Source organism: Oncorhynchus mykiss, chromosome 4 (assembly GCF_057628025.1).
Source record: "Oncorhynchus mykiss isolate SJ-2025 chromosome 4, ASM5762802v1, whole genome shotgun sequence".
Lineage (NCBI taxonomy): Eukaryota > Metazoa > Chordata > Actinopteri > Salmoniformes > Salmonidae > Oncorhynchus > Oncorhynchus mykiss.
In genome coordinates, this window is record NC_143025.1 from 64,194,210 (window position 1) to 64,445,911 (window position 251,702).

General features: G+C 43.2%; 11 protein-coding genes across 39 annotated transcripts in view; 3 read left to right on the forward strand and 8 right to left on the reverse strand.

The window, feature by feature from the left end:
• Positions 1-59,538, forward strand: part of LOC110522153 (TGF-beta-activated kinase 1 and MAP3K7-binding protein 2) — a 70,346-nt gene extending 10,808 nt beyond the window's left edge. Inside the window, exons 2-8 of one of the 22 annotated variants that reach the window (XM_021600291.3) lie at positions 49,325-49,523; positions 49,629-51,336; positions 52,591-52,751; positions 53,444-53,534; positions 55,895-55,990; positions 56,371-56,472; positions 57,459-59,538. In XM_021600291.3, coding sequence (XP_021455966.3) covers positions 49,422-49,523; positions 49,629-51,336; positions 52,591-52,751; positions 53,444-53,534; positions 55,895-55,990; positions 56,371-56,472; positions 57,459-57,571 — 2,373 coding nt within the window. In that variant the 5' untranslated portion in view covers positions 49,325-49,421 and the 3' untranslated portion in view covers positions 57,572-59,538. Of the gene's footprint in view, positions 1-49,324; positions 49,524-49,628; positions 51,337-52,590; positions 52,752-53,443; positions 53,535-55,894; positions 55,991-56,370; positions 56,473-57,458 lie in introns of those variants that run through there. The other 21 variants (XM_021600293.3, XM_021600294.3, XM_021600295.3 and 18 more) reach the window with 21 other exon arrangements.
• Positions 59,539-59,787: 249 nt separating this feature from the next.
• Positions 59,788-78,072, reverse strand: LOC110522155 (endoribonuclease ZC3H12A). 4 transcript variants are annotated; one of them, XM_021600305.3, is made up of 6 exons: positions 77,778-78,072; positions 64,604-65,152; positions 62,875-63,014; positions 62,120-62,354; positions 61,680-61,786; positions 59,788-61,137 (listed from the first exon to the last, which is right to left on the reverse strand). In XM_021600305.3, exons 2-6 carry the CDS (start codon positions 64,924-64,926, stop codon positions 60,104-60,106), a joined length of 1,839 nt encoding a protein of 612 aa, XP_021455980.1. In that variant the 5' UTR covers positions 64,927-65,152; positions 77,778-78,072; the 3' UTR covers positions 59,788-60,103. The 4 variants fall into 4 exon arrangements, with proteins under 4 accessions (XP_021455980.1, XP_090088687.1, XP_090088686.1 ...); XM_090232561.1 differs by having other exon boundaries at positions 61,685-61,786; positions 77,778-78,069; XM_090232560.1 differs by having other exon boundaries at positions 61,685-61,786; positions 62,120-62,357; positions 77,778-78,069.
• Positions 78,073-88,237: 10,165 nt separating this feature from the next.
• ppil4 (peptidylprolyl isomerase (cyclophilin)-like 4) lies at positions 88,238-96,285 on the reverse strand. The gene is made up of 12 exons (XM_021600308.3): positions 96,146-96,285; positions 95,656-95,788; positions 95,435-95,552; positions 95,149-95,291; positions 91,793-91,889; positions 91,476-91,592; positions 91,115-91,239; positions 90,914-90,980; positions 90,054-90,165; positions 89,783-89,873; positions 89,421-89,550; positions 88,238-89,165 (listed from the first exon to the last, which is right to left on the reverse strand). Exons 1-12 carry the CDS (start codon positions 96,213-96,215, stop codon positions 88,992-88,994), a joined length of 1,377 nt encoding a protein of 458 aa, XP_021455983.1. The 5' UTR covers positions 96,216-96,285; the 3' UTR covers positions 88,238-88,991.
• Positions 96,253-100,649, forward strand: ginm1 (glycoprotein integral membrane 1). Its single transcript, XM_021600309.3, has 8 exons — positions 96,253-96,664; positions 97,082-97,153; positions 97,247-97,346; positions 97,426-97,580; positions 97,712-97,871; positions 97,998-98,218; positions 98,314-98,477; positions 98,967-100,649. Exons 1-8 carry the CDS (start codon positions 96,575-96,577, stop codon positions 99,073-99,075), a joined length of 1,071 nt encoding a protein of 356 aa, XP_021455984.1. The 5' UTR covers positions 96,253-96,574; the 3' UTR covers positions 99,076-100,649.
• Positions 100,650-100,651: 2 nt separating this feature from the next.
• On the reverse strand, positions 100,652-105,425 carry katna1 (katanin p60 (ATPase containing) subunit A 1). Of its 2 annotated transcripts, none has more exons than XM_021600306.3 (11): positions 105,055-105,425; positions 104,522-104,684; positions 104,268-104,413; positions 103,712-103,901; positions 103,232-103,347; positions 102,997-103,102; positions 102,735-102,893; positions 102,463-102,589; positions 101,874-102,008; positions 101,645-101,771; positions 100,652-101,410 (listed from the first exon to the last, which is right to left on the reverse strand). In XM_021600306.3, exons 2-11 carry the CDS (start codon positions 104,681-104,683, stop codon positions 101,212-101,214), a joined length of 1,467 nt encoding a protein of 488 aa, XP_021455981.2. In that variant the 5' UTR covers position 104,684; positions 105,055-105,425; the 3' UTR covers positions 100,652-101,211. The 2 variants fall into 2 exon arrangements, with proteins under 2 accessions (XP_021455981.2, XP_021455982.2); XM_021600307.3 differs by having other exon boundaries at positions 103,712-103,880; positions 105,055-105,274.
• A 3,722-nt stretch (positions 105,426-109,147) lies between these two features.
• Positions 109,148-121,002, reverse strand: LOC110522160 (serine/threonine-protein kinase LATS1). Of its 2 annotated transcripts, XR_016495373.1 has the most exons (9): positions 120,753-121,002; positions 119,756-120,241; positions 117,234-117,384; positions 115,435-116,930; positions 113,956-114,025; positions 111,868-112,450; positions 111,543-111,728; positions 111,261-111,367; positions 109,148-111,171 (listed from the first exon to the last, which is right to left on the reverse strand). XR_016495373.1 is itself a non-coding variant. In XM_021600310.3 (8 exons), exons 2-8 carry the CDS (start codon positions 120,107-120,109, stop codon positions 110,635-110,637), a joined length of 3,414 nt encoding a protein of 1,137 aa, XP_021455985.1. In that variant the 5' UTR covers positions 120,110-120,241; positions 120,753-121,002; the 3' UTR covers positions 109,148-110,634. The 2 variants fall into 2 exon arrangements, 1 of the variants encoding a protein (XP_021455985.1); XM_021600310.3 differs by lacking the exon at positions 113,956-114,025.
• Positions 121,003-121,179: 177 nt separating this feature from the next.
• On the reverse strand, positions 121,180-127,589 carry LOC110522162 (nucleoporin Nup43). Its single transcript, XM_021600313.3, has 8 exons — positions 127,326-127,589; positions 124,671-124,793; positions 123,955-124,032; positions 123,660-123,822; positions 123,310-123,445; positions 122,674-122,825; positions 122,464-122,580; positions 121,180-122,309 (listed from the first exon to the last, which is right to left on the reverse strand). The coding sequence occupies exons 1-8, from the start codon at positions 127,443-127,445 to the stop codon at positions 122,080-122,082; spliced, it is 1,119 nt and encodes a 372-aa protein (XP_021455988.3). The 5' UTR covers positions 127,446-127,589; the 3' UTR covers positions 121,180-122,079.
• LOC110522163 (protein-L-isoaspartate(D-aspartate) O-methyltransferase) lies at positions 127,508-135,755 on the forward strand. 2 transcript variants are annotated; one of them, XM_021600314.3, is made up of 8 exons: positions 127,508-127,973; positions 132,470-132,574; positions 132,679-132,710; positions 132,893-132,997; positions 133,152-133,272; positions 133,610-133,695; positions 134,094-134,263; positions 134,802-135,755. In XM_021600314.3, exons 1-8 carry the CDS (start codon positions 127,799-127,801, stop codon positions 134,812-134,814), a joined length of 807 nt encoding a protein of 268 aa, XP_021455989.1. In that variant the 5' UTR covers positions 127,508-127,798; the 3' UTR covers positions 134,815-135,755. The 2 variants fall into 2 exon arrangements, with proteins under 2 accessions (XP_021455989.1, XP_036831592.1); XM_036975697.2 differs by having other exon boundaries at positions 127,607-127,973; positions 134,094-134,310.
• lrp11 (low density lipoprotein receptor-related protein 11) lies at positions 135,743-142,681 on the reverse strand. 2 transcript variants are annotated; one of them, XM_036975693.2, is made up of 9 exons: positions 141,845-142,681; positions 141,245-141,402; positions 140,627-140,768; positions 139,679-139,804; positions 138,700-138,951; positions 137,746-137,916; positions 137,543-137,602; positions 137,321-137,437; positions 135,743-137,206 (listed from the first exon to the last, which is right to left on the reverse strand). In XM_036975693.2, exons 1-9 carry the CDS (start codon positions 142,440-142,442, stop codon positions 137,052-137,054), a joined length of 1,779 nt encoding a protein of 592 aa, XP_036831588.1. In that variant the 5' UTR covers positions 142,443-142,681; the 3' UTR covers positions 135,743-137,051. The 2 variants fall into 2 exon arrangements, with proteins under 2 accessions (XP_036831588.1, XP_021455987.2); XM_021600312.3 differs by having other exon boundaries at positions 137,746-137,919; positions 141,845-142,672.
• Positions 142,682-143,047: 366 nt separating this feature from the next.
• Positions 143,048-202,054, reverse strand: map3k5 (mitogen-activated protein kinase kinase kinase 5). The gene is made up of 30 exons (XM_021600315.3): positions 200,916-202,054; positions 184,583-184,722; positions 182,000-182,023; positions 178,597-178,790; positions 177,560-177,728; positions 176,906-177,012; positions 172,324-172,494; positions 171,560-171,672; positions 170,451-170,610; positions 167,884-168,037; positions 167,577-167,684; positions 167,315-167,367; positions 166,512-166,607; positions 166,127-166,208; positions 165,433-165,566; positions 164,236-164,363; positions 163,131-163,267; positions 162,470-162,575; positions 159,890-160,047; positions 157,643-157,820; positions 157,444-157,464; positions 157,044-157,221; positions 156,071-156,239; positions 155,657-155,848; positions 154,744-154,849; positions 150,948-151,191; positions 150,522-150,634; positions 145,749-145,861; positions 145,385-145,461; positions 143,048-145,256 (listed from the first exon to the last, which is right to left on the reverse strand). Exons 1-30 carry the CDS (start codon positions 201,328-201,330, stop codon positions 145,196-145,198), a joined length of 4,101 nt encoding a protein of 1,366 aa, XP_021455990.1. The 5' UTR covers positions 201,331-202,054; the 3' UTR covers positions 143,048-145,195.
• A 6,656-nt stretch (positions 202,055-208,710) lies between these two features.
• ccn2a (cellular communication network factor 2a) lies at positions 208,711-211,911 on the reverse strand. Its single transcript, XM_021600316.3, has 5 exons — positions 211,253-211,911; positions 210,775-210,991; positions 210,402-210,656; positions 210,079-210,290; positions 208,711-209,955 (listed from the first exon to the last, which is right to left on the reverse strand). Exons 1-5 carry the CDS (start codon positions 211,310-211,312, stop codon positions 209,659-209,661), a joined length of 1,041 nt encoding a protein of 346 aa, XP_021455991.1. The 5' UTR covers positions 211,313-211,911; the 3' UTR covers positions 208,711-209,658.
• Between the last annotated feature and the right edge of the window lie 39,791 nt (positions 211,912-251,702).

A 251,702-nucleotide genomic window follows, 5' to 3' on the forward strand; every position in this document is an offset into this window, starting at 1 on the left:
AGCAAAGCTAAAGGGGGCATAAATCTAGCCAAACAAAAAATGATTGCTCTAAATATTAGCTGGCCGGCTAGCACTTATGAGGCCAGCAAACACCACAAACTAGGAGCGTATTTCATCCAATGGTCCCTCTCAGTCCCACAACACATTTTCTGAAGACTTGTGGGAGGAGTGCTGATGACGTCGCCCACTGTATGCGATTTCGGTAGCCTTAATGCGTCCAGACTGGGGAGAAATCCTCACACAATGCATACCTGACCACCTGAAGTGGTCAACCAGATCTGAACACAATAAGACCACAAAGCGACTTATGTGCATCTAGAACCATCTTTTCATTGCGAGCTTCGTATTCTGATATCAGAAGTCGCATGTAAGTGTTAAGTGTAGACACAACCGTAGACTCGCTTTCAATTTGAATGACAGAACTATAACTCAGATTTGTATGTGATTTTGTCAGGTCGCCCAAAAAGTTACATATTGCAGCTTTAAATCTATTCCAAATAATTTGGTGATATTCCAGATATTCCATGTATTAAAACTCAATGTGTGAATGTTCGTTTGTGGTATTCCTGTTACTACAATGTTCAAATATTGAACTTTCAACAACAGTGATTTGTCAATAGCCTGATTGTGAAGGGCCAAGTGCAGTCCATTTACAGGACTACTAGACTTTCTAGAATCACTTCTCTATTGGTCTTCAATGATTGTGTTGGTGTTGCTGATGGTGTTGGGGTAGAGTATCATTCGTTAGCAGCTTGTGCCTGTCTTGACTTGCAGTAAACATTGAACTTCCTGACCAATAAGCTGCCATGGCCAACTGTTTATAGGTGTAGACCCCTAACTGAAACCATGTGTGTCTTTAGCTGGGCAAATATGTTGCTTGCTGGGAAAGGCCTGCTGATTAGCCATTCTTTGGAGAGTGGGGTGAGGGTTTTTCTTCAATGACTTTGTCACAGGAGGTTGGTGGCACCTTAATTGGGGCGGACGGGCTCGTGGGAATGGCTGGGGCTCCATGTATCCAACCCGTCCTCCCCTCAGCACCCTCCACTGCTCTGTGATTTGTGTGTGTGAATGAAGGGAGAGTAAACATTTAGGCTATCGAGTGTTGAGTTAGTGAATTAGAATTAAGTGACTTGTTTGATATTGTTTGCAAGCTTGCAGTCAAAGTATTGTCTCCCTGCATAGTTGTGGTTTACAAATGTGCTGTTTGCGAACACACATATTGGACAAAGTAAATAATCTTGCAGCAAAAGGAAATGTGAATTATTGTGTCGATTATAATGAATGGACATTTATGATGCATACAAGTCAAGTCTGACATTTTCTCTGTGGAAATTACAAATGTTAGAAGCCCTTTTAAACCTCAAATTCACTACACGTTTGCATTTCCTGCTGTGCAGCACATTTCTTGCAACATCAGGGTGATCAAATTAAGATCCTACATCTGTAGGTAGATGTTATGGAACCAAAGCTGAAAAACAAAGAATATGCATTAGTTTTTATTTCATGCACGAATAGTCAGTTCCGATTATTGCCAAGACATGAATGCCGTCTCCTGAAAAACCTGTTTTGAGGTTAATCATTTGCACAGCAACCTCTTGCTAGTCAGTGAGAGACAATGTTTTTCACTAGGTAGGGGGAAGGATAACTGTATGAGTGTGTTGGCAGGTTTAGCAGGTTTAGTATCACAATACTCGATACCATCAACGCCGATACCGATTATTGGAGGACCAAAAAAAGCTGATACCGATTAATCGCCCGTTTTTAAAATGTATTTTGAATTTGTAATAATGACAATTACAACAATACTGAATTAACTTTTATTTGAACTTAATATAATACATCAATAAAATCAATTTAGCCTCAAATAAATAATGAAACATGTTTAATTTGGTTTACATAATGCAAAAACAAAGTGTTGGAGAAGAAAGTAAAAGTGCAATATGTGCCATGTAAGAAAGCTAACGTTTAAGTTCCTTGCTCAGAGCATGAGAACATATGAAAGCTCGTGGTTCCTTTTAACACGAGTCTTCAATATTCCCAGGTAAGAAGTTTTAGGTTGTAGTTATTATAGGAATTATACGACTATTTCTCTCTATACGTTTTGTATTTCATATACCTTTGACTATTGGATGTTCTTATAGGCACTTTAGTATTGCCAGTGTAACAGTATAGCTTCCACCCCTCTCCTCGCCGCTACCTGGGCTCGAACCAGGAACACATCGACAGCAGCCACCCTCGAAGCAGCGTTACCCATGCAGAGCAAGGGGAACAACTACTCCAAGTCTCAGAGCGAGTGACGTTTGAAATGCTATTAGCGCACACCCCGCTAACTAACTAGCCATTTCACATCGGTTACACCAACCTAATATCGAGAGTTGATAGGCTTGAAGTCATAAACAGCTCAGCTTGAAGCATTGTGAAGAGCTGTTTGAAGTGCTGTTTGAATGAATGCTTACGAGCCTGCTGCTACCTACCATCGTCAGACTGATCTATCAAATATCAAATCATTAACTTAATTATAACATAATAACACACAGAAATACAAGCATTAGGTTATTAAAATGGTTGAATCCGGAAACTATCATTTCGAAAACAAAACGTTTATTCTTTCAGTGAAATACGGAACCGTTATGTATTTTATCTAACGGGTGGCATCCCTAAGTCTAAATATTGCTGTTACATTGTACAACCTTCAATGTTATGTCATAATTATGTAAAATTATGGCAAATTAATTATGGTCTTTGTTAGGAATAAATGGACTTCACACAGTTCGCAACGAGCCAGGTGGCCCAAACTGCTGCATATATCCTGACTGCTGGCACGGAACGCAAGAGAAGTGACACAATTTCACTAATTATAAGAAATTCATGTTAGCAGGCAATATTAACTAAATATGCAGGTTTAAAAAGATATACTTGTGTATTGATTTTAAAGAAAGGCATTGATTTTTATGGTTAGGTTTGGTGCAACGACAGGGCTAAATTATCACCCGTTTGGCGAAGTAGGCTGTGATTCGATGAGAAGTTAACAGGCACTGCATCGATTATTTGCATCGCAGGACACGCTAGATAAAGTAGTAATATCATCAACCATGTTTAGTGATTATAATCTAGTGATTATGTGAAGATTGATTGTTTTTATAAGTTTAATTCTAGCGAGCAACTTACCTTGGTTTCTTGCTGCCCTCGCGTAACAGGTAGTCTGCCTGCCATGCAGGCTCCTCGTGGAGTGCAATGTAAGGCAGGTGGTTAGAGCGTTCGACTAGTAACCGGAAGGTTGCAAAAATGAATCCCTGAGCTGACAAGGTAAAAAACTGTCGTTCTGCCCCTGAACGAGGCAGTTAACCCACCGTTCCTAGGCCGTCATTAAAAATAAGAATGTATTCTTAACTGACTTGCCTAGTTAAATAAAGGTGTAAAAAAAAATGGCCAAATCGGTGTCCAAAAATACTGATTTCCGATTGTTATGAAAACTTGAAATCGTCCCCAATTGATCGGCCATTCCGATTAATCGGTCGACCTCTAATCAAGATACTCGATACCAAAATGATACTGCAGCAAAAAAAGAAGGCTTTTAGCCGCAGAATGGCACTTGATCCAGACAGATCTTTTGAGTTCATTACATTTTGGGACGTATTTTATTTTACTGATCAACAACATTTGCACGGAAGAAGCAATCTCTTATTTTATAGAAGTATGCGCTGTCTCTTTAAGACCCATGGCATCATTCACACATAGACAGTTCAAGGCTCGAGTAAAGATGATCTTTGACTGCGGTCTAAACGTGAAGTAGACAGCCCTCGCCCTAAACTCTCAGCACATGGATGACGTTTTACATCGTCACATCAAAGTGATCCAAACGAGGTAGAGTGATGATTGGAGATGCAACGTCCTTGATGGAAATCTCAAAGTTGAGCCTAAAAACAATCAACCTGAAGCTGTTGATGTAACGTACCTAGCAAGCTAGCATAGCTAGCACTCCTGTCAGGTAGCTAGCTACAGTTACCCATAGCTAGCTAGCTAGTTTTATAGTTTGGTCATTTATTCCAATAATATTTCAGAATTGGCAAAAATATGTTTATGACGCTAGCTAGCGAGCTACGTTTTGTAGGATCCTCAATATGAGTCTGCCATTTCGAGTGTTTTATTCCCACTTGCTACAGCTAAATCAATGTCATCTATGTATATATTTTTAGCTAGCCACCTAGCAAGCTAGCTAATGCCCCAAAATACTGCGAGTTGATTACATTTTACATTTGACTACAGTTTGCATTGAATTAGGGGTAATATCAACCCTGCAAGTTATTAAAGTTGTTCACTCGCTCCTTTAAGCTACATCATGGGCCGAGGGGGCAACTTTTGTTAATTGAACTGCCACTTAAGATTGCAATCTCACTGCATCCGGTTTCAACAGGGATTCCCCCGAGGGAAAGTGCCTATCGCGAGGGCTGAGGAGGTAAAAATAAACACGATTGGACCGCAGGAGAGACATGAGGCGGGGGACACAAAGTGAATTCGTTTTTGGTGACAATCAGCTTTGAAATCAGCAGTATTTTACATTATGGTTTGCGTATTATCATAAACAAGGTACTAGGTTAATCAGTTGATGTTAGCTTTAGCTGTAAGCTAGCAAGTTAAGTTAGCCCACAAAGCTGGAAGCTACCGGTATCTCTTGCATTGTAAAGTGTTCTAGCCTGTAATGGACATTGTTTTGCGAACAGCAATTAACAGTTTCAACATTTCTACATGCTGTGTCGCATTATTCAAGTGTGTTAAAGGGATAATTCAGGATTTTGGCAATGAAGCCCTTTATCTTCTTCCCTGGAGTCAGATGAACTCGCCCATACCTTTTTTATGTCTCTGTGCGCAATTTGAAAGAAGTTGCTAACTAGCTTTAGTGCAATTGTTAACTAGCGTTAGCACAATGACTGTAAGTCTATTGTAACTGCTAGCATGCTGGTAGATACCATTAACTTCCAGATACTACCTCTTAACTTCCTTCATACTGAATGCAGAGACATAAAAATGGTATCCATGAGTTCATCTGACTCTGGGCAAGTAGACTCGATTAAGGGCTTCATTGACAAAATCCTGAAGTATCCCTTTAACTTCTGTGCAGCATGAGTGGTGATTCAGCCCAGACTCCGAGTGAGTGCAGTGGTTCCTCAGGACAGGCTAGAGCTAGCAATGAGTAAGTGGAGTAGTCACGGAGCAGGCACTCTTGTGCTATAAGGGAACATCGGCTGCGTTGATAGAAAGACTTGGTTCCTCTCTCAATCAGTAGACGAGGTGAGACATTATTGACAGAAGTGCCGATAGTAACAAAAATTGTAGTACCAAACAGTTTTTCATGCTCTAGTATCAAAAAGGTACCGATGTTTCAGGATACCGTGCAACACTAGGCTTGAGTACAAGTGCTTGTTGTTTGGGTCAACAGTACAGAGGCAATTTAACCGAGGAAGTCATGTTGGCTTACCTTCCTTTCTGTCAGTCACCGCATTTTGTTAATTTTAGCACCAGAGCATGTTCATAGTCCGCTCAGTAATAGTTACGCCGTAAAGTAGATGAAAGTAGGTGAAATATCACAAATACCCTACCAGGTGGACACTGCATTTTTATTGATTGGTTTGATATAGTTTGTTATAGTCATGTGGCCTTATCTCTATGAGAGTGGTAAGTAGACTATAAGGATGCATTACATTTTGCCCAGTGCAGCAGGTCTGTCTCAGGAAGAGAAAGAGCATCTGGATTTTACCCTCCCCCACCTTGGCCTGTGTGTGGCTGCCTGGCTTTCAGGAACAGAGACTCAGTTGAACCCCGCCCCCCTTGGTAAAGCAGCTCTCCTATAACTCCTTAGCAATCCTTCATTTCACATGGTGGACGTTCCAGTTCAGGGGTTAAATTGTATGCATTGACTGAGTATGACACTGCAAATTATATGTTGAATCCACAACCATTAGAGCTTAGTTGTAAGCTGAATTATTAAATGTTGATAAGGTTATTAACACATTGTTGGAATACCACTGTGGTAGATTTTGCAGGGTCCACTGCATGTAATCTCTCAGTTCAAAAGATTCCAACCACTTGAGGTGGATTGTGGTTATTTTTGATTTTTTTTACTAACATAACAAAGTTAAACACAAAATTGTAACCTGACATAAACCAGTAGAACCACCACACTTTAAAGAGAAGGACTATATCCAGGTTTCCATCCAACCTTTTTATGCAAGTAAAGTACATGTCGGATAAGAAATGTTATGACAGGCCTAATGGAGCAGCAAATTTGTCGGTAAACTTTCCAAATGTCGACGAAACCAAAAAACGCTGGACAATGTGGGATCTTTTTGTGTCTGTAAAATGAATAATGCTAGAAATGGCGGTGGAAACGCTTTTATGCGCAAATATTTATATAATAAGTGAACTTGATATATTGTGTGGTCCTCCCACTATGAGCTGGGAAAGCATGCAGTTTCTTAGGCTACAGGTGAAATAAGGTATGATGAACTTCACAGAGTGGAGAAAGTTTACACTTTTTAGCTTGATGCTCCTTTCCAATAAATATCGAGGGTCTTTTTTCTGGTGACATGATGATCGATGCTTGGCTGCAGTTTGACAGGTAAAAATAATCTCGCTCTTTTGTCCATAATAATTTCATCATCAGCTATACTCGCGTCAAGCTTTTGGCTAGAGAGCATGTGCCAATATCAGAGTGGGCACATTCGCTATATAACGCAACATTTTGTGTGACAAAACCATCAGTAGAGTTTAAAATGCAATGGAAATCCAATTCACTTTTTGTTCGGGAGATGGGAATTGAATGGCAAAATTGTATTTGTATTTCCATCACGCACAGCCTTTTATCCACAACAAGTCAATTTGATGGAAACACATCTCTGGTGGGAAAATGCACATACTTAATTTTATGCAGATTTCAGAATATTCTCGTGAAAATCTGTCGCCAATTTGACGGAAATCTAGATATTGCTAAAGAGTGAATCCATAACAAATGGGGTTAATTAACTAAGTCATGGAATTAGGGAGTAGGGTCTTTCTATAAACTAGGGTAACAGTGAGGATTTCCTACACTGGACAACTCGTTACAGCGGTTGATGTCATTGATGAGAAATCATCAGCCAATTTTCTTCTTGTCAATTTCATTCAGATATAAGGGGGAAACATAGCTATATTCAATAAAATTCACAAGTTGATTTAAAACTTTTTTTATTTTTTAGAAACTTTAACCCCTTTTTCTTCACATTTTCATGGTATCCGAATGGGTAGTTGCAGTCTTGTCTCATCGTTGCAACTCCCGTACGGACTCGGGAGAGGCGAAGGTTGAGAGCCGTGCGTCCTCCGAAACACAGCTGTGGCACTGTGATGCAGTACCTTAAACCACTGCGCCACTCGGGAGGCTAAAACATATTTTTAGCCCTTATGTTTAACCCTCTCCTTATGTCATGAGGTGAAAACAGTTTTTATGGGCACACAAATCCAACATTATGTTTGTGATTGCAAAATCAAATGCTTCTAACCGAAAGAGTCACCGTACGTTGATACTTAAGCCCAAATTGATACTGTCATTAACACGGTTCTTCAATAGTTATGCATAATAGTTGTTGGGATGCGCATTTGGTGTCCAGCTGATTAGTTACGTTGTGCTATTTTCACAAGATCATCTGATCCAAATCATCTGATCCATCTGAAAGAATTTTCAGAATAATGGTCAAGTGATGAACAGCTGTTGTTGTGATAGCGCATGCGATGCAACAACAGCCCAAGTGCTGGAAAAAAGGTGTTTGCAAGGAATGTCCAGAATATTTTGGTGTCTCATTTGTTACGCTCAACGCTCAACATAGCCTAGCTACCTTTTTAGTGCCGGTTGCTTCAGGAACTTGGAGAACTATATCCTAAAGTGAGACTCTGTGCACTCTCCCCCCCCCCCCCCCCCCCTCCCCTTGACCTTGGGTAGTATTTTCCACTACTTAAATCAGTATTCTCCACCTCAAATCACTACAGTGTGTTTTCCCCTAAAATCAGTGTCATTACTCAAATCAAAGCATTTTCTCTTTTTCGAATTAGCCTACTATGACCTCATTTGAAATTAGCACACCTTCCCTTTAGTTTGTATTCGTTCAGCTGAGCCCCAAAATAGCCCTCCTCAGCAACACCAGCAGTATATCAGCATAGAAAACAGCAGAATAATTAGGGAGCATGCTTTTCCTGCTAATGAAGTGGTTTTCAAGCATCCCTTCCCTTGCTGCAGCTTTGTCCCAAATGGCACTACTTTTGACCAGAGCCATAAGGGCCCTATATAGGGTATAGGGTGCAATTTTAAACAGGGATATTTGGAAAGACACGTTTATTTAGCATTGTTAGAGTAAGGCTGTATTGTGCACTTAAATAATGATTGTCCTGTTTCCATTTATGAGCAAGCAGTACAGTAGGTCAATGGAGAAGGAACATTACTCATGCGGGTCTAGGAGAAAAGTGAAGACAGTTGTGCCTGGATCCACGTTGGATCCAATATCCCTAGCAAATTGATGTTGATGTCATCTGTTGTTGCCTGATCGATTTACAGCATGGTCTCGTTAGATCTACTGTGCGCAATTGTGTTTGATAGACTGTTGCGCAGCACCCAACGCTATTCCTATGAATTATTCTGGATATAGTGACAACAAATTACATAGTTTAGTGGGCTTCTTCACAACATGATCTGGTATAACATGACAAATACATTTCGGTTTCCATATTACACCCGCAATTTTAAACAATATAAGGGGTTTGAAATAGCCTATTAGCCCCATTAGCTGCTGCCAAAGCAGCAGCAACTCTTCCTGGGGTCCAGCAAAATTAAGACAGTTTATACAATTTAAAAAAACATTGCAATACATTCACAGATTTCACAACACACTGTGTGTCCTCAGGCCCCTACTCCAGCACTACCACATAGCTACAGTAGAGGTCGACCGATTATGATTTTTCAACGCCGATACCAATTATTGGAGGACCAAAAAAAGCCGATACTGATTAATCGGACAATTTTTTTATTTGATTTATTTGTAATAATGACAATTACAACAATACTGAATGAACACTTATTTTAACTTAATATAATACATCAATAAAAATCTATTTAGCCTCAAATAAATAATGAAACATGTTCAATTTGTTTTAAATAATGCAAAAACAAAGTGTTGGAGAAGTAAAAGTGCAATATGTGCCATGTAAAAAAAGCTAACGTTTGAGTTCCTTGCTCAGAACATGAGAACATATGAAAGTTGGTGGTTTCTGCTAACATGAGACTTCAATATTCCAAGGTAAGAGGTTTTACGTTGTAGTTAATATAGTATTTATAGGACTATTTCTCTCTATACCATTTGTATTTCATATACCTTTGACTATTGGATGTTCTTATAGGCACTATAGTATTGCCAGTGTAACAGTATAGCTTCCATCCCTCTCCTCGCCCCTACCTGGGCTCGAACCAGGAACACATCGACAACAGCCACACTCGAAGCAGTGTTACCCATGCAGAGCAAGGGGAATAACTACTCCAAGTCTCAGAGCGAGTGACGTTTGAAACGCTATTAGCGCACACCCAGCTAACTAGCTAGCCATTTCACATCGGTTACACCAGCCATTAGGCTGATAGGCTTGAAGTCATAAACAACACTGTGCTTGCGAAGAGCTGCTGGCAAAACACAAGTGCTGTTTAAATGAATGCTTACGAGCCTGCTGCTGCCTACCATCGCTCAGTTAGACTGCTCTATCAAATCATAGACTTAATTATAAAATAATAACACACAGAAATTAGAGCCTTTGGTCATTAATATGGTCGAATCCGGAAACTATCATTTCGAAAACAAAACGTTTATTATTTCAGTGAAATACGGAACCGTTCGGTATTTTATCCAACGGGTGGCATCCCCAAGTCTAAATATTCTTGTTGCATTGCACAACCTTCAATGTTATGTCATAATTACGTAAAATTCTGGCAAATTAGTTAGCAATGAGCCAGGCTGCCCAAACTTTTGTATATACCCTGACTCTGCGTGCAATGAACACAAGAGAAATGACACAATTTCACTTGGTTAATATTGCCTGCTAACCTGAATTTCTTTTAGCTAAATATGCAGGTTTAAAAATATATACTTCTGTGTATTGATTTTAAGAAAGGCATTGGTGTTTATGGTTAGGTACAGTCGTCCAACGATTGTGCTTTTTTCGCAAATGCGCTTTTGTTAAATCATCCCCCAGCGTTGCATCGATTATATGCAATGCAGGACACGCTAGATAAACTAGTAATATCATCAACCATGTGTAGTTATAACTAGTGATTATGATTGATTGTTTACTTTTTATAAGATAAGGTTAATGCTAGCTAGCAACTTACCTTGGCTTCTACTGCATTCGCTTAACAGGCAGGCTCCTCGTGGAGTGCAATGAGAGGCAGGTGGTTAGAGCATTGGACTAGTTTAACTGTAAGGTTGCACGATTGGATCCCCCGAGCTGACAAGGTGAAATATGTCGTTCTGCCCTTGAACAAGGCAGTTAACCCACCATTCCTAGGCCCATCGTTCCTAGGCTAATTTTACTGCTCCATGTAGTCATGGCTCTATGTAGTACTGTGTGCCTCCCATAGTCTGTTCTGGACTTGGGGACTGTGAAGAGACCTCTTGTGGCATGTCTTGTGGGGTATGCATGGGTGTCCGAGCTGTGTGCCAGTAGCTCGGTGCATTCAACATGTCAATACCTCTCATAAAAAAAGTAGTGATGAAGTCAGTCTCTCCTCCACTTTCGGCCAGGAGAGATTAACATGCATATTATTAATATTAGCTCTCTGTGTATATCCAAGGGCCTGCCGTGCTGCCCTGTTCTGAGCCAATTCCAATTTTCCTAAGTCCTTTTTTGTGGCACCTGACCACAGGACTGAACAGTAGTCAAGGTGTGACAAAACTAGGGCCTGTAGGACCTGCCTTGTTGATATTGTTGTTAAGAAGGCAGAGCATCACTTTATTATAGACAGACTTCTCCCCATCGTAGCTACTACTGCATCAATTTGTTTTGACTACGACAGTTTAAAATCTAGGGTTACACCAAGCAGTTTAGTCATCTCAAATTGATCAATTTCCACATGATTTATTACAAGATTTAGTTGAGGTTTAGGATTTAGTGAGTGTTTTGTTCCAAATACAATGCTTTTAGTTTTAGAAATATTTAGGGTTAACTTATTCCTTGCCACCGACTCTGAAACTAACTGCAGCTCTTTGTTGAGTATTGCAGTTTCAGTCGCTGTAGTCGCTGTTGCAGTCGCTGTTGCATTTCAGTCGCTGTAGTAGCTGACGTATATAGTGTTGAGTCATCCGTATACGTTGACACTCTGGCTTTACTCAAAGTCAGTGGCATGTCGTTAGTAAAAATGGCATAAAGCAAGGGGCCTAAACAGCTACCCTGGGGAATTCCTGATTCTAACTGGACTATATTTGAGAGGCTTCCATTAAAGAAGATCCTCTGTGTTCTGTTAGACAAGTAACACTTTATCCACATTATATTAAAGCCATAACACACATGTTTTTCCAGCAGCAGACTATGATCGATAATGTCAAAAGCTGCACTGAAGTCTAACAAGACAGCCCCCACAATTATTTTATCATCAGCCAATCATCTCTCAGCCAATCATCAGTCATTAGTGTAAATGCTGTGCTTGTTGACTGTCCTCCCCTATAAGCATGCTGAAATTCTGTTGTCAATTTCTTTACTGTGAAATAGCGTTGTACCATTTTCCATATGTTTTCTAAGGGTTGGTAACAGGCTGATTGGTCCACTTTACTGTAGCTTCCCTCCAGGCCTGAGGGCACATGATCTCTAGTAGGCATAAATTGAAGATGTGGCAATATCGTCTGTTATTATCCTGAGTAATTTTCCATCCAGATTGTCAGACCCCGGTGGCTTGTCATTGTTGATAGACAACAATAATTTTTCACCTCTTCCACACTGCCTTTATGGAATTCAAAAGTACAATTCTTGTCTTTCATAATTTGGTCTGATATACTTGGATGTGTAGTGTCAGCGTTTGTTGCTGGCATGTCATCCCAAAGTTTTCTTGTCTTGCCAATGAAAAAGTAATTAATGTAGTTTGCAATATCAGTGGGCTTTGTGATGAATGAGCAGTCTGATTCAATGAATGAAGGAGCCGAGTTGGCTTTTTCTCCAAAATGTAATTTAAGGTGCCCCAAAGATTTTTACTATCATTCTTTAAATAAATGATATTAGTTTCTTCTTTTTATTTTGTTTAGTCATATGATTTCTTAATTTGCAGTACGTTTGCCAATCAGTTGGGCCACCAGACTTAATTGCCATACCTTTTGCCCCATCCCTCTCAACCATAACATTTTTAAATTCCTCATCAATCCAAGGGGATTTAACAGTTTTTACAGTAATTTTCTTAATGGGTGTGTGCTTATTAGTAACTGGAATAAGTTGTTTCTTAAATGTGTCAGGTGCAGCGTCTGGTTGCTCCTCATTACACACCACAGACCAGCAAATATTCTTTACATCATCAACATATGAATCACTACAAAACCTATTGTATGACCTCTTATACACTACATTAGGCCCAGCCTTTGGAACTTTGGTTTTCCTAGATATGGCTATTATATTGTGATCACTACATCCTATTGATTTGGATACTGCTTTAAAGCAAATATCTGCTGAATTAGTAAAGATGTGATCAATACATGTCGATGATTTAATTCCTGTGCTGTTTGCAACTACCCTGGTAGGTTGACTGACAACCTGATCCAGGTTGCAGGCACTGGTTACAGTTTGAAGTTTTTCCTGAGTGGGCAGCTTGATGATTGCCAGTCAATATTTAAATCACCCAGAAAATATACTTCTCTGTTGATATCACATACATTTTCAAGCATTTCACACATATTATCCAGGTACTGACTGTTTGTCACGTTCTGACCTTAGTTCTTTTGTTGTGTCTTTGTTTTAGTATGGTCAGGGCGTGAGTTGGGTGGGTTGTCTATGTTAGTTTTTCTATGATTTGCTATTTCTGTGTTTGGCCTGGTATGGTTCTCAATCAGAGGCAGCTGTCAATTGTTGTCCCTGATTGAGAACCATATTTAGGGAGCCTGTTTTCTATTGTGTTTCGTGGGTGATTGTTTTCTGTTGTGTGTCTGCACCAGCCAGAACTGTTTTCGGTCGGTTCTCTTTGGTATTTCTGTTATTTCCGTGTTCATTTGAATAAAAATGGACACATACCACGCTGCACCTTGGTCCTCACCTTCTTCCACCAACAACGGCCGTTACACTGTTAGCACTTGGTGGTCTAAAGCAGCTTTCAAGACTAATGGGCTTTAAGTGAGGCAGATGAATCTGTAGCCATATTACTTCAGCAGTATTTAACATTAGATCGTCTCTAAGCTTTACAGGAATGTGGTTCTGAATATAGACCGCAACACTGCCTCTGTTGGCATTTCTGTCTTTCTGCTAGATGTTATAACCATGTATTGCTACGACTGTATCATCAAAGGTGTTATCTAAGTGAGTTTCAGAGGTAGTCAGAATATGAATGTCATCTGTTACAAACAAGTTATTGACTTCATGGACCTTGTTTCTTAGCCTACATATGTTAATATGGGCTATTTTTAGCACTTTTCTGGGTTGCTTGATTGTTTTTTATGTTTTACTGGGAAGCTTATCAGAGGTAGACTTACTCATGTTATTTATATGGGAGTTGATAGTGCAGGGTGAGCTGCATAAAGTGGTCTTCCTACTATTGCACACCGCCTCAGTGCTAACAGTGTAACTCTGGTTTATAGGCTCATGATTACTGCTTACAATAAATAGCTGTAGGATAAACAGATGTATTCGGTGCAATTAAATTACTTACTTTGTGTTTGCCAATGCCCCTAATATAATGTACATTTATGCAGCATTATGACGACTCATTGTCAGTCATTTACCAGCCATTCTTTCAACACAGCCTTGAAATGCGTGGACAGAGTCCAGGAGCTTGGATTATTTGAATGGACTCTGTCATTCCTGTAGAGTATCTTCTGTTTCCAGAAGGTGTCAAAGTTATCAATAAAAGTGACTCCAACAGAGCTACAGTTGTCTTTTAGCCAGATGTGTAATGCCAGCAGTCTGCTGACTCTTTCACACCCACGGCCCAATGATGGTACTGGACCTGAAATTATTGGCCGTTTTTTGTATTCTTTTAATGCTAAAATCAGTTCTTTAAAAGCCCTCCTGATATCGTTTGACCCCACATGGACTACGACAGTGTCAGCTCCCGGCATCTCTGGTAGAACATTCGGAAGCAGCCTTACTATGTCCTGTGCTCCTGGGTAGAACAGTCTGAAACAGCCTTGTTATGTCCTGTACTCGTGCTCCTGGGTAGCACAGGGCTTTTGCCTTGGGGACCGAGATGTTTCTCACCATAGAGCTGCCTATGATGACAGCTGGTGATGTTGAATGGGCCAGTCTCTCAGGCGGGAGCTCCGAGGATCTGAACACGAGGTACGAGGAACCGAGGACGAAGACGAAGACGCTGGTACCTCCGGATCCGATCTTGATTGGGAAGCCACCAAGGACGAAGGCGCCGGAACCTCTGGATCCAGGGCGGCAAAGCTGTTTCTGGTCTGTGTCAGTTCCCAGGCTCAACATCTCCATGGAGACCCCCATTGCCAGAGGACGCCGCCTTCGACTTCCACGGCGAGTGACGTACCTCCATGGCTGGTTGGTTGGGTCGAGAACAGTTCTGTTCTCCAGAGAAGGGGGAGACCCCTTCGGGGATGGAACCCTGCCTAGCAATGGCCAGTCGGCTGTAGAGAGCCAACACCACGGCGAAACTTCCACCAGACCAGAGCGGCGTCCGGCTACTGGGGTGGAAGAAAAATAAAAAGTAGGTGGGTGTGGGTTCCCCAGTAGTTTATTTAGGCTAGCTACTTGCTTGCTAAGAGTAGCTACTTCGCTCCTATAGTCCTCCACACGCAAGCAGTTGCTACATTGAAAGTCAGAGTGGTCCACATTGTCCCGGAACAAAGCAAAGTAAACACAGCTCCTGCAACGCTGGAAACGTTCAATAGCAGCCTCCATTTGAGGCTGCGGAGGCAGCTAGGCTAGCTGGGCTTTCGCGTCTCTTCCCCTGTACGGAAACTGGCAGGATCCCAGGACAGATAGCAGCGCTCACAGCAATTTAGCCCAACAGAGCCGCAGGATTTAAAATAAAAGTATATAAAAACACTGTCAGCTTTTAAACCTAGGTCTTTAGTTCAGGTTTCGGCGTTCGACAGCGTTCAACAGCAACAAACATACGTTGCACTCTGATGACCTAGTGATTGGATTTGGAGCTCAGAAATTCAAGTACTGGAATAGGCCTACCTTGAAAATTAGACATTTCCTCAATTTGGTGCTTGAAAAGTCCTTGTTATCATTGTTGCCAATTTATAAATTGTCCTGCTTCCTTATAATTATTACATTTTGTATCCGTTTTTGTGAGAGATGCGGCCGCTTTCGTTTGTTTCGCGCTTTTTCAACTGAAGGGCTTTGCGCTACTCTGTTGCGATAAAATCATGTGCGGTTATTATGAGGACGACAACATCTATTGGCTTCAACTTGGCTTTCCATACAAATCCTTCAGTTAAAAAAGGAACCTGGTTTTTGGTCACTTTCTCATTATAATAACAGTAATGGTGAGATTAAAGGGTGAGGTTAATGCTACCGCTATTCATGGCATTATGTGTCCCTGTGGTCGGCCACATGGGCAACATAAAAATCGTCATTAATGCATCCAATCTATTTAGTTAGGCAATGTCCACATCATTCTCACATATTTTAGAATGTAATAACTATTTGAATATCAATGCATTGTCAAAGCCTAAATAATGCATTATTCTTAGTGGTAATGGCCTACTTTTAGATTTTTTAAAATTGTTTTTGCATGCTTTTTGAGCGGAGGGCAAGGGCTTCTATATTAGGCCTTATATGTACAATTATATTAATTATACAATGTATAACATTGAGGCCCTTGAAAATTACAATGAAGTGCTTGAAAAAGTCCCTGAAAATCCTTGAATTTGACTTGCCAATGTCTGTATGAACCCTGCTTATTAAAGGATGTACAGTCCTCGGCCTGTAATCCTCTAAGTACACATGTGGAACTGCATGTTTCAAACCATTTTGAAATATTTATCCCAATATCACACATTAGCCCCATTATTTATAGAAAGACCCAGTAACAAAAGAGGTTGTGACTAAACAATCCTCATAGCGGCAGTGGAAATAGTTCATCATAACTGTGCCATTTAAAGCATGTAATCTAGTTGAACTCTCTGACTTAGCATTTTATCTCTCCTTCATTTGCTTGAATTGGAGAAGAAAGGCTTCTGTCATTATTAGTAATGGGCCAGCTCCGTTTTTGTGTGACTGGGAACATGGATGATGTCTCCAGGCTGTTCTACCAGAACACACTGGACAGGACCACAGGGTCTCTGTCTCTGGATTGTGTCCCAAATGGCTCTGGTCAAAAGTAAGGCTCTGGTCAAAAGTAGTGCACTATGTAGGGAACGTTTTCAGGAGCACATTGTTCTGTCTCGCTCTCTTCTCAATTGTTGTCAGTTCTGAGATCTTTGTCTCTGTGCTCTGGTGCAGGAAACACACTGGTTCATTGCCTGTTGGTTTATTGTCCTGCCTCTGCATTCACATTTACTATTGCATTGGACCAATGAAATGTGTCATTAAAGTGATGATTTGACTTTCAAGGCCTAGTTATAGCTTGAGTTGAGACTTAAGGTCTATTTCCCAACAATTTAGATGCGTTTATGTGAGTGAACTTGCTCCACCTCTCTGTGGATGTATTTGGTGCATAATGATGTGTGATATGCTGGTTACTTCACAGTTGTCAGCTGTTTTGCTGAGAATGGGTGGGTATTGTCTTTTTGCTCATGCACAGGTAGGAAGTAGGCCTAACCTTGGGTTGTGATTTATTGCCTAGATCAGACAACCTCTCAAGCCAAGCAAATAAATTCACTTTTCTATGCCATGATCAGGTGGAAACTTCACAATTAACCATTGTTCTGCCCCCAATCATTGTAAATTGGGGGCAGAAAGTTATTGTAAATGCTGTGAGAGATTCGCTTCCACTTTTGTTGGTTCCGTTTTCATGCCTCTTGAGTGCTCAACACGCTGTGTGTGCAGTCAAAGGTATTATTATAGCCTAGCTACCTTTTTTAGTGTCTGTTGCTTCAGGAACTTGGAGAAGTATATCCTATAGTGAGACTCTGTGCACTCTGCCCCCCCCCCCCTCTCCCCTTGAACTTGGGTAGTATTTTCCACTACTTAAATCAGTGTATTCTCCACCTCAAATCACTAGTGTCTTTTCCCCTAAAATCAGTGTCATTACTCAATTCAAAGCATCTTCTCTTTTTCAAGTTACCCTACTATGACCTCAACTGAAATCAGTACACCCTCCCTTCAGTTTGTATTCGTTCACCTGAGCCTCTAATTGAACATGTCGTATTCAAACCAGAACTTACAGTGCATTCGGGAAAGTATTCAGACCCCTTCTCTTTTTCCACATTTTGTTACATTACAGCCTTATTCTAAAAATGGATTAAATCTTCTTCTTTTTTTAAAAACTTGATTGGAGTCCACCTGTGGTAAATTCAAATTGGACATGATTTGAAAAGGCACATACCTGTCTATATAATGTCCCACAGTTGACAGTGCATGTCAGGACAAAAACCAAGCCAATAGCCCTCCTCAGCAACACCAGCAGTATATCAGCATAGAAAACAGAAGAAAAATGAGAGCGCATGCTTTTCCTGCTAATGAAGTGGTTTTCAAGCATCAGATCCCTTGCCGCAACTACGTCCCAAATGGCACCCTATTCCCTACATAGTGCACTACTTTTGACCAGAGCCCTATGGGCCCAATATAGGGTATAGGGTGCAGTGTGGGACTGAGCCGCAAGGGGAAATGCTATGAAATAGGATAGTAGCGCAACCATCAATTGAAGAAATATAGGAGAGCACCTCAGCCTGTTTTTTTTTTTAAATGTAGAAGGTAAACTAATTGTAAACAGAGCAGCCTTGTGTGTTAAACAAGGATATTTGGAAAGACAGCACTGCAACTCTCGAGTCACGTTTATTTAGCATTGTTAGAGAAATGCTGTATTGTGCACTTAAGGAATGTTTTTTCCTGTTTTCCATGTATGAGCAAGCAGTAGGTCAATGGACTTGGAACAGTAGTCCAGTGGGGTCTAGAAGAAAAGGGGGGAGGGGGCTATGTTGTATGCTGTATCCAGAGTCATTCTGTTGCCATCTGCTATCTGAGGGTTTGAAGGACATGGTGCACACACAGGAAGACAGCAGCAGTGATCATAACATTGCACACCATGGGATTGAGGGGACTGCAGCCAGACACTGCGGCAGCATATGTGTATGTGACTTACAAACACTTCCTCTTGTTAGGGACATTTCTGATAACCACCCCACCTCAATATTTATTCACACTGAATAAGACAGACACTGCTCATCTTCAATGCAGAAGGAATGCTAAAGGAATAATAGCATCATAGAAGATGCTAACTGGTAGCTTGCATTTCCTCGTGAACTGAAAGAGATGCGTCTTTAATTCATTTTGGTGGCGGTTTATCATAGTAGCATCAGTCTGTCTGTACAGTTAATTCCATTCCTCCCCCATGCAGCTCAAGGAGGCTGTGCACTACTCTCCTGAGTCTCCTCCCAGGTGTGTAATATTGGGGCCTGACAGCAGTCTGAGTGGGGTCTCTCATCCTGCACAAGTAGTGGTTGTGAGGTGGTGCCTGGATCTGTTGTCTCCCTCACTGTGTCTACTGGCTACTACTCTGTGACATGCTCGGCTGCACCTTCAGACAGCCCTGCTAAAGTTAAAACGCCAGTCAAGACAACGTGGTGGATTCAGAGGAAATGGGGCGTTGAGTTTGTATTTATTTAGAGGAGAGGAGACCAGCAAAGTCTTAAGGGGAAGTGAGCCAGATAGTGGCGACCAAGATAGACAACTCCACCAGCCTATCTATCTGTGATGTGACAGTGAATGGTTTAGAGGAGTGTAGCAACCACCTGATAGTGTACACAGATGATGGCTTCGCTCTGCAGGCAGCTGACTGCACATGTTTCTGGGTGGGAACCGGCCTCTCCCCCCCTCTCCATGTACCCACACACACACACACACACACACACACACACACACACCTCCATGGTTTTTAATTATTGTCTGAACTGTCTGCATGCTGTGTAATTCAGTCTTGTTTGACTGTGAGCATGAAGGAAATAAATACAATCAGTCAAATCATGAAGGTCTGCACCACTAGCACTCCCCCCCCCCCCCCCCCCCCCCTGCAAGCAAGCTACTGGTTCTTAGACAACACATCAGCCCTGATTTACTAATATTTTCCTCCGTTAATTGGTGCTGGTGGCTGTCCAAATCCACAGAAGAATGCAAAACTGTGGAAACAACAAGTGGAAATGGAAAGACAATACATAGTTGCTGCTGCAGTTGTCTCCCCTAGCACTGCAAATTGTCACTGAAACGAGCTGCTGCAGTAATACATTACGAACTAAATGTTTTACCTACCCACATTACACTATTGAGTTTATAAGACACAGTGTGTAAGAAACAAGTCTTTTTTGCTTAGTGCTACAATGCAAGAGTGACATTTCTGTATTCACATAATGAGTCCAGCAGATTGTGTTGACCTGCTTGTTGCTTGTTTTGAGAGGTTTCGATATCACACAACAGTCAGTTGTCTTATCACTGCTCTGCTTCCCCTGGCTGCAGACAGACAAGACCATTGCTGTTCCAGTTGTGTTATTCTTTGTTGTTTTTTACTGCCATGCAGAGAGGACCAAGACTGTTCTGTCCTTCATCATTGCTCCCACAGTCTGCTGATGGTCTTTCATCTCTTGTCTCCTCTCTCAGGTTTTGACTCACTAATGATGTGAAAGGGCTTTGATCTGATGTCCTGTAGCCCTATCAGCAGAGGCTCTCACCCGCTCTCTCTCTCCTCTCCCAGAGTGCTCTCTCTCTCCCTCTTGTAAAACATATTGTCAGGGTGTGGTGGACAGTGAAGTTCACACAGTTGAAATGCTTTTGTTTGTCATGGTTGAGTATGGCTTTACCAAGGGCAACAGTGAGGGTCTATCTCTCTCTGTAATTCTAGCAGCAGTAGTGGTCCATTAAATTACATTTGCCGATGTTTTGCAACACTTGCATCTCGAACGCAACCTCATGAGCCCCGGAGAAGAAAACAAGCCATACTTCCCATTGAGCTTGGAGACCATCTTTTTTTCCAACACAGATTGCACAATAGTGCTGCAAACGTACACAAAACCTTGCCCCACGCCCTTGGTTTTTTCATAAAGATCAGAATTACTTTCATCAATGCTTAAGAAAAAAAGTTTCTATAAGTGCCTAGTTAGTTTAGAGAGGAGCATGCTGAGTGCAGGATTGTAAAGGTGTAAGTGGGCCACAGTGCTGCTATTGAGTGAGAGTGTTTTTTTTTGGTTTCTCCCAGCTGCCCTGAGCCTCCTTTGTTTGGGTCTTTTTTGTCCATTTCCTTGTTCCTTGTCGCTGATCCATGGAAACTTCTCTTGACTTTGAAACTGGTGACTAGAGAGGAGGGCAGCAGAGCTGGGGGCAGGGAGTACCTAATCCTACTCTAGGTAGCTGAGTGCAACCTACCACCCCCTGTACACCCCCCCTACTACCTACCTAGGTGGCAGATAGCCTAGCGAGGTGGCAGGTGGCCTAGTGGTTAGAGCCTTGAGCCAGTAACCGAAAGGTTGCTAGTTAGAATCAAGATGTAGCCTAGGCGTATTTACAATACAAGTGAACGCATAGTCAGTTGGAGTGGGTGCATTGAGTTACTGCGCTTATTTTGGCTGCTCTCTGTTTCTTTTCCATTTGGGACTTATTTTATTGTACTGATCAACAACATTTGCAGAGGAGTAGAGTAGCTTATTTGATTAAAGTGCGCACTGTCTTTCTAACCCGTAATGACGTCATTCATGAGGCAAGAGGGGTCCTGCAGTAACCCTATTCACAGACAAAGTCAGTTCGCTGAGGCAATAGATAATCTTTGGGACAAATGTGAGAGAGACAGCAATCAAGTGAATAAATAAAGTTTTGGTGGCAATCAGCTTTGAAATCAGCATATTTTGCATTATGGTTATATTTTCACGAACAAAGTACCAGGGCAGTGAATTGATGCTAGCTTCAGCTGTAAGCTAGCAAGAAAAGTTAGCCTACATATAGGGTGTTAGGTTGACGTGACAAACAATGGACAGTATGCCTGAATTCTACTGAAAAACACATTAAACAAATCTGTTTTCACTAAATGTCAATAATGTGGTGGTCAAAATGCATAATAAATCATTTGAAAACATGAATTAGGCAGTTATCCATGTCTGTACATCCCAACACTGTACGTTATGTTGTTTACGCGAAATGAGCCCATGCTAAGAACATTTAAATCTGTGGGACAGCCCTGCGTGTGTTCAAATTTACTTTTTGCGATGGGTATTCTTCTGTCTATTAGAGTAAGATCGATGTGACATTATATTGCCAAGAAGTATGGGAAAGTCCTGAGCGTGTTTCACAGTCATCAGATGTCTTTTGACAGAAACATAAGGTAAAACGTTTTTCCTTCGCTGCTGTCATTCAGATGTTTTCAGGGACATGAAAAAAACATAGCAGGTTACAAAGTAAAGCTTCATAGCTACGTTTTGATGTATGGGTTGTCATGGATTGGTTCCAAATGCATGTGTCACCACCCCCTAGCTTGGGAGTGCCTGACACCATTCGCTGAGGCAGGCGAGAGGTTTTTATTTTTTTATTTCACCTTTATTTAACCAGATAGGCTAGTTGAGAACAAGTTCTAATTTAAAACTGCAACCTGGCCAAGATAAAGCAAAGCAAAAAAAAAACATACAGTCAATAATACAGTAGAACAAAAGAAAACAAAAAGTCTATATACAGTGAGTGCAAATGAGGTAAGTTAAGGAAATAAATAGGCCATGGTGGCGAAGTAATTACAAAATAGCAATTAAACACTGGAATGGTAGATCGGCAGAAGATGAATATGCAGGTAGATACTGGGGTGCAAAGGAGCAAAATAAATAAATAAATACCAGTATGGGGATGAGGTAGGTAGATAGATGGGCTGTTTACAGATGGGCTATGTACAGGTGCAGTGATCTGTAAGCTCTCTGACAGCTGGTGCTTAAAGCTAGTGAGGGAGATGTGAGTCTCCAGCTTCAGAGATTTTTGCAATTCGTTCCAGTCATGGGCAGCAGAGAACTGGAAGGAAAGACGACCAAAGGAGGAATTGTCTTTGGGGGTGACCAGTGAGATATACCTGCTGGAGCGCGTGCTATGAGTGGGTGATGCTATGGTGACCAGTGAGCTGAGATAAGGCGGGGCTTTACCTAGCAGAGACTTGTAGATAACCTGTAGCCAGTGGGTTTGGCGACGAGTATGAAGCGAGGGCCAACCAACGAGAGCGTACAGGTCGCAATGGTGGGTAGTGTATGGGGCTTTGGTGACAAAACGGATGGCACTGTGATAGACTGCATCCAGTTTGTTGAGTAGAGTGTTGGAGGCTATTTTATAGCTGACATCACCGAAGTCGAAGATCGGTAGGATGGTCAGTTTTACGAGGGTATGTTTGGCAGCATGAGTGAAGGATGCTTTGTTGTGATATAGGAAGCCGATTCTAGATGTCATTTTGGACTGGAGATGCTTAATGTAAGTCTGGAAGGAGAGTTTACAGTCTAACCAGACACCCAGGTATTTGTAGTTGTCCACGTATTCTAAGTCAGAGCCGTCCAGAGTAGTGATGCTGGACGGGCGGGCAGTGATCGACTGCATTTAGTATTACTTGCATTTAAGAGCAGTTGGAGGCCACGGAAAGAGAGTTGTATGGCATTGAAGCTCGTCTGGAGGTTAGTTAACACAGTGTCCAAGGAGGGACCAGAAGTATATAGAATGGTGTCGTCTGCGTAGAGTTGGATCAGAGAATCACCAGCAGCAAGAGCAACATCATTGATGTATACAGAAAAGAGAGCCGGCCCAAGAATTGAACCCTGTGGCACACCCATAGAGACTGTCAGAGGTCCGGACAACAGGCCCTCCGATTTGACACACTGAACTCTATCAGAGAAGTAGTTGGTAAACCAGGCGAGGCAATCATTTGAGAAACCAAGGCTGTCGAGTCTGCCAATAAGAATGTTGTGATTGACAGAGTCGAAAGCCTTGGCCAGGTCGATGAACACGGCTGCACAGTAATGTCTCTTATCAATAGCACTTATGATGATGTTTAGAACCTTGAGCGTGGCTGAAGTGCACCCATGACCAGCTCTGAAACCAACATTTGACAGAAGTACCGAGAGTAACAAAAATTCGACTCTGTTTTTGATGATCTAGTTTCGCAAAGTACCAAAGTTTCGATATACCGTGTGACACTAGTATGAAATTGGACAAATATAATCACCCACAATATTATTATTATTCCTCCCTGCTCTCTGGCCTCTATGGCCCACCGCTTAATACCCCGTCCCTGCTCTAGGTTGAAGATGTCATAACAGCGTGGCTGTGGCTCTGCTGGGTTATTCCTCAGAGGAATGCACTGCCATGGGCCCTAGGTCCTGGTGCTGTGTTTGGTTTGGCTGCTGTCTGCGCTGCGGATCAGGCCTGGCTGCCGCTGGCATCCTCTCAGGCACACCTGTCAGTGCCAGTCTGTCCCTCCCGTCCTCTGTGGGCACCAGAAGAGCCACTCAGTAGAGCTTCCAGTCCACACCCCTCCACATGCAACACAGCCAGGCCTGCCCAGCACAAGTCTGTGGTGGGAAAGGAGGCTGACAAATTCACATTTCTCCACGCAGCATCTCCAGGGTCACTGAGGTCCTTTGGGTCAGACTTAATGGACACACTGTTATAGTACACCTGGGGGAGCGGAGCCACTTATGGCATAAGTTCATACTGTCAACAGGGGTGACTGACTGTTGTGTTAATTTGTCATAGATAAGCATTTCTGTCAGTCTTGACTGGCCTGTTTTCAATGTAGCATAATAGTCATGACATTTATACTGTAGCTAGCTACCATGTTGCATCCCAACGCATTTACAGTGATGGGGTGAAAAAGTAGCACAGTGAGACAAGTATGACTAGAATGTGTAGAGAGGGATGGAATAGAACATCTTTCCACCAATGCCATTTCACTGCGGACGAGCCATGTGACTTGGCTGCCATTTGTCTTTTGGTTGGCCTCAAGGTGGGGGAATAATACTCCTAGCAGCTGCGGAAAGCATTTCCGGCGGAGGGTTTTCTCCTTAGCGGAACACATGGAGGTCTGTCCTGCCTGCTGCAAAACACTGAAGTGCTGCCGTGGTAATATGAACTGACGAGATCCACCGGCTTGACAGAGGGCTTCTCTCTCAGTGTGCGAGGGCCTATTTACACCCCAGTGTGGTGGAGTAATGTGATATAATGGGCCAAAGCCACAGGGAGAGACGGTACTAATAACCTGCTGGCTATGTGCTGCTCTAAAGAGCGTGATGACACGCCGTAAGTGTATTTCCTAAGGCAGTAAAGAGTGAAGGTTTGCCCGTGCATACCTTGCATATCAGTGGTGAACGTTCTGCATCAACCAGCTTCATTGTTCAATTACGGTAACACCGCATGGGACAAGATGACCACTGTATCGCAGCTTTCAACCCAGTGGGACGTTGAGGTATTTTGCAATTGTTAAAACCTAACCTAACGATAACAAACCTATGCTCTGCAATACAAAAAGGTTGCTTGTGTTAAGTAGGAAATATAGGTTGTGATCTTGTCAGAGTGATTGCTTGCTTTCTGTGCATGCCTGCATTGTTGTGCCATTCAAAGAGGTGTGTGACTTCCTTTTGAAGGTGTGGCTGTGGTATGGTAACAGGGACGTTATGTCTGGTATTTATGGCTTTTTCTGCATGTTGCATTGTGATCCCAAGGACAGGGCACAGTTCGCTTTGAGAGACTGCCCTAAGCATTGTTCCAGCTCTATGGCATGTGTACAGCAGTCATGAAGATGTAACCCAGTGATATTTGACTGTCAGTTTATTATATTGCTTCCTTCCAATAGATAATAGCATGCCATTTGCTGTTGCTAAGGCTACACCACTGAGTCCCCGAGTTTGGAACTTAAGGCTGACTGCGGTGTGATCCCTAATGAATCGGTCAGGGGGAGAGAAGGCTTCCGCTTAAGACCTGGAAGTAGTACCCACTGGCGGACTTACCATTAGGCAGAAGAGGCAATTGTCTCAGGCCTCACATCATCAAGGGGCCTCATGAGCTGGGCATTACATTTTTTTTTAAATATATATATAAATATGAAAATAATTGATCTTCTTGAGGCATAATAAAAAAATATTTTAAAAAATCAATTTTTTAAGATACGTTTTTTTACATGGGGCTGTTCAATCTACCGCAATCGCCAATGTCGACCTTCGGCATCTGCGGTGGAAGGTGGCAGAGCTACAGCAGTGTTTAGTTAGACCAGGAGACATCTCAAAAATCGGTCCTCTCACGAAAACGTCTGTTGCATCCGAACGGTTTAATATGACCCCTCTATGGAAAGGCGAACACGACGGTGTTCTCAGTTTCCCCCTACGACCTCCACAAGTGTCACGGGACTGAATGTAACCCAGTACCGGGTCAAAACATTAATGGAAGTGAATAGGGCATTTCCACGTCAAAGGTATACAGGTAATTCAAAGAAAAAAATATGATACTTTTTTCCCAGAGCTTTCTTATACTGAATCTCTCGGATATTGGACAGTCAATCATTTTGTCAAAAGGAAGTGTCTATGTGTTTTTCCATGTATGAAATGTATGTTATTCAATGCGTTTCTATGTGCAGATAGTAGTAGGGCCAAATTCAATGTTTCATCAAATTCATGTTTTTATATATATATTTTTTGTACCTACAGGGTTCTAAAATTCTAATTCAAATAGCTAAATAATCCTTGGTATGACCATTTAAAACAATGACATATGTTAGCTTAGTAGTAGTCTCGCATTGCCATACCTCCAAAATCACGTCGCTGTCAAGCATCCATTGGAGGTCCGGAGAATTTTGTATTGCAAAAACGGTTTGAATGGTCCGCTGGGAGCAAGATTTTGATTGGATGTTACATTTCAAGAACCCTCCCCCCCACATGAACGTTGGTGCTACATGTTATCTTTTTCACTGTTTTCAGACCGGGAAGGATACATTTTTACAGAGAGTTGTTAATTTGCAACATTGCAGAAAATGGAAGAAAGCCAGAAGTGTGCTCTATACACAACATCGACATGCAGTGCATCAACATATTTTGATGGGGTTTTAAATCGGCGATTTCCCTGCCATCCTCACCATAAACTGTAGAAAGATTACGTCACGCACTGCTGCACCTATGACACTAATCTAGTGAGCACTATTAGAGGTCCGCCCTAGTGAGGCATTTGGTTGGTTTGACGGGTGGCGAAGCATCACTGATTTACACCAGGTCTCCACTAGGGTTTTCGTTATGAATATGTGGCGCTGGACATTTGACATGCAGAATTTTAATTTACTGGACATTTGAGGAAATTCACAGGGCCCATATGCATTGGGTGCGTAATCTTATTAGGGTGTCCACCCACGGTGCTCAAAATGACAGAAATCACATAAGATTATGGTAATTCATATTAACAGAACATGCAAGTCGAGGATGCAACGATGTGCGGTCCTTCTTACCTAATTCTGATGCTGACTTTAAAGATGTTAGAACAACTGTCCACATTTGCTTTTCCTCAGTCAACAAGATGAGTAACGAACAGCAAAATCTCTAGCCTATGTCAACAACCAGTAGGCCTAGGCTACATAAATTTTTTTTTAAAAGCACTCAGTCTGATTCAAAAGATCCGAAAATGCAGCTTAAAATGTTGATAAACTATTATTTATTCATATTATAAGAACAGCAGTGCGCACAAGGCAGTAGGCTACGTGCATAATGAAATTAGCGGGAAAACTCTTGTCAAGAGCACACTGTTTCATGTGACAGAAATGAAAATATTTGTTAGAAATTTTGAAAGAGGGGAGATCTAATATGCAACAACTAGCATGTGTTGGTAATATTAGGACTCGTATTGTGCCTTTGGCTACTGAACAATGATAGTTATCTGTGGATATGGTCTGATTTTGGATAGGCTATTGTGAAGCAACGTAAGACATGCCTCAAATGTCGTAAAACCTTCAGGTTAAGTATATTTTGAAAATGCATACGGCCTGCATTGCAAAGTGGTGTGAGACAGGCTGATGAAGCCTGCCTTCCGTTGCCTATGCATTTGGTGTTTGAGATGCTGTAGCAGCAGGTCTTCCGCTGTCTGACAGATTTTCCGCTCAAAGGCTCTGTTTCTGTATGTGTTAAAAGAGATACATAATAAATGTATTGTACACATGTGTCTCAGTGCTAGAAGCGTCACTACAGACCCTGGTTCGATTCCGGGCTGTATCACAACCGGCCATGATTGGGAGTCCCATAGGGCGGCACACAATTGGCACAACGTCGTCCGGGTTAGGGTTTGGCCGGGGTAGGCCGTCATTTTAAATAAGAATTTGTTCTTAACTGACTTGCCTATTTAGATAAAGGTTAAATAAAAAATACTAATATTTACCAGATATTCACACACAAAAAATCGTCAAAAGTCCGGCTATTACCAGCTAACGTAAACCCTGATCTCCACCCCTATACGGCTATGTTTTTTGCCATGAACTTCCCCGGGTTTACCCCTATTATTTGAATCAGCTGTGAAGTGCTAGGGCAAAAACCAAAACGTGCACCCCTTGGGGTCCCAAGGACCAAGTTTGGGAAACCCTGCCCTAGGTGGATACAATACACAGTTGTTTAGTAAAAAGACAGGTGCTGCTGAGGCAGAGGACATGCACTGTATGTGTAACCCATGTATCTGATCTGTCTGAGCAAAAAAGAGTATGGCATGTCATACTCTTTTTGGACAGATAGCATCAGATACATGGGCTACATATAGTAAGACAGAGGGGCGCTGTTTTCTTCACTCAGATGCTTTCTCCGGTGAGATGGTTTCAGCCACTAGAGAATTGAAGGAAGGTTGGCTGGTGCACAGCGCATTGTTCGGATGCTGGAATTGTTTTGGATGTACGTGCGAAGGTAACCTACTTTTTGAAGTCATTTGTTTGACAATCAGATGAAAACTTCATGACTGGTTGTGTTCATGGCACATTCAAAGGTCCTGCATTTTTTTAAATTAGAATCATTTTACTGTTAAATTAGGTCTTTACTATAAAAACCATTAAAAAGATTTGCCTCTGCCTAGGGCCTCCAAATCCCTAAATCTGCCCCTCTTAGTAACAGGGGTTTGTCTCCATGGCCCCCAGCCAGCAAATAATCTGTAATTGTGAATCATGTAGCGGAGGAATCTGTTGCTAGGCAGAGGGCCAGTGAAGCTGAGCAGCCTTTGAAACTTCTGTCAGAAAATCTATCTGAACCAACGGTTTCTGAACTTTTTTTTTTGCCCTCTCCTTCTCCCTCCCACCCCTGTCCTGCTAAACCTCACAGCTATCATAGATCTGTTTTCACATACTTGTCTGCTTTCTTCAATTCACCACTGTCTTTCTTTGTGACATGACAAGCAGCCAGCCGCATTGTGTTCACACTCCTGTCACCTTTTTGTGGGTATTCTCTCCAAAGACAAAGTTCATTTATGATTAAGCTTTATACATTGGGTTTGAGTGTTACACCAAAGGCTACTGTATAATATACTGTACCACTTAATAACCTATTTGTTTCGTTACATTGCAGTCCTGTGTACTTGGAGGCATAGTAGCACTGACTGTCTGCCTACCACATAACTCTTCTTCATTGTATTTCAAAGCCATAAGTTTACTACAATGTACTTACTACACTGGCTGTTGTGGATGCCCCCACCCGCTTTGTAAGCTCTCCCTGAGGGTGTGGGCCAGGATGTTAGAGCACCTCTGTATGGGTCTCTCAGACCAGGCATGTCTCCAGAGGAGATTGGAGGATTGGGGGGAAAGACCTCTGTCTCCAGCTGCATCACTGGGCTCTGTCTAGAAGCCACCGGAAAACACTCCTATCCGTCTGGCGTCCTTCCTGAAGCTCAGCAAGACTCCAACTAGGCCCATCTCCTAGCTCAGAGCTCACTGTCTCAGACAGTCTGTGTTGTTCAACTCCTATTGTTCTGCACTTGATGCACTAAAATGTTTGAAGTGGGACAAAATAGGATTTTCTCATGATAGAACCGCCATTGGTCTGAGACACTGTCCAAATATAGCCGGATCTGCATCGACTTCCCGTAGTGGGGATCATAAATAACAATATATGGAGCAGAAAGGGATTCTCTAAAAGAAGATATTCAGCATTTTTTTTCTTCAGAAGGTTAAGATCCTCTTGCTGAAGTTACTATACTGTGACATAAAGCAACCAGGCATCAAACTGGTTGATGTGTAGGACTATGCAGTGTAGATTAGGATGTGTATTTCAACTTTGAGGCTTTGTTTTTGCACTTCACAAAACATTTGCTTTGGATTGGTTCAGTGAATTGAATTCCACACCAAGTTCTGCAGAAATACTGTTTTTAAGACGTATCCATATCACATTTTTGAGGGGCAATGTCATCAATTGATTGCCAACTATTTCTTAAGATCTGGCTCCAACCATCATTGTAAGTATAGGCTACTGTCCTAATAAGGTGTGAAAGAAAGTATAAGGATTTATGTTCAGTAAGTAGCTGCTAGCTCTCTATGCCCAAATGCTTTATAGTTTTTACTCTGAAAACCTAATCTTTCTCTAGTCTTAGTTTTAAACTTAGGCTATACTTTTTACCTGCTAAATGAGAGTCTGTTCGGTCTTGTCAGCTGACAATTAATGTTGTTGCTAGGCTATATTTTCACATATTCAGTTTTACTCCAAAGATTAGTCACACTCTCTTTTCTTAATTCAAATGTACTTAACTTTTTGGCAGAAACAAAACAAAGAGATTAGTGGTTTAGGATTAAGATTTTTGTGTTTTTGAAGTTTCTATTTCGAGTTTAGCTTGTGGTCTTGACATATACTGCCTTTAAGAGGAGGAGGAGGGGAGGGGTCTTCAGAAATAAGGAGCATTCAGGCCACACAGCTGCAGAGGTGGAGGATGGTTGCACAATCTCATACCAGAGCTCTGTACTCTGGTGCACACTACATTTCCCCATGCTTTTAAGGCTTGATGAAAGGGCAGCATTCAGACGACATGGGACTGGGACAGTAAATATTGGTGAATGCTGAAATCCAGCGATAATGCAAATCGCCGTAATTGTTAGGGCTGTGATGGTACCAGTATTGCAATATTTTGTCCATGGCAAAAATGAAAACACAAAGCAGGCCAAACTCTTTGGTCCTTGAAAATACCTGCTGTATGTAACATATTGTGTTTTACAGCTTACAAAATAAATGTGACTGGATGACAATATAATGATGTTTGTTTCCAACATTAGGGCTGTTTTAATAAAGAAGTTAAATCCGCTTTGTGTTTTTGTTTTTTCCCATGATACTGGTATCATCCCGGCCCTATTAAGGATATCTGTACAATAGTTTCTGTTTGAAGGCAATTAATAAGTTAATAGGGGTTTAAGCAGGGAAGTTGAGTTGCAACCTTATTGTATTTGTTGGTGTTGATAATTACTATTCCGGTTCCAAAATGTTCACAAAAATTATTGTGAGATGGTAAGGCCTAGGAGGGTGCATCTTGGCATGAAGGTAAAGGGCCAAGAGCCACACCCTCTAATGCAATGTCTTGCCAATTGGCCACTTGGTGGCAAGACAACAACGATTTAAAATGCAAACTTTGAAAGCTTATGCCCCCATCCTGGGTCGTGTAGCGTTATGAAATTTGCTACATAGGTCTGTCTCCTCACAAGGACTCAAATTTTCCACAATGGATATGGGGAATCCTCTGGTGCGTAGGCCCAGTCCTAGCTGTTGTCTGATTGACATGGTCCTCTCAGAAATACACAAGCGATATCTTTCGGATCTTAAATGAACTTCCAGCGTTGATTCAATTGGGGAGACGTTTGAACTGTGTTGCTGTTTGACAGCAGCTGGTGGGACTTTGGAAGGATAATGACATGGGTGGTAGAATTACAAATGTCAGTCTTTTTACTTGCTTTTGTGTCTCCTGAATTCCTCCCATATGTCTCAGTCCCAGATTAGGCCTGCGTCTAGTTCTTTATCCATTCAAGTTATTATATAACAATAGCAATGGTTTCTACTTTCAAACAGAGCATTTTAGTGAGTGTTTTTGTCCCTAAAATAGATCCTAGATAGCCCTTTATTGGACGCTTTCTTTATGAGATTATGACTTTTTCTACTCAGAAGGGATGGAAATAAACAAAGCAGCCTGAAGCATTGACTCATAAATGTTTATTGCAGAAGCAAAAATATAAATTGAATGTCCCCTGTATAATTATGTATATAAATTCAATTTGGCAAGGCTGGTTGTTTGGTGGCACGCTGAATACTGTATTTTTTTTACTGGTGATCAGTGCATGAAAGCTTTATGTTTATTTCTAAAACCCTCTTAGGCCTCACTCCCCCCTATCTGAGATACCTACTACTGCAGCCCTCATCCTCCACATGCAACACCCGTTCTGCCAGTCACATTCTGTTGAAGGTCCCCAAAGCACACACATCCCTGGGTCACTCGTCTTTTCAGTTCGCTGCACCTAGTGACTGGAACTAGCTGCAACAGACACTCAAACTGGACAGATTTATCCCAATCTCTTCATTCAAAGACTCAGTCATGGACACTCTTACTGACAGTTGTGGCTGCTTTGTGTGATCTATTGCTGTCTCTACCTTCGTGCCCTTTGTGCTGTTGTCTGTGCCTAATAATATTTGTACCATGTTTTGTGCTGCTACCATGTTGTGTTGCTACCATGTTGTTTTTATGTTGTGTTGCTACCATGCTGTGTTGTCATGTGTTGCTGCCTTGCTATGTTGTTGTCTTTAGGTCTCTCTTTATGTAGTGTTGTGTTGTGTTGTGTTGTCTCTTGTTGTGATGTGTGTTTTGTCCTATATTTATATTGTATTTATTTTGAATCCCAGGCCCCCGTTGCAGGAGGCTTTTTGCCTTTTGGAAGGCCGTCATTGCAAACAAGAATTTGTTCTTAACTGACTTGCCTACTTAAATAAAGGTTAAATAAAAAATACATGTATGTCAACATTTTGGCTTTATTCCTGTGATGGCACTGGCAGGAGGATGAATATTGTATTTTCTAAAGGACAAGTAGCCTAGATTTAGTCTAGGTATTTCTTCCATGTCTTGGGATTTCTATGGCTGTTGGCTGAAAAAACATCCATGAAAATTGCTTACACCAGTCAGCGTATTAGTGATTGTACCTTGCCCTGATTGGTGTGCATGTAAATCCAGTATGCACAGGGTTCTCTTTAATTCAGAAGTAATGCAGAACATTTTCACCTCTCGGGTTCCTTGCCACAGCCACGGTACTCATGCAGAGTCGAAACCACCCGATGATGCAGAGCAATGCTTTATTTACGACCTCCGTGGCAAAGATAATTGGAAATTATGCCGGTTGTGTTAAATGTTAATTTCATTTTTCTGTCAGTAATTCCAGAAATGTAGACCAGATGTGTCCTGCATTTTTTTATATTTACTTGAGTTTATTTATTTATTCTGAAATACATTTACATATTTTACTAGCTTAATAGCTCTCTAGGGGTGCCCTTTCTGTAATTATCGATAGTTGATTTTTCATCTGTTTGCATATCAAATACAATTTTACTTGTCACATGAGCCGAATACAACAGGTGTAGACTTTACCGTGAAACTCTTACATACGAGCCCCTAACCCAATAATAGAGAATTAAAAAGTAAATAAAATAAGCAAATAAAAATAGTAACATAATAAATAACAGTAACGAGGCTATATACCACCAAGTCAGTGTGCAGGGATACGAGGTAGTTGAGGTAATATCTACATGATGATATGGGTAAAAAATGACTAGGCAATCAGGATAGATAATAAACAGAGCATCAGCAGTGGATGTGGAGAATGTGAAGGTGTGTGTGTGTGTGTGTGTGTTGGAGTGTAAATGTAAGTATGTCTGAGTGTGTGGGTAGAATCCAGTGAAAGTGCTAGTATGTTGACTTGAGATTCATCACTTGTAGGCCAGGAGAAGTGTATGATAAAAACTAAAAGACTGTGTTTGGCTGAATGAGTTGAATCCTCTACTATTGTAATAGTGTTTGACAGATGCTTGCTTCATTTTACTGAGCCCATTTTACTGATTGGTTTTATTTAGGCCTATGCCGCAAGGAATACCCAGCATGTTCATCAGTGGTTTATTGAACACAAGGCCTGCAAGAGAGTAGCATGACAAGCCTAAAGTCATGAAGTAATCAGAGCCGTCTAGGTTATACTCATCTAGGTTGTCTCCATTTTGACCTGAACCAAACTGTTTCCCAGCCTGGCTCGGTTGAGCAGTGAGATTAGTGCCACAGGCCAGGCCGGGGGAACTATTGTTATTGCATAAACTGTGCCTGTAGACCGACATAATCACGCCCAGCTGTAGGGTGAACCCCTGACCTGCACATCTACAATCACCTAATGTCAGGGCCCCAGACTAAGATTTTCCCCTGGTGGCACTGGTGCCACTAAGATTTTCAGTTGGTGGCACCAGAACATGATTTGGTCACACAAATTTTTTTTGATAATCTTAAAGTCATTCACAGTGCTTTATTGAAAAGGGTAATAAACTACTGAGATGGTATTCAAGAAGTAAGTCATTTCATGTTGTGATAAAAACATATTTGTATGTGCAACCTAATCCAGTGATTGTCATGCATTTTGGGTTGACAATTAGGCTATAGTATTTACAGTACCAGTCAAAAGTTTGGACACACCAAATTATTCTACATCTACATTGTAGAATAATAGTGAAGACATCAAAACTATGAAATAACACATACGGAAGGAATCATGTAGTAACCAAACAAGTGTTAAACAAATCAAAATATATGTTATATTTGAGATTCTTCAAAGTAGCCACCCGTTGCCTTGATGACAGCTTTGCACACTCTTGGCATTCTCTCAACCAGCTTCAACTGGAGTTCTTGAAAGAGTTCCCACATATGCTAAGCACTTGGCTGCATTTCCTTCACTCTGCGGTCCAACTCAACCCAAACCATCTCAATTGGGTTGAGGTTGGGTGATTGTGGAGGCCAGGTCATTACTGCATGCACAAAACAAATATTTGACAGCAAGGCTTTTGATCCAGGAGGGGATTCTCTGCTGTTACCAAGCAAAGCTTGATTTTGGAAGAAGCTAACTAAATGGTCGCAGTCTGGAGCCCTGCCTAATGGGCTGAGCAAAAAGAGGACACAAATATCTAGTTAAGACCGGTTTCTAGTTTTCCAACAACGTCTTGTCATAATATGTTTTAACATTATTATGCTCTGATATAGTATTGTTGGGTTTATTGTCCATAGGGATCAAGATTGTAGTTTATACAAGGTTAAATGCAGGCAGTCACTGAGTCTGAGGTGCTCAAGGAGCTCCTTAAACTTGACCCCAAAAAAACATCTGGTTCAGATGGTTTAGATCCTTTATTCTTTAAGGTTGCAGCCCCTATCATCGCAAAGCCTATCTCTGACCTTTTTAACCTGTCTCTCCTCTGTGGGGAGGTTCCCATTGCTTGGAAAGCAGCCACGGTGTGTCCTTTATTTAAAGGGGAGATCAAGCTGATCCTAACTGTTATAAGCCAATTTCTATTTTGCCCTTATCAAAAGTGTTGGATTAACTTGTCAATAATCAACTGACTGGCTTTCTTGATGTCTATAGTATTCTCTCTGGCATGAAGTCTGGTTTCAGTTCAGGTTATGGATGTGTCACTGCAACCTTAGAGGTCCTACATGATGTCACTATTGCTCTTGATTCTAAGCAATGTTGTGCTGCTATTTTTATTGACTTGGCCAAAGCTTTTGATACGGTAGACCTTTCCATTATTGTGGGCCGGCTAAGGAGTATTGGTGTCTCTGAGGGGCCTTTGGCCTGGTTTGCTAACTACCTCTCTCAAAGAGTGCAGTGTATAAAGTCAGAACATCTGCTGTGTCAGCCACTGCCATCTCAGCCACTGCCTGTCACCAAGGGAGTACCCCAAAGCTCAATCCTAGGCCCCACGCTCTTCTCAATTTACAACCACAACATAGCTTGGGCAGTAGGAAGCTCTCTCATCCATTTATATGCAGATGTTACAGTCTTATACTTATACAATTCCCTCCCCGGATTTTATGTTAAACGATATACAACAAAGTTTTCATAGTGTCCAACAAGGTTTCTCTGCCCTTAACATTGTTCTGAACACCTCCAAAACAAAGGTAATGTGGTTTGGTAAGAATAATACCCCTCTCCCCACCGATGTGATTACTACCTCTGAGGGTTTAGAGCTCATACAAGTACTTGGGAGTATGGCTAGACTGTACACTGTCCTTCTCTCAGCACATATCAAAGCTGCAGGCTAAAGTTAAATCTAGACTTGGTTTCCTCTATCGTCATTGCTCCTCTTTCACCCCAGCTGCCAACTAACCCTGATTCAGATGACCATCCTACCAATGCTAGATTACAGAGACGTAATTATAGGTCGGCAGGTAAGGGTGTGCTCGTGCGGCCAGATGTTCTTTACCATTCAGCCATCAGATTTGCCACCAATGCACCTTATAGGACACATCACTGCACTCTATACTCTGTAAACTGGTCATCTCTGTATACCCGTCGTAAGACCCACTGGTTTATGTTTATTTCTAAAACCCTCTTAGGCCTCACTCCCCCCTATCTGAGATACCTACTACTGCAGCCCTCATCCTCCACATGCAACACCCGTTCTGCCAGTCACCTTCTGTTAAAGGTCCCCAAAGCACACACATCCCTGGGTTGCTCGTCTTTTCAGTTCGCTGCAGCTAGCGACTGGAACGAGCTACAAAAACACTCAAACTGGACAGTTTTATCTCCATCTCTTCATTCAAAGACTCAATCATGGACACTCTGATAGTCACATAAAAAAATTAAAAAATTGTCACGTGCTGAATTCAACCTTATTGTATTACAGTGAAATGCTTACTTACGAGCCCCCTAACCAACAATGCAGTTTTAAAAAATACGGATAAGAATAAGAAATAAAAGTATCAAGTAATTAAAGAGCTGCAGTAAAATAACAATAGCGAGACTATATACAGTGCCTTGCGAAAGTATTCGGCCCCCTTGAACTTTGCGACCTTTTGCCACATTTCAGGCTTCAAACATAAAGATATAAAACTGTATTTTTTTGTGAAGAATCAACAAGTGGGACACAATCATGAAGTGGAACGACATTTATTGGATATTTCAAACTTTTTTAACAAATCAAAAACTGAAAAATTGGGCGTGCAAAATTATTCAGCCCCTTTACTTTCAGTGCAGCAAACTCTCTCCAGAAGTTCAGTGAGGATCTCTGAATGATCCAATGTTGACCTAAATGACTAATGATGATAAATACAATCCACCTGTGTGTAATCAAGTCTCTGTATAAATTCACCTGCACTGTGATAGTCTCAGAGGTCCGTTAAAAGCGCAGAGAGCATCATGAAGAACAAGGAACACACCAGGCAGGTCCGAGATACTGTTGTGAAGAAGTTTAAAGCCGGATTTGGATACAAAAAGATTTCCCAAGCTTTAAACATCCCAAGGAGCACTGTGCAAGCGATAATATTGAAATGGAAGGAGTATCAGACCACTGCAAATCTACCAAGAACTGGCCGTCCCTCTAAACTTTCAGCTCATACAAGGAGAAGACTGATCAGAGATGCAGCCAAGAGGCCCATGATCACTCTGGATGAACTGCAGAGATCTACAGCTGAGGTGGGAGACTCTGTCCATAGGACAACAATCAGTCGTATATTGCACAAATCTGGCCTTTATGGAAGAGTGGCAAGAAGAAAGCCATTTCTTAAATATATCCATAAAAAGTGTCGTTTAAAGTTTGCCACAAGCCACCTGGGAGACACACCAAACATGTGGAAGAAGGTGCTCTGGTCAGATGAAACCAAAATTGAACTTTTTGGCAACAATGCAAAACGTTATGTTTGGCGTAAAAGCAACACAGCTGAACACACCATCCCCACTGTCAAACATGGTGGTGGCAGCATGATGGTTTGGGCCTGCTTTTCTTCAGCAGGGACAGGGAAGATGGTTAAAATTGATGGGAAGATGGATGGAGCCAAATACAGGACCATTCTGGAAGAAAACCTGATGGAGTCTGCAAAAGACCTGAGACTGGGACGGAGATTTGTCTTCCAACAAGACAATGATCCAAAACATAAAGCAAAATCTACAATGTAATGGTTCAAAAATAAACATATCCAGGTGTTAGAATGGCCAAGTCAAAGTCCAGACCTGAATCCAATCGAGAATCTGTGGAAAGAACTGAAAACTGCTGTTCACAAATGCTCTCCATCCAACCTCACTGAGCTCGAGCTGTTTTGCAAGGAGGAATGGGAAAAAAAATCAGTCTCTCGATGTGCAAAACTGATAGAGACATACCCCAAGCGACTTACAGCTGTAATCGCAGCAAAAGGTGGCGCTACAAAGTATTAACTTAAGGGGGCTGAATAATTTTGCACGCCCAATTTTTCAGTTTTTGATTTGTTAAAAAAGTTTGAAATATCCAATAAATGTCGTTCCACTTCATGATTGTGTCCCACTTGTTGTTGATTCTTCACAATAAAATACAGTTTTATATCTTTATGTTTGAAGCCTGAAATATGGCAAAGTTCAAGGAGGCCGAATACTTTCGCAAGGCACTGTACAGCGGGGTACCGGTACAGAGTCAATACGCGGGGGCACCAGTTAGTTGAGGTAGTATGTACATGTAGGTAGAGTTATTAAAGTGACTATGCATAGATGATAACAGCAGAGAGTAGCAGCGGTGTAAAAGAGGGGGGGGGGCAATGCAAATAGTCTGGGTTGTGGCTGCTTCGAGTGATGTATTATCGTCTCTACCTTCTTGCCTTTGTGCTGTTGTCTGTGCCCAATAATGTTTGTACCATGTTTTGTGCTGCTACTATGTTGTTGTCATGTAGTGCTGTTACCATGCTGTGTTGTCATGTGTTGCTGCCATGCTATGTTGTTGTCTTAGGTCTCTCTTTATGTGGTGTTGTGGTGTCTCTCGTCGTGATGTGTGTTTTGTCCTATATTTTTATTTTTTAATACTAGCCCTCTTCCCCGCAGTATACATTTTGCCTTTTGGTAGGCTGTCATTGTAAATAAGAATTTGTTCTTAACTGACTTGCCTATTTAAATAAAGGCTAAATAAAAAAATAAAACATAAATAAAGATTACCCTGTCCACAACCCAGTTACCCCTTGTATCCAGATAACTGCAGGTTAAACCCAGTTGTCAATACTCATTGATGGAATGCAACAGCATTTCCACTTCCAAGTGGCTGCTAGGTGAACTCAGCATTTTGTTGCCCACAGAAATGTTGTGTTAAAGAGGTGGGGGAGGAGCAGAGTAAGGGGAGGGAGGAGGTGGAGGGAGTAAACCAGTGATTGAGCCTGTTGTGTAAGAGAGACACACACACAACACACACACTGAAAAGCAAGCTGCAGCAAGCGCCTGGAAGAGAGCTTCACCCACTTACCGCTTTTAAATCCCCCTTCCCCTACTGCTAATTCCTTATACGGTCAGGAAAGACACAACCTGCCAGGCAGCTTTTCCATGTTATTTACATTGTTTACAGAGGAAAACAAACAGTGACAATTGACAACCCCTTTGAATGCTCACGAAGACAAGAAGTGTAATGGAGGTTCAGGTTCGTTTGTGTTTGTGTTTGTGAGACCTCAGTTTCCCACGTTGCCCAGAGAGGGGGAGGGGTTGGTTGACCTGGGGAGCTGGTGCCCTTGCCTGCTTCCAATCAACCAGGCTGTGGTGCTGAATATTTTGTTTTATTCAGCACCGTCTACCCCTGTTTGTGGGCAACTAAAAGATCTGCCTGTCTTCCAACGGTTGTGCCAAAGCTGAGCTGATCCAACAATTATATGTGCAGCGTGAGGCCCTAGCTTCATGGCACAGTTGAATAGGGTATGGTTCTGCTTTGAAGACCTGGCTTGGAACAAAAGCTCTTCAGTTACTTGCGTGTATGTGAAATGGGAACATGTAGGTCTAGTCTACATGTAGGTCTAGTCTACATGTTGTTAATCGATTTGTTGGGTTATACAGTAGATTGGTTTTTTATCCGTAATGACAGAGGTTTAAAACGATATGCATTTGTGCACTGTGCATGTGTGTTAAAAAAAACGCTTACATTTAAAGTGACAATGTACATAGAGGAAAAAACCCGCAGAATCATACTGTTGTGTAGATATATATTAGTTTGGCAAGAGATTCTAGATACGAATTCTATATGAGAGAGTCTGGTTTTAGTTTATGCTAAAAATGTAGTCGTGTGATCGTACTTTCTATTAGGACTGAGACACACCGGTAGGATTGCCAAACATTTTCTTGCCGAGAGTACTTAGTACTTCCGAACAGAGGGTTGGCAGTCAATCAGTTTGTGTTCACATAGCACAGACCTTGAAGCCGACAGCCTTGTTAAAATGCTCCAAACCAGAAGGTGGCAGTAGCGTTGCATTCTTGAGCTTAGTTTCCCTGTATGTGTTGCTTTGTAGGTAGCCAATGTTAGCTAACTAGCTTGCAGCGCTAATGTTGCTATCGTTGTAGAAAGCACTTGTTGATTCTAGCCAGATAGCCACAGCTAGATAACTTATTAGCAAGAAGACAAAGAAACAATGTAATTCCCTCTAATTCCCCATACTGCCAATGCCAGCCCATAGCCACATTTTTTGCTAACTAAACGGTTAGCATGTAATTCGCTAGCCAGCACAACATAGCTAGCTAGCCAAAGACACTGCAGTAACTCTTGGCAGTTAACACAGGCAGCTACTTCATGGAATCTAATCCATTGTGATTTAATTATAATGTCAATACTACAAGTAACTGCTAAAATAAAGGAAACACCAACATAAAGTGTCTTAATAGGGCGTTGGGCCACCACGAGCCAGAACAGCTTCAATGCACCTTTGGAGGGATGCAACACCATTCTTCCACGAGAAATTCCATAATTTGGTGTTTTGTTGATGGTGGTGGAAAAGGCTGCCTCAGGTGCCACTCCAGGATCTCCCATAGGTGTTTGAGATCTGGTGACTGAAACGATCATGGCATATGGTTTACATATGTTTTCATTCTCATCAAACTGTTCAGTGACCACTCGTGCCCTGTGGATGGGGGCATTGTCATCCTATGGGGGCATAAGCCATGATCGTAGCCAAAATAATGGCATGCCCAGCATTTTTATACATGACCCTAAGCATGATGTTATTTGCTTAATTAGCTCAGGAACCACATGTGTGGAAGCACCTGCTTTCAATATACTTTGTATCCCTCATTTATTCAAGTGTTTCCATTATTTTGGCAGTTACCTGGAGCTACAGTGGCCAGCTAGCTAGCTTGGAGGAATTATTTAGTGTTGTGTGCACTTAGCTAGCTACCATCCCATTGCCTACAATACATATGAAGTGTGACTGGCTCATTTAGCAAGCTGCAAGGGGTGGATGTCACCTGGAAAAGTAGCCTCTTTTACTTCTTGTTGGCTGTCCTTTACACTCCCCACTCGTGCTCTCTGATTGACTCAAAGTATCATTTTTTTGTCCCGACAGGGAAACCGATTCTACATGTAAACGCGAGCAAATGTCATCAGTCAGACGCTATCTGCAGGTGGTCCCCAAAACACACCACGCAGTCAGCAAGCCGAAACGAACGCCAGATAATCGGCACATCAACATTCAGTGCAGTGTGTTCTCTCTTAAAGTCTAGATGTTCATTCTGTTTAACAATATGACATTAATGTAGTGGTAAACCACCTTGATTTTCGAGAGGGGAGGCTCTGCGAGGTCTTTGCTGTATAAATGCTTCTCTGTTAATAAGACCAGGCACCTCAATGAAGTTTCCATTCAGGCTTAAGCTTTCAAAATCCTTTCGTGAAGGTGAAAGTTCCTCACAGTGTTGTGGAATCAAAACAATATTTATGTTAAAGAATGGGTCAAGTTCCATGCTTCCAGAAGACGAAGTGTGTGTGTGTGTGTGTGTGTGTGTGTGTGTGTGTGTGTGTGTGAGCATGTGTGCGTGGGTGGGTGAATATGAACATGTGTGTGTTAGAGGGCGAGTTAGTCCCCTCTGTGTGCCTGGCTTCAGCTTGTTGCCATCATGGATTTAATCTGAGGTACACCAAGCTTTAAAGGGTAGGTAGCATAAACGTAACCACATGTAATTTATGGATTGGCATTAACATACGCATCAGGTCCCAATGCAAAGTTACACCTCAAGTCATGTCTGAAGTCATGCCGGAAAATATTTTTGCGGGGGTGTGACGTAATATGGAGGACCCGGCAAGCCAGCCTATTCTCTATAATGTTAACTCCTACAGAAATAACTTTAAATGTATAACCTCAAATTAAACCAATAGTTTCCACTCATGACTACTGGTTTCAATTACATTTTCACCCAAAGCAAATACTTTATGAATTTATTGTTTCTGTCACGCCCTGACCTTAGAGATCCTTATTATTCTCTATGTTTGGTTAGGTCAGGGTGTGACTCGGGTGGGAAAGTCTGTTTTCTATTTCTTTGTTTTTGGCCGCGTGTGGTTCCCAAACAGAGGCAGCTGTCTATCGTTGTCTCTGATAGGGGATCATATATAAGTTGTCATTTTCCTTTTGTGGGATCTTGTTTTCTGTTTAGTTTCTGTAGCTTGACAGAACTGTGCGCTTTCGTTTTTTGACTTGGTTATTTTGTTTGGTGTCATCAATAATGTTACGATGTGCACATACCACGCTGCGCCTTGGTCCACTCTTCATTCTACAAATGAGAGCCGTTACAGTTACAAATCAGCTTGCAAGGTCTCTAGCCAACTAGCCTGCTAGCGTTAGCCCTACCAACATGCTAACTACATGAAAAAGCTGCTGAATAAAAACGACCCTTTAAGATGAGCTGTTTCCATCCTGGCTGTAATCTGAGGTACACCAGCTGTTGAAGGTGGTCTGAACCACAGTACAACAAAATGGGACTCATTTGTAAATATTTTAGACATGAACTAATATTTCTCAGATGATCTGCTGCTTAAATGGACTTAATATACAACCGAGTGTACAAAACATTAGGTACTAGAATTTTTGTTATGTTCAGTACTTCTGTCAAATGTGTCTCGTGATTGAGAGGATCCCGTCTGTATTGACGCAGCCTCTACAGAGCTAAGAAAGGGCCTGCTCCACTTGCTCATTCATTGGTAGAGCTGTCTGGGCTGCTGTTAGCTCCCCACTCAGGCTGCACAGATGTTAACATACTTGAATAATGTGACACCGCATGCAGAAATGTTGAAACAATGTCCGTAAAAGCTAGAACGCTTTTACAATTCAAGACGACACCGGTAGCTTCCAGTATTAATTGTAGGCTAACTTGCCTTGCTAGCTTACGGCAGAGTTCACTACCCTAGTACTTTGTTTGTGATCAAATGCTAACCATAATGCAAAATATACTGATTTCGAAGCTGATTGTCACCAAAAAACGTGATTAATTAATTTGGTCTCCCTCGCCACCTAAGCTCATTCACTTCCTCGTCTCACTCGCCTTCGTTTGGTTTCCACTAGATTCCATAGCCACAAAGTCAGATTCCACAGCCTGAGAGAGAGCGAAATAAAAGATTGCTTCTTCTATGCAAATGTTGTTGATCAGTACAATAAAATAATATGTTCTCCTAGCAGTTTCCAATAAAATAAGTCCTAAATGGAAAACATTGTCATCTGTAGCCCCATGAAATCAGATAAAACAAGCTCAATAACTCAATGCATGCACATATTCCGAGTGAGTAATAGGCATTCACCTGTATTGGGAATAGACCTAAGATACATCTTGATTTACCCAGTTTATCAATATAGATTTACCATTTATGTTGTTTTGTAGTTAGATTGGTAAAAACAAAGTCACATTTATTGTATGATTGTATCATTTATTAATGAATGCGTACATGGCTGTCTCCAAAAAATGGACTTACAAATGTTCTAATGTAATGATATTGAACTCAAAAGATGCCCATTAGTTGAACAGAGCAGTAGCGAGAGTTGATCTGTCTGGATCAAGTGCCATTCTGTGGGTAAAACATTTTTATTTTTTATTTTTGGGGTATCGTTTTGGTATCGAGTATCACGATGGTATAGAGTATCGTTACACTAAACTTGGTATCGAAGTAAAAATTCTGGTATCATGACGACACAAATTGTGGGTAGTTTAGAAGATATCCGTAAATAAGTTAATAAATATGTAAACAACCCAAAACATAACTAAGTTTGTACACTGCTCAAAAAAATAAAGGGAACACTTAAACAACACAATGTAACTCCAAGTCAATCACACTTCTGTGAAATCAAACTGTCCACTTAGGAAGCAACACTGATTGACAATGAATTTCACATGCTGTTGTGCAAATGGAATAGACAACAGTTGGAAATTATAGGCAATTAGCAAGACACCCCCAATAAAGGACTGGTTCTGCAGGTGCACTTCTCAGTTCCTATGCTTCCTGGCTGATGTTTTGGTCACTTTTGAATGCTGGCGGTGCTTTCACTCTAGTGGTAGCATGAGACGGAGTCTACAACCCACACAAGTGGCTCAGGTAGTGCAGCTCATCCATGATGGCACATCAATGCGAGCTGTGGCAAGAAGGTTTGCTGTGTCTGTCAGCGTAGTGTCCAGAGCATGGAGGCGCTACCAGGAGACAGGCCAGTACATCAGGAGACGTGGAGGAGGCCGTAGTAGGGCAACAACCCAGCAGCAGGACCGCTACCTCCGCCTTTGTGCAAGGAGGAGCAGGAGGTGCACTGCCAGAGCCCTGCAAAATGACCTCCAGCAGGCCACAAATGTGCATGTGTCTGCTCAAACGGTCAGAAACAGACTCCATGAGGGTGGTATGAGGGCCCGACGTCCACAGGTGGGGGTTGTGCTTACAGCCCAACACCGTGCAGGACGTTTGGCATTTGCCAGAGAACACCAAGATTGGCAAATTCGCCACTGGCGCCCTGTGCTCTTCACAGATGAAAGCAGGTTCACACTGAGCACATGTGACAGACGTGACAGTCTGGAGACGCCGTAGAGAACGTTCTGCTGCCTACAACATCCTCCAGCATGACCGGTTTGGCGGTGGGTCAGTCATGGTGTGGGGTGGCATTTCTTTGGGGAGCCGCACAGCCCTCCATGTGCTCGCCAGAGGTAGCCTGATTGCCATTAGGTACCGAGATGAGATCCTCAGACCCCTTGTGAGACCATATGCTGGTGCGGTTGGCCCTGGGTTCCTCCTAATGCAAGACAATGCTAGACCTCATGTGGCTGGAGTGTGTCAGCAGTACCTGCAAGAAGAAGGCATTGATGCTATGGACTGGCCCGCCCATTCCCCAGAACTGAATCCAATTGAGCACATCTGGGACATCATGTCTCGCTCCATCCACCAACGCCACGTTGCACCACAGACTGTCCAGGAGTTGGCGGATGCTTTAGTCCAGGTCTGGGAGGAGATCCCTCAGGAGACCATCCGCCACCTCATCAGGAGCATGCCCAGGCGTTGTAGGGATGTCATACAGGCACGTGGAGGCCACACACACTACTGAGCCTCATTTTGACTTGTTTTAAGGACATTACATCAAAGTTGGATCAGCCTGTAGTGTGGTTTTCCACTTTAATTTTGAGTGTGACTCCAAATCCAGACCTCCATGGGTTGATAAATTAGATTTCCGTTGATCATTTTTGTGTGATTTTGTTGTCAGCACATTCAACTATGTAAAGAAAAAAGTATTTAATAAGAATATTTCATTCATTCAGATCTAGGATGTGTTATTTTAGTATTCCCTTTATTTTTTGAGCAGTGTAGTTATAGGTAACCAGATCGCGACAACAACTAAGTTACTAAGTCTTTGACCACACTGTGTTGTTACTTTGGTGAGTAAAAACGCATGCTTCCTACCTACCCTTTAAGACAAGCTGTTGACGGTGGTCTGAACCACAGTGCATCAAAATGGGACTCATTTGTAAATATTTTAGACATTAACTAATATTTCTCAGATGAGCTGCTGCTTAAATGGACTTAATATACAACTGAGTGTACAAAACATTAGGAACACCTTCCTAATATTGAGTTGCATCCCCTTTTCTCCTCAGACCAGCCTCCAATAGTTGGGGCATGGACTACAAGGTGTCAAGCATTCCACAGAGATTACTGGCCCATGTTGACTCCAATGCTTCCCGCAGTTGTCTCAAGTTGGCTGGATGTCCTTTCGGTGGTGGACCATTCTTGATACACACAGGAAACTGTTGAGCGTGAAAAACCCAGCAGCTTTGCAGTTCTTGACACACTCAAACCAGTGTGCCTGGCACCTACCATACCCAGTTTAAATATTTTGTGACTTCTCTGAATGGCACACATACACAATCCATGTCTCAATTGTCTCAAGGCTTGAAAATCCTTCTTTAAACTGTCTCCTCCCTTTCATCTACAGTACATTGAAGTGGATTTAACAGGGTGATCAATAAGGGATCATAGCTTTCACCTGGGTTCACCTGGTCAGTCTATGTCATGGAAAGAGTTCCTGATGTTTTGTATACTCAGTGTATTTGGAATAGGATTTCTTGTACTCACTCCAATGTTCAAATATTCTTTGGATAGTTAGAAATGTTGGGTTGTTGAATGAGGCCTTGAAGCTCTCAGGTGTAGCACTGATTTTGAGGATTTGACAACACTCCTTTGTTCACAATTGTGCTTGGCCCCAAATATTGAAGTGAATGATTCGGTCGTCGTACCTTGACCCACAGCAGATGTGTGTTTGCACGGTAGCGTGCGTGTGTGTGTGTGTGTGTGTGTACCACGTGGCCACATTGGAGTACTGGGGCCCCTGCCAGCAGGCCTCAGAGCGTCCACTGCCAATTAGTCCCTTTATTTGTTTAAATTTCGCTGGACTGCGAAGTAGTTAGACATTCCAAGCCGTGTTGCTGCCTGGTGCCTGACGCTGCAGAGGACTGCTCTGATTGAAGACTGTGGGATTTATAGGGATTTTCACCGTGGTAATGGCCTTGGCGTGTCGATGGCATAAACCAGAAGATATACCAGCTGGTTTAACCTAGGGGACTGGCCGTGTTGAAAGGTGTGTTAGGCACGGGGCACTGATGGAGGGAAAGGCTGGCTGGCTGCGTAGTGGGCCTCTATTTTCTATCAATCAGAGTAAAATGTGCTGGCCATATATCATGATATCTGATCCCCACAAATAGGGTTACCTTGGACCTACAACCCTCCAGGTTCTCATTTATAGAAACTGTGAACTTTACCTACTGCAGCTACACACCAGATCAGGAAAGTAACACACCTCAGGTTGTAACAAAGTTGCATTCATCATCTCCATATGAACATAAAATGACATAGATGAAGTAGGCTATAACTTGTTTGTTTAGAATATATATTATGTATATTACTTGCCATGGCTTTTTAATCTGGGGCGGCAGGGTAGCCTTGTGGTTAGAGCGTTGGACTAATAACCGGAAGGTTGCAAGTTCAAATCCCCGAGCTGACAAGGTACAGATCTGTCATTCTGCCCCTGAACAGGCAGTTAACCTACTGTTCCTAGGCCGTCATTGAAAATAAGAATTTGTTCTTAACTGACTTGCCTAGTTAAATAAAGGTAAAATAAATAAATAAAAATGTCAGGAATGCTGCAACAGCACTGTGTCCAGTTACAATCTCCACTTAAGGCTCCCGTGCATTGATCGTTAATACCCATTACATTTTTTCTCTAATTGAAGCGGACATTTTTATGGTGCACCCACTCATACTGAGTGAATGAGTCCATTGACAAGAGCGTGGCAGGGGCTGTTACCTCCAGAAATTAGCCTGGAGCTGCGGGTCAGTGCTCTGGCACTGGGAATAACAGCTCTGCAATGGGAGCTTTGTTTATTTATCTCCCTGGTTCCATAGTTCTCCTCTCAGGACCTATGACCCCCCCCCCCCCCTTTGCTCCCTCCCTCCACAGGCCCAGGAGTGGCTGTGAGGCTGAGCCAAACCAGGGCCTTTTCTTTTTGGGCTGTAATTATGTGCAATAAGGAAGTGTGGACCTTTTTTTGTTTTTTGAAGGCTGGAAAGAAACTCTAACCACAATGTTGACCTGTAGTTGGGTCAGTTGCCAAGTAGTGAATTTCCTTTCCCACAGACAGACTAGTCCTGCAGCCCAGCCTACGAGAAGAGCCTGAATGGTGGATCATAAGAGTTCACCACTATGCCCTTTGGGCTGACCTATGCTCCTGTTTCTAAATCACACTAGGTAGATTTGTGTTAGTAGTGTTGAGGAGCCCCAGCTTTGGCTCGGTGATTGAAACATCAAAGCCTTGTTTTCCATAGACCTTATTAGCTGGAGGCTGTTACGTTTTCTCCAAACATGTAATCTGTGATATGGCAAACTTATATTCTTCTAGTTTGTATTTGCAGAGAGAGCCTCTCCTTCCTGCTTACTCCTTTGCTCATCTTTTTATGCAGTGAAATGAATTCTTCAGTCTGGTTGGTGTGATTGCAAAACTTTCCATATCCTTGTATTGCAAAAGACAAAAGAAGGCATTGACTGACAGTTTGAGTGCCTGGGCTGAAAGAAAATGATGTACCCAGCCTTTCTTGTTCTGTGTCTCACTCTCTGAAACATGATTTACACGTTTTTCTCATGTGAGGACACATTGCAATAGTGTGTCACGATCGGGCTAGTTGTTTCATTGTATCATCCAAGTCAATATCCTGCCAGTTTTCAGATGTTATCCCAGCCGGTCTCGTTTGAGTCAGTCTCAGGCTGTTCCAGAGCCCTGTTGCTGCTGGCTCCCTCTTCTGACAGTAGCCCTGTGACTCCTCCCACTGTTATCATCAGTTCTGGTGGGATGTTTTGTCATCCAGATTGACATCTCCTCAGTTATGACATTACACATGCTCCCAGTTCAGATAAGACAGCACTGCTACTTGCTATGTCATTTCCTTGGCACAACAGGAGTAATGTGCCTCAAAGCTGCAATGTCTCACTCCTCTTATCAGACGGTCATACTTTGTGTTTAATATTTTTAAAGTCGCTTCTGGATTTAATTTGGCCCGACGTCCAATCTGATGGATTGGATTACCATCAAGGGACCTATAACTTTGAGAGAATCCAGAATGCTCATCCTCCACCCACACTGGATTCATCTCTGCAGGTTTTTTCGGGGCCTACAGCGCAATGTTTTGAATTGGCAAATTCTGAGCCTCCCGCTCGAGGACGTTTTGATTGAGTGCGGTTAGAAATAGCTCCAGAGTGTGGGCATGTGCGAAAGACATTCACCAAGCTACACCGTGCTATTCTCGTGAACATCCACTATTCTCCTCGACTCTGTATATCTAGGCTAAATATTCACCAGGGTCAAAAGACCCTCAATTCCGTGCTCTTGAGAAGGTCAGCATCATCCACACCGTGTGGCCCTGTCGCTCAGTGTGAATGACGCTGATCTGTCGGAGGTAAAGCTGTGTTTTTTTGCTTGCCTCAAAGCTCCTCTGTAGCATTGACTTAACTGACGATCGTGTGCAGATTGCTACAGTTCTGGGAGCTACTGTTTGGGTCCGCTCTGTCCTTAATAAGACAATGTTGACGTTAAGATCGGTTGGAAAGGCTTTTGCTTCCTCAATAGTCCGAGGTGGTTTCCTACTCTTTTATTAAGATGATTTTGGGGAGGGGAGGGGCTGTGAAAATGAAAGCCTTTCCTATTTTAAAAAGGATTTCTGAAATATTGTTTTGAGAGCTCCCCCCACCGTGATGAAACAGGCGACCTCAACATGTCTGACTGGTGTTTTTTCACCAGTATGAAGTTTGAATAGGCTGCTGTGTGCTCCCTCCTTCCCTGTCACTGCGTCACGCATAGGCCTACCTTGTCATTAACATACTTTCAAAACACAGACTGGTACCGGTACAGTACACACTGTCTCTTTACTCTGTGTAGACCAAGAGAGGGTGTGTATGAGAATAGTAGGGAAACCCAGAAACTGCTACATGTGTGTGTGTTCAGTTACAACTGGGGCGACTAACCGAAGCGTCTGTTTTCCAGAAGATGCTCAAGTTGTGGCTGAGGTGCTGCCACCACTGAGGCGTCGTCAGTGTGCTGAACGGAGCGAGCAGAGCAGTCCTGACCTGGCAGTACACGAATGGCCCAGGGAAGCCACCAGATTGACATCCGGGTTTTGCACGACCTGCGCCAGAAGTTCCCTGAAGTTCCAGAGGGTGTTGTTTCCCAGTGTGTTCTGCAGGTGAGTCTGGGGTATCCTCCTTTCCAATCCGTAGGTTTTACCCACCAAAATATATTTAGCTGATATATCACAAATTACTGATTTTGAAGCTTCTCTTTTCCTCAGAACGACAACAATTTGGACGCCTGTTGTGAGTACCTGTCTCAGGTGAGCCCGGGGTACTTGTACAGCGAAGGAGGAAACCTCAGCAACAACGACGACCCCAGCTTCATCAGGCTCCGCAATCACATGACCCAGCTGAACCTGGGCCTGCAGTCTCAGTTTCAAAATGTGCATGCGGCCCCGGGACGGGACGGCCTGAGGATGAACGGCAGCAGGACTCTGTCCCACAGCCTGAGTGACGGGCCCCTCCAGACAGGACAGACCCCCAACAGTGACTTCTTCCAGCAGGAGCCCCAGTCAGCCCCTGTGCAGGCACCCTCCAGCCTCAATGTGTTTGCCGTGATGGAGCCCACGCGCAAGCCCCAGCCGCCCCAGCACCTGGGACTCTACCAGCTGGGGGGCAAAGGGCAGTCCATGGGCCAACATGGCCAGCAGACGCCCCGCTTCAACCCCATCACCGTCACCCTGGCCCCCAACATCCAGACGGGACGCAACACCCCCACCTCTTTGCACATACACGGCGGGCCCCATACACAATCCGGACTGAGCAGTCCACAGGGTAACTCTATCTACATCAGGCCTTATGTGACCCAGCCCGGCGGTACGACCCGGCAAAGCCAGCAGCAGCAGGCTGGCAGGGCCCAGTACAGCCCCACCTCCCAGCCCCAGCAGCAGATCTATCAGATCTCCCATCCCACTTCACTGCCTGGCTCCCGGACAGGCCCTTCCTGCCAGCAGCACCAGCACGGCTCCTCACATACCTCACAGCACCAGTCACAGGGCCACCAGACCTCCCATGTCTACATGCCCATCAGCTCCCCTACCAACCCACAGGCCCCCTCTATCCTCCAGGCCCCCTCTGGAGGTCAGGCCTCCTCCTCTGGTGCCTCCTCCTCGGTCATGCCCTCTGGCATGTCCTCCTTCAGCCAGTACAACATCCAGAACATCTCCACTGGACCGCGCAAGAACCAGATAGAGATCAAACTTGAATCTCCTCAGAGGAGCAACTCCACCACGACCACACTGCGCACCAGCAGCAGCCCCCGCTCCAACTCCTCCACCTCCTCCTCCTGCCCGTCATCCTCCTCCTCTGTCGGTGCAGCCCCTGGCACCACCACTACCCCCCTGTCCATCGGAGGCCCGGGCCTAAGCCGCAGCCAGCCCACTGTTTACATCTCTGCCAGCCCGCCCACCGCTGCTACTACCACCCCCTCTGACGAGGCCGTCATGGTCCCAACCGGCTCTCGCTCCCAGCCCAAGTTTTACATTACTGCTAATAACGATGACGGTGGAGGCAGAAATCCTCCAACCGTCTACATCTCTGCTCAACCTCCTCCGCACGGGTCGCAGGGGGCCCGGAATATGGGGGGCCAGGTGAGCATGGGCCCCGCCTACATCCACCACCACCCACCCAAGTCCCGCGCGTCTATGGGAGGGGCAGGCACGGCCACCTCGCCCAGGGTGGTGGTCACCCAGCCCAACACCAAGTACACTTTCAAAATCACAGTGTCCCCCAACAAGCCCCCAGCAGTGTCCCCTGGCGTCGTTTCCCCTACCTTTGAGGCCACCAACCTCCTCAGCCTCCCGTCAGACCACCATTTTGTGGAGCCAGAGCCCCATCATCTCTCAGACCCTCTGTCTGCATACAGGGAGAGGCCCAGCGAGCCACGCAGACTCAGCATGGGTTCAGACGACGCTGCATACACACAAGGTAAGACAGGATCAGGGTTACTAAAATCTCAGCCGTTAGCTGCTTTGCTTTGTCGACAGTCACGGTCTGTCACTAGGAAGTATAGACACTCACCCACAAACACACATCCGGATACAGTTAGTTGTGCAATTGTTTAAGTTGAACTATGGTATCTCTCAGTCACATGTGCAACAAAAGTCAAGTGGCCAAAGAGACATAACATCCACTTTTGAGAATAACTTTCCCCCATGACAGTAAGGAATAGAATGCATTTTTGTCCACCAGTAGTAAATGCCTTTTCCACTGCATTCTGCCAAGAAAGTCATTTGACTATTGCGTATCGTTTATGCCTGCTTTTAACTTTGATTTCCGTAATATTGACACTAATGCATTTTTTTTAAGCCAAATTGCATCGACGTTTGTCTCATTAAAAACCTCTTGGCCTTAAAACCCCTGCTTCATCTCAGCCTGATTTGAGGGAGCAGATGAATTGTTGAAGGTGACTCGCTTAGGGGAGGGGTGTGATTGGAGCATGAGTCGGCTGCTATAATGCTGGGTTTGCGCTGACAGCCCTTGGACTGCGGCAGAGTGAGTCAAATGTGTTGGAGCGCAGCGTTTCCTTTTTTGGACTTTGACTGGATTACGTGCGAGTCGGTGCCTGTGGCCTTTGCTAGACGCTTACTTGCTGCTGCGACTACTGTGGGGCTTCTCCTCTCTCTCCCCGGCCCTGAGGCTGTGCCTTCTGACCCTTATCTTTCACTGCAGCCCTCTACATGCATTCCTCGTCTGCCTGGAAAAACACAAAGCCTACTTCTGAGTGGTGTGGGGGGGGGGGGGGGGTGGTATTATGTTTGTTATTTACTTTGGTCTTTCTGTGTAGGGAATGAATGAATTAAAGCAGGGATGGCTAATTTCCTCATAGCATATAGCATGTTATGAATGCGTTATAAGACCAAGCATGTTATGAATGCGTTATAAGACAATATAACACTTCTTAGGATGTGTTTTGAGCAAGCTTTTCCCCGGGATCATTGTTCACTCCCCCAGAAGCCCTTTCTAAAATAGGCCATGAAAGGAAGAACGATTATGCTACTGTATGATTCTTACTCAGCCCCACTGCACGTAGCGTTATTTCCAAAAGGGAAATGTATCTAGCTTTTGCGGTTCTTCAAACACACCATAAGCCTGTGCTGTAAGCATGTACTTCAGCAGTCAGAGATAAGCCATCAGTCTGTCCCCATGTCACAGGGTTAATGTGTACTATGTATCTTGTAGCCCTGTTGGTTCACCAGAAGGCCCGTATGGAACGGCTGTGGCATGAGCTGGAGTTAAAAAAGAGGACGCTGGAGAAGCTAAAAGAGGAGGTCAACGAGATGGAGAATGACCTGACTAGGAGACGGCTAGAACGATCCAACTCCCAGTCCCAAATCCCCTCGGTAAGTCCGCACAGACACTGCTCTCCCACTACACACACTACTCTCCCACAGAGAGATACTACAATGACGAGAACATCAATGTTCCTCTCCTCGTGTAGCAGCTGGATTCAACTGTGTTAGTAGAGGTCTTCGGCAATTTGACTCGACAATACGCTCCTGAGTCGCGTGGTGTATTTAATGTCTTTTCTAAGGAAACCATGATTCTTTGGGGCATTTCAAAAAACACACACCCTCCCTTTGAATTTTTTCACCCAATGTCAGGTTTACGTTAAGCGTGCAGCTATGGGTTTATTGAACTATATCAGACCGCAAATCAAGTGGTGCTCTGAGTTTTCTGTTGAATCAGCATTTTTTTGGAGTCAACTATCACTGTGTGTTAGTCAGGGCCGCGAAAAGAGGACGTGGAAGATTAAAGTTAAAAGCCTGGAGTTGAACTCAGTAGCTCTTGTGTTTTCTGTGTATTCACTAGGCCAGGGAGACCTGGAGATAACTCTCTTCCTGACACTGTTAGCCCACTTGGCTCCGTGCACCTCCGTTGACTTATTACAGGCTTGTGTTGTGAGTCCGTACCGAACAGCATGTGCCGAGGCTCTCAGTCTCTCTACTCCTCCACTGTGCCTCATCAGCATACCATGCTGCTGTCTGCCTGTAAATGGCGGTTTATATGACCCTGTTTCCTTCTCTCTTATCAGATTGAGGAAATGCAGCAGTTACGATGCAAAAACAGGATACTACAGATTGACATCGACCTTTTAACCAAAGAAATCGATCTTCAAACAAGAGGTAGGCAGCTCGGCTTGGTTTCGTGGGGTGGGCTTTGTCAGCGTGCTTGCCGGTGTTGGGATGAACGTGACACCAGCTCTCTGTGTGTGGTGTGCATGCATGTGCTGTACGTCCAGTGTGTTCATGGCGTTTTAACGTGCTGTCTTTGTTGCTTTAAGATTGGCTCCTTCGTATAGCCCGGGTCGTCATATTTCATTGTTTAGTCATATTTCTGTATGTTATAATGGGTAGCTCTGTAGAGGGAGCGAGAGAGTCAGAGAGGGGAAACTAATGTGGACTACAACAGAGCGAAGCAGAGCGGGGAAGCATGACCTGTGTTCAGTCCAGCTGTACAGTAGTAGGTCTGTCTGCCTCTGCCAGGCCTGGTCTGGTCACATCCCCTCGGCACACGCAGTCAAGGTGCTGCCATTGTAATGTTAACTACCAGTTGTTTCCTGAATTGCATCCTGTTGCTGGTTGGTAACAAAGGATTTATAGCCCACCTGGCCGCTCTCCACGGCCAACAGGATTAATACACCAGCTAGCACAGTCACACAGGTTAATGGAGAATTTAAGGTAGCTCAGAATTGAATATGGCTTCTATTCAATAGATGGATTTGTGAAGAGTAAAGAGTCATGGCTTTGTTTTCTGAGTTCTTTATTTGTCTTTGTGTGTTAGACTGCAGTCTCTTGCTTTATTGGTCTGTGACTCCTACACAGTTGCTGCTGTATGTGTGACTGTTGCATGTACAGTTGAAGTCAGAAGTTTAAATACACTTAGGTTGGAGTCATTAAAACACGGTTTTCAACCACTCCACACATTTCTTGTTAACAAATTATAGTTTTGGCAAGTCGGTTAGGACATCTACTTTGTGCATGACACAAGTCATTTTTCTAACAATTGTTTACAGACAGATTATTTCACTTATAATTCACTGTATCACAATTCCAGTGGGTCAGAAGTTTACATACACTAAATCGACTGTGCCTTTAAACAGCTTGGAAAATTCCAGAAAGGATGTCATGGCTTTAGAAGCATCTGATAGGCAAATTGACGTAATTTGAGTCAATTGGAGGTGTACCTGTGAATGTATTTCAAGGCCTACCTTCAAACTCAGTGCCACTTTTCTTGACATCATGGGCAAATCAAAAGAAATCAGCCAAGACCTCAGAAAAAAAATTGTAGACCACCACAAGTCTGGTTCATCCTTGGGAGCAATTTCCAAATGCCTGAAGAAACCACGTTCATCTGTACAAACAATAGTACGCAAGTATAAACACCATGGGACAACGCAGCCGTCATACCGCTCAGGAAGGAGACTTGTTCTGTCTACTAGAGTTGAATGTACTTTGGTGCGAAAAATGCAAATCAATCCCAGAACAACAGCAAAGGACCTTGTGAAGATGCTGGAGGAAACTGGTACAAAAGTATCTATTTCCAGAGTTAATCGAGTCCTATATCGACATAACCTGAAAGGCCGCTCAGCAAGGAAGAAGCCACTGCTCCAAAACCGCCATTAAAAAGCCAGACTACGGTTTGCAACTGCACATGGGGACAAAGATCATACTTTTTGGAGAAATGTCCTCTGTTCTGATGAAACAAAAATATAACTGTTTGGCCAGGGGGAGGCTTGCAAGTCGAAGAACACCATCCCAGTGTTGGCACAGAGTTGGCAGCATCATGTTGTGGGGGTGCTTTGCAGCAGGAGGGACTGGTGCACTTCACAAAATAGATAGCATCACGATAAAGGAAAATTATGTGGCTATATTGAAACATCATCTCAAGACATCAGTCAGGAAGTTAAAGCTCATTCGCAAATGGGCCTTCCAAATGGACAATGACCCCAAGCATACTTCCAAAGTTGTGGCAAAATGGCTTAAGGACAACAAAGTCAAGGTATTGGAGTGGCCATCACAAAGTCGTGACCTCAATCCCATAGAAAATGTGTGGGAAGAACTGAAAAGGCGCGTGCGAATAAGGAGGCTTACGAACCTGACTCAGTTACACCAGCTCTGTCAGGAGGAATGGGACAAAATTCACCCAACTTAAGCTTGTGGAAGGCTACCTGAAACATTTGACCCAGGTTCAACAATTTAAAGGCAATGCTACCAAATACTAATTGAGTGTATGTAAACTTCTGTGATAAAATAAATAAAAGCTGAAATAAATAATTCTCTCTACTATTATTCTGACATTCTTAAAATGAAGTGATGATCCTAACTGACCTAAAACAGGGAATTTTTACCAGGATTAAATGTCAGGAATTGTGATGTATTTGGCTAAGGTGTATGTAAACTTCCAACTTCAACTGTATGTTCGTATGCTATGCGTACTGATGCTTTCAGTTTTGCTTATGATGTCTCTGTCCTGTTTGTCGCAGGACCCCACTTTAATCCCAGTGCAATTCATAACTTCTATGACAACATTGGATTCCTAGGTCCCGTCCCACCCAAACCCAAAGGTACTTTACGTGTTGGTAAGTTTAGGAAAGGTTGCATGGTCGCCTCTGGACAACCTCTTCCGCTTCCACTTTCCCCTCTCTTGGTGTTTCATGAATGAATATCTATTAATAATGGGGCTTGACATCTGTACTTGTGATGGTTTCTATCAGGGGTTATTTCTGTCTATCTGGGTAAACGTCTGCGTTGTTTAGATCATTCTCATCACGTATGTTACCTTTCATTCTAAGTGTTTTCATTCAAGTATCTGTAAAACATGGCATCATTGGTGTTTTCATTCATACTTCCAGTGTTGTTTTCACCTCTGCATATGTCATCTTTGTTTTCATGCCATTCCTCGCCTCCGTCCGTCTCTTGCTTCATTCCTTCCCTCCATCCTGTGCTTGGGACCTGTCAGAGCCAGAGGGTCAGGGGACAGACGGAAGAATATTTAATGTCACCTCCACGCTAACCATGGAGCCCTCTTCTGCCCCTCCTCCTCCCGCTGCTCTCCCCCTGGGTTGGTACCTGTAGCTCTGTCCGTCTGTCCCTCTGTCTGTCCCAGTGGTCCAACCTCTCCCCTTTCCTCCGTCATACTGAGTCAGTCCTGTCCATCCAACCTGCACACCATAACAATCTTTCAACAGATGACCTTTACATAACGTTTTGCCATTTCATACTTAGAAAGCACCATTGACCACTAGAAAATAACTTGAGTCATCCCTTCAGCACATTTGTTGATGAAAGGTTTTCCTGTTATTTAAAAATTTGACAGGATTCTCTTAGCACTCGGATACTTTCTTAGCATTAAAAGGGCAATATGCAGTTGCTACATGCCATTTTTGGACTTAAAACTAATGGAAAAAAACTAATGATGTATATATAAAGGAATGATATATACCCATTGATTATTGAAGAATATAACTTATAAATGCCTCAGGAGCTTAGTTCAACTGTTGTACCCCATCAAAACTCAAAGAATAAGCTTGTTTTACTCCAATGTAAACACAGTGCATGTAAACAAACACTGTAGTCTCAACATGGTTAAATCTATCATTTTAATATCATCAATGGTCAGTACTTGCATCCACAGCTCTGTCTATGAATTTGAGAGTGGTTGTATTTCTCCAGGCCCATCCCTCTGCTTTTTACTGAAAAGCAGAGGGATGCTTTTATTGTTTCAACTGCGGCTTGCCCCTTTAATCATTTTCTTGTGCAATACACATCCTGGAGGGTAAAAGAACCACAGTGATTCAGCAACTACCAACAACTGCCAACTCAAACCATCAGTGGTGCAGTGACAAAATTCCATTTTTATTGCTGAAAAACAAACCAGCACGTTGATTGACACATTGATTCACCCTTGACAGTCTCAGAACACATTGATTGATGTTCATTGCCTGCAGCTGCCTGTATGTCTGTGTGTTTCTCTGTAGTCTGTTGGGTGACTAAAGCCTCTTTCTCTCCCTCTCTCTCTCTCTCTCTCTTTCCCTCCCCTCTATCCAGAGTCAGACCAGGAGGAAGACGAGGGTACGCAGTGGAGCTGCACTGCCTGCACCTTCCTCAACCACCCCGCCCTCAACCGCTGTGAACAGTGCGAGTTCCCACGGCACTTCTGAGCCACAAAGACGCCGACAATACCCAACACCCTGCTCCACTTTTCTATGAGAGTCAAAGAAACTAGATTTGAAAGGTTTTTCTTTTGCTAGTGGTAAGAAAATGAATGGACAGGGTTTGTAGTTTTTTCCATTTTGGGCCTGTTTCTTTCCCCCCCCCTCCTCCGAGGTTTGTATAATGCTGAAGGCTTGACTGGATAGTGTTTACAGGTTGTGTTACTTTACTTAGCCAGCAGAGTTGGAGGATACCTCACCTTGGAGTCTCTGCATGCATGGGGTCATCCCCCTTCCCTGCTCAACGCTCGACGGGCGACTTTACCCCTGGGGATGCCTCGCTGCTTCCTTATACAGTATTATCGGTGTCCTGCAGTGTGAGGGCACACACACACGCACGAAAACCAACATGGGTGCCTTTGCTGATTTGTGATGGCCTAATCAGGAATGGGAACTTTGGTCAGCTGTCACCTCACACCTGAAGGGAAAACTAACAGACTACTTGTGGACTATTTGTTTGGTTTCTGTTTCTATAGGATGGCTGGGGGAAACTCAGTGTTATTACTGCCACCAAAACCTGCCTCTCGTTCTGCCCTGTAGTGTCCCTTATCAATCTCTTCAATCTACAGTAAAAAGAACGGAAAATAAATTGCATGCTTTATGTGTACAGTACATAGGGGGAGGAAATACCCCTGAGCTTTTTACTGTACATAATTTTTGAATGTGCCTTAAATGCCTTCTTCCTCACACTATGAAACACTTGTATTTCCTGTAAGTATAGCTTTATAGACTTTAATAACTTTGTTTTGTTTCCATTTTCTTTCAAACCAATAAGCACAGTGTCCCTTTTAAGCTCTTTACTTGATTTCTGTGAGAATTTTAAGTATCGTGTTTAAAAAAAAAGGGGAAAAAAAGGGAGCAGTTGTATGAAAACTCTGCAGTCCTGAAGCTTCGTTCACTCCGTCTGTTGTTCATCGCTTGTGTAAATGCAGAATTCCCTGTGTACGATCTGCAAATGCGGCAAAATCGAAAGATGGACAAGTTTTCTAGGATGCCAGAGCTCTTGGACTGGTGAAAAAAAGCTCAGAAGCAGAATGACATCTTATCTGACAACTGGAATGTAGGTTTAATATTTGGGGACTTTTACACCTCAGCGTCACGAGACCCATGAATTTTTCAGTTCATCCTAAAACTTGCATCAAAATAGACGCTTTCAAATCGGATGGAAGAAAAGACTTTGGTAATTGTATTAAGGTGTTGTCTATGTACAGCTTGGTGGAAGGCAACTGTTTCCCGAGGGCTTTCAGAAATCAGAGTATTTTGCTATGCAGTATAAATTGGGTTTTCTAGAGTGTTCCAAAGATCAGAATGAATATGTTTAAAAAATATTCCTGTTTCAAATCAGCAGATATTTATATAGGTATGTGCTTTACCATATCTCCTCCTGGCCAGAAGTTTAGAATATATCCTCCAAAAAAAAGACGACAAGGACAGTGCCATCTTTACATTTCTAGTAAAGTGAGACAAAATGGTGACTGTCCTCTTTGTATCTTGTTTTTATTTGGTTTCATTTGTCCTGTGAAGCTTTTGTTTGATGCGGATGGTTTAAAAGTTTACCATTGTAATGATTTTACCTTAATTGTGGAATAGTTTATTATTCTTTGTGAAGTTTTTTTACATGTTGCCTTACATTAATGCCTTAGATTGGCATTTGTATTGATTATCTATGCAGTCACAAATCAAGATTCTTTTTTTTTTTTTTTTTTTTTTACCAAAGCTTAGTATATTGTTAAAAAAACAATTAGGTAGAAGCTAAATTCTTTGTTGTCTCTCTTAAGCACTTATGTCATGTTTTTTCCCCCTCTAAAACCCTCAAAGAAACCCAGTTTTCATCTTTATCTGCAAAGCTCGTTGTGAAGAGTCAGTTCATACTTGTTTTATTAATAAAACAAAATAAAATCATTTGGATATCTAAAGTGTTTTTGATTTTAGCTGGGAAGTTATTTGTAAAAAAAAAATTGTAAAAAAAATCTATTCTGGATTTCTTATTGGATATTCTACATGTTGATTCCATTCCATTGGTTGTTGGCTTGTGGTGACGTGATGACAATTGTCTTTGGATCATTTCTCCTCACTCCAATAGATGGCAGTAGAGACCTAAGATAGTTGGTACGATAAAGTGCAGGGAGCTTGGCAGTGTGTAAATGAGATGGATAATCAGACAATTGCCAATGACTTATGTTTAATATGGATTAGAAACATAACAAGGACAGCATTATTCTGCATACCATACAGGTCAACATCCATTTTGTCTTATAGCTTCCCTCAGTTTGAGGCTACATGATAAAACAACACATGCTGCTTTTAATATATTTAAGTCAATGCTAGATTCAAAATGAACTAGCATCATTCAGGAGACAGTAGTGCATTGCACTTGACATAACACATTCAGCTCAGATTGCTACATTTCAGGCTTTCCTCTAGTCTGCTGAAGACTACTGTGTTTAATGCTTACAGAGAAATGATCACAGGTCTTGCATGTTAGAAAGGAATGTGGCTGATTCGGAACCTCTGAATCAGAGGCACCAGCTCTGACATATTGAGGGTGTGTGGGTACACACTCATCACATAGTCTACCATGCTGTGGGGGAAGAGGGTGCTGAGCTGGTTCTTCACACTCCTCCTCTGCTCACTCTCTGGAGCTTTACCTCCATTGGACCTGGTCATCCCCACTCTCTCGCCAGAGAGGCCCTGTGCCGGGCTGTGTTCTGGGAGGCTGTTACTCTGCCTTTGTGGGGGAGGACTCTGGAAGTACTGCTGCTCTGTGAAATGGATATGGTTACTGTGAACAGCATAGGAGCACTCTCCTAGCTGTGACTGGAGATGTTGGTGTCTGTACATGCACGGGCTGCACTCAAAGCTTTGTGAGTCGTCACAGCCACACTGTGGCAGTTTTTGCGGGGCATCCCAGGCTGAGGAGGGTCCACCCAGGCTGAGCCTCTGTTGGTTGCTGGCGTGGCTGTGGCTACTGGAAGTGCTGGAAGGGTAGAAGTCCCCACTGTGCTGGCTGCAGTTGGCCACCCCACTGCTGTAGGTGTAGGACACCACTGGGCCCTTGGTGTTGTTGGTCTGGTCCTGGACATAGAGTCTGGACAGGGAGGCTTCCAGGGAGCTGAAGGCCTCGTCAGTGTCTGGGCTGGGGCAGAGGCGGAGGCTGGACCTGTGGTGTAGAACTGGGCTGCCTGTTTTTCTCTGGCTGGTGAACTGATCGCTAGGCGAAGCCCTATGGGAATGGGAATGCTCTTCTTTTATAAGGGGAGGCGGTGTGGATAGATATTTGTATAGATGAGTTGTAGTTAGATCCAGCTCATAAGGGGATGTGTAAGTGTGGGCCTCCTGGCTGACTTCCTGGATCAGAGCAGGGCTGGGGCCTGAGGGGAGAAATGACCGTTCCCTGTCTGTTTGAGCAGTAGGTTTGCTCTTGGCTCTCAGCTCATCTGCCACAGACAGCTGTGATTGGTTGGAGCGCTCTGGGTGGTAGAACTTGCACTTCACTCCGTAAGTACACTTCTTTCCTGGAAAGAAACAAATAAGGAATATTTATGGCCTTTCAAAACACGGCTTGCAGATGTACCATGTATCTCTTTAAAGAGACTGTCAACAAGGATGTGTGTCCGTCTGAGTGCACTGTAAAGCCCTCTTCCCCCCCCCCCCCCCTCCCCTTCTTCAGTACTGTAAACACACTTGGCAAGGCAAACAAAAATAAAGTCTGGTCACCAGCCTGTTTTTGATCCCCTAGGTACACGTTGGAGTGCTATGAGGGAGCTTTGTACTCCCCTGACAGGAATAATCCCAGGCCTGACGTTTAATCTGAAGCTCTACTATCCTGGGTGTCGATAAAAATGCCTTTTGTTTGTGAGTGGTACTGTGCCTTGGAGTGGAGCTGCTCTCTTATGGCCAACAGGCAACCAAATAAAATCACAAGACCCAACTGCTAATCACAAACTGGAAATCAAATCCTGCTCAGCTGGCTCATATTGGAGTTAGTTGAAACCCCCCAGATAAATGAGAAAGGAAACTGAAAATAAAAGTGTATTGTAAAAAAATATCTACCAACCATACGGGCAATGCTGCTGCTTGTTTTCTGGGGTCCACTGCTTTTTCATCAGAAAGTTGTCAATCGTTGGGCCATTCCTTCCCAGAGGATCATCTGGAGGCATGAACCTCGAATATAAAGTCATAGAAAGATGAAAGTAAGCATGATGCTCAAAACTCTTGGAAGCCATGCCTTTGTTACAGATCTATCATATGTTTACAAGCTGGAGTGATTCTGTAGGTGGCGGAACCATCTCTCTCGTACTGTATCCCTGTCCCCAATCCCAATTTAAAATGGTTTATATCCTCCTTATAGGCCCTGCATCAGGTACCCTCATAGATGTTAAGGGCTTGTAAGTAAGCATTTCACAGCAAGGTCTACGCCTGTTGTATTCGGCGCCTGTGACAAATGCGGTTTGATTTGATTTGACCTTTGCTGAGCGATTCAGTGTTGAGACTTACTTGTCATTGGCGAAGCTGTACATCAACAGCCTTTTCTCTATGAACGTCTTCCACTCTGGCCTCTCTATCTGCAGGTCTCTGTAGTTGTCATTGGACACAACGATGCCGTCGGACTCGTAGGCCAGCTTGACGATGTAGCGGTCGTCGTAACACACCACTCTCTTCCCGTTGACGCAGCGTGACGGGGTGTACACCAGGATCGTCCTCTTCTCCAGCTCATGGAGGATGTGCTGATCTGCTGGGCCACGTGACAAGAGGTTAGGGTTTCACGGAGTTGATGGGTCATATGTCAGCCATTAACAAGACATGGTCTTTGTCCCAAATGGCACATTTTTCCCTCTATAGTGCACTACTTTTGACCTGAGCCTTTTGACCAAAGCCCTATGGGCCCTGGTCACAGGTAGTGCACTACATAGGGAAAATGGTGCCATTTGGTCCAAAGACATGGTGTGAACAACAATTCTCAGTTATAAAAGACCATAAAGAAGATTGAAACCTGGACCATTAATGTCCCTTACGAAAAAAAAGATTGCAGTCAGAGTGCAGTATAACAGCAATATGCTGCAATACTGCGTCCATACTGCAGTCATTTTGCAGTGTAACTGCAGTTATTCTGCAAAATACCACAGCACTTGTACTGCAGTTTCAAAACTAATCTGTTTTGTAAGGGATTGTAGATCTCTGTGTGTTCTTGACCGTTAGCACCACAGTGCCATCTAGCCTTGGTCAGACAGTATAACAGGTGTGTGTCCTACCTGTCATGGGGGCCTCGGGACTGGGCTGCTCCTTCCTCCACAGGGGCACGAACACAGTGATGTCACGAAGACCCCTCTCCAGAAACCACCTGACTGCCAGCAGCAGTCCCCGGCATGAAAACACTTGCTTGTTGCCATGGCTACAAAGACAGAGTATGAAAATTAGCTTCCTTTTTTCACTTCTAAACAGCTGTCACGTCTCTTTTCCCTTCTCAGAAATCCTGTCAGCCGTGTGACCCAACTACTCCAATTCATGTGAACTCTTTTGCAGAACCACAGCAAAGACACTTGTGTGTCCTTCAATCCCAGAAACCAGCCTTAAGGGAAAACTATCTCCCCAAATGACTATAAACTGGAATAACAGGAAGTCTCAGAATCTCTGTGTGCCTCTTCAACAACACTACTCTTCTGTTCTTGGAAAAGCTTGGATAAGGTATAATGTTACACTTATTTAACCTCGCATGACAGATGTGAGCTGCAGCATCCTGTATGGTAGTGGCGTGATGTCTCCAGCGGAACTTTAGACAGGTCTAAGACTGGTTGCGCGGAGGCCTCAAAGGGCCTGACTGACAGCAGCTCACTGAGAGAGGATGATTTGCCTACAGGCATCAGTAAATAGAGCAATCAACCATCAGGAAGTGGTAGGCAGCTTTGCACCAAACATAAGACCTCATTGCCTATTTTTAAACCACTGGGGCACCCGAACCCAACAACAACACTAGAACAACAATTATGTTATAGAAAATACACAATGATGAGTCGAAAGATGTCCTTTGCTTAGAAAGTTGAGACAGTGTTTTGGGTAGAATTTGTTTTTTTCTCTTTCTCTCTTTCTCTCTTTCTCTTGTCCTTTCGGGACAAGGAAACTCAGGACTTGAGTAATCAAAGGTGGCTTTGTAAGCACAGTCACTGAGATATCTGCCAAAGGGGTGAGTATGAGAGGAGTGACTGTGCCTTAGAAGTAGAAACCTTCAAAAGTTCAGCGACAGTCCCCCACAAAAAGCAGATCTAATTCAAGACGAGTGATCGGTGTCAGAAAGAAAATCTCTGATTTATGAGAAGTGAACAGTGTTGTTTTGTTCCTCTCAGTTTCTGCTATAGTTTCATCCCCTCCCTCCCGTCACCTGTTGATTATCTCAGATTATTTTTTAACTATTTTTTTCTCTCACTATTGTTATAGCATATCTGATGCTATTGATCGATAGCCAATTGCCATTGCATCTGAATATGAGTTATTTATGTTGAAGGCAAAGGTCATCCTCTCATACACCTGTGGTCACCTGCCAGCCACCGCAGATTCTTCTGAAATTCACCTCAAAGCATCGCCCACTCCCACTTCCCTCTCTATTAATGAGGAAGGGTGAGATGAGTTGGTCTGTGAAGTGAAACTGGAGTGGATATAGCATTCAGTTACTGGCACGCAATGGTAACACCGTTATTTATACCTCAGTGGGTAACATCTGCCCAGAATAGGACAAATCAGGTAGCCGCATAGAGTAAAAATGAAAGGAACATTGATGTACTATTTCACATGCTCTCTATGGGGGCAATGTACCGTGACAATACAGGTACTGTCCGTGACCAGATAAATCCCTATGTGCTGTTGTGTTTTTTTTCTCATTAGTACTTACATTACCATCATTTGTGCCAGCATTTCATCCAGTACTCTGTCTTTATCCATCTAATGCTACAATCCCTATAGTCCTAAATGGAGGATCAGTAAACTCACCTCATGGCCACATTGCTCCCATCAATGACCACTGGTCTGAATCCCCCAGTGGGATCCCTGTCTGTAGCTGAGCTGGGCCGCAGGGGCTGGCTGGGCTGGGGAGAGCTGCAGCCTCGGGGGATCAGCTGTGGGCTGGAGTAGGCTGAGCGGCTGGCTAGTATGGATGGGGTGGTGGTAGTGGGGGTCTGGCAGGTCTTGATCAGCTCCTCCAGTATGTCGTTGGTCTGGGCGTCATGGCGCAGGCTCTCCAACACGCGCACAATGTCACTGTGGGAGTAGCCCAGCTTGAGGAAGCGCTCCACTTTTCCATGCTGCTGGTCCATGCTGCTGGTCCTCAGCTCAGTTAGGCTTCCTCCCTCAGTTCTGTCAGTGTCTCTAAGTAGTCTAGGTGTCCTCCTTCCAGGCTCCTGGCAGGGCTCTGTCTGTCGGGGAATCCTCCTCGCCTCCCTTTTCTATCATTTCATCATGGTTTCCACAGCAACAGTGTCAGTTTTGGAAGATTTGACAGGTGCAGAAGAGGCAAGGGTTGAGGTGAGGCATTCTCTGGTTCTGTAAACACAGGAAGTATCATGGTGGAGTCACAGGGACTTTTAGACACTTTGAATGTGGTTAGACTGGCAGCGATAGAATTGGCTGCTTGCGCTGCCACAGCCTCATGATCACGCACGCACGTCATAAGAGGTCGAGAAAGCCCCTGTAGTCTCAGGCCAACTTAAATAAAGCCCTGCTCTAATGCTTTCATTTGGTGTCTGATACCAGTGGTGTCCGTTGTCATAACAAATATACACCACTGGAATCGTTGAGGATGTTGGTCTCGAAACAGAAATGTTTTAGGATATTTTTTTTGCAAAAACTTGAACACCAACCCAGTCAGACATCTTCTAAAGATAATCTGGAAAACCCCAATAATTATTTTACAAAGTGACTGCACTAATGACTGGGAGGGTGAAAGTGACATGCATTCCATACGGGTTCAGCCCACCCTTTACCTTCTATTCTGGTTCCGGAATGTGCTTAACTAGCAAGAAGTTGTCAACAAAACTAAGATAACGTGTATTTTACACAGATCGTAGACAGTGAACAGTTACACTTGTATGCACACATACAATTGTTAGGCCTTATGTGAAATGCCATCCACCCCCATCATTTGTTCCTTCATAGCACCCTTTCTTCCTGATTTGCATTCGACTTTGAACGGCAGTGGTGTCATCGGTTTGATAAGAGACTTGGATAAAGAGGAAGTAAATGTCAGGCTAAGACGAACATCGCCATGTTTTAGTATAAACTCGAACGAAGAAGCATACCATGCCAGTTAGTCATCTACATGCAGAACAAGTTGAAGATCAATTTACATTAAGGTACCCTACACCCCCATGTTCATTTGCATGTGAGAACAGTGTTTATGATCTTATTATACCTCTTCACAGCTTGAACAATCTACATGTAACCACATCCCCTCACACCACTTCATCTCAAGCCAGAGATGAATCATTCTGCACCAGACTAGACACACGCCGACTTTATTTTTTACATTTTATTTCAACTTTATTTAACCAGGTAGGCCAGTTGAGAACAAGCTCTCGTTTACAACTGCGACCTGTCCAAGATAAAGCAAAGCAGTGCGACCAAAAACAACAGCACAGAGTTACACATAAACAAACGTGCAGTAAATAACACAAAATAAAAGAAAAATTGGGGGGAAAAATGAAAAATCTATGTACAGTGTGTGAAAATGTAGAGGAGTAGGGAGGTAGGCAATAAATAGGCCTTAGAGGCGAAAATAATAACAATTTTGCATTAATACTAGAGTGATAGATGTGTAGATGATGATGATGTGCAAGTAGAGATACTGGGGTGCAAAAGAGCAAGAGGGTAAGTAATACTATCGGGATGAGGTAGTTGGGTGTGCTATTTACAGATGGGATGTGTACAGGTACAGTGATCGGTAACCTGCTCAGACAGCTGATGCTTAAAGTTAGAGAGGGAGATAGATTAGATATAAGACTCCAACTTCTGAGATTTTGTGCAATTCGTTCCTGGAAGGAAAGGCGGCCAAATTAGGTTTTGGCTTCAGGGATGGCCAGTGAAATATACCTGCTGGAGCGTATGCTACGGGTGGGTGTTGCTATGGTGACCAGTGAGCTGAGATAAGGCGGGGCTTTACCTAGCAAAGACTTATAGATGACCTGGAGCCAGTGGGTTTGACGACGAATATGGAGCTAGGGCCAGCCAACGCGAAACATATAGGTCGCAGTGGTGAGTAGTATATGGGGGTCAAAAGTTTTAGAACACCTACTCAATCAAGGATTTTTCTTTATTTTTAAAATTTTCTACATTGTAGAATAATAGTGAAGATATCAAAACTATGAAATAACACATATGGAATCATGTAGTAACCAAAAAAGTGTTAAACAAATCTAAATATATTTGAGATTTGAGATTCTTCAAAGAGCCACCCTTTGCCTTGATGACAGCTTTGCACACTCTTGGCATTCTCTCAACCAGCTTCAACTGGAATTCTTGAAGGAGTTCCCATATATGTTGAGCACTTGGCTGCTTTTCCTTCACTCTGCGGTCCATTTCAATTAACAGGTGTGCCTTCTTAAAAGTTCATTTGTGGAATTTCTTTCCTTCTTAATGTGTTTGAGCCAATCAGTTGTGTTGTGACACGGTATGGGGGTATACAGAAGATAGCCCTATTTGGTAAAAGACCAAGCCCATATTGCATGGTCACTTTAACTCTACCTACATGTACATATTACCTCAATTACTGCGACTAACCGGTGCCCCCACGCACATTGACTGTGTACCTGTACCCCCTGTATATAGCCTCGCTATTGTTATTTTTTTTTTTAAATTTACTTATCTATTTTTTACTTAACCAACAATGCAGTTTTAAGAAAAATAAGTGTTAAGGGCTTGTAAGTAAGCATTTCACTGTAAGTTTGTATTCGGCGCATGTGACAAATAAATAACATTTGATTTGATCATGGCGAGAACAGCGACAGTCCATCATTACTTTAAGGCATGAAGGTCAGTCAATACGGAAAATTTCAAGAACTTTGAAAGTTTCTTCAAGTGCAGTCACACAAACCATCAAGCGCTATGATGAAACTGGCTCTCATGAGGACCACCACAGGAAAGGAAGACCCAGAGTTACCTCTGGTGCAGAGGATCATTAGAGTTCCCAGCCTCAGAAATTGCAGCCCAAATAAATGCTTCACAGAGTTCAAGTAACAGACACATCTCAGCATCAATTGTTCAGAGGAGACTGTGAATCAGGCCTTCATGGTCGAATTGCTGCAAAGAAACCACTACTTAAAGACACCAATAAGAAGAAGAGACTTGCTTAAGCCAAGAGACATGAGCAATGGACATTAGACCCGGTGGAGATTTGTCCTTTGGTCTGGAGTCCAAATGTGAGATTTTCGGTTCCAACTGCTGTGTCTTTGTGAGACACCCAGTGTGGGTGAACGGAAGATCTCCGCATGTGTATTTCCCACCGTAAAGCATGGAGGAGGAGGTGTCATGGTGTGGGCGTGCTTTGCTGGTGACAGAGACTGTGATTTTTTTATAATTCAAGGCACACTTAACCAGCATGGCTACCACAGCATTCTGCAGCGATACACCATCCCATCTGGTTTGGGCTTAGTGGGACTATCATTTGTTTTTCAACAGGACAATGACCCAACACACCTCCAGGCTGTTTAAGGGCTATTTGACATAGAAGGAGAGTGATGGAGTGCTGCATTAGATGACCTGGCCCCCACAATCCCCCAACCTCAACCAAATTGAGATGGTTTGGGATGAGTCGGACCGCAGAGTGAAGGGAAAGCAGCCAACAAGTGCTCAGCATAAGTTGGAGCTCCTTCAAGACTGTTGGAAAAGCATTCCAGGTGAAGCTGGTTGAGAGAATGCCAATAGTGTGCAAAGCTGTCATCAAGGCAAAGGGTGGCTATTTGAAGAATCTCAAATATATTTTGATTTGTTTAACACTTTTTTGGTTACTACATGATTCCATATGTGTTATTTCATAGTTTTATTCTATAATGTAGAAAATTGTAAAAATAAAGAAAAACCCTTGAATGAGTAGGTGTTTATATTACTCTTACAGAATATCCACATGTGGGCAAAGATATTGGAAGTTTAATTAAAGCCTATTGGATGATAACTGGTTTTTACCTAGGACAGAAGAATTTATAACAGACTATGTCCAACGTAACATAGGTACAGCAGATCCTCTTAATGTATGGGACACTTTTAAATGTGCCTTTAGAGGCCATGCAATTCTACGCTCATCTCTAAAACAAAAGCAATTTAGGTCAAGAGTCCATATCAACAAAAGAAATAGAAGGACTAACAGTACAGATAGATAGAAATACAAATGTACCATAGAGACACAGAAAGTTAGAAGAAAAACAAAAATAAATGTAGGAACTTATTCAAGAAAGATCAAATGTAAAATTAACTCAACAAAAAAAGAAATGTCCTTTTTTAGGACCCTGTCTTTCAAAGATAAATTGTAAAAATCAAAATAACTTCACAGATCTTCATTGTAAAGGGTTTAAACACTGTTTCTCATGCTTATTCAATGAGTCATAAACAATTAATGAACATGCACCTGTGGAACAGTCATTAAGACACTAACACTCACTAACTAACAGACGGTAATTAAGGTCAGAGTTGTGAAAACTTAGGACACTAAAGAGGCCTTTCTACTGACTCTGAAAAAAAAGGAAGATGCCCAGGGCCCATGCTCATCTGCGTGAACGTGCCTTAGGCATGCTGCAAGGAGGAATGAGGACTGCAGATGTGGCCAGGGCAATAAATTGCAATGTCCGTACGGTAAGAGGCCTAAGACAGTGCTACAGGGAGACAGGACGGACAGCTGATCGTCCTCAGGTATAGGATGGCAACAACAACTGCCCGAGTTACACCAGGAATGCACAATCCCTCCAGCAGTACTCAGACTGTCCGCAATAGACTGAGAGAGGCTGGACTGAGGGCTTGTAGGCCTGTTGTAAGGCAGATCCTCACCAGACATTACCGGCAACAACGTCGCCTATGGGCACCGTCGCTGGACCAGACAGGACTGGCAAAAAGTGCTCTTCACTGACGAGTCGTTGTTTTGTCTCACCAGGGGTGATGGTCAGATTTACATTTATCATCGAAGGAATGATCTTTACACCGAAGCCTACACTCTGGAGCGGGATCGATTTGAAGGTGGTTGGTCCGTTATGGTCTGGGGCGGTGTGTCACAGCATCATTGGACTGAGCTTGTTGTCATTGCAGGGAATCTCAATGCTGTGCATTACAGGGAAGACATCCTCGTCCCTCATGTGGTACCCTTCCTGCAGGCTCATCCTGACATGACCCTCCGGTATGACAATGCCACCAGCCATACTGCTCGTTCTGTGCGTGATTTCCTGTAAGACAGGAATGTCAGTGTTCTGCCATGGCCAGCGAAGAGCCCGGATCTCAATCTCATTGAGCACATCTAGGACCTGTTGGATCGGAGGGTGAGGGCTAGGGCCATTCCCCCCAGAAATCCCCAGGAACTTGCACGTGCTTTGGTGGAAGAGTGGGGTAACATCTCACAGCGAGAACTGGCAAATCTGGTGCAGTCCATGAGGAGGAGATGCACTGCGGTACTTAATGCAGCTGGTGGCCACACCCGATACTGACTGTTACTTTTGATTTTGACCCCCCCTTTGTTCAGGGACACATTATTCCATTTCTGTTAATCACATGTCTGTGGAACTTGTTCAGTTTATGTCTCAGTTGTTGAATCTTATGTTCATACAAATATTGACACATGTTAAGTTTGCTGAAAATAAACACAGTTGACAGTGAGAGGACGTTTCTATTTTTGCTGAGTTTATTATAAAAAATAAAGTGAACTGGATGGAATATGGAGAAAAATGCCCCATGCTCTTTTCTAATCTTTAACATAGAAATGCTACCAAAAATGATTTACTGAAACTAATGACAGAGTCACCCATGATTCACTAAAGAATATTTTGAAAGAGGAAGCAAAGTACTTAAAGCATATATTTTCATTTCAGTCTCCTCCATCTCCACTAACCGAAGTTAATTCTATGGATTTTTTTTCTATTAATAATGTAAAATTAACAGCTGTAGACTCATGTGAAGGCCACATTACAGAGGAGTAACTTATTGATGCTATTAAAGCCTTTAAGTCTGGGAAAACTCCAGGGCTGGATGACATACCAGTTGAGGTATACCAAACCTTTGTTGATGTACTCAGAGGGCCATTATTAATATGTTTTAAACATTCCTATAAAAATGGTAGATTATGAGATACTCAACAAGAAGGTCTGATTTCATTATTCCTGAAACAGGAACCAAGTGTTAAATATAAAGATCCAGTCCGTTTCAAAAAATTGGAGGTCCCTTACACTTCAGTGTTTCTCTCAAAATGCATAGCGCAAAGAATTAAAAAGGTATTGTCGGATATTATTCCTCCTAATCAGACAGTTTTTTTGCTTAAAGGCACCTAAAGGACTCTCAGACTATGAGAAACAAGAGTCTCTGGTTGGATGAAACCAAGATTGAACACTTTGGCCTGAATGCCAAGTGTCACGTCTGGAGGAAACCATGGCACCACCCCTACGGTGAAGCATGATGATGGCAGCACCATGCTGTGTAGATGTTTTTGAGCGGCAGGGACTGTGAGACGAGTCAGAATCGAGGGAAAGATTAAGTGGAGCAAAGTATAGAGAGATCCTTGATGAAAACCTGCTCCAGAGCACTCAGGATCTCAGACTGGGGTGAAGGTTCACCTTCCAACAGGACAACGACCCTAAGCACACAGCCAAGACAACACAGGAGTGGCTTGTGTAATAAGTAAGTAAAGGGTCTGAATACTTATGTAAATGTGATATTTCTGTTTTGCAAAAAATTCTAAAAACATGCTTTTGCTTTGTCATTATGGGGTATTGTGTGTAGATTGATGGGGTAAAAAAAAAAGGGGGGGGGGGGACAATTTAATACATTTTTGAATAAGGCTGTAACTCAATATGTGGAAAAAGTCAAGGGGTCTGAATCCTTTCTAAATGTGATATATATCTAGGTTATATTTTACTAGGATATGACGTTTCTATTTTTAAGGACTTCAAATGTATCAATGGATGTTTTAGGTAGGCAATACATAGGCTACTGTAAAATGTAGAGTTTTCTTGTATAGTATAGTATAAATGAATTGAATTAAGCTAAAATATCAGAAATAAATCATAAACAATAAAGGCCAGTATCAGCTTCTTTTCATAAATAAAAGGGAATAAATAATCTCGAACTGCAGTGGACAAATTATTTGCGCACAGAAGCAAGCACCAACAAGCTTCAAATATGCATTAAGTGTGGGAAACGCGCCCTACAAATAAAATATTATTATTAATATAAAGACAGGAAAATACACACTTAAAAGCTTCGTTACAAAAAGAGATATTAGTGAAATTCGGGAATATAACCATAATACAAACAAGAGAAAGGAGAATGGAATATGTTTGAAAAGTTTACGTTTAGATTTGATTGGAGAAAGAAAATAAGTGGGCCCTCAGGTCATGACTCAATACTGCCATCTGCAGGAAGATAACAAGATTCCAACATTCCATAGTACTCCATTACACTTAACTAGGAACCTGCACAGAGTCCAGTAGGACAGTGTCACAAGGCTACATAGTCACAGGCCCACACTTCACCACTGTTTAAGGGAATACACAGCTGTCCTTGATTGTGAGCTAGAATTAAATGTTGAATGAAATGTGTGCGACACAAGAGGTAAACAATGGTTTTCATCAATAGAAATAATGTAAGGAGCTAAGGTGATATCATAAGGACATAGCCACAGGAAGTAGTTTGGGGGTGGATGTGCAGCGTTTGTACGCTAATACAGGACTAGTTAAGGCCCAGTGCAATACATTTGTGATTTTTTTTTATTTGAGTGTTCACCAGCATTTGTAACTTGAGTCTGACAATTATCTGTACAAAACAGTTGATCTGATAATACTTGTGGAAAATAAAAATACTTGCTTGATATCCACTACCGTTCAAAAGTTTGGGGTCACTTAGAAATGTCCTTGTTTTTGAAAGAAAAGCACATTTTTTGTCCATTAAAAAAACATAAAATTGATCAGAAATGCAGTGTAGACATTGTTAATGTTGTAAATGACTATTGTAGCTGGAAACGGCTGATTTTTTTATGGAAGCTCTACATAGGCGTACAGAGGCCCATTATCAGCAACCATTATTCCTATGTTCCAATGTCACGTTGTGTTAGCTAATCCAAGTTTATAATTTTAAAAGGCTAATTGAACATTAGAAAACCCTTTTGCAATTATGTTAGCACAGCTGAAAACTGTTGTCCTGATTAAAGAAACAATAAAACTGGCCTTCTTTAGACTAGTTGAGTATCTGGAGCATCAGCATTTGTGGGTTCGATTACAGATTCAAAATGGCCAGAAACAAAGAACTTTATTCTGAAACATGTCAGCCTATTCTTGTTCTGAGAAATTAAGGCTATTCCATGCGAGAAATTGCCAAGAAACTGAATATCTCGTACAACACTGTATGATTCCCTTCACAGAACAGCGCAAAACTGGATCTAACTAGAATAGAAAGAGGAGTGGGAGGCCCCGGTGCACAACTGAGCAAGAGGACAAGTACATTAGAGTGTCAAGTTTGAGAAACAGATGCCTCACAAGTCCTCAACTGGCAGCTTCATTAAAAAGTACCCGCAAAATAACAGTCTCAACGTCAACAGTGAAGAGGCGACTCCGGGATCCTGGCCTTCTAGGCAGAGATGCAAAGAAAAGCCTCAGACTGGCCAATAAAAAGAAAAGATTAAGACACAGACACTGGACAGAGGAACTCTGTCGAGAAGGCCAGCATCCCGGTGTCGCCCCTTCACTGTTGATGTTGAGACTGGTGTTTTGCGGGTCATTCAGTTGCCTGAGTACTTCAATGGTATAGGCAGTGTAGTCTTGTACAGTAACAGTGCCTCCCTTGTCCTCACAGATGACTATAGAGGAAGTTATTCCTGAAATAAGGGATAGAAGCCTCTAACTTGGATATACACTACATGACCAAAAGTATGTGGACACCTGCTCGTCAAACATCTCATTCCAAAATCCTAGGCATTAATATGGAGTTGGTCCCCCATTTGCTGCTATAACAGCCTCCACTCTTCTGGGAAGGCTTTCCACAAAGTTGGAAGCACAGAATCATCTAGAATGTCATTGTATGCTGTAGCGTTAAGATTTCCTTTCACTGGAACTAAGGGGCCTTGCCCAAACCATGAAAAACAGCCCCAGACCATTATTCCTCCTCCACCAAATTTTACAGTTGGCACTATGCATTGGGGCAGGTAGCGTTCTCCTGGTATCCGCCAAACCCAGATTGGTCCGTCGGACTGCCAGATGGTGAAGCGTGATTCATCACTCCAGAGAACACGTTTCCACTGCTCAAGAGTCCAATGGCGGCAAGCTTTACACCACTACAGCCGACGCTTGGCATTGTGTGTGACTGCTCGACCATGGAAACCCATTTCATTAAGCTCCTGACGAACAGTTATTGGGCTGAGGTTGCTTTCAAGGCAGTTTGGAACTCGGTAGTGAGTGATGCAACCGTGGACAGATGATGTATACGTGCTACTCGCTTCAACGTTTGGCGGTCCTGTTCTGTGAGCTTGTCTGGCCTACCACTTCACAGCTGAGCTGTTGTTGCTCCTAGACATTTACACTTCACAATAACAGCACTTACAGTTGACCAGGGCAGCTCTAGCAGGGCAGACATTTGACAAACTGACTTGTTGGAAAGGTTGATCCTGAAACAGCCTAATCCACTAATTTAAAGGGGTGTCCACGTACTTTAGTATATATTGTGTATGTGTTTATCCACCAGTCTGTAGTATGTGTCCACAGCTGGGTCAATAGGCCCACCCAGGTGGAATGAATGTAGATGGATCCATAAACATACTTTTCGTGGGGACAGAGGAGTTGCAATCTCTAAAGAACAGTTTCACATGCAATGTGATTATTAATTAGTTGTTGAAATGCATTTCAGTTGTGTGTCCTGATATTCAGGCTGATTTGCTCCTATATGTATTATTTTGTAAGTACAGTTGAGGTAGGAGGTTTACAAACACTTAGGTTGGAGTCATTAAAACTCGTTTTTCAACCACTCCACACATTTCTTGTTAACAAACTATAGTTTTGGCAAGTCAGTTAGGACATCTACTTTGTGCATGACACAAGCAATTTTTCCAACAATTGTTTACAGACAGATTTTTTCACTTATAATTCACTATATCACAATTCCAGTGTGTCAGAAGTTTACATACACTAAGTTGACTGTGCCTTTAAACAACTTGGAAAATTCCAGAAAATGACATCATAGCTTTAGAAGCTTCTGATAGGCTAATTTACATAATTTGAGTCAATTGGAGGTGTACCTGTGGATGTATTTCAAGGCCTACCTTCAAACTCAGTGCCTCTTCGCTTGACATTACGGGAAAATAAAAATAAATCAGCCAAGACCTCAGAAAAAAATTGTAGACCTCCACAAGTCTGAGTCATCCTTGAGAGACATTTCCAAACGCTTGAAGGTACCACGTTCATCTGTACAAACAATAGTACGCAAGTATAAACACCATGGGACCATGCAGCCATCATACTGCTCAGGAAGGAGATGTGTTCTGTCTCCTTGAGATGAACGTACTTTGGTGCGAAAAGTGCAGATCCATCCCAGAACAACAGCAAAGGACTTTGTGAAGATACTGGAGGAAACAAGTACAAAGGTATCTATATCCACAGTAAAACGAGTCCTATATCGACATAACCTGAAAGGCCGCTCAGCAAGGAAGAAGCCACTGCTCCAAAACCGCCATAATTTTAATTTAAAAAAAAAGGCAGACTACGGTTTGCAACTGCACGTGGGGACAAAGATTGTACTTTTTGGAGGAATGTCCTCTGTTCTGATGAAACAAAAATAGAACTGTTTGGTCATAATGACCATTGTTATGTTTGGAAGACAAAGGGGGAGGCTTGCAAGCCAAAGAACACCATCCCAACTGTGAAGCACGGGGTTGGCAGCATCATGCTGTGGGGGTGCTTTGCTGCAGGAGGGTCTGGTGCTCTTCACAAAATAGATGGCATCATGAGAAAGGAAATTTGAAGCAACATCTCAAGACATCAGTCAGGAAGTTAAAGCTTGGTCGCAAATGGGTCTTCCCATTTGGACAATGACCCCAAGCATACTTCCAAAGTTGTGGCAAAATGGCTTAAGGACAACAAAGTCAATTTATTGGAGTCACAAAGCCCTGACCTCAATCTTATAGAAAATTTGTGGGCAGAACTGAAAGATTGTGTGCGAGCAGGAGGGTACAAACCTGACTCGTTTACATCAGCTCTGTCAGGGGGAATGGGCCAAAATTCACCCAACTTATTGTGGGAAGCTTGTGGAAGGCTACCAGAAACGTTTGACTCAAGTTAAACAATTTAAAGGCAATGCTGCCAAATACTAATTGAGTGTATGTAAACTTCTGACCCACTGGGAATGTGATGAAAGAAATAGAAGCTGAAATAAATCATTCTCTCTACTGTTATTCTGACATTTCACATTCTTAAAATAAATTGATGATCCTAACTGACCTAAGACAGGACATTTTTACTAGGATTAAATGTCAGGAATTGTGAAAAACTGAGTTTAAATGTATTTGGCTATGGTGTATGTAAACGTACGACTTCAACTGTATTTTGTGGTAAATAGTTCACTAGTTTATTGCACCATTTTCTTTCTCCAAACAAATAAAAAAATGAGCACAATAGATATTATAAGAGATATCAACATTTTTGAGAAGTAGCATCCACACAAGGGAGCAGCTTCTTCTAAAAGTATTTTTTAAACTGTAGACTTTTCAAATATTTCCCCTTCTCCTTTCCGTCGTTTATATTATGGCTATATTCCCTTGAATATTCCTTTATGTAATTAAGCTTTTACGTGTATATTTTTCTGTCTTGATAATAAAAGTAACATTTCATTTGTAGAGCGCGTTTGCCACGCTCAAAGCCCATGTGATGCTCGTTGGTGCTTGCTTCTGTGTGCAAATCATTTGACCACTGCAGTTTGAGATGATCTATTTCCTTTTATTTCTGAAAATAATGAGATGTTGACCTTTTATTGTTTAGGATTTATTTCTGATACAGTGCCTTCAGAAAGTATTCACACCCCTTGACTTACATTTATTTTTTTGTGTTACAGCCTCAATTAAAAATGGATTAATTTGAGATTTTGTGTCACTGGTTTACACACAATACCCCATAAAGCCAAAGTGGAATTATGTTTTTCAAACATTTGACAAATGAATAAAAAATGTAAAGCTGAAATGTCTTGAGTCAATAAGTATTCAACCCTTTTGTTATGGCAAGCCTACATACGGCCAGGAATAAAATGAATTGCATGGACTCATTCTGTGTGCAATAATAGTGTTTAACATGATTTTTGAATGACTACCTCATCTCTGTACCCCACACATACAGTTATCTATGAGGTCCCTCAGTCGAGCAGTGAATTCCAAACACAGATTCAACCATAAAGATCAGAGAGGTTTTCCTATTCAGGCAGGAATCTTTGGACTGTGCATTTGCATCTTGTTTCAATTTATCTCTTTATTTAGGTTGATGGCATGATGTTGAAACAATGACTTTGATTCAAACATACCATTTTACTATCAACATTGAAACAATGTCTAATATTCAACATCATTTCTACATGGAGTTTTCAACGCAATTTCTACATACACTACATAGCTCTGATGATTATGCTGAAATTAGATTGATGCAACAACCTGTTAGTCAGGTTAAGTCAATGTATTGAAGTTTAAGTTTTACCCTAATTTCAATGTTTACAATGCTGTTTGAAATTATATGAAAACAGAACTGGCTGATGACTGTGTGCCCAGTGGGTAGTCTCTTTTAAGCACACACATATACTGCATATCAGGAAGACACATAATCCAAATGAACTATCACAGAAACAAAAACGAACTAAAAAAATACATTGGTTTTCAGAAGTTACAAACATTTCCCTACTGTAAACCCTTGCAGCTCAACAAGATTTGGATATTAGATGCTAATTTTGCTCTCTCACTACTTACTGTTGTGGTGGTTAGAAGAAGCATCAGCCTGTTTGTCTGGTAGCGAGCCTGTTGCTGTGTGAAGGAGAGAGCCACCTCGGTCACGTTGAGAGACAGAACCTGTGTGTACTGTTTTTATTCATATGAGGAAGTCTCCTGAGACTTTACTCAGACCATTGCCAGCAAGGAAGCAAAAGACAAATGCAGTCATTTCACTTCCTCATTGTAGCCCCATGCAGAGTTTTGGCTAGAAAGCTTGTTGTATGTGAGCCCAGAGGGTTTTCCCCCTTTCTCTGTTCTTCCTGGTGTGGCTACAACACAGTGGGTCTCCTTGAGACTTAATAGGGGAGAGTGGGGTAAGTTGAGCCATTTTTTTACATTCCGCTTCACAACATGCTTAGAAAAAAAGGTGCTAAATAGAACCATATAGGGTTCTTCAGGTTTGTCCCCATAGGGGAACCCTTTTTGGTGCTAGGTAGAACCCTTTGCAAAGGGTTCTACCTATGACCCTCTATGTAGGGTTCTACCCAAAAAACATTTAATTATCTAAAGGTTCTTGCAAGAAGAACCATTTCACTTTTGGAGGGTTCTTCCTAGAACCGTCTATGAACGGTTCCACCAGCCTTATTAGCATTTAAAATAACATTCTTTATGACAGTAATTACATATACTGTATAGTAAGGCCTTTCTTCAATTGTGTTAGGAAAGTCCTGGTTTACAGGCCACATCAGGCCTGCAAGTCACATTATGCTGGCTTGCAAAGTGATGTGTAATTCCAGTTTGAATCCGGACAGAGTTGGGTTAAGTGGCATTTTTTCACTTGCAACCTGCAATCAGAATGATTGCTGGGGTAGGGAAGATTGAATACTGAGAGTACCTCAATCATCTAAACTGGAACAACCATCCCGGTAATGAGTGTAATATGTCGTATAATGGAGGAAAGTCATACTTTTTCAATTCATTCAGGGGGAGGGTTTAGTATTGTTTTATTTAGTCTGGGGGAGGGTCATGTAATTTGTAATGGATTATATGTCATATATAGCTCAGTGTTTGAGAATTAGTTGCATATTATATCTCAACGTGTACCCGATGCTGCCCCTCATCCCTGACACTCTGCTGGGCGCTCAATATCAAGTGCGCCTAGTGTGGTCTCAATTAAATGATCCATTGCCTATACTTTAGGCCATAGGCCTAGGGCTAGGCTGTATGGAGACCATGCTTGGAGACGCACAGGGCAAATTTATATTTATAAAAACATTTACAGTATCAGTCAAAAGTTTGGACACACCTACTCATTCAAGGGTTTTACTTTATTTTTTTATTTTTTTATACATTGTACAGTAATAGTGAAGACATCAAAACTATGAAATATCACATATGGAATCATGTAGTAACCAAACAAGTGTTAAACAAATCAAAATATATTTTAGATTCTTCAAAGTAGCCACCCTTTGCCTTGATGACAGCTTTGCATTCTCTCAACCAGCTTCATGATGTAGTCACCTGGAATGCTTTTCCAACAGTCTTGAAGGAGTTCCCACATATTCTGAGCACTTGTTGGCAGCTTTTCCTTCACTCTGTGGTCCAACTCATCCCAAACCATCTCAATTGGGTTGAGGTCGGGTGATTGTGGAGGCCAGGTCATCGGATGCAGCACTCCATAACTCTCCTTATATGTAAAATAGCCCTTACACAGCCTGGAGGTGTGTTTTGGGTCATTGTCCTTTTGAAAAACAAATGATAGCAACACTAAGCGCAAACCAGATGGGATGGTGTAGTGCTGCCAAATGCTGTGATAGCCATGCTGGTTGAGTGTGCCTTGAATTCTAAATAGATTATTGACAGTGTCACCAGCAAAGCACGCCCACACCATCACATCTCTTCCTCCATGCTTCACGGTGGGAACCACACACGGCGGTTGGAACCAAAAATCTAACATTTGGACGCCTCAGACCAAAGGCGACATTTCCATTTCCACTGGTCTAATGTCCATTGTTTCTTGGCCCAAGCAAGTCTCTTCTTATTATAATTTGTATCCTTTGTAGTGTTTTTTTTGCAGCAATTTGACCATGAAGGCCTGATTCACACAGTCTCCTCTGAACAGTTGATGTTGAGATGTGTACGTTACTTGAACTCTGTGAGGTGCAATCTGAGGTGCGGTTAATTGCCCATTTCTGAGGCTGTTAACTCTGCTGCAGAGTTAACTCTGTGTCTTCCTTTCCTGTGGCAGTCCTGATGAGAGCCTGTTTCATCATAGCGCTTGATGGTTTTTGCAACTGCACTTGAAGAAACTTTCAAAGTTCTTGACATTTTCCTTATTGACTGACCTTCATGTCTTTAAATAATGATGGACTATCATTTCTCTTTGCTTATTTGAGCTGTTCTTGCCATAATATGGACACGGTATTTTACCAAATGGGGCTATCTTCTGAATACCACCACTACCTTGTCACAACACAACTGATTAGCTCAAACGCATTAGAAAGGAAAGAAATTCCACAAATTAACTTTTTGTTATTTGAAAGGCATTCCAGGTGACTACCTCATGATGCTGGTTGACAAAATGCCAAGAGTGTGCAAAAATATAATCAAGGCAAAATGGTGGCTATTTGAAGAATCTCAAATATAGAATATATTTTAATTTGTTTAACACTTGTTTTGTTACTACACGATCACATATGTGTTATTTCATAGTGTTGGTGTCTTCTCTATTATTCTACAATGTAGAAAACAGTAAAAAATGAAGAAAAACCTTTGAATGAGTAGGTGTGTCCAAACTTTTGACCGGTACTGTATGTCAGGAAATGAATGACAAATATTCAACACATGTATTTGGAAAATACAGTATTTGTGTCACAAAGAAGTTGGCTGAACAACAGATGAGGAAAATCACCATAGCCACAGTTCAAATATTTTGCATGCATGCAGCACAGCATAATGCACAATGGTACAGTAAACTTTATCCGGCTCATTCAAATTGTGTGGTGACATAATACAGTAGGTTAGTCAGTTATTTTAACATCTCAACGTGCATGCGTGAGGCACAGAATGATCATACAACACTTGTTACACAATTAACAATAACAAAAGAAGACATCCGACGTATGCACGATACGTTTACAGAATATTTTCGTGAGTGTTTGCGTAAAATAATCGTGGATTTCTGGTTGAGGTGAGGCAATCTCATTGGACATGCATGACAGCTGTTTTCGCAGGAACAGTTCAAAATACAGCAGTTCCAACTGGTAGAGATTCCTGGCAAAAATGTCTTGCATTCTACATCCTTATCTGCCTGCATGGACGGTAGTGAGAATCAGTGGAGGGTTCATTTAACAAAACAAGTAGAATATTCTCATTGTCAACAGTGAAGAGGCAACTCTGGGATGCTGGCCTTCTAGGCAGAGTTCCTCTGTCCAGTGTCTGTGTTCTTTTGCCCATCTTAATCTTTTATTTTTATTGGCCAGTCTGAGATATGGCTTTTTCTTTGCAACTCTGCCTAGAAGGCCAGCATCCTGGAATCACCTCTTCACTGTTGAGACTGGTGTTTTGTGGGTACTATTTAATGAAGCTGCCAGTTAAGGATTTGTGAGACATATGTTAATGGACAATTATTTTTGCTTTTCTTTCAAAAACAAGGACATTTCTAAGTGACCCCAAACTTTTGAACGGTAGTGTATGTAACAGTTTTGCTTCCGTACCTCTCTTCACCCCAACCTGGGCTCGAACCAGAGACCATCTGCACACATCGACAACAGTCTCCCTCGAAACACCGTTACCCATCATTCCACAAAAGCTACAGCCCTTGCAGACCAAGGGAAACAACTACTTCAAGGTCTCAGAGCGATTGAAATGCTATTAGTGCACACCCCGCTACCTAGCTAGCCATTTCACACCAGTTCCAGATAAAATATCCATACATGGGTTTCTGCCTCACAAGTAGCAGACCATCCCCTTGGTGTACTATCTATCTATGAGGTACTATATATATAAAGTGAGTCTGTAAGATCTACGCTATAAAATAAATATGTTCAGTTCCTAAAATGCTATGTATTTCTTCCACAGAAGAGACACAGCAGTTGACCATGATGTGTGATACCACAAACAACAGCCTTCAGCATGGTCATCGACTCTCATATGGGACACTTGGGCACGTTGAGCTGTAGGTTTACAAAAGAGTTTCCTGGTACCACATCGACAATGTCTTCCAAAGAAAACACCAGGGAGAACCCCAAGACATTCAAATATCACTTGACAGCTGTGGAGGCAAAGCAAATGTGAGCTCTCTACTCCTCCTCACCCACTGGCCCTATGCCACAGGAGGCATTGCCAATTCTGCCCTCAGCACTTCCCCTGAGACATTTTATATTTATTTGATAATAGGGGAATAAAGTAAGAGGAGGATCTTTTAAGTTGATTCTGAACCTGATAAGATTCCTGGAACTGACAAACCTTGCTCTTTTTATCTGACAGTTGATACTGTATCAACATCGGCAAACATCCTATCGCCAAATCACCAAATTCACTGGGGATCAGGCAATTTTTCAGGTAAGTTTATTATATATTATATTTTAATGTCTTGGGGGTTCTCCCTGATGTTTGTTGTGTAAGACATTGTCGGCTCAACGTGCCCAAGTGGCCCATATGAGAGTCGATGATGTTGTTTGCTGTTGTTGTTTGTGGTATCACACATCATGATCAACTGCTGTGTCTCTTCTGTGCAAGAAATACATAGCATTTTAGGAACGGAACATATTTCTTTGTATAACAAAGTAGAAAATAACTGAACTTGAAAGTGGGTATGAAGTTTTTCAAACATTTGAGCAGCTTTGTATTGTTGACTGAATAAGTTATTGTCTAGTTTTATGTTTATTTAACTACTATTCAAAAGGATTAAGAGACTACAACTGCACAAGTACATTCCATCCTTTTGCAACTGAGACATTACACATTTTACACCTGTCTGTCTGTAGAACAAACGGGATTACTGTGACTGTCAAAGGACTGTACAATTTGTCCCAATTTCTTACTCATTCTGGTCAATAATGGGAATCAGCTTCTGACCGTGGGATCCTATAACTGTCTGCTCATGGTTTACATTTCTCCAGGGCCATTATATTCACTTCTTTTGTCAAGTGCAGTAGGCAAAAACAGGTTGAATCAATGTTGTTTCCACATCATTTCAATGGAAAACATCAATGTTATGATGTTGAATCAACGTGTAAAACTGATTGGACATGGAAAAAGTCATCGACATCAGGGCATTTCATATGCTTTTCACCAAACTGTTAACCTAAATCCAATGACATGGGGATATTTGTTGTTCATTTCACATTGAATTCACGTTAGTTGACTCAACCAAATAAAATCAAAACTATATGTTGAACTGATGTTTGTGCCCAGTGGGAAGTCTCTGACAGTGGTTAGACAAGGGGGTGGAAAATGTTACGATACGGATGTAACCTTGGTTCTCTGAGTAGAGTAACGGGTCACCAAACGAGCTATGGGAACTCCTTCCCCTTCACACAATGTGATTGAGATGCTTAATATCAAAGATGTTTACAGAGTGACATACTGTCTATCACTTCACTCAAACCCCAATGAGGTGGAGGAACGACATGACAGCTTGGCGACTCTAATCAGAGATCCGTAACCCAAAGTTCTCTCTTTTTCCCCCCGTTACAGGTCACCAAACGACCCATGGGAGAGGCTGTACCGAAGAGGTCATTCGGACAACAGACTGGGATAGCTCACCATTTAACTTAGCCCAGATATCTTTGTATCCCCCACAGGATGTAACAGAATATAATTACAGGATAACTCAGAATTTCAACTGTGGTATACAACTGTATACACCAGCAAACCGAAAGCTAGAACTTACAACATGAGGCTTCAATTGTGTGCAACAGCACCAAGTGTGGAAGGCCTCTGTATAGAACATTCATCTCATGTACAAGGTTCAAGGTATTGCTCACGTATTATCTGGGTTGAGCCACCATGTCGTCTGGAGTTGGTCTACCTGCTGCAGCGTATGATTTTGACACTGCATTGGTAATCCAATGTGCCAGAGGATGTCCTGGTTGCCTGAACTGCATCAATTATCAAGGAGGCCAACCCTGCAGCTATAAGGCGGTGACGTTCAGGGTCCACACCTACAACTTCAGTATGCTGGGTTTGGGGTGCAAAAGCCTGCCGCTCGCTTGTGACTGGAGGTCCGCTCGAAGAGGGAGATCCCATGGTCGGGATGGTTGTCGGCTGTACAAAGTCTGAAAACCAGTGATGCCTTGGCCAATGTCGAGCAACAAGTAGAGCTGACGCGCTTTCAATACTGATCTTCCTCAAGACCTAAGGGACTAAGGGAATTGGTGGAAACGCATACAGCAGCCCCCTTGGCCATCTGTGTGACAGGCCATCACACCTGAGTGGGCCTGCTGGACCCTTTATGGAGAACCACATAGGACAATGGGTTGTCTTGCGATGCAAACAGATCGGCGATGGCCCTTCCAAACTGTGCCCAGATCATCTCCACTACTGTCGGATGTATCCAGTCTGAAGGAAGAGGGCCTTCTGCCAGAAGAAGGTCTGCTGCCAGATTCTACACCCGGAAGGTGTACTGATGGGAGGTGTTTGCTTGCCCAAAGCAGTAGCTTTCATCTAAGTAGTTCAGGACCTTGACTCCTGCTTGGCTAAGTGGGGTTGGTGTTGAGCTTAAGCACTGAAAGTGTGAGGGGCGAGCAAAAGGCTGAAGGGTAGAACGCACATTTTTTTTTTTTTGGTATTTACTGTGTGCTGGTAGAATGGGGATATGAAAGTCTGTGTCTTTCAAGTTCACTGTGGTGAACCAATCACCTGGTTGTACTGATTGAAGGATGACTTTGATTGTCAGTATTTTGAAGGGAAGTGCTGAAAGATGACGATTCAGGCACCCTTTTCTGGCACCAGAAAATAGATTGAGTAGAACCGCAGTTTCGTTGCACTGGTTCTACCTCTTCGATTACATGATTTTCCAGGAGCAATGAGATTTCTGAGCAGAGTGTTTGCTTTTGAGCAAGGTTGCGAGCTGTTGTTTTCAAGACACCCCTGAAGTGTGGGGTCGCTGACAAAATTGTGGTGCATAGCCTTGTGTTACAGTTCGTAACACCCATTTGTTGGCCCTTGACCTTTACCAGTTGGAAAGGTGGTGCTCTAGAAAGCGGTGTTGATGTGACCAAGGCTCTGCATGCTGTGGTGCAGAGGGGACGCATCCTGCATACGGTGTGCCCAAGAGGCGATGCTGCGCTCCACCACTTCGGTAAGGCAGAGAGTGTCTGTTCCTCCACTCCTGAGCATGTGCAGCGTGAGTCTGAGCCTGGTTTATTGGCATCCCAATTGGGGCCCTGGGACGGGAGTAATGGTTTGCTGGCTGATGCAGCTCCATCTGTGTTTCTCTGTCTTCCTTAAACACTTGGAGGATTTGGGCCGCTGCTGGGTCAAATGTCTGGCCAGGTGATATGGGTACACCTAGGAGTTGAGGATTTGGGCCGCTGCTGGGTCAAATGTCTGGCCAGGTGATATGGGTACACCTAGGAGTTGAGGATTCGGGCCGCTGCTGGGCTAAATGTCTGGCCAGGTGATATGGGTACACATAGGAGTGGAGGATTTGGGCCGCTGATGGGCTAAATGTCTGGCCAGGTGATATGGGTACACCCAGGAGTGGAACCGTCTCTTTGTCAGGGAGCTTGGACTGCGCTAACCATAGGTGGCGTTGTGCAACCGACAGCATTGCCAAAGATTTCCCAACCATCTGAGCATTGCCCTGAAGGCATTGGATGATCAGGTCTGTAACTGTTTTTTCATGGTCTCAGCGTCATAGCTTGTGGAGAGGCGTTCCTGCAGCTCCTTCTGATGCAAGGCTAGTATCGCTGCTGAATTGCCTAGCCTGTCGGCTGAAGCAGTGCTTTCATGTGTCCTTTTTAGATGCCCTGCATCATTTGTTATGCAGCTCTTGGGCTGAAATGTGTTGGAGAGAAGCAGGCAGAACAAGCAAAGCAAATGATTTGGCCATACGGGAGAAATATCTAAAAGCATTCTCATCTGTTCCATGAACTGTAGCTAAGCGAGTGCATATGCTTGGCACGGCAGGGGTTCGGTCATTTGGCATGCTCCAGTCTTTGAACAAAGGGATGCATGCCTTAGTCTTTGAAGAACTGAATTAATCAAACTTGGGTGCGGGCCCCATGACAGTATCATTTCAAATCCAAAGTGCTGGAGTACAGAGCCAAAACAACAACAAAAAAATTGTCATTGTCCTAATACTTTTGGAGCTCACTGTATGTGTGGCTAATTTAGCTAGCTAGCTAGGAGCTAATTTCTGAGGTAACGGGATAGACCCGAAGCTAGCTAACACACAAAGATGGAAATGCCAGACAAAAATAAATAAAAGTTAGCTAGTATAGGCAGGCACAATAACGAGAGAGGAGTAGATTTGATAAAAAATCATCACCTCAGGCACCTCCTCGGGTTGTTGAAAAATCGTAATTCCGTAAAAAAAGTAATCCGAAGGGGATTAATATTAATCGCGTAATGTAAAATATATAAATGTGAGAGTGAAGAAAAGACAGTATGTTATGCCACACCATCTTTTATAGTGACAGGTCCCATGGTACAGTAAGGGTGTGGCGTGACTGTAAACATATTTGATATTAAGCATCTCAATCACACAGCGTGAAGGGGAAGGAGTTCCCATAGGTCGTTTGGTGACCCGTTACAAAAATGAAAGAGAACAATACTTGCATGCTCTCTCACTCAGTAAAAGGTCAAAACAACCCCTTCCTTATAAGGAGCTTCAAAATGGCATCTCATTCGGAGAAACAACCAAGTATGTAATGATTTGTGAAATGTCAAATGACTAATTATGGTGAATGTTGGCCGGGGTCTCTCATGCTTTAATTCGGGTAACTCCGAGATGGCTAGAAGTGGTGGCCCACAGTGTTGCACAATTAGAGGCCCTGTGGAAAACTCAATGACTGTTAGCTAGCTGCACATGCACCCCTCACTGTGCTATTCTTCTATGTCTGCCAAGGCTGAAAACATTATTCTGAACACTTTGGGTCAGGGCTTTATCGAATTACATTTAGCTCGCCTTTGGTTTTTCCCACACATGTCACTAATATACTTCAACACATGATTTGGGTTGGGCTAACTAATATCCTCTCTGACAGTACTGCCAATATACTGACCAAAAACATTTTCAAACTGTAGCCAAAAGAGGATACCTAATTTATTAATGTAGCCCACACAACTTTCATCCTGCATGGCTGCCTCCAACTTCTTCTCATATCACTCAGGGAGTTGGAAGGTGAGTAATCATCGGTGTTGTCGTCGAGTCACTAAACCTCGAGCCCGAGTCAAGTCCCCTGTGCTTGAGTCAGAGTCGAGTCACGATACCCTATGGCTGAAGTCCGAGTCGAGTACAAGTCACCAATGGTCAAGTCCATCAATTTATAATAGATCTTATTATACAATTGTTTCTAGTCGCCACCGATGGCAGTATATCGCCACTCCCTCGTGAAAAAAACGACTAATGTACTAGTTAGTCATTACCTCACAAGTTCTACACAATACCTGTTTAACTACTTATTTACTACATATATGAATGGTAAGTCCAGCTCTCAGCTATTTTTTTGTAATTGCCCACTGATATTTCTGTAGGTTTTTTATTGCAGAGTAAAAACTAAAGGGAGACATGTCATAACCTGGCGAAGAGATGCAGGGGAGAAGTTGGAGGTGGGTAGAGCGAGACGACAAATTCAAAGACAGCATATTTGTCTATAATCAGGGGGAGACAAATAGCTAGACTGTTGTTTTACCATTAAACTCAATAGTAGTATTGTGTTCAATTCCTTAAACAGTTTGTGTTTCCTAACCAGGCAAACCGAAATAGTAGGCTGGTGACTGGTGGTTATGAATCAAGAGAGTCGCCTCTGCGATGTGTAGCCGATGATTATCGGAGCAGAGCTTGCCTGCCCACAACCCTCACTTGCAGCTCACCAGCTGATATAAGCTACGTGTGCTGGGTGTGGCGTGCCCTTTCACTGCCAGATAACAGAACCCTTGTTGCTCTGCGCATCCAGTGCTGCTAATATTTTCCTTACCATAGTACCCTATCTAGTCCAACTGCAAATACAAGTCGCGAGAATCCAAGTCAAATCAGAAGTCATGAAAATCTGGACTCCGTCCTGACCACAACACTGGGTATCATGCTATTTCATTGACATACGGCTTGAACTCATGGGGAGGATGACACAGGGAATCAATCCCCTCTGCAGTGTGCATACAGACAACTCACGCTTTCCATGCCCACTACCCAGCTAACAATTCTAGGTACAGAGAACGTTTTTGTAATATTACCCGTGATGTTCCCCTAATGTTTGAGAGTCTAGTTTTCCGTTAGTTGATGGAACATTCTATGTTAGCAAAAACCTTCTTAAAACATTTTTAGCATGTTTTGGTGTTAAAGTTCAGAATGTTCCTTTAATGTAAAAAATTACTTATCTAGAATGTGGTTACAATATTCTCAGAATATACAATGTTCTAGATGCGCTTTAAGAACATTCATGTGTCTGAGGGTTAAAATTGTGGGAATATTTGTTAGCTGGGTACATTTATTTTCTGTACAAAAGCTGGAAAAAAAACTACAGTCAAAAAAAGGTTAAAATATGGACAAACATGGGGGGGGGGGGGAATCATTCACCTGCCCATTAATAAACAGAGAAAGGGGGGTGGGGTATAAGTCAAACCAAAATACAATTATACTTATAGAACATTACTGACTGGGGACTTAGTTATTATGTGTGTATGGAGATTGATTTGGAAAATGCTGTGTAGACCTAAATACAGAATGTTGCCCTATAGGAATCGAGCAGTTCAGGCTGAAATGTTTTATTATTCATAATGAGCAGTGTTCTCAGGTTACGTAACACTGTGTTACTTCCAGGTAATTAGGGTAAACATCCCATTATATTTCCCCCCCCCCATGTAATGTGAGGGCCGAGTCCCTAGTGCTGCTCTCTCAGACATGGGTGGTGTTGGGGTAGTAGGGGCCACAGTGACAGGTATCAGGGCGGTCCAATTCCATTTCAATTGAGTCAATTCATGAAATGAACTGACATTTATTTTTCAAAGAGGATTTTCCAATTCAGTATATGGATGGGGAATTGAAATGGAATTGGCCTCAACCCTGTTCCTATCCCTCTCTCATCATCGGTGTCTGCTCCTCTCCTTGTCTTTAGACTTCTTGGGTGAGCGACTGCGGCTCCTCTCTGGGCGGTGCTTTTCATGGGACTTGCTGTGCTTGTGGTGGCGGTCTCTTTCCCTGGAGCGTGAATGCTGCCGGTCTGTCTTTTTCTCCCGCCTGGGCTCCTCACTGTTCCACTGTAGGTATAACATAGGGAGAGAAACAGGTTTGACAAAGGTTCAAGAGAAATCTTTGGTGGTGCTGAAACAAAGCTCTGTGGAATGACTCAGTATACCTCAAGTGACTAGTGTCACAACTGCTGAAATGACAAGCCATTCCCAAATGACATGAGTCATGCTTATTCTAATGCTCCTACTGAACATTCTTGTGAAAGAAAGTATATGTGCCCACCACAAGGAAAACAATTAGTTCAAGAGCCATTTTCAGGCCACCTTGGATTTCCTGGATTTCCTGGTGTCCTCGTCATCCGAGTGATTGTGTTTCTTATCCTTGTGTTTCTTCTCAGCATGCCGATGGCTTGTTCCTTCTTCCTCTTCCTCTAAAAGCAGGTCGTATTTGGAGCTTTTGGGAATGTTTAGAAAAACTTGAGGAAGTAAAGTGTGCAATTCCAAGTTTGCCAAGTCTTTCAGAGAAATGTCATTTCTTCCAACAGAGAAATGTCTTCACAATAGTTTACCTCTCTCTGTCCTGACAGCTATGTGAAATGGTGCACAGTTGAGTTTAAGTATTTTACACTTGAACTCATATTCTCCTCTACATATTGAATAGCAAATATAAACACATTTAAGGATACTCCTGCTTAGGTTTGACTTTATCCTTGAGAGCTAATTTGGATCCCGCGTCTTTTTCATAGGCCTTGAAGTCATCCTTGGTATACTTTCCACCTAGAAAACAAAAGACCCATGTGAAGTTCTCTACTTAGCAGAGGTGAATGGCACATCCTTTAGTTTAAGTGCCTTATTAGGGCTTAATTGAGTCTCTGAAAGTATACATAACACATACTTTATGGATCACACAAAACCTTTAAATAAAAGTCCAAGTGAGTTGTTTTAATAAGTGTTTACCTTTGCCTTTCCACTTGATCTTTGAAACAGACTGGCTGAAGTCCACGTGTATGCGCCTGTCATCTATGAGCACATTGTCCATCTTGAAGAAGGCCTTTTCACAGTCCTCCTCCTGTGCACAGAAAGGACATCAATTGCATCTAAAAGAGGGTCATGTGAGCCCTTATGGATCCAGTGAACAAGGGAATTAATTTCAGTAAACAAAACCATATGACCATTCAAATGAATTCATTTAAACCCTCTCAATTCTGACTAACTGGTGCCATCTATTGATATTTTGCACAACTGCACTTGAATTGTTCAAAAAGGAATCTCTATCTTTAGATTTCTGTCTTGATTTGTATGCTGAACAAAAATATAAACGCAACATGCAACAATTTGAACGATTTTACTGAGTTACAGTTCATATAAGGAAATCAGTTAATTTAAAATAATTTATTAGGCCTTCATCTATGGATTTCACAACTGGGCAGGGGTGCAGCCATGGGTGGGCCTGGGAGGGCATAGGCTCACCCACTGGGGAGCAAGGCCAAGCCAATTAGAATGAGTTTTTCCCCACAAAAGGACTTTATTACAGACAGAAATACTCAGTTTCATCAGTGCCTGGGTGGCTGGTCTCAGACGATCTCGCAGGTGAAAAAGCTTTTTACAGAACATTTCTGGGACCTTTTACTTCAGCTCATGAAACATGGGACCAACACTTTACATGTTGCATTTGTATTTTTGTTCTGTGTACTTATGAACCGGAGTGGAGCAATGTTCAACTTTTATTTCTATGCATAATCAAAATAGGGCTAAAATGCTTTTATGATAACTCATGGTACATAAAGCAATCATGTGAAAACCAAACCAATACACACCTTTTCAAACTCTATGAAAGCATAGCACAGAGACTCTCCTGACTTCCAGTCTCTGATGATCTCACAGCTGTAGCAAATTAAGAACATGTTAATCATGGTACATTCAATATTTAAATTGGTTAGGACTAGGTCTATTTATAATTAAATATGTATCGTAATGTTATGAGGCCAGTATATGGAAATAGACAGGGTCTATTTTACCACTTAATAAGTCCGAAGCGGGAGAAAATGATCTCCAGGTCTTCATCTGTGGTCACAGGGTTCAGCTTACACACAAACAGCACATTCTCAGGAGGTTTCACTTCCGCATCAGGGAGATCACCCACCTACACAAGCACATACACACGTCAAACCACAAAACTCTTATAAAACCACCATATAATGTTTACAACACTAATATGTTCACTAGCTAATTAACTACTACAGCAGAAGTACTGTTGGGTTCTTCAACAGCAATCTGCACAAACAAGTGGTAATGTTGAGTGTTACAAAATCCCTTCTGCCATCACTCCTGAAAGTATGGACATCCTCTACAAGGCTAAGTGGACCACCCCCCTCTCACCATCTCCAGCAGGATAGCCTGTGTCTTGGCCTCCTTCTCCTTCAGCAGCTCATCCAGCTCCTCAGCCTTCTTCCCATCTGTGTCGTTGATCACTTCATCAGCTCCAATACGACCACTCTGCACACCAAAGAGGGGCCAGTAAGGTTAGACGTCAGAAGTTGCATCATTCATTGTTTTCTGGTACTGAAGACAATAATGAACTAACTTAAACCTGTTTAATTTTATATTAAAGTAATATCGTTTACAATACTTTTGCTCTGAAAGGGAGATATGCATTGCTTTTAATTCAACGGTACAGAAAGTGTCCAGTCACATACATCCAGCTGTTCCTTGGTAGGCTCAGGGGAGCGGTCAGGCACGGGCAAGTCAGCAGGGTCATCGAAAGGGTCTTCCAGGATCACAGTGTGGTTTATTCTGCAATAACAAAACAAGTATCATACCTATTTTCTCTCCACCTTATACTGGGATGTCTATCTGAGTAGGTCATTTTATTGACACCACTGTAGCAGGGTTTACTTTTGGAAAATGTGCCGCCGGACATAAAAAAAAAAAAAAGCTACAATATGCAACTTTTTGGGCGACCTGACCAAATTTGCATAGAAATGTGAGTTATAGATCTGTCATCGAAAGCAAGTATAAGAAGTAGTAGATCTGTTCTGTGTGTGCTATTTCTATGCTTCCCATTCAAGTTTCATTTTAGAGAGTGTTTTACTTTCGGTTTTGTACATCAGCTTCAAACAGCTGAAAATACAATATTTTTGGTTATGGAAAATATATTTTACAGCGGTTTAGATGGTACAATGATTCTCTACACTATACTTGCTTGTTTTGTCACAAACTGAAATTCTGCCAACTTTTTGCAAATTGGAAATGATTTCTGCATATTGCACCCTTAATTTACCAGATATTTGAGAAATTTACCGGACCCATACACATTGGGTGCGTAACCTGATTAGGGCGTCCACCCACAGTGGTCAGACTGACAGAAATCGCATTTAGATGAAAGTAATTCATATTAACAGAACATGGAAGTCGAGGATGCAATGATGTGCGGTCCTTCTTACCGAATTCTGATGCGCACTTTAAAGATGTTAGAACAACTGTCCACATTTACTTTTCATCAGTCAACAAGATGAGTACCGAACAGCAAAATCTCTAGCCCATGTCAATCTACACTGAACAAAAATATAGTTACAATTCAGTTCAGGCACGACTCCAACACCCTCATCAAGTTTTCCGTTGACACAACATTGGTAGGCCTGATCACAGACAACTATGAGACAGCCTATAGGGAGGAGCTCAGAGACCTGGCCGTGTGGTGCAAGGACAACAACTTCTCCCTCAACGTGATCAAGACAAAGGAGATGATCGTGGACTACAGGAAAAGGAGGACCAAGCAAGCCCCCATTCTCAATGACGGGGCTGTAGTGGAGCAGGTTGAGATCTTCAAGTTCCCTGGTGTCCACATCACCAACAAACTATCATGGTCCAAACAAACTAAGACAGTCGTGAAGAGGGCACAACAAAACTTATTCCCTCTCAGGAGACTGAAAAGATTTGGCATGGGTCCTCAGATCCTCAAAAGGTTTTACAGCTGTACCATTGAGAGCATCCTGACTGGTTGCATAACTGCCTGGTATGACAACTGCTCGGCCTCCGACCGCAAGGCACTACAGAGGGTAGTGCATACGGCCCAGTACATCACTGGGGCCAAGTTTCCTGCCATCCAGGACCTCTATACCAGGACCCATGAGGAAAGTCCTAAAATATGTCAAAGACTCCAGCCACCCTATTCGTAGACTGTTCTCTCTGCTGCCACAAAGCAAGCGGTACCAGAACGCCAGGTCTAGGTCCAAAAGGATTCTAATCAGTTTCTACCCCCAAGCCACAAGACTCCTGAACAGCTAATCAAAGGGCTACCTCTTTCACGCTGCTGCTACTCTCTGTTTATTATCTATGCATAGTCACTTTAACTCTACCTACATGTACATAATACCTCAATTACCTCAACTAACCGGTGCCCCCGCACATTGACTCTGTACCGGCACCCCCTGTATATAGCCTCGCTTTTATTTTTTTACTGCTGCTGTTTTATTATTTGTTACTTTTATTTTACATTTTTTACTTAACACTTTTTCTTAAAACTGCATTGTTGGTTAAGGGCTTGTAATTAAGTATTTCATTGTATTCGGCGCATGTGACAAATTCAATTTGATTTGATTTAAACTAAATCAGTAAATTGAAATAAATAAATTAGGTCCTAATCTATGGATTTCACATGACTGGGAATACAGATATGCATCACAGATACCTTTTTAAAAAAGTATGGGATGTATATGGATCAGAAAACCAGTCATTATCTGGTGTGACCATTTGCCTCTTGCAGCGCAAAATCGCCTTTGCATAGAGTTGATCAGGATGTTGGTTGGGGCCTGTGGAATGTTGTCTCCTCTTCAATGTGTGTTTTGAAGTTTTTCTATGCAAGTCAGTTAAGAAAAAAATATTATTTACAATGACGAGTTGCGTTGCTGGATACTGACGGGGACGGGAACATGCTGTCATACACGTCGATCCAGAGCATCCCAAACTTGCTCAATGGGTGACATGTCTGGTGAGTATGCATGCCATTTCCAGCTTCCAGGAATTGTGTACGGATCCTTGCGACATGGGGCTGTGCATTGTCATGCTAAAACATGACGTGATGGGAGTGGATGAATGGCAAATTGCACGCCCATACCATCACACCACGGGGCACTCTGTTCACAACGTTGACATAAGCAAACCGCTCGCCCACACGACACCATACACACTGTTTGCCATCTGCCCGGTACAGTTGACACCGGGATTCATCCGTTTCAAGCGTGCCAGTAGCCATCCAAGGTGAGCATTTTCCCACTTAAGTCGATTACGATGCCGAACTGCGGTCATGTCAAGACCCTGCTGAGGACGACTAGCACGCAGATGAGCTTCCCTGAGACAGTCTGTGCAAAAATTATTCATTTGTGCAAACCCAATGTTTTATCAGCTGTCCGGGTGGCTGGTCTCAGACGATCCTGCAGGTGAAGAAGCCGGATGTGGAGGTCCTGCGCTGCCGTGGTTACACATGATCTGCGGTTGTGAGGCCGGTTGGACGTACTTCTCTCTAAAACAACAAATTCTCTAAAACGACCTTGGAGGCGGCTTATGGTCGAGAAATTAACTTTCAGTTTTCTGGCAAAAGCTTTGGTGGACAGTCTTGCAGACAGCATGCCAATTAAAAACTCCCTCAACTTGAGACATCTGTGGCATTGTGTTGTGACACAAAACTGCACATTTTAGAGTGGCCTTTTATTGTCCCCAGCACAAAATGTAATGATCATGCTGTTTAATCAGCTTCTTGATATGCCACATCTGTATACTGTATGCGTATTGATAAATAAGATACATAACAAATATACTGTACACATGCACCAATTTAATTTGACTAAGTAATGCAAATTAACCTATAGACCAATAAGAATGACCAGTCAAATGTATTTATATTGACAGGTATTTACATCAATAAATAGGCTAAACTCTAGGTATTCATAGAACAGTGAGTGTTTATTATAATTTTTTTGTATAAAATTCTATTCTAATCTCCCTCTAAAATGGCTACATTAAAATATGATTAAAGGAAATTAAATTTGCTGACCTGATATCCTGAAAAGGGATGAAATCCTTGTCAACGAAGGTCTCATTGATCTTGGCCAAGACGTCCATACCCTCTGACACCTCTCCGAACACAGTGTGGACCCCATCCAGGTAGTCCAAGTTCTCACCAGTGGTGATCAGGAACTGGGGACCAAGGAGATTGTTACAGCACAAATAAAAGATTTCAGATGCTTGCCATCTGTCCTACTCGAATCTGTAGGCTAACATTGTGGCTTTCAAACTGATAGCAGTTAAATACTGAGGAGGTGGATGGCAGTTTTACCAACCTGAGAACCATGTTGGTCACTGCCATTGTTCACCATGGACACCATCCCCTTCTTTCTGTGTTTGATCCGTGGGTTTTTCTCTGCATCATAGAAGCGGGCCTGGTCTCCATATAGTTTACTGAGGGTATAGAAAATAAATCATCAACATTCCTGTGAGATATAAACTACAGCTGTGATGATGATTTTGGACAATGCTGTTTATGCTAAGGAAGAGGACTGACCCATAGACAGATTCTCCACCACGGCCAGTCCCAGTGGGATCTCCAGTCTGCACAATAAAATCTCTCTGGACATTGTGGATGAGGCAGTAATTGTAGAATTTGATTTTGCATAACTTCAGGAAATTCAGGGATGCTAGAAAAAAAAGGAGCTGATCATCATTATGAGAACACATCACATTCATAAGACGTTAGGATTTCCTTTCCCTGAGTTTCAATGATTGCGCCACATCAACACAGAGTGAACTGTCAGATGGAGTGTCCCCAAAGCAATCCTATCTTTTTAAATGTTTGTTAGCTAGCCTAAATATAACATTAACAGGTAGCATTTGCTATCGCTGGGTAAATGAATGGTTGGCTATCTTGTTATCTAGCACTTGCTAGCAGCAACTTAAAAGGCGATATTTGACTTTCTGAGAAGCTTTAATTATAACGAAATGTAGGCGGTGTTACCAAATATTAACGTCGGATGTGTTAGTGCATGTTTTCTTACTTTTAGGCCTTTCTTCTGTAAATAAATCAATGACGATATCACCCAATGTTGTTTCAAGAAGAACCGCCATGTTTGCAGGGTGACTGCGCAGCTGCGCACGCGCTCTTGTTTGGTTCCGGTGTCACTTGGGGGTGTTGTGGGTTTCCACTAGTTACCACAACCACAAAGTCAGAACATCTATATGGTAAAAATGTACGAAAACCAAAAAAATAATTTTGTCTTATTTTAAGGTTAGGGTTAGGTATAAGGTTAGCCACGTGATTAAGTTAAGGATTAGGTTTAAAATCACATTTTAAGAATATAAATCGTAGAAATAGGCGGAGTTAATGACTTTGTGGCCGTGGTAACTGGTGACGACCGTATTGTTGTTTCCTTTGATCAGACTGAAAATAAGTTTCCTGCAAAATATTTTTCAACGACCGCTAGAAGATGGCGATGAAACGAACATTAAGTTATTCTCTATTTTTTCTGTTTATGTCGTTTATTTTAGCTGAGTCTGCACCTCGACAGTTGAACACGGTAGGAGACAAATTTACCACGGTACTAGACTAGATAGCTATAAAAAAAAATATTTATAAAAATAAACTAGTCTAGATAACGTCAACTGTTAGCTGGTCAAATCAACAAGGTAACGTTAGTCTTAACTATGTTTACCTACTGTGCTGAATGCAGCTAACTAGCGAGTCAACTAATATTGGTAGGTAACTAGCTGGCTAATGATGCTAACGTTACCTTTGTTGCTATCTGACTCACTGCAGCTAGCTAACTAGCTAATGTTTATGTTTTTATCCAAGTAGCATGAGAACAATACAAGCCAGGTAGCATGCCCTGAAGTGTCACTCTCACTGGTCCTGATGTTTTGGTGAATAATGTTATTTACCTAGCTAGCTAATGTGTATATCATGTTCCTCTTTCCCATTCATGATTCTCACACAGGAAAGCATTCTGATCAATGTGACAGCAGGGACATTGGATGACACACAGGTGCAGGAGTCCAACAACTTGCAGGTAAGCTATAATACTCTGAAGTTGTCTATTAATAAGCCTGTCATAATGGTATTGGATAATAACATAATTAAATCAATACATTTACCTTTTCAGATCAACCTGAATATTTCAGTGGATGAAGAACAGGTGCTCATCAATGACATCCCTGTGGAGTTGTCAGGGGTGACTAGGTTGAACTGCCAGGCCTTGCTGTGTGAGTAGTGAAAATGCTTTTGCTGCTTACAGAACTGCATTATGCACCTGATTAATACAGATTTTTACTCTGTTTACAGTGGATACCATCAATGGAACCAGTGAATTTGAATCTGGTGACTATGTGTCCACTGTCACCCGGGTGATGGTGAGCCAGAATCGCCTGTGGAGTGATTCAGAAGAGGTGGTGGCTCTCCAGGTGTTCAGCGAGGTCATTGAGATGGAGGGGAAAAAGGTCAAGTTACTTGGAGAAAAGGACAAAATAATTGTTAGGATATTTGTCACAGCATATTTTCACCATGGTGGGTGGTACAATGATGGTAAATCTGTGATCTTATGGCTTTTGTGTCCTTTTCTATCACTTAGGTCCAGCAGCCAGAAATGTGCGAAGTGAAGATACTGATGAGCCCCAATTTCCAGAAGCTTGCTCAGTATACCAACACCTACCCCATTGGACACAGTGAGATCTTCAGGATCCCAAGGGAAAATGATGTGGTCATCACAGATCCAACAAATCCTAAAAAAGGTATGCAAGAATAACTATTTTTGTTCTCATACTTTTACATGAAAAGGACAAGTTCTCAATTCCATTACTAAAGTAGTGTTCCTAAATTAGTTTGTGAACGGTAATGTTCCACTTCCTTCTGCTCAGCTGAAGACCAAGTGATGTCCCATACCACCATTCATTACCCTCTGAAGCATGCTGACACCACCCAGGAGGAGATTGCTGCCCCAGGCAAGCTCCCAGAGACTCCCCTCCGCATGGACCCAGACTTGCTGTATGATAACAATGATGAGGATGATGACTTGGGAGGGCTGTCGGATGAAATGCAGACAGAGGCACCGCTCAAACAATCCATCTCCTCTTACAGTGTAAGTAAATTGGACATCAGATCCAAATCAAATGCACAAAATACATTTTCTAGGATGTGCTCGGAATGTGCTTTGAAGTTTGAATCTGTTTGCAGGCCATGTGTCGATGGGTGGAGGAGGTGAGGGACCGCCTGCGACGCTTCTGGTCTGAGTCCTTGCCCCTGTTCTTCTTGATCATGTGGGTGGTGGTGATTGGTGTGGTTGGGTCAGCGGTCATTGTCAAGATCCTGGACATGCTCTTCCCAACATGTGAACACAAGTATGTTTTCACATAGGTCCTGTTGTGCCTGCTTACATGATTGTTGTAGAATTAAATGAAACATTGCCAGGTCAGTATGCAGGATTTGTCATTGACCACACCTTACTGCCAAGACCATTTGAGGCACATCAGTCGCATCTTTTCTTAATGCGGCAATTAGCAGTAGAACAAAAGTGTCTTCCCCACCCCTGTTTTAGTAAAAAGCTGAGGGATGGCTGGAGAAATGTAACCACACTCAAATTCATAGACAGAGGTATGGATGCAAGGACTGAACATACATGCTAATGCTATCAAAATTAGTTTGAACCAAACATTGGAGTATACTTCGGGTTCTGATAGGACACGACAGCTGAACTAAGCACATCTTTTTCAAGAATCAATGGGTACATATTAATGATGGAAGTTTAAAATTGTAAGTAGCACTGCTGATTGCCCCCTTTTTAAGTGTGATTTTTACTAGGAAAATTAATGTTGTACCTTTTCCTCTAGGGGAATTTTCCATTTAAATCCTGTGACTCTGATGCCTGAAGATGAGAAACACACCCTGCTAGAGAACATTGAAATAGAAGCAGAGGAAAAAGCCTTAAATGAAAACTGAAGACTGATGAAGTGGAGTGAGTCTGATTGCAGCTGTTGACAACAAGGCATTATGTGGTTAGAGAAACCATAATCTTTTTGTAGCACTTAAACATGCATTGCATACACATTATTTGCTTTATACCCTCTACTCAAAACATGAATCTATGTTAATACTGCAAGCAGATCATACCTATGGACCTAGCTACCTACTGCACACTGTTACTTTTAATATTATGATTGTGTTACCTCAAGTTACAATATTACTTTGTGTTAAGAAGTTTGGATATACAGGTAGCCTAGCGGTGAAGAGTGTTGGGCCAGTAACCTGAAAGGGCGCTGGTTTGAATCCCCGAGCTGACTGTGAATATGCCGATGTTCCCTTGGGCAAGGCACGTAACCCTAATTGCTCATGTAAGTCGCTCTGGATAAGAGCGTCTGCTAAATGACAAATGTAAATATACCACACGTTAATATTGGTTTATTGCTCATTTTATCATTCTGACTGGAGGATTGAACTGAGGATTTGGTGTTTGTCTGCATGCAAGACAAGCAGCTTTTATTTACTGTTTTTTTTAGCCAGTACATATGTCAAGGCCTCACCTATACATTAATTGTAAAAGGATCAAAAACAAAAAAAATATTGAATGTTGCTATTGCATTTTGACTAAGCTTGACTCTTGGCTGCGGTAAAGTTCATAAAATGGACAGGAATGCCTAGTCTTGCACCCATAAGTGCAGTGCAGAATAATGATCAAATATGAAATCTAACCATTTCAATTGTTCGAGAAGACAGTTCCTAGTGGCGCGACCTCTGGGGCATATTCACTTGGCTCTCTGTCACAGATACAGATAGACCTAGAAAGTATAGCATGGACATGAACTGGAGAAGCGATTCATTTCCAGTCTTTACATTCCAATTATGTTCACTCTGGAAACATTGCACTCACAGAATAAGCCCCCGCTGCTTTAATAAATGCTTGTTCGTATGCATTTGAACTGAATATGGTTAACGGATGTTCTTTGCAATTAATGAAAATGGTGACACTTATAGGACCTTTTTTTTTTATAAAGCGCATCTTGTCTCAATATAGTTAGTCAGACCTACTCTTCTCCCAGTAGCATATTGGCTGGTTTGCCTCAAAGGCATGACCAAAATATAATTGTATCAATGTGATTCAAGGCTAGGCTCCTGGTTGACGTACGCATGGCATTGAATGGGGCCTTGGCACATTGACTTTCTGCCTCAGCAGAACTTGCAAGAGAGGCCGTAGTAGTGAATGCAGTTGGCGGTCACAGAAACCGCTTAAGAAGGAAACTGCATGCCGATTTGAACTTCAGTGAATGGATGAAGAACGTAAGTTATTTGACCTTTTTGTTGCTTCTATGGTGCCTCAATTCCATTTCAGTCTTGTGTTGTACTGAAGCATGGGAGCATGACTTGTGTGCATAATGTATTTTCATTCTAATCAAACTACATTGAATTCCCAAATGCTGCTCAATAAATGTTTCTGTAATGTTAGTGACATTCACGCTACACAATACAGCCAGGTTACATGCAAATAAAGCACATGGAAGCCTTGTCAATGCAAGTAATATTTGACTTTTATAGCTTTATTAAGACATGGTTAGTGTTCTATGATTGGTATATAAATTCACATCCACAAAATGTGGGTAGAACCAGTTGGTTCCCTAAATACATATTTAGAAATTAAATCAAGGTCATAAAAAATGTTCTGGTAGTGTATCTTTGATTAACTGATAGCAGTAGCACATCTGATAAAACCCAAAGACACTGGATACTTTGGTAGCAAAGGAGTTCAATTGAAATAGAAAGAACCATATAATTTGCTGTCATGAGACCTGGTAGTGCAAATGAATGAACTTACTTAACAGCTAATCTACTAGTGTAAATTGAGCTATAATAAAACACATCAGAGAATCATTTGGTTTTCAACAGTCTTCGTTCCAGCACTCCTGGGCCTTTATAGAACAGCTTACTTAGGTGCATGGTTACCCTACTTTAAGGCATTTCGCATCACCTAGCCTAAGATATAAATAATTTACAAAGAAAGGGAAACCATTACAGTTAAATTATTGTTCCCAGAATATCAACTGAGCATCCCACCAAATCCCCTGCAGGCTTCCTGATTAACTCTCAGCAGGAGCCAAACTCTTCAATCCACTTCTCATACTTCTCTAGATCGGACGCCGATACAGACTTGGACACTTTCTTCAGAGAAGACTCAAAGTCCTCCATGGTGGTGGGCATGTGCATCTCGGCTCTGGAGATGTTACGGATCTCCTCTGGCGTCAGCCCCTCGATCCTTCGCCGCATGGCCATCAGAGAGGCGTCCCTACAGATGTAATGGACAGTGTTTACTAAAGGCAGTGGAACACACCTGACTTTACTCTCATAAAGTGAAGAGTGGTTCATTTCACCATTATTTCCTAATTGAAGAGGCATCTCGTTTTCAAATCAGTGAGTCTCAGCTGAATGATTGTATTTGAACAAATACGCAAGTGTTTATTTACGACTGTTCGCTTAAATATATATATTTTTTAATAAACCTGAAAAGATAAGGCCTTACCTGCACACATTGGTGATGTCTGCTCCTGAGTAGCCCTCACTCTGCTCTGCTATCTTTGCCATATCCACATCATTGGCCAGCTCCAGCTCCTTTAGGTTGATCCTCAGCAGCTCCACTCTGCCCTTGGCTGCAGAGAAAACAAGCCAGTCACACCATTGTGAACATATACATACATACACATATATATATATATATATTTCAGGAAAACAGTGTTCCAATGATTGTTGACCTGAAGGCAGAGGGATGTAGATTCTCTTCTCCAGACGTCTCCTCAGAGCCTCATCGATGTCCCAGGGAAAGTTAGTGGCTGCCAGCACCATCACCATCTTAGAGGGATCCTCATTATCTGATGCTCCTCCCACACCTAAACAGCATAAAATCCCATTAACAATCAAATTTATATTATCACTGCTATGTATTTAAGGTACAATCTATTGGGCAATAAACATTGTTGTAGAGACATGAATAGTGCATGTACCAGTGGTGCATGCACCAGTGACTTGGTCTATTAAAAAAAAGTGGTCCGATGAAGCAGATGCTAAACTACAGGACTGTTTTGCTATCACAGACTGGAACATGTTCCGGGATTCTTCCGATGGCATTGAGCAGTACACCACATCAGTCACTGGCTTTATCAATAAGTGCATCGAGGACGTCGTCCCCACTGTTCACCTAATAACTTTTTTGCACTATTGGTTAGAGCCTGTAAGTAAGCATTTCTCTGTAAGGTCTGTTGTATTCAGCGCATGTGACAAACTTTGATTTGATTTAATTAATTTGGCCTCCCAAATTAAGCAGAGTGGCTGCTGTTACTGTACCATCCATCTGGACCAGCAGCTCTGCCTTCACCCGCCGGCTAGCCTCATGTTCCTCTGACGTTCCTCTGCGGCTGCACATGGAGTCAATCTCATCAATGAATATGGTGGTGGGGGCATAGAACCGGGCCTGTTCAGAGGAGAAAATTAAACACTGAAGAGCCACACCTCAAAAACAGCCTTTTCACATTTTCGTAATATGATGCCGCCGGTTCTCTCTTTCAGGAAGAAAAATGTACTGCACGGGCAGAGGAGCTGATGAGGCAGAACCTTACCATTTCAAATAGAATGCGGACTAGTTTTTCAGACTCTCCTCTGTACTTGGAAGTGAGAGTAGAAGACGAGACGTTAAAGAATGTGGTTCTGCACTCTGTGGCAACGGCTTTGGCCAGAAGAGTCTTTCCTGTGCCTGGAGGACCCACCATAAGCACACCCTAAGAAAATATTGCACATGGATACACCACATATTAGCAAGGCATCATATCAACCAATGCAAATAATATATAAATCAAGTGGGCCTTGGGCTTCGATGTATACCTTCCATGGTCTTCGTATTCCTTTGAAAAACTCTGGCATCCACATAGGTAGCACAACAGCTTCTTTCAAAAGCTTTTTTGCTTCTTCCAAGTCTGCAATATCATCCCTATAGGGGGGAAAAATATTTCCTGTTAGACAACTCTTAAAATGAAAAACATACATTATATTTTTAGGATAATCCTGGAGGTTAATGATAGCTGTTCAGGGAGGTTAATTGATAGCCAGTCAAACATACCATTTGACATTGGGGTTCTGTGAAATGATGTCTCTCTCCAGGGCCTCAATAAGGTCTTTGTCATATCCTTGTCCGTCAAACCGCTTCACCTCTTTCTCTGAGACTTCAGCTTTGTTCTGCAAGGCAAACATACAGGAAGATTGTCAGCCCTGAGGGGGCTCACTGTGTAGCAGAGGCTCACTCTATTCCAGGAACCAGACTGACAAGGTGGTGATGATGATTTTAAGGTAAACAGAGTGAACAATGTTTGGTCAACAGTGCAAATAGCTTTCAAGTTAAGGTTGGGTAATGCCAGGCAAAGCATTACATTTTCCCTGGGACAGTGATCATTTATAAAGTTGAACCTTTATATTTTCGTGCGTTTACAATGAAAAGATAATCCTCCTTGTGGTAGGAGTGGTCTATGTGTGTATTATGTAAGGGTGTAACAAAGAATCTTTCAGTCCCTATTTGAGCCCTTGATGGTACATTGTCATTTACCTTGTCGTCTTTTGGTTTGGCTGGGGGCTCTTTTTTTTCCTTGCCCTTCAAAGGTTTGGCTCGGTCCCCATTGGCCCCACGTGGTGACTGCCGATGCTGAGCCCGCACACCGGCCACACTCAGGCGGTTGTTGTGTGGTTTACTGTCTTTGTAGGGAACCGGGGGCCTCCTAACCGGAAGAGGAGAGGCTCTTTAAGGAAAGAAGGGAATAGTACATCAATCAGCCTAAGCACTCCAAATAATACAAACTAGCTGAACCTAAAAGTATCTTAAAAGATGACATTTGGACATCAAGTGGGTACCTTTGAGTGCTGAAAGAGCAGGCCACTACCAGGCACTCTGAGCACTAATCTCACTCATATGACTGGATCATTAAGTTATTTTCTTCAGACAAACAGCTTATTCTCCCCTCTTACTAACCAAAGTGCAAACCCCATCAGATACTAATGCAAAGACATGAAAACAACTTGAATATATTTTCCAAGTAAATGAATGACTGGGTCTCTAAATATATACACTAGAATAGAAATCTGTGTGAAAGGAGTCCATGCTGTACCTGCGCTCTACTTGTACAGGCCATATGTCATTAATGTCATCTTGATTACTTGGTGGTTTGGATGGGGTGGTCTCCAGTTGAAAACTTTCTAGAGTTGTCATTATTTCTTGAACCTGATTGTTTTCTTCGTTTATCTCTTGCCATACCTGTAAAGAGATGTCAGTAAATGTGCCTTTCTTATGTTGCTATTGACCAAAACTCTGTTCCAATCAAACAAACTTAGGTTTAACAATGACAAATGTCATAGATTTTACCTGTTGCCATTTCTGTTGGAAGCTACTGTCCCGTACTGTGAAAAGGTATTTCTTGATTTGTTCAAGTACTCCCCGATAACAAACAATAGCAGAACTGTAGTTCCCAAGCAAAGCGTACTCTCGAGCAAGTTTCACGTTTTCATTGATCTCATGCAGACTCATTCTAGAGAGATGAACATTTTATTAGATTAAAGTGATGTTTTTTGTGGTGTTATAATGCAGTTCTCCCCAGAAGGCATGACAACAGAGATCCTGTAAAACAAAACATTAAATGGCAAAAGATGGACATGAAGATGCCAGCTGTGACAGGGAGTTGAATGATATCGGATTGTTAGCTTAGCATAACTTGGCTAGTTTGTTAACTAACACGTTTCAGATGAACGAACATCACAATTTAGAAAATACCAGCAATAAAACTAGCAAAAGTATTTGTTACATAGCGTTACTGGCACATAAAACATTTCATGTCAAATTAGCAACTACAAATTAACTCCCAAACTTCTTTAGCATGCTAGTTTGCTAGCTACACCCACCTGTTGCATTGATGTAAAAAACAAAATACGACACAAAAAGTGTAGAACCGCACCCAAGGACTGAAACAAATCGAGTCAAGCGTTTAAAAATGGCAAAAAAATATAACGTTAATTACATTTCTTTTCGTCTGACAAAAAGAGCTAAAACCACACCGAAACCAGACAACACACCCGCCTATGAACGTTTGAAGCTGTCAACTCAGGCGTCATATCCTGAACTGGAATCAGAAATGGAACGGCAGCAACAGCAGCATTATTTTAACTCTTTCATATACAACACGTTAAAATACAAATATGGCTTTGACCCTCTTCAACAGACGACACCTTTGGGTGAACAGATTTTGATTTGTGTGGTACCCTCAAACACAACTCTAGACCTCGAAGCGAGTTCCACTGCGTGTTTTCATTGTTCCCCACTAATCAGGGACAGTGGTGTAAATTACTTAAGTAAAAATACTTTAAAGTACTACTTAAGTAGATTCTGTACTTTACTAATTTATATTTTTGACATATTTTACTTTTAGTTCACTGCATTCCTAAAGAAAATAATGTACTCTTTACTCCATACATTTTCCCTGACACCGAAAAGTCAGTGTTACATTTTGAATGCTTAACAGGACAATTCACACACTTATCCTGAGAAAATCCCCGGTTATCCCTACTGCGTCTGATCTGGTGGACTCACTAAACACAAATGCTTTGTTTGTCGATGATGTCTTAGTGTTGGAGTGTGCCCCTGACTATCTGTAATTGGAGTGTGCTCCTGGCTATCTGTAATCTGTAATTTAGAAAACAATCGTGCCATCCGATCTGCTTAATATAAGGAGTTTGAAATTATTTATACTTTTACTTTGATACTTAAGTATATTTTAGCAATTACATTTACTTGTGATACTTAAGTATAGAGACAGAATAAGAGACAGAATAAGTTAGGGGAAAAACAAAAGGAAATGGACTAATTCAAGAAAGATCAAATGTAATATATTTAAAAAAATGAAGCAAACTGGATGGAATATGGAGAAAAATGCCCCATACTCTTTTTTAATCTTCAACATAGAAATGCTACCAAAAATGATTTACTGAAACTAATGATGGAGTCACCCATGATTCATGAAATAATATTTTGAAAGAGGAAGCAAAGTACTTAAAGCATATATTTTCATTTCAGTCTCCTCCATCTCCACTAACCGAAGTTAATTCTATGGATTTTTTTTCTATTAATAATGTAAAATTAACAGCTGTAGACTCATGTGAAGGCCACATTACAGAGGAGTAACTTATTGATGCTATTAAAGCCTTTAAGTCTGGGAAAACTCCAGGGCTGGATGACATACCAGTTGAGGTATACCAAACCTTTGTTGATGTACTCAGAGGAGCATTATTAATATGTTTTAAACATTCCTATAAAAATGGTAGATTATCAGATACTCAACAAGAAGGTCTGATTTCATTATTCCTGAAACAGGAACCAGGTGGTAAATGTAATAATCCAGTCGGTTTCAAAAATTGGAGGCTGCTTACACTTCAGTGTTGTCATGCAAAAATTCTAGCAAAATGCATAGCACATAGAATTTAAAAGGTATTGTCGGATATTATTCACCCTAATCAGACAGGTTTTTTACATGGACAATACATTGGCAGTGGTGTAAAGTACTTAAGTAAAAATACTTGAAAGTACTACTTAAGTTGTTTTTTGGGTATCTATACTTTACTATTTATATTTTACTATTTATATTACACCCTGAGGAAGGCACAGTGATGCCGAAACGTTGGTGAATAGCCATTACATTTTTGGAGATTATACATGCAGTGTGCGACTTTCTTTTGATAGTTTACAGTTTATTCGCCGTTAGTCAGCACCTCCACACAAACTATTTTCTGGGTGTTGGCCTCCCAACACTATCTACTATTTCTATTTTTGACAACTTTACCATTTACTTCACTACATTCCTAAATGTACTGTACTTTTTACTCCATATACACTGCTCAAAAAAATAAAGGGAACACTTAAACAACACAATGTAACTCCAAGTCAATCACACTTCTGTGAAATCAAACTGTCCACTTTGGAAGCAACACTGATTGACAATAAATTTCACATGCTGTTGTGCAAATGGAATAGACAACAGGTGGAAATTATAGGCAATTAGCAAGACACCCCCAATAAAGGAGTGGTTCTGCAGGTGGTGACCACAGACCACTTCTCAGTTCCTATGCTTCCTGGCTGATGTTTTGGTCACTTTTGAATGCTGGCGGTGCTTTCACTCTAGTGGTAGCATGAGATGGAGTCTACAACCCACACAAGTGGCACAGTTAGTGCAGCTCATCCAGGATGGCACATCAATGCGAGTTGTGGCAAGAAGGTTTGCTGTGTCTGTCAGCGTAGTGTCCAGAGCATGGAGTCGCTACCAGGAGACAGGCCAGTACATCAGGAGACGTGGAGGAGGCCGTAGGAGGGCAACAACCCAGCAGCAGGACCACTACCTCTGCTTTTGTGCAGGGAGGAGCAGGAGGAGCACTGCCAGAGCCCTGCAAAATGACCTCCAGCAGGCCACAAATGTGCATGTGTCTGCTCAAACGGTCAGAAACAGACTCCATGAGGGTGGTATGAGGGCCCGACGTCCACAGGTGGGGGTTGTGCTTACAGCCCAACACCGTGCAGGACGTTTGGCATTTGCCAGAGAACACCAAGATTGGCAAATTCGCCACTGGCGCCCTGTGCTCTTCACAGATGAAAGCAGGTTCACACTGAGCACATGTGACAGACCTGACAGAGTCTGGAGACGCAGTGGAAAACGTTCTGCTGCCTGCAACATCCTCCAGCATGACCGGTTTGGCGGTGGGTCAGTCATGGTGTGGGGTGGCATTTCTTTGGGGGGCCGCACAGCCCTCCATGTGCTCGCCAGAGGTAGCCCCTTGTGAGACCATATGCTGGTGCGGTTGGCCCTGGGTTCCTCCTAATGCAAGACAATGCTAGACCTCATGTGGCTGGAGTGTGTCAGCAGTTCCTGCAAGAGGTTGGCATTGATGCTATGGACTGACCCGCCCGTTCCCCAGACCTGAATCCAATTGAGCACATCTGGGACATCATGTCTCGCTCCATCCACCAACGCCACGTTGCACCACAGACTGTCCAGGAGTTGGCGGATGCTTTAGTCTAGGTCTGGGAGGAGATCCCTCAGGAGACCATCCGCCACCTCATCAGGAGCATGCCCAGGCGTTGTAGGGAGGTCATACAGGCACGTGGAGGCCACACACACTACTGAGCCTCATTTTGACTCAAAGTTGGATCAGCCTGTAGTGTGTGACTTCAAATCCAGACCTCCATGGGTTGATAAATTTGATTTCCATTGATCATTTTTGTGTGATTTTGTTGTCAGCACATTCAACTATGTAAAGAAAAAAGTATTTAATAAGAATATTTCATTCATTCAGATCTAGGATGTTATTTTATTGTTCCCTTTATTTTTTTGAGCAGTGTATTTTCCCTGACATCCAAAAATAATAATTACATTTTGAATGCTTAGCAGGACAGGAAAATATTCTAATGTACACGCTTATCAAGAGAATGTCCCTGGTCATCTCTACTGCCTCTGATCTCGCAGACTCACTGAACACATGCTTCCTTTTAGATTATGTCTGAGTGTTGGAGCGTGCTCCTGGCTGTCCGTAAATTTAAAAAACAATAAAATGGTGCCATCTGGTATGCTTAAAATAAGACATTTGAAATGATGTATACTTTTACTTTTAATACCTAAGTATATTTGAGCAATTACATTTAGTTTTGATCCTTAATATTTAAAACCAAATACTTTTGACTTTTACTCAAGTAGGATTGTACTGAGTGACTTTCACTTGACTCATTTTCTATTAAGTTATCTTTACTTTTACTCAAGTATGACCATTTGGTACTTTTCCCAACACTGTTCAGTGACTGATTTAGACCTGGGATACCAGGTGTGGCCAATTATCATATCGAGCACAAAACCAGCAGGCTCCAGACCTCATAGGGTAAGAGTTGAATACCCCTGGAGAGTACTATAGAGCAGCCTGTATTGGATAGTTCCAGGTGTGAAAGGCCAAGAAAATGGAATTTGTGGAAGTGCTTTACATTCTTTATTCATTAGCCCTTCTCCCAATCCCCCTCCCAAAACATTTACACCATAAATCTAATTATGTAATCTTCACATGATTTCAACAAAAACAGTGCATATTACAACTACATCAAAATATTTCCAAGTCACTAATAAAGGCAAAATATGGGATAGGGGAGGTGACCCATCTATCCACTATGAGCTACTAAAGACTGCCAATTTATAATTCCTTTTTCAGTATGGTATCAGTCCTTCATGAACAGGTTCGACGTGTCAGTGAGCTCATACATACACAGCATAGTGCTTGGTTGAGACACTATGTCAGAAGTGATGAAAGCAGATGCTACTGTGGAAGTGAATGAGAGAGAAGAAAATGCCCTGTACATGGCATAACAGAGCCTGTCGGCCCCAGTCATGCCATCTCTTCATTTACTTTAGTATCATTATATAAAAAGGTACCTTTCAGATTGGCCTTTTTCAGAAACAAGGAAACGAAATAGACAGTGGAATGATCACTACCAATTATTACAGGAAAGAGATTTGAATAATGCGGAGGGCCTGCCCTAATGAATATCAACTAACCAATCAAATAGATAGAGAAAATATTTACATCAAATGTGTACAACAATTTATAAATAAATGTTATGTATAAATTAGAAAAATACACAAATCCCTAGTTCAATCAACTAAGTCTAGTTTAAAATGCCCCTCTATACAGTATTTGGTGAAAGAGCAGAAGATCAAAGGCACAGCAATGAAAAATTCAAGATGTACTTATCCCTGCAAATTCTACCAGAGTGATATCACTAATATATCCCCATTGCAATAGACCTATTAAAATATAAATTAAGACAATTGTCAAAAAATAAAGTAAAAAAAATAAATCCCATACTTATGAGTATCAACTAGCATCACCAGTTTGTAGTATCCTTAATAAAGGAAGGCTTAAAACAGGGTTTGTAAGTCTTCGAAGAGCACCCTGATATTTTTGCTTTCAATTCCTTGGTCTGTTCAATGTCAGACAGCATATAAAGCTTACCCTGTACAACTCCATGAATACACCTGTAGTGTGAAAGACTAAACCCTCCTCCTACAGACTGTAGTGTAGAGAGACTATACTGTAGTGTAGTTATGTGTACCATGTATCTGTTCTGTATGGTACAATTATATCTGGTCCTAATTGTTCCGCAGAAGAAGGGGCTGAGAACACAGTCTTGTACACAATTAAGTCCCATTCAAAATTCGATTTTCCCTAACCTTAACCCTAGCACCTAACCCTTAATGTAATTCTAACCCTAATTCTAACCTTAACCCTAAACCCCATAGAAATAGCATTTGACTTCTGGTCCCCACAAGAACAGTTAAACACGTCCACACACACACGTCATATATCCAACTCCTGACCCGCTCTCTGACAAACCAGCAACCTGTTTCAAAGACATTATGTACCAATAAACCAGCAGAACAAAGATGTTCATAGAAGATACTACACATAGACCAAATCACGGCCCTGTGCCCCCCTGCGGCTCTCTTCCTGGTCTCCCTCCTCCTGTGCCGGGGCCTCAGAGTCTGCCTCGTCCCCATCAGATCCCTCCTCATACTCTATGCCAATGGGCTTGGGACAGCTGTAGGGGTGGCCGTTGTCGTCAAAGAAGCGGCGGAAGGTGAACTCGTAGAAGGCGTGCTCGGGGTGCTTGCCGTTCTTGAACCACCCATTAAGGGTGTCATTGTGTTTGCCCTCGGCTTCGTTATCTCTGCTCCACAGCTTGTCTGGGTCCACCGGGTCAAAGTTGGAGGTGTCTGTGCAGTGAGCGATGGTGGGTACGTAGGGGGCCGGCTGCATCTGCCGCAGGTCACTAGAGAAGTCGATGGTCTTGAAGAAGGGCTGCACCTTGATCTCGTCGGCGCCGTTCTTGCCGAGGCGATCCTCGGGGCCGCGGCATAGTTTAATGATGAGGTCCGATGCCTCGGGGCTCAGCTTGGCTTGAGGGGGGATGTGCAGGGTGGTCTGCCAGTTTATCACCTGCGTACGAGACAGAACCAGAGCGTTTAATAGAGCGCAGAGGACAACACCTGACAAGCCAGGCCAACATTTTTAACTGGTTGATTTACCTTGAGCTGGGTTTCCAGGGGTGTAGTTGTTAAGAAAGGAGGCTGCCCAACCACCATTTCATACAGAATGACACCAACACTCCACCAATCACACAGTTGGGTGTATCCTTGAACAGAGAGTTAACACAGTCACATGTTAGCGACAATAACATGGCGCACAAGAGAAAAATAACCTTTCACACATTACGCTTAAAATGTCACTTCTACACTAGTAATTCAAACATCACCAATTATATTTCCAACTCCCCATAGCAGATTCAACTCGCTCTTACACAGGCTTACCTGTTCTGAGCAGCACCTCTGGAGCAATGTAGTTGGGTGTCCCCACCAGGGAGTGGGCCAGGCAGCGCTGGTGTTGCCTCGCCTTCCTCCTCTCCAGGGGCTTGAGCCGGTCTGCGCAGCGACAGTTAGCTGGGTCCTGCTCCCATTCCTTACTGAAGTCCATGCTGTCCTGCCGAACATGGTCTCCTACGGAGAGACACACGACACATAGATTAGCTTGGCTTTACTGACAATGAAGAGAGGGAGAACAGTGTTACCCCAAAGGCCAAAACATCCTCTTGGATTGAAGCAGCAACAATCATCTTAAGGGATGGATCATACTAACCACTCTGGTAGTACTTTGAGTCGTGCGTCCAACGGAAGCCGGTGCAGAGCCCAAAGTCGGTGAGCTTGATGTGTCCGTCACGGTCTATGAGGATGTTGTCTGGCTTGATGTCACGGTGGATGAAGCCCATCTTGTGCACGCTCTCCACGGCGCAGGTGAGCTCAGCGATGTAGAACTGAGCCAAGTCCTCTTTGAAGAGGCCCAGCCTGATCAGCAGACTCATCATGTCACCCCCGGGGATGTAGTCCATCACAAAGTACAGGTTGTCCTTGTCCTGGAAGGAGTAGTAGAGCCGCACCACCCACTCATTATCAGCCTCAGCCAGGATGTCTCGCTCTGCCTTGACGTGGGCCACCTGGTTCCTGAGGAGAACGTCCTTCTTGCGCAGCGTCTTCATGGCGTACAGGGCTCCCGTGTCCTCCTTCCGGGCGAGACACACCTCTCCAAAGGCTCCGATGCCCAGGGTCTTGATCCTCTTGAACATGGACTTGTCCATCTTGGCCCGCTTCAGTCGGATGTAGTTGGACTCTTTCTGAGACAGCATCATGCGCATCTGCTCCTGGGCATCCCCTGACAATCCAACCTAAATAGCAAAAGATGACAATTTATATTCAGGCCCGTCATGGAGATGGTTTATTTAAGAGAGCACCACAGAATACTCACTAGGCACATAAAATAAAACAACCAAGATGCATTAGCAAAGCAATGAATTCAAACTGGTAGGATGCAGGCCAAGGTAAGGTAACACAAAATAGTAACCATTAAAACATTGGAGAACACAGGTTAAAAAAAACAAAAAGATACACCATATGACCAAAGGTATGTGGACACCTGCTTGTTGAACATCTCATTCCAAAATCATGGGCAATGATATAGAGTCGGTCCCCCCTTTGCTTCTATACCAGCCTCCACTCTTCTGGTAAGGCTTTCCACTAGATGTTGGAACATTGCTGCTTCCATTCAGCCACGAGAGCCTTAGTGAGGTCAGGCACTGATATTGGGCGATTAGGCCTGGCTCGCAGTCGGCGTTCCAATTTATCCCAAAGGTGTCAAGGCTCTGTGCAGGCCAGTCAAGTTCTTCCACACCGATCTCGACAAACTATTTCTGTATGGACCTCGCTTTGTGCACAGGGGCATTATCATGTTGAAACAGGAAAGGACCTTCCCCAAACTGTTGCCACAAAGTTGGAAGCACAGAATTGTCTAAATGTCATTGTATGCTGTAGTGTTAAGATGTCCATTCACTGGAACTAAGAGGCCTAGCTCGAACCACAAAAAACAACCCCAGACCAATATTCCTCCTCCACCAAACTTTACAGTTGGCACTATGCATTCGGGCAAGTAGCGTTCTCTTGGCATCTGCCAAACCCAGATTAGTCAATTGGACTGCCAGATGGTGAAGCATGATTCATGACCCCAGAGAACGCGTTTCCACTGCTCCAGAGTCCAATGGCGGTGAGCTTTACACTACTCCAGCCGACGCTTGGGAATGCACATGGTGCACATCTTAGGCTTTTGTACGGCTGCTCGGCCATGAAAACCCATTTCATGGACAGATGATTTGTATGCGCTTCAGCACTCGGCGGTCCCGTTCTGTAAGCTTGTGTGGCCTACCACTTTGCGGCTGAGCTGTTGTTGCTCCTAGATGTTTCACTTACAGTTGACCAGGGCATCTCTAGCAGGGCAGAAATTTGACAAACTGACTTGTTGGAAAGGTGGCATCCTATGACAGTATCATGTTGAAAGTCACTGAGCTCTTCAGTAAGGCTATTCTACAGCCAGTGTTTGTCTATAGAGATTGCCTGGCTGTGTGCTCGATTTTATACACCAGTCAGTAACGGATGTGGCTGAAATAACCGAATCCACTCATTTGAAGTGGTGTCCACATACTTTTGTGTATATAGCAGACGTTCTCAATAAGGCTGGTATTCTTGGCAAGCAAGGTGTTAATATATGCTGCTGTGGAGCACTATCATGGAAGTGGATGGACAGGCATGCCTCTCCCTACGGAGTTGTGTTGCTGTCAGTCAGCAGAGGGCTTCATGCTGTTCAATTAAAAAAAAGGTAAATCTTTCAACAGCGGCTTACTTGGTCACTGATCTGTGTGGACTATTCAGGTCACGGCATTGATAGATGATACTTTAACCTTCTACACCAGCTGTTAGTGACAGCAAGTAGAGAACAGGAGAGAAAGAGAGAGCGAAGCAGACAGAAAGAATAGAACATTAAAAAACTATTAACATACAGCTTGAACAGGAAAGAAATAGTAAGAAAGAGAGAAATATTGAAAACTAGGACTGCGTGAGGACATTCGAAATCCATGTGTGTATATTTTGGCTTTTCAGTTGATAATGTATTACCCTGTATTCCTGTGAATTGGACCAAATTCCCTCCCAGCTGCAGTCAGAGCAAGAGATGTTCACCCCTCTGCGTCCAGACTGCAAATGAATCGCACATGCGGGAATCCGCCGCTGGCTGATCCCGCCCTGGCTTACATTCAGGGCGGGATGTAAATGTAAAATGTTCTTTGTCTAAACTAAATCACTGCACCAAAATAAATCACTGCATTTGACTCACACAGCCTCAGTCACTTACTCACCTTGTCCACTGCATCTCTGTGACATAAGCTAAACATCTAGCTGGCTAGCTCATCATGTCTCAGTCTAAACTGTACACTAAAAAAATACAGAAAGGAGTGGGAATCAAACCCTGAATTCAAAGGCTGGCTGAACACGTTTATTGGAGTTGATACACGGGCATACTGCCTGTATTGTAAGGCTGATTTCTACACCAAACTTAGTGATGTAAAAAGGCATGACAACTCAAAAACATACTCAAAAGTCAAAGCCTTATAACAACAGTTCCACCCAAAACAATGATGAGTCCACAGATGTAAGTGTTTCTAAGTACCTGGGGGTTGTGATAAGGTACTTTAGTGACACCAAGCAGACAATTGTTTCAACTTTTCTGGGGCTTGTTGAGTTGGAGGGAGGAGATGCAAAATCTATAGCCCGTGCTGTTGTGGCTTTCCTCGAGAAGTGTTGTCTTAAAAAAGAGAAACTCCTGGGGATAGGGACTGACAATGCCTCTGTTATGACGGGGATTAACAATGGGGTCCATAAAGTGCTGAAGGAGGAGGAGTAAAGCCTCAAATATCTGGTTCTTATTCACTGTGTGTGCCACTCTCTGCAGCTTGCTCATTTGTAGTTCTAAACATATTTAGGGTGTTTTTTACTCACTTTTTGTCTCTTCCACGACTTTTTCTTCTCTGAACTTCTCTGAAGAAGTAGCGCTTTCCTTTCTGGGTGTCGAGTCTAGCGTTCTGTTTTGTTTGGTGCGTGCGACCTGGCGCTCGCTCCACTTTCATTTTTATCCGCTATTGAACACAGTTTATTCTGTCTTAAATTTGATCGATTATTTACGTTTTAAAATACCTAAAGTTGGATTAGGAAAGTTGTTTGAAATGTTTGGACCAAGTTTACAGGTAACCTTTTAGATCATTTGTAGTCATGTTGGGCGAGTTGGAACCGGTGCATCACTAATTATAAGTAGTGCCTGTGGACTCACCCTCTGCATCTCACTCTCCAGCTGCTTCTTCCTATGGATCCTCATTTGGTGGTTCTTCAGGACGTTCTCAACGTGCTGCTCCATGAAGAACTTGAAGGCCTGGGGAGAGTAGAGTGACACTCTGGGGTCTCCTCGCCGCTCCTCGTCTTTGTTGTTCCGGCGCATAGGCACCGGAGATGTGGTGATCTGTTTATTCTCCTTCTCTGTTCCCATGGCAGCAGAGTATGGGCCTTCTGGCTTGTCATTAGAGCTGCTGCTACACTCCTCTTCCTCTGCAGCCTCCTCTCTCCCAGTACTGGGCTTGGGCCCTGGGTCATAGGCAGGGCAGGGTGCAGCAGGCTGTTGGAGAAGGTGTTTGGGGTACGGGGGTGGAGGACCCTGGTAACTGGGCACCTCTGCTACTGTAATGGGTACATGGGGCATGGGCGCTGCTGGTAGAGGCTCCTGGTAGGTAGTGGGAGATGGAGAGGGTGGGGGATGGTGCATCCAGGGTGGGTGTGTGGGGGCCACAGCAGTGTGTAGTTCAGGCTTCTGCACACGCATACTCTTAACGGGCCTCAGGATGGGGGCCTGGGTGATGGCTGTCACTGTGGTGGCAGAGGGTTGGGAGCTGGCTGGGTGGCCCTGCCTGTTGCTCATCTGGTGGCTGTTGAAGGAGTTGGATCGGACAGGGATGCTGTGCTGCTGCCATGAGGGGGACATGTCCTGGTTGCTGCTACCTGGGGAGGACTGGGGCTGGCCGAGGGGGGCTTGGGTCCAGGACTGAGGCCCACCTATGTTGTACATGTCAAGATTGTACATGTCAAGATTGTGACTGTTCCGGTTAGGCACCATCATGGACTGGGGGAGGTTACCATCGTTGATGTAGGATGGGGACGAGGCAGGACCTCCGGCCTGCATCTGCTGAGCGGTGGGGCTTTGTCTGCTGCTCTGGTTCACTGGGTAAGGGGGAGGGGGTTGTCTGCTACTACCACTCTGGTGTCCCATGTAGTCTGGTTGAGGGGAGCCGTTCTGAGACCAGCCGGATGGGAAGCTGAACTTGTTCCCCCCAGAGCTCTGCATGATGATGGGCTGACGGCCCATGGGCACTGGGCTGATACCCCTCTGGTTCTGGGGGGCTGAGTAGCCATCGGGCCAGGCTCCTTGGGGAACGGGAGAGATCCGGGGCACCAGGTAATCCATGTTGCCAGAGAAGCGCTTGGTGGAGGGGTTACTGTCCCAGGAGGGTGGAGGCGGGGTTCCACCCCTATTTGGGGGAGGGGTGACACTGCGCACCTGAGGGGGTAGGGGAGGGTTGACCCGTTGGTTGTTGCCAGGGTGGCCCTGTGGGAAGGCTGGGGGAGGGCCTCGTCCTGCCAGGTCACCCTGGGGTCCAGGGCTGTCTGAACGGTACACCATCCCCTCCACCCTCATGTGGCCATGTCTCTGAACCAGGGACTCCTTGGAATCCTTCCAGCTCTGCCTCCTCAGCACAGGCTGCTGGATATGAGAGGAACCTGCAACGATGGAAAGAAAAACTACAGTTAAAAAGCAGCATATAGAGAAGAATCGTTGTGTTTTCAGTAGATGTTACAGCTATATCAAAAGAGAGCAAACCCTTGCCTTGTACAGCATTCTCAATTCAAACACACTCCCTTCTCCCAAAGCAGTTGTTCAACAGAATCTTGTTCCCTCAACAACAATCTATTGCATCTCCAGCGACAAATAGTCTAGCCCTAGATTCTGCAACAACAGTAGCCAAGTTCCTGTGAACAACCCTGGAAAAAGGAGAGGTTCGGTCACAAAGGACAGACACCTACCGGGGGCTTTCATGCCTGCATTGACGGGGCGGGCGGCGGCATCCACCATCTGCTCCCTCACAGGGTCCTGGTAGCTCATCTTACTAATGTACTCTATGGCTGCCTCCACGCTGCGACTGTTGGTCTGCATCAGAGCACGGATCACCATTTCCTGCACACAATACATTTACTAGCTATTAATACCTGAAACAAAAGGGTTGCTCAAGGTACTGTTAGACAAACATCAGATCAAGTTAACAGGAACTACACAACAACTGTCAAATACAATGTAAATCATACATGCCTTTCTTGTGCACATTTTTTTTTATAGAACCATTGAAAATAGTTTATACTCCGCTTCAGTGCTGAATACAGGAGTCCTGTGACTGACGAGTTGAAAACATCTTTAGCATTAGGGCAATTCCACAGTAACAGAATCACTCAGATGTCACTTTTATGCCAATTACCAAACAAAAAAATATTGATTGCAAAGTTAAACCATACAACTCTATGAACTATACAGAAATGCATACCTATGAATGTCATTCTCTTCATGTTGAGGTGTTCCGAATAGGTACAAAGGTAGAAACATTTAATTTCCTCCTTATTCTACACTGGCAATTATTAGAATGAGCGCCGCACAGCACAGTAGAATTCAGTGCATTACAGTAGAGTACAGTAAATTACTCGTGTGCACTACTATACAGTACTGTATTGTACTGACCTATACTCTACTGTACTAACGTTATGCTGTCCAAACTTGTGAAACAGACATCTAGGATTGCCTCTGATTTGGACTGACTTTTCATCATCTATGGACGTCCGGTGATGGTTGATGCTCAGTGGGCTGGTTACTAGGTATTTAATGATTCACAGATACACATAGGTCCCGATTTAAATGTTTATAAGTGCATAGGTCCGCGGACCCCAAACTGATCCAAATGTAGCATACGTCGGTCAGAAAATCTATTCAGACTTTACAAATCGGCAGTTAACTATTTTTTGGGCCTCATACTAAATTCTTTCTACCTTCCGAAAATACCAAACTTTTTTGACAACTGATGCTTCCTCTCCTTCAGTGTCGAACTGCATGTAACGGTGTTGACAGCCATTGATCAACTACAAGATATTTTGCAAGCCTAACCTCCACAGTCAATATCAGTAGCCTAGTCAAACTGCGTGCTGACCAACGCGAGGTAGGCTGCCTGTTCCTGAACTTGCACATCTGTGCGGCACAAATGGCTTGCGTGACATTAGGCTTTATTAGTTGAGTGACAACCTATGTAATTTGTAAAAACTATTGTTGTTATCTATGCGCTGTTGAAAAATGGTGCTTTACCGGACGGAAAGTAAGCTACCGGGGACAACTCATCTAACTATACCTGCGGAACAGGGCTTGCAATATTTTATTTTGATTGTTCAGGTTCCCCATCAGCAATCGTTTTGGTAGTTTTGCTTTAAACAATCAGTTTATATATATCGCCTTCAGAAAGTATTTTGTTACATTTCAGCCTTATTCTAAAATTGATTTACATTTTTGTATAATCTTCAGCAATATACACACACACACACACACACAATACCCCATTATGACAGAGAAAACAGGTTTTTAGAAATGGTTGCAAATGTATTAAAAATTAAAAAACAGAAATACCTTATTTACATAAGTATTCAGACAATTTGCTTTGAGACTCAAAATTGAGCTCATGTGTATCCGGTTTCCACTGACTGGGGCAAAGGTTCACCTTCCAACCTTGACAACGACCCTAAGCAAACAGCCAAGACAACGCAGGAGTGGCTTCGAGACAAGTCTCTGGATGTCCTTCAGTGGCCCAGCCAGAGCCATGACATGAACCCGATTGAACATCTCTGGAGACCTGAAAATGGCTGTGCAGCAATGCTCCCCATCCAACCTGACAGAGCTTGAGAGGATCTGCAGAGAAGAATGGGAGAAACTCCCCAAATACAGGTGTGCCAAGCTTGTAGCGTCATACCCCAAAAGACTCAAGGCTGTAATCGCTGCATAAGGTGCTTCAACAAAGTACTGTCTGAAAACTTGTGTAAATGTTATTTCAGTTTTTATTTATCTGCAAAAATGTATTTAAAAAAAAGTTTTCCCTTTGTCATTATGGGGTTTTGCGTGTTGATTTGATGAGGGACAAAACGATTGAATCAAATTTTAGAATAAGGCTGTATAATGTAACAAAATATGGAAAAAGTCAAGGGGTCTGAATACTTCCAGAATGCACTGTACATGAATGCAGGGTAAAGAGACTAGGCATCAGAACATATCATAATAATAATAAGAGTAAAATAAAGAACAGAGTAGCAGCAGCAAATGATAAGTGTAAAAGTGTGTGTGTGTCGGTATGAGTGTGTGGGCGAATGTAGTGTATGCGAATGCGTTTTGTGTGGGAGTGTCAATTATGTGCGTGTAGTGTGTCAATCTAAATCTAGTGTCGAAATCATGTGACTCATGTCCACACCTTCGCTAGATACCTAGCTGAAGCACTGTTTCCACTTTTACATTATTTTCTCCATACCTCATCAAAGCCAGCAGACAGCAGCTCCAGCAACATCTGTTTGTTAACCTCTGCAGTCCGTCCAGAAGAGTTGGGCTCATTGGCATAAGGCATCAGGGACTTGCGAATCTCCTGCAAGGCTTTGTGGTAGGGGTTTCTGGGGTTGCTGCAGCGCCCTTGCTGCCTGGGGTCTTCAGGCGCCACTATAACAGCACCCCCCATGTCCACCTTAGGGGGGTCAGAAGGCCGGGACATGTTCCGGAGACTCTCCCGAATTTCCTGCAGCATCTGGTGGCTGTTAACACTGTAGTTGCTAGCAGGGAAAGTCTTTGGTCGCATCTGTCGATATCCTTCGGGTTTCTCCCCTCTCTTCATGTAAGAACATGTAGATTGACAGCCAAAGGGGGACAACAGGGTAGCACACAGCAGTGAGTCACTGTGAGGGTATCAGGGGCCAGGAAGAGCTTCAAGACTCGATTCACTTCACATCTGCATCCTGCTGAATACCTGGGGATGATAAAACACAGCAAATGGGAATTAATTCAATCTCCCAGATATGAGCAGTGAAATGATCCAACAGATTCTGTCAATTAATATATTCAGACAATTCATTATGGAAGATAGCTACAAAACTAAACTATTAATTATAAGCTATAACTTAAGTTACAACCCATCAACTAAACTGACGTTAGTTAGCAAACGTGACCATGAAAACAAATGGTGCTGGTAGCTAAGTTAGCCGGGTAACGTTACCAAATATTGTAGTTAAAAGTACCGACTGTAGGATGTTATGTAATAAACACATGTAATCCAGCCAGCAACAAAGCTAAAAGGTAATGATGAATAAAATGCTACGTATTTAGCTAGTTACTGACTCAACTTCAGTTAAATAGCTAATCAGCTAGCCATCTACCAAAGCCAACTGCTGCTGGTTGTCCACGGCCTGTTCGCGTCGCAAAGCAACCACTAGCCAAGTTTGCTAGCATGCTAGCTAACAGGTTGTTGTCAATTAACTTACCTTCAGAAGCATTCTTATTTTAATCAAATCTCCAGACTTCAAATCAAAAAGAAAGTGCGATGAAATTAGTTAATCTAGTGATTTAGACGAAGTTTGAAAGTGAATAGTTTTACAGCTACTCCGTGTCCCAACTGTGGCTTGAATATTCCTGTCTTGACAGACAACTTTCCCGGATGTGTAGGTTGTTTTTCCCATCGTCCCCTGCGATAGCACCTTTCACCCCACCACTTTTACTGTTGATACTTAAGTACTCATAAACATAAAACAAATACAATACATACATACAAAATGAAAACAAATGGATGTCAAAAGTTTATATTCTATAAAATGTTATAATTAGACCTAAATGTGGTCCATATTATGGTTGTGTCATACTGTGTATATATCGTCTTATGATGTGATGCATAATTGGATAAGTGATAACATATTTATGCAAAGGCATTTTATTTCAAAACACAGGAGTTAAATTACATGAATACAACCAGTATGACTTCCCCAAAAATCAAGTGCTTTATCTGTGATTGGTTTTGAGCATAATTTAGAGTGTAAACTACATTTCTGTGGTAATCCAAGATCTCTCTGTATGCTTTTAATTTCTTAAACCTCCCTCAGGAATATCAAAAACAATCATACAATTTACTAAATACTTTCACCTGATGAAGGTGATCTAATCCTCAAGAGCAAGACCTTTTACTGGGAAAATATTTCAACAATCAGATTAGTTAAATAATTGCCTGAAGATAACGACCCTACCGCTACGCACTGAGGTCTGAACGCAATCATGGTTACATTAAGACACAGTGAGAAAACGTACCTCAATGCAGGGATGGGACATGCCACTGTACTCCAAATGTTACATTTATCCACACTGCTCCATCGAGAAGATTGAAATTCTGCTCATGCCCTTTTTGTCCTCATGCTAGGTAACAGTAGCCACCGCAGCCAATTTTGGAATGTTGTGTCAGCCAATCAGCTCCTTTGTTGTTCAACGCAATGTGCTATTCCATAATGGCTGATATGGCTGCTAGCTAACATGAAGACGAAAAATGAATTTTTCCGCAAAAACTAGCAGTATATAAATCTTCTTGGAGTAGTGTGGATAAAGGTACAATTTGGAGTGCAGTGGCATGTCCCATCCCTGCATTGAGGTATGTTTTCCGAACCCATATCTCGCGCCGGCTCCAAGTGTCTTAATGTAACTATGATTGCGTTACGACCTCAGTGCATCTCAGGGTAAATAAGCGGAATGGTAGGGTCAGCATTTTCTGGCAAGATAAAGTCCAGCCAGCCCGTCAAATAATGTGAACTGTATTTTTTACATTTATTTTTAAATTGGGACATGTCTGTTGACATAAATAGCCTCTCCGTCCGTTCCACACACCAAGCATTGTCCCAGTACATCCAGACTGTTCACAGACAGCATTTGGCTAGGCAGCATGTGAGTGGTCTCAAGGTGTCCCTTACTAGAGTCCCCAGTCAGCCAGGCATTGATGAGGGACTGGTTCCCACCTGCTGGGGCTATTGCGCTGCGAGAAATTATGCTTGTGTTCCGTCCACCTGGTGAATAAATAAATAAATAAATTACTGGTGTTACAGTAATGTAATCCTGCTAAATAAAAAAAACAGGTGGATATATCAAATGCTTCCCATTTGGTAGTAATCACAACAGTCCTGCTCTGTGAGCCTTGAAAACATATTTCTGATGACTTGCCTTGTAAGAAGGATGGTGTGTCTGTATTTGAAGAAGTCTCCCAATGCAACAGTGATCCATCCTCTGAGCATGAGAACAGGTGGCCTGGGTTTGATGGATGAAAATGGACCTCCCACACTGTGAGGACAACAAAAACATAAGTTAAAACCCTTAAATTGAAGATCGACTTGCTGTTTTAGTGAATTAACTACTTCCATAAATATGTCTTACTTTCAGAAGTGTGTGCCTCCATAAGTGAAATGGGCATGTTGCCTTGTCTCACGTCCCAGATACAGAGCATGCCATCCTGCCCCCCTGTGGCCACAATGTGTTGTTGGTTGGGGTGCCTGTCCACACAATGCAGTGGGACTCTGTCTCCAGTTCTAGAAGCCCCCCCCAAAAAAAGACAAAAACAACACTTAAAGATGCACTATGCAGAAATCACTCTGTCATCTCTTGGTTGCTAAATGCCTGATTGTTATTTTAATTTCAGTTTACGTAACAAAATAAGCAAGTATAGTGTAGAGAATCATTGTACCTTCTAAACCACTGATACAGTTTCCATAAACAAAAATATTGTATTTTCAGCTGTTTGAAGCTGGTGTACAAAACCGAAAGTAAAAGCAAAACTGAAACTCAAGAACATGGAAGCATAGAAATTGCACACATAGAACAGATCTACCGCTTCTTATACTTGCTTTTAATTAATAACTGGTCTAAAACACATTTTGTGTGAATATTTGGTTGGGTAGCCCAAAAAGATACATATGGCAGCTTTTTAAAAAACAACAAAGGACATTACACAATTAAGTTGTTGCACCAGAAAAACTGATTTACTTCAGCTCCTCAAATATGTAATCATCTTACAATGAAAGAATCTGCGATGGTTCATTGCCTGGTTGCCTGAAGTCCCATAGTTTGAGCTGGCCAATAGAATTGACGGTAAGGATCTCTGTAGTCCTCAGGAAAGTCACAGCATGGATTGCGCTACTGTCAGCCTTTTCTGACAGGAATGAAAAATACTATGTCAGTATCATCTTGGCTAAAGGGTGAGATTTCACTTGAAGTTACAGCTGACTTTTGGAAATGGATATGAAGGCTATGTCATTGCAAATTCAAAATGCAACCTTTAAGAAAATAATGGCCATTGCCAGGAGAGCATACAATTATATACACTCTTATTAGCACATAAAGGACCTATTGTTTCCTCCTCAGACCTATGGTGCGCAGCACTCCTTCCTGGTCCGCTCTGAAGAGCATGATCCTTCCATCTTCCCCAACTGTGACAATCTCAGGGCTGTTACACACAACTCCAGTACATGGGGCGTTGTTGCAGGGATAATGATGTGCTCTTTCCCACAGTTGAGAAACAGACAATGTCTGTAGAGAAGAGAAAATAGATGCTATTGAAAACAAGGTCCTACACAAGCTAACTTGACATTTGTAATTGATGTATCCATGATTGTTGGTATATCTTCATTATGACTATGTCTTGTGAAGTAACATCCATACCTGGCTGTTGTGGTGATGCCGAAAGATAGTCACCGCTCCAGTTGATGACGCTGTTACTATTCTGTCTTGATCCAGAAACTAAAAGGAGTGTAAGATTGACATTTAATTATGCAGTGGTGTAAATTACTAAAGTAAAAATACTTTAAAGTACTACTTAAGTAGTTTTTTGGGTATCTGTACTTTACTATTTATGTTTTTGCCAACTTTTAGTTCACCACATTCCTAAATAAAATGATGTACCTTTTATTCAAGAACTTTTCCCTGACACCCAAAAGTACTCGTTACATTTTGACAGGGAAATGGTCCAATTCACACACTTATTAAAAGAACATCCATGGTCATCATTACTGCCTCTGATCTGGCAGACTCATTAAATACAAATGCTTTGTTTGGAGTGGGGACAATAATTTGCCATCTAGTTTGCATAATAAGCCATTTGAAATGGTTTATACTTTTACTGTTGATACTTAAGTACATTTTATCAATTCCATTTACTTTTGATACTTAAGTATACTTAAAACCAAATACTTTTACTCAAGTAGTATTTCACTGGGTGACTTTCACTTGAGTCATTTTTTATTAAGGCATCTTTACTTTTACTCAAGTATGACAATTGAGTAATTTTCCACCACTGCAATTATGACATAATTATATTGAAAATCAGGACCAGTACAATAATATCTAATATTTTTACACCTAATAGTATATTAACTTACTTGAAGGTCCAGAACATCCCCATTATGTTTGTATTCACATAATAATTGAGGGTCTCCCTCAAATTCATCGTCCATACTGGAGACCCCATTCTCTCCGATGGACCAAATTGAAATGCTGTTGTCCTGAAAAAAAGAGATTTTGCTAGAGGTATGCAATCAGACAGAAATGTTCAAGAGCTGAGTGATGGTAAGTTACACTAGCTATTAGTGCTTAATTTAAGCTGAATATGATCCACACCTCTCAGATTTGACTTTGTTTGTTCCGGCACCTATTTGCCCAGATCCGGTATCTCTCGCTGCATGATTTTTTAATTATTTCACTGTTTGCACTTTAAACATTCAAATAAAAGCGATCAGCATTAAATCAAGTTGCCCCCTCGCTATTTCTCCCGCTCCTCAGAAAGACCATCATGAAAAAGTTTGGTGATCCTTCTATTCTGCCACACTGATTCCACACCTGCTCTCTTACTTGTACATAGAGGTTATGGGGAGGGCCAGTGGGGTAAGTAACTGATCTTGACACAGGTCTTGGTAGTGGTGGTCAGATAGTGAAGAAGTCCCTACGTAATCACCTCACGTAGCCTAGTCATCTCCCTACTAAATTTGAATCGTGGGAACTCCAAATAAATAGTTGATAAGTAAAGGCAATTGAGTTTGACATTTTTCAAGTCCAAAAATCCAGAGAAAGATGGTGAATCGAAACAAGAACGAGCCAGAGAACTGTCAGTGCCGGAAGAAAGGAGTGAGGGGCAAACTGTTCCTGATGGCAATACTAATCCCGCCAGTTCAGCATTACCACCGGCACCTCCACTAGCTAGTAGGCCTACTAGCGAGTCAGGGAGAGGGAGACGGTGCATCCACTGACGAAGTGCTTGGAGCAGTTGCAATTTGCGGTTCAAGAACAAGCAAACGCATAACCCCTTGCTTGTCATACAAAATTCAAAGTTGGACTGTACAACAAACAAAAAGGTAGGGAGCTTGGGTCTAGAAATGACTGGAGGGATTACACTAGCAAAATAGTTGGTGGAATGTACAGTAAATTAACATCCTATGCATCAGACATAAAACAAACAGAGCCCTCCGGAAAAAAAGGTTTTTGAACATGTCTGAACAAAGGCGCATTTGGTGGCAGCCTTGTAGACAAGACTAAAGAGGACACCCAGGTTAACACTCAAAATGAAATGTAAAAAAAAAAAGACACTACAGCCAGTCTTCAGAACAGCCTTAGGAGGCTAAACATCACAGCCACATGCCCCCTCACGGCTTTGAGGAATAAGTTGACTCTCAGGAGTTAAATGGACTTGACGTGGGGCTCCCGAGCGCCGCAGCGATCTAAGGCACCACATCTCAGTGCTTGAGGCGTCACTATAGACACCCTGGTTTGATTCCAGGCTGTATCACAACCGACTGTGATTTGGAGTCCTATAGGACGGTGCATAATAGGCCCATTGTCATTCGGGTTTGGCCGGTGTAGGAAGTCACTGTAAATAAGAATTTGTTCTTAACTGACTTGCCTAGTTAAATAAAGTAAAAATAAAAAATCAATGTAAAACATGGGGAGTCATTGTGGGAGGTTTCAAAAACTAAGGCAGTCCATTATTTTGTCCTTTACCTTCACAGCACAGAACAAGTTTCATCTGAAAATGTGCTTCATATTATCACATAGCCTGCCTATGTGATAATATGAAGCACATTTTCAGATTTTCAGAAGGCCTATATATTCTCATATGTGTGTTCTGCTGTAGCTTACATTTATGTATTTTATGAAGTTATATTGCGATATTTGTTCTACAGCTACATTGATGTCTTGAAAATGATATGAAATTCGGATCTTGTAAGCCCCACAGCGGAGTATACACTACCGTTCAAAAGTTTGAGGTCACTTAGAAATGTCATTGTTTTTGAAAGAAAAGCACATTTGTTGTCCATTAAAATAACATCAAATTGATCAGAAATACAGTGTAGACATTGTTAATGTTGTAAATGACTATTGTAGCTGGAAACGGCAGATTTCTTTAATGGAATATCTACATAGACGTACAGAGGCCCATTATCAGCAACCATCATTCCTGTGTTCCAATGGCACGTTGTGTTAGCTAATCCTAGTTTATCATTTTAAAAGACGAATTGATCACCAGAAAACCCTTTTGCAATTATGTTAGCACAGATGAACTGTTGTTCTGTTGTGACCCCAAACGTTTGAACGGTAGTGTATGTGCATATGGCAGGTGTACTGCAGTGTCGTAAAAATATGTTGCTGAACATTGATGTCTAGAAAATTAGGCTATAAGAAATTCAGACTTGTGTAGCTAAGCCCCGCTGCAATACTCAAGTATGTGGGCACACTGCAGTGACTTCTAAAATGCTTTGAATAAATTAGCACCTTGGAGTGCTGTCCGTTTCACCACCATCTATATTAGGTTACTTGGTTACTACGTTGTGTTCGACACTTTTTCTCAATGTGTTCCGGTAACGTTATCTCACTGAGCCACCCGGATAACAACACTCTCGCGCTCACTATGTGTTCCGGGACATCACGATTTACAAATTAAGCACTTTTAGCTAGCAACGACAGTTAAGTGAAAGGTTTCTTATTATTGACAGAATAATAAAGTAACGTTGTGTTGACATTAGCTAGCTAACTAGCAAACCCACCTCGTTGTCCCAAGACCCAGTAACAAATATGTCTGGTTGCTGTAAAGACGAAGATGAGACCGGTCTCCATCTCGTTTTGCTGATTTTCTTTGACACGTACTTAGCATTGATTCCCTCCATCAGAATAATCTTAAACGTAGCTAATTTCTATTTCTGATATACATGTAAACGTATAATTAAGTCCCCTCTACATGCATTTCCCATAATACCGCCAAATCTCGTACGGTGGCTCAATGAGGACAAACTAAACGTCAAACGCAATATGATTACGTCACTAATTCACAAACGTGTTAAACTCTCGCGCCCCTCCTACTGGGTGAACGCGGAAGATAGATTCTTGCTCTGGCAATCAAATCTGAGTGGTCAAAAACCCCACATTAAAGATGAAATCTCCGATTAGCTAATTTATATGCAACCATCATTTATTCAGGGACTAGCTACATGGAAAAAGCTGCAAGCTGCAAAGTAAAAGTATGTCGCGTGACGTGTCCCCTCCGTCTGTTTTGGAGGTTGTCAGTTTCATAGGCAAAGGCGTTGGCGCAGGCGCGGCACTGACAGCCGCTGTCTACCTGCTCCGCAGAGTGTGTTTAATAATGGCCTGGAAATCTGGAGGAGCCAACCACGCAGAGCTTGTAAACAACCTACGCAGTAAGTTTACTCATTATGTAATGTGGATAATTAAGGATTTTGGTTTAGATATCTAATGGGTAATAGAGAAATGCTGCTTTCGCCAAAGCATGGTGACCACCGTCAGGCTAGGCTATTAAACATAGGGACATTGCACACTGTTTTCCTATGTAGTCACGCTAATATCTGGCTGATGTTTGCAAATCTGCACCTGCTACCACAGAGTGCTAGCTTGCAAGTTAACAATTTCATCGACACAGTAGTGGCTTTATTAGGTGCAAAGGCTAAGTATATCCTTAGGTATTTTATGTGCGTCATATTGTGCTTTGCACCAACCTTGTTTAGCTACAGTCGCTAACTAGCTATCAGCCACAGCTGTTGTTAAAGAAACATAGCTAGTTAATTTGCTAGCTAGCCAGTTCATATGATTGTCATGCGGCATATCATGCGGAATACCGAAGCCGTTTGTTAGCAAACCTACTAATTACATGCATTGGAAGTTCGATTGAGTTGATCTCTGTTTTTACTACAAAAACAAAAGTGTGGTCCAATAGTGTGTGATTGCGGTCCGCAATTCGGGGCATTACTGTGTGGTGATTATATGATTTGTCGCCTCGTTTATATAGTAGGTTGTCTGTGGCATCAGCAGTACCATATCACCTGCATCTGAAGGAACGCCACAACCAAATCATAATCTCATTGGTTCTTGCATGAAGGCCTCCCCCCCCCCCCAGGAGCGCCACAATAGTTTTGCGCTAATATTCTATAAGTGGAGCAGGAAGTCAAGCAGTAGAACATTTGAGGTGCCGGTACTCAGTTCTGGTGAGCTCCTGCCCAAGTCAAGGACTGATTACGGCCACAACCTGTACTCTAGTGCTCCCGCCTGCATACCGGAGTCCTAGCTTAAATCTGGACTGATACAAGTATAAAGAGGGATTCCTGCACATGCAAGCAAGCACACAAGCAAGAACGCCCAGAATTGCGGGACACAATTGCACTCTTCTCATCTGGTTAGCTAAAAAAGCTGTAACCTGTGGGTGGGGTATCCATGCCTAGCATGTTGATCCACTGTATTGACTGTACCTAAGTTACTGTAGGATAGGGAATGCCATCCTTTGGAGAGGCATGATCCAACCTTGTTGTTATTAAAGCAGGCTACTGGTCACACTCAGCATTCATAGGTAGTTGAGCAATATTTAATCCAATTTGCAGTCACACCTGACACACCACTGTGGTGGTTAGCCTTGCTAAGATTGTGTGTCTCTTATGTGTGTGCGCCATAGAGTAAGAAGTGGCACGTGACATGAGAAAGAAGAAAAAAGAAAGATGTCAGCTTCTCGCTCCATTTTCCTTCCATCTAAATCTACTAATTCAGGATCTAATAGATCTCTTAAATTCACCAATTTGCTAGGCAGATACTTTTGGTCATGTAGTGCATGTGGACACCTGCTTGTTGAAAATCTCATTCCAAAATCATGGGCATTAGTATGGAGTTGATTCCCCCTTTGCTGTTATAAAAGCCTCCACTCTTCTGGGAAGGCTTTCCACTTGATGTTGGAACATTGCTGTGGGGGCTTGCTTCCATTCAGCCACGAGCATTCGTGCGGTCAGGCACTAGGCCTGACCTAGCTCGCAGGCAGCGCTCCAATTCATCCCAAAGGTGTTCAATGGAGTTCGTCTAGAATGTCATTGTATGCTGTAGCGTTAAGATTTCCCTTCACTGGAACTAAGGGGCCTAGCCTGAACCATGAAAAACAGCCCCAGATCATTATTCCTCCACAAAACTTTACATTAGGCAATAGGCACTATGCATTGGGGCAGGTCGTGTTCTCCTGGCATCCGCCAAACCCAGATTTGTCAGTCGGACTAACAGATAGTGAAGCGTGATTCATCACTCCAGAGAACTAACTTTCACTGCTCCAGAGTCCAATGGTGGCAAGCTTGACGCCACTTCAGCCGATGCATGGTATTGCTTATGGTGATATTGGGCTTGTGTGAGGCTGCTCGGCCATGGAAACCATTTTCAGGAAGCTCCTGACGAACAGTCCTTGTGCTTGCTGACATTGCTTCCAGAGGCAGCTTGGAAGTCGTAGTGAGTGTTGTAACCAAGGATAGACTATTGCTACACGCTTCAGCTCTCGGCGGTCCCGTTCTGTGAGTTTGTGAGGCCTACCACTTCGCAGCTGAGCCGTTGTTGCTCCTAGACGTTTCCACTTCAGAATAACAGCACTTACAGTTGACTGGGGCAGCTCTAGCAGAGCAGAAATTTTACAAACTGACATCCTATGACGGTTTCACATTGAAAGTCACTAAGCTCTTCAGAAAGGCCATTCTACTGCCAATGTGTGTCTATGGGGATTGAATGGCTGTGTGTTTGATTTTATACACCAGTCAGCAACTGGGGTGGCTGAAATAGCCGAATCCACTAATTTGAGGGGTGTCCACATACTTTTGTACATATAGTGCATTTTTTGTATTGAAACTAAAAATATCTCCTGAAGACTTGGTGCAGACTGCAGTGAGGCTTTTTGGCTTGCTTATATCAGTGTCCAACATGATTTGGCCAGCAGGCCAAGTTGGCTATTTTTACACGGTCAGTGTTCAGAAAAGCACTGCAGCAGACACGAGGGCGGGTCTGAGCATTTTGCCAAAAGCCATTTGGCCTTGATTGCGCCTTGCTCACTTTTAAATTGTAAATTGCATAGCTTTATTCATTTTGATACTGTACACTACAAGGACATAGGCCTATTTTATGTTGAGAATGTCTTCTGCATGAGAAGAGATTAAGGCCAGCTTTTAAGATGCGCAAGCAGGTACAACACTGCATCCAGGGAAACAAAAACATTGGGTAAAATGTGATGCTGAAGTGGATTAATAATTCATCCACCAAAGTTGAGTTCTGGGTGAATTTTAGCAACATCCATCCTCCCCCGTTGTCATGTGCTTTCTGATCCATTTAGGCCTACTCACCAACTGCAAATCATAAATTAGCCTAAACCAGATTTAAATGGGTCAAACTCAAGATGCATGCTAATTCCTTTATAGTTTTTTTTTGCATGCTCCTTAGGCCAGGCTTTTCTCTGTGAGCTTAAAGCTGATTATCACACACACTGGGTTCAGAACATCAAGTTATTTAAAGCCACTATATGTAACGTTTTGGGCGACGCAACCAAATTCACATAGAAATGTGTGTTATAGACCGGTCATTCTTATTGAAAGCAAGTGTAAGAAGCGGTAGATCTGTTCTATGTGTGCTATTTCTATGTTTCCCGTTCTTAACTTTTGGTTTTGTCTTACTTTTGGTTTTGTACACCAGCTTCAAACAGCTGAAAATACAATAATTTTGCTTATGGAAAATATATATCACTGCTATTTAGATGGTACAATGCTTCTCTACACTATACTTGCTTTTTTTGTCACATAAACTGAAATTAGGAAAACGATTAGAATTTTAGCATCCAGGAAATGGCGGAGCGATTTCTGCATAATGCAGGTATAATGTCCTGTGCATTCGGAAAGTATTCAGACCCCTTGACCTTTTCCACATTTTGTCAGGTTACAGCCTTATTCTAAAATGGATTCAATTTTTTTCCCCCTTATAAATCTACACACAATAACCCATAATGACAAAGCAAAAACAGGTTTTTATACATTTCAGCAAATGTATTAAAAATTGGAAACTGATATCACATTTACATAAGTATTCAGACACTTTACTCAGTACTTTGTTGAAGCAACTTTGGCAGGGATTACAGCCTCTAGTCTTTTTGGGTATGACGCTACAAGCTTGGGCCACCAGTATTTGGGGAGTTTCTCCCATTCTAATCTGCAGATCCTCTCAAGCTCTGTCAGGTTGGATGGGGTGCGCCGCTGCACAGCTATTTTCTGGTCTCTCCAGAGATCTTCGATCGGGTTCAAGTCCGGGCTCTGGCTGGCCCACTCAAGGACATTCAGAGACTTGTCCCAAAGCCACTCCTGCGTTGTCTTGGCTGTGTGCTTAGGGTTGTTGTCCTGTTGGAAGGTGAACCTTCACCCCAGTCAGTGGAAACAGGATGCACCGGAGCTCAATTTCGAGACTCCTAGCAAAGGGTTTGAATACTTATGTAAATAAGGTTTTTCTATTTTTTGTTTTTCTAAATCTGCAAAAATGTCTAAACCTGTTTTCGCTTCGTCGTTATGGGGTATTGTTTGTAGACTGAGAATTTTTTTTTTGTTTTAATCCATTTTAGAATAAGGCTGTAATTGAACTAATTCTGGAAAAATTCAAGGGGTCTGAATACTTTCCTTAAGCACTGGAAATTGGCGACCACTCAGCTATATGGTTGTTAGGTTGGGGCCCAGGGTCTCGGGGAGAAATAAGAGCAGTAGCACCGGCTGTCGCTGGCACTTCCTACTGTCAGTGGAGACTCCTGCGGAGGGATTACTTTACTCTGAAGACACTGCAGTTTTTGTGAATATGTTACTCTCCACAAATCCACTGTACCGTTAAACACCGCCTGTCTTCCTTTGTCCCTTAGAAAATGGGATCATCAAGTCGGACAAGGTCTATGAAGTCATGTTGGCCACAGACCGAGGCCATTTCTCCAGATGCAACCCTTACATGGACTCCCCACAGGCAATAGGTGTGCTTATTTATTGTAGTACAATAAAGTATTGTAGTGCAAATTCTATACACCAGCCATTGATGAATGTTAGACGCTAACAATCACTTTCTTTGACCCCAAAGGCTATCAAGCAACCATCAGTGCACCACACATGGTAGGCCTAGCTATGCCTTTTAGTATTTGTTTAAATTGTTGCATATCTTATACATTTATTATAACTATCAAACATTGATCACCTTGCTCCTATAATGTATACCAACTGCGCACGTACCAGAGGTTTGCAAATACAATGCTGACAGGTGGTGATGCAGTTGTATGTTGATCTCTCTCTACCAGCATGCCTATGCCTTGGAGCTTCTGTACGATCAGCTGTATGACGGGGCCAAAGCTCTGGATGTGGGGTCTGGCAGCGGAATCCTCTCCGCGTGCTTTGCACGAATGGTGAGCTATATTATGATGACGGGTTAACACATAACATAGGTTCTGTGTTTTGGTGGTAGGGTTGGGGTAAATGTTTCTATTTCAGGTTTTTGGGTTCTGTGTAATGTTCGATGGCATAGACTTGTATACCTCCCTAATGTATTGTCTTTAACAGGTAGGTCCCAAAGGGAAGGTGATAGGAATTGACCATATCAAGGAACTGGTAGATGATTCTATAACCAATGTAAAGAAAGATGACCCCGGCTTGATAACATCAGGTAGAATAAAACTAATCGGTAAGTCTGAAAAGCAGCAAAGCAAGATGGATTTTTTTTCTAATTCAATTTGGTGACTTGTATTATTGGGTTATGCAAAGGTATTATACAAAATATACAGTTCAAATATAAGCTTAAAATACAGTTGCTGACGCGATGACTGTTAAGTAAGGAAACATGGGTGCGGCACTGTCTGCTGTACTGCAGTCAACCAACATCAGAGTCAGAGGCCAGAGACGAGGTTGAGGTGGCATCGCACAGCTCTGATGTGTGCCTTCACGCTCTGCGTCTCAGTGCTTGACGGGTATAAGGCTGGCAGCGTGTGAGTGGCAGCTGCTGCCTATTTGTTGCCTTACAGTGGGAGACGGGCGGATGGGCCATCCAGAGGAGGCGCCTTACGATGCCATCCACGTGGGCGCGGCAGCACCCAACGTGCCACAAGCAGTAAGTTTCCAAACCACAGAAAAACACAAATGAAGGCATCAAAGGGGACCCAGTTAATAGGAGTCCCATCGCCGCAATCCACCATCATCTGTAGGAATGCTGTGGTCAGAGACGAGATAAAAACCAACACGGACTCTAACTCTGTTAGTAACAGCAGGCTTTGTTCGGTCTCAGGAAATATGTTAGAGCTCTGTGCTGTGTTATTTTGTCAAACAGTACCCTGGTCTATTCGGGTGTAACTACACTGTTGCATATTTTGCTACTCGGCTAGCCATTGCATTGTTAATGTGAACATCTCTTCTTCAAAGACTTGTCTGATGGGGTGGAAAACTGTGAATGTTTGGACCTTGGGGCAGGTTATCTGGTTCTGACCCAGTGAGTGTCCTCTCCTCCCTCAGCTCCTTGATCAGCTGAAGCCAGGCGGCAGGCTGATTCTGCCCGTGGGGCCGGCCGGAGGGAACCAGATGCTGGAGCAGTACGACAAACTGGAGGACGGCAGCACCAAGATGAAGCCCCTGATGGGGGTGATTTACGTGCCTTTAACAGACAAAGAGAAGCAGTGGTCCAGGTGGAAGTGACTTCCTACTCCCTCTCTCCTTCACACAGTGGGCAAAGGTGAAATGGTGTGGCCTGGAGCAGATGATGGATCCCAAGGGGCTGTGTTTGCGGCTTGTCATCATTAGTTGCTTCTTCCATACCATGTCAACTGGCTGCACGTTTTCTTCGTTTTAATCCCGTAAACTAGTATGATATTTTAGATCTGTTCAGCTAAACAAGAGTGCAGTGACGCAAACAATCAAGTGTGGATTCTGTTTGGTATTACAAGAATGGATATGTTTAAAATGTTTGATGGTTGGCATTTGGCTGTGGTATTTCTGGCATGAGAGCTTATCAATTTGAATCATCCTTGTTTCTCGAGGGGAAGTCTACAAGAGACGTTTATCCTCATTTGGATTTTGCACGTGGTGTGGGGCTTTCTACAACAGTTTGTGCATGGGAGTGTCTAACTGACCTTCAGTGGCATGACAAGAGGGAGTTCTGATTTTGACACAGTATATTTCCTTTTTATGTCCATCGCTTAACGTGTTGCCTCTTATTTCTCACAGGGATGAACTTTGAGGCGACAAACTGTCCATATACCACATTTTCAATGTGAGCCTGGAGGAGACTACTTTGGGTTCCAACAACAGCCATTGGAATTCTTTCAAAATATTTTCTTTATCATGCTGAGGAATAACCCCTGAGGTTGGGAAAAAGACTGTTAGAGAATGAACAGAAGAAAGTGTCGGGGTTAGTCTTTTTTTCAGGCCTGCATTTTTTTGGGGGGGGGTTGTGAATTTTTCCTTTTGATTAGCTGCAGGATTTTGAGTTTAAAATTATTATTATTTTTCTACATTTTGGTTACATCCGTGAGTTGCAATCAACCATTTCAACAATAATGCATTTCAGCTCCATCAAAGCTGAGTGTGAAGAGGTTGCCAGACTGTTCTGATAAGGAAAGCCTGAGTTGATGAGATTATTCACCCACTTGCTACTGATTTGCATCTGAAGATCTGACTAGATATCTGTACTGCTCTGCTAACATATCAGTCGTCGTCATCGTCGTCCCCCCTCCCCCCCCCCCCCCCCCCCCCCCCACACACACACACAGTATTTAAACAGGCACACGCAGGTTGCACAAATGGCTACTCTATCCCACATCCAGTTGTTTGACATGCAGCACATGGCACTAAATGGCATTAAAGGAAGGACTATTACATCTAGATTTACTCGTACTGTTGGATACAGGCAAAAGCCAAACCACAACACTCTAAAACAAGAGTGGAGCACAACCACATTGTTTCAATGACAACATTGTGTGCAGGCTTTACTGATGACCGACACTAAATGAAATAGCCGGTGCTTTGCCAAAATAAGCCTAAATGCAAAGAAAATGAATGTCTGTAGTTTTTTTTTTAAACATGGAATTAAAAAGCACATTTATTTTGGATGGTCCATGGCTTTCACAATTTCTGGAATGGCAAAGATGAAAATAAAGAGATGCTTATGTTTTTGTCCCACTCTGTGCCGTGGAGTATTTATTGTTTTTGCCGTTGAAGACGGCACCTACTGCCATTTGTCCTTACCACTCTAAAAACCTCTAGTAGAGCAGGAAGAATCCACGTTGTATATTCTGATTGCATTACCACTCAGAATACTCTGAACACTTTATCACAGAATTCCAAAAGACACATTGATCAAGAGTTAACTTTACTATTTCACACACACTATGCATACGGGCGTTTGAGCTACGTCACCATTTTAAAACTACATAGCTAGACGACACAGAAAAGCAACCTACCACATTGCAATATCAGACGGCCTAGAATGCTTTATGGCTTGATATGGGTGTTTCTGGAATTACTTGCTGTTATAACAAAATAATGATTTTCAGTAATGATTGTAGTTTAGGAATTTACAATACGTTACATAGTTTGCTACCCCCATATTTCAAATGAGTCTGGTATAAAATAAAACTCTAGGCCAAGCCTAATAGATATACACAACAGTGCCACTCAGTGGCAGAAGTATTACGTAAGGGATAAAGTACTATATCTCCCAACGAAAATATACATCCACAATTCATGAAATGAAAGCGGGTGAAAGAGCAATAATGAAAGAGCAGACGAGCATCATTTTTCACGCCAAGCGAGTACACAAAAGTGGCAAACATTTCTTCCCTGTTAAAAGGTGGGTTTGATTTAGCTCAACCGTGACCCTGGAGTGCTGGGTCGGGCTTGCACCTATGGGACAATTTTAAAGAGTGATCTCTGCCTACCTAGCATGGCGAGTTAGATAAATCAAGTGCACCTAAAGGTGTACACTGTCATGATATAGAACGTTTGATAGGCTGTTAATCATGAAGAGTCCTCCTGGCTAACAAGTTGACTGACAGTTTTGTTGTTTCTGCCTGAGGGGCTTTTAGTACGGAGGGTGCATCCAAAAGAAATAGAAGTGCCATGAACAGACTTTTTGAGAGGCAGGTTTTCAAACTAAAAAAAAAAGGCACCCAAAAAATAAGATTCTGCCACTGCGGTCACAGATTCATTGAGCAATTATGACCTTGATTATTTAGTTACATAGAAGCAATAGATGGTCATATCTTAATGGCTAATTCAATGACACATATTTAATGCGAATTTAAAGACGACTTGCGGGCAGTGGGTTCAGAACAACTGCAACAAAAACCATGTATATCAACAACTAAAGATAAACGTTTGTTTTGTTTACAAAAGGGCACTTTAGAGACTGGAAGGGCAAAGGGGCATGTGCTCTGCACAGGTAGAGCCTTATCTGTGCATGTGCCTGCTATGCTGCTACAGGTACATGCCGTTGATGAGATAATCAGACTCCTCTGTGGTGAGGGGGCGAGCCTTCTTCAGCTTGTGGTGGACCAACCGCAGACGACAGCCAATCATGAGCAGCAACAGAGCCGTGATGATCAGTCCCAGAACCAACGGCAGGATCGCACCTGCAGGGGAAAAGAGAGAGATAAAGGGACTGTCATATACTATCTTGAATTCTCCATGTATAACCTAATATTACAGAGTTATTGTAACTAAGTTGGTAAGGATGTTGAACAGACCTGACTCAGGCCCTGGGTGTCCTCCCACTACTGAGTGTGGTTTGGATATTGGGAACATGTCACTCTCTGCTTGTAGTTTGGTCTCTGGCCACTTCATGGTCACTTTAGGGGTCTCTACTGTAAATGTTAATACACTGGTTAAGACTGAGACAGGTGAGAGATTGTATTCAGCTGATTAATTATCATGTGCAGGAGTAATAATTATAAAACAATGGAATTTACCTGACTCTGTGTGTTTGGTGGTGGGGGGAGGTGCCACGGTCATTTGCTTGATAGCAGTACCTGAATTATTTGTTTCCATTATTAATTTGCATAATTGTATTCCTACATTATGTACACCTCATTCAATATGTAATGAGAATGCACATCAGAATCCAGATAATTCAAAAAAACAAAGAAAATGTAGTCTCCTAGAATAATCCTACCTGTTTTTTCTATACATTCATTGACACAGTCTGTCTGCTGCAGGAAGTTGTTATGGTTGCCCTTGCAGCCTCCGTAGATGAAGTGCTTGCACTCTTCAGCTACAGGGTCATAGAACCAGCGTGGGAAGATGCCTTTACATGGCCCCACAGCAGGGGGAGCTGCACAGGGCTCTGCTGGGAGAAAGAGAGAACAGAGAAAGTGAGAGATTTGGTCAGGTGGGACAGAGAGAACAGAGAAAGTGAGAGATTTGGTCAGGTGGGACAGAGAGAACGTAGAGAGCAAGAGAGAGATGTGTTCAGGTGGGACAGAGAGAGAGAGATTTCGTCAGCTGCGACAGGGGGACAGAGCAAAGCGAGGGAGGGAGTGATTTGGTCAGGTGTGACAGAGAGAAGGAACGAGAGATTTGGTCAGGTGGTCTCAGTCTTTGATAAGTTAACATTGGAAGTACCCCGCCTCATCTGTCTCAGGCTAGCCTAACTCAGGGATCAGGTGGCGGGGGACAGAGGAGTGCTTTGTTCCAACGCTGAGGGGAGACATGGCGAAAAATGGCCCCTGTCCCAGCACTGCACTCCAATCTCAGCCCTGCTCGTCTCACAAAGTGCCGCTGCGGGCCTTATTCTGCCTCGCTCCACAGTTCCAGATCAGCTCTATGGCTCAATGGCTGCCTTCAGGGGTTCAATCTGTCTCTCTCTGTGCTTACTAGCTAACACACAAAGGCCTTCCGCTCTCTGCTAGCACATACAAAACTCTGGCCAACCAGAAAAATGTTGCAGCTACCAAATGGATTGAATTACTTCACAGCTGACCAAAACCTTTAATCTATAGTTGGTTTTTGTCTACAGGTTTTTGTCCAAGGCTGTTAATATGGTGTTTTGATTCATGTGCATTAAATTGCCTACTGGCTTATAGCTAGGTAGTAACAAAGCTAGGTAATAGTTACACAATGACAGTACCTTGACTGACAGGGCTCTCCTGTTCACTGTGACTTGGCTGTGGAAGGACTGGGGGCACAGCTTTGCTCCTCTCACGAGACTGAGGGGTCTGTGGGTCTTGTGGAGCTTGTGGTGGAGGTGGTCTTGCCTCCTCCATGGTCTTCTTGGGCCCACCCTGGGCCATGGAGTGGTCCTCAGTCTCCTCTGGCTGGGCTACAGGCCTGTGTGGGCTGGCACCTGCAGGGTGGGTCACCGACTTCCTGTTCCCATCAACTGTAGAGAGGAAAGAAATGACAGGGCATGGTTATCCTGGGCTCTCGGACACAATTTACCGCAGCCCTCCTTGCTCTGATATTCCAGACTGAACTGCATGCATACAACTCCATCCTTGTACACTCAAGTCTAAAACTACACTCCATCCTGGTACAATAAAGTCTAAAACTACACTCCATCCTGGTACAATAAAGTCTAAAACTGCACTCCATCCTAGTACAATAAAGTCTGAAACTACACTCCACCCTGGTACAATAGTCTGAAACTACACTCCACCCTAGTACAATAAAGTCTAAAACTACACTCCATCCTGGTACAATAAAGTCTAAAACTACACTCCATCCTGGTACAATAAAGTCTAAAACTACACTCCATCCTGGTACAATAGTCTGAAACTACACTCCACCCTAGTACAAAAAAGTCTAAAACTACACTCCATCCTGGTACAATAAAGTCTAAAACTACACTCCATCCTGGTACAATAAAGTCTAAAACTACACTCCATCCTGGTACAATAAAGTCTAAAACTACACCCCGCCCTGGTACAATAAAGTCCACACAGGAAACCTACAGCCCTCTATGTTGTTATTATTCTTCTGTTATTCTATTACAATATGATCATCCTTTTATTTATTTAACCTTTATTTTGACAGGAAAGCCAACAATTACCAGGAGCTACTGCCTCCCTGTGGCTGACAGCATGAGGAGGACAGATTGGGTGACTTACAGCTCTGGCAGAAATCCTCGTCTGAGCGGTCTGGACACTGCTGCTTCCCATCGCAGGCGTAGGTGATGTCAATACAGCAGCCGTCGTCACACATGAACTGGTAGCGGGAGCAGCTACCTGTACACACTGGGGGAGAGGCGACACAAACACCTCTGTTTTACTCTCTAATGACACTGTAGTTCAGTGCCTACACACTCACAAATGGGTGATGAAGCGCTACTATTGGCCACCACCACCACCACCACGGCACCCAATGACAGTCCCCAGGTATACTTGGCAGCCTTCCTACAGTATGGATGCTGTGTTAAACTGCTGTTCTGTGTAATAGGTCACTCATCTTATGTTTGTTGGAATTCGGGATTGGACAGGAGAAATGTATAATAGTAGTACATTATGTTGCTGTAATATTCATCACTTATAGGTTTAGAAAAGGACCTTCATAGTCCAGGTACATAAACAATCCCCACCCTCTTCCTTCCTTTGTTACTCTAGATGGGGCTAGACTAGGATAATTTAAGGCATACTATATCTCATCCATCTCTATGCAGTGAATAGATTAACATGCCGGATCATCTGAATGGCTATTAGGCAGCCAGCCATTTGACTAGGGCAGTTCTGCTTAATTGATTGGAGCACTAAATCCCAGGCTCTGTTTCATTATGCGATGGATTCAACCCTTAGAAGCATGGATTCAATTGCAGCGAAAAGGTAATGTGCCTTCTCTTCTCTTCTCTGCTTCTCTGTGCCTGTAATGCATTGGTCTAGAGTGTAAAATGTCCTATATGAGGAACAGGACCACAGAGAAGCACAAATAAATTTGACCACAACAACACAATATTGTTAATAATGTTAGTCACAGAATAGCGAGAAAATAGGCAAGATCCAGTAATGAATTATCATTCATGAACATGAGGAGGCACATCTGGCTGGTTTTGAAGTGTTTTTCACCTTCAGCTTGGCGTTCTGGAGCCAGCACAGTCACAGTGACATTGTCGGTGCTCTTCTGTCCCGCGATGTCGGTGACAGTCATCTGGAAGGTATAGACACCCTCCTGTAGACCACTGATCTTCAGTAACCCTGGATGGGTCACCTGCAGGTGAGCAGAAATAACATTTCAGAGAAAATAACACGGAAGAAAATAGCACTGAGAAATTATGCCATGGACAAAGCCAAAGCCTTCATTGAAAGAGTCAAGAGGGGTTCCTTCTAAAGACCCACGACTGGTATATCACATCAACTGCTCAGTGGCGTCACAGGGAGAGAGAGGGTAGCCTACAATAGGGCTCTTGTCCTTTCGGCAGGTTGGGTGACAATAGCCTTTTATTTGTGTCTGTGCAGCAGGGCATTGTGTGGCTCCGGCCGCACCATGCAAACCGCCACGTTGACTTCAGCATATACCTCGTTCTATGTATGACATTATAGCAACAAGACAACTGTGAGTCCCAGATCTGCTAAAGCAAATGCCATTCCACAGTGTTTTGACACTCGACATTACTCACAGAGGAACGAACCTAAAAGCAGAAACAAAGTTTAAATGCGGAAGAGTGACACCAGTTGCGGTGTTACCTTCATGTTGATGTCTTGGTCGCCCTTCACCAGGGCCCATTCGTAACGAGTGACTCCGTGGTCGTCCACACTGTCCCGGCCGTCCACTACGGCCCAGTCAGTGGGCAGCTGGATGACCACATCCTGGCCGGCATCACTCCGGGGCGGCTCGTCCATGTCTGAAAACAACCCAGAGCAGAGCTAACCCACTGGGCTCAGATGTCAGTTCAACGTCTAGTTTTGATTTACATTTACATTTAGTTGAGTTGTCAGCTAACCTGTATTCAACGTGAAATCAACATATTTCACCATGCCATTGGATTTAGTTTCAAAGTTGGGTGAAACTTGTCAAGCGCACCTGGACTCACGGTTTTACATTAAATCTAAATTTAGAAGCAGGGGGCAAATAGCAAATGATTAACCCAAGCTAAACACCAGACTGATAATTGTTAGAGGCGGTGGAACAGAATTACCAGCAACCATTTACTATGTATGCATGCTTTATCAAAAGCAATAGCAACAAATTATATAATTTTGTGATTTAGACAAACACTTGCATGTATGTATATTGTATGTTATAACTGTAATCCCATATAAATCAAAGCAGGTGCAGAACCTCACCTGGCGTGCCATCTTCAAAACTAGGTTTATCCTCAGGTCTCCTGATTTTGTTCCCATCTACATTGCCACTGGAAGAGGTTACGTGCCCTGTTGTATTGTGAGCCCGGCTGTAGGTGCTGAACCCTGTCTGTGCTGCGAACGAACAGACGTTTTTATTTCTATAACTGCAGTTGAGCAAATAGCAGTTGAGGCCGTCGTCCGACTGTCTCATGTCCTCTTGGACCACCGCCACCGTGCAGTGGGGGTCTGCGCAGCAGGCATGGAGACAGTCTTTCCAACTGTACACCTGGTCAGGAGCCGAGAGAAAGGTGGCCCCCTGCTCTATGGAGGCCCTCGCTCGGATGATATGTTCCTCTACGGCGTTGAAGTCACCCAGGCAGACGTCAACCACCTCCTCTTCCTCCCTGCTATACGTCTGGTCCTGTTGGAGCTGCTTGCGGAATTCTCCTAAGAGCTCTTCCACCCCTGATATTTTAGATTTCAAGTCCGATATTTTAGAGGACCGGGTGTGAATGCTAGTCACCATACAAAACAGCAGCATACACGCAATAAGTCGATGCTGAGCCAAAGCCATTATGTTTACGCAGTTAGACGGCATCCTTCCCGGCTATTTTCTGACGCAGGAGGAGGCACTTCTTTATTTTCAACAATAGAAACCTATAACGCGAAATATAAATACTGTCTCATTTCCAATAATCTCGAGTCGCCGGTGAACACTTTTGCTTGTTTCTTTTTGCGATGCTAAAGGCCTTTTGTCGGTATCATGATGGCACTGCTTGGAGGTAGCGCCCAACATCCACATCCAGCCACAGTGATTGGAGGCGCACTGAAATCATTGACGTCACGGATGATGTTTTATATTGAGACTCTTCGGGATCTATGATATCCGGAATCATTGGGGCGTCCCTACGCAAATTAAGTTGAAATGTACTATGGTTAATTAAGGTTTATGGTTACCTTATGGTATAAAGTTAGGGTTGGAGTTCAGGGTATGGACGTTCCAAGTATGCCGGATAGTACAGCCCGTTTCCCGCAGCGCGCCTGTCGGTTTTGGTTTTATGCAACTCCCTGTATGTCTGCAAGCTTAAGAACTGTAGATTTTCTGAATATTATTAGGGTACTAGACCTGCATTTTGAAATCATAGGCCAATGGAAAATTATTTGTGTTCAGTTGTGTGAATATAATGTCCATAATAAACATGATTTCTGTTTACACTTTATTTCACAGTTAAGATTAAGACGATGTTTTGTGTTACACAACAATATGTTATTGCACAAATAATGCAATCAATCTATCATGAATATGAAAACAAAACGGACATATTTGAGCAAAACTTCATTTGTGTATTTCTGACAGAAATATTTTAAATAAAAGAGGTTGGTGGGACAACAATATGACCATCTTGTTTTCGTTTCTGATTTGAAATCAAACATATACATTTGATTGAAAGAATTAGCATTTTTTAAAGGGGCAATCTGCAGTTGCTATATACATTTTTGGACTTGTGAATGAATGATGTGTACCTATTGATTCTTGAAGAATATAGCTTATAAATGCCAGGGGCAGGGAGGCCACTTTGTTATCCTTTCAACTGTTGATTGCCGCTTTAAAGATCATATAATATACAAATGAAGGCAGGCTAAAACTATAATTCCCCAAATATACAACAAAAATACATCTTCAATATAGTAAAATATCAATTGGGTCATCTGTTTTTTCCGATCAAATATCATACAAAATCTGACATGTGGAAGTATAATGTGTAGGTTAGATAATTTTGTTCCATCGCCAGTATCGATAATATCTATAAATTACCCAACTCAACTTTGTGTTGCACATTAGATAGGACATCTAGGTTTTTGTAAATTGTTTAACTAAAAGTAGTAATTTACTGTCATAATATTTGCAATATATTTACATAATTTCCCCTAAAATCACACCCCAAAAAATCTTAAAATTACATAAATGTTAAATAATTACTTGAACAAATTAAGTCAAGAGTTTTGATGATTCAAAGCCGTCACAGACAATTAAACAAAAAGGTACAAAAGGGCATGCATGCAGTGATGGCCTTGAGAGTAGACAATATGCATAAAAACGCATTTAAATAAAGTAGTGATAAGAAGCCACTGACAATAACAATGTTGTTTATCAACACATAATGTACAGCAGCTCAAACACATCAGTTAACATTGCATTTTATCTCTCAGGCTTGGTTTAGAAAATGGTCAGTCTCATGTGCTGTTAACAAATGATAGTAAGGAGATAATTCTACAACCAAATAAAATTTACATTTGAAACACACTCTCAGATATTTATAGGTAATGGTCCACTGTTTGTCCTGTGAATCTTGGAGCACCAGCTTAACATGTCATAACTGTTGAACATAACTGTTGAACATTATAAAACCAGTGGTGCTTATTTACACTGAACAAAAGTATAAACAAATGTTCTCATGAGCTGAAATAAAAGATCACAGAAATGTTCAATACGCACTAAAAGCTCATTTCTCTCAAATCACAATTTGACAGCTGTGGCATATCAAGAAGCTGGTAACCACAGCATGATCATTACACAGGTGTACCTTGTGCCAGGGACAAGAAAAGGCCTCTCTAAAATGTGCAGTTCTGTCACACAACACAATGCCACCGATGTCTCAAGTTTTGAGGGTGCGTGCAATTGGCATGCTGACTGCAGCCATGTCCACCAGAGCTGTTGGTAGAGAATTGAATGTTCATTTCTCTACCATAAGCCACCTCCAATGTTGTTTTAAAAAATGTAGCAGCACGTCCAACCGCAGACCATGTGTGTGGCGTCGTGTGGGCGAGCAGTTTGCTAATGTCAACTTTGCGAACAGAGTGCCCCATGGTGGCGGTGGCATTATGGTATGGGCAGGCATAAACTATGGACAACGAACACAATTGCATTTTATCGATTGGCAATTTGAATGCACAAAAATAGCGCAATAGATTTGGGCCTAATGAATTTATTTCAATTGACTGATTTCATTATATGAACTGTAACTCAGTCAAATCTTTGAAATGGTTGCATGTTGCGTTTATGTTTTTACATGAAAAAGTAACTGCGTTTGAAAATAATAATTCCCAAAATACATTTCCATAACCCAACAAGTTCTCTCTAACACACACAATATTCCATAGGTCTCTCTCACACAATAATGGCAATACTCCACACATGATCAACTACACTGGATTCTTGGTCTAATAAATACTGAGATTAAAGTGCAGTGGTAAGAGTTGAGGAGAACACTCAGTTGTTGTTGTTGTTGTTGTTGTTGCTGTGGTAAAGTTCCTGTACTGTAGCAGTGGCTAATGGCACACGAAGGCTCCTCACGCAGGCTTCTCTCTGTAGTCTGTGATGGCCTTCCATAGCTTACACAGGATCCCACCTCTGAGGAGGAAAACATGAGAAAGATAAAGACAGACTATTATCACAACGTACGATATTAGTGTTTCAATCAGGTCGTTGACATGGCTGGCTATTTGACAGTGTAGGAGAGAATACCGTATGTTGTATACCTTAATCTCAAACTCTTCAGGTCGTCTCTCGTCACATAGTGGAGAAGGTCCTCTAACGTGTAATCCTCGGTCAGAATCTACAAAATGGGTCAAATCATTGGTACATGAAAGAGATGAAGCTCGTGGCCAATAGATGGTGCTCAACCGTGTATCTGTTATTAAGGCTTTACACATACAGTCTGCATATAGCCTTCTGTGCAATAATCTGTCAAACATCAATCAAGCCATTTGTTTTAACAGCTTTACAGCAATGCACATTGTTTACTGTAGTATAGTGGGAGAGAATTACGTGGGTGTGAGTTTGTTTACGTAATGTGCCCATTTAAAACAGACGTGGCTGGGGGAGAGCTGCCTCAGGACCTACCCTGTCCATGGAGTCATCGTCAGCACCTTGGAGTTTCAGCCACTTGATCAGCTTTGGGTCACCATGGCTCATAGTGGACTTGCTCCTTTGGCTCACTGATAATGTAGGCATATCTGTCAACAACAACAGTACATGTCCAACTATTAAAAGGGGCCATCTGCAGTTGCTACATACATTTCAAAATGTATAATGAATGATATGTACCCATTTCATCTTAACTTACAAATGCCTCATAAGCTTAGTTCAACTGTCGTACTCCATCATAACCCAAAATAAAAGGTTGTTTCACTCCAATGTTTGTAAACAAATTGAATGTAAACAAACACTGTATAGCCTCAAAACATGGTTAAACTATAATATTTATATTTCTTGGATGATCAGTCCTTGCATCCATAGCTCTGTCTATGAATTTGAGAGTGGTTACATTTCTCCAGCCTTTAACCAAAACAGTTGTGGGGATGTCACTTTTTTATTGTTTCTACTGCAGATTGCCCCTTTAACAACTACCATGTATCATCCATATAACTAATCATATTAGACATAGCAAAGAATATGCATGGTCTATTTCCTGATGCATCTGTTGTACAAATATTTCCATTAGTCCTTTAAAAAGCTGTATTTTGTGCATAGTGTATGTAGTGTATGTTGGGCAGTGGTGGAAAAAGTACTCAATTGTCATACTTGAGTAAAAGTAAAGATACCTTAATAGAAAATGACTCAAAAGGGTCTCCTGTGTGGCGCAGTGGTCTAAGGGAGACCCATGGGGTGGTGCACAATTGGCCCAGCGTCGTCCTGGTTAGGGGAGGGTTTGGCCAGCAGGAATGTCCTTGTCCCATCGTGCACGAGCCTCTCCTGTGGGCCAGGCGCAGTGCACACTGACAAGGTCGCCAGGTGTACAGTGTTTCCTCCGACACATTGGTGCGGCTGGCTTCCGGGTTAAGTGGGCATTGTGTCAAGAAGCAGTGCGGCTTGGTTGGGTTGTGTTTTGGAGGACGCACGGCTCTCGACCTTCCTGAGTCCGTACAGGAGTTGCAGCGATGAGACAAGACTGTAACTACCAATTGTGTACCACGAAAAAAGGGTAAACAGGGGTAAAAAAAATTGGAAAATGACTTAAGTGAAAGTCACCCAGTAAAATACTGAAAGTATTTGGTTTTAAATATATTTATGTATCAAAATTAAATGGAATTGCTAATTAAGTATCAAAAGTAAAAGTATACTTAATTTAAAATTCCTTAAATTAAGCAAACCAGACAGCACAATTTTCTTTTTTTATTGATGGATAGCCAGAGGCACACTCCAACACTCAAGACATCATTTACAAACGAAGTGTCACACCCTGACCTTAGAGATCCTTTTTATGTCTCTATTTTGGTTTGGTCAGGGCGTTGGGGTGGGCATTCTATGTTTTGTGTTCTATGTTTTCTATTTCTGTGTGTTTGGCCAGGTGAGGTTCTCAATCAGAGGCAGCTGTCTATCGTTGTGTCTGATTGAGAACCATACTTAGGTAGCCTTTTCCCACCTGTGTTTTGTGTGTAGTTGTTTTCTGTTTTTGTGTCTGCACCAGGCAGAACTGTTTTGGTCGTTCTCGTTATTCAGTGTTCAGTTCTATTAAAATATCATGAAACAGCCGTTACGCGAAGCATTTGTGTTTAATGAGTCTGCCAGATCAGAACTCCTCTTTTACGCTACTGCGACTCTCTGTTCATCATATATGCATAGTCACTTTAGCCATATTTACATGTACATATTACCTCAATGAGCCCGACTAACCGGTGTCTGTATAAAGCCTCGCTACTGTTATTTTTCACTGTCTTTTTACTGTTGTTTTTATTTCTTTACTTACCTATTGTTCACCTAATACCTTTTTTTGCATTATTGGTTAGAGCCTGTAAGTAAGCGTTTCACTGTAAGGTCTACCTACACCTGTTGTATTCGGCGCACGTGACAAATAAACTTTGATTTGATTTGAGTAGGGATGACCATGGATGTTCTCTTCATAAGTGAGTGAATTGGACCATTTTCCTGTCCTGTTAGTACTTTTGGGTGTCAGGGTAAATGTATGGAGTAAAAAGTACATCATTTTCTTTAGGAATGTAGTGAAATAAAGATGTAATAAAGTTGTCAAAAAAATAAATAGTAAAGTTGCAAACCGTAGTCTGCCTTTTTTATGTTGGTTTTGGAGCAATGTCTTCTTCCTTGCTGAGCGGCCTTTCAGGTTATGTCGATATAGGACTTGTTTTACTGTGGATATAGATACTTTTGTACCGGTTTCCTCCAGCATCTTCACAAGGTCCTTTGCTGTTGTTCTGGGATTCATTTGCACTTTTCGCACCAAAGTACGTCATGTTTAGGAGACAGAACGCATCTCCTTCCTTAACGGTATGGCGGCTGCCTGGTCCCATGGCGTTTATACTTGCGTACTATTGTTTGTACAGATGAACGTGATACCTTCAGGCACTTGGAAATTGCTCCCAAAGATGAACCAGATTTGTGGAGGTCAACAATTTTTTTTCTGAGGTCTGGCCGTTTTCTTTTGATTTTCCCATGATGTCAAGCAAAGAGGCACTGAGTTTGAAGGTAGGCCTTGAAATACCACCACAGGTACACCTCCAATTGACTCAAATTATGTCAATTAGCCCATCAGAAGCTTGTAAAGCCATTACATAATTTTCAGTAATTTTCCAATCTGGCACAGTCAACTATGTGTATGTAAACTTTTGACCCACTGGAATTGTGATACAGTGAATTATAAGTGAAATAGTCTGTAAACAATTGTCGGAAAAATTACTTGTGTCATGCACATAGATGTCCTAACCAACTTGCCAAAACTGTAGTTTGTTAACAACAAATGTGTGGAGTGGTATGTAAACTTTCGACTTCAACTTTAAGTCCTTTACACCACTGATGTTGGGAGGTGTGTAGTGGATGTTGGGAGGTGTGTAGTGGATGTTGGGAGGTGTGTAGTGGATGTTGGGAGGTGTGTAGTGGATGTTGGGAGGTGTGTAGTGGATGTTGGGAGGTGTGTAGTGGATGTTGGGTGGTGTGTAGTGGATGTTGGGAGGTGTGTAGTGGATGTTGGGAGGTGTGTAGTGGATGTTGGGAGGTGTGTAGTGGATGTTGGGAGGTGTGTAGTGGATGTTGGGAGGTGTGTAGTGGATGTTGGGAGGTGTGTAGTGGATGTTGGGAGGTGTGTAGTGGATGTTGGGAGGTGTGTAGTGGATGTTGGGAGGTGTGTAGTGGATGTTGGGAGGTGTGTAGTGGATGTTGGGAGGTGTGTAGTGGATGTTGGGAGGTGTGTAGTGGATGTTGGGAGGTGTGTAGTGGATGTTGGGAGGTGTGTAGTGGATGTTGGGAGGTGTGTAGTGGATGTTGGGAGGTGTGTAGTGGATGTTGGAAGGTGTGTAGTGGATGTTGGGAGGTGTGTAGTGGATGTTGGAAGGTGTGTAGTGGATGTTGGGAGGTGTGTAGTGGATGTTGGGAGGTGTGTAGTGGATGTTGGGAGGTGTGTAGTGGATGTTGGAAGGTGTGTAGTGGATGTTGGGAGGTGTGTAGTGGATGTTGGGAGGTGTGTAGTGGATGTTGGAAGGTGTGTAGTGGATGTTGGAAGGTGTGTAGTGGATGTTGGGAGGTGTGTAGTGGATGTTGGGAGGTGTGTAGTGGATGTTGGAAGGTGTGTAGTGGATGTTGGGAGGTGTGTAGTGGATGTTGGGTGCTGTGTAGTGTATGTTGGGAGGTGTGTAGTGGATGTTGGGTGGTGTGTAGTGGATGTTGGGAGGTGTGTAGTGGATGTTGGGAGGTGTGTAGTGGATGTTGGGAGGTGTGTAGTGGATGTTGGGTGGTGTGTAGTGGATGTTGGGAGGTGTGTAGTGGATGTTGGGAGGTGTGTAGTGGATGTTGGGAGGTGTGTAGTGGATGTTGGGTGGTGTGTAGTGGATGTTGGGAGGTGTGTAGTGGATGTTGGGAGGTGTGTAGTGGATGTTGGAAGGTGTGTAGTGGATGTTGGGAGGTGTGTAGTGGATGTTGGGTGGTGTGTAGTGGATGTTGGGAGGTGTGTAGTGGATGTTGGGAGGTGTGTAGTGGATGTTGGGTGGTGTGTAGTGGATGTTGGAAGGTGTGTAGTGGATGTTGGGAGGTGTGTAGTGGATGTTGGAAGGTGTGTAGTGGATGTTGGGAGGTGTGTAGTGGATGTTGGGAGGTGTGTAGTGGATGTTGGGAGGTGTGTAGTGGATGTTGGGTGCTGTGTAGTGGATGTTGGGTGCTGTGTGGTGTTTGTTGGGTGCTGTGTAGTGGATGTTGGGAGGTGTGTAGTGGATGTTGGGAGGTGTGTGGTGTTTGTTGGGAGGTGTGCGGTGTATGTTGGGAGGTGTGCAGTGTATGTTGGGAGGTGTGCAGTGTATGTTGGGAGGTGTGCAGTGTATGTTGGGAGATGTGCAGTGTATGTTGGGAGATGTGCAGTGTATGTTGGGAGGTATGTGGTGTTTGTTGGGAGGTGTGCGGTGTATGTTGGGAGATGTGCAGTGTATGTTGGGAGGTGTGCAGTGTATGTTGGGTGGTGTGCAGTGTATGTTGGGAGATGTGCAGTGTATGTTGGGAGGTATGTAGTGGATGTTGGGAGGTGTGTAGTGTATGTTGGGTGCTGTGTAGTGTATGTTGGGTGCTGTGTAGTGTATGTTGGGTGCTGTGTAGTGTATGTTGGGAGCTGTGTAGTGTATGTTGGGAGCTGTGTAGTGTATGTTGGAAGGTGTGTAGTATATGTTGAGATGTGCTCACAGATAGGCTCTGAGCAGATCCTCAGTAATTTGATCCCCTCTTCCCTCTCGTCCAGGACCTGCTGGAGGATGGCCTGGTACTCTCCCTCCCTCTCTAGCAACTGCTCCATTAGCCTGGACAGACACAGCAGGGAGAGAGGAGGGGAGGGGGAGACATAGGGTCATTCAATGAGTTAACACAATACTACTAGACACGGCTACTGCAGCCACACCGATAGCCATGATGAAAATGAACATATTTTCTCTTCTGTGTTGGGACCTTTCTACATAACAGAATTCACATTGGTGAGGAAACAATGTGAAGCTACAGGCAATATCTGTTACTAATTCATCACAGATGTGGTGGTAATAGAAAAGGTTGTTGGAATAAATCTCTGCTTTTGTGTCTGACAGTTGTTGTCATGGTTATGACCGCACGGCGACCCACCTGCTGGTTTCCAGCTTCATCCTGCCTAGTTCTATGCTGACGGAGCGCTGGGCATTATTGGATTCGTGTGAAACGGTGGAACTGAGTGTGCTCACGCCGGAGGTGGCGACCGTGTCATCATGGGCAGTGTTGGGAGGGGCTCTGCTCTGGTGGGCGGCGGAATCCTCAGGCTCAACGTCATCGTCAACATTATCCTGGTCGGCCGGGTCACTCTCCGAGGCCAGGCTGAAGTGGGGCCTCAGCTCTGGGTAAGGACACGTGATGCATCATTACACCGTTACAGCAATAGCATGACAACTAGTACATATACAACAGCTAAACTGCACTTTGAAAGAGGAAACATGAAACAAAGACAGCAACATCACAAGCTTCAGTAAAGATCAGTCTATGACTACAATAATCTTTCAAATGCAATTGTTATAATGGCATCTGACGAGTATATACAATATTTTTGTTAAATGCAAATCTCTGTTCTCCTTTTGATGTATCACTATTGGGATTCACCAGGAACGCCAACTCTTGGAAGGACCTATCAAAAGCGTCTGTTGGAGACAGACAGGTAGAGTGGCAAATAAGGTGAGCCCCTCACTTCCTTATAACGAGCCACTTTCCCGCCCTATGGTCATTCTCACTTCTCTTCCTCGCGAAGAGCATTGCTTTCTAGCTAATTATTACTAGTTAATTATTACTAGTTATTAGCCGCAAGGCTTCTAACTAGCTAGCTTTAAACGCCATTTACACAAGCTACCTTTTGCTAGCCACCAGCAGCAAGGCTTCTATCTAGCTAGCCCAAGCCTGCTTCTTGTTGTTCTTTCAACAGGCGTTGCTAGCAAGCCTTGTTCCTCACAATGGCCACTGCTATCCCATCCCAGGAAGAGCCTAGCACTTGAACTCCCAGGTTTTTGCGCTTGCGGTTCCATGATTGTGAGGAAGGATTACCATCCTCAATGCATCAATTGCTTGGGAAAGGTACATGCCCAAGAGGCGCTCGATAACTGAGTGTTGTGATCACTGCAAACTACTGACTATGGCTGGTCAGAGGAGGCTTAAATGAGCATCTATTTCGATAGCCCCTCGGAGCCAACAGCGAAAGCTGAGGCACAGCTCCCCGTAAACTAGCCCAGTTGGGGCGAGGTCATGGATAGACTCGACTCCCTCACCTCACTGTCTGACGATGTAGTGTCAGGGGAAAGCGAGCTAGGGGGTGACGAGGATGACAATGGGATTTATCTCACAGTTATCCTCGAGATAGCTCAGGAGATGGGGGCTGGCGATCCGGTTCGCCCGCCCTCTATGGCCCACAGGTCGGACGGCCTTGAGAGCAGTGAAGCCACCCCTTACTCCATTGGAGTTTGGTGGCCGTCTCTCGAGTGGTCGTCTCCCGTAGGGGCTCGGGGCCCGTCAAGGGACCTATGCGACTGGAAGAGACACCTATCTCATACAGCCCCTGTAAAACAACTGCTACCCGCGGTACCAGCTTGCTTCAGGGAAGCTAAGAGCTTGTGGCACAAAACCCTCACTAGCAAGATTTTTGCTAGAAGTACTCCGAGCCTGGATATGCACAACATGTACTATATGGAGGAATCTGGATTTGTTAACCCTCCCAATGTGGAGCCGCCACTGGCTTACCACCTCAGCCCCTCGCGCCATGTTGCTAACGACACCGACACCTCACTCCCTAGAAAGACACAGCACTTTACTGCCTCCATTTTTCAGAAAATGTACTAGGCCTCGGCCCAAGCAATCGGAGCTCTCAATGTGACCTCTATTGTTGGTTTATCAGGTTGAGCTACTGAAAGAGATGGGGAAGAAACTGGAGCAGGACACCCATTGCCAGATGCTTTGGAGGACAGCTGTAGGATTACAGACCTAAATCTCTGTGCCTCCCGTAGTGCCATTCAAGCTTGTGGTTATAGCATGAGCCTAGCAGTAGTGGGTTTAACAGACAAAGTAAATGTGGACCTCCTGGATGTCCCAGTGACACTCGATGAGTTGTTCATGCGGCAGAAGTGTGACATGCGCAAGAAAGAAGGCAAAGCCTTCAACTTCTGCCTGCCCCGCAGACCTGGGCCCCGTGGTAGACCTTGGATTCACACATCTCGTTCCAAAAATATTTTACATACAGCGGATTTTTAAAGGGCTAAAGAGTTTGGTCTGCTTCGGGTTTACATTTTTGCCATTTGAAAAAAAGCTACTAGCCGCTGAGAAGTGTGGAGATGTGACATTGCTCCATCTTTCACTTTACTACTGCCTTTAGCATCCCTAAACCGTGTTGGGAAGCAGTGAACTACATGGAGTTGAACTAGTAATTGAACTACATTTTGCAGTAGCTTGGTGGTAGTTGAACTAAATTCAAATCTAGCTACACTCTTTGGAGAGAAAAAAGGTGCTATCGAAGTTTTAAGGGTTCTTCAGCTGTTCCCATAGGAAGAAACCCTTTTGGGTTCCATGTAGAATAATTTTCACAGAGGGTTCTACATGGAACCCAAAATAGTTCTAACTGGAAACCAAAAAGGTTTTAACATGGAAACAAAAAGGGTTCTCTTATAGCCTGAAGAAACCTTTTGGAAGGCTTTTTTTCCTAAGAGTGTAGTGTAACTCTTCTTTTTGTGAAAATAAAATATGGCGGTAGGCAATAATTTCCTTTCAGATCAGCCTAATTCTCACTTGAAACATCGGTTTTGTGTTTATTAGGCTAAAATCCATATTCCGTTAACATATGACCCCAAAGCGATCTATTCATGCAGATTGTAGTATATGTAATTTCAGATTTACTTATGATCATTTTTCACAAAGTAGTTTGTATGTAGTGAACTACTTCAAACTATATTTTCCTTAAGGGTAGCTTCAGCGAGACTTAACTTCTTCCAGTGTGAAGTAACTGGGAGCTTGGTAAACTACATCTTCAGAGTAGCTTCCCCAACACTACCACTGTTTGCCCAGGGGTTTTTCATTTCGGACGTTGCGCATCTACTTGGATTGAACGAGAGCTCAAGGGTGTTATGCCCTTCTCTCATAGGGCCCTCTCCTACTGAGGAGTTTACCTTTTGGGCACTGTTTTTGGGACGTATCAAATTAAACAGAGGAAGAGAAGCATGCTTGAGAATGACCAGAGGGCAGGAGAGTGGCTCCTTATAAGGAAGTGAGGGGCTCACCTCATTCGCCGCTACATGTCTGTTTCCAACAGACGCCCTTTTGTCTTTTTGTTTCCCCTTTTTCCTCCCCAATTTCGTGGTATCCAATTGTTAGTAGTTATTGTCTTGTCTCATCGCTACAACTCCCGTACGGGCTCGGGAGAGACGAAGGTCGAGAGCCATGCGTCCTCCGAAACACAACCCAACCAAGTCGCACTGCTTCTTAACACAGCGCGCATCCAACCCGGAAGCCAGCCGCACCAATGTGTCGGAGGAAACACAGTGCACCTGGCGACCTGGTCAGCCTGCACTGCGCCCGGCCCGCCACAGGAGTCGCTAGTGCGCGATGAGAAAAGGATATCCCTACCGGCCAAACCCTCCCTAACCCGGACGACGCTAGGCCAATTGTGCGTCGCCCCATGGACCTCCCGGTCGTGGCCGGCTGCGATAGAGCCTGGGCTTTTGATTGGTCCTTCCGAGAGTTGTGATACGTCTCACTCATATTTTCAGAGAATCGGAGTTACAAAAGTAACCTTAAGTTGTGATTAGATTGGGGCTCTGTTCAAAGTCATGTTTCTATCTTTAGTTAACAAACAGTGTCCTGGGCCCTTAGGTGCATAATTACTGATTTAAAACTCTGCAGCTGGAGTCACTGCTATTACCTGGCACCAGAATGGTGATGGCAGTTTGCACCGCTTTACGGATGATATTGTCCAGAGCGAACATCCAGTGGGGCTTGATGTTGTGGTTTCGTAGTACTTTGTTTACCTGGAGATGCAATGGCCACACACACACACACACACACACACACACACACACACACACACACACACCATTAATAAACAGCTGACCCACACACATACTGCACCTATGCATCCTCTACATGGTCACATTAGTGGAAAGGACAACAGGCTTGACCCCAGAGGGTGTCTGTTTACATTGCGTGTGGTGGCTGCCTAGTAAGCTGAGATATCCCCCTATAATTAGCCTATGGAACAAGCATTTCCCAGAAAAAAGAGAGACTGCTATTTATAAAAAGCCATGCATTCTGGAAAATCCAACTGTGAAAAACAAGTGTGCATCGTGCGTTGATAATAATCTGTTGCAGACAGTGTAACCTATAGACCAGAGCTGGTTTCATAAGTATCCACTAAGGGGCATCAGAGCTCATTATTGAGTTATGTAATAACTCTCACATATCTTACAGCCTGCTACAGTGCTATTTGCATAATTGTATTTGTGATACAGGGCAGAATCAGCCCCTTTACACGATGTGTAATTAAGGGGACATATTTCCCTTTAATTACCCTTAAAGGTCAAAAATGTTTCACAGTCAATAGTCTGATCTGTTTGTTCAAACAATGGCAGCATGGCGACATAATTCTGCTGTGAACGTTTCACAGAAACCCCCTTAAATCATACTTTAATGCCTCCAGAACCTTTGGTCTATACAAGGACTATTTTAATTCCAAGCCATTCACAGTGGATAAATAGACAATGGGACTTTTGAATCATCATAGGCCATTTATAATGCTTATAGAGAGACCTACTAATAGGTGAAGAAAGAGCACTTACTGCATCCTGGAACCCGAATAGCACCACCTGTAGTTGGCTGATGGCCGTGCTGTCAAAGTCTAGCTCCAGTTTGAGCTGGGAGAGGGTGTTGGCTATGATCTTCCTGTCCGCCATGCGCACAAAGTCCCCCAGACTGACCACCAGGGTGGAGATATGCTGATGTCTCAACTTGGTGTCGGATGTCTCAGAACCCTGCACACATAGGGGAGAGGAGGGTGAAGGTAGAGAGAGGAGTGCAGATGATGAGAGGTTTGTTTTACTCTGAGACAGCTTCTAACCTGTTCCCAGATCTGTTCGTGCTGTCTTGCCAACTCCTAGGGTCATTGTCATGCCGAGTGACACGCCAGGGGAAAAAACGAACTGGAACCAGGCCAAACCTTTCCCTGTCCACTACTAGACTAGATGCTAACTGACCTGTTTGAGAGCCTCCACGAGGTTGGCCACCACCTTGTCTCTGTCCTCAGTGAGAATGCGGTGCAGAGTGGCCCTTCTCTCGCTGTCCTTCCTCAGCATGAAGAACCCAGTGTCCTTCTCATCAGGAGACGGAGGAGCACTGTGGTCCTCAAAGTTCTCCACTGGGATACTGGTGGGGAACACAGGTTAGATTAGAGACCTCAGTGACATTTGTTTTAGAACATATTTATATAGGAGAATAATAAAGTTCAAGTTGGTATACCAACGAAATGTTTACTTGCAGGAAGGCACAATTTATAGTCCAATATTTAAATGTGTTTTGGGGAAGGGAGGATTGGGGGGCAAGTGTTTAAAATGGTTCAGTATTTAGTAATAATAACAAGAGTCTGGTAGCAGCAGTTTTGGTGTGTTTGGATGAGTATATCAAATCAAATATGATTTGTCACATGCGCCGAATACAACAGGTGTAGCAGACCTTACAGTCAAGTACTTACAAGCCCTTAACCAACAATGCAGTTATAAGAAAAAGACGTGTTAAGTCAAAAATAGATAAGTCAAAAAATAAGACATAAAAGTATGTCTGTGTCAGTGTGTTTGTGCGTGAGTGCGGAGAAAAAAACACAGGCTCAGTGAAATTGTTTTGACAACATATTAGTGAATTTTATCATTGTCAACATTACAGGACATTCTTTGGCAACCGTGGTATAAGCATGATCAAATCTGGAGCTAATGTACTCCACGGATGTACAACATGCCTCATTGTCCATAATGCCCAGATAATATACAGAGCATCTGTCTTTATCTCTCACTTACTATAGCAATATTCACAAGTTTCCTCCAGATTTGGGTTTTTCCGGCACTGCTTATTGTCAGATTGATTTTAAGAGGTGTGTTTTTGTGATCTCAAATCCTTAAAATGTTAGCTTCACTGTCCAAACACATACGGTATGGTGCTGACTGTGTGTTGTGTTACCTGAGGAACAGGGAGCGGGTTCCCTTGACGTCCCGATCGCTGTAACACTTGGTGCTGGGCTTGAAGATGAAGGGGTTGGTGTTGAGGTCATTCTCAGGGGAGACGGAGCCGTACTCACTGCTGCTGCTGGTGTCCTCCACCACCACGGGCACTGGCAGGGAGATGCTGCGCAGGTACTCTGGAGGGCACAGAGACGGGTGACGGCACAGTTACACAAAGAAAAGCAGAGCGAACAACTTGTTAAGGACACGACACGGAAATGATATTACAGTACTACTTCTGTGAGGGTGTCATTTCAGGGTAGGGTGGTCAACAGGATAATTGGGTTAGCCTCATGTCGTTGGGCTCAGACTCAGTGTACTCTAGAGAGGATGAAGCACAGACGCTCAGATAAACTCACCTGAACCTGCTGGTGTAAGAGCTGAGGAGAAAAACATATATATTTTTTAATTCAACGATAAGTATGGATTGTGCAGAAAAATAAACAGACAAAACGTATATAAAACAAAGTATCTAGAAGCAATTGTCTATCTATTCAGATATATATATATTCTACTAACTACTGCACTGATTGACCAGTGAAGCGTTGTCCTAGCTACCTGTGAAGCTGCTCTTGCCCCTCTTCTTGCGGCTGGTGACGGTGAGGAACTCATCCGTGAGCAGGTGCAGGGCGGTGGCCCTCTGGTCGGGATCGGGCTCAAAGCAGCGCAGGATGAAGGCCTTGGCCTCCATGGACATGGAATCTGGGATCTCAGGGTGGATCTTAAACATGCCGACCTGTAGTCAAGATAAAACGCAGCACAGTCATGCTTGAGTTAAGGGCCTAAGCTGCAGCCAAGTCACAGTACAGAACTAAGTCAAGTGACCTAGCCAAGTCATGCTAGATTTAAGGGTCTAAATAGCAGCTTTCGCCAAGATAAAACCCAGTCATGTTAGATCTAAGGGGCCTAACTTGGAACAACAGCCAAGATAAAGGCCTAACCTGCATATACTGCCCAGACAAAACCCAGTCATGTTAGATCTAAGGGGCCTAACCCGCAGCTACAGCCAAGACAAAACCCAGTCATGTTAGATCTAAGGGCCTAACCCGCAGCTACAGCCAAGACAAAACCCAGTCATGTTAGATCTCAGGGCCTAACCCGCAGCTACAGCCAAGACAAAACCCAGTCATGTTAGATCTAAGGGCCTAACCCGCAGCTACAGCCAAGACAAAACCCAGTCATGTTAGATCTCAGGGCCTAACCCGCAGCTACAGCCAAGACAAAACCCAGTCATGTTAGATCTAAGGGGCCTAACCCGCAGCTACAGCCAAGACAAAACCCAGTCATGTTAGATCTAAGGGGCCTAACCCGCAGCTACAGCCAAGACAAAACCCAGTCATGTTAGATCTAAGGGCCTAACCCGCAGCTACAGCCAAGACAAAACCCAGTCATGTTAGATCTCAGGGCCTAACCCGCAGCTACAGCCAAGACAAAACCCAGTCATGTTAGATCTCAGGGCCTAACCCGCAGCTACAGCCAAGACAAAACCCAGTCATGTTAGATCTATGGGCCTAACCTGCAGCTACAGCCAAGACAAAACCCAGTCATGTTAGATCTAAGGGCCTAACCCGCAGCTACAGCCAAGACAAAACCCAGTCATGTTAGATCTCAGGGCCTAACCCGCAGCTACAGCCAAGACAAAACCCAGTCATGTTAGATCTAAGGGCCTAACCCGCAGCTACAGCCAAGACAAAACCCAGTCATGTTAGATCTCAGGGCCTAACCCGCAGCTACAGCCAAGACAAAACCCAGTCATGTTAGATCTAAGGGCCTAACCTGCAGCTACAGCCAAGACAAAACCCAGTCATGTTAGATCTAAGGGCCTAACCTGCAGCTACAGCCAAGACAAAACCCAGTCATGTTAGATCTCAGGGCCTAACCTAAGGGCCTGACTTTAGTTAATGGTGGGGAAACAGATCTCTTCTAACCCATAGCTCTGTGGCGCTGTAACACTATGCAGGTGTGCTCATACCATCACAGTATAGGAGGTCAACGCGAAAGTGAAGGACGAATGCCTTAGCTCGTCTGATAAGAAGCACTCTAGAAATTCCCAACATTGATCTGGAATGTAGGCATGAGATTACCAGTGGAGACATTCCAAAAGAATATTCATGTGAGGATTGTTGCCAAACGCTTTCTCACCTGAACAACAGTATAGATGAGAAATTTCCCGTAAATGGTAGTTTCTCATGTAAGCCATTGCATAGAAAGATGACAGTGTTAGTGAAAGCATTATTAGCATTACAGATCTATACAATCAGGTACAGAAAAGTGGTTTATAAACACTGGAAAATGCAAGTTAAGACATGTGAACGCACAGCAATTTACTACTGTAATTCAATTAAAATGCATGGAAATGTCCATGCTTCTGGCCTGTATTCAACATGATCTCCATCACAGACCACCCTGTTGGATCATTAGCTTCAGTTTTTAATAGACTACATATGCCCAGACTTTGCCTTTGTGATATTGCTGATGAGGGCAACACTTAAAATTTCCACTTTAGATGAATACAAGTGGAAAAAGCTTGAGGAGGGCTCATTAATGGAACGGAAACTTTAAAACAACACACAAAGGATAGACAGTACTGCACACAAATTATATCTGTAGGTACTATGTCTAACCTCACAGTTGAATAAGCATGTAATCCAATCACTTGCACAAATGTGCCTAGAGGCGTGTAAAGACAGCTATCTATTCCCGCATCTGACTTCACTACTGAGAGAAAAAGGTCAGCAAAACCATAAATCCCAATGAACAACAGAGGTCAATAAACTGAACATTAGTTGACCTCTGAACTCTGACCTTGAACATGGCGGCCTGTGGTTCCCCCAGCTCGTAGAAGGGTGGTTTCCCAGTGGCCATCTCAATGATGGTGCACCCAAGAGACCAGATGTCTGCAGGCTTGCCGTAGCCTCGAGGGCCTTTATCTATGATCTCAGGGGCCATGTACTGTAGAGTCCCTGCAAAACAACAACACACCAAACCGACTGTAAATTATACACATCACATCTGCTAGTTACAAGTTGCATATGTAGAATTTGCATATAAGGTCTGATACAAGCAAATCAGATTTTAGGGAGGGTGAACTTGGGCTCTATAGTAACCATGGATGAAATGAGTCTAATTGTAGCTTACAGTAAGAGGAGCTTTTATAGAGCTTTTAAAAGGTACGCTAAGTGCTATGGTGAAAATACACATTGGCGTACAATTTAAATAGGAGAAACTGACTGTACGGTAATGGTTTCAAGATGAAAAGGAGGTGTATTTCTATGCTCCAATCAACAGTCCACTGATCTTAACAAAGAGGCCAAGCTGTGCTACCATTGGCTGCCACAATGTCAACACTGCCATAACCCTGGAACCCTGACCTGACCACTCTGAATAGAAACGGCAGGCTATTCTTTTGCCGCGGGCCTATTTATTCTAGAGTGGATGCGTCAGGGGGCTGGAACGTAACTATAAATAATTTGTAGACTACAAATTGACCCAAAGAAGCCCAAACAGATATACTGGGGGGGGGGGGGGGCTCAGAAGAATTTGGGCACACAAAATAACTAGTTACTTTGGGACAAAACTAAGGTTATTATAAATAGTCAGTGAGATCACTACGTGGATTGAGGGTCCAGCTCATTTTCAAACATTCTGTTTCATCAAGGCATGTTTACAATGTAGGGAGGGGAAGCTTGGTGGTTCTAAACCCAATCAGGCAGATCAGAACAGACCCGTGGTTATAAACCCAGTCAGGAAGACCAGAACATTACAGTTGATGCCAGAAGTTTACACACACTTAGGTTGGAGTCATTAAAACTTGTTTTTCAACCACTCCACAAATGTCTTGTTAACAAACTATAGTTTTGGCAAGTCGGTTAGGACATCTACTTTGTGCATGACACAAGTCATTTTTCCAACAATTGTTTACATCACAATTCCAGTGGGTCAGAAGTTAACATACACTAAGTTGACTGTGCCTTTAAACAGCTTGGAAAATTCCAGAAAATTATGTAATTATATAATTAGAAGCTTCTGATAGGCTAATTGACATAATTTGAGTCAATTGGCGGTGTACCTGTGGATGTATGTCAAGGCCTACCTTTAAACTAAGTGCCTCTTTGCTTGACATCATGGGAAAATCAAAAAAATTAGCCAAGACCTCAACAAGTCTGGTTCATCCTTGGGAGCAATTTCCAAACGGCTGAAAGTACCACGTTCATCTTCACAAACAATAGTACGCAAGTATAAACACCATGGGACCACGCAGCCGTCATACCGCTCAGGAAGGAGACGCGTTCTGTCTCCTAGAGATGAACGTACTTTGGTGCGAAAAGTGCAAATCAATCCCAGAACAACAGGAAAGGACCTTGTGAAGAAACCGGTACAAAAGTATCTATATCCACAGTAAAACGAGTCCTATATCGACATAACCTGAAAGGCCGCTCAGCAAGGAAGAAGCCACTGCTCCAAAACCGCTATTAAAAAGCCAGACTACAGTTTGCAACTGCACATGGGGACAAAGATCGTACTTTTTGGAGAAATGTCCTCTGTTCTGATGAAACAAAAATAGAACTGTTTGGCCATAATGACCATCGTTATGTTTGGAGGATAAAGGGGAGGCTTGCAAGCCGAAGAGCATCATCCCAACCATGAAGCACGGGTGGTGACAGCATCATGTTGTGGGGGTGCTTTGCTGCAGGAGGGACTTGTGCACTTCAAAAAATAAATGGCATCATGAGGTAGGAAAATTATGTGGATATATTGAAGCATCATCACAAGACATCAGTCAGGAAGTTCAAGCTTGGTCGCAAATGGGTCTTCCAAATGGACAATGACCCCCAAGCATACTTCTAAAGTTGTGGCAAAATGGCTTAAGGATAACAAAGTCAAGGTATTGGAGTGGCCATCACAAAGCCCTGACCTCAATCCTCTAGAAAATATGTGGGCAGAACTGAAACAGCGTGTGCGAGCAAGGAGGCCTACAAACCTGACTCAGTTACACCAGCTCTGTCAGGAGGAATGGGACAAAATTCACCCAACTTAATGTGGGAAGCTATTGGAAGGCTACCCGATAAGTTTGACCCAAGTTAAACAATTTAAAGCAACGCTACCAAATACTGATTGAGTGTATGTAAACTTCTGACCCACTGGGAATGTGATGAAAGAAATAAAAGTTGAAATAAATAATTCTCTCTACTATTATTCTGACATTTCATATTCTTAAAATAAAGTGGTGATCCTAATTGACCTAAGACAGGGATTTTTTTACTAGGATTAAATGTCAGGAATTGTGAAAAACTGAGATTAAATGTATTTGGTTAAGGTGTACGTAAAGTTCCGACTTCAACTGTACCAGCGGTTATAAACCCAGTCAGGGAGACCAGAACATACCAGTGAAAGTCTCAGTGCAGGGGTTGATCCCAGCAAGCCGTTTAGAGGTGCCAAAGTCAGATATCTTCAGAACTCCACTATATGTGTTTATTAGCACATTGTCTCCCTGTGGATATAAAGAGAACAGATGGGATGAGAAAAGAGCTCCATTTCAAGTAAGATCTATTCCTTAACCTTAACCCAAATGACTATGATAACAGCCTGGTAATCTAAGGTATTTCCTAGAAGGCAATCAGCAACAGTTGTTACAGTGGGCCATATTCACCACCTCCAATCCAAAACAAGTTTATTAGCATTGACGTGAATGGTCGTTGAGGTGATTTTATGAGATACTATTGTTAAATGAGGCAGAATTTAGAGGCCTATCTTGTCCTGGGTGTAGGAGGAAGAGTATGCTAACCTAAATGACTTGCTCTATTATGGGATGGGAGTGGGCTCAGTGGGTTTTTATTATGACTGAGACGGAGTTATGTCACATTAACCTTCCTGTAGGATGATAAGGGGAAGTCTTTATGATAGTGCCAGGCACCACTTACAAATCAAATCATTTATGTACCCCTGACATGAATGTGGCCTCCCTATTGGCCAGGAGAATACTATACAATGGCCAATCAAAGCCTTTGAAATAGAGCAGTGGAAGAGGAAAAAGCCAAGGCTCCACCTTGATGTCTCTGTGAGCGATCTGGTTGTCATGGAGATATTTGAGCCCCTCCAGGATCTGTCTGGTGTAGAAGCCGATGGTGGGTTCGTTATTCTTCAGAGGGCCCCATTTAGACCTCAGCAGGGCAGACAGGCTTCCTGGATACAAACCACAGGCCAAAGTACAATACATATTAATACATTCTGCTTTACTATCAGCAGGACAGGAGTGTATTCAGTCCATTACATAACTCAGATAACATACACTCACAGGATAGGTTTATTAGGTACACCACCCCGTTCACGAAAATGGTTAGCTCCTACAGTCAGGTGGTTGTGGCTTGCTACACAAAGCAGGCAGATGGGCATCAAGGCATTCAGTTACTGTTCGACTGAACGTTACAATGGGCAAAACGAGTGACCGAAGTGACTTTGAGCGTGGTATGGTCGACGGTACCAGGGTTGCCGGATCCAGTATCTCAGAAACGTCCGCCTTCCTAGGATTTTCACGCACGACGGTGTCTAAGGATTCCCGAAAATGGTGTGACATACAAAAAACATCCAGTCAGCGACAGTCTTGTGGGAGAAAACAGCTCGTTGATGAGAGGTCGAAGGAGAATGGCAAGAATCGTGCAAGCTAACAGGCAGGACCCAAAGAGACTAATGATGGCGCAAAACAACAGTGGTGTGCAGAATGGCATCTTGGAATGCACAACTTCTTCTCCTATGAGCTAAAAACAAGAACAAGCGGCTCTAGTAGGCACGCGGTCACCAACACTGGACAATTGAGGAATGGAATAATATTGCCTGGCCGACTAATCCCGATTCCTGTTGCGTCATGCTGATGGCAGAGTCAGGATTTGGTGTAAGCAGCACGAGTCCATGGACCCATCCTGCCTGGTGTCAAGGGTACAGGCTGGTGGCGGGGGTGTACCGTCGTCCAATCTGCAGCAACTGCGGGATGCCATCGCGTCAGCATGGACCAACATCCCTGTGGAACGTTTCCAACTTGTAGAATCCATACCCTGAACAATTCAGGCTGTTCAGGAAGCAAAGGGGGGTCTGACCCGGTACCAGATGGGTGTACCTAATAAAATGTGTATACGTGTTTGTATTTGCCCTCTTACCTCCGGGAACCTGCTCCATGAAGATCTTGATAAAACCATTCTCGCTGATGGAGCCCAAGTACTGCACAATGTTCTTGTGCTTCAGGTGTTTGTGAAGGGCAATCTCCTCGTGGAGGGGCTGAGAATACCTAGGACAGAATAGATGAAACATCCACTGTTACATCTAATAAGGAAAAAGGACAGGATGAGGTCTTCTCTCTCTCTCTCTCGTTCAAAAAAAAAAAAAAAAGACCAGAGCACTTTGAAACAGGAAATTGCACTGTTGCACTTAGTAGCTTGCAGTAACCTATCACGGAGAGAGATGTCAGAGGGACTCAGTCTCAGCCCAGTACACCATGGTCAGAGGACAAGGAACACAAGGACACACACCAGCTGGCTACATATGAAATGTCACTCTCCAGCAATCTTCTTCTAGAGATAAATGTTCAAACTGAACACCATCAATAATAAGACTAAATACATTCTCCCTCAATCACACGGTTGGCTATTCTAGTGAATCAGACACTTATTCAATGTTTCCCCCGCCCCCCGAGAGGATACTTCAGAGTTGCTTCTAAGTGATTCAGAATAATTCTTGACACCTTTGAGTTTTCCCATGATAGCCCTCTAATGACTTGTGATGTGATGAGTGGAACAATGTATGGCAGAGGAATCATCTGGGCTGATTGGGCTCTGAAGGAGTCCCATAATAAAACAGGAATAGGTGGAACAATGAGCAGACCAGTGATGGAAGGCAGCGCAAGTACTTGGTACACTAGTTGCTAGGCGACTCTTTCCCCCCCAATTCTTTTCATTGCCCAGTCACTCGATCAGGTGTACGGTATATATATATAACACTTTGGTGTGCCAGAGAAAGGACACACAACAGGAACACAGAGCTAACACAGTCGACGACTTAAACGAGCGTTTTGGTTTCCCTTCGATCTGCCAATCAAATGATCACTCTCAGGAAACCCCCTTGGTTGTTGTGCTCTGAATAACCAATCACTCCCTTTAAATAACGACACAGGGACCTGTTGCAATTCAGCCTTCCATTAGCAAAGGGCCTCTTAAAAGACCGCAAAAGTGTCATGGATGCTTATTATGTCAACTATAGTAGCCGGTGCAATGACAATACGCGTAAGGGGGAATAGTAGAAGCTGAGGATTTGTGCTAGGGTCTTTTTGTGGAAAATTTCAACTTAACATGTTCACCTACCTGCTGTCTCTCTCCGGTATCTCCTTGATGGCCAGCCGCACCTGGTTGCTAAGGTCCCGGCCTGCGTACACCACTCCAAATGTGCCTTTTCCCAGAACCACCCTCTCCCCGAGCTCATCATACTCATAGTCGTACTGAGGAGGAAATGATTTTAAAGATGACATTTTGTTGCATGTTAACTTCAAGGGCCATAACGATAGAGTTACAACAGGGATATAGGTCCATCTTAGAGCAGGTGAGCCATAAGGTGAGAGTGGCGGCTGGGTATCAACTAAGCAAAGGGCAATGTGAGCTTTGCAAGGTGTGGCATAGATCAAACAGGGCTCAAAAACAATTTGTGGCACCATGCTTGTGTTTGACAAGAAGTCTTTGGGTAATTATTCACAGGCAATTATTTCCCCCCGCCTCACCACTGGGAGAACAGGTGACTAGAGGAGCAGGTGCTTTTCCTACTCTACACTATTGGTTTCCATTGCAAAACGTACAATGAACAGCATGACCCATGTCCACACTGTAGGAAGTTGCCTCTATCCATTTCCACACTGTACATTGCCTCAATCTGGTTTGATTTTGATATAGAATTTGGAAAATAATCGGAGAGACAATTGCTGCTGCCTACACCCTACACATTCTGGAAATCAGGTTAATCCTGTTGGAGACAACATACAATGAAAATATCCCTCTCCTCCCTCACCTCTAGGGCGTCAGCGTCACACTCCCCCTCTTCGGAGCCTTTCCATGTTTCTTCTGCGATGCTGTTGACCAGATCACAGAACCTGCAACACACAGATCACCCCAGATGACCTTTACCACACTTACAAATACGTCACAGGAGTAGTTGTGAAAGAACACTAAGCCCAGGCACCCTTTCATACACTCTCAGCGTGAAAACTCAATGGGAGAAAGCTCAAATCACACCAGCACTGACTCACTGAATCACACTGTGGAGCTAATAAGACTGGCTGCCTGTGCTTTGGTTCTTCTCCGTGTAAATCTCTACAGTACAGTCACTGCCTTGGACAGCGGCTCACATGCTGGTGAGATGGAGTGGTCACGGCACAGACAGAAGAGTGACAGACCTTTTGCAGTGCATCTCTGTGCAGAAATAGATCTGGAAGTCCTCAGAGTTGTTTAGCACGTACAGGAAGGCACTGCGCTCGTCAAACTTGGAAATGCTGAGGAAGAGGAGTTGACAGTTAGAAACGAGATGGGGGAATTCACCTGACATAGGACACTGGCATAGACTGGATGTCTGAGCATAGCCATCTGAGAAATCACTCCAGTTGTAGGTAACTAGAGAAGCTTTTCATTTTCACCAGAGCTGTAAAAGTCTTTAACCACCAAACATTCTTCTTCATTCAAACACATAAAACAAGTTACAGTAACTTGGACGGAATGAGCATAACTCAGAGCGTTCCTTCCCACACACACATACACCCTGTTGAGTCTCCACCAGTGTTCAGCGGAGTGAACAGGGATTCTAAGCCAGCTAACCGAGGCGAGGGCTGAGCAGAGTGGAGCAGAGCACAGAATGAGTGGTTGTATTCAGCCCACCATGGCACACTGTTGCATCAGAGGGAACTGCCATTGTCTCCTAGTCCACTGGAGGGGGAGTGGGCACCGAGTAAGATACGTTCCCTAGCAACATCTCACAGAGGCCCTCTAGAGTGGAAGATCATTCGGCCTGTCAGTCTGCCACTGAATTATTTTGTGGAGAGGGAGTCAGGGAGGGTGGAGGAGGGAGAGCCACGGAGGGATATGGGAAATATGGAGGCATATGGGAAAGAGGAGGAGAGTAGCGAGCAGTGACTTCACTGTCCATATACATATACAATGAGTGTACAATGAGTGTGTAGATCAGGACAGCTGTGAGATCACCAACCTGACACCCCGTACTGACATGGCGCTGAAGTTCCACTCATGGACCCCCCTGTTCTGTTAGAGAGATCAGAAAAACATGAACCTCAGAAAATATGACAAGGACTGACACCTGAAAATGTAACTCTGATGACCTGGCAAAATGTGTCAGTTCAGAGAAAGAGAGAGACATACTTAGTTTATGAGACTCTTTCCAGTGGAAGAAAAACCACAAAGCAAAGGCACGAGGCAGTTGTCACACACTCTTCCTGTGGTCAGTAACTTACCTTGTCATCAGGAGCAACATGCCAGATGGAGACAGTGTTCTCCTCCACATCGTTGTTTATGGACAAGTACGAAGGCTGATAGACTTTCGTGGGCTCCAGTATCAACACCTGGAAAAGAGGACAACCAATATCACCTCGAGATCAGAGAAGTAAACAGTCTAGGAACACTGCCTCAGTTGGTGCCATTGTTATGGTTTATGTGTGTACAGTATATGTCTAACTGTCAAGTTCAAGTCTAAACAGTGAAGAACGCCAGGAAGGAAGAGCGAGCATGGGGCTCAGTGGCAGTCACATCAGGGAGACATACTGGGAAGCGGACAGATGAGACGTCTTTCTTTGTGGCCTCCACCAGGAAGTCCATCCAGAAGTCCACCAGTTCCTGCTTGGGCGGTGGCTGCTCCACAGAGGGCTTTTTGAAATGCTGGTAAATCAGGATGGTCTCCACGAGAGAGCTCAGATACCTGGGGTGCAGTCAACACAAACGTTAGCTTGAAGTACATTTTAAAGGCCATTGACCGCAGAAAAAGAAAATGCACTTAAAACAGATCAAAATCTGTTTGAATACGGTGTCAAAATCTGGAGCTTGAAAGAATAGGGTCGACACATGACTGAAACCGCATGACTGAAACTGAAGGATCTCAGATCGATTGTCTGCGGGGCAAAGTTAAACTACCCTTTCATGTCAGACAGTCATGACCATACTTTTATGGGAAAGAGGGTCATTCTGTACATGTATTAAACTTTGAGTTTGACCAATTCCAGTCAATTTCAATATTTGAAATAAATTTAAAAATAAATAAAAATGACCACAAAAAAATCATCCATATATCCACCCCTGTGACTACAAAAAAATAAATGACATTTAAATTGTGCAAAGTAGGTTTAAATAAGTTGTCTACACCGAGTGTACAAAACATGAATAACACCTTCCTAATATTGCCCTCAGAACAGCCTCAATTTGTTGGGGCATGGACTCTACAAGGTGTTGAAAGCGTTCCACAGGGATGCTGGCCCATGTTGACTTGAATGTTACCCACAGTTGTGTCAAGTTGGCTGTATGTCCTTTGGGTGTTGGGCCATTCTTGATACACATGGGAAACTGCTGAGCATGAAAAACCCAGCAGCGTTGCAGTTCTAGACACAAACTGGTGAGCCTGGCACCTACTACCATACCCCGTTCAAAGGTACTTAAATATTTTGTCTTGCCCATTCACCCTCTGAATGGCACACATACACAATCCATGTCTCATTGTCTAAAGGCTTAAAAATCTGTCTTTAACCGGTCTCCCCTTTATCTACACGGATTGAAGTGGATTTAACAAGTGATATCAATAAGGGACCATAGCTTTCACCTGGATTCACCAGGTTAGTCTATGTCATGGAAAGAGCAGGTTCTGTACACTCAGTGTATACAGTGCCTTCGGAAAGTTTTCAGACCCCTTGACTTTTTCCACATTTTGTTACGTTACAGCCTTATTCAAAAATGTATTAAATAAAAATAATAAGACTCTAAATTGAGCTCAGGTGCATCCTGTTTCCATTGATCATCATTGAGATGTTTCTACAACTTGATTGGAGTCCACCTGTGGTAAATGCAATGATTGGACATGATTTGGAAAGGCACATACCTGTCTATATTATATAAGGTCCCACTGTGTTGAGGCACAGAACCTGGGGAAGGGTACTGAAAAAATTCTGCAGCCTTGAAGGTCCCCAAGAACACAGTGGCCTCTATCATTCTTAAATAGAAGAAGTTTGAAACCACCAAGACTCTTCCTGGAGCTGTCCGCCCGGCCAAACTGAGCAATCTGGGTAGAAGGGCCTTGGTCAGGGAGGTGATCAAGATCCCAATGGTCACTCAGACATAGCTCTAGAGTTCCTCTGTGAAGATGGGAGAAACTTCCAGAAGGACAACCATCTCTGCAGCACACCACCAATCAGGCCTTTATGGTTGAGTGGCCAGACGGAAGCCACTCCTCAGTAAAAGGCACATGACAGCCCGCTTGGAGTTTGCCTAAACTCTCAGACCATGAGAATCAAGATTGAATCATGAGATTCTGAAACCAAGATTGAACTCTTTGACCTGAATACCAAGTGTCTGGTGTGGAGGAAACCTGGCACCGTCCCTACGGTGAAGCATGGTGGTGGCAGCATCATGCTGTGGGGGTGTTTTTCAGCGGCAGAGACTGAGAGACAAGTCAGGATCATGGCAAAGATGAACAGAACAAAATGCAGAGAGATACTTAATGAAAACCTGCTTCAGAGCGCTCAGGACCTCAGACTGGTGCAAAGGTTCACTTTCCAACAGGACAACGACCCTAAGCACACAGCCAAGGAAATGCAGGAGTGGCTTCTGGGACAAGTCTCTGAATGTCCTTCAGTGGCCCAGTTAGAGCCCAGACTTGAACCCGATCGAACATCTTTGGAGAGACCTGATAATAGCTGTGCACCAACGATCCCCATACAACCTTACAGAGAGGATCTGAGAGGATCTGCAAAGAGGAATGTGAGAAACTCCCCCAAATACAGGTGTACCAATCCTGCAGTGTCATACCCAAGAAGACTCAAGGCTGTAATCGCTGCCAAAGGTGCTTCAACAAAGTACTGAGTAAAGGGTCTGAATACTTTTGTAAATGTGGTATCTTTTTTTTTCTTTTCATACATTTGCAAACATTTCTAAAACCTGTTTGTGCTTTGTCTTTTTGGGGGGGTTTGTGTGTAGATTAATGAGGGGGAAAAAATAATTTAACACATTTTAGAATAAGGCTGCAACATGTGGAAAAAGTCAAGGGGTCTGAATACTTTCCCGAATGAACTGTATGTTGATCTTTACATAAAAAATGTTACAAAAATAAAAACAGCACCCTCCCTCACCAGACGGGGGCCTTGAGTTTGAAGAGCTTCTCTGAGGCCTGTATGACCCTAGTGTTGTCACAGGCCAGGATGCTAGCCCCCAGGAAGAAGCCCACGTCCCAGTAGCTCTGCAGCTTGTCCAGGCTTCCCTTCTTCCCCAGGAGGCTGCTCAGCTTCACTCCTGGAAAGGAGAACAAGGTCAGGTTAGGGAAATATTACAATAGTATTTTAAAAAGATACTGCACACTGTTGAATGCTCCCATAGTTTTATTGTTCAAGGTCTTTCTAAAGGTACATCATTTGCCATATCTTATGTGCTTTATATACTGTGCGTTATTTCAAGGGTTTGGGAATAGGCTGGGGCACTGTATACCCCAGTAGCCTACTCTTATGTTAGGCATTTCACCTGAAATGCAGCTTGGAGGATCTCAATGTCCTCTTTGGATACGTTTTAACATCTAATGTAGTTGGTTGCCATGTTGCTACTCTATTGCAGAGTGATAATGGAACATGGCTGTTTTTGGCCTCGCTGAGGCAAGCTGCCACTACATGTCCTACTCATGTAGCCCGGGGCAGCGCAGAGTAGAGGAGGGCAGGTAAGGGGCTAAGGACTGGGAAGGGGGCCCACGGCTGATTCCCAGGCCTGTCTGTCTTGTTTCTCACATTCCTGAGTTTCTTTCTGAGCCTCAGATCTCACAGCAAACACAGAGGATTGGGAGCCAAACAGCACAAAACCCCCTTGCAAAAAAAACCACACAAAACAAAAAAGGAAACGTAATGGAAAGCAAAACAAATGGAAACGTCATTGTTTACGTAAAATCGGATGTTTCATATTAACCCCCGCAGTACAGTAGCAGGCTCTCCGTTCACACCCAGACTACCTTTGATGGGAGTGTCTCATCATAAGCAGTTCGTTTGAATGAGCAGTATCTGTCACATGAGTTGATATTGATCTCACGCTTTATGACATGAGGGTAACCGCAGTGCAGTGGGAATGCAGATCAGTAACTTCATTATTCTCAGTCACCAGCAGCTCTACTGAAAAACAGAGTAGCGAGCTAATTCCAATGCACCATCAGGCAGCTCAAGGCCAAACAGATATCAAGGAGAATGAAGTGTTAGCTACTTACCGACTTTGCGGAGCTCGAAGGAGGCGTCAAACTGGTGTCCCGCTGCCAGGAGTAGAACGGCGTAGTTGATGCCAGAGTGTAGTGTCGGCTCGGACTCAAACCCCTTTTTAAACCTGAGAAGAAGGACAGAGAGGCCAATATTACACCCAATGCTTCATTTATAAATCTAACTTGATGTTCCTACAGTCATTTCTGATGTGTCCTTGGTGAGAACTTTATAGTCTTTATCACTTCCTCCCTACTTTTGAAAAAAAGCATCCAGAAATAACTACAGCATTATTGAGCAGGGTGCACAGAGGAACCACTTATAGCACAAAGCTTGAGTCTCACAGATAAAAACCTAATTTACTTCATGAGCAATCTGTTCCACTGAGGGAATGAGTGTGAATAACATGAGAAGGCTCTCCAAAGATGTCGTCTGGGTTGGAACAGAGGACAAGGACAGGCCAAGTTATTCAAACGAGATGCCATGAATCAGCTCGATGAGAGACATAACCATTCCAGGAAGACTGCAGTTATCTTTAGAATATCAGAATGCACCTGCAGGCTCTTTGCTCCGAGTCAGATGACACTGCTGTTCGTTAGCTGTAGTTGAGAGGTAGAAGACCTCTCTATCTCTACTCCTCTAGCTGGTGAGGAGTGGTTGGTAATTACCCTCATCAGTAGCCAGTCTCTCTCTCTCTCTCACTCACTCACTCACTCACTCACTCACTCACTCACTCACTCACTCACTCACTCACTCACTCACTCTCACACCCACTCACCAGGCTGTGCCACTGTCCCTGCTCTTGGTATCAGTGAAGTGGGACTCTAGGAACATGTCCTTGTAGATGCGTCCCACCAGGCAGTAGATGTCTGAGGCCACCTGGTTGTCAGACTCCACCAGGGGCAGCATAATGTCCAGGGCCTTCTGACGGTCCCCCGGGAGGTTCCTCCTGAATAACACAGAAGAGGGAATAACCAATAACCAAAGACGGTGAGTCTCAAATGGCACCCTATTTCCTTTCTAGTGCACTGCTTTTGAACAGGGTGTAGTGGACTACAATAATTATTCATACCCCTTGATTGATTCCACATTTTGTGTTACATACAGCCTGATTTCAAAATAAATTAAAAATCTCACCCATTTACACACAATACCCCATAATGACAAAATGAAAGTGAATTTTGCAAATGCATTGAAAATGAAATACAGAAATATCTCATTTACAAAAGTATGTGGACACCCCTTCAAATTTGTGGTGTATAGAATTCAAGGTGTATAAAATTGAGCACACAGACATGCAATCTCCATAGACAAACATTGGCAGTAGAATGGCCTTACTGAAGAGCTCAGTGACATTCAATATGGCACCGTCATAGGATACCACCTTTCCAGCAAGTCCGTTTGTACAATTTCTGCCCTGCTAGAGCTGTCCCGGTCAACTGTAAGTGCTGTTATTGTGAAGTGGAAATGTCTAGGAGGAACAACGGCTCAGCCACAAATTGGTAGGCCACACAAGCTCACAGAACGGGACCGCTGAGTACTGAGGCGCATAAAAATGGTCTGTCCTCGGTTGCAACACTCACTACTGAGTGTTTCAAACTGCCTCTGGAAGCAGTTATGGTCTGGGGCTGTTTTTCATGGTTTGGGCTAGGCCCCTTAGTTCCAGTGCTAGGGAAATCTACAGCATACATTGATATTCTAGACAATTCGGTGCTTCCAACTGTGGCAATGCATGACATTGCCCCCGAGCACAAAGCGAGGTCCATACAGAAATGGTTTGCCGCCTCCCAAGTGGCGTCACTACAGCACAATTGACTCAGCGTCGTCCGGGTTAGCGGCCCACTAACGGCCCACTAACAAGGACTGAGCCCTCTCCTTCACAGTGGCCAACGTGAGTAAAACATTTAAACGTGTTAACCCTCGCAAGGCTGCTGGCCCAGACGGCATCCCTAGCCGTGTCCTCAGAGCATGCTCAGACCAGCTGGCTGGTGTGTTTACGGACATATTAAATCGCTCCCTATCCCAGTCTGTTGTCACCCTAGACCCACTTCCGTTTGCATACCGCCCCAACAGGTCCACAGACAATGCAATCGCTATCACACTGCACACTGCCCTATCCCATTTGGACAAGAGGAATACCTATGTAAAAATGCTGTTCATTGACTACAGCTCAGCATTCAACACCATAGTACCCTCAGAGCTCATCATCAAGCTGGAGGCCCTGGATCTCAACCCCACCCTGTGCAATTGGGTCCTGGACTTTCTGACGGGCCGCCCCCCAGGTGGTGAAGGTAGGAAACAACATCTCCACTTCCCTGACCTTAAGTACCTCGGTACACATCACAGACAAACTGAAATGGTCCACCCACACAGACAGTGTTGTGAAGAAGGCGCAACAGCACCTAATCAACCTCAGGAGGCTGAAGAAATTTGGCCTGTCACCCAAAATCCTGACAAACTTTTACAGATGCACAATCGAGATCATCCTGTCGGGCTGGAATCACAGCCTGGTACGGGAACTGCACCGCCCTCAACCGCAAGGCTCTCCAGAGGGTGGTGCGGTCTGCACAACGCAGACCCAATGTCACAGGAAGGCCAAAAAGATCATCAAGGACAACAACCATGTTGACACCTGTATCTTTGTAGTGACTGGGTGTATTGATACACCATCCAAAGTGTAATTAAAAACTTCACCATGCTGAAAAGGAATATCAATGTCTGTTTTCTTTTCTTTACCTCCCTGGTCATTGTAGTTGAATCTATGTTTGAAATGAACTGCTCGACTAAGGGACCTTACAGATCATTTTATGTGTGGGGTACAGAGATGAGGTATTCATAAAAAAATCATGTTAAACACTATTATTGCACACAAAGTGAGTCCATGCAACTTATTATGTGACTTGTTAATTTCTGCAGTCAAATGACCAAATCACCCTCTTGTGGCATCATGGGTGGAATCTTATTAATATTTTTCCTAATTTCCTAATGAATTAAATATACTTATTTTTGAAGCACAGAAAATCCAGTGTTTCTATGTCAAACACTTTTGATATATTTCAGTCTTCTGTGATGTACTGTATATAAAGTGTAATATTGGGATGCAAACTCAAAATTGAATACATTGCAACTCTATATCTGACATGGTACAGGTGTCTTCTTTTATTAAGCCCATAACCATATGTGTGAGGTGTATAGTTTTGTTTCAAAGTAGATTTGTTTAAGACTACCAAGAAACATTCTGTGTCCCTGATTTAGCCCACTGCAGTAAAAGGTTAAGCACATTTGTACTCCTGAACTTATTTAGGCTTGCCATAACAAAGGGGTTGAAAACTTTATTGACTCAAGACATTTCAGCTTTTCATTTTTAATTAATTTGTAAACATTTCTAAAAACACAATTCCACTTTGACATTATGGGGTATTGTGTGTAGGCTAGTGACACAAAATCTCAATTTATTCCGTTTTAGAATAAAGCTGTAACGTAACAAATTAGAAAAAGTGAAGGGGTGTGAATACTTTCCGAATGCACTGTCCTGGGAGTTTGTCTAGGTGTGTCTCTCTCTCTTATGGTCTACACTGAGAGAGGGGGATGAATAAACATGAGACAAGCCGGTGTGTTTGTGTGTTTGTGTGTGTGTGTGTGTGTAACACCAAAGCGCTATGTCTTGGCAGAGAGGAAGGCATCAAAAGGCTGTAGATTACATTTCATGAGGGTACTGGGTTCAATTACCTCCCTTACAGACCTGGCCAACTAACTCCTGTGTTGGACTGTCTGGGTTTAAGGGTATTAGCGAGAACTGGAGTAACGCACGCAGTAATGACCAAGCACTTGATCTGTCGGCAGTCAGTCGCAATCCATACTGTAATGCTGCTTTACCAAGCGAACGGGAGCCACATTCTATCCCTCCCTCGGATCCCATTCTATTTTGTACATACATTGTCTGAATATGAAATGTAATTGCCTGATTAGTCTTTCAGTTTTCTTAAGCCTCCTCTTTATCCCTCTTCTTTGCGCCCCAAAGGGGGACAACAAAGTCTCCACAGGTTCTTTCACAAGGCAGCCTAACAGCATCCCAGTGTGAGCCTCGTGGTCGGAATAACTTAGTTGGCATGGGCACACTAATATGGATCTCAACAGAGCCATAGAAATGAATGCTAAATAAGCATAAGAACGGGAAGCTATTTCCTCTCCCCAGCTTTCACTTCAATACCAAAGTGCCGCTGAAGGGCAACTGGAGGGGGGGGGGGGGTGAAGCTAAGCAGTGAGTCAGCCTAGCCCACTCCAGTCATGCAATAGGCAAACATGGAGGGGGGGGGATTGTGCAACAGGCAAGGCTTCAACCCTAGCACTTCCCTGTAACGCAATGACTCAAACGAAAACGCTGCTTTTCAGACATGTTTAGTTCTCATCATTCATGCTTCATTATTGCAGGATAATGGCAAGTTTTTGCAATGGTGTACTAAACTGCTGAATCATGAACCACCTCCAGTTGGGGAAATTGTGAACAAAGAGGCTGCTGTCTAAACCAGCACACAGACTCATGGCAACCATCTTCATTTTTGAGCTATTCAATTATGCAAAGAATGTGCAACAGGTTTCTTACTGTGTTTCTTTGAGGGTTTAAAATGCAAATGGTGTAAAGTACATAAGTAAATATACTTTAAAGTACTACTTAGGTCGTTTTTTGGGGTATTTATATTTTGGACAACTTTTACTTCACTACATTCCTAAAGAAAATAATGTACTTTTAACTCCATACATTTTCCTGACAGCCAAAAGTACAAGTGGCATGTTGAATGCTTATCAAGAGAACATCCCTGGTCATCCCTACTACCTCTGAAATGGCAGACTCACGAAACACAAATGCTTTGTTTCTAAATGATGTCTGAGTGTTGGAGCTCGCCCCTGGCTATCTGTATATAAGGAATGTGAAATTACAGCAATTCAATGTACTTTTGATACTTAATTATGTGTACAACCAAATACTTTTAGACTTCTATCAAGTAGTATTTTACTGGGTGACTTTCACTTTGACTTGAGTTATTTTCCATTAAAGTATCTTTACTTTTACTCAAGTATGACAACTGGGTACTTATTCCACCACTGATAAATGCAGCAAAATGCTATCCTAACTGGCTAGACACCAGTGTTGCGTTGTAGCATGCAGGAGAACCAGTGACAAGAGAGGCAGCATGTTAAAGAGCAAGCAGTAAAATACTTTCCAAGCTGAACATCTGTGACGTTCCGACCCAGAGCACAGACACACGTGTTTAGCACATGCATGCGTCTGTGTGTGCGTCTGTGTGTGTGAGGGTGTGCGTGTGCAGACAAAACCAGGTGTGACATACTGGGGGTCTTACCGATTCAGTGCAAAGGCATAGTGGAACTTGACATGGGGATTGGCCACAGGGTCAAATGTAGGAAGCTTCTCCAAGGTCTCCACCAGCTTCACTATAGATTCATAATCCTGCATTACATACAAACATAGAAAAACAGATTGTTGGACTCAGCCATCTTGGTTGCTATCGTTAACATCAAACCTAAAATGTCTATGTTCGTGTTCCCTTACAAAGTCACTTCACTGCACTTGGGAAGGACACTGTTGGCTTATTCAAGTAGTTCAAAAATTCAAATGTCCTCTCTTCCACCATTTCTTGTCCAGTATATATTTATCCAAAACGTGTTCAATAATTCACTTTCTCATTGTAGCTCTGGTCGTTTGTATCATTTATTAATGTGGCTGGTGGCTGCTAAGGCTGGCGGGATGGGAGCCTGTAGGGTGAATGGCATCGCAATGCAAAGAGAACGGACTTGAGTGCAGTAGCCTTACGATTAGCCACAGAAAGATGACAAAAGGCTTAGCATGCAGCATTCCACAGGCAGGTAGTCCTTCTGAAATGCCTAGTAGCCAAGGGAGGCCCTAACACATTTATGCTGACTGCTGAGGCATTGCAGTCTGCCTAAAGTGACTGTGCCAACAGCATTCGACAAGCGTAAAAGAGGGTAACATGTACCTGGATGTCCCTGTAGGACAGAAGCAGGTTGATGACAATGTCAGCTGAAAGGCACTCTACGTTGTCCAATCGTTGTTGAATACGGCTGAGTTCTGAGGCCAGCTCCGACCCCGTGAACAACTCCCGCGCTTTCCGGAGCTCGTTGAGAATGGTTTCTCTGAAGTATTGGCTACAAAGGGGAAACAGAGAGACTCATAAATATGTTATTTCACACTAGAAATCAACATGAAATCAAAATGTTCTGCAAAAAACCCATTGCGATGTGTTGGTATGATTTTCTGGGGAAATAGGTTTTGGGAAAAGAGCCCCTTCAATGTCTTCTTCACTGCACTGTTGAAGCAGCACATTTCAGGAGACAAAACATTCATCCAAAGAGCAAATTCTCTCAGCTCTCTAAAGCATGACTCATTATTCCTGGAAGAGAGGCAGTGATGCTGAACATTGGCAGAGAGAAAACCCTAAAAGATTAGGACATAACTAAGTAAAGCTAACATTGAAACTGAGATTGCTATGCAGGCCAATATGTTGCAAAGCTATTTAAAAAAAATATAAAACGAGTGAGTTGGACAATACAATGTCTTCTGAGGAATACTCAAGAAGTGCAATATCCGACGAAAAGGGCTATCGCACTTCACCAGCTAGCCACCCATATTGCATGATCAACCACAGAAAATGACACAAGACAACACAAAAACCAGTACACGCTAGGTCAATGTAATTATACCTCTGCTGGCAATAACAGCTCTGTAATAATCACCTTGTCATGCATGTTCACAACTCATTCCCAACTACAGTACCACACCTACCTCCCTAGTGAGATGACACCTGTTTCACTACAGCTTGGTGGGAGAAGAAACAAGTGACTTCGACAAATCAAGTCAGGCTGAATGTGGACCTCTGGGCTGGTCTTAGGCCCAGTGTCTAACCGACAAAACTCTCAAGCCACTATCTACCCCAAACCTATACTATTCGCCAGTTGTTGGACCTATGGACTAGCTGGCCCAGCACCTAACCCAAAACACTTATCTGCTACTCACCAGGAGTTGGCTTGTGGCACCTTGAGTAGCTGGACGAAGCGGTCCAGCAGGGGCATGCAGATGGGCCCCAGCAGCATCTCGAAGCTGGGCTGCATCAACTCCGTCAGGCCCTTCATCAGGCTGCTCTCGCAGCAGTACACCTTGTTGTGGGGCGTCACCATGTATGGGATGAAGCTGTAGTTGGCTGAGCATGTCTGGGGAGAAAAAGCAGAAACAACATTATGGGTTGTGGTGCATGTAGAGTTGGTTTGATGTGTTAGTGTCAGACATGGGTCAAATAGCTAAATATCACAAATACTTGGATTAGTTTGCTCGGTAAAGTCTACCCCAATATGAATATGAAGTTTACCCCCGGAGAAATTGAGAACAGCAACAGAGCATCCACCTTACATGCCCTATTAACTGCATGCGCAGGTCCAGAATTATTGGCAGCCTTGATAAAAGATGAGCAAAAAAATACCACATAATAAATAATACAACTAGTGAGCTATATTATAAACAAAAAAAAGAGGAAATTATATTATTTCATACTAATACAATAACTCCGATAAAGTAACAAGGCATAATTATTTTCCTCCCATTGAGAGGATAACGGCACGGAGCACATTCGTAAAATGTTTTATGAAATTGGAGAACACATTTGGAGAGATCTTAGGCCGCTACTCCATAAAGAATCTTTCCAATCCAAGTACCAACGCCATTTAGCAAACTCCAGGCGTTTACATTTGTAGGATGATATGAAAATAGAGCTCTTTGGACCCGTACACCCGTAGTGGGTTTGGCATCGAAAGAAGAATTCAGAAGCATAAAAGAACCCCATACCTATTGTAAAATATGGCTGTGCATCATTGATGTTATGGGGCTATTTGGCTTCCACTGGTCCTGGGGCCCTTGTTAAAGTCAATGGCATCATCATCTTTACCCAGTACCAGGACATTTTAGCCTGCTTGCCTCTGCCAGGAGGCTGAAAGTTGGCTGCAAGTGGATCTTCCAGCAAGACAATAACCCCAACCACACATCAACATCCACAAAGAAATAGTTTATTTGACACAAAATCTACATTTTGACTTAAAACTTGTGGTTTGAATTGAAGAGGGCAGTCTACAAGCGCAGACAAAGGATATCAAGGATCTGGAAAGATTATGTATGGAGGAATGATCTAAGCTCCCTCCCAATGCGTTCTCCATCTCATAAAACATTTGAGAAAATGTCTCAGTGCCGTTATCCTCAGTGCCGTTATCCTTGTACCCATGGAGAATTGGACATAATGAGTCTGTCTGAAGAGCCGGTGGCCTGGGGGACAGATCCACATCAGTAATTACAGTGACATTAGGATCTGACTGACTGAACTGCTCACACTGCCCTCAGGGCAGAGCTGCCCTTAAAACTCCCATTCATGTTGCTCATGGAAATCCAATTCAAACCAGGTCTGTCTTACTACTCTTGTCCAGCTGTATTTGCATGTGGTGTAGAGAGTACCAATAAATCTATCATTGATGTCTGTCATTGTAGTCTGTTATTCACGGTATACTCAACACTCAGCACTAGAAAAGCTTACGTAGATGGATCCTGACCAAATTATACTAGAACATGTAGGCTACAGTAAAAAAAAACAAAAAGGGATTTTGCTGATCCACATCTGTTGTGCTGCCCAGATGCATCCTGAGTCTGCACAGTCAGTGGATATTTGAATCTCTCTGTATCACTTTGATCTTCAAGAACACACCCGGGATGCTTTGCTACTCACGCTTGTAACAAAAGGAAGTGAACAGAGGGTTAAGTTCTGCCTGTAGAAATTGGAACGATCCACAGTAAAACGGCTTCCTCTTCTCCAATCATATGTTTTTTTTTTTATGACATCACTAGTCATGCCATAACTTTCCAAAATAATCTGTGGCGGCTTGTCACGGCTAGGTGCATCCACAGATTACGACACCCTTCCTGTACTATATTGAGCCACGGCCCGGCGGATCACATGACGACAACACATCATAATAAATGTTTTAGTCGCCAGGGGCCGTCCTTCGCTCCGGCAACCTCAGCAGCACCTGTCTTTGAGTCTCATTACATTCTTGTTTGTGATTGTATTAGGTAATAGTAGGTGGCACGCAGGTCCACAAAACAACAATCTTAAGGAGCAGAGGAGGGACTGAAAACTGGGGGTGTGTCCCAAAATCGCACCCTATTTTCTACATAGTGCACTACATATGGGCTCTGGACAAAAAGTCGTGCACTATATAGGGAATACATACCGTGCCATTTGGGACTTAGCCGGGGTGTTAGCACGTTATGGTAATTAAGGAGTTAAATATCAGTCAGGCAGTACAGGATTAACCTATTCATAAAGGGGGAGGGGTAGACGGGAATAAGTAGTGTGTGTGAGTAATGACTTAACATTAATCGTTAGCCCTAATACCTGTATGACCGCCCGGCTGGCTGCAGCCATAAAACAATCCAGGAATTTGTTCTGATTAGTGGTGTACCATGTGATATAAGCCCTTGGTCAGAGTGCCACTAATGTGTCATATCCTTCTGGGGCGTGGTGTGTTTGTTCACTCAGAGCAGAGAGAAGGGGCGTGGTGTGTAGATACAACTAGAGAAAGACAGTCAGTCACGGATGGCGGCAGTGGACTCTCACTGTAATGCAGGCTATGTCGCAACACACCGATCAGCCATCAACCTGCTTCCTGGAGCACCAAGCCACCTTATTCCACTCCGTAAAGTCAATTACGCCAGCTAAGCTCGAGGAGGGCAACCCTGTCGCTCCCATTAGCCCTATAGGCAGCACCAGCCCGGCAGGCGGCTCATAGCTGCTGAGGAGGCCCCCTGTCCATGCCCTTTCCTCAACCTCACAGCTTTTTCCCCCCTCATGCCACAGTACATCAATGTTACCATATCGTTGTATTCTATATAAGAAAGCCAGCCAGCCAGACAGACACAGACAAACAGACAGTGTGGTGCCTCCTTGTCTGACCTGGCTATCACTAGGCAGAAGGAGTGGCAGACACTGTTACAGACGGCAGGAAGGCAGGAAATCGGAAATGAGAGTCAACTCATTCTCTCGTTTTCTCTCTGCTTTCCAAAGCACCCCAGTCACCCTGGTGATAAGGCTTGCCTGTCAACCAAGTACAGCTATTCTGGAAAGCTCTCAGAGTAAGGGGAAATGCTTTAGTTTACTGTACACACAGCAGAATGAACAAAGCCAAACTAGAGGGATAGTGAACTGGGTAATGAAAAGTGTTTGATGGTAGCAGCGACGGCTGCGTTGCTGAATGTTGTCATGAGTAAAAATCAGTTTATTGCGTTTACCTTCACACAGGAAATGTGAAAGAAGGAAGAGACAAGAGAGGTGTGCCATTAACAACTTTGAAATAGAGACACAGTGTTTAGTTTGTGCACTTACAGTGTTCTTCTGGCAAACGATCTCCTGCAAGAGAAAAAGAGAAACGTCAATACTGCACTGTGGATAGATAATCACAAAACATTACATTGGTCACAGTTCACTAGAGCGATCCTTAAGTCAAGCTATAAATGGACTCCTGCACTTGCAAACAAAACCAGTGGAAACGCAGATACATCAGCACTAACATTTCATTTTGCGGTGCCGTATTGTGTAGGCTAAGGGCCAGCAAACCCCCATGGAGATATTAAACATGGCAAAAGGGCACTTTAAAAAAGGTTGAGCCTTAGCACTTGTACACAATGGAGTCGCTTTATTCTAAACAATCTATAACGGGTTAACACAGCAGCCATTGTTACTCTTAACCCTCAATAAGGGAGCTGGTACAGTTTGAAGACTGCAGGCTGATAGTGATTTGTTAACACCACCACAGAAAGGCTTTTTTTTTACTGCAGGGTGTAGGTGGGTTAAGATGGAGGATATAGTTTATCAAGATTACAGGCATAATATCTATGTTCTGGTACACTTTGTAAAATATGACTTATTCTTTGAGGAATTTACGACAATTTCAAAAGATTGCAATGCTTTTTTTTAAATGTCAATGACAGTGGCAGAGCAGAGCAGGTCACAAGAGTGTGTGGGGTATCTTGGTTTCTGCATATATACGCACAAGAAACCATAATCTCCCCTCCCCTTCATTCTCTCACTTGCATACCTTTGTTGTTGTTGGTGGCGGTCATTGATAGGGGATTCCCGTGTGACTGCAAGGCCCTCTCACTTTTCAAACCAATTTAGGCTAATGTTAACTCGACTGTGCATTCATCGCCTGACAGACTCAGGGCCAAAAGGTTAAAGTTATTGCAGCCATTTTTAAAAAATAGATCAATATCAAATCATCTCTGGGTAACTACTATGCACCTTACTGTGATTGTTTTCAATTCAAATGGTCAAAAGTAACAAATTGCTTCTTAGCAAAGAGCAATTTTTTAAGCAAGCATTTTGCTATGACTGTGTGCGAGGTGTCTGAGTGGGGAGGGGAAAAACGGAAAACTAGTTGTTATTGGCAGAGAGGTTTTAGCAAAAATTAACAGCTCTTACACTTAAAGGGCATTATCATAATTTTCACAATTTCACAGTATTATTCCAATATTGTGTGGAAATGTATCCACTGAACAAAAATTATAAACGCAACATACAACAATTTCAAAAGATTTTACTGAGTTACAGTTCATATTAGGAAATCAGTCAATTGAAATCAATTCATTAGGCCCTAATCTATGTATTTCACAAGACTGGGAATACAGTTGGTCACAGATGGTCACAGATACCTTTACGAAAAGGTAGGGGCGTGGATAAAAAAAGAACAGTCCGTATCTGGTGTGGTCACCATTTGCCTCATGCAGCGCAACACATCTCCTTCGCATAGAGTTGATAATGCTGTTGATTGTGGCCTGTGGAATGTTGTCCCACTCCAATGGTTGTGCGAAGTTGTTGGATATTGGCGGTAACTGGAACATGCTGTCGTGCATGTCGTTCCAGAGCATCCCAAACATGCTCCATGGGTCTGGTGAGTATGTGGGCCATGGAAGAACTGGTACATTTTCAGCTTCCAGGAATTGTGTACATATCCTTGCGACATGGGGCTGTGCATTATCATGCTGAAACATGTGTCGATGGCTCCAGATGAACGTCAAGTCAATGGGCCTCAGGATCTCGATGTACTGCCAAATTCTCTAAAACGATGTTGGAGGCGGCTTACGGTAGAGAAATTAACATTAAATTCTCTCGCAACTGCTCTGGTGGACGTTTCTGCAGTCAGCATGCCAATTGCACACTCCCTCAACACATGAGAAATCTGTGCCATTGTGTTGTGTGACAACTGCACATTTTGGAGTGTTTTTATTAGTGTCCCCAGCACAAAGTGCACTTGTGTAATGATCATGCTGTTTAGTCAGCATCTTAATATGCCACACCTGTCAAATGGATGGATTATCTTGGAGAAATACTCACCAACAGGGATGTAAATCAATGTGTGCACAAAATTTGAGAGAAATATGCTTTTTGTGCGTATGGAACATTTCTGGGATCTTTTATTTCAGCTCAAGAAACATGGGACTAACACTTTACATGTTGCATTTATATTTTTGTTCAGTATAGATATAACACAGGAAATCACATTTTTGACTACACTGGGCCTTTAAATGCTAGGATATGAGTCCGTCTGTCATAAACACATTTCAATGTCGACAACATTCTCTTTTACAAGACTAAAGGGTGAAACAGAGGTAAAGAGGTGCAATTCTAAACCAAATTCTGTGTGTTGATTTTTTTTTCTTCAGTCAAATGCTATTTTTACATAGCCCTAATATCTTATGAAACACACCATATCCTGCCTAGGTGTTAATGCATCTCCCACCAACAAATCACGGATGTGTTTATCTGTCACAACAACACAACAGCAATGACAGCTATTACATGTTCCCTGCACACTCATATTTTAAATATAGACTGTGACCTTGTGCACTTAAAGGCTTAAAAAGTACACAGAGAATAAAAAAGAAAATGAGTGCAAAATGTGCAGTTTACCTGTAGGGACTGTAGTGAGTCGGAGTTGGTGTCACAGTACAGGATGATATTGTTGGCCATGCTGAAGCTCTCCCTCACACCTAGGTGGTAGAACAGGGAGGGCTGGCGGAAAGCGTCCGTCATCTCCACTACAGCTATGTCTGGGAGGGACAGAGTAGGCCTGTTAGTAGTCTTAAAGGCCCAATGTTGTAGTTTTTTTTATCTCCATATCAAAACATTTCTGGGGTAACAATTAAGTACCTTACTGTGATTGTTTTCAATTAAATGGTCAAACAAAAATGGCTTCTTAGCAAAGAGCAATTTCTCAAGCAAAATTTTTGCTAGGACTATCTAGGAGTGGTCTGAGTGGCGAGGGGGAATCTGAAAACTAGCTATTATTGGCAGAGAGGTTTGGAACTCTTTCTCATTGGTGTATTAACTAATTTACCACCTGGTGATGTCACCAGGCAGGCCAAAAAATCCATCCCACCAAAGCAGGCTGAAATATCAGGCGGTCTTTCCAAACAGCTCTTACACTAAAAAGGGATTATCATAATTTTCACAATTTCACAGTATAATTCCAACCTCATAGTTTGGAAATATATATAAAAACAGAGGAAAATCACATTTGACTGCACTGGGCCTTTAACACTGAACAACTGCCTGTAGTATAACATATTTTAAGCCTACAACATCTTGTACTAGTTTCGTCACATTTACCACAGTTTGTTTAGATTTCATATGAAATCAGATTGATGGGACAATAATGGCCTGTACAATTGTTTTGGACTGAAGTAGAATATTTCATTTGCCCAAATGGTCTTTTTTAGACCAGACTGTGAGACATCACTAAATCTTCCAAAATAAAAGGCCAAAATAACATTGTCTGGTAGGAGGCCTGGGGTGGGGTTCTTCCAGAAGCCCCTCTGGTAGCTCCCACTGACTGATAACTGCACGAACAAAACTGCGCTAGAACTGTGATGCAGTGTTTTGTAATGACAGAGCTCTCCAGAGTGATAACATTTAACAGACCCACCCCACCTTTTCATGTGCTTCCAAGTTTCCCCTTCCATGTCAACATACACATTACATATAGCTTAGTATAGAGCTTTCCTTCCCTTCCAATGGAGCGCCCTTTCACTGTAATACCTGGGTTCCAGTCCACTACAAACCCAATGCTATTCTCACTCATTGAGAACCAAACATCCACACAGACAGCCAACACCACAGGGATAATCAAAGCAAACAAGCAATCTATTTTAATGTACATTCTAGTGTGTGTGTGCTGCTGTGTTGTTATGCAAATACAAGGTCCCAGTGGAGACAGCCTGGCTTGTTTTAGCAAAATGTTCATTTTCATAGGGCCAGTCCCCCCAGGCAAGAGCGCAGTTCCTCCCACTCAGCAAGGACATGTAAATGCCACCAGGAAGTTGTTTCTTCTTACTGGGTCTTAAAGGCTCTGTTCAGGTCACACATGTTCATTACAACCCGAGAAGAAGTGATGTACAGTGGGGAGAACAAGTATTTGACACACTGCCGAGTTAGCAGGTTTTTCCCACTTACAAAGCATGTAGAGGTCTGTAATTTTTATCATAGGTACACTTCAACTGTGAGAGACGGAAAATCACATTGTATGATTTTTAAGTAATTCATTTGCATTTTATTGCATGACATAAGTATTTGATCACCTACCAACCAGTAAGAATTCCGTCTCTCACAGACCTGTTAGTTTTTCTTTAAGAAGCCCTCCTGTCCTCCACTCATTACCTGTATTAACTGCACCTGTTTGAACTCGTTACCTGTATAAAAGACACCTGTCCACACACTCAATCAAACAGACTCCAACCTCTCCACAATGGCCAAGACCAGAGAGCTGTGTAAGGACATCAGGGTTCAATTGTAGACCTGCACAAGGCTGGGGTGGGCTACAGGACAATAGGCAAGCAGCTTGGTGAGAAGGCAATAACTGTTGGCGCAATTATTAGAAAATGCAAGAAGTTCAAGATGACGGTCAATCACCCTCGGTCTGGGGCTCCATGCAAGGTCTCACCTCGTGGGGCATCAATGATCATGAGAGGAAGGTGAGGGATCAGCCCAGAACTACACGGCAGGACCTGGTCAATGACCTGAAGAGATCTGGGACCACAGTCTCAAAGAAAACCATTAGGAACACACTACCCGTCATGGATTAAAATCCTGCAGCGCACGCAAGGTCCCCCTGCTCAAGCCAGCGCATGTCCAGGCCCGTCTGAAGTTTGCCAATGAGCATCTGGATGATCCAGAGGAGGAATGGGAGAAGGTCATGTGGTCTGATGAGACAAAAATAGAGCTTTTTGGTCTAAACTCCACTCGCCGTGTTTGGAGGAAGAAGAAGGATGAGTACAACCCCAAGAACACCATCCCAACCGTGAAGCATGGAGGTGGAAACATCATTCTTTGGGGATGCTTTTCTGCAAAGGGGACAGGACGACTGCACCGTATTGAGGGGAGGATGGATGGGGCCATGTATCGCGAGATCTTGGCCAACAACCTCCTTCCCTCAGTAAGAGCATTGAAGATGGGTCGTGGCTGGGTCTTCCAGCATGGCAACGACCCGAAACACACAGCCAGGGCAACTAAGGAGTGGCTGGTGTAAAGCGCTAGCGGTGCCACTACATATCCGGGTTTCGATCCCGGGCTGTGTCTCAGCAGGCCGCGACCGGGAGACCTATGAGGCGGCCTACAATTTGCCCAGCTTCGTCCGGGTTAGGGGAGGGTTTGGCCGGCCGGGATGTCCCTGTCCCATCGTGTTCTAGCGACTCATGTCGCGGGCCGGGCGCATGCACACTCACACGGTCGCCAGTTGTACGGTGTTCCCTCCAACACATTAGTGTGGCTGGCTTCCGGATTAAGCGAGCACTGTGTCAAGAAGCAGTGCGGCTTGGCAGGGTCGTGTTTCGGAGGATGCATGGCTCTCGACCTTTGCCTCTCCCGAGTCCGTCCGGGAGTTGCAGCGATAGGACAAGACTGTAACTACCAATTAGATATCACAAAAATGGGGTAAAAAAATGAATAATATATATAAACAATGATATGTGCCTTCACAGAGGTTTACCTTTCAAGTGAGCACTTAAATCCCCTTAATTAGCCATCACTGAGACAACAGTTCCCTCTAAACTGCATGCGTGCATGAGCGGGCACGCAGTGGCCCAGAGACTGCCCCGCAGCTCCCCCAGGACTGCAGCACAGGCACAGAAGAAAAATCAGAGCCCACGGAGAGAAGCACGAGATTTTCCCTGTTAGTTAACACTATCAAGGTTTCCCTTTACTGTGGCAATTGTGATTAAATCAACACAATATTAGGCCCTTTCAGTGCAACATACCAAAACAAAACGAACTATGCAAGAAATTTTGTTGTAGGCAGAAAGCATCTGAGTAGGATTCTACTGTGCACGACTCAGCCTGCACTCTACACAGACCGTGCGGCATAGCCAATCAGAGCTGCAGTAGGCCTAAATGCAAATAGACCATTGCCAAATATGGATCTGTGCCATTTACTTGAATTGGAGTGCTGTGATCATGAGTAGACGAGCTTGTTTTGAGATCAAAGCAAGAGCTGCATGTAGCCGCATGTGCATATTTTGTTCATATCCTTTGCTAGTTAGTGAGTTACGAGCCCAGTTATAGATCATTTGAAGTCAGCAATAGGGGAGTGATTGCTTCCTACAAGAGCACAAAATGTGTGCATTTCTATCCATCTTTCAAAAGCTAGTCAGGTAAAGAGCTTTTTCTTTTGTCTTAAAGGGGCAATGTTAAAGGCAGAGGGTAGCTTAATTGGTCTGATTCTCTGCAATAATGTTAAGTGGACAAGTGGATTAACAGGTTCATGTCGAGCCCTGCATGTTTTTTTTTTCAAAAGTCTCATGGAATGTAGGCCTACATTGAACACCACACATTATCTGCTACTGTAGGCTGAATGATATAACAGCTATTTCCATGTTCAAATGTTATGGGATGCATTTTCTCCATTGTTGTTGATGGTAGGCCACTCTGGTAGGCCCTACATTATGATCAAATAGCCACAGTAGCCAACTTGGCCACTGTTAAAACTGCAACTTAAAGTCGGTACAGCCTCAGTGTTCACAGTAAACGTAAAATTAAAGGGATCATTGCTTGAGACTGAGTCCCTGTTACAGACATACGCAATAGGAAATAAAACGATAATTGTTATGCTGAAGACAATACAGATCATGCAAAAGATCAGAGACTGCTGATGTACAGTGAGTATGAATACTGGATGAGGTCAAATGCCAGCATCTCCTCATTCCAGATAGTACAGGCTTGCTGTTGAATAATATATTACGGGACTCATTTATCCGCTAGCAGAGGAGCCCCCATCAATATTACATTTGAGAGATGTGTTAATGTGAAAAGACCAGAGAACTGCTGTCACGTCCTGACCTATCCTTTGTTAGGTCTCTATTTTGGTTTGGTCAGGGCGTGAGTTGGGGTGGGCATTCTATGTTTTGTGTTCTATGTTTTCTATTTCTATGTGTTTGGCCTGGTATGGTTCTCAATCAGAGGCAGCTGGCAATCGTTGTCTCTGATTGAGAACCATACTTAGGCAGCCTGTTTTCCCACTATGGGTTGTGGGTAGTTATTTTCTGTTTAGTGTGTGTTGCACCTGACGGAGCTGTTGCGGTTGTGCCTTTTGTTACTTTGTCATCTAGTGTTCAGTTATATTTAATAAAATGCCGAACACGTGCCACGCTGCACCTTGGTCCTCACCTTTTTACACCAACGACGGCCGTTACAACTGCAAATGTTTGATACCAGTAGTGGAGGCATCCATCTGTGTAGAAGTTAGAACGTCACAGACACTTCTATGAGGAAACGGGTGGGGTACATACCGCGCTATCCTTGGAAGCCTCTGCCTTGTATAGGATTAGGTATGAGCCAGGGGAAAATATTAGCTTACATAGGGCAGGGCTTATATGAATGATGCTTTAGGGGGAAAATGTAGACATTTGGAAAATGTGGTAGACGCAGAGAATGAGAGTCTTGTGCTAGAGAGTAAGAGGAGACATGAGTGGCCTCTTTGACTTAAGAGCTCCTCAGCTCTCAGCTGACAACACTGAGGTGTCTGGCGAGGCATGATGCAGTACTGTACACTTGACTGCTTTATGCACATTTGTACTGGCACTTTGTTTTAAAAGTACGGTTTAAAGAGTGCTGGGATATGAGAGACTTGATAGAAAATATTGATTTTGAGTTTAGGGAATAGATGCAGCATCAATGGGTTATAAGTGTTAGTGGTGATACACTAGCCAATTATCAACAGCCAACTCTCGAAACATGAATAGCTGGTGACAAACAACTCTGCACACAAAAGTGATGTAGGCCATGTACGCAAGTCCTTGTTTTTCTGTTGTATTTGAATCCTCAAAACAAGGTTGGAAGTAGAACACCTGAGTCTCTCAACTGTGACACACGAGCGGTCATAATCTGCCACCCCCTTTGTTGGCACTGCCCATTTCGCAGTGCCAACAAAGGGGGTGGCACATCTCCCCCACTGCTGATCTTTTCCAAAGAACAGAACAGTGAACAACAAAACAGAAGGAGGAAATGGGGCTCTGGGAATAGCGGATGAACATTGTGTGAGTTCTTGGTGCCCTTGCTTTTTACTGAGTACTATTCTCTGACGTCTATCCATTTACTGACAGGGAAAAAAAAAAATGTTTCATTTCCCTTCTCAGAACAACGCACAGACACAACAATGGGTGAGGACAGACTGCAGCTCTTATTCATACTCTGTGTCCTCAACTATTCCTTGAACTTGACAGCCACCGCTGCAGTCGTGACTCCCAGTAATACGGCGTTGAATATATCTAAGACCGATGCTCTTCTTTTCACTAAGCACATTTACTGATACTTATTCTGACGAACAACACTAAATCATTCAGAGAACCCCCCCCCCCCCCCCCCCCAAAAAAAAAATCTCCAATAAATCACAACAAACATTGCTGCTGCTTTGTCAATTACGTAGACCCATTTTAAACCCCTTGCCTGTTGTTCGGAAACACACAGAGAGTGTGGTCAGTCACCGCTGGCTTGACTAGGCTGTGCCTATACAACTCTCCTTTAACCCAAAATGAGGTGGGGAAAAACCTAAACAAGATAGAAGTAGGCTAATATACGTTCTGATTGCTTTCGAAACCAGTTTATACCTCCTACTGATGGAATCGCTATTTTACCTCTGTAGGAGTGTTACTGGTCAATCAGAAAAAGGGCAGAGGGATTCGATTCCCTCTTTTACTCCATGCCAAAGAGTGTGCCCACCTAGCAGGTGTCTGGGAGACAAAGAATCATGTACTATAAATCCATGGACTTATGCAAACACTTGCATGAATACTTAAGTCTTGAATTCTCATGATATGCTCACGTTCACAGAGCTTTCATTAAATATAAAAAATATAAAAAACAGGCCAGACAATGTGTATAATTTCCTCTTCAAAGCCTCAGAAAAACACATACAGTTCAAGTCGGAAGTTTACAGTCACCTTAGCCAAATACATTTAAACAGTTCCTGACATTTAATCCTAGTAAAAATGCCCTGTTTTTAGGTCAGTTAGGATCACCACTTTATTTTAGAATGTGAAATTAATAGTTGTCACGATCATCGTTGGAATGAGGTGAGGACCAAAGCGCAGCGTGGTAAGTGTTCATCATATATTTATTAAACCGAGAACACTGAACAAAATAACAAAGGAGAAACGAAACAGTTCTGAAAGGTGACATACACATAACAGAAAGTAACTACCCACAAAACCCATGTGGGCAAGAGCTACCTAAGTATGGTTCTCAATCAGAGACAATGACAGACAGCTGTCCCTGATTGAGAACCATACCCGGCAAAAAACAAAAATACAAAAACATAGAAAAAAGAACATAGAACGTCCACCCCTAGTCACACCTTGGCCTAACCAAAATAGAGAATAAAAAGCCTCTCTATGGCCAGGGCGTGACAATAGTAGAGAGAACGATTTATTTCAGGTTTTATTTCTTTCATCACATTCCCAGTGGGTCAGAAATGTACATACACTTTATTAGTTTTGGTAGCATTGCCTTTAAAATTGTTGCGGGTAGCCTTCCACAAGATTCCCACAATAAGTTGCGTGAATTTTGGCTCATTCCTCCTGACAGAGCTGGTGTAACTGAGTTGGCTTTGTAGGCCTCCTTGCTCGCACACACTTTTTCAGTTCTGCCCACAAATTTTCTATAGGATTGAGGTCAGGGTTTTGTGATGGCCACTCCAATATCTTGACTTTGTTGTCCTTAAGCCATTTTGCCACAACTTTGGAAGTAAACTTGGGGTCAATGTCCATTTGGAAGACCCATTTGGGACCAAGCTTGAACTTCCTGACTGATGTCTTGAGATGTTGCTTCAATATATCCACATAAATTTCCTACCTCATGATGCCATCTATTTTGTGAAGTGGACCAGTCCCTCCTGCAGCAAAGCACACCCACAACATGATGCTGCCACCCCCGTGCTTCACAGTTGGGATGGTTTTCGTCGGCTTGCAAGCCTCCCCCTTTTCCTCCAAACAAAACAATGGTCATTATGGCCAAACAGTTCTATTTTTGTTTCATCAGAACAGAGGATATTTCTACAAAAAGTACGATATTTGTCCCCACGTGCAGTTGCAAACTGTAGTCTGGCTTTTTAATGGCGGTTTTGGTTCCTTCCTTGCTGAGCGGCCTTTCAGGTTATGTCGATATAGGACTCGTTTTACTGTGGATATAGATACTTTTGTACCTGTTTCCTCCAGCATCTTCACAAGGTCCTTTCCTGTTGTTCTGGGATTGATTTGCACTTTTCACACCAAAGTACGTGTAACGGTTTTCTTTAGGTGAAGGAGAGTCGGACCAAAATGCAGCGTTGTGATGATTCATGTTTGTTTAATAAAGGAAAAACTATACATGAATAAACTACAAAATAATAAAATGTGAAAACCTAACCAGTCCTATCTGGTGCAAACACAGAGACAGGAACAATCACCCACAAAACCCAACACCAAACAGGCTACCTAAATATGGTTCCCAATCAGAGACAATGACTAACACCTGCCTCTGATTGAGAACCATATCAGGCCAAACATAGAAATAGACAAACCAGACACACAACATAGAATGCCCACCCAGCTCACGTCCTGACCAACACTAAAACAAGGAAAACACACACGAACGATGGTCAGAACGTGACAGTACGTTCATCTCTAGGAGACAACACGTCTCCTTCCTGAGCGGTATGACGTCTGCGTGGTCCCATGGTGTTTATACTTGTGTACTATTGTTTGTACAGATGAACGTGGTACCTTCAAGCGTTTGGCAATTGCTCCCAAGGATGAACCAGACTTGTGGATGTCTACAATTTTTTTCCTGAGGTCTTGGCTGATTCCTTTTGATTTTAGCCTATCAGGAGCTTCTAAAGCCATGACATAATTTTCTGGAATTTTCCAAACTGTTTAAAGGCAGAGTCAACTTAGTGTACGTAAACTTCTGACCCACTGGAATTGTGATACAGTGAATTATAAGTCAAATAATCTGTCTGTAAACAATTGTTGGAAAAATGACTTGTGTCATCCATAAGTGGATGTCCTAACCGACTTGCCAAAACTAAAAACGAGTTTCAATGACTCCAACCTAAGTGTATGTAAACTTCTGATTTCAACTGCATATACTCTCAGTGACCAGTTTATTAGGTACAACACCCCGTTCACGAAAATGTTTATCTCCTACAGACAGTCACGTGGCTGTGGCTTGCTACATAAAGCAGGCAGATAGGCATTGAGGTATTGAGGCATTCAGTTACTGTTTGATTGAACGCTAGAATGGGCAAAACGAGTGACCTAAGTGACTTTGAGCGTGGTATGATCGACGGTGCCAGGGGTGCCGGTTCCTGTATCTCAGAAACGCCCGGCCTCCTGGGCTTTTTCACGCACAACAGTCTTTAGGATTTACCGAGAATGGTGCGACAAACAAAAAACATCCAGTCAGCAGCAGTCCTGTGGGCGAAAACAGCTCGTAGATGAGAGAGGTCAAAGGAGAATGGCAAGAATCATGCAAGCGAACAGGCGGGCCACAAACAAACGGCACAATACAACAGTGGTGTGCAGAATGGCATCTCGGAACGCACAACTCGTCGGTCCTTGTCACTGGACAACACTGGACAATTGAGGAGTGGAAAAACATTGCCTGGTCCAAAGAATCCCGGTTCCGGTTACGTCATGCTGGTGGCATGAGTCCAAGGCCCCATCGTTCCTGGTGTCAATGGTACAGGCTGGTGGCGGTAGTTTAATGATGTGGGGAATGTTTTCCTGGCACACGTTAGCTCCCTTGATACCAATTGAGCAATGTTTCTAGTCCCCATAGAATTCAGGCTGTTCTAGAGGCAAAGGGCGGTCTGACCTGGTACTAAATGGGTGTACCTAATAAACTGCGTGTCTTTATGTATGCAAATGTTGACATGCAAGAAAAACTGTAAGAGTAACGTTACAATCCCATATTTAATTTATATTTTGAAGATCTCAAGCGTATCCCCCCCAAAATCCTGTAGCTCTACTTCAAGCATATCTTTTGACCACACACAGTGAATAAATGCCAGCGAGACATACACAAGATGAGAACACTTGAGAATGTAATTATTTCAGATTGTAGTAAGAAAATTCTCAGGCCTTTGTTGAGAATTTCAGCAGTTGGCGTCGCGCCATTGTGGATGGACGATTGAATGCCTGAAGCTTAATCATTCATTTCTCAGCATATTCTGCTCAGTGATAATCCATCTATCCATTATCAAACTATGACGGTGTTAAGTGAAGACATCACTGTCTAGCCATCCGTGATGTGTACTTTCCCCTTATCACTCAGGAGGAAAGAGGGGAGTGTACTAGCGCGCCAGTGTCATGGATTTCCCTGGAGCTCAGCCGCACTGAGGAGGACGCAGGACGGAACAACCCCATAGTGGAAGAATGACGGTCCCTAGTCTCCACTGGAAGTGAATGTTTCCCAAGACTGCAGTTTTCTTTTCCCCAAAGATGCAATAGGACCTTGTGTCTGATAATGACCGTGCTCGAAGGGGCCAGTGGTGACTTAAGCGCAGAGATATGTGAACGTCCGCTGCCAAAATTCCAAAAACAGCAGTTCTTGGAGACCTCTATCTGCAGAGTGTGCTCCGTTCACATTCCATTATGTTTCCCTGCAGTCAAATTGAAGCGGAATTGAAGAGGGAACTACCAGTGCATCATGATGTCCTACAATCAGTCAAGACAAATCTATGGGACTAATAATCAATTCACACAAGCATCCAGTGTTGCTAGCTGCTTCCAGGAAGCAATTTAAGCACTCAGACGTGTATTGTTATTTTCAGATCAGGTTTGTTGGCCCATGAAACCAAACCAGTTAAAAGAGGCTTAAGTGCCCAAATTAGGTTCAGTGTTGTTATGCAAAAACAATGGAAGGAATAAGACACCGTGTTGGTGTTTAAATTGAGCATGTCGTGCCTGATTCTATAAATAAACCCAGTCATAAGAAAGAATGCAGGGTACTTTTACAATGGTTAATAAGCTGGTGGGAAGCCTTGCCCAAAAAGAAGAAATACTACTTTATTTTTTAGAAATGAGTGCAATATGCAGGAAAGAGACAAACCCCAGCTCCGACTGGAAAGGAGAGAAACTTGTCAGTAGCACCAGGGCCTTCGGTAGAAAGAATCCTCGGCATCTGGTAGTTTAGTTTCTGTTCACACTAGCATATTTCAGAGAGTGAGTAGTGAGTGCCATGGCCCAAGGGGAAAGTGTAAGAACAGAATGTGAATTGATCTCATCCAATCTCACAAACAAAAGGAGCTTCCTGGTCCCTACAGTGTCAGTTGCCAAGATTGGCCTTATACTTCCTGATTGGCCTCTTGTTAAAGAAACAAACTAAACAGAACTTGTTTTTAACAAGGGCACTTTATGTCTCAACGTAATTCCATTTAACATGAAGGATACTAATATACAAAGTGATCACCTGGCAATAAAGAAATACAGCACCAAGATACCTTTGTGAGGTCAAGCAATAGTCTCACCCTGCCAACATCAACAGGTCATAACTACTCCCTTGCCCTACTGCCAACTGCTGCTGGCAAATGTGATACCACATACCCAAACTGCAGATAAAACCTGACAGAGTGCTTTGGTCAACCAACACTCTACACCACTCTATGTTTCTGAGGAACACATGAATTTTTTCTCTTCCTTTCCAGTAAAGACTATATTTCCTGGAAAGTAATGTGGTTGGTGATCCAATTTCTCCTGACCTAATGCTTTCTGACCCACATGGGCAGCCAGCGTACACATGAACATGGATAAACAACTTAGTAGACAACCAATAGGAGCAGAGAGTGACAGCTGCCAGCCAGCCTTCAGGTCAGAGTGCATGTGGGATCTTGTGGTGGAATCCTTTGACAGGGAAAACAATGCTGAATGTGGTGTGTGTAGGCCTATCCTGTAATGTTGAGTGACTGATAACCTTTGAATCCAGTATATATACTCTATAGATATTTCTCCAGAATAGAATTCTCTATCAAAGGACACACTCTTGACTATACATTCAATATTTTGTCTCGTGATACCACATTGTTTGGGGAGAGTTGTTCCCTCCAGGTGACCTCTACTGTACATCACAACAGTCTGACTGTTTCCTTTATGACAGCCTCCAGTGATATGGTGCTGAAGTTCAGTGCTTCATTTCGGGACCAACTGAAATGAGGAGAGACTCTGGGTTAAACATCCAGGCTTTCTTCTCCAGAGATTTACATGGTAGGATTTGGGATGTCATGGATACAGACTCTCAAAAGGACAAACATTCGAGCAACTGAATGGAACACACACTGGGTCCCTGGTGTGAGAAGACACTGTGTACAGGCTTGTCGTCTAGTTCGCACAGTCAGACAGCCAATGGTTCAGTTCAGCCCACAGCGGAGCCACTTTAGCTGAGGGGTAAACAAACACTTATACCAAGGTAATACTGTTCTCGGAATCACCATGGACTCTTAAACACTATTGTCCTCCATCCAAATTACACAGACATGTGGTATAATGATCAACCATGACCGTACTTTCCTGCATGCCATAGCTATGGCTTATACTGCTTCCCGGGCACAGTTACAGGTGGCAGTCAGCGCAAGAGTGTTGTCCTTTGGGGACCAACATACAGTAAAGGCAAAGCATTATCCATTTATTTGGATCAATATTTATCCATTATCCATTTAAAACCATTACCCCTTTTTTAACAGTAGCCTACACCACTGGCTCACTTCATTAGGATGGCTGTGTGCTTTGACCTTTATCTATTGAGCTGATGGGGTTAGGTCAATAGCCACTGCTGTGTTTACTCAGCGAGGTCACATGTGAACATTTTATATGGATCTGAACAGCTATTTGATGTACTGTGAAAATGTGCTTCCACCTGCACATTGCTGATGCACTTATTTACATGTTCTGTGACTGCTCCCTTCTTATGAGGTAAGCACTGACATTCAGAATGTGGTAGTTCAACTCTTCCAAATAAGAAGTAAAGCGGACAAGCCTCTAGTTCATTGTATACGAAAGCTAGAGTTTTGTTCTCGTTTCTTGTGTTCCATGATTCCATCCCTAACATGTCCTGTTGTAGGAACACGATAAAGAAGTTGCCAATCTTTAAGAAGCTTCTGTCAGTCATCTCAATAAAGCTTGTGTTCATTTAACAGATATTAAAAAGGGGTTTCTGGGAACTGCTTTCCACCTCCCATTTGAATTATACTGAAAATCCACAGAGGCCCTGTGGAAAATAGCCAAAGCAAAAAAAAGGGGGAAAATTGAGTTCCGTTTACACAACCAACAATGTTTTGACAACCGACAATCCTTTAAGCTATGATGTCAGCTAAGTCTATACAACACGGGTGTTTTAACATTTACTTCACTGAGAAAATGCCCTATTGTATTATGGAATATTACCATGGAGAATATGTCATTAGTGTTATTACTGTGTATTTTATGTGTGTCAGGGATACAACTGCATTAGCTATATACAGTTGCGGCCAAAAATATTGGCACCCTTGCACCTTTCTTAAATAATTCCCTATTTCTTCTAAATTAAGTTGACATTTAAAAAAGAAAGTAAACTTAAGTATACGATTTGAATTTACAAAATAAAGAACAATGGCATGAACAAAAATAATTGGCTCCACAGAACTAGTACTTGGTTGCACAGCATTTGGCCAAGATAATTGTAGCCATCAATGAGCCTGCTGCACCTTTCTTTTTTTCCCCTCTTAAATTTTTTTTACCCGGTTTTTCTCCCCAATTTCGTGGTATCCAATTGTTAGTAGTTACTATCTGGTCTCATCGCTACAACTCGTACGGGCTCGGGAGAGACGAAGGTCGAAAGCCATGCGTCCTTCGAAACACAACCCAATCAAGCCGCACTGCTTCTTAACACAGCGCGCATCCAACCCAGAAGCCAGCCGCACCAATGTGTCGGAGGAAACACCGTGCACCTGGCGAGCATGCACTGCACCCAGCCCGCACACGAGTCGCTAGTGCGCGATGAGACAAGGATATCCCTACCGGGCAAACCCTCCCTAACCCGGACGACGCTGGGCCAATTGTACGTCGCCCCATGGTCCTCCCGGTCGCGGCCGGCTGCGACAGAGCCTGGGCTCGAACCCAGAGTCTCTGGTGGCACAGCTAGCACTGCGATGCAGCGCCTTAGACCACTGCGCCACTCGGGAGGCCCCTGCTGCACCTTTCTACTGGTAATTTGGACCACTCTTAAGCAGCAAACTGCTGTGCTTAAGGGGCGCCCTCCACCAACTGCTGTTTTCAGCTCTCGCCATAGGTTTTGGATATGTTTCAGATCTGGACTCTTTGCTGGCCTCTCCAGAACATTCCAGCATCTCTTCTGGGGCAGCAGATAGCCTAGCAGGTAAGAGAGTTGGGCCAGTAATTGAAAGGTTCGAATCCCAGAGCTGACTAGGTGAAGAATCTGTCGATGTGCAAGGCACTTAACCCTAATTGCTCCTGTAATTCGGATAAGAACATCTGCTAAGTGATTCAAATAAAATAAATATCTTCTTGAACCATTTCTGGGTGCTTTTTGATGTGTGTTTTGGGTTGTTGTCCCGCTGGAAGACCAACAACCTTTAATGGTTCCCCATTTTTTGGACACTAGGTTTAACATTGGACTCCAAAACACCTAATAATCTGCTGTTTCATGATGCCTTGCGCAAGTTCAATGCCCTCAGTACCAGAGCAGCAAAGCAACCCCACAGCATTATCAAACCTTCCAAATATTTGATTGTAGGGAGGGTGTTCTTTTCATTGAATGTTTAATTTAGTCATCAGTAAACACAGTGCTGATCTGTATTGCCAAAGAGCTATAATTTTGTTTCATTGGTCCACAGAACATTTCCCCCAGGATTTAAGTTTGTTTAGGTGGGTTTCTGAGAAGTTCAATCAGGATTTATTGTGTCTCTTTCAGCAGTGGGGTCTCCTATATTTACCAATGACCAAATTAAGCATTCAACGAAAAGAACACCCACCGTAAAATCAAACATGGGGAAGGTTTGATAATGCTGTGAGGTTGCTTTTCTGCCTCTTGTACTGGGGGGCATCATGTGTGCAAGACATCATGAAATCAGGAGATTATCAAGGTGTTTTAGAGTGCAATGTTCAACCCGCTGTCCAAAATCATTGTATCTGTTGATGGTCGGGGGTTTTCCAGCAAGTCAACAACCCCAAACGCAGATCGAAAGCACCCTGGAATGATTCAAGAGGGGGAAAAAGACTGTTGGTCAGCAAACCTATGGTGAAAACAGCAGTCGGCGGAGGGAAAAAATAGAGCAGTTTTCTGCTGAAGAGTGGGTCAAATAGCCAGTAGAAACGTGCAGCAAGTTCATTGATGGCTACAATAAGCATTTGTTGGCAGTTATTTTGGCCAAAGGCTTTGCAACCAAGTACTCGCTCCGGGGTGCCAATAATCTTATCCATGCCATGTCTTTACAAAGATAAAAATGGTTCTGCGTTGTTTAAAATTCAATAACAAGGTGTGGAGACAAAAAAAGATCAATTATTTCAATTTATTTGAGAAGAAATCGGAAATTATCCCCCCAAAAAAGTGCAAGGGCGCCAATATATCTGGCCACAACTATACAACTTCAATTTCTCTGCAACATGGTTTGAATACTTTATAGTATGTCCCTCATCATCTCCCATCCTGTATTTCAAACCTTGAAGGTTGGCAAATAGCGTTATAGTTGACCGTACAGTGGACCCTAAAATCGACCACGGTACAACATCCAGGTCATCAGCTGCTATTCATATGAAGGAGTGATCCTTGCAAACACACAGTAATACTCATTTTGAAAATCTGACTTTGAAGAAACCCCACTAGGCAACAACACATTTCCATTTGGGTTGAAGGGAACAGTTTTAGATATATGGGCAAAGGAGGAAAAGTGCTTTAGACTGAAAAGGTTCAGTTCACTTCTGGAGTCTAATGGAAACTCAAACCCCTGCTCATACTTAGCAGAACAATCCATGACGCTCAGGAGGCTCACTTCGGGAGGCACATTTGTGGAGCAAATTAGGCATTCCACCATTGAGTCTATTCAGTGCTCTATGTGTTCCAGATGAACACAAATTGGTAGGCTATAGGCTATGTAGTGGAAAGAAATATGGAAACTGGGGGGGTTAATGTAAGGCTTCTAAGCCACGACATGTAAAAATGTTATCTGCAGTTTTCTGTGTGCTGCTCACGGCAACCACCATGGAAGCCCCATTAGAGCAAGTGGTGTGGCATGTGGATTAATGTGCACCGTAGCCCAATTCCCACCCACAGGAATGTGTATTGAACAGTAGTGAACCTGTTATACCTTTGGTAAATACACTACCGGTCAAAAGTTTTAGAACACCTACTCATTCAAAAGTGTCAGAGCAAAGAGTGGCTATTTGAAGAATCTCAAATATAGACTATATTTTGATTTGTTTAACTCTTTTTTTGGTTACTACATGATTCCATATGTGTTATTTCACAGTTTTGATGTCTTCAATATCATTCTACAATGTAGAAAATAGCACAAATAAAGAAAAACCCTTGAATGAGTAGGTGTTCTAAAACGTTTGACCTTATATGAATATCCCCTATGTCATGTGTTGAAGGCTGGGATTTGATGTCTGGGGTTTGATTTAGATGAAAAGACAGTGACAAAAGTAAATATGGTTTGGTTCTGATAGTTTGAGTGCAACATATTCAATAACCCACCTCATGCACTCTGCATGTCATCATCACCTCTTACCTGCATTATAGAACTGGTCAAGCACACACGTCTCCCCAAAGTCGATCTTTCCAAAATGTATGATTTCTAGTTGACTTCCCACGGACTCGCACGCGTCTTTCAGGCAATGCAGGGCCATGTTCTCTGCGGTGTGCAGTTGAGTGAGCTCGCTGTTGACGACATATGCCACAGTGACGGCCCTGCTTTTACATTTCCCCGTAGATAACAAGCAGCCACTGTCCATCGGACAGCTCAGGATACTCGGACTGATGCTTCCGCTGACCACAGAGTCGTGCCAGAATGTCCCAGCGGCGGGGATGGGGTCACCACAGCCTCTCTCTTCCCGGGAGCCAGCAGATCCCCCGCGGGCACCCTCTGTGTTCGAGCCAGGACTAGAAGAGGGGACCGACAAGGATATCCCTTCATCTTGACTCATTGTTTTTCAAAGTCTGTTTTGGTTGACAATCCCTCTGTGTTGTTATGGATGCTCCGTTGCCCAACATCTCCATACACCCAAAGTCAACATTACGCACGTTTCCTCACAGACATTCTACACAAAAGGCACGCAAGGAAAATGTCCTTACTGTTTGAAGGTATTTCAACACAGGTAAACAACAGTCTGGTGATATGGGTCAACCTCCTGTAAATTCATTCCTGGTTTCGCAAGATATTGTGCGATCTGCAATGATCATGAACCAAGATAGTGCGTACTATCACCATTGAAAGACACCGTTACTGTGAAGTCACGACACATAGGCTACTCATATACAGCTAACGATCCTATGGAAAGTACCAGTTACCACTCAATTGCGACATTCTTGCGCGTCGCCAGATCGACTCCACTTAGTTTCCGAAGTTGCGCACTAACACAGGTTTCAATCGTTACAAATCCCACATGAGCTTGTTTTCGGTTGATCCATCGCCCTAGAAAGCAGATCTGGGTTGCTGTCCAAATCTGTGCAGCCGCGCAATGAATAGCCTATCATCTAGAAACCATCCCCATAGAATAATGAATACCAATGCGAATATTATGTCCAGTCCCTGGACCCTGCCCTATTTCCACTACTATCTTTCCTGCACAGGCTCATGCACACTAGCCTGCGGTTGAGCCTTGTTTACGGGGCGGTGACATGACCATATTTGGAACAGTTGGAGCGTATTTCCCCTTAAAGCGACAGTCTGCTATTTTCCAGTAAGAAAATATTTCCAGTAATTTTAACTGATGAATCATATTCCTTGATGTTGAGTAGAAGAGGCTGGTGGGAGGAGCTATTTGAGGACGGGCTCATTGTAATGGAATGAATGGAATCAATGGAATGGTGCAAAACACAAAAAACATAATGGAAACAACTTGTTTGACTCCATTCCATGATTCCATTAAAACCATTACAATGAGCCCGTCCTCCTATTGCTACTCCCACCAGCCTTCTCTGAATTGGAGGTACATGACTTAAAACTATATGACCTACCCTAACTATATTCAGTTGCCATCCATCAAATGTTCATGTTTTTGTTGTCATATGGGTACTGTAAACAAATTGTAGTTTCAAATCATAAAACAAGCACAACGCTGTTCTAATGGGATGTCATTACTGTTTAATTTTGATTTATTTCACCTTTGTTTAACCAGGGAGGCCAGTTGAGAACAAGTTCTCATTTACAACTCCGACCTGGCCAAGATAAAGGAAAGCAGTGCGACACATACAACAACAGAGTTACACATGGAATAAACAAGCGTACAGTGAATATCATAATAGAAAAAAGTCTAAACATTGTGTGCAAATGGCATGAGGAGGTAAGGCAATAAATAGGCCATAGTAGCGAAGTAATTATAATTTAGCAAATTAACACTGGAGTGACAGATGTTCAGATGATGATGTGCAAGTAGAAATACTGGTGTGCAAAAGAGCAGAAAAGTAAATAAAAACAATATGGGATGAGGTAGGTAGATTGGATGGGCTATTTACAGATGGGCTGTGTACAGCTGCAGCGATCGGTTGACTGCTCAGATAGCTGATGTTTAAAGTTAATGAAGGTGATATAAGTCTCAAACTCCAGCAATTTTTGCAATTCGTTCCAGTCATTGGCAGCAGAGGACTGGAAGGAAAGAAGGCCAAATTAGGTGTTGGCTTTTGGGATGACCAGTGAGATATACCTGCTGGAGCGCGTGCTACGGGTGGGTGTTGTTATCGTGACCAGTGAGCTGAGATAAGGCAGAGCTTTAGTCAAGTGCTACAGTATTTGCATTGTATGTGAACATTACGCTTGCTCCATTGTTTATGTTTTGTTGGTGGCCCACTCTTTGATGGTATGTACATCTTACAGTGTGGCTTTAAAGAGACAACAACATGGTCATACAGTACCAGTCAAAAGTTTGGACACACCTACTCATTCCAGGGTTTTTCTTTATTTTTTAAAACTATTTTCTACATTGTAGAATAATAGTGAAGACATCAAAACTATGAAATAACACATATGGAATGATGTAGTAACCAAAAAAGTGTTAAACAAATCCAAATATGTTATATTTGAGATTCTTCAAAGTAACCACCCTTTGCCTTGATGACAGCTTTACACACTCTTGGCATTCTCTCAACCAGCTTCACCTGGAATATTTTTCCAACAGTCTTGAAGGATTTCCCACATATGCTGAGCACTTGTTGACTGCTTTTCCTTCACTCTGCGGTCCAACTCATCTCAAACCATCTCAATTGGGTTGAGGTCGGGTGATTGTGGAGGCCAGGTCATCTGATGCAGCACTCCATCACTCTCCTTCTTGGTCAAATAGTCCTTACACAGCCCGGAGGTGTGTTGGGTCATTGTCCTGTTGAAAAACAAATGATAGTCCCACTAAATGCAAAATAGTTGGGATGGCGTTTAGCTGCAGAATGCTGTGGTAGCCATGCTGGTTAAGTGTGCCTTGAATTCTAAATAAATCACTGACAGTATCACCAGCAAAGCACCCCAACACCATCACACCTCCTCCTCCATGCTTCACGGTGGGAACCACACATGCAGAGATCATCGGTTCACCTACTCTGTTCCTCACAAAGACACTGTAGATGGAACCAAAAATCTCAAATTTGGACTCATCAGACCAAAGGACAGATTTCCTCCAGTCTAATGCCCATTGCTCGTGTTTTTTGGAAGAAGTCTCTTCTTCTTATTGGTGTCCTTTAGTAGTGTTTCGTTTTCAGCAATTCGACCATGAAGGCCTGATTCACGCACTGTCCTCTGAACAGTTGATGTTGAGATGTGTCTGTTACTTGAACTCTGTGAAGCATTTATTTGGGCTGCAATTTCTGAGGCTGGGAACTCTAATGAACTTATCCTCTGCAGCAGAGGTAACTCTGGGACTTCCTTTCCTGTGGTGGTCCTCATGAGAGCCAGTTTCATCAGAGCGCTTGATGGTTTGTGTGACTGCACTTGAAGAAACTTTCAAAGTTCTTGAAATGTTTTTTATTGACTGACCTTCATGTCTTAAAGTAATGATGGACTGTCATTTCTCTTTGCTTATTTGAGCTGTTCTTGCCATAATATGGACTTGGTCTTTTACCAAATAGGGCTTATGTATCTTCTGTATACCACCCATACCTTGTCACAACACAACTGATTGGCTCAAATGCATTAAGAGGTAAACAAATTCCACAAATTTACATTTAACAAGGCACACCTGTTAATTGAAATGCATTCCAGGTGACTACCTCATGAAGCTGGTTGAGAGAATGCCAAGAGTGTGCAAAGCTGTAATCAAGGTAAAGGGTGGCTCCTTTGAGGAATCTAAAATATCATATTTATTTAGATTTGTTTAACACTTTTTTATTTACTACATTATTCTATTATTCTACAATGTAGAAAATAGTAAAAATAAAGAAATACCCTGGAATGAGTTGGTGTGTCCAAACTTTTGACTGGTACTGTACATGTTGCCCTTACCCCTTTGTCCCGACCTTTGGAGAATAGGCCCTCTTCATAATTTTGGGAAATTCCTTACTTACATCACCTGAAACCTACATGTTACGTTATGTAATAATAGTACTAAACGCTACGAGAGCTGTTTACAGCATGCAGGGTTTCAATGATTTGCAACTTATCTCAGAATGGACATAGGCCTATAACTCAGATGAAAGTGTTTGATGTTTGGGCTACTACATAAATCACAAACAGGTCCCAGAGGCTTCATAACACTGGGATCCGTAGAGCAACCACTTGGCTCCCAAGGACTCATATATCATGATATAGACTATCTATATATTGTATATAGATAACCTATTCAATAATCTCAACTATATACATTGAAAAAAAAATCCAAGCATGTGACCCTTTTGTATTGTGACCCCTTTTGTTCATTTTGCATAGGTTGGCCAGTTTCTGTGGGTAACCTAATGTAACTCTTCAATAAGGCCTCCCAATGTTTTGGTTCCTAAATGCTGCCTCCATCTATTGGCTCATTTTGGACTGAAAAGGTTTGGTTTGGTTATAGCTGTTTGTAGTTCTGTGGCGGAGGCACAGTGGCTGTGAAATTATACTTTGTTATAGCCTGCCTGCCCTACACTAGATTTCAGATGTCTCTATGTGTAGGCATATATGCTTTTATGTGTTAATAGACCTACCTAGATTTGATATAAATTCCAATAGCTCATGGAATAAAACTGGTAATGTATAATAACACTTCATTTCAACCTGCAATTCCCTCGAAATATACATATTGAGAGCAACAAATAAACAAACTTGGTTTTGTATTATATTTCATTAATTACTTTATTTCCCTACAACTCAGTTTCCCCCGAGACTAGTTTCTTCCTCATACCACACCCTCATGTAGGCAGAGGGGGACCCCTTGTGGTCAGAGTAGCCTACCGGTTTGGTAGTATTATATGATTTTAAAATAGCTCCCCTGTCAAATGGTGCTACCTTAGTTACATTTAGCTTGAAAGAGACCCTTGAGACAAAACAGTTTGGTGGTAGCATTTTATCACAATGGTTGACTCTGTCGCCAACACAACCGAGACAATAACTCAAGAACTTTGCATGTGTTTATGTGCAAACACCAGGTCATTGAATAGACACTGGGGGGCAGTACAGGTTCATTCTAAACGCAGCATGCAGGACAATACAGGAAGTGTAGAAGGCATGCGCGTTTAGAGCGCTACAAGGAATATCGTTCTAGAGGGGCAACGTTTACTACAGGTGAAGCACTTTATTCAAATGATGAGGTACAATTAAAGTACAATTGTACTCTACCAGTTGTAGAGTATACATCTGGCCGGATGTGTGATATCTGATCATCTAAGTAGCCTATGGCCTATGTTCTCAAAGTTATTTATTTAACACTTATTTCACCAGGTATGTTGACTGAGAACACATTCTCATTTACAGAAACGACCTGGACAATAGTTACAGGGGAGAGGATGTGGCGATGAATGAGCCAATTGGAGGCTGGGGATGATTACGTGGCATGAGGGCCAGATTGGGAATTTAGCCAGGCCACTGGGGTTAAAACCCCGACTCCTAGTATAAGTGACCACAGAGAGTCACTACAGCCATTTAATGTTCCATCCGAAGGACGGTTCCCTACACAGGGTAATGTCCCCTGTCACCGCCCTGGGGCTTTGGGGTATATATATACACTGCTAAAAAAAATAAAGGGAACACTAAAATAACACATCCTAGATCTGAATGAATGAAATATTCTTATTATATACTTTTTTCTTTACATAGTTGAATGTGCTGACAACAAAATCACACAAAAATTATCAATGGAAATCAAATTTAGCATCCCATGGATCCCATATGCACCAGCATATGGTCTCACAAGGGGTCTGAGGATCTCATCTCGGTACCTAATGGCAGTCAGGCTACCTCTGGCGAGCACATGGAGGGCTGTGTGGCCCCACAAAGAAATGCCACCCCACACCATGGCTGACCCAACGCCAAACCGGTCATACTGGAGGATGTTGCAGGCAGCAGAACGTTCTCCACGGCGTCTCCAGACTCTGTCACGTCTGTCACGTGCTCAGTGTGAACCTGCTTTCATCTGTGAAGAGCACAGGGCTCCAGTGGCGAATTTGCCAATCTTGGTGTTCTCTGACAAATGCCAAACGTCCTGCACGGTGTTGGGCTGTAAGCACAACCCCCACCTGTGGACGTCGGGCCCTCATACCATCCTCATGGAGTCTGTTTCTGACCGTTTGAGCAGACACATGCACATTTGTGGCCTGCTGGAGGTCATTTTGCAGGGCTCTGGCAGTGCTCCTCCTGCTCCTCCTTGCACAAAGGCGGAGGTAGCGGTCCTGCTGCTGGGTTGTTGCCCTCCTTCGGCCTCCTCCACGTCTCCTGATGTACTGGCCTGTCTCCTGGTAGCGCCTCCATGCTCTGGACACTACGCTGACAGACACAGCAAACCTTCTTGCCAAAGCTCGAATTGATGTGCCATCCTGGATGAGCTGCACTTCCTGAGCCACTTGTGTGGGTTGTAGACTCCGTCTCATGCTACCACTAGAGTGAAAGCACCGCCAGCATTCAAACGTGATCAAAACATCAGCCAGGAAGCATAGGAACTGAGAAGTGGTCTGGTCACCACTTGCAGAACCACTCCTTTATTGGGGGTGTCTTGCTAAATGCCTATAATTTCCACATGTTATCTATTCCATTTGCACAACAGCATGTGAAATTTATTGTCAATCAGTGTTGCTTCCTAAGTGGACAGTTTGATTTCACAGAAGTGTGATTGACTTGGAGTTACATTGTGTTGTTTAAGTGTTCCCTTTATTTTTTTGAGCAGTGTATATTTAGATCAGAGGAAAGAGTGTCATCTACTGGCCCTCCAATGCCACTTCCTGCAGCATCGGGTCTCCCATCCAGGGACAGGCCAGGACCAACCCTGCTTAGCTTCAGAGGCACATTCAACTAGGTAAAGCCTCCTCAACATCATTAATTAGACATATCACACTATATTGTTGATATGAATGTCTCACACTGCAGTCACCCCCCAACAACAACACGAGCCAGACTAAGTCTAAATGCAGTCAAGACTTTTGAGGGGGAAAAAGCAAATGAAAAGAGCCCTTTGTGGAGAGTTACAGGTTTTTAGATCCAACGGCTCTTTCATTTTGTCTGGAAAGCAACCAACGACCCTGCTACTCAGTGACAGGAAAAGGATTTACACCGTGTTGATCAGCCAATTACTGTATACATTTTTGTGGCTTATCCTTTGGTATGAGGTAAGTCCCGTTTCCCGATCCCCATCATATATTTGTATGTATGGTCTTTGATGTTGAACCAGGCCTAGTTCCGTGTGGTGTGAGTTTTCCCAGTGGCGGGACACTGATAGTGAGTGTTAAAGCACAAGGCTGCCAGTTAGACTGCTCTTTTCCTCAGACGCTGCCAGAGTATGTTTCCTTAGTCTGCAGTCAGGTTAGTGTGTAAATGGACAGGCAGCACACCGCTCCATCCACGCGTCACAGGGAAGAGAATAGAGGACTTTAGAAAAGCGTTTTGTTGGATGGGCTGGCAGTCTTCCGCTGGTGTTGGTGGCTAAAAAAGTGACACAGACTACACCTTACTAGAGACTGGGTGGTCTGACAGAGCATGGACCTGGACCGCACACAATCCAATGAGTGGAATTTCAGTGGCCTGACTGCTGTTGTTGAACTGAAAGTGGGAACACCTAACTGCTTTGTGAACATGTGCTAACTTATTAGTGGCTGATTTCATGTGGTGAAGTTTGGGATATCATTTGGGTGTGAGTAGATTAAGTTCTGTAGGGTAGGCTACTTTTAAAGCCGAAAGAGTAAAACAAAGAAAGGAAGACATGTTTATATAAAAAATATATTTTATTCCAAACTACAAAAGTGAAAACATGTAACTTTTTTGTCACACTTCTCAATAAAATAGTACACAAAACTGTCACAGGAACAGTCAAACCCAGCAAATAAGCTATCGATAAACATGTTGAAGGAAGAGAAAAACAAAACAAACTTTTTAAAACTTTAAATTAACTTAAACAACTGTACAATAATATGTACAATATTTACAGCATCAATAATACATATAAAAAGGAATGAAGCTACAAATCATCCAGTCTCTCTTTTTTTTTTTTTTTGGACAAAATACTGATTCCTTCCTTGCAACCTGAATCAGTCAGTCAAAGTCAAATACCTCTTTTCTCAGTGCTGTGGCATGCCCTCAAAGCATGCACACTACGCTCCTTGTCTGGAAGGACGGCTGTTTTTCAGCATGGGCTTGTCGTTAGCACTGCAACAGTTAGGATCTGCAAAACAGTGAGCTATACACAAGGGTACGTTCAACTAGTACTCTGGTGGGTTAAGGATTTAAGTTTCTGTACTGGGGTTGAAAGTCTTCACCCTTCGTTACTGCAAGTGCTCAGAGGTTGTACACAGCCCAGTTAATTAGATGCCCGCCACAGTTTCGGGGGAGGGGAACATGGCATCAGCCAATTAGTGACAACAACATAGGTTGTCACATAGTAGAACTATAGTGCAGTAAGTATTCTATTTCGGGCAGCAGAGCAGCCCCCTGTCTTTCGCCCCCTCTTTAGGGCAAGTGGCCCTAAACATCCATCAATACACTCATACATATACATTGAATATACGCATATATGTTTCTGTCCTTGTACAAAATACACAATTAGAAAATTACAAACCAAAAGACAAACAAATGCTGTGCTGCGAGATGAGATGGATATCTGTTCGGTTCAAGTTAAGAGTCATTGGTTGTTTTTGCTGTTAGCTGACGTAATTGTTTACGCCATGTCTCCCAGCATCTTCTTGTAGTACATGGACTCAAATATGTCATTCTCGCCGGGGCAGTTGTAGTGGCACGCGCAGGTCTTGATGAACATCATCTGCTTCTTCATGACCTGGCCGTCGGGGCACTTGAACTCCATGGGCAGGGTGGTGGTTCTGTGGGGGGTGCAGCAGCGACCGTCGGTGCACACGCCGCAGAACTTGGGGCGGTAGGACTTGGTGGTGGTGCAGCCAGAGATCTCAAACTTCATGGACTTGGACACTCTTGGCGTGCGGATGCATTTCTTTCCCTTCTGGAAGAGCAAAGTGTAAAGAAAAAAGTCATAATTAGTGACCATTGCTTTCCTCTTGATTTGACAAAATGTTTGTATTATGATGAAAGGGTTGGTTGGGAAGTGGTTGAAGAATGTGCTTACCCTAATGCTCTGCTCCATGTGGGACTCGCAGGGTCTGACCATGCACAGACGGGACTGTTTCTCCAGGCGGCACTCGCGGTTGTCGTTGGTTACTTTGGTAGAGATGCCAAGGCCGCAGGTCTTCGAGCAGGCGCTCCACTCAGTGGTCTGGACCAGGCAGTTCTCCCTCATCATGGAGGGGTCAGGCCCGTAGGTCTCCTCCTCTCTGTAAGCTGCGGGCAAAGAAGGGGAAGTGACATAAGACTCTTTATCTCTACACTCACACTGACCAGATTACATCATTCGAATGCAGGCTACTGTGTGTGTCTAAGACTGAGACTCACCAGCGAGAGCAGAGCCCACAAAGATGTTTGTGTTTTGGGGGGCATCGCACACCCACTCCTCGCAGCACTTCCCGGGCACTTTGACGCGGCGGGGCATGGGGCAGTCAGGGCTGGGCAGGCGGATGTCCATGCTGCACAGGGGAATACAGCCCACGGCACCGTCCAGGCACGTGCACTGGTATTTACAGCTGCTCTGGAAGGACTCTCCACTCCTGTACACCATCCCACCCATCACACAGGTGGCGCCACCCTTAGCTGTGGGAGGAGGAGAAGAGAATGTCACATCTCCAGTCACACAAACGCCAGCAGAGGAAAATAATCAAAGAGTCAGCATATTAGAACGACAAAAGAAGCCTGTTGAGAGTCACATTACCTGTGCAGACTCCTATGCGGCGGTTGACGGGGGAGCCGAAGTCACAGAAGAGCCCTTTGTGGGGGTCGCACATGTCCCTGTCTGTGCAAAGCTCGCCCATCTGCTTGGCACACACCCTGCAGCAGCCGCAGGCATCGGGCACCAGGCTCACACCAGGGGGACACTGGGGGTGCACATCAGGACAACTACACTGCCCACTGCACTCCTGAGCCACAGCCTAAGGGACAAAGAGACAGGAGTATGGTTAGACCCTGATCACATGGGCACAACTACTACTAACGTTACAGTTCATCAGCCCCAAGAGCTAGGGCATCATACAGCCTTTTGTAACTGTGTTAACAAAATATATCGATTTACAATTCAACTGCTGTTGTAATAGGCTAGACATGCCGATAGCTCGTGCCTGTCTGGTACATGGCGCATAGACACAGGAATACAGTTCCCATATAACTTGACATTCTCAGTAAAAGGGTCTTACCAGGTAGCAGAGAGTGAGACAGAAGAAAGAAATCAGCCTCATGTTCATTCCAGCAGACATTTTGCTTTTCTTCTGGGGTTTTCTCGGAGTATGTTAGACAAAAATAAGTCTTCAGGCTCTTCAAAAGTCTTCCTTAGTCTCTTGCGAGTAGTCAGGGAGCTTGTCGTCTGATCGAGTCGATCTCGTTGTTAAGAAGTTTCTGTGTTTTTGGTTCTCTCTCAGTTAAGTTCTCGTAGTTCTCTTGGTTAAAGCTAGAGTTTAGCTTCAGTAGTAGAGCTGCTGCTGCTCTTGTAGCTCTCTCTTGGATGAGGAGTTGTTCTGTGTCTGAAGCTAGGAGCTCTCCCTGCCTTTATACACCCAGCGCTGCAGTGACGTGCCAGTGGCTGAATGGAGTCCTGGACAAACATGGACATTCTTGGCATTCTTTCCTAATTTCCTGCCCCCCCCCCCCTCCTAGACTCGCTCTCCCTGACATATCGCATTCCTCCTGTCTGAAGCCAAAGTGCTGTCACATATCAAAATAAAAGTGCATTCTTGGCACTATCCCTCAACTTTCCCTTTTATGTGTAATCGGCGGTTGTGTTGTATCCCGGAGAGAGACCGTAAACCTCCCCTGGTATTAGGAATAGCTGCCTCTCTGTTCTCTTAGCACATCACACATAGATTTGTACACGAGTGGCTTCAAAGGCTTTAAATATCTATTATTGCATGTGCATTTTATAATGAACGGAAGGGCTGTAGTGTAGTTCACCATTACAAACAGTACTGCTATAAAACCCCTGTACACCTTCAGGACTGCTTTTCTATTCGGAAAATAACATACTGCACAGGGAAACAGATGTATGATATGTAATTGTATGAGTAATTGTATTATACAATAGCCTTCCTAAGTCTAATAAGTCATGGGTATTGGGATTTAATCAACAAGTCCTTAATAAAGGGGATTTGTACAGTATAAAACCACATCACCGTCTAGTTAACAGACTCTCATCAGTTCTATTCATTGGTTTTAATCGCATACTTTTTTTTATAGCCATGTGCTTCTACCTCACTAATAAGGTTTAGTCTATGGACTTTAAAGCATAGTTGTACTACATTCCTGGTGTGGGATTCTATTTTGCTCCGTCAGTAGCTAAACACTGAGCAGACTTGAGGATTGCAGGAAAGCGGCTAGACTCTGGGGTTTGTATATTTTTGAAGAAACGATCACACAAGCCCCAGACTCTCCACCTCAGTCTTATGAAAGGCAGCCCTGCTCCTCACCAGCCACCGAATCGGAAATGAAAAACTCCCAGAGAAAACTCAGAGCTGGAGGAATGTGCGGCTGCGCCAGCAGACATACTATTACTGCATGGACACACCGACTGGGAGGAAGCGTGGCCTTATATGGGAATCTTCACTAGCAGCATCTGTCTTTCCCTTTTTTCCAGTGTGGTTTGTACAGAAAGTACAGTAGGAGCTCCTCAGGGTCTGTACTGTCTGAGACGTTCTCGCCGGGATGGTAATGTACCCTGTCTGTCAACACAAATTCATTTGTGGCCAAACAGAGGCTGCCAGTTCCTTAACCCCGTCATGTCAAATAGTAGCAGCTTATCGCAATGCCCTATTTGAAAATGCGCTCGATTTCCTGAACCAATAACAGTGCGGTGTGGCTTTCCATTGAGGGGTTGGATGAACTGAACTACCCTCCACAGGGCAGTGTTTAATCAACCATTGTGTGTGGTAAGACGTAGCTGTGTGTTAGCATCAGATTCCCTGTCTTAGGCTGTTGTCCTGGAGCTCTCATTAGTGCTCTCTCTCTAAGCCCCCTGTTGGTGTGCTCCTTTCTCCCCAAGACGTTCCTCACTCAATGGAGCATAGGTAAATCCTGTAAGGTCTGTTAACCTTTAATGTCATGCTCTCTGGTTTTCAATGGTGGCTAAAAGGGGTCTGAAACTCGAGCTTAGGCATGGCAAGGATTCCAAATTCAACATTCCACATGCGGTGCAATTGGGGTCCAATTTGGGATAAGTGATGAGGTGCTAATGTTGGAGTGACGGGCAGAAGTTAGCTAGGGTCAAAGGTCAAGAGCTGGTGACGCAATGGAAAGGATTCCACATTCAGTGTAAATAAAGTACCCATTAGAAACGTGCTTCACTGTGGGATGTAGCAGACCTGACCATGTGACTCACTTTCCCATTCCCTCAACGGAGGAGGGTGTTGTGTTTAAAAATATTGCCGTGGTTCATTGTTCCCAGTACAAAAAAACACACATACATCAGTGTATTAAACATTCTGCCAAGGAGTAATTGTCTGTGCAGTGTGATTCCAGTTCTCTCCATTTCCATTTCCACTTCTAGTCTTCGTCCCAAATGGCACCCTATTCTCTACATAGTGCACTACTCTTGCCCATCAGAGCCCTGTGGGCCTTAAATGTAGTGCAGCATAAAAGGAATAGGCTGCTATTTGGTACACAACCCCGTTCTGTCTGCAACTTACGTGACTGTGTTCAAATGACAAATGTTCTGTCTGAGGTATTCCATCTATGTGATGATTGTATTTTTAACCAAACCAGAGATCTGATCTATGATTAAAATGGAATCGGACGTGCTGTGTATAATGTTTATTATTGCAATTTTAGTGCTCTTCCAGAAAAGAAACAACATGTAAAATTGGATAGAAGGAATTCATATTGCCTTCAGACAATTGATGTGTGTAATACACAGTTAAAACCATGTATTAGAAACACTATGTTTACAGCAGCTTTAGTTGTTGAGCCTATGTTGTTTTGCAGTGCATCAAACACTTGTGGATGTCGATTAAGGCAGCCCCCTGCACCTCTTCGATTCAGAGGGGTTGGGTTCAATGCGGGGAAGACACATTTCAGTTGAATACATTCAGTTGGACAACTGACTAGGTATCCCCCTTTCCCCTTTCCCTTGTGTTACTTTCATGTGTAAACTTCAAGAAACGACATGTCAATCAAGAATCAAAGTTGGTTGAATTCTTTAATGGGCCATCCTATTAATTATTTTGACCTTTGCGTTGCTCTGAACTTAATTAAAGTGGTTTGGTTTAGCCAAAAAGAAGCCTTTGCTGTTGCATGGGACTTTTGAGTCACTCAAATGGGTGATTCTGCTCGAGCTATGAGAGGAGAAGAGAGACAGACACTATGTTGATGAGCTTGAACTTTTACATCTGAAGAACTATCTATCTGAAGAACTCGATTTATCTAGCTACCTGAATTTGCCTTCTGTGGAAAGTGTACGGCATCGTTGTTTCAACGGGAGCTAGCCTAGCTTGTCAGATTTTGAGCTGTAGAGGAAGGTTTCCCAAGGTTTCCATTAAGTTATAAGAGTACACTCTAATACCCGGGAGCTTTCTATATTATAATTCTATATATTTTTACCCCATTTTCGATGGTGTCTCATCGCTGCAACTCCCCAACTGGCTCGTGAGGCGAAAGTCGAGTCATGCGTCCTCCGAAACATGACCCGCCTAACCACGCTTCTTAACACCCGCCCACTTAATCCAGCCACACCAATGTGTCGGATGAAACACCGTTCAACTGACTACAGAGTTCAGCCTGCAGGCGCCCGGCCCTCCACAAGGAGTCGCTAGAGCGCGATGAGCCAAGTAAAGACCCAATGGCCAACCCCTCCCCTAACTCGGACAGCGCTGGGCCAAATTGTGCACCGCCCTATGGGACTCCCGATCACGGCCGGTTGTGCTGTCTAATCAATGATATGAGGAAAGGTATGACTATTGCCTTCTAATAATGGAATGTCTTTGACAAGCCGTGCCAGCTCTCCACATTATACAGAAATATGTGATTTTTAATCAACTGAAAAATGATCTTGATAAAATAATAGACAAACTTGTGAGAAAACATGTAGCGTACTAGTCAAAGCTTCTTACCATCTAGTATTTCCACCATGAATGGATGATTAGGACTAAAAATAGGTAGGCCCAATATAGTAGAAGACACAGGTACAGAAATTGGATTTCTGACTCACAAATACCTAAGAATCTGTTTTAAGCTTAAAAGCAACAGTTTGATCATCTACAATAACCCAGTGGCGAACCATCACTATAGGACCTAGGCCTTCAGAGGTACCAAACATATTCCAATAGCCTACTTTGTATCTTCTATCGTCAGACCATTCTAGTTGTAATGAAGGAGGAGCAATACTTTTAGATGACGTTAAGAACGAATCAAACAGGCCACACTTCGGGCTGCAGCTCACACATAGACAGAAACCGGCATGGAAGCAAATGTGATACACAGCATACAATAATGCAACCAGCAAAACAAAAAACACTGTTTACACAACCTATGGTAGCCTAACACCACTATCACGTGACCAATAGCGACCACAACAGTGACACGTCAAAGGTGATAGACTTGTGGTGCTGAAAGGACAGCGACTGTAATACCTGTGCACTCCATGGCACTGAAGGAGAGCACGGTTTTGGTCAAACATATAGACACGGCTGATAGACAGAAGTCACACACACCATCAAATAAATGTATAGAATAAGCAGCCCATTCAACCTAGTAGGCCTTAAAAATATATATATATATATTTCCAAAATGAAATGAGCAAACCAGCTATTACTTCCCATTGCAAATATTTTATCCCGTTCATCACACTACCCAGTGACATAAAGAAAATGCAACATTGTTTCACACTCATTATTTTCAGAGATACAGTGCCTTTGGAAAGTATTCAGACCCCTTGACTTTTTCCACATTTTTGTTACGTTACAGCCTTATTTTAAAACGTATTATATAAAATCTACACACTATACCCCATAATGACAAAGCGTAAACAAGTTTAGACATTTTTACATAAGTATTCAGACCCTTTGTTATGAGACTCGAAATTGAGCTCAGGTGCATCCTGTTTCCATTGATCATCCTTGAGATGTTTCTACCACTTGATTGGAGTCCATCGGTGGAAAATTCAAATGATTGGACATGATTTAGAAAAGGCACACACCTGAATAAATAAAGGTCCCACAGTTGACAGTGCATGTCAGAGCAAAAACCAAGCCATGAGGTCGAAGGAATTGTCCGTAGAGCTGGATTGTGTCGAAGCACAGATCTGGGGAAGGGTACCAAAACATTTCTGCATTGAAGGTCCCCAAGAACACAGTGGCCTCTCTCATTCTTAAATGGAAGAAGTTTGGAACCACCAAGACTCTTCCTAGAGTTGGCCGCCCAGCCAAACTGAGCAATCGGGGGAGAAGGGCCCTGTTCAGGGAGGTGACCAAGAACCCAAAGGTCACTCTGACAGAGCTCCAGAATTCCTCTGTGGAGATGGTTGTCCTTCTGAAAGGTTCTCCCATCTCTGCAGCTCTCCACCAATCAGGCCTTTATGGTAGAGTGGCCAGACGGAAGCCACTCCTCAGTAAAAGGAACATGACAGCCCGCTTGGAGTTTGCCAAAAGGCACCTAAAGAGTCTCAGACCATGGAGAAACAAGATTCTTTGGTCTGATGAAACCAAGATTGAACTCTTTGGCCTGAATGCCAAGCGTAACGTCTGGAGGAAACCTGGCACTATCCCTACGGTGAAGCATGGTGGTGGCAGCATCATGCTGTTGGGATGTATTTCAGCGGCGGGACTGGGAGTGATGAAAGGAGTATCCTTGATGAAAACCTGCTCCAGAGCTCTCAGGACCTCAGAGTGTGGTGAAGGTTCACAGTGCCACTCACCAGATTATGTTCTCTAAACATCAGACTGTTACCATGGTTGCTCCATGGATATCAGTTTGAAAGATGTCACTATAAAAAAAGTTTCAAAATAATGATATTTAAATGTACTTTACTGGTTGTCCGTGTTGTTGGTCCTTTTAGCAGTAGGAAGTGGAGATAGGTAAACACTTTCCTGTGGTTACCCTGACTTTTTGCGGCACCGGTATGTTCTGTTGCTTGTATTTTCCATCTCCTGATGCATTTCAGTGATGCACAATATGCTAACGATAGCCGAATGTAACCGAACGTTGTCGACCAAAGCACGTTCCCTTGCAAGCAGCTGGAAGTGCTTGTGAAATTTGCCAGCTGATTCCATGGGACAATGTTTGGTCTGTGCCTCGGTTAAATTGTAGACATATTGTGCAAGTTGCGTGCGGATTGCGTCAGCGTTGGAAAACACAAACCGGAAACACAAACTGACATTTCTGTGGATATTTTTTTGTCTCAGATTATTTCCTACATAAGGACAAAATCAGAGGAAAACAGGTAAAGTATGTTCAAATGAAATTTATTCAACAGTCTGACTTTAATGGGACTGTTCATAAAAAGTGAGCCTACACGTTAGAGAAGAGAGAAGAGTCTTCCGCTCTCAGATTCGTAGAGGCTACAGGTGATGATAATTTAAAAACGTTTGAAAGTTCATCTTGAAAAGTATCCACCTTGAAGTTGATAATACCTGTTGCAGCCGCCATCACCATTGTCACACTGCTACAACACAAGCTGGCGTGGGAAAACTGCCACTGATTCTTTGCTCCTGGGCTTGACCAACAACTCACTTTCTTTTTAAAAACAGTCCCACCCATTGCAAGTCAAAATGTGATTGGTTCATTCCACTGTCACTCCAAAAATCTGCTCTAATACAGTTGAATGGCAGAGGCCTTCTGTCCAGTTTCTGAAGGCCTAGCCAATGGCTGTCTGAGCTATCTAGATTTTTCTACCCAGAGACCACCACAGAAAAATCCAGATGGAATAATTTCTCTCTTCAGTATTAACCCTTCTCTTTCCAACACAAACTGAAAACATGAAATCAGATGATCATTAAAATGATTGAAAAGATTAAATATAATTTTTAAAACAAAATTTTATTAAACAAAATATACATGTTTTATATATCCTTCTCTGAAAGCCTAGAAGGCCCTCACGGTTCCCCACTGCGGTAACCCTACCCAGATGTACTTTGGATTCATTTTATAAGACGCACCTCCTAATCTGCTTTCACTTCCTTTAGGGTAAAACATATTGTTCATGATTCATATAACAACTGAGCTTCTGTTTCTGCTGCTGAGAAACAAAAACCTAGTCCAAGCTTAGTGTATTCATAGTAAGTCTCCTAGAGAATGGGGGAACTCATGGATTACTGTCACACGTTATAGCCCCCAATTGCTTTCTCTCCTATTATTACATTTTTTTCAGTGTTTGTGGGTAATAATACTGCAATAATAACATAACCACATTAGCAAATGGGCACCCTCGTGTTGCTATACTGGCATGGAGAGCCTTCAGTTGGACTAGGTCTCCCTCTGACTGGAGGGCGGAGTGAGGGCGGAGCGCCCCATGATGGATTCCCTTCTGCTTGGATTCCATTTTGTTCTTCAGAGAGGGCATATTTTCAGCCACAGCAGCATAGCATTCCTGTGAGATTGTTGCAGTGCATTCCTCATGGGATTTGCCTTAAGCGGCCGTCGTCTTCTCCAATCATCTCCCAGTAAAGAATAGGATGACCTCATCAGAACGGGCCCTGTGACGATGGAATTCCCCAAAGAAGCTCCACAGAAGCTCCTCATTGGGGAGAGACTGGGGAGTTTTCCACTGGTAGCTCTCTGGCCATGGTGTAAGCTGAGGTGATGTGACAGAACGCCCTGTACAGGGCCTCTGTCCTCTGAACACACGGGTTAACTCAGCATTTCCTCTTCATTGCCGTCATTCATCATCCATTACAGTTACTTCTACATTTGGAATAGCTAGGCAATGTTTTTCAAAATTCATTTTCCAGTTTCCCCATTTAGGCAAGGTGGGGCCTCGCTCAGCACAGTTGTGCTCATGTAGCCAGAAGCCCGTTGTGCTTTACCAACACCCACATGTACAGATGGAAAGGCTACAGGCTGTTTTTCTAACATTACAACACCCAGTGCACTTTACACACATCTCTTTTGGGGTGATTAAGTCGCCAGCAGCATAGTACTGACTAAGGGCAATGAGTGAGTTATAAACAAGAGTTAAATATTACAAGTTAAGGTGTACAGTGGGCCGACATGAGTGAGAATATGATTGAGTATTCAGGAAAAAAAAGAAAAGTATTCATCTTAACCACATTTTTCAGGGATTGTCCTAGTGTAAGTAGCCTATGCATTTTCAGACCTGCATAGCGTTACTGTTCACTGAAACATCTGATGAAGATGAAAAGATGAAAAGAATCAGACATGCTATTTTAGTTGAAAGGTTGATCATCCAAAAGTGTCTGGGAACAACTATACGCTAAACTTACTGAACACTAAAACAAACAAGAACAAAGATTATTTGCCTTCATATCCATCTCACCATCTCCACCTAAAATTATATAATTGGCAGTTGGCAGTGAGCTCCTGGAATGTTCCCTGCTTTGAAACTTCAAACTGACCATCCCTCCACCACTATTTAAACTGAACATGTGGCAGAGATGTCAAAATGTGCTAATTATGAGGGCTACAGTTTCTGGCTCTTTGAAATACCAAGGCTGACTGAGGTAATTCATAGCCCAGACTCTCGCCGACCGTTGGACCTTACTACATCATTCGTGTCATGGAGCAAAATCACAGACTAGAAATGGCTAAATCTAATTTCCTTTGAAAGCGTGAAACAAATTAACATAATCGGTGGGCTAAAGGATACAGCTGAGAGAGAGTGGCTGGAAAGTGGAAATGGATTTGATAGATGCGATTGTCTATAAAAAGCCTTGGCTGTGGAAAATTACAGGCTATTTAGACTAGAAAGGACAACCCAGGGAAGTGCCAGGGTGCTGAACTTTTTTCAACAAAGAGCAGAAAATTATTTCATCCACAGAGATTTACTGCTACACGCTTGCCTTCTGAGGGGGCTACCATGGTAATGACAGTGAATGAGGAGCCTACGTCTGCTGCATCCCTCTGTCTGACCTCTGACCCATGTCTGTAAAACCTGCCATCATTCTGAACAGAATCCCATATGGGGGCCTGAGAGTCCACGATTTATTGAATCTAAAGAGAGAATGGTTTGTACAGTGTCATGAACAAAGTGCAGAGTTCCAAATATAGGCATAGACACCCCACACTCTGTCCCCCCTTATCCCAAACTCACACCCACACTCACATACTCTGCTGTATGTTTTTTGTCTTCAGAGGAGCTATTGGAACATTCCACAGATGAGCCCCTTTATGCAAGTTGCTGTTTGTTGTCTCCTGGCCAGGACTCAGGTCATTAGGAGGGCTTTGTCCATCTCTGCCCATCTTTACACAGCAGACTTCATAGCAGAACTAAGAAGGTCATTAACAGCCACTACCTCACAACAGCATGTAAACATACACTATTTATACAAAAGTATGTGGACACCCCTTTAAATGAGTGGATTTGGCTATTTCAGCCACAACCGTTGCTTCCAGCAAGTCAGTTCGTCAAATTTCTGCCCTGCTAGAGCTACCCCGGTCAACTGTAAGAGCTATTATTGTGAAGTGGAAACATCTAGGAGGAACAAGGTCTCAGTCGCAAAGTGGTAGGCCACAAGTTCACAGAACTGTCCTCGGTTGCAACACTCACTACAGAGAACAATAACTGTTCATCGGGAGCTTCATGAAATGGGTGTCCATGGCTGAGCAACTGCTCACCAGCCTAAGATCCCCATGTCCAATGCCAAGCATTGGCTGAAGTGGTGTAAAGCTTACCGCCATTGGACTCTGGAGCAGTGGAAACGCGTTCTCTGGAGTGATGAATCACACTGCCGGATGCATAGTGCCAACAGTAGAGTTTGGTGGAGGAGGAATAATGGTCTGGGGCTGTTTTTCATGGTTCGGGTTAGGCCTTCCAGTGAAGGGAAATCTTAGCGCTCCAGCATACAATGACATTCTAGATGATTCTGTACTTCCAACTTTGTGGCAAAGGTTTGGGGAAGGCCCTTTCCTGTTTCTGCATGTCAATGCCCCTGTGCACAAATGAGCTCCATACATAAATGGTTTGTAGAGATCAGTGTGGAAGAACTTGACAGGCCTGCACAGAGCCCTCATCTCAACCCCATCGAACACCTTTGAGATTAATTGGAAAGTCGACTGCGAGCCAGGCCTAATTGCCCAACATCAGTGGCCTACCTCACTAATGCTCTTGTGGCTGAATGGAAGCATGTCCCTGCAGCAATGTTCCAACATGTAGTGGAAAGCCTTCCCAGAAGGCTGTTATAGCAGCAAAGGAGGACCAACTCCATATTAATGCCCATGATTTTGGAATGAGATGTTCGACAATCAGGTTTCCCCATACTTTTGGAAATGTAGTGTATTAACAGTGCTTGGCCTAGTTAAGGGCGAAGCGTGACCTGTCTGAAATCAGCAATAACCTTTTTCTAATACATTACAGCACTTGGTTTTACAGTTGATTATGACCCCCATAGTACATGAGTTGTTCTACAATGCAATGTGATCAAATGAAAAAGTTAGTCACCCAACGTTTCATAAGTTTGAGTGAGAAAGCTAGTGAAAGCTAGTGAAATAACTGCAGTGGGGATAAATACCACCTGCAGTAGGATGAGGAATCTGAAGCCAGCCAACTGAGGATTCAATTTCTACCTCTCCATCAACAGCTGCTGTCTTTATTAGTTGACTTATGTTTTGATCACTGCTGCACGCATTCCTGGAGATACCTGTGGCTGGTGGGTATAGTCTAACGGCCGAGGGCCCTGAAAAGCACTCATTCATGGGATTGCAGTTGGCCAGCGCCCCAGCGCCAAGACAAGCACCCCAGGAATGCCCTCATCACACTCGCCATGGCAACCGAGCTGAGCCGCAGGAGACAACACAGCTCAGTAACAGTCTTCAACAAAAACAATCAGAATAGACGGGTTGGTTGTTTAGCAACAAAACCAACGCGTGCGCAACTATGGGGCAAAACAGACAGGATTGGCCTGGATTTTTGACAACATGCAAACTATGTTTTGTCTCCAATGTTTATTGAAAACATAAATACATTTGCACAATGAGCGCTCGTTCTCTGTCAAATACATCGTTACAGTTATTGGTTAGCTAGCTAGCGAATTTTAGCCATATAAGCAATGAAATGAAATCAGTCAAAACACCTCAAAACAAGACATGGTATTAAGAACAAGATGAAACTAGCTGAAACGAGCCACTTACGATTCCCCACATGGCAGTTTCTTGTCATTGTTGCTAGCTATCTGACCATCCAGACTTGTGCATCGTTTTCGTGACCTTGTCAGCTAACCCATCTATTCCCGGCCGGTTACACCCCCTACTGGAATACGGTTAGAGAGGAGGAATAGGACCCAGACGATAACAATACCATGACCTTGTCATCACAGAATGGTTTGATAAACATGGGACCATATTTCATTTGAGATGTGGCCCAAGCTTTTGGTCTAAGGACCTTCACTAGACCATGTCAGAGCATTAACTGACAGCTTAACTCAATGCATCTGAAATTTACGGTACAACTAACCTAGATTTCTTCAAATAGAACAGACAAAATATGACAAACTACCAGATATTAATAGGGCAACCTTTGACATCGCAAACATATATAAAATATTCTGAAAAAATTAACAGGAGGTGGTGAACAACAGAAAAATAATTATGGATTTGAGGTATACAATAGCAAACATACCATTAACAAGAGAGTACAGTAACCAGTGTCCTGTCTGTGTGTACTATCTAGTCTGGTGGTGAAGTGGGCTGAGTCTCTATCCTCAGTGAGGAATATAACATTAATGACTCATGTCTCTCCTGCAGACTGACCCAATCAGATTAGGCCATTACCTAAGAGGCAGAATAAACACGACACTACTCTAGCTGCTCACCACTGGTGCACAGTTCACCGAATGCATAACATGGAAAGATTTAGTCAATTGCTTTCATTGAACAACCAATGTTAAAGAATATGCCAAAACAACAGTAACTACACTTTTTGAGAATAAACTTGAGAATAATCATTATCAGTACATGTACTTGTATGACTAGGTTTCCAATAACCCAAGGTAAAAAACTAAGTAGGTATGCAGATCTACAGCAAAAGTTCCTGTTTACCTCAGATGTTCTTTTTCGTGTCTTCTTTACACTGTTCCACTAGGCTCGCTCTGTGGTTGGTCTGGCTGAAACCAGCCCAGAGTCTGGCCTTGTCCCATCAGTTGGAGCACTGCTAGAGACGTTGGGAGGCAGGGAAACCAAACCTCAAAAATTATATTACATTTTAGTATCTGTTCCACACGGGCTATTAAATCACATTCAAAAGTTCTGCAACATCCAACAAGCTTGTCACATTCCCTTAAAAGGAAGTTTGTGTGGAATGCAGCTGTCTTTTGTAACATAAAGAAATTGGTGGAATCCCTCCAGTCCTCACCAGACCACTAATGAGGACATTAGAATGGCTGAAGTACACACCACAGCAGACTTCTATGTGTAAGAGTCCTTGTCACACACAGATCATCATGTTATCACTCAAATGGTGCTGCTGCTGTTTGTACTCTGCTAATTGTGTTATGGAAGACAGTGTCTGGGTTTCATTAGGCCCTTTCAGTGACTTAACCTTCTGTGACAACAAAGGAGATGTTTGCCAGACGGCTGCCTGGCCGTGCAGCACACTGACCCACTAACAAGTCGTCCAAGTTGGCCCCTGTCCGACTCCCCTGGCCTCAGGAATCAAACAGCATTCTGTTTTGCTTCGCTTTGCTCTGCCTGATTGCACTCATACCCGTCAGTCTCAGCTACTGGATTAGAACCCAGGGCACAATCCCACAATCTCTCCCGGGTTAGAGACAGACAGCTAGGCAGCGGTAAATCAAGGCTCTCACTTTCATGTCAGACCAGGTGTAAACTTCAGTCTGGGGGTGAGACTACGTAAACAGAGGTGGCTAAGGACGGAACCTTCATTTCCTCTTATTTATTCAGCTAATTTTCCCCCGATTCTGAAAAGAAGAGGAAGCCATGAAACCAAACAGCAATTAGACATCTTTCATGGGCCAACAGTGACAAGCAGCGTTGAGCAGGTTCAAGAGGAATGCCAGTTCCTCCTCATGCCTTGGCAAGTGGTTACATTTCTTCACTAATTGGTTTCCTGCTAAACTCTTCGAATACAAAGACTGGTGTTAGTGAAATGGGTTTCGTTTGTCTCATATAGTGCCAAGGTAAATTGTACCTAAACTCATAGAGAAACCGCTAAAACTTTGCTTTACGGTTTTCCTTTTTTTCGTAAACAGGTGTTGCATGCTAGCGTGATAGGTTGCCATCCTGTCCAATTTGACCCCACTTTCTCCTCAACCTTCAAATAAACCTGGTGTTTTTCTTTCATTAGACTTTTAACTTTGCATACACCTAGTAAATACATGTGGCTTTTCCCTTCCTGTATCAGCCTGCAGGTCTCAGGCTGGACCTAAGGACATTCATATGTATTTGCCAAATGGTCACCAACAGGCCATGACTGATGTTTTTTTTAATAATAACATTTGTAATAATATTTGAACATCCGTGTGATGTATTATTCAACAGACGTTTGATGTAATATTTTGCATACTGATATGCTGTGGTAGAACAATATATCAATGACCAACAGCTTTCTCGTCTAAACTACAGTATTTAGAAGGAAAGAGAGTAGCCCGTAGCTTGTGAAGTAGCCAGTTTGTCTGTCGGTCATTGACATTTCAGTGTCTCACCAACCAGCCCATATTTCCCTCCATCCACATCTACTCTCCAAAACACCAGAACAAGGCATTCAACTGGGAGCAGTAAACAGTGGTCGCCCTCTGCCTGGCAGGCCTGCTCCGGGAGTGTCTAACTGGCCACCTTAGGAGCACCCCGTGACGTCATAGCCCCACAATTCCTGGCACTGGAGGGATGACCTCATGTTGCTGGCTGTGGGCTAGCAGGGGAAAATGGCACCTCTGCTACAGAGGGGATTCTGTCTGGAGACTGGACATCGAGTTCCACCTACGGGAGCTGGTCTCAGTGTGACCTGACAGATGTATTAACAGTGTTGTTTCAAATTGTTTGTCAAGTTCCACCCGCCTGGGGACGTTCTCATAAACGCCTACTCAGGGAGCCAAAGTCTGGCGTAGTGTTTTTGTGAGGTAAATTATTAGGGCCAACAACTACTAGGAACTTTCACTCTTACACTTAGGACATACTGTACTTTGGAAGAGGTATTCTCGTTGGAATGTACACCCTCAGCAGAGATGAGGCGTGTATTTATTTTGAAGAAATGTTTAATGAAGTGTGGGGGAATACATTTTTTTTTTCTATAAGTCATTACAACTGAACTGAATGGAAGTCTGTCAGTTCCGTTGTCATGGGTATCTTCATCTGAAGAGGAGAGGCGAGAAGGATCGGAGGACCAAAATGCGGCGTGGTATGTGTTCATGATGAATATTTAATTAAAGAAAGTACTGAACACTGAATACAAACGCAAATAACGACCGTGAAGCTATCATAAGGACTGTGCTGACACAAGCAACTAACATAGACAATCACCCACAAACAAACAGTGAAACCCAGGCTACCTAAGTATGATTCTCAATCAGAGACAACTAATGACACCTGCCTCTGATTAAGAACCATACTAGGCCAAAACATGGAAATCCCAAAATCATAGAAAAACAAACATAGACTGCCCACCCCAACTAACGGCCTGACCATACTAAATAATGACAAAAACAACAGAAATAAAGGTCAGAACGTGACATCCGTTGTAATATCTCTGATTGGGAGGGGTAGGCTTTGTGTTGTTTTAGTGAGAGGGAGAATGTGGCATGTGCAGTGGTCCTTGGAGTCTACTGAGAAGTAATACACTTATCAGGCTGTAACATGCCCTCTCTGAGGTGGCACTTATAAAAAGAGGAAGACATTTTTGCTAGTGGATACAGACAATGGATCAGATAAGGATTCTTGGTCAAGCTTCACACTGTTTATGTGGCAGACATATTTTCTAAGATGGGAAGCATTACAGTGCATATCATGCAATGGCATTGGCTACTCACCCTCCTGTTTATCTCCAACTGTCTGTGGTCAAAACATGTCCTGCTAATCAGCTGCTTGCAGTATTAATGGGCTGTAAGTATGTCCAATAAACACAGGCAGAATTAGCTATATTTGGCTAAATTAGTTATTACACAAGTGTCTATCTGTTAAAGGGCTTTAATCCTCTAAAAGTTATGCAGGCTATTATGACCTTTGACAGGTCAGTGTCAAAAAAAATCTGTAAAAATGTTGACAGTTTTCAATTAGGTACGGTTAATGAGATAATGTGAATATTCACAATAAGGCCCATATTTTAAAGTCCTTATAACACTGGAGGTCTGCGATTGAAACGGCCTGATAGCCAGGTTGAGGTCTACTATTCAGGGCCCTACAGGATATATACAGTGTCCTGGTGTGGATCCAGGGAACCACACATCTGAGGCTCCCCAGCCTCCTACCATTAATCACAGCTGCCGTCACGACAACGCCATTACATCATGCGTCAGGCAACACAGAGAAAACCAGTTCTGCTTATTTCACCCAAGAGAAGAAATGTCCAACGTAAGATTTTCAGGAGCAGATGGAAAAACAGTCCTCCATCCAACTTTTCAGCAGAGCCTCAAGACCTAAATGTAGGGCAAAACAAGTTTGGATTTACCTACTTCAGTTACACCAACCCATCTGGACTTCTTTGATTAGCTGACCACTAATCCAGGTCCCAGCTCACGGGGAGCTGAGTCAGTAGGCGTTGGTGTGAGCGAGACATGGGAGACCTGAAGGCCTCATACAGCTCAACAGGGCCTTGGAGTCTGAAGAGAAATAACTCAGACAGGCTGATTGTATGTCTTGAGGGTGGTACTAGGAAGGTGCTAACGCAAACCTTCAATGCGGTCACACTAGTCTTGGTTAATCAAGAGACTTGTGAAGAACAGTTCAGCAAGACACCCTTTTCAGCAAAGATCAAACATCAGGAGAAGAAACAGCTGATCCTTATTACTGTCTGGGATCATTATTTTTTCTTCTAGGCTTGAACAACAGCATTTAGACTACTGTAGCTTGTGGTTTAAGCAAATGCATGTCATTATTGGGTGTTACAATGCAAATCTTTTCCAGTTTAGTAATCCAATGTCTCATTTTGGTACAGTAATATTTACGTGTGCAGTTTTGATAGCCTGTCAGCATTTTTTTTTTTTTTTTTTACATGTTTGGTATAAAAAAAAACGAGTCAGTAGGCTTACCGTATAATGGTTGTATAAAGGTAACCAACTTCATAGGCAGTATTCTGATAATGAAACATAATATGGTTATGTGGGTTTATCACTGTTTTATTGCAATAACCTGCCATGACCAAAGGAGGTGCCAGCAGGAGACTGGACTTGCTACCAGGCCACCCACAGAAAGTGACTGGGATTGATCATCTGTCACACCAGTGACAGTACCAAAGTGCTATTATTGCTATAATGAATAGTATTTAAGAAAGTAAAGTTACTGAACCTAACAGTGGTCAGTGAAAGAAATGGAAAACAAATCCCCATACAATCTCCATAATATGGGTTAGTCCTGCCATCTCACTATTGGAATATGTTAACTTATATGTCTGTCCGAAGCAGACTTGAAGCAGACTTGAAGCAGACTTGAAGCAGACTTGAAGCCAAAAAAGTGTATTTTTGTGAAGTGTGCTGTGTTCTTTTCTTATTAAATTCATACCTTTGGCTCCTACAGTGTAACTCAGGCTCCTTGAGGTTTTTGAATCCATGGAACTTTCCCAGTGGTTCACATAAGCTTTCATTTCCTGGTATTGGTGATTTCTGAGTTCCAACATGCCAATGTATTTCAATGAGAATAACCCCCTTTTCAGGGGCACAAATAAATGAAGCACCAGGAACTTAACTCCATCTCACTGAAGTTACGAAGCTAAACTCTATTGTTCATAATGCAGTTAGTCAGTGCCGTATAGGACGAGGTCTGAGACGTATGGGTTGTGGTATAGGTGGGTTTTTGCTTTAATTATTGCCAGACCCACATACCACTGTAGATGTGAAATGTCCAGCTCTCCCTTTTATGTAGCATGGGGAGGAATACACCTCATTTGATTGGGATTGGGTGTTTTTTAAAAAGAGACAGGTCTGTTTCCATCACTGAATAACAGTTAGATTTCTGGGGGGAATTAACTAAACATCACCCGAAAGGTTTTTCAAGCCAAAGGCCCAATAACACGTAGACCCACTTAGACCAGTAATGAGTAGACATTGAGCAAACACTTTATTTGTGCATTCAGCTAAAATCCATTTTCAAAATGTAGATTGCTTTCCACAGTTCACTTACTGTACTACTCAATGATGTTATCTATGGGATAGCTTTACTGACTCAATGTGATTTATGACATTCAGTAAACGGAGATGACCTAATGGTGTTTTCAAGTATTTTTCCTCTATACTTTTGGAGAACCTTAGACCAATATGTCAAAAAATCCAGACCTTGTAAAATGGATGCATACGCAAACTAAAGACATTAACACACCACTATTTCCCCCCCAATTCTCCATCAGATGTGATTTCTAACAGCTGTTGGGGCCTACTGTGAAGTGACAGATGGTGTGATATACTCTGCACTGAAGTGCTTCTTACATTTAAATCAACAGTCTGCCCAAATTCAAGATGTAGTCCTATTTTAGGGTATTTTAGGATTGCCAAACTGGTTTCCGTCAACAAAATCAAAAGGACACAACTACGATAGAGATAACCAAAGCCCTATCTCTTCACCATTTGCTACATGGTAAATGGCACAGTAGATCCTAAAAGCACTGCCACAGACAGTGGAAAACATACCTTCTCGCAATTCCAGCATGCAAAAACATGGAAAAGTTCACAAGGAAAATACTTCTAAACTCCATGCTCAAAGGAAAACACAACATATTTGTACACTGGAACCTTACAGTGGGACGAGAAGGAAGTCATGACGAGGGAAACAAGCAATTGTTCCATTATCTGTCAAACACAGGGCATCTGACCCAGTTTTCAAAGGATGTTTAGAAAGTCACATACTACGCCAAGGTCAAACATTTTGGGACTTTGCTCAAATACCTCAGAACTATGATCAGGATCGCAACTGCAGACCAAAACATTTCATCTGAAACTTCTGCATGTTACATGAAATACATTGTCATGTATTGTCATGTTGTGTCTTGTTTCTGTCCTTTCCCTTCACCCTGTCTCCCTCTGCTGGTCGTTATTAGGTTACCTTTTCTCCCCCTCTTTCCCCCAGCTGTTCCTTGTCTCCTCCTAACTACCTCGTCACCCCTTTTCCCACCTGTTCCCTTTTTCCCTCTGATTAGTCCTCTATATCTCTCTCTGTTTTTGTTCCTGTCTTTGTCGGATTCTTGTTTGTGTTTTTCATGCCTGAACCAGACTATCGTCATGTTTGCTGCAACCTTGTCCTGTCCTGTCGGAATCTGCCGGTCCATCTGAGCCTACCTATGTTTTGTTATTAAAGAAGTTCTGTTTACGTTAATTCGCTTTTGGGTCCTCATTCACGCACCGTAACAGAAGAATCCGACCAAGAATGGACCCAGCGACTTCGGATCCTCTCCACTCAGCCGTCGAGATCCAGGGAGCGATGCTAGGCAGACACGAGCAGGAATTGTCTGCTGCTCGACATGCCGTTGAGACCCTGGCCACCCAAGTCTCCAACCTCACAGAACAGGTTCACCATCTCCGCCTCGATCCACCGGCCACTTCCAGGGCTTTCGAATCTCCGGAGCCCAGAATTAATAACCCGCCGTGTTACTCTGGGGAGCCCACTGAATGCCGCTCGTTCCTCACCCAGTGTGATATTGTGTTTTCTCTCCAGCCCAACACTTACTCCAGGAGCACTGCTCGTGTCGCCTACGTCATATCTCTCCTTACTGGACGGGCTCGTGAGTGGGGCACGGCAATCTGGGAGGCAAGGGCTGAGTGTACTAACCAGTATCAGGACTTTAAGGAGGAGATGATACGGGTTTTTGATCGATCTGTTTTTGGGGAGGAGGCTTCCAGGGCCCTGTCTTCCCTATGTCAAGGTAATCGATCCATAACAGACTACTCTATTGAGTTTCGCACTCTTGCTGCCTCCAGTGGCTGGAACGAGCCGGCTTTGCTCGCTCGTTTTCTGGAGGGTCTCCGCGCAGAGGTAAAGGATGAGATTCTCTCCCGGGAGGTTCCTTCCAGCGTGGATTCCTTGATTGAACTCGCTATTCGCATTGAGCGACGGGTTGATCTTCGTCACCGAGCTCGTGGAAAGGAGCTCGCATTCTCCGTTGCCTCCCTCTCCGCATCACTACCATCTTCCTCTGCCGGCTCGGGTGCTGAGCCTATGCAGCTGGGAGGTATCCGCATCTCGACTAAGGAGAGGGAACGGAGAATCACCAACCGCCTCTGTCTCTATTGCGGTTCTGCTGGTCATTTTGTCACTTCATGTCCAGTAAAAGCCAGAGCTCATCAGTAAGCGGAGGGCTACTGGTGAGCGCTACTACTCCTGTCTCTCCTTCAAGATCCTGCACTACCTTGTCGGTCCATCTACGCTGGACCGGTTCGTCAGCTTCCTGCAGTGCCTTAATAGACTCTGGGGCGGAGGGCTGTTTTATGGACGAGACCTGGGCTCGGGAACATGACATTCCTCTCAGACAGTTAAGGGAGTCCACGGCCTTGTTCGCCCTGGATGGTAGTCCTCTCCCCAGGATTCAGCGTGAGACGCTACCTTTAACCCTTTAACCTTTAACCCTCTGGTAATCATAGCGAAACCATTTCTTTTTTAATTTTTCGTTCACCTTTTACACCTGTTGTTTTGGGCCATCCCTGGCTAGTTTGTCATAATCCTTCCATTAATTGGTCTAGTAATTCTATCCTCTCCTGGAACGTCTCTTGTCATGTGAAATGTTTAATGTCTGCTATCCCTCCTGTTTCCTCTGTCTCTTCTTCACAGGAGGAGCCTGGTGATTTGACAGGGGTGCCGGAGGAATATCACGATCTGCGCACGGTGTTCAGTCGGTCCAGGGCCACCTCTCTTCCCCCACACCGGTCGTATGATTGTAGTATTGATCTCCTTCCGGGAACCACTCCCCCCCGGGGTAGACTATACTCTCTGTCGGCTCCCGAACGTAAGGCTCTCGAAGATTATTTGTCTGTAGCTCTTGCCGCCGGTACCATAGTCCCCTCCTCCTCTCCCGCCGGAGCGGGGGTTTTTTTTGTTAAGAAGAAGGACGGGTCCCTGCGCCCCTGCATAGATTATCGAGGGCTGAATGACATAACAGTGAAGAATCGTTATCCGCTTCCTCTTATGTCTTCAGCCTTCGAGATCCTGCAGGGAGCCAGGTTTTTCACTAAGTTGGACCTTCGTAACGCTTACCATCTCGTGCGCATCAAGGAGGGGGACGAGTGGAAGACGGCGTTTAACACTCCGTTAGGGCACTTTGAATACCGGGTTCTTCCTTTCGGCCTCGCTAACGCTCCAGCTGTCTTTCAGGCATTAGTCAATGATGTCCTGAGAGACATGCTGAACATCTTTGTTTTCGTTTACCTTGACGATATCCTGATTTTTTCACCGTCACTCCAGATTCATGTTCAGCACGTTCGACGTGTCCTCCAGCGCCTTTTAGAGAATTGTCTTTTTGTGAAGGCTGAGAAGTGCTCTTTTCATGCCTCCTCCGTCACATTTCTCGGTTCTGTTATTTCCGCTGAAGGCATTAAGATGGATCCCGCTAAGGTCCAAGCTGTCATTGATTGGCCCGTCCCTAAGTCACGCGTCGAGCTGCAGCGCTTTCTCGGCTTCGCGAACTTCTATCGTCGTTTCATCCGTAATTTCGGTCAGGTGGCAGCTCCTCTCACAGCCCTTACTTCTGTCAAGACGTGCTTTAAGTGGTCCGTTTCCGCCCAGGGAGCTTTTGATCTCCTCAAGAATCGTTTTACATCCGCACCTATCCTTGTTACACCTGACGTCACTAGACAGTTCGTTGTCGAGGTTGACGCGTCAGAGGTGGGCGTGGGAGCCATTCTTTCTCAGCGCTCCCTCTCTGACGACAAGGTCCACCCTTGCGCGTATTTTTCTCATCGCCTGTCGCCGTCGGAACGTAACTATGATGTGGGAAACCGCGAACTGCTCGCCATCCGCTTAGCCCTAGGCGAATGGCGACAGTGGTTGGAGGGGGCGACCGTTCCTTTTGTCGTTTGGACTGACCATAGGAACCTTGAGTACATCCGTTCTGCCAAACGACTTAATGCGCGTCAGGCGCGCTGGGCGCTGTTTTTCGCTCGTTTCGAGTTCGTGATTTCTTATCGTCCGGGCTCTAAGAACACCAAGCCTGATGCTTTATCTCGTCTCTTCAGTTCTTCAGTAGCCTCCACTGACCCCGAGGGGATTCTCCCTGAGGGGCGTGTTGTCGGGTTGACTGTCTGGGGAATTGAGAGGCAGGTAAAGCAAGCACTCACTCAAACTCCGTCGCCGCGCGCTTGTCCTAGGAACCTTCTTTTCGTTCCCGTTCCTACTCGTCTGGCCGTTCTTCAGTGGGCTCACTCTGCCAAGTTAGCCGGCCATCCTGGCGTTCGGGGTACGCTTGCTTCCATTCGCCAGCGTTTTTGGTGGCCCACCCGGGAGCATGACACGCGTCGCTTCGTGGCTGCTTGTTCGGTCTGCGCGCAGACTAAGTCCGGTAACTCCCCTCCTGCCGGCCGTCTCAGGCCGCTTCCCATTCCCTCTCGACCGTGGTCTCACATCGCCTTAGATTTTGTCACCGGACTGCCTTCGTCAGCGGGGAAGACTGTTATTCTTACGGTTGTCGACAGGTTCTCTAAGGCGGCTCATTTTATTCCCCTTGCTAAGCTTCCTTCTGCTAAAGAGACGGCACAAATCATCATCGAGAATGTTTTCAGAATTCATGGCCTTCCGTCAGACGTCGTTTCGGACAGAGGTCCGCAATTCACGTCTCAATTTTGGAGGGAGTTTTGCCGTTTGATTGGGGCTTCCGTCAGTCTCTCTTCCGGCTTTCACCCCCAGTCTAACGGTCAAGCAGAACGGGCCAATCAGACTATTGGTCGCATCTTACGCAGTCTTTCTTTTCGCAACCCTGCGTCTTGGTCAGAACAGCTCCCCTGGGCAGAATACGCCCACAACTCGCTTCCTTCGTCTGCGACCGGGCTATCTCCTTTTCAGAGTAGCCTCGGGTACCAGCCTCCGCTGTTCTCATCTCAGTTCGCCGAGTCCAGCGTCCCCTCCGCTCAGGCTTTTGTCCAACGTTGCGAGCGCACCTGGAAGAGGGTCAGGTCTGCACTTTGCCGTTATAGGGCGCAGACTGTGAGAGCTGCTAATAAGCGTAGAACTAAGAGTCCTAGATATTGTCGCGGTCAGAGAGTTTGGCTCTCCACTCAGAACCTTCCCCTTAAGACCGCTTCTCGCAAGTTGACCCCGCGGTTCATTGGTCCGTTCCGTATTTCTCGGATCATTAATCCTGTCGCAGTGCGACTTCTTCTTCCGCGATATCTTCGTCGCGTCCACCCGGTCTTCCATGTCTCCTGTGTCAAGCCCGTTCTTCGCGCCCCCGCTCGTCTTCCCCCCCCCCCCATCCTTGTCGAGGGCGCACCCATCTACAGGGTCCGTAGGATTTTGGACATGCGTCCTCGGGGCCGTGGTCATCAGTACCTAGTAGATTGGGAGGGGTACGGTCCTGAGGAGAGGAGTTGGGTTCCCTCTCGGGACGTGCTGGACCGTGCGCTGATCGATGATTTCCTCCGTTGCCGCCAGGTTTCCTCCTCGAGTGCGCCAGGAGGCGCTCGGTGAGTGGGGGGGTACTGTCATGTATTGTCATGTTGTGTCTTGTTTCTGTCCTTTCCCTTCACCCTGTCTCCCTCTGCTGGTCGTTATTAGGTTACCTTTTCTCCCCCTCTTTCCCCCAGCTGTTCCTTGTCTCCTCCTAACTACCTCGTCACCCCTTTTCCCACCTGTCCCCTTTTTCCCTCTGATTAGTCCTCTATATCTCTCTCTGTTTTTGTTCCTGTCTTTGTCGGATTCTTGTTTGTGTTTTTCATGCCTGAACCAGACTATCGTCATGTTTGCTGCAACCTTGTCCTGTCCTGTCGGAATCTGCCGGTCCATCTGAGCCTACCTATGTTTTGTTATTAAAGAAGTTCTGTTTACGTTAATTCGCTTTTGGGTCCTCATTCACGCACCGTAACATACATTGTTTCATTCTTTCTCAAGCAATATTATTTTTTGCCAGCCACAACATAGCAATGAAAGCTTAGTTCATCTGATGGCCATATTCAAATAAGGTTTAGCCAACATCATTGTCAAATGCCTGCATCCAGAAAAATGAACACAGACTTGCTGTCTGTGTAAAATAGCTGTCTGTGTGTGACGGTTCCTACTGTAATTGTCATTATTTCCATATTTCAGACTAAATTACCCAGAAAATTGAATGGGATTCTGCATTTCATACAAAAATTATCCCCATCCATCTTCCTTTTCATACCCAAATTAATTTGACATTTAATTAAATGTATTCTGAGGTGAAAAGGATGTATGAACTCTGGAGCAGGCATACACTAACCTCTCCCTGCATAATTACACCTAGCGCATTCCTCCACTACACCTGAAAGATGGAATGTGAATTAGAAATACTGTGTTCCTTCTTGGAGCGGCCTGGAATAACATGAGCTGCTCTCAGATGTTGACGTGTATCACACAATTGAAGGCTCATCATACAATTGGGTCATAGGTAAATGAAAGGAAATCGTTTCGGAGAGGAAAACACATTGCCCGACACCTTAAAATGACTGGGAATTGTGCAAAATGTTCGCATCTGTGATATACTGTATCTTTTTTTTTTGGGGGGGGGGTCATGTTTTCTGTTAGGTTTGTCCGCCAGCAGCTGTGGTACGTTGGTGAAGTGGGCACAGAACATTGCGATTCAAGAGGAGAAGATTAAAAAGATCAGCTGTCAGGTAGAATAGACTACAGTGTGATATCTGAAACATATCAGTGGAATATCCAGACTAATACTTGAACTAGGTCATCTGAGGCTGCCCTGCTGCTCTGGCACAATGGAGTGGTACAGATCATATTACACAGATGATCTGATACAGTCCCTATAGCTCCGGTGGGGACGTTAACCAGGGTTGTGTCCCAAATGGCACCCTATTCCCCAGAGAGTCCACTACTTTTGACCAGGGCCCATTTGGCACTATATAGGGAACAGGGTGTCATTTTGGATACAACATGGCTCTATCCCAGAGGATCTGGGCAGTCTTCAGTCAGTGTTATAAACAGATCTAACCAGATTTAAGATAATCGTTCCGATCCCTCTCTACTTCCCCCTGAGCCTGGAGGAGTCATGTGATAGAGGATTCTGTAAAGGACCCATCAGACCACACCAGTAGACAGGCAGTAACACAGAGACAATACACAGTACTGCTATCCTCTGCCCTCTCAGTCTCCAATCCCCCAGGAACTGTATAAATACTGTAACTCTCTCCCTCAACTCTCACCGGACAGGAAGCTCATGCACCAGTTGAGCTCTAAAATTAGCCTGTCATTAGACATGGTTGGAGACACTGAGGTATAAATAAACATGCATCACCTGAGACAGGAACAATACCTCTACTTCAACTGTAACGTTCACCCTATGCAGTGGGTACAATCAAATCATCCCCACTAAACTACATGTGGCACTTCTATTAAGGATAAGAGCACGAATTAACTTAAAAATAAGGATGGTTTTGAATTACATGGTTTGCTTATCTGTGACAAGAAAATAGCTGTTATATAACAGCACATAATGACATGTCCTATTTGGAATCTGGACATCCTTGGCAGACAAGGGAGAACCACGGAGGTAGAAGACTGATGAGTCTAGCGGATACTGACCTGGATCCAATGTCTCATTGTCTGGCTGCTGGGGTAATGAATGAACCACTGAAACGCATCTGTCTGGAAGTGATTCACTTGGGGCTCGGAGCTTAAAACTGCCCAACACATGGTGAGTGTCTGTCACCTGTCTGTCATACTCCTACTCCAGCCAGTCTGCCTCATGTCTTCAACAATAGCCCCACTGTTCAGCCTTTGGGACCCAGACTATCAGAGCGGAGGGCCTCCTTTATTTCATGGAGAGTATTTACTATAAACCATGTGGTTTTGGTTAGGAGAAGCCATGCTGTACAGACACTGGGCCCATCCACTGGTCGTTTTTTAAAACAATGTTTCAACCATACTGTTTTTGTAATGTGACAGGCCTGAACGGAGGCTTTCTGCATGCAGTACATTTCATCAATGGACCTCGTGTGACAGGCTTATGTAACTTGTGCGTGGCGTGTGATAGATTACGTGTTAGAAGAGAGTGTGTCCTACGTGGCAGACCTACTTTCTGACCACAACACATTTTCACAGGTATTTTCTTGCAAGGCCCAGCAAAACCATACAATTTATGCCTTTTAATAACACTTAGTGCGTCCACAGGATTGAATTAAATGCTTTGGTTTCAGGGAGCAGTTCATCACTCAAGGTACATGACATCACCTGTTAGTCAAAGGGCACGCAGCGGGCCCCCACAAATCTAGTCCTGAAAGTTGAGGAGGCCCTCGATAGCCCGGCTGCACCCGCAGTATAAACACAGCTTTCAGCACTTGCACACGATCTGGATCAAAGCAAACCATGTCAAAGGCAGACCCAATATCTAATTAGACAGCTAATGTATCCTGATAGCCATTTATCCCCATTAAATAATGACTTACTGATTATCACAAATAACAACAAATATGATAGAAGCATATTCCAGGGCTTTTTTCTGGCCTTTATCTTTTCCTGATTCTCCATGTGTCTTGCATTTGATATGTACACCTACAGACTGTTCATGATTGGAGATGTGACTAGCCTTCCTGCAACGACTCCTTAATCACAGCGGTTAGGACTGTGGTGGAGGACGTTCAACCATCACCCTGGCAAGAACACGACGCTTTTGAATGTTTACAGTTCTAGAAAAGTTTTATTCCAAAACAATTTTTTTTTTGTTGCACACAAACAGCCACACATGGATGAGATTCATGTCATTTTCCCAGCTTGCCCACTCAACATAGGCTTAAATCCTTAAAATAGGCTTAAAATCAACACAAAGGAGAAATTTAACATAAAGGAGAAATCAACACAAAGGAGAAATCAACACAAAGGAGTTACGGTATATCGTAAGTTAGATGAGAGGAAGGATAAAGTGACCCTCCAGTAGAGGACTTACGATTGAATGCCAGGGGACCTCCAGGGCAGGAGTAAGAAGAATGCGGGATTGACCCAGGCCCAGGGTTGGGTAGCAGACGATAGAGGCCCTGTGCTGGCCTGCTGGCCTGTGGCACTCATCTTGCCCCTGAGACACGCTGGCACTAGGCCCAGATGTGCAGACAGCCAAGTGGAGAGGTGATGGTGGAGGAATGGGTTATCAGTCCAGAGATAACCAGACAGCTGGCTCAGTCCCAGTGAAGAGACAAACCAAAAAAGAACAAGGAGATATACAGACAGATAGCATCACCAGAAATAAGCCTGGTCAAGAGAAAACGGAAGGCAACAGCCTTGAGTCCATTTGGCTGCTCATTAATAGGATGAACATAACTTACATAACATGTCACTTTTGCTAGCCTCGTCAAGAACCAGGCTTCCCTAATCCAAAGGAGGCGTGACAATGATGTGATTTTGGAAGTACGGCTATGCGAGACTACACTTTTGCCAACAGCAGATATTTAGAAACACCTCCACAGACAGAATAATTACAGTTGGGTTTTACAATGTGTGAAATGATGCATTCTTCTGGAGTAATTGAAGAGTTTAATTCCAAAATGCTAAATATACACTTTCAGAAATGTTGGTAAATTAGCTTTTATTGCTTAAAGAAATGATGTAAGAGATTGGTGTGTTTCTTTCACCATCTAATCATGGCCGGGTGTTGTTCAATGACAGACATGTATTTGTTTCAAATCTATCACTTGATGGTTTCATTTCAGAGAGATTCATAATCATGTTTCTTTGCAAAATGCTATATATCTGCCTCACTCTCAGAGAAATAAGAGGTACTGCTAGGTTTTACACAGTTTAATGTAACAAATAGCAAAACATTTTTAATAAAGAAATGTACAAATTATACATTTGTGGCATCACTATTTAAAAAATGTTTAAAATGATAATTAAATACAGTAATACGACATCCTTATGTAAAACATTTACATTTGACATTTATCTAGAGAGACTTACAGTAAGTGCATTTATCTTAAGATAGCTAGGTGAGACAACCACATATCACAGGGAAATATACAGGACAATAGATATATAGTATTTTGCAAAAAAATGTAATACATTTCTATACACCTAAAATCTATCAGTAAAAATCTGAGAACAGTAACACATGAAGGTACTCAATAGCAATCATTTCTGATGGAAAAAAGACAAATGCTACAAATATCTGGATATAGCGTTTTGAAATGAAACTCTTCAATTCTTCTAGGGGCCCCGATTCAATCAGATCTACTTTGACTGACATCCACATAGCTGATGTTTTGACAGTGTCAGAGGAGAAACGCCGTTAGAGCTATCAAATCCACAAGCAGCTCTCTTGTATTATACCTAAAGCTAACATTGCCATTTGCTTCACGGAGTTGTGTGTAGACAAATCCCTTGTAGCCTTGTTTACAAGTTCGAACACTGGAATGTGAGCCGTAATCTACACCTCGGTTAGGCTGATTTTCAATTTTCTAATATAGCATACCCTTTCTCGCTCTGAATTTCTAACAAGAGTGGGATGGGTGTGGCTTTGTCACAATGATCCCAAGGGCAGCTGCTCACCAATTTGACAGCTCCAATGCAGTTCCACCTCTGACACTGCCAAAACATCAGCTATGCGCCTGTCGCCTATCACTGGTTAATACTTGATCTGATTGAATCTAGGCCTAGGCCACACTAGTCTTATGAAGTCCTTAGACCAGTCCAGGTTACTAACGATCAAAACCACAAACCGTTTTCTTATACGTCAAATAGTGTGATAAGTAAACTGTTTCAGCTTCAGCGTTCCTGTGCTGACTCGGTATGTGGACATACAGACCTGATTGTGGGGATTGCACAGTGAGGGACTGTTTGTGCGACCGATGCCATGAGAGGTGTCCTGTTTGGCGTGTGAATGCAGCTATAGTGACAGGCATTCCAACACCTCTCTCACTTGAACTTGAACTCCTTTTAGGGGACCTTGGGAACTCTTAATCCATGGAGGAATTTCCAGGAGGCAGAAAGCAGAAGGCACATAGCTGTCCATCAGGGGCAGTTCAGGTCTGAAGCCTCCAGCCTGCACCACTCCACTCTGTCAAGGGTCATGATGTCAAAGGAGAGAGGGAAACACTGGGGATGCCCAGGAAGGAATGCTTTGGAACTGGAGGAGCTGAGAGTAGAAACAGCTCTTGGTATAGTGCTTTATCTGACCTTGTTGGACTCTTGAGTGGAGGAATGGACATACAAGCTTTTGGGTAATGAGCTTAATAGAGGCTTGAAAGAGGGTCTTTGTATCCTCAAAATGCAACTGGAAACTATCCTCATATTCAGTTTCAATTGATAAATTATCCTACTTCCTTTGGAGTGACAAAAGGATAATGACATGCTGCAGTGATGAATTTTCATTGTCCATTTTCAGGTCTATTGTAGTCACTATAGACCAAGGCAAATGTGCATTGTCACCTTAGCAACTGCAGCCATTTTGGCATTTGGTTTTCCCTTCACCAAACATAGCACCTTTTTTTCTAAGAGTGCACTATCAAGAACCTAAGTGGTTCTTCGGCTGTCCCCATAGGAGAACCCTTTGAAGAACCCTTTTTGATTCCAGGTGGAACTCTTTTGGTTCCAGGTAGAACCCTATTGGGTTCCATGTACCCAGAGGGTGCTACTCCTCTTAGGGGTTCAGCCTCTCCTGAACTTCCCCTCAGTGACGTGCGGTATGACGATAGTCATGGCGCAAACACATAAGTCTCTTTGAACCCTTTTCTCAGCTCACCATGCCATGTTGACTTATCTCACCATAAACCTACCAGCTGCCACAAAGGGAGGACTAGCTATCTACCCTTCCCTGCCCTGTGAGGTGTTGCTGAAGGGGAAATGTTGAGGAGTGAAAGAGGTCCCAGAGAAAGTATCACAGACACAGTCAGCCAGGGGTTGATCATTTGGACAAAGGTGGTTCGGGAGGTCTGGTACATGCACTGGTTTCCTCTGGGTGGGTGAGAACGTCCCATAGCAGCACTGGCTGCATGGCGTTTAGTGGGGGAACGCCTTTCCCCAGAATCCCACCTCAATCTGTATGCTTCTCCATCCCTGCTGACCGGCCCCTTTCAGAGCACAGCCCCCTCCAGTCCTCCCACTAAAATAAAGAAGTTACTTGGCAACGTCGCGAGCAGCAGGGAGTTTTCCAATCGCAGCTGTAACAGAAAAAGGAGACTTTGGAAATAAAACCAGACAGACCCAAGGACTTTAAGTGGTCACAGTGGGCCTTGAGGAGAAAGACATAAGAAAAAAACAAAAGCGAAGCAAAATCAATGAGGAACAGTAATGAGCTTTTAATTTTATGTCGAGGTTCCAGACATTATAAGTGCAGGTCTGCCAAGGAATGGTAATTGCAAGCTTATGTATTTTGTAGCTCTTTGTGCTCCATTTCACATTCTTAAGAACAAATTTGGCTATACTGTAACCCTCTCCTCCATAAAGGAAGCATGAACAAATATAGACAGCTTATATATATCTTTACACCTGGTTTCACCCTATAAAACATATATTATAAAAAAACATATGCACATTATAAAAATTAAAACATCTAAGTAAAACAAGGAGTCAGGACTCTTTGGGATAGGGGGCAGCATTTTCACTTTTGGATAAATAGCGTGCCCAATTTCAACTTCCTGCCACTCATGCCAAGAATATAAGCTATGCATATTATAAGTAGATTTGGATAGAAAACACTCTGACGTTTCTAAAACTGTTTGAATCATGTCTGTGAGTAAAACAGAACTTATGTAGCAGGCAAAACCCAGAGGACTAACCATTCAGATTTTTTTTCTTTTTCAGGTCACTGTTTGTTCAATGAGATCTCATTGGGAAACGATATTTCTTAGGCACTTGTTCCTACCGCTTCCACTGGATGTCACCAGTCAAGAAGTACGGCCATCTTGGAACAATGTGTACTGTTTGTGTACTGTTTGAGAGTTGCGCAAGACTTGAAAAGTAGCGTTAGTTTGTGATCATCCTGTATTGAAAACAGATAGACCTGTCTTCAATTTGATCGATTATTAACATTTAAAAATACCGAAAGTTGTATTACAAAAGTAGTTTGAAATGTTTTGGCAAAGTTTACAGGTAACCTTTGAGATATTTTGTAGTGACGTTGCGCAAATTGGAAGCTGTTTTTTTCTGGATCAAACGCGCCAAATAAATGGACATTTTGGATATATATCAACGGAATTAATTGAACAAAAGGACCATTTGTGATGTTTATGGGACATATTGGAGTGCCAACAAAAGAAGCTCGTCAAAGGTAAGGCATGATTTATATTTTATTTCTACGTTTTGTGTGGTGCCCTGCAGGGTTGAAATATGCTATTGTCTCTTTGTTTACTGTTGTGCTTTCATCAGATAACAGCTTCTTATGCTTTCGCCTTTTTGAAATCTGACATGTTGGCTGGATTCACAATGACCGTAGTTTTAATTTGGTATCGTACATGTGTGATTTAATGAAAGTTAGAATTTTATAGAATTTAAAAAGAAATTGGGCCCTGCATTTTTGTTGCCAATTGGCCAGGTGAGACATTTGCGTTCTGCCTATCCCAGAGAGGTTTTAACAAACTACATATAATTATTTTCAGTTATATTCAGCCATGGTTTGATTAAGCATCTCAGTATTAAAAGGTGTGAATGAAAACCAACAAAACACCTGTTCCCAAGGACCGTGTTGAGTTGTTGGGCATTAATGGGTCCACACGTTTTTATTTCATGCCACATGCTTCAGCTACAGTATGTTGTTCCAAATATTACCTCTTTCATTCATCCTAGTATTCTGTGCATCCTTCTTAATGGATGTTTTCTTCTGTCTATGATGTGACTGTAGGCAGTATACAGTGGGGCAAAAAAGTATTTAGTCAGCCACCAATTGTGCAAGTTCTCCAACTTAAAAAGATGAGCGAGGCCTGTCATTTTCATCATAGGTACACTTCAACTATGACAGACAAAATGAGAAAGAAAAATCCAGAAAATCACATTGTAGGATTTTTTATGAATTTATTTGCAAATTATGGTGGAAAATAAGTATTTGGTCACCTACAAACAAGCAACATTTCTGGCTCTCACAGACCTGTAACTTCTTCTTTAAGAGGCTCCTCTGTCCTCCACTCGTTACCTGTATTAATGGCACAGGTTTGAACTTGTTATCAGTATAAAAGACACCTGTCCACAACCTCAAACAGTCACACTCCAAACTCCACTATGGCCAAGACCAAAGAGCTGTCAAAGGACACCAGAAACAAAATTGTAGACCTGCACCAGGCTGGGAAGAATGAATATGCAATAGGTAAGCAGCTTGGTTTGAAGAAATCAACTGTGGGAGCAATTATTAGGAAATGGAAGACATACAAGACCACTCATAATCTCCCTCGATCTGGGGCTCCACGCAAGATCTCACCCCGTAGGGTCAAAATGATCACAAGAACGGTGAGCAAAAATCCCAGAACCACACGGGGGGACCTAGTGAATGACCTGCAGAGAGCTGGGACCAAAGTAACAAAGCCTACCATCAGTAACACACTACGCCGCCAGGGACTCAAATCCTGCAGTGCCAGACGTGTCCCCCTGCTTAAGCCAGTACATGTCCAGGCCCGTCTGAAGTTTGCTAGAGAGCATTTGGTTGATCCAGAAGAAGATTGGGAGAATGTCATATGGTCAGATGAAACCAAAATATATGTTTTTGGTAAAAACTCAACTCATCGTATTTGGAGGACAAAGAATGCTAAGTTGCATCCAAAGAACACCATACCTACTGTGAAGCATGGGGGTGGAAACATCATGCTTTGGGGCTGTTTGTCTGCAAAGGGACCAGGACCACTGATCCGTGTAAAGGAAAGAATGAATGGGGCCATGTATCGTGAGATTTTGAGTGAAAACCTCCTTCCATCAGCAAGGGCATTGAAGATGAAATGTGGCTGGGTCTTTCAGCATGACAATGATCCCAAACACACCGCCCGGGCAACGAAGGAGTGGAGTAAGAAGCATTTCAAGGTCCTGGAGTGGCCTAGCCAGTCTCCAGATCTCAACCCCATAGAAAATCTTTGGAGGGAGTTGAAAGTCCGTGTTGCCCAGCAACAGCCCCAAAACATCACTACCCTAGAGGAGATCTGCATGGAGGAATGGGCCAAAATACCAGCAACAGTGTGTGAAAACCTTGTGAAGACTTACAGAAAACATTTGACCTCTGTCATTGCCAACAAAGGGTATACAATAAAGTATTGCGATAAACTTTTGTTATTGACCAAATACTTATTTTCCACCATAATTTGCAAATAAATTAATTAAAAATCCTACAATGTGATTTTCTGGATTTATTTTTCTCATTTTGTCTGTCATAGGTGAAGTGTTCATATGATGAAAATTACAGGCCTCTCTCATATTTTTAAGTCGGAGAACTTGCACAATTGGTGGCTGACTAAATACTTTTTTGCCCCACTGTACATGAGACACAGCCTCTGACTAAACAAAGCCTGCTGGGCAGTCCAGAAGGCCAGGCAGCAGTTGGCAGACTGGGCCTGAGAAACATGTGTGGTCAGGTGCTGATATGTTGGCATTTACAACAATACAAGGCAGTCCAGAGGCCACCACCAGAGATGTTTGCCTATGAAGCAAATTTTGCTTATTAGCCTAGCCCTCTGCCTTGCCTATAGAGTCTGGGACAGGGGGAGAAGAGACATGGTGGTTTTGCTTTTTGATTTCAGGCAAAGAAAACAAGATGTGTGAATGTGTGAAAGAATAAAATGTTTTGCTCTTTGTGGTAGTGTGTGCGTCCAAGTGTGCTTTTCCCCTAAAAAAAAGTATATTATGCACAAGTGATTTGCCGGTATTCACAGGGCGTCTGCACTCAACGGAATGAACAGTATGTTTTTGCAGGTGCGGGGCATTTTGAGTGGGACTGCCCATAGGTGGTATTTCCTCCTTTTACTGGAACTGCACAGTTCAAGGTCCACCCAAGAGCTCACTAGACTGCAATTATGACAGACAGGCAGGATCAGAGCTTTGCTCAAGGTGGGAGGTTTACAATGGGGTCAGCACTGAGATATGAGATTACAAAGCATTACCCTGACAGAGACCCTTAAAAACATCTAGCTAAGCTCTCCACACCCTTTAACACATCATATACATCAAAGACTAGCTAGTGTGAGCTAATTCATTCAATACACTGTAATGTATGCAAATCATGCTGTGTGGAAAAACTTAGAGACCACTCCTCGAATTATCGCAAAAGATGGCAAGTGAGAGAGAAAAAAAATGTATGGCTAGTTCAAATGTATGTGAGGGGGTGAATCTAAACTTAGCTATGTTTAAAATATATTAACTCTGGCGCTTGGGAGCCAGCCAGGATATGGCTCTCCTTATAACAGTATGTTTTGAATAAAAAAGTCCACACAGTACACATCTCCTGTCTGCTGCCCTGGCTCTGGCTCCTTGTTCTAGGAGAAAACAAGAGGGAGAATGACACTCACAAGGGAGAGCCTGTTTAGCAGGGAACCATGCTACTGCAGACTTTTGTTTGCCCACTGCAGAGTACCTTGGGGTGTTTGTTATCTTTAGTCTTGTGCACAGACAGAACTATCCTAGCTAGCACATTTGGTTCAATGGAAGATGTGAGAACGTATGTTTTTGGTTTCTCATTGATTCTGGGAACAAGGTACAAATTAACATTTTTGAAACGTTCTGAAAACGGAAGGGAAAAATATAGCCTTTCCTGGGAACGTTTATTTTTTTAGTTGCAGAGAGGTTCTTAGAATGTTTTACTATGGTTCCCTGAAAGTTTTTCTGAGAGGTTATCATTGTTGTTCTGTTTTCTATAGGTCACCAGAAGACGCAGGACCAGAACAGCCTGTTTGCATGGTGGACCATCCTTGCCTGCCGTCTATTCATTGCAGAATGGGATGATTATCTACAGTACAGGGCAGACTGTAGACCGCTGCATCTTAGGCCAAACACAGTAAGCAATACTAAGTATACACGGTATAATCTTCAGTATCATCACAAAGTACATTTCATCATTTTGCAAAATAGACTTTGTGATGACACTGGAGATTTTAACGTATTTACATTTTTCTAATTAGTAATCACTTGAATTCTGTTTTTGAAAGTAAAAAAAAAACAGACTGCCGTGAAAGGTTGTTGTCATTCTTCATAAATTCACACGTCAGTTATTCGCATAACATAATAAACAGATGCACTGCAGTTCAGTTTCCTTTATTGTTAACTGGCAAACTGCACATGCATTTGCGTAAATCAAACTTATCTTTCAAAGAAGGTAAACAAGGTTATAATGAAAGTCAAAATCATGGCATGTAAGTACCTTTTCAAGTGATGAAACTCAAGCACTGGAAGGTGTTAAACTCGTTCACAGTAAAAGGTATTTCGATTCTGATCCTTACAAAATAAGGAGCACTTGTTTTAGTGACTGATGCTACTTTTTTCTTGATCAGACACTTTCTTACCTGTATAGTTAATTAAACACTAAAACAATTTACAGCAAGCATCCGGGATTCTTCCAATGGCGTTGAGGAGTAAAACACCTCAGTCACCGGCTTCATCAATACGTGCATCGACAATGCCACCATAGTCCCTGTGCCCAAGAATACAAAGGTAACCTGCCTAAATGACTACCGCCCCGTAGCACTCACGTCGGTAGCCATGAAGTGCTTTGAAAGGCTGGTCTTGGCTCACATCAACACCATCATCCTGGAAACCCTAGACCCACTCGAATTAGCATACTGCCCCAACAGATCCACAGATGATGCAATCGCACTCCACACTGCCCTTTCCCACCTGGACAAAAATAACACCTATGTGAGAATGCTATTCATTGACTACAGCTCAGTATTCAATACCATAGTGCCCACAAAGCTCATCACTAAGCTAATGACCCTGGGACTAAACACCTCCCACTGCAACTGGATCCTGGACTTCCTGACTGGCTGCCCCCAGGTGGTAAGGGTAGGCAACAACACATCTGCCATGCTGATCCTCAACATGGGGGCCCCTCAGGGGTGCGTGCTTAGTCCCTTCCTGTACACCCTGTTTACCCACGACTGCATGGCCAAGCATGACTCCAACACCATCATTAAGTTTGCTGACGACACTATGGTGGTAGGCCTGATCACCAACAACGATGAGACAGCCTATAGGAAGGTCAGAGACCTGGCAATGTGAGCAAGACAAAGGAGATGATCGTGGACTACAGGAAATGGAGGGCCGAACAGGGCCCCATTTACATTGACATGGCTGTAGCGGAGCGGGTCCAGAGTTTCAAGTTCCTTAGCGTCCACATCAATAACAAACTATCAGGGTCCAACCACACCAAGACAGTCATGGAGAGGGCACGACAACGCCTTTTCCCCCTCAGGAGACTGAAAAGATTTGGAATGGGTCCCCAGATCCTCAAAAAGTTCTACAGCTGCACCATCGAGAGCTCACCGCCTGGTATGGCAACTGGTCGGATGCCGACCATAAGGCGCTACAGAGGGCAATGCGAACGGCCCAGTACATCACTGGGGCCAAACTTCCTGTCATCCAGGACCTCTTCACCAGGCGTTGACAGGGGAAGGCCCAAAATATTGTCAAAGACTCCTGTCGCCCAAGTCATAGACTGTTCTCACTGCAACCGCACTGCAAGCGATACTGGAGCACCAAGCCATAAGCCGTAAGACTGCTGAACTATTAATAAAATGCCCCCCCTCCCTTTGTTTTTACACTGCTGCTACTCGCTGTTTATTAGCTATGTATAGTCACTTGTACAAATTACCTCGACTAACCTGTAGCCTCATTATTGTTATTTTATTGTGTATATATGTTTTTACATTAGTTTATTGAGTCAAACTTTTCTTAAAACTGCATTGTTGGTTAAGGGCTTGTAAAGTAAGCATTTCGCCGTAAGGTCACATTCGGCGCATGTGACATATACAATGTTATTTGTTTTGATTTGATTTGATTGACTCTGACATGTGTTAAGGAAAGACATACTGTACACAAGTAATATAATATTAATAAAACAAATACAAGTATTAATAAAACAATACAATTATTGAAAGAATAAGGTTAGGAGAATACATTGTCTCATTCAAACCTGAAAACACATTGCAAGTTACATCACTATCATTACCGTAACAATGTTGTGTCTGATATTCTGATAGCATCATACACAACTACTGCATTCAGGTGCCACACAAGCAAACAAAGTCATATTCTCCTTTCTATCTTTCCTGTAACAAAGCATTTTTTTTTTTAGTAGTCCTCAATTAAATTGAAGTTTCACTGTTTCGGTTCTGACAATCAGCCAAATGTTAGCTTGGTCTCTGATCTGTTTTTGCTATATAGCCAACTCCTATTTGTAGCCAAGCCAACTGCTACAGTGTGGTAACTATGACAACTATCATACAGTGCATTCGGAAAGTATTCAGGTCCTTTGACTGTTTCCACATTTTGCAATGTTACAGACTTATTCTAAAATGGATTCAATTGTTTTCCCCCATCATACGTTTACACACAATACCCCATAATGACAAAGCAAAAAACAAAGCCATTTTTGCAAATTCAAAACTGAAATATCACATTTACGTAAGTATTCAGACCCTTTGCTCAGTACTTTGTTGAAGCACCTTTGGCAGCGATTACAGCCTTTGAGTCTTCCTGTATTTGGGGAGTTTCTCCCAATCTTCTCTGCAGATCCTCTCAACCCCGGTCTGAGGTCCTGAGCGCTCTGGAGCAGGTTTTCATCAAGGATCTCTCTGTGCTTTGCTCTGTTCATCTTTCCCTCGATCCTGACTGGTGTCCCATTCCCTGCCGCTGGAAAACATCCCCACAGCGTGATGCTTCCACCACCATGCTTCACAGTAGGGATGGTGCCAGGTTTCCTCCAGACGTTATGCTTGACATTCAGGCCAATGAGTTCAATCTTGGTTCCATCAGACCAGATAATCTTGTTTCTCATGGACTGAGAGTCTTTAGGTCTCTTTTGGCAAACTCCAAGCGAGCTGTCATGTGCCTTTTACTGAGGAATGGCTTCCATCTGGCCACTCTACCTTAAAGGCCTGATTGGTAGAGTGCTGCAGAGATGGTTGTCCTTCTGGAAGGTTCTCCCATCTCCACAGAGGAACTCTGGAGCTCTGTCAGAGTGACCATCGGGTTATTGGTCATCTCCCTGACCAAGGCCTTTCTCCCTCGATTGCTCAGTTTGGCCGGGCGAGCAGCTCTAGGAAGAGTCTTGTTGTTTCCAAACTTCTTCCATTTAAGAATGATGGAGGCCATTGTGTTCTTGGGGAACTTCAATGCTGACAAATGTTTTGGCACCCTTCCCCAGATCTGTGCCTCAACACAATACTCTCTGAGCTCAAATTCCTTTGACCTCATGGCTTAGTTTTTGCCCTGACATGCCCTGTCAACTGTGCAACGTTATTTAGACAGGGGTGTACCTTTCCAAATCATGTCCAATCAATTAAATTTACCACAAGTCGACTCCAATCAAGTTGTAGAAACATCTCAAGGATGATCAATGGAAACAGGATAACCCTGAGCTCAATTTCGAGTCTCATAGCAAAGGGCCTGAATACTTATGTAAATAAGCTATTTCTGTTTTTCGTTTTCAATACATTTGCAAAAAATGTTTTAAATAACTGATTTTCCTTTGTCATTATGGGGTTTTGTGTGTAGAATGACGAGGAAAACATGTATTTAATCCAGTTTAGAATAAGGATGTTACGTATCAAAATGTGGAAAAAGTAAAGGGGTCTGAATACTTTTCGAATGCACTGTACAATAAGAGTTAGCAAGACGGCATAAACAGATCTTGGACCAGGGTATGGCATTTGAACAACCTGTACCAACAACTTGTTATGTACAGCAGCCACGAGCATCAACCTAAGAGGGTTAGGGGGGGAACCAGTTCAGCTACTTCTCTGCCAGTCGATGTGCACCTGTCTGTCCTGTGTGTGTGTGTGTGTGTGTGTGTGTGTGTGTGTGTGTGTGTGTGTGTGTGTGTGTGTGTGTGTGTATGTCTCATCCTCTTTGTCTTAGTCTTCATCAAGTAGATTTTAATGAAAACATCTTCCTCCAAGAAGTTCATGACCTCATGGTCCTTCTCATCCTGCAGGCCTTCCTCAGCGATGACCCTTTTGCATATAAGGATGGGGATCATGAATGGAAGGGAATTTGTTACATATTCTAATCTCACATTTGAGAAAACGTTACATAATTTCAGATCTGATAGTCCATAACTGAAATAATATGATTATGTATGCCTGTAGCAAGATGAAACCAGCTAGACCTCCAGCCTGAGCTTTCATAAGTCATATGATCTATCATAAGGGTTTCTTCTTGCACGCAACAGCCAGAAGGCTTAGTATTTTTTAGGAATCATATCACAGATAAACATACATTATTAGCTACTACTAATAATAGCTACCCTCTCTCTTTCTTCTGGCTGGTGGGCTAGTAGCTACAAATCCAATCACAAGCCAGTTTGTTTAATCACTAATGCCTAATGACAAATACTCTTCAAGTTGTCGATTTGAGCATTTTATTTTGTACAGTCAAAGAAAACATGAACATAAAGAAGACAAGACAAAAGCTAAATCAAGTAGGCTACCATTGGTCCGTTTTGGGTGACTGACTGACTGCAGCTTGAACAAAAATCAACAGGCTAAATACCGTTAGTTAGACTTTGGTAGCGAGCAATTTAGCTAACATTATCTGAGGGGACACTATATTGGCCTGGAAATGTGATGACATTTCTAAAGTAAGCAATTAATAAGTAGGAAACAACTTTGCCATCATCATTATCATGTCGTCAAATTTACTTTAGAGATATGTTACCCAGATGCAGACAGTTCGAATAACAGACGTTTATTATAAAACAGGGGGAAGGCAAACGACAGGTCAAGGGCAGGCAGAGGTCGGTAGACCAGGGCAGAGTCTGTAAGGTACAGAGTGCTAGGGAGGCTCAGGGTCAGGGTCAGGCAGAGATCAGTAATCCAGGGCAGTGTCAAGGTACAGAACTGCAGGCAGGCTCAGGGTAGGCAGAATGATCAAAACCGGCATAACTAGAAAACAGTGGCTCAAGAAAGAGTACGAAAAACATGCTGGTAGGCTTGACAAGACAAGACGAACTGGCAACAGACAAACAGAGAGCACAGGTGTAAATGCACAGGTGATAATGGGGAGATGGGCGACACCGGGGAGGGGTGGAGACAAGCACAAAAACAGGTGAAACAGATCAAGGTGTGACAATAGCTAGAAAGGTTTGTCAAAAATGTCTAGTTAGGAATGCTAACGTTAGTTAGTTAAAATCCTGTCCTGAACCTCAGTCTTAGCTAGCTAGCTAAAGTTATACGCCATCTAAAGTCAAACTGGAGACATCACAGTGATCACAAAAGGTTTTCCTACTAATGATTTGCCTCCTTTAGAAATGTCATTGTTTTTCCAAGTCACTGTAATGCACATTAGACGGAATCTTCATCAGCACATGGCGGCTCAGAGAATGCCATTGAGTATCTAGCAGAACCAAAGATATTTATAACTAACCCATGATAGTTAATCTCTGTCATTTACAGTGGGAGCAAATGAAGCATGTGGGCATAACAAGCAAGGAGGTGGGCAAAGCCAAGCACGATGTCACGTCTGCTCCCGCTCTTCCCCTCCCACCCCCCTGGTGCTTGAGGGCGCCAGGCTGCCCTGCATCACTCACTCCTACCATCTATTACGCACACCTGCCTTATATTGGACTCACCTGGACTCACTCATCACTTGTTTATTACCTCCCCTATATTTGTCAGTTCCCTTGTTCTGTTCCCCACTGCTGCACTGATTGTTTTTTGTCTTTGTTTTCTTGTTTGCTGACTCTGTTCCTTTCTCGTTCCATGTCCGTTCCTTAATAAATGTTTGACTCCCCGTACCTGCTTCGTCTCTCCAGCGTCATTCCATGTGACACACAAGCTAGTTGGATCCTATTGGCACGTTGTAACATGTATTTGTACATTTCTGTTAGCGAACTGTGAAGTATGTGTGTTCACAAACTCAATTCAACCTTTCAATCTCTCTAAACAACACCATTTTTTAAAATGTACTTTGGCAAAGCGTCAAGTCTATAAAACTGCACTGTGTTCATAACAGATTCTAGTTTTGGGAACAGAAAAGACGGTTCATCGATGAGAAAATTAGCAGAATGTTGGCCCACTTTCACCTAGTTCCATCGTCTCCCACTACCTGCGACTCCATCAT

Excerpts from the sequence above, each read along its gene's own strand:
- LOC110522155 (XM_090232559.1), bottom strand. The coding sequence starts at position 64,926 with ATGGACCAGCAGCATGGAAAAGTGGAGCGCTTCCTCAAGCTGGGCTAC. Across the intron at positions 63,015-64,603 it reads GGGAGCAATGTGGCCATGAG|CCATGGCAACAAGCAAGTGT; the intron begins GTGAGTTTACTG and ends CTGTCTTTGTAG. Across the intron at positions 61,787-62,119 it reads TACAGCTTCGCCAATGACAA|GTTCATGCCTCCAGATGATC; the intron begins GTAAGTCTCAAC and ends TTTATATTCGAG.
- ppil4 (XM_021600308.3), bottom strand. The coding sequence starts at position 96,215 with ATGGCGGTTCTTCTTGAAACAACATTGGGTGATATCGTCATTGATTTA. Across the intron at positions 95,292-95,434 it reads GTGACCAACATGGTTCTCAG|TTCCTGATCACCACTGGTGA; the intron begins GTTGGTAAAACT and ends CTTGGTCCCCAG. Across the intron at positions 90,166-90,913 it reads CTTTCATAGAGTTTGAAAAG|GAGGAGGACTGTGAAAAGGC; the intron begins GTGTGTATTGGT and ends TTCTGTGCACAG.
- ginm1 (XM_021600309.3), top strand. The coding sequence starts at position 96,575 with ATGGCGATGAAACGAACATTAAGTTATTCTCTATTTTTTCTGTTTATG. Across the intron at positions 97,872-97,997 it reads TCCAACAAATCCTAAAAAAG|CTGAAGACCAAGTGATGTCC; the intron begins GTATGCAAGAAT and ends CCTTCTGCTCAG. Across the intron at positions 98,478-98,966 it reads TTCCCAACATGTGAACACAA|GGGAATTTTCCATTTAAATC; the intron begins GTATGTTTTCAC and ends CTTTTCCTCTAG.
- katna1 (XM_021600306.3), bottom strand. The coding sequence starts at position 104,683 with ATGAGTCTGCATGAGATCAATGAAAACGTGAAACTTGCTCGAGAGTAC. Across the intron at positions 103,902-104,267 it reads CCTGTACAAGTAGAGCGCAG|AGCCTCTCCTCTTCCGGTTA; the intron begins GTACAGCATGGA and ends CTTTCCTTAAAG. Across the intron at positions 102,590-102,734 it reads TCCGCATTCTATTTGAAATG|GCCCGGTTCTATGCCCCCAC; the intron begins GTAAGGTTCTGC and ends TCCTCTGAACAG.
- LOC110522160 (XM_021600310.3), bottom strand. The coding sequence starts at position 120,109 with ATGAAGAGAGGGGAGAAACCCGAAGGATATCGACAGATGCGACCAAAG. Across the intron at positions 117,385-119,755 it reads TGTCTGCTGGCTTTGATGAG|GAAATGGTGATCCGTGCTCT; the intron begins GTATGGAGAAAA and ends TATTGTGTGCAG. Across the intron at positions 112,451-115,434 it reads TGGAGAGTGAGATGCAGAGG|GTTGGATTGTCAGGGGATGC; the intron begins GTGAGTCCACAG and ends TTTGCTATTTAG.
- LOC110522162 (XM_021600313.3), bottom strand. The coding sequence starts at position 127,445 with ATGGAGGGAATCAATGCTAAGTACGTGTCAAAGAAAATCAGCAAAACG. Across the intron at positions 124,794-127,325 it reads CTGGGTCTTGGGACAACGAG|GACAACAGCATTTCAATTTG; the intron begins GTGGGTTTGCTA and ends TCTTTTTTTCAG. Across the intron at positions 123,823-123,954 it reads GGCATCACCACAACAGCCAG|ACATTGTCTGTTTCTCAACT; the intron begins GTATGGATGTTA and ends TCTTCTCTACAG.
- LOC110522163 (XM_021600314.3), top strand. The coding sequence starts at position 127,799 with ATGTCGCGTGACGTGTCCCCTCCGTCTGTTTTGGAGGTTGTCAGTTTC. Across the intron at positions 132,998-133,151 it reads CCGCGTGCTTTGCACGAATG|GTAGGTCCCAAAGGGAAGGT; the intron begins GTGAGCTATATT and ends TGTCTTTAACAG. Across the intron at positions 133,273-133,609 it reads AGGTAGAATAAAACTAATCG|TGGGAGACGGGCGGATGGGC; the intron begins GTAAGTCTGAAA and ends GTTGCCTTACAG.
- lrp11 (XM_021600312.3), bottom strand. The coding sequence starts at position 142,442 with ATGCCGTCTAACTGCGTAAACATAATGGCTTTGGCTCAGCATCGACTT. Across the intron at positions 141,403-141,844 it reads TTTTGAAGATGGCACGCCAG|ACATGGACGAGCCGCCCCGG; the intron begins GTGAGGTTCTGC and ends GGTTGTTTTCAG. Across the intron at positions 138,952-139,678 it reads CGAGGATTTCTGCCAGAGCT|TTGATGGGAACAGGAAGTCG; the intron begins GTAAGTCACCCA and ends TCCTCTCTACAG.
- map3k5 (XM_021600315.3), bottom strand. The coding sequence starts at position 201,330 with ATGAGTCAAGATGAAGGGATATCCTTGTCGGTCCCCTCTTCTAGTCCT. Across the intron at positions 164,364-165,432 it reads ATACCGGAGAGAGACAGCAG|GTATTCTCAGCCCCTCCACG; the intron begins GTAGGTGAACAT and ends ATTCTGTCCTAG. Across the intron at positions 145,862-150,521 it reads GATCTGCTCAGAGCCTATCT|ATATGCCTACATTATCAGTG; the intron begins GTGAGCACATCT and ends TGTTGTTGACAG.
- ccn2a (XM_021600316.3), bottom strand. The coding sequence starts at position 211,312 with ATGTCTGCTGGAATGAACATGAGGCTGATTTCTTTCTTCTGTCTCACT. Across the intron at positions 210,657-210,774 it reads CCGCATAGGAGTCTGCACAG|CTAAGGGTGGCGCCACCTGT; the intron begins GTAATGTGACTC and ends CTCCTCCCACAG. Across the intron at positions 209,956-210,078 it reads ACATGGAGCAGAGCATTAGG|AAGGGAAAGAAATGCATCCG; the intron begins GTAAGCACATTC and ends TTGCTCTTCCAG.